Source organism: Pholis gunnellus, assembly GCF_910591455.1.
Source record: "Pholis gunnellus genome assembly, chromosome: 13".
In the NCBI taxonomy this organism is placed as follows: domain Eukaryota; kingdom Metazoa; phylum Chordata; class Actinopteri; order Perciformes; family Pholidae; genus Pholis; species Pholis gunnellus.
Genome location: NC_136540.1, coordinates 19,635,674 through 19,853,438, shown reverse-complemented (window position 1 = coordinate 19,853,438; position 217,765 = coordinate 19,635,674). Strand labels below are relative to the sequence as shown.

Sequence of the window (217,765 nt, the reverse complement as noted above, 5' to 3'; positions counted from 1 at the left end):
GAATACGAAATAAAATTAACAGTAAATATAGCAAACTTTCATATGAACAAATTCTCGTTCTCAATAACAAGAACCATCAGTAAAAAACAAAACAAGAGGCTTAACTGTTTCAAATATAACCAAAATACATAGCAAATTATAACCGAACCGTTGAATCTACATTATTGCAAAAGGGAAATATTGATATCAAACAGTTTCATTGATATTTTATGAGTGAATTGTTTCTACTGAAGCATGTTGATTGTTGCGTGACAGCACCAGGAAGGAAAGAAGGAGCTCCGGTTTCTCTCCTTTACACCACGAGTGAAGCAGCCTCCCACAGAAGAAGCTCTTTATAAAGCCTGCATGCGATCTTGCATCAGATTTCATGGTGTCATGTTCTATTTGAGGTCAAGGAAAAGTGTTTAGGAATGGACGTTAGTAGGTCTTTCTTGGACTTTTCGACCGCAGCCCTCGGATCTTTTTCTTTTTTTTTTTACTGTTGAACCGTAGCCTGGCTTTGCCCATAACAATTCTGATGGGAGTTATTTACGACAGTTCAGATCGGAAGCCGACCCAGGATGCCAGTGTGTTCGCGAACTTCGACATGGGGTCTTTTTATTTTGGAGGTTCTCTGCAGGAGGAGACAGCGTTTCCTTCGGTCCAGCAAGGCAGCGGTTCATTCCTACTGCAGTGGTGTTTTGCCGAAACGTGTACCGTTTAGCCGTGTAATAAACCCATTCACTTCCAGGTTCGGTTCAAGAGTTGACGTTCAGGTGTCCAGCGACATCCGCATGTCGTCCATCGCGATGTCTCAGAGAATGGTTTGGGTGGACCTAGAGGCAAGTTATAGGTCTAAAACCGGCTTGTGTCTGTGTAGTTAATTTAAAATTCTACAATTGGTAAGTTTGCTAACATAAGCTAATAACATTTACCATACCAAGCTAACCATATGTAGACCAAATGATGCTGGTGAGTATCAGTATTGCGTTGCAATGTGCATCATTTAGAATGTGCTATGTAACGTAATCTAGGGACTATGGTTTAACGTTACATGTAACGCTTAAGTTATGTAACTTAACTGTTACATGTACTGAATAACGTTACTGGTATGTTCCGGTTTAGGTTTGAATTGGCAACCTGACATCCTGCCTTCCTCGCTTATGCTAACGTGAACGTTACATTGCAATGTAAACAGCTATAGTTAGCACTTGACTGAGTAAAACCATGAGGGCGTGCTAATACATGTTAGCTTACCAAAGATGAGACTTCAGAACATCTCCATCATGCTTTGCGTTCTCAAAGACGCTAACCTAACGAACTGTTTCCTGTATTGTAGCATCACATCGTTAATGATGCACGGCGAGTCCAAAGGAATACCCAGAAACATGCCTCTTTGAAATGTGTAACATCTGCTTAAAATACTAATGTGTACACAGTTGTAGGATATTACGGGTAAAGTTATGTGAATAACCGAGCAGAATTGAACAGTTAGTGGATGAATGAAACACTGTTAAGATAAAGACGCAATTAAGTCTAGTTGACTTTAATTTATCAACTAATATTTATTTCACTCCAAACCTGACAATAAACTATCCAAATGTCCCATTATGTGACACTGTCATGTCAGAGTTCATGTTGTGCTCATTAGGAAACTCCTTCACAATGAGTTTGGTAACTCATTTAACTGTTAGCGAAGTGTATGGTTACTGGATGATCTATGCTGCTTGCATGTAAAATTAATAAGAACTATATAAAAGAATATGTAATAAGAACTGTAACAAGTAAAGAGATGCTGTTGTTGAGGACCAGACGCATGTTGTACATCTATTTTTGAGAACTAAGTCTTTGTGTGTTTTTTAGATGACAGGTCTGGACATTGAGAAGGACCAGATCATTGAGATGGCCTGCATTATCACAGACTCTGACCTGAACATTTTGGCTGAGGTAATGTAAACATGAACACACTTCTCTTCTGTCTGGCATGTTAGGCTACATCCACACTACTCCATTTTCATTTTAAAACGATCTTCGTCCACACGGCGTTTCAGCATCGTTTCCGCAATGATCTCTATCCAGACTAAAATGCCTGAAAACAAATATCACGTGACTATTCACATACACTGGGCATGCGGGTGGGTGCCGATGTAAACAGGAAGTAGATTGGTTGCTTAGTTAAAAACAATATGACCGAGTAATAAAGTAGTCTTTAATAATGAAAGGTCGTGCTTGATACTTAAGATCTTCTCTAAAATCTTCCTCTATAAACTCAAACAGACGGTTAATCGCTCCAATAACAGCTGCTTCCGCCGTAATAATGCAAACTTTACCGGCACAATAGCTGCTAGTAAAGACAACAAGGTCAGCCACTCCTGTAATCAGTTGTCCATGTTGAATTAACCTGGTAGTCGATCGGTAATCAATCTTGTCAATTGTTGTTTATGAGTTTCCGGGAAATGGTCATGTGATAGGGGTGTGACGAATCAGGGAAGGACACGTCGTGACCAATCAAGTAGTGAACACGTGATCGTTTCCAAACGTATAAGTTTACGCCGTCCACACGAAGATGCAACCCCGGAGTTCTCAAACGTATCCGTCCTCGGGAGCGTTTTCAAACTCTTCCGTTTTCGGTGCTCGAAAACTCCGGTGTAGTGTGTACGCTCAGTGTAAACGAAGCAAAACATATGCGTTTTCAAATGGAAACGGAGTAGTGTGGACATGGCCTTAATTAAACTCATCTGTTATGGGTTTGCAGGGTCCCAACTTGATCATTAACCAGCCAAACGAGCTGCTGGAAGGGATGTCAGAGTGGTGTAAAGAGCATCATGGAAAGGTAAGCCGTCTTTGTAGTCAGAGCCTAGTACGAAAAACAATGTAAAATCATTATTTTTGCACAGATCTCTGGGTTGCAAATCTGACCCATTTTGCACTTTTGGCAACACGTGGGCGACTGTGACTAAGTGGAGAGCAGGGCCGTCCTTCAATCAGTGGATCGGCGGTTCGATCTCCGGCTCCGCTAGTCGCATGTCGATGTGTCCTTGAGCAAGACACGTAACTCCAAAATTGCTCCCGTAGTTGTGCTTACGGTGTGATAGGATCTGAATTGTAAGTCGCTTTGGATAAAAGCGTCTGCTAAATCATTGTAATGTAATGTAATGTAATGTAATGTAACACCCCAGTCAGTGACAGGAAACAATTGCATTTTCATTCACAGTCCAAAGGACTCGTTTATCCGTCTAGCCTTCCATCTTCTATGCCAGCGTACTCATGTTGACAGTCACATGGGGCTGGAAACTACCTCAGCATGCAATATATGAGTATTAGTAGAATGCAAAGACACACCATATTTAGGTCGGCAGTTTAATGCAGAACTAATACACAGTGCTAACGATGCAAACTAGGGAAACTGAATGACTGTGAATGTGCTTTTTCCCTCTCCTTAAACCAAATTCTGCATGTTTGAGTTTTCATTCTGACAGATTTCAGTAAAATGTCCGTTGTCTGATCGATATCGTTACTATGTATATCCATTCTACACTGTTCTTGGACACGTTTGAATGTTTTTTCCTATTCTGCTGCGGTTAATGCAAACAAACATTTCTAATTAATTGGAATATAAATATTTGTTGGCTATGGCTTCCCATCTACATATCTTCATATCATATAAAAACTTGGAGAGGAGGGTTTTGGCCAGTAGATGGAGCAAGAAACCAGATTTTAGACATTACTTTTGGACTTATCTTTGACCAATCATTATTGTAAAATGAGTAGACCTAGTGCCTGACCCTCAGTAAATCTATCATTTTAACAATTTTGTTTGTTTATGGATTAAAAAAACAAGGTACAATGTGTTTTGGCTGTGTTGGGCGCTGTATTTTTCGAGATCCCGCCTCCTCAAACTCACTCACAGGGCTGCCTTCTGGCCATTCCTATAGTTTGCTCCAGTTGAATATAATAATACATGGGTTGTCGTCATTCAGTGTTTCCTATTACAGTGTTTCAATTATAATTCAACACGGTCCATTTAGAGAGAATTCACTCAGACAAAGGTCCAGAACATCACAATAATGTCTAACTTGTGCTGTGATTTAGTACCATATATATTGGAGTAGCCAACAGTTGTATTAACGTCTCTATGTAGTCAAAAAGTGACAGTCTAATCAAATTAAGAAAGTTCAATTGAATAATATCTCAACAATATTTATTGTCAGTTTTCAAATTGAACTGGATGAATTATAAATAATACATAATCTAATAATAAATCAATGTTCTTCTCTTATTTCAAGTAAAATAAGGGATGCATTTAAGAATAAATGAAATAACCAAAAGCTTTTGAAAAATGTGACTCTTAAAATAATTGGCCTACAGCTTCAAATTGAGTCCATTCAGGTGTGAAGTGATGTCAACCAAGAAAACCACGATATATTCTTCTCATCTTCTAAAAAGAGAAATATGTGTGCAGGGACTTTATGTGTGGTTATCAAACCACTTGTTTCAGCTCTATTCCTCTCTGTTAATATCATTGTTGGGCAGTTAATTAATGTTAGAATTCTGATCATACTGGGCTGTACCTTCATTTCAGATGTGAGTGGGTGCGTTTGCTCAAAAGAGTGGTTCTTTGTCTCATAGTGTGGCTTCACATCACTGCTTTTAATAATCGTTACAGTCTCTGAACATATGAGACGTACTGTTTTCAACTGCCTGTGGGAAGAATTAACATAAAAGATTCTGTCCATTCTTGGTTTAAGACTGGATGTCCTCTTTTCTCTTTTTGGAGCACGTCATGTGAAATAACTTCTCTGACTCACGTACTATTCTCTGACTACTCTGTCTGTGGACAGTCTCTCCTGTGTGTAAATCTCACTCGAGGCGGGAAGCTTGTCAGAATAGACATATTTGATTGGCTGAGCTGCATCACGTGATGTGATTTAATACGCATGTAATTGGTCGGTGTGTTTCCTGGACTGCTAAACGAGTGCCGTAAAGGCTGGAAAAGCTGCACCGGTTAAAATAAAAGCGCTCCATCAGAATGTAATATTTCTCAATTCTCTATCGGTCTAGGGTCCAGAAACGACTTCTGGGTATGGATCCAAACCGCGGTCCGCTTATTAGTGACCCCTGATCTTGACCGTCTAGGCCCGCCACAGCTTCATAATAAACTGAAAATATTATTACACTTTAATCTCGGGGGGTTAGGGAGGGATGGTCGCTGTGGGAGGATCCCCTCATGGAACCTTGCAATACACATTCCTACAAATGTGTTCTCACTAAACCAATGATTTACAGGCGACGGTTATGCGCCAAGCTATGCTGTAAGTGTGCCAGCAAAGGCAGACAAGAAGAAGAGTGTGCTACTAGCAAGTGTGTTACAGACTGTATCTGTTAAAAGTGTTCAGTGATATATGCAGTCGGTGTAACTGTGTCTCAGTCAGGACTGACGCAGGCTGTACAGGACAGTAACATCACCCTGGAACAAGCAGAGTATGAGTTCCTGTCCTTTGTCAGACAGCACACCCCGCCTGGACAGTGTCCCCTTGCCGGTGAGTTACTTTTTAGCATTAGCTGCAGAATTGGGATTTTACTCAACTATGTTGGCTCGTACAGTCATGTCCCATGATGCCTCTTCTGCAGGTAACTCTGTGCATGCGGACAAGAGGTTCCTGGACAAGTACATGCCACAGTTTATGTATCACCTTCACTACAGAATCGTTGATGTTAGCACCATTAAGGAGCTTTGCAGGTCAGTATTTAATATTTCTCAAGTACAGGGGACAGCTGATCTTATTAAAGCCTTGTTATTTACTCAACCATCCTTTTGTTTCAGTTTGCAAGTCAAAGGCCCAGTTTTAATATTGCAGTGCTGACTAGCTTTTGTAACTCAATGACTGTGTCTCTACTTAGCATTACATCAGAATCAATTTAAGATGGAATGTTATTCTCTTCAATGTGACTATATTTTAGATAACTGTTTGTTTCTGTTCTATAAATGCTTTCAGACGATGGTTTCCAGAGGAATACAAAATGGTGCCTCACAAGAAAGCAGCCCACAGGTAAACAATAATATAACGCATCGTACTAATTATTACTTTTGCAGCTTTAGCATTTGTTGCTGTCAATTACGATGCACTGTACTCATCAAAGTGACTGCTGAGATATTTGAACACGGGGGGCTTCACTACAACAAAGTCATCCAAGGCAAACACAATTAATCAAGACAATCACAGAGGTTTGAAGCAAACCAGCAGTTTATCCAGATAATCTAAACCATTTTCATTGAAGGTCAAAATGAAAGTCAACTTGAGTAAGTACAGTTTAAAGTTGAAGCAGGAAGTGGGTCTGTAAAATGGTGATACATTTTTACAACGGACAGTTTGTGTAATCATTTTACCGTTTCAACTTTTTTTCCTCTTTAAAATCAGTTAGAATCTGTCTGGTCATGTCTCTCGCCTCAGCTCACTTGTTTTTAGTGATATTGTCATGCTCTAAGATTTCAGTAATTAGGCTGGTAAGTCCATTGGTATCATAACGACATAACTGATCTCAACCTGCAAAAATAAGTTCCCAAGTTAAAATGAATCAAAATGATCCTTTAAGGTTACTCTTAAGGTTCAGAGGAATATAAATAATTCAATGAAAACCGTCAAACTGTGGTTTCCTCCTTTAGAGCCTTGGATGACATCCAGGAGAGCATTAAAGAGTTGCAGTACTACAGAGCCAACGTCTTCAAAGCCTCAACGGAGGAGAAGAAGCACAAGATTGTAGAAAACAGAGGCAACAGCAACAGTTAGCACTTTTCAAGGAGGCTATGGAAACTTCAGTGTTGTGTTCCCTTATTTCTTCAAGAAAGCAGCTTCACCAGTCAATGTGATTTATGTTTATGTTATGATTTATGTTTCATTGATTTTAGTTTTCATTTATATTTAGCTGCCCAATGATCCTTTGTTTCAGTGTTGGTCAAAAGTTAAATATAGAAGTTTCATCAAAGGGAGCAAGATTCTTATATAAATGTTGTGAAAGCAGCATGTTTTCATTAAAATGACATGAAACTAAAATAAAATCTGCTGTTCTGAGGCACTTTCTTGAAGAAAATCATGTAAACTATGTTTTCTGTCGCAAAATCCACTTTTGAAAATTTGCTTTGCGTTTGGTGTGAACACAGCATAAGAGGTATTAAACCAACCATTCAACTCATGAACTACTTATGGAAGAAAGAGTGTTTATTCCACATTAAAGTTAAACAAAAAATCCTATTCTTGGTCTCTGGAAGGGACTTGGACATTGGATTATTCAAACAGTACTGAGCAAAAGTAGTTTATAGTATAAGTTTCAGAAGTAATGAGTCCAAAAATATTAGAGTAATAAACTATGAAAAAAAGGGTTTTTATACTACATCAAAATTAGACAAAAATGCTGATTTTTTTTTTTTGGAAGGGACTGTGACATTAGATTACTCTAAAAGTACACATTAAAAGTAGTAGAGGTCATTTTAAAATGTATTAAATTCTTTATTTTACCTTTTTATTTACCAGATAAGTCAATTCAGAACCAGTTGTCATTTGCAATGACGACCTGGCCAAAAAGTCGTTACAAACGAATAAAATATAGAAACATCTCAATCAATCTCGTACAAGAATTACAACATTGTAGTGGATTTAAAGACCTAATTCACGGGTTCCCTTTAAGGGAAAGAGAGTAACCATGATGCAATGTCAGGTTGGGGATTAAAGGTGAGAAGGAAGTCAGTGTTTGTTTTTGGGAGTGGAAATAAATGGCAACAGAGGTGTGCAGCCAAAAAGAGAGGTTGCTGTACGTGTTAATTCCGTTGCTCCTACAACATCATATGTACAAAATATATAAAACAATAAATAAAAATAAATAAGCGTTAAATAAAACAGTGTTCTGGAGAAGCAAACTCAAACAGTTGCAGTGATCAGAGACTATCGTTTGTAATGAGTAATTGAAGGAGGGTAACTGAATGAGGGTGTGGACGTTTAGCTTCTTTTGCAACTCATTCTATTCGCTTGAACAGCAAACTGGAAAGAGAAGCGGCCAAAAGCGGCGAGGACTTTAGGAATAGCCATGTTGATGAAATTGATAGTGTAAAAAAAGGATGACTCATAAACTACTTATGGAAGAAAGGATTTTCATCCCACATCAAATTTAGATGATATTTCCGACACACGTGGTGTGTTAAGGTGTGTCGTCCATCAATCAAAGGATTGGTGATTCAATCTAGTCCTTGGGCAAGACACTTAAACCCCAAAATTGCTCCCGTGCTGACGGTGAATGTGTGTGAATGATTAGAGTTCTGATGGGCAGGTGGTAGTTTGCATGGTAGCCCCTGCCATCAGTGTATGAATGGATGAATGATGACATATAGTAAAATAAAGCACTTTGAGTGGTCAGAAGACTAGAAATGCATTATACAAGTACAGTCCATTTTGTGAACTGAACCAGAGGGTCAGATGGACTTCCAGTGGTACTGAAAGCTGTTTGCAAAGCTTGCATGTAGTCATGAAGTAGGGTTCTGGCTACCCTCCGCCCTTAGAAACCTCTGTATGTCACCTGCTGGACCTTTTAGACTTTCCAATATTCTATGTCTCTTCACATTGTCACTGCCATATTTTTCCAGTTTATTTATTTTCTTATTGGTTGATGTGAAGATCCAAGGAAAGATGGTGTCAAATGATGTAGAGATTGTAAAGCCCTCTGAGGCAAATTTTTGACGTTGAGCTATATAGATAAAATTGACTTGACTTAGTTTTGAAGCTCATGAAGAAACAGAAATGCAGTACCTCCTTGTGTATAGTGAGAACAGTTGAACAGCAGGAACTACACGTCAATACCCTCTTCGTTAGCAGACCATCCTCAGCACTGGACAAAACATCTGCAACGATCGCAGATGCTCCTCTCGACCCCAGTCTCTACTTTCACAGTTAGTCACACTTTGTTGATAGTGAACAGTACCAAACTCACACACGTTAGTGTGCATTAACCTGAAAAAACAGTTCACAGTCCAATAACACCAACAAACACTATCTGGTCTGCAACAACCAAAACCCCAGAAGGAGCACTGGACTGGGAAGCACATTTTTTTTATCCTAACCCTTGCCATGAGTGACCGGGATGCAGTGTTAACGGAAACCCTACAGATGCTGAAGATCACTGGAAGATCTGGGTTCTTTTTTATTACTCAGAAGTCGAGCCATTTTGGCTTCATTTGCCATTAGGAAACTTTCATAGGAATGAACACCAGCCCGCCTCCATCACTGTATCCAGTTGTGTCAGTGTTCGACTCGCTGCTCTTTCTAATCACCATCCTTAATTACCTGGAGTTCACCAGGAATTCAAAACTCCTCCCCAGTCATTAATTCTCTAAAGTAAACAAAAATCATTATTAAGCTTTTTTTAAGTACAGAACAAGCCTTAAAACATATTTAAAACATACAGTGCATCTACTGGTAATTACTAAATCACTGTCTGAATAGAGTGATAGATAGTTGACTGATAAATCCTATAATAAATGCACAAAACAGTGAAATATAACCCATGCACATTGATAAAGCAGGCAGAAATTAAAGCTCTGTCAGCCTGTTGTGAGTAAATCAAAGCAGTGGACCAGTGAAGCTATGGAAGGTCTTTGAGCATGTTTGGGCTGTACAGAATGGGAGGTCTGCTGGACTGTTACCAACAGTCCGGATGAGTACACAGAGACTATGACATCATACCTCAGCTTATGTGAAGACAGCTGTGTACCGTCATGCACCAGGGTGAGTTACTGTATTTTCTCCGGCATCAATCCCCGTCCCCAAAAAAACAAGGATCACAGGACTTAATGACTACAGTCCCGTCACCCTGACCTCTGTGGTTATTAAGTCTTTCGAGCGTCTTGTCCTGTCCCACCTCAAAATCCTCATCGACCCACTTCTTGACCCTCGCCTACAGAGCCAACAGGTCTGTAGATGACACAGTCAACATGGCCCTCCACTTCATCCTCTAGCATCTGGACTCCTCAGGAACCTACGCCAGGATCCTGTTTGTGGACTTCAGCTCTGCCTTCAACACCATCATCCTGTCTCTGCTGCAGGACAAGCTCTCTCAGCTGCATGTGCCTGACTCCACCTGCAGGGAGATCACAGACTTCCTATCTCACCGGAAGCAGCAAGTGAAGCTGGGGAAACACATTTCTGACTCTCAGACCATCATCACGAGTTCCTCTCAAGGCTGCGTTCTTTACCCCCTCCTCTTCTCCCTGTACACCAACAGCTGCACCTCCAGTCACCAGTCTGTTAAGGTCCTGAAGTTCGTGGATGACACCACCCTCATTGGACTCATCTCGGGTGGGGATGAGTCCGCTATAGGTGGGAGATTGACTAAACAACTTAGAGCTCAACGCTCTAAAGACAGTGGAAATGGTTGTGGATTTCCAGAAGAATGCAGCCATACCTGCCCCTATCACCCTGTGTGACTCCCTGGTTACCACTGTGGAGTCATTCTGCTTCCTGGGCTCCATCATTAACCAGGACCTCAAGAGGGAGTCTAACATCAGCTCCATCACCAAGAGGGCTCAGCAGAGGATGTACTTCCTGAGGCAGCTGAAGAAGTTCAACCTGCCAAAGACAATGATGGTGCACTTCTACACTGCCATCATTGAGTCCATCCTCTGCTCCTCCATCACCATCGGGCATTTCATTCGCTCTGCTGAGAGGGTAATTGGCTGTAATCTGCCATCCCTCCACGACTTGTTCAACCTTTTTCTACAGAATTCATCTCTTTAATGTCAAGATTACCCAAAACTGGAATTTTTCTAAAATCTAAATGCAACTAAAAATCTAACTTCGGAAATAAATTAAGTAAAAGATGTAAGTAAAGTCAAGAGGTAAAGTAAAGCTAATCAACCTGTATTTATGTTTTGTCACATTGAAACATCACTTTTAGACACAGATGAGGAAACTTGTATTTATTTTGTATGTTTCCTGTGACTTCTGCATTTTAATTCACTTGCTGTTATTAAGACTATAGCAACAAAGCTATTAACTGTAATAGCATAATTGTCTTATTGCCTTTATACTCAGTTATGGTACACCCACACTGTATCTTGAGTCATTTCCGGTAGAACACTGCTCGTTTTTTCAGAGGAAGAGGAGTTGTGCGGATTTATTTGGGAGTGGCCTTTAGCCCACCTTCCTCCTCTGTGGCTGCATCAAGCCACTAGCATCAGGCAAGAACAATACCGGACGTTAGGCCAGTTTGCCTTCAAAATAAAAGCATAAACTGATTTTACTTTGGGATGCAATGGGAAACGAGAATACAATCAAGTTGATTTGAGTGGAATTCTGACATATACACAAATGCGGGGCTACTTTTTTTTAAACCGAAAGAGTGGGTGGTATACAGCTAAAAAGGAGACTAATTAGAGAATATCCTGTCCAGCTGCATCACCATCTGGCCTGGTACCACACTCAACTGTAAGGCTACAGTGGGTGGTGAAAACTACACAGCACATCACCAGGACGGAGCTCTGCACATGAAGGACCTCTACACCAGGGTGGCCAACAGGATTATCAGAGACCGCATTATTCGGTCCCGCACCACCAGGCTCAGGGACAGCTTCACCTGCAGGCCATAACACTTCTTGAGCTCATCACTTTGATAAAAATGTTACTGTCACTTTACCTTTAAATACTTTTACTTAACTATCTCAACCTGTTAACATGTCTGTAGCCTATATATGCCAGGCCTACATTGTCTACATTCCTGTTTACAATTATTTTATTTACTTTGCAATTACTGTACACCTGTCTACCACAAATTATGTATACGTTTATAGAATATTTTATATACAGGTATGTATATTTAAACTTTTTTTGTCATAAATGAAAAGTTTCTTTTTTACTTAAGTCATTTTCTTTTAATGAACATTGCTGGAGGAAAACTGCGATCTAAGATTTGCATTGCTTGCGACTGCTTCTCTATAATTGTTGAGGATAAATTACATTTTTACAATAAAGAAACTTGTAAAAAAGTGTTTCGGGAATGTATTAACACATTAAACTTGCGTACACATGCCCATTTGGGCCTAGATTTTGTAAACATAATTACCAAGATAAATACTATATCGATGATAACAAATACCTTTCACTGTTTATGCTTTTATCTGTTCGGTGTCAGTGCTTTATCCATATACTCATGCCCAAATGTGCTTTTGTAGTAATCATAATACAGAACCAACAAAAAGAAATTAACTGAAGGAAGCCTATTTGGAAATCACTAAAAAGCTTAAGAGGGGAACATTCAGGACCATGTTGTTTCAGCGAACCTAGAATACTGTATTATCACCTGTCAGCTGCTAACTTTGTCCAGTTTGGGTAATCAAAAGGCTTTTTATCTTGAGAGTCGAGACCGGGGGTCGTTGCTCTCTCCGAGTCTATCAAACTTGACATTAGTGACACCCTTGCAGAGCACCAATGTGTGGCCGTATAGCTCTTCTGTCAATGCGTTGGTTGGTTCCTGGAAAATATTGCTTCATACTCCCATACTCCTACTGCTGGAACAGCCGCTTCAAGCCAGCCAGAACATGGACAGACACGACAGGAAGTAACCCCACTTCCTCGAGATTAAAGGAAGAAAACGAACCATATTGGGTGGAAAGGACAATACTGTGGAGATTACTACATTATAGACTTAAAACAAATGTATTGAACGACAGAATTCGATAAAACTTGAAAATCCAAATTCAATGTAAATTATTTTGCTCGTATATGGAGATTTTATTTTGAAATTTGCAACCGGATGTGTCTTTGTTTATGATATCTAACTTAACGCTGATGTGGCTGTACAAAACATATTGTAGCCCAGAACTCCCAGGTTCGTGGTTCTCCAACTCCTCCGACAGCTGCTGTGTAACAGCTTTCACGAGACATCTGTAAAATCTGTAAAATATGTAGGGTTTGTAGATAAATCACGGGATTAAACATGCTTCATTCTTTCCCTCTGGACACTTGAACACTCCTTCATTTTGTTCGCTGGATGTGGACCGAGTTCAGCTGGGATCCCAGGAGACATTCCCTGCTGGTTTGGTAAGTTAGGACTACGTGTTTTCCTCGCTAATGATCGATTCATGTGAGTTCCTCTTTAAAACCCACAATGACGATAAAGGGATCTCTTGTTCTTGTTGTGTGAGAAGCTCTGACAGAGGCGCTTAAAAAACCAACCTACAGAAGACAATAGAAGGTAGTTCGAGGAGGTGCCTTAATAACAGCAACACTCTAAGTTACACCGGATCAATACAAGTTGTTTTCAACACAAGCAATACTAGCTCACCGAGCAGGCGATCACAACATGACCATTGAGTTAACCAGTGTAAACTTAACCTTAGCCTAATCACTATGCTAAAAGCACACCAATCAGTAGCCTGTGGCGTGTCATCTGCTAACAGTTTCACTTTGCATTTTAATCATGAATTAGTACAAAAATAGCATGATCAGTCAACAATAACACTACAGAAGACAATAACATGAACTAAATAAGAAGGTAAACTCTCTAAACGGACAAAAGCACAAATCAATGAAGCCCACCCAGTAGCTCTTCTAAGCATTTGAAACCAGTTAATGTTGTAGGCTCATCACCGCTGCACTGTAGATGAACAATTACACTTCTAAATAATCATACAAGCACATTGTCTCATCATAAGAAGCTCTAGTAAAAAGCACAACACTGAACTGATCGGCATTTAACTAAGGACCCTCTCAACACCTTCAGAGACCTGTGGTGGTCCTTGAACCACTTTCACAAAGAGACCTTTCAGGTATCTGTTGAACAGTATTAGTACTAATTAAAGCTGCGAGCAGCATTGATCGGGCCCTCGCATATCACGCACGTGGATGATACTGGCAGGACTCTGGGTGACACGGTCATGCATTTCTGTGACCATCATACACTGCGTGCACGAGTTAAACGGTATTTCCTGCGTCGACCAATGGCGTAGCCAGGTCATTTTGCCAGGTCTTAAGCCTCGAATGTTTTGAGTGTACCTCCGAATACAATCATAACTGTCACCCTGTAAAAATCGACAAAAAACTGAATGCGCTTCAGTGTTAGTAACATAACAGACTGTCAAAGTAAATGCAGGTCGTTTGCTTGTGCAGGTAGCTCTGACAATCACTGCTGAGTGACTCAAAGCTGGAAGAGTCGAGGAGAAATAGGAGAATGTGGGAAATCATTTTGTAAAGAAATAAGTTTAAGCCAAAAGGTGAGCCAATGTAGAATAATCTCTCACATTAATTAGTCTGGGTGCAGTTTGATTTTATTAAACAAACTTCACATTTCATGAAATTACTTTACATTACGGCCTGGCTCCAAAATGAACAAAAACAATTACATTTACTATTAAGGGAAACTCCAAGTGCAAGCGCCATTTGGAAACCTTTTTTATCCAATTTCTGCTCTCCAAACATCTTAGTTTGCACATATTTAGATCAGAGAAGTCTTTATCTCATGGTGTGCCCATGAACCCTCTTAACAAGTTCAGTGTTTGGGCCGCTGTAATTATAGAATCATGGCTACGGCCATGGTTATCAGTAGGTGGCGCTATGACTATGAGTTAATATTGGCATGCAGAACTCCTAAAGTCATGACAGTCATCAAGCATGTCAAGTTTGGGACAGTTTTGACAAAGTACAGTCGAGTTACAACAGCTTGATGGATGATGGCAAACCATGTAAAATGGCCGCCACACAACATTTGGGCGTCACAAGAGTGTTTTGCGAAGAAGAGCGTCATATAAATCACTTTTACGAAACGAATATAATGAATTTTACCCACATGCTATATACCTACTTAACGACGAGATTCTGAGAAACAATACAAAAAAAGTCATTTTACTCACTCAAAACAGAATTATACACAAAGTACTGTATAAACTACTAAGTTCTAGCACAATACCACATATTTTTCGGCGAGCTACGCACTCCGAATGCAGATATCATCACAAAAAAAGAGACCGTCATGGCCGAACGATAGCTTAGCAAGCATGAGAATTCTACCCTGAATGCGCAGATATCTTTCATATTTCTCTCCTTCAAACCATTCAAACGTTACACCGTGGAACACACACAAGATCAACCAACCACAGAGCAAAAAATTTGAAACGCACCGTACCTTGAGCTGGTCTGCTGGGTGAAAAACTCTGTCAATCCACTTAAGTCCTTTCACTACATATGCACCCGGACCCTCTCTTTCGTTTGAGAGTAAAATAGAGATAATCGAGGCATTTATGCATAGGTAGTCCTCCTTTTACTTTTCAGCGAATCATTTCGACGCTCGGTCTGTTGCGCAACTCTTTTGGAGTTTTAGTGGCTAAAAAGTCTGTCAATCACCTAACTGACCGGCCCACTGCATTCTAAATTCATTTACGCATTCTAAGACATATCACATGTGCAAATCGACCAATCATAGGCTTCGAAAACTGCCAATACACACACAGGGAGCGATGAAGAAATCACATAAAACACATAAATCAGGCCCCTGAGAGGTCAAACATTTTTCAAAATGATGCCAAACTGCTGTATTAGATAGATTGAACCCTATTAGTGATAAAACAAGTGAAATATATAGTATATAAAATTAGAATAGAACAGCTGGAAACCTGGTTCCAAAATTTGGAAAATTCCGAATTTTGGCTTGACCTGGCATGAACTCTCTGTACTCCTACCGCTATAAACTTGGCCTGCTTCACTTTATCAAAGCCAATTCTTTTTTAAAAAGGACTGCTGACATGTTGTGCTATGATTGTGGAGAGTTTTAGGCTTACTGCTGCATTATTTCAAAGACAAAAGTGCTTTCTTTTCCAGGCGAACCTGAACATTTTCAATTTGAGCGGTGTGTTATATTCATTCAGCATTTACCAGTAGCATATACACTGATATGTACACATATTAAAAAAACTATCACAAGTGTTAGTGTTATAATTGCATTGAAATTATTCAAATAGACCTTGTAGTTAGCGAGATAAGCCCCTTTGAGTATGGGTATGACATTTTCGAGGAGAGGCCTCAAAATAGGCTTAGAGGTTAAAAGGTTAAAGTGTGACAAGTTTGGTTATGTTTTGAGCATTTTTAGCTCCTCAAAAACACCTTCGTTCGCAGAGCTACGAGTGAGATCAGACAACAACGAAATTGAGGAAATGAGTGAGAGACGTGTTGACCACAATTATGGACCCATAATCTAGTAAACCTTTATGTGTAAGTGTTTATTTTAAAGTACATTTGATGAGAGAGAGACAGAGAGACCTGCAGCGCTGTAACTAATGTTAAGTTTGAAAAATAAAACTTTCCACGAACTGTGTCTGTTTGAGTTCATAGAGGAAGATTTTAGAGAAGATCTTAAGTATCAAACACGACCTTTCATTATTAAAGACTACTTTATTACTCGTATTTTGTTTAGTTAAGCAACAATCTACTTCCTGTTTACACGGCACCCGCATGCCCAGTGTACATGAATAGTCACGTGATATTCGTTTTCAGGCATTTTAGTATGGACGGAGATCAATTCTAAAACGATGCTGAAATGCTGTGTGTACGGAAATCATTTTAGTTTTAAAACGAAGTTCAACTCCCTTAAACTGGATGAGTTTTATGCTTCACCAAGCTCTACATACGTGTGTGAGCAGCGTGATGAACATCAACAAATCACGTCACAGATCCCAGTTAACTGATGAACACCTCAGATCTGTCCTGAGAATTGCCACAACCAAACAGACACCAAATGTTGATGCACTGGCAAAAAAGGGTGACCAACAACACTGTTCCCACTGAAATGAAATGTAAGATTTCTTAACTTTTTAGGTAAAATGGCTTTTACTTGTAATTAATATTAGTTCACACAAACACTCTCCATCCATCTACTACTGGCCTGGCCCATCTGTGAAATTTTAAAACTCAATGTGGCCCCTGAGCCAAAAAGTTTGCCCACCCCTGGTTTAGAGCATGGCCCCAAGAGACTTTTCTTTAAGCCCAAATGTGATTTATGTGCCTACCAAATTTTGTAAATCTATGTGAAACGTACTGCGAGGGCTGCTTCGTCGAAATTTCTTAGGGGGCGCTATCGAGCCGACTTGCCATTCTGAAGCATTAAAACCATAGTATTTAACACAATTTTGGGCTTTAAATCTGTGTGCCAAGTTTGCTTATATTTCGAGCATTTTTAGCCTCTCAAAAGCATCTTCGTTTTTCACGCCGAAGACTGCGTCACCACGGCAACGGCGTTCGATGAAACATCAAAAGCTTCATGAACTGGCATTATAAACTTCTAGCATTTGTGAAGAACTAATTTGATGTTGATCAGATTTACCTACTAAGACAAACAAGCCAAAGTATAGAGACTTTAACTTCCTGTTACCAGTAGGTGGCGCTAAGTATATTATATATAATTGACCTATAGATGTTTTCAGGAGTCTCATCAAACTTGTGAAATCTGGAAAAGATCTGACAATGTGGAGTTGAGTTAAATTTGAGAGGGATTTGATTAATCTGTGAGGAGCAGGATGTCAAAGTACACAACCTATAACTTCCTGTCGCCACTAGGTGGCTATGATGACTATGATTCTAAATTGTCATATGGATGATTTCTGGGTCAGGATGTTATGACATATGAGAGATTTGGAGCAGATTAAACAATGTACGGCCGAGTTACAACAACTTCCTGTTTCGTGGCGAATAGTGTTTTTTTGCCGCCACGCCACGGATACATAGTTCGATAACTTTTTGATCTTTGAGTAAATTTTCACTGCCAAGGTCTCAAGAGCATACTGATTGAATCTGAAGTCAATCGGGTCAAATCTCTAGGAGGAGTTCGTTAAAGTACGAAGGCTTGAAATGGTCAAGAAACTTTTGTACGTCCCCATCAAGTTACACATACCTACACAATTTCATACAGCTAGGTGATACCCAATGTTGGGGCTACTCAAAATGGGGTGCTATTGAGACAATTTTTCATGCTGGACACCCCAATCAGCCTGCAATTTTCACCACGACTGCCTTGCGTGCCAACTTTCAAAATCTTACCAGTATCCCAAGCACCTCCTTTTTGCGACTAAAGTGGTACGATAATAATAATAACATCGAAGTTGTAACACTTCCATGGAGCGCACTTTTGTTAATGAACCAAAAAGATCCAGCCCTTTTTTGTTTCATGTAAAAGTTGAGGAATGTTCTCTGAAATACATTTGACAATAACATGCAGCGAAAAAATATACCTATGAATAGATAAGAAATAAACAATAGGACAACTGTAACTGATTATTTGTACAAAATGTATAATTTATTTTCTTGGCCAGTGTGTAGGAAATGGCAACTGCTCTTAGTGGCCGAAACCTTGGAGGACGAGGACCGAACCGAAGTAAGGGTCGGATTTTAGGCATCATCGATGCCATCCAGGATGCAGTGGGGCCACCAAAACAAGCGGCTGCCGACCGGCGGACTGTGGAGAAAACCTGGAAACTCATGGATAAAGTTGTAAGTTTGGAGTCATAAAGTTGTCAGGCCTGTCTGCCAGATGGTAGTAGGAACTTAGTATGCACATGGAGAGGTGGAGCTAATGAAGTGCACATGTGCTCTCTGATCATTTTCTGATTGTGTAATCAAATAATACGTGTGTATTTGATATCCTAATGTTACACATCTAAGCTGGTACATATTTGTAAGACTCTATGATAACTGTGTGTGTATGTCCAAGAACAGCAGAACACCGGATTAAACCTAATTCAACCAGATCTAAATAAAGGTATTGGAAACATTGTTAGTGAGTTGTTTGAGCAATGTTAATACCCATGTGGAGATTTTGCCATTAAGACAATGAAGTAATTTGCTTAATAGCCTTTAGATTCCTCAGGGACATCTTAGAGTTTGCCTTTGAGAGTTAAAGCTTCATGTTCAAGAGGTCACATCAAAAATCAGCAAATCAGCATTCTGGATAAGAAACTTTAAATGTGATCCACAACTAAATATTGGCGCATCCAGCAAGCGGTCATCAATGGATTTCTTTGCTGCAGGTCCGCCTCTGCCAAAATCCCAGACTCCAGCTGAAAAACAGTCCACCATACATCCTGGATATATTACCTGACGCCTACCAGCACCTGCGGCTAACACTGGGCAAATATGAAGAGAACCAGAGACTCACACAGCTCAGTGAGAATGAGTACTTTAAAATCTACATCGATAGCCTCATGAGGAAATCCAAACGGGCCATCCGGCTCTTCAAAGAGGGAAAGGAGAGGATGTATGAGGAGCAGTCACAGGACAGGTGAGAGGCCATGTTTATCTTGATTTTTGTTTTGTTTACTGTCTTACTTAAGAGAGACTTTTGAGATGACAATGGAGGGTGCCTGTTCTCCTGGCGTACAGAGGGTAACTGACTTGACCTGGTTTAACCTCTCACATTTGTTTCGCTGACACTGAAGTTCTTCATTTGACCTTATGTACCATGGTGCGGTCTGAAAAGGTGAATTTTCAGTCTGTGGTGGGAGATGTGTAGAGTTCTGCTGTCCTCATGTCAATGGAGTGTTTGTTCCACCAATATGGAGCCAGGACAGCATACAGAGTTTGTAGAGTGGTAGCGCTTCATAGTGGAGAGATGATCATCCTGTGATGTCTCTCAGGCACAATGGGTATGAAAGACAATCTGATAGTAGTTTAATGTGTCACAGTTTTGTTGATGATTCATGTATTTAAATGTTCTTGTTCTGAGGGTACACTCTGTTCATGCCCTAGTTCTAAGGCTGTGTGCAGTATTCTGTAGTTTAAGCATGCAGTAGATGCTGCAGGATGCCCTCTATTCAGTTGTCACTATATAACAAAAGACAGGAGGTGAGTTGTGTCTGGCATCACTGCGCTAATTTTCTTACTATCATGGTCACAATGGCAAGACAGGAAATGTCAGAAGTGAAGTTTCATCAAAACTAAATGATGCTACATTTCGTCTACTATAGCTCAGCGTTGGACTTTAGATGTGTATCATCTAACAGATGGTAACAATTGACTCATATTTGGCACATTGAATATCAGAACTAATAAGATAAGATAATCCTTTATTAGTCCCACAGTGGGTACATTTACAGGATCACAGCAGCAAAGTGGACAGTGCAAACAAGGTACATGGTAAAAAAGAAACAAAAGCAAGTATTATAAATAAGTAATAAACAGTAAAGAATATCAACTAAGTAAAAAAAGTACAAAAATCCACAATAACTACAAATAAAATAAAATGAATAAATATTATATATACAGACAGAGTATTTTTTATTGCACAGTGTAATTGTCAAGTTCCTCGATGTTTTTTGTTCCAACTCTTGCCTAACTTGAAACGGCCTGGTACATAACCCCCAAAGGACACACGGGACAACTCTTTCCAGTCTGACAGTCAACCTTTATTTAGTTTTTCCTTTCGGATCTTGACTGGTCGCTTCAGCTGGTTGCATTAGCAATAGGTTGAAAACCTTCAAAACACAAAAAGCAAAAGTTAAACAAAAAATGTAGATAAACTTCAAACAATCATCACCACAAAAATCATATTACAGTACCAGTGGCTTCTTTGGTTGCACCCTTGGTTGGAATTCCTCTTGCCTGGCTCTCTCTCTGTTGAAATGCTTTCTGGTTTTCTGAGAGCAGGTGTTCCAACTTTCAGTAACGAGCAGCCTGCACTGGCCTGCTGGCGGTGCCTTCTGGGACTTGCAGTCTTCTTGGCAAGTTCCACCATTTTGTCTCAACACTTCCCACTTGAGCTCCTGGTTCTTCAAACCCAGGGAGGTCACACCAGTCTTTCAAGCCTGTGGTTGTTCTTCAATGGGAAGTAGGATGACTAGGCGTCTGACATCCCTATGCAGAATGGTCCCAGGGATTTTTGTTAAGAGCCTCTTGGTTCCTTCCTTGTTTGTTTTCGTGATTTCTCCTTTGTTTGGTTTCCTGACTGGGATGGGGTAGCTGGGAAAGGTTCTCACATGTACATCCCTTACAATGCCTTTCCCATCAGCATTGACCACTCTAGCCATCTTGTACTGACCTCTCAGGGCATTTTGGTCAGCCAGCCATACCAAATCTCCTACTGCAACATTTCGCTCCTTGGTGTGCCACTTGTTTCTTACAAACAGATTAGGACCAGCCAACTGGCACCACTTCTTCCAGAATCTGCTGACCTCTCCTTGAATACTTTGGAGTCTTTTGTATGGGTAGCCGTCAAACTTGAAGTCTCCTGGGTCACCTTTTGGACTGGCCCGTCCTAGCAACAGAGAATTGGGGGTGATATATTCCACACATTCTTCCCTGCTTTGAGTTCTGGCATCGATGGGTCTCTCATTTGCGAGGTTGGCTGCCATAAAGAGAAATGTTTGGAATTCCCCCCAGGTGAATCCTCCATCTCCACCAAGGTTGCTCAAGGCCCGCTTCACAATCTTGACAGCTGCCTCAGCTGCCCCATTTCTATGGGGAGAGTCCGCAGGGTGGATCCGCCAAGACCACTCCGTTCCATGCTTGGCAGCGTTTTCTTCAAGCTCAGACTTATTCAGTTGGTCCAAAAATTTGTGAAGCTGCTTCAGAGCAGGCTTGGCTCCAACAAAGTTAGTGCCAGGGTCTGACCACAGTTTCCTGGGGTATCCCCTCAGTGAAGTGAACCTCTGGTACGCCAACAGGAATCCTTCCGATGATTGGTCACTCACCACATCAGTGTGTATGGCTCTGCAGGCCATGCAACAGAACACAATTCCCCACACTTTGCGTCTGACTCTTTTCTTTACTTCATCCCTCACCTCGTAAGGGCCGAACAGGTCCACAGTTCTAAATTCAAATGGTGCAGCTGTGCCTGTTCGCTCTGGTGGAAGTTCACTCATGATTTGTTGACACTGCCTTGCCTTGTTTTTCCTGCAGACTACACAGCTGTCCACCATTTTCTTGGCATGTCTTCTGCCTTTTATCACCCAGGCTTTTTTCCTTGTTCTGAGAAGGGTGCCCGCCACTCCCTCATGGTTTGAGTTGTGGGCTTCTTGTGCCAACAATGTAGACAACCATGCTTCATATGGCAAAACTGGCACTGCAGTTTTGTCATCATCAAACATCTGCATCCTACCTCCACAAACAAGAAGTCCAGAGTCCAAATCTTTGTACACTGCCAATCTGTTTAGAGTCGTGTCTGGAAACGTTACACCTTCCTGAGCTGCGAGAAAGAGGTCTCTGAGTGCATCTTCACGTTCTTCCACAGTTAGCACAGCTCCCTCGGTTTTTTCCTTGAGTGCCTCCCACTTTGACTGACCTCTGGGCTGGCCCTTCTTCTCCCGCCACTTATGTGCAGCTCGCCACACCCAGCTGATGACCTTGACCAGTTTAGACAAGCTACTGAAGTTCCTCACTTCCACAAGATTTTTGATTATCCAGCCAGCAGGTTTCCTTCTCGGAAAAGGAGGACTTGGGTTTGATGCAGTCTTTCCCTCTTGAATTTCACCTTTGTGGCTCTCCTGTAGGGCTTGCATGTTTTCCTTTTCCTGGCCCATTTTTGCTTGAGCTCTTGTCAATACAGCTGCGAATGCCTTCCTTTGGAGTTTGTTTACACTCTCCCTGGCATGAGCTGCAATCTCTCCAGCAGACTTTTTAGGCCACTCCTCCACTGGCCACTTTAGGAAGTCCGGTCCGTTCTGCCATGTGGAATTCTCCTTTAGATCTTCAGGAGTGCCACCTCTTGTAATGATGTCAGCAATGTTCAGATCTCCAGGTATCCACCACCAGTCTTGCACTGGTCCAGCCTTCTGGATCTCGCCCACTCGATTTGCGAAAAAGGTCTGGTACCCATAGCTTTCTCTTTGAATAGCCCCCAGGACTGTTTGACTGTCAACTAGATGAAACCATCTCTCAATCTCCATTCTTCCATGCTTTTCCACATATTTCCTGATCCTGGCTGCAAAGACAGCTCCACAGACTTCAGCTTTGACTGCTTCTCCCTTTTGATCCAGCGGTGTAAGCTTGGCTTTCGATTCAACTATTCGGACTTCACTTCCTTGACTTGTCTCCCACCTCAAATACATCACAGCTCCATAGGTCTTGTCACTTCCGTCTGAGAATGTGATCCCCCATGGTTTACCTGTCCAGTCAGCTGGTGTGAGGCTCCTTTGGAATCTATTCTGTCCAAGCTGCACATACTCTTCAAAAAGCTGAATGGCTTCTTCTCTGAGGCCTTCTGAAAGAGGTTTGTCCCAGGTTTCGTGGGTTAGCTTACCACCGCCACCTTCCTGGAACGCTTTCCTGACAAGGATTGCCCCTTTCTGTTTGACAGGTGTATATTAAGCCAATTGGGTTGTACAGTCCAGCTACTTGGCTTAGGAGTCCCCTCCTAGTCAGCGGGTTAGGTGTCTCAGGTCTCACTTCCTGCTTGAGAAGATTCTTGCCACCTCTCATCTTCTTTTTCCTTTTGGAAAAGTTAACTGCTGTCATCATGTAGAGTTTGTCTTCCTCCACTTGGTACCCAATGCCCAGGGCCTTGTTGTCTTCATGTCTCATTTGATTCGGAAGAATAAAGGTTTTACCTTGTTTCACTTCCCTTCCCAGTACTTCTGCTTCAGTGCCTCGCCTCCCAATTTGCCCTGACCGGACCCAAGGTTTGAGAAAGAATCCTCCAGTCCTCAAGATCTCCTCAACTCCTGCTGTGATTTTGTTCAGTTTCTGCAGGTCATTGTGGGAGGTTAAGAGGTCATCCACATAACTGTCCTCTTCAAGGACTCGCCGTTCATCCTCGAAGTGAGCAAACATGGGCAGGCTTGCTGTTAACCTCATAGCTACCTGTGCAATGCAGCCGGCTGGTTTGTCTCCGATGTTGACTCTTGTGATGGCATATTCACCTATGTCCTCATCTGGACTGTCCCTCCAAAGGAATCTGTGCAAATGCATCTCACGCTCCTCTAACCATACTGAGTTGTACATTTTCTTGATGTCCCCCAAAGCTGCATGCACACCCCCTCTGAACCTCAGCAGTACAGCTCTGATAGGGTTGAGAACATCTGGTCCCTTTAGAAGAAGATCGTTCATGCTTACACCTTTGAATTTCTGGCTGCTATTCCATACAATTCTCACAGGAGTTGTCACTGAATGAGGGTTTGGTGCTACCAGATGGCTTACGTACCACACTGGTCCCTTCCACTTGCTCATGATTTCTTCAGTGAGTTTATGGCTGACCCTCGTTCAACCATCTCATGGATTTGGGTTGTATATGCAACTTGCCACTCTGGTTCCCTCTTCAGTTGCCTCTCGGTCCTCAAGAACGTAGCCTGCACTGCAGCTTTGTTGTTGGGGAGAGAGGTGGGATCTACAGTCCATGGATATCTTGCATCCCAATGTGGAGATGTTGTGTGAGCATCCTCTCTGATGTAGGTGAGGCCTTCTTTTATGATCTCAAGCTCCCTCTCCTCTGCCAAGGTCATTTCTTTTCCTCCTGGTTGGCAGTGTCCGCATCGACATCCTCCACATCTTGGTTCAAATGCAGCTCCGATGCTTTCCCACCTCCACCACTCCAGGAAGTCGCGGTTGCCAGCAGCTGTAAACTTGGCCTGAGCCACATCCTCCCGTTGTGACTGGGCTGTCTCAGGTGCTGCCCTTAGGATTTCCACATACTTGACAGCAGCTGTTCTCATGGAGCGAGCAAAGTGCGTTTTGGACTCGTGCGCTGCCACTTCTACTTCCTCAAACAAGTCGGGGTGTGCTCCGCCCACTGTCTTACCCAATGGACTTTGCCATAAGACAAGATCTCCTACAACTCTCACCCTCTGCGGAGCGAGTCTTCCCTCTCGGTGGCTAATGAGTAGTTCAACCTCTTCTGGCCTCCTCAATTCTTCCAGCTCCACCTCTCGGAAGAATTTCTGCAACTTCTCAGGTTCAATTACCTTGTGCACTTTGGCAATCTCATCCAAGCCGTAGCAGACAAGTTCATGTGCCCTCTCTGTTCCTTGGGGAGTTTTGACTCAGACTTTGAGGACGTATCTTTCAGTGTTCACTTTCATGGTCATTTCACCAACCCCGTGCACAACTAAGGTTATCTTCTCACTTCGTAACTTCAGCCTGTCAGCAGCCTTATGGGTAATGTAGTTTGTGTCAGATGCAAGGTCAACCAGAGTCCCAATCTTCTGCCCTGCATTCGCAGTGACCTCCATCAGCATCATAATGACAGGAAGTTCAGACAGGCCCTTTCTCTCTAAAAGCTCTGACTGGTCTTTAGCATTGTTTTTCACTGAGGTTCTGTTGGTGAAAGCTTCTTTACACCGTTCTCCTAATTCTGGGGAAAGTTCAGACAAGAACTCCTCTTGTTCCTCTGTTAGCTTGCTTTTACCTCTGCTGCCTTTTCCACCCCTTTCCTCCTCCCCCCTCCTTAGTTCTCCCTTTGGGCAGAGAAAGTAATGGCGGTCTGGGGTGCCTCCTCCCTTCTTACCTTCCTATGCAGGAATAAAGACTGTATCTCTGCAATATCCCCCGTCAACGTGGCATCCAAGACATTTTCTGCACGCTCCCAGCTTTTTTAAGGCAGATTTCTTTTCAGGTAAATTCAGCCTTTTGAACTTCTTACAGAAGAAAATCTTGTTGTTGTGTCCACTGTCACCACAGACACCACACACATCCTCCAGGTCTCCTTTCTTTGTGGTTCTTGTCGAAGCATATTTCTGCTCATATTTCCTTGCTGGATGGTCTGATTTCTCCATCCTCTCCACAATCCTTAGCTGTTCAAGCCTCTCAAGGATTTCTTTCTGGTTTTTTAGGAATTTTAAGAGCATGTCAAAGTGGTTGTCTGAAGTGACACCATTCGCAGGATCGACCATAAACATTAGCCAGTCTCTCTTTGTAAAGTCAGGTAACTTGCTCTCAATAGATCTAATTACCAGTGGGTTCTTTATGGCTCCGGAGTTTCCCAGCTCTGTGAGATCTGCTAGGGCTTTTTCCACAGCCTGTATGAGGTCAATGACTTTCCTTGGCTGGTTCCCCCTCACATATGGTATCTTCTCCAGCTCCTCAAGGATCTCTATGGCGATGGTTGACTTACCATACCTGTTCTCCATGACTCTGAATATATCCACAGCAGTGTAGTAGGTTGAAAGTCTGAGGTCCTTTTGAGATCTTGTCCTCCACACTATCCAGGAGCTGAATCTTTTTGACTTCAGCTGACCCAGTCGGCTCTCCTTGCCTCTGTAGGCTCTCCCAGTCTTTCTTCCATCTGTGATATTCTCTTTTGCAGCCATTGAAGATGGGCAGCGTGGTTGGCTTGATTTTCACGATTGGTGTTGCTGGTGTGGGCAGTGCTCTCCTTTCGGTGGTCAGCGTTTTATCTGCAATCCTCCGCGCAATGACGAATTCAGCTTTTCTATATTCAAACCTCTTGCTAGCTGTTCTCAGGCCCATGACTCTGTTATCTTGTTCATCCTTCGATAACGCAGGGACCCATCGCTCCCACACTGACAACACTGTGGTGAGCTCCTTTATCCGCCTTTCCAAGAGGGTCAGGTGCACTTCATAGCACTCCAAATTAGTACTTTCAACAACTACACCATCCGATTGACCACAGGCATTTTCTGCTTCTAAGATCCCCATTCTGAGTTCTTTCTCGCCATACCTTGACCACAGGTTCGTCTGGACAGCACTTTTTACTTGTCCAAATCTTGTTTCAGCTTTGTTTACTGCGCTCTCAATGTCGGCCTCTTGCTGCTTTTCAAGCACAACTTCTTGGTCCTCTAGCTTTTTCGTCTCAGCCAGCAGTCCAATCCTGTAGTCCTCATTGGCATCAAGCAGTTGTCTAAAACAGTCTGAGAGTTTAGTGAACTCCTCCTTTAACTCTGCTTCAAGCATGCTGCTTACCTCTCTGGTCATGAAGTTGGCCTGTCTGGTGAAGCTACTTTTTGCAGTGGTCCTCTCTCTTTTGAGCTGCTTGACCGTCTTCCCCAGGGCGTCTTCTGCCATCTTGACTTCCTCTGCGTCAACAGCTTGTCTCTGGATGTCTGAAGCCGTTTATCCTCAGGTCCAGGCTGCTTTGCGTGGTTTTCAACTGTCAAGTTCCTCGATGTTTCAAGTTAGGCAAGAGTTGGAACAAAAAACATCGAGGAACTTGACAGTAATTATTGCACAGATTTTTTTATAGTATTGTTAGTGTTGTGTGGTCTACTGGGAGCACAGCTGGTTGTGCAGCCTGACAGCAGCAGGAAGGAAGGACCTGTGGTACCTCTCCTTCACACACCGGGGGTGAATCAGCCGGTGTCTGAAGGAGCTGCACAGAGCTGCCAGGGCGTCCCGCGTAGGGTGGGAGGTGTTGTTCATCAGGGATGATAGCTTAGCCATCATCCTCCTTTCTCCCACCACCTCCACCGTATCCAGTGGACACCCCAGCACACTGCTGGCCTTCTTGATGAGTTTGTTGAGTCTGTTCCTGTCAGCTGTCGAGATGCTGCTGCCCCAGCAGACCACTCCATAGAAGATGACAGAGTCAAAGAAGGTCCTCAGGAGAGCTCCCTGCACTCCAAAAGACCTGAGTCTCCTCAGCAGATAGTCTGCTCTGACCCTTTTTGTAGAGTGTGTGTGTGTGTGTGTGATTAGTCCAGTCCAGTTTATTGTTCAAGTGAACACCCAGGTACTTATAAGATTTCTCAATGTCCCTTCCCTGGATGTTCACTGGTACCGGAGGAGAGCGTTTACCCTGGCGGAAGTCCACCACCAGCTCCTTGGTTTTACCAGAGTTGATCTGGAGGCAGTTCTGCTGGCACCATCCTATAAAGTCCTGGTTCAATTCCCTGTCATCACCAGCAGAAATGAGGCTGACGATTGCAGAGTCGTCTGAGAACTTTTGCAGCTGGCAGTTAGGAGAGTTGTGTGTGAAGTCTGAGGTGTATATTGTGGGGCCCCAGTGCTGCAGGACACCAGGTCAGACTCACACTCCCATATCCGCACATACTGTGGACGGTTGGTGAGGTAGTCCAAGATCCATGCAGTGAGGTGGTGGTCCACCCCTGTCTGCTCCAGCTTGTCCCTCAGAAGCAACGGCTGGATGGTGTTGAAGGCACTGGAGAAATAAAAAAAATATGATTCTCACAGTGCTTCCAGCCTTTGCTCCAGACTTCCAGTCTAATGCTCTGTGGTGAAGATAAAACATAGTTTTCATAAGCAGTATCTCAAAAAACATACTTTTTGGTTCTAGAGCTCACTATATCTTAACTGAATTGCAAGTTACTAATCTTAAATGTCATCTAATAATTGTAATTTTGGTGTACTCCAATTAACTCCAAAATGAACTTGACTCAACAGTACAATGATCTCAGCCATGTCCCTGTTGAGATGTCAATACCTCAACATGGGGTGATGACAGTGATGGTGATGGAGATTTCACCAGGGTTACAGGAAGGAGTTCTGTCCTCTCCACGGTCTAATTTGCAAGCTGCGACATATCAAACAAATAAGATTTGGTTTGTGGCCTGTAACCGTCTGACATGTCATCTTTACTTAAGTCAGCCCACTGTGATCAGGATGTAATAGACATGAGCCTGACTGACTCAGATTAAAGAGAGTGGGAGGCGAATATGGAGACGTGAAAGAGAGGAGAGTTGGAGGGCATATTCAGCAGAAAATAAAAGTTGCAGTTGTTAGTTTTTTTGTTCGGTTTTTGGCAGCATATGCTGCTGCAGTAGGCTTTATCTTATGATGCATTATACTAGAAATGTGACATTACTGTAGTTCGAGGATAGTCCAGTTGCTGACATTGCTGTCTCAAAGTTTGCCATTATTAAGTCAACCAAAATATAGTTTTGCTTTTCAACCAATTATTTGGGGATAATACAACAAAATTAGCTTTGGGCTTGCATGATTTCCTCTTCAACAATGACCTAACGGAATATGATCACTTAGTATTGACTGGAGCAGCGGATGTAAGGAGAATGAGAAAGGATGAATGGGAACTACTAAGTAGTAAAACTGTTTTGGATTATAGTTAAGTACTCTGCAAAAAAAGAAAAATGGCTCCAAAACGGCAAAGAAAGTGGACGGTCACACTAAAATTTTGTGTATGTTTTTAAATGGCGTGAAAAGGAAAAAGCCACAAAAAGAACAAATTAATTTAGTTCTTTGTTCCTATCATTTATTAAACAGGTTGTGCAAGAGAAGAGTTTGCGATAATTAGAGTGTGAAAGGCTCCAGTGATTCTCAGGAGCTCTCTCTGGTTACCATGTGCAGAGGGAAAATCCCCATGCACTTTACATCCTGTTTATATATTTCCTCTCTGGTTGAGCTCTCAAATAGTCACTTTTTATTGTGTGTTAATAGTGTTAACAGCATTTACAGGAAAATAATAGATTTGAGATGTATAAAATGTTTCTGTTTTTCCAAACTGAATGTCAAAGTTGAATCACCTGACCCGTTATTCTGTACATTGATATTTGGCATTTTTTGTTTGGTAGTCATGCTCAAATACAGTCTGCTGAAGGAGACTGACTGAGAAGTTTAAGCAGCTTCTCTTGTCTCCTCCACTGCTTTGACATATGCTAACAGACATACCACTCCTATATTCAAGGCTGTGGATTGGCTCATTTCGGAAGCAGCGGGGTGTCCTAGTGAACAGGAAGACTGTCCTATAACCAGAGGTCTTGTTTTCAAAACTCAGTTGTCTGCCAGCTTCTTCTGCGTGGAAGCGTAAAAACACTGGACCCAGACCGGCTCCAGGGGTACGGTTGTGACACCTTAAGGATTAATGAACAATATTTTTTACTAAGTTCTACTTATGTATCAACTTGTGACTTTCGAAACAGATGATAATTTTTTGGGGGGGTTTTCATTAAATTGATTAACATAGAAACAACCTGTTATCAGGTTGGCATTTTACTTTAAGTATGCATACTGAGTAAGGCCACAGGACAATTCACTTGTCATCGCAGCAGTAAACCTGGCAACAATACAAAATATTGCAGACAAAGCTGAAAGCTAGAGGAAGAAAGCTCTTTTCACCCCCTCACTGGAATCGCATAATACTGGTGATGCCACAATGACTGTAATCACAATAAATTCCATTTCTCCCTGCTACGTAGTTTGATCACTAGGCAACCAGATAGATCTTGGTCAAAACATTTCAGACCTCAGCGCAGTGTCAAAGGATTAAGTTCCGGCTGTCGGGTCTTCAAAGAAACATAGGCACGTGACAACGAACTGCTCTTAACTGCAACTCTCTATTAGCATAAGCCGGCCTGCACCGTACTCCAACAATACTGACTTCCCCTCAGGTTGCCATGTCCCCCTGGTTCCTAAGTCTCTACATGTATGGCTTCTTATTGTCATCAATCAAGCATACTATGAACATCTATGTACCAAAATACATTCATAACAGATACCACACAGCCTTGCACTTGTGCATACATATAGTTAGCCCACACATCTTTCTACATGTTATACTGCTATTAAATGTGAATATGGTTTTTCATACTCAAATTTACTCAAATACTGAATGTCTAATCAATACAGTCTCAACTCCTTGTTAATATGGACGGATGCCCACTTGACCCCAGGGGCCCCTGGGATTCCGTAATCCATCCCTGCTTGTTAACACAAAACAAATGTTTATTGTAGTTGTTTTAATTGTGGAGGCCCCTGTGGAGCATCCAACCTTGTGTCGTAAAGATCTTGATCTGGCTAGTGCGGGCATTTCCTTTTGGAAGCTAGTGAAAGAAAGACGCAAGTTGGTCATAATTGGCTTTACTCAGTTTAGTGGTCTAGCCTCTCAACTTTTTATCAAACTAATCTCAATTGCCTGGTGCATGTTGATCACAGAAAGTCTTGCGACGCGTGCTTTGATGGACAAATGCAGCTTACGCGAGCTACATCCAACTAACTTTGGCCAAAGAGCTAGCTAGCTTTGTTTTAGCCTCCAAAGTAAATTCATATATTGATGTAAAACCCTGTTTCACAAGTAGTGTTTCGGTTATACTTTTTGCAGTGGTGGCCCGCGAAATGGGACAGCAGTAGCTTGGAAAATAGTAATACTGAGCACGGAATTTGATGACTTTACTGTTTATCAGACCAAATGAGACAAGAATTAGCCAGCTAGCTTACCCCGCAGTCCCCCTGCCTCAATCCCTGCTGCTATGAGACTATTTTGTCAGGAGGAGTGCAAGCGGCACCTCTGGAGAGGGACTTTCAGATAGCGGCTGTAGACACGGAAATTCAGCCAGCGCAAACCCCCAGGGACGGGGGTCTTAGTGGCAGGAACAGAAAGTTTGATCAGCAAAATCCTAGAAGAAACACTGACAATGTATTACTTAAATGAAATAAACATAATGCACACCAGTATAGGAGGAGGGCCAATACAGGATCAGTTTTGAATCCATCTGTTGAATGACCGAGGTCTATCACTGTCCCTTTTTCTTAATTTATTTTTCTCTTTGCTGATCCTTACCCATTGTCAGCCGGTCTGTGTGCTGTTTATCGATTAGTCTGGTGTTGCAGGGAAATATGAATAACTATATAGACATAGCCAATCTTTTCGCAGATGGTCTTGTTTAGTTGTCTTTCATATAGAGGCATACATATTTATTGAGACTGTTTCATAACCAGTTAAAAACCTTTTGTACTAACTGATAACTAAACTGTCTGATTACAATGACCCTCGCTAAATCATTAAAGAGAAATTGGTTGTGTAAACAGTGGGAATTTTGTAGGTAGATACAAGAATTTGTCTCTGATAGATACAATAAATGATTGCAATTGTATCGGATTTAATTTACACTGCGCTGAATTTAAAAGGGAAATTTGTCGTGTATAATTAATGTTTACACAACACAAAATACCCTCTGATAAAAATGCATGTATAAGAGCCTGAGGGGCAGGGTAGTTGCTGGAATCTACATTCCAGCCAGAAGGCTCCACCCACTCCTTCAGGACAGCATTGAGATCAGGTGTGGGAAGAGACGCTCCTGATCTCCTCATCAGGGAGGTGAACAAAGGGCAAGGAGGGAAATGGAGAAGAGAGAACATGTGGCAAGAGGAGAAGAACATTAAGCCCGGTAAGTCGGCTAGCGGCCCGGCTCTGGACTGAGCTACGTTTTCTGTTTTTTGTTTCTTGAAGTTTGTTTAATTAAAAACCTGCAGAACTGACTCTGCCTGTGATTGCTGCACTGCCACTAATATCTGTGTCATCCGTACCGTCCTGTTACACATGAAAGGAACATTGTCTTTGAGGAAATAGCGAAGTGATCTGACATCTGGTATCACATCTGTCTACAGGGACATGGGTAGCCATGTGGCCTGCTGTGTCTTTGAGGCAGCCTGTCTAGCACAAGTCTGTTTCATACGCTTGATTAACTGCTGTGATCGCCCCCAAACCTTTCTTCAGAGCTACACCCTTTTTTAAGCTATTTGATGTTCATGTGTCACACCCAACCCCCCCAGCCTTCATTGTCCTAGTCTCCACATCAGACCACCTGATCCCCCCCCCCATTCCACTGCATCTTTTTTTTTTCACATGCTGAGCAAGACATGGAAATGAACGTGAATATTAATTAGGAAATTGAAGGATTGAAGTTGATTTGCAAACAACTGTTCTTGTTAAAGATTGCACAGGACATTTCTGTTCCTACTTTAAATGTTCATGTCTCCTGAAGTTAATTCTCTTTGACCCTTAAGCCTGAAAAACAAGTTTACCTTTATAACCTCTTGAATGAAAATGCCCAGAACCCTCACATTTTTTTCAAGATCCTTTTAATTACATCTTTTTCGAGAAGAATCCTATGGCATCATAAAAATGACTGAACTCTTTCTCTCTACATTAGAAAAGAGGCATCGGTGTAGAAGATTAGTCACTTGCTTACTTGGGATGAAGTACATTGTGGTCAACAATGCACACAATGGTCAAAACTGCTGATACAATCATTTTTTTAGCCAGATTAATCTTTTCTGAGATGATTGAAAACTCTTCTCAGGAGAGAGACCGGCTGCAACCACAGCATAAAATGACATTGACAAACACAACAGCTGTGGCTTTCATTACTCACTGCTGCAAACGATCAATTCACTGCATCCAATGTCATTTGCTGAGTCTGAACATTTGATATCTGCCTCTGATAAGTTGACCCAACCTTCAGTTTTATATCTATGTGTGACACACACACGCACACACGCACACCAAAAAACAAGTGTATGCTACCGCTAAGGCACAGAACAGTAATTCTTTCATTCCCTTCCTAGCAGCTTCCTAAAGTGATTGTCTCTAAATCAGATGGATTAAAAGTGCACTTCTTTTGCCAGGAAAGCAGAGTGTTGCAGATAAAAGACAATTTCACCTCCCTGCCCCCATCTGATTGTGAATAACCCCTAACTCATGGTGGAGAGTAGAGGAAGCGGCTCAGGATTTTGTAACATTTTAGTATGACCAACAGTTATGCTGGTGATTCTCTATAAGCAGTATTTTTGGCTTTAAGAATACTTGAAGAAAAGGGTATTTCTAGATTAATCCATCACTTGAATACAGTGGTGGGCCGTCACGGCCTGCAAAGCCTTCTCTGCTGGCCAAAACAGAATCACAAAGTTATAGCTATTTTATAATTTAATATTTTTTCTTAAATACACTACATGTATTGTAATTTCAAAAAATATTGTTCCCATTATCTTATTTTCTCATTGCACAGCTACTGTCTTCCTCAGTTGCTCTGCTTCCAGTGCAGCTTGTTTTAAGTAGAGCTTTTATCCAATCAGATTTCACCTCTGTGTCTCTAGGTAAGAAGAGAGGCCCCAGGCCTGCAGACTCCTAAGTGAATCCCTTTGCAGTTTAAGTGAATGGGGACGATATTGTTGATTGTGCATAAAAAATGGAAAAGTAGCTATCAGCTCTGTCACGAGTGTCAAATGTGTTCTGTTGTGGGCTTTGGTTGGAACTGCTTACCATAATTCTCTATTTGAATTGGTTTCCTATCTGTTGTTGTGCCCTTAGCTTGAACTCGCATACTTTATGCAGACTTGAACAAAGTCTCCTCTTTTAACAAGAGTATACAATCTTTACAAAAGCAATATGTTTACCTTCATTTCTTTAACTTTACCTTCATTTCTTTCAGTGTTTCTTAGTTTTCAGAGTTTAGTTGGACTCCATTGGCTATTTAGATTTTTGGATTTAGCCATTGATACTTTACTGAGGGCGGAGGTCTGCAAATCATGATTAGCCACCTGCAGGGAAAGGGGCTTGGCAGCGATGTAATAGGATGTGACACACATCTACGCTGGAGTTTTTAAAGCACCGAAAACAGAGGAGTTACAGGAATTACTGACCTTGTTGTCTTAACTAGCAGCTGTTGTTCAGTTAAAGTCTGCATTATTACGGAGGAAGCAGCTGTTATCGGAGCGATTAGCGAGCAACATGTCCAGCGGTGTTATCAGACCTACGGAGCGGCCGTCTGAAGTCACGTCAGCGGCTTTGAGCAACCAATCTACTTTCTGTTTACACCAGTGTACGTTAATAGTCACGTGATATTCGATTTATGTTCATTCTCTATGTACTGTATTTTATCTATCTGTCTATCTAATATGTCTATTTATTTATTTATTTATTTACTTACTTACCAAGATCAGTCTTGTACAGCCAGGGGGAGTATTTCCCCTCTAACAGCCAAGCTGGGTCAAAACCTGTAATGTGGTGACTGGACTTTAGGTGCTCGTGTGGGGGGGGGGGGGCAGGGTGTGCAGCACGTGGGCTCTTGTCTGTACTTGGACCCGGAGCAGCAGAGCTACTCGCAGGAGAGCGAGTGTTGCCATCGTCACCACATGGGAGCGTTTAAAAAACGCAGATATTGTTATCTGCTTTTCAGCTGGTTGACACGATATATTTTCCGACGCGCTCTCTGTCCGCTGGTGGGAGTTTGTGTGTGTGTGTGTGTGTGTGTGTGTGTGTGTGTGTGTGTGTGTGTGTGTGTGTGTGTGTGTGTGTGTGTGTGTGTGTGTGTGTGTGCGTGTGTGCGCGTGCGTGTGTGTGTGTGTGCGTGCGTGCGTGCGTGCGCATCGGGGCGGAACTCCGCCGTGCGCGATACAGAGAGCAGAGGAGAATTGTAACCGCGCGACCATGTAGAGACAGAAATGACATGCCGTTGTGTAGATACGATACGCCCCCCTAATATAATGGTAGGGGAAACACTGTAAATAGTTTCTAGTTTTGAATTCCTGTTAACTTGAAGATAGCGGTCCTGTTCATACACAACTGGCTGATTGTGATCGGGAGTCTTGAGGTCGTTGTGGTTTTCACACTACATGACTGACCGGAGACAGAGGGTCACACACTACAAGATCTTTTACCAGGCGGTAAGACCCCCCAACAGGTCCAGATATTTAGCCTGCTAAATGTCTAGAATGCGTCTGCGAGTTACCGGCCAGCCTCATGGCTCGCGTCTCGTGGATTTGGCTCTGATCTGGGGAAAATCTTTCTAAAGTCTTGTAGTGTGAACTAGGCTTTACCTTTGCATGGAAGTGATGTGGTTGATTACTGAGCTGCAAGGACAGGAAGTTTTCCTGTTGGATAATGTTTTTTCTCACTGTCTTAAACCACTTTGTAGCATAACTGACAAATACAAATGAGGCAGCCTGTTATTTAATGCTCACTATATGAATCAAAATTATCTCTAGAAGCCACATGTTTAAACTTTAATGTTTGATGTGCTTTGGTATTAGTTCTGTATAACTCACATGTCAGTGCGTCACAGCGAGTGATGATGTCACACGCTCCCATGGACGGCTTTATAGGCTGAGATGAGTATGTTTCCAGAAAGTAGAACCACATTGGGAGGAAGTGGAGCACCAGAGGAGTGTGTGTGTGTGTGGTAAGGGTCGTTGCTAGGCTTACTCACTGTTATCTGACTAAGGTTTTCTCTTAATATGCTGACACACATTGTGTGGAATGGACCATGGAGTATTTCCTCTATGACTCGATGAACTGGGAACCAGCTCACCAACTGCTGTAACCTATTGAAGGATTACAAATACAGCCATAATCACCTCTCAATGTCTTTGCATTTGATTTTTTAAAGAATTGTGACGGAAACTCATACTGAGTGGGATATTTTTAAGTGGAAAAATGAACTTGTCAGTGGACAAACTAAGGGTGACACTGTTTTAAAATATCCTCAAACATAGTGTGGTCTGCAATTTCTTGTTACCCACACACTCACAAATATGATACAAAACAATACTATATAATAACATATATGCAATGAACTAATACCAACCAATTAAACAGTCTACATTTAGTTATGTGATTTGGAAACTAAAGTTTCCAAAGGCTATTCTAGAGTTAATGACATCATTGACATCTACAATAGTTTTTATTTAAATAATGTGTGCATTTCTTCTCAGGACTATATTCCTTTATAAGGTCATGGAAAAAATACTTTTAAAACTGTATAATTATTAATACAATTATTCTATTGCCCCCACAACAAACCTCTCGTTGAACAGCAACAGTCCTCCATTACGACATCAGCAGGCTTATACAGTGAGGTGCTGACATCCCTCATTTACTGTACTCAAACATAAAGATGGCATGTGTTATGTTACTTCAGTACATTTTAAGAACAATATTACTGAGGCCACTGCAGAAAATTGCAGATGAACGTTCATCATCCACATTATCCACATTCACATTATAGACACCACTTACTATCCGTGTACCAATTTACCATATTGAAGATACAACATCCAGCCATAAGGTTTCCATTTTGTTTTCAATGAATTACCTTTTAGGGGCTCATTTTCTCTCTTCTGTCTCTGTCTCTCTGTCTTAATGGACAGTGTTCTGTAGCTCTTTTCTGTGACAAATGATTTGCTTAAATAATTGATGCTAATAACAATCCCAAGAAACAATAAAATCAGTGACTTCACTGAGTGCCCCTCCCTTCCCCTTTTCCTCCACCTTTCTGCTTTGACCTGTTATGTGTTTTCAACCACCACCTCTGCGCTCTGTACCTTTTTTCTTCAGCCTCATAGCAGCTGTTTGTTCTCCGCCAGCCTCCAATCATCCTGATGGCACTAGCAGCAGCATGTTAGAGATCTGACAGACATCTCATGTGTCTGATCCTTTTGTGAAGCCATTACAGGCCCTCATGGCCACTCTGCTCTCACCATATCTCTGCTGGCAGCTGCACGAACACATCCTGCACAAACGCACACGTAGAAAAACGAGACTGGCCCATCCTGGCCCTATTAGATCAAAGCGTGTATCTTCATTCAGGTCTAAACATAAAAAGAAAAGAATTCATACTAGTAATCAACATGGGACATATTCTAGTAAATTAAACTATGATGAAACTGACATATTGGTCTGTTTTTCTTAGGTCTCCCCAAAAACATTTCTAGCATATTTTTTGTACATCATTATTAACTGTCAGATCATTATTTGGAGACTTCTCTAAAAGTGGCCCAAATGTTTTGAAGGGAAATGTACATTGTCACAGTGAGCTTGTGACGGAGGATAGTGATCTTGTTCAGGTGACAGGAAACCAGTAGGAAAAGAGATAGTGGGTGGTTGAGCTGCACAAGTACAGGTGACGCCACAACAACGAAGTGACACAATGTAGGTTGGTATCAGCCAGTTTGGGCTTTGGGTGTAAAATTGTCTGACTGTAAGATTGTATTTTATTTCAAAAGCGGCTGAAACGTAAGTGTTTTTAGTGAATGTTTTGGTGGAAACCTGTTTTGTTTTGTATGGTTCTGTCGATGGGTTGGATGGGTTACAGTTATATGAACATTGAAGGATATCTGTAACAACTTTGTTAGTCAGCCAACAGTTTCTGGCCACTCTGAGTGCATTAGCCCTAATGAATGGTCTGACTTTCCTGGGGCGCCTTTCAAACGAGGCAGATTACACAACCAGTCTAATGGCACAGGGCATAGCAAGGACACACGAGGAAGACTAACGAACCAATCCATGTAGAATGTTATTGCAGAGGACTAGAACATACAATCTGTTCTGAAAGTTTGGTCCAGTGAGATGCTGTAAAAATTGATTTTTCACATCAGGGAGCAGTGCAGTCTCATGATGCAATAAGCAAAGAGTAATACTGTATACCAGATATGACATACATCATACAGCTCAGCATGCTATTTTGGTTTGTTTGTCTGTGTGCTTTGTGGAGCCCAACAAGGCTGGAAATTGAGTTCAAATCACAACTGTTGTGTAAGAATCTGCAGTGTTTTCCTCTGCATCCCAATGTAGCGTTTTTGGCTGGTCCGTGGTTGATTAGAGGCCGAATGCTGACTGGAGAGCATGAAAGCATGAGCATGTAATTACTGAGACGGGCTTGGCTTTGTCAGTACACGCACGCACGCACGCACACACACACACACACGTGTACACACACACACACGTACACACACACACACACACACACACATAACAAAAAACAAGTGTATGCTACCGCTAAGGCACAGAACAGTAATTCCCACTTATCTCACTTCAACCTGCTGTTCCCCTTTTTACTTTATTCCAGTCACTACTCTGCAAGTGCACTACATTGAAAACTCGCTGGATTATTTGACATCCTGACCAATCTCTAAGAAGACAACGCATCTGATGTTTTCTGTTGAAGGAATTGTAGTCTTTGTATTTTCTGAGTGTGAGCTAGAGTTAGGAAGTTAAACATTCATTTTATATTGCTGTGAAAAAATCTCCTTCAAACAAAAAACTAAATTTTACAAGATTATTTTTGAACACATCATGATGGTATTTTAATTTACCTTTGCCCAAGACTCATTTTTACAGAATAGAGCTTGAACGCAGCTAATGTAACAACATTAGCTGTTAGCTCCGTTATTTAGCCAAGCAGAACTGTATTGAACATCGGCTGCTGATAGCTGACATTAACTAGCTCTCGTCTTGCCGATTTCACAGGCCGTTCTCATATAGTGTTCGTAGTTATACCTTCGGAAATGAATGTTTTTACATTTATTTTTTTGTAAAGTTATAACTATTGTCACTCTAGTTTTTTTTGATTTCGTGGCGAGGGAAGCATTAGTGATCAGCTGCTAAAGCCTTGTGGCTATATTAGGGTTTGTTCAAGTGACTGACCCAGATATGGATGCTGTTGTTTATTACAGTCCTGTTTACAATGATTCTACAGGGACTTCATTTATCTATGAAATGACTGAATTTAAGATTTTGCCTTTCACCAGCCTCGGTGGCTCAGACATGCTGCAAGGTTTTAGTTGATGCAGGCTTGAATCTGGGAGCCATAAGTGAAGTATTTGATTCATCCTAGTTGTGTTTAGTGTATTTAAACAGTTTGACTTATTTACATGACTTGTGATTACTTTTAGTTTGTTTTAATTTCTACTTGTGCTGTTTATTTGTTCTGCAACACAGTGGAGAATGACGACGATCAATTTCTGGCACTTTTCATGTGAGACACCGGAAACATACCACTGAAGCTCCGACCTCACTGATAACTTACCTTTATTTTAGAACATTATCATGAGGAATCGTTGTTCTCAAACCAGAAGGACTTAACCACCATGCCTTCGAGTGTCGTTACACATTGTTGCGCTGCATTAATTAGCACTCGCATTACTCAGCATTACCAGGAAATTAAACTCAACAAGGCTCCACTAGCACATACAATTTGACAGTGCTGCACTGCTGACGTTATAACTGATTTAAGATTTTTCTTAAAAATCTCAATTGTTTCATTGAGCCTTTGTTACAGAAAGTAAGTATGTGATTGCTAAACCTGCATTTCACATGCACTGTGATTTTAAAGGTTGAATGTGTAAGATCTGGCCAGAATTTTAGTTTAAAACATTTGAAAAAAGAGCTATCATTATCAACGGAATGTGAAGAGGTTACAGGGTTGATATGTTATGTCAAAGACAGAGCTATCTATTGAAATGACCATGCTAACCAGTTAGCCCCGCAAGATAGCAATAGTGAGTTACTGTAGCATCCAGTCATGGGAGGGCAGGTCACGTTGAAGGTACAGGGTCCGTGTGTTTGTTAAATGGATTACGTCCGAAGTGGCAGGAACGAGAAAACAAATCGGATTTTCTCATTTCTGGCCTTTTGGATTTAATCCAATAAACAAACTTTCACAATGTCCGTGGACTGTCCAGCCCCCGGTTAGTGGCACAGCAAGGCCAACGCAACATGTGAAGATTATATGATAGTATTCTCGTATAATCTTCACTGTTAGTTAGTTGTTGTTGTTTTTTTATTTTCTTTATATCTGATCACTGTAAATTTAGTCTACTGAAGATATATATATCTTTAAAGTTTCATTTTAGGAAATGCTTAAGTAGTTTCCACAGTGACCCATAGTTTTGAAGCAAACGTTAAATTTACATTTATTTATACGGGGAATATTTTTGGCAGCAGATTAGTAGCCGTAACCCCAAACACAGAACTACTTCAAACGAATGATTGAGTAGAATAATTGTTATGTGACACCGGTGAATCCCAGAGTTGCAATAAACAAAACGTAGCCTGTTTTTGTACAGGTTCGAAAGAAGAATTAAAAGTTTGAATAATGTGCTCCATGTACAACACACACACACACACACACACACACACACACACACACACACACACACACACACACACACACACACACACACACACACACACAGAGCTTGTTATCAGCACCACACAGCCAGTGTGCTGTCTTTGTCCCACACACTCACACGTGTTACCCTGGAGTGTTTACGAGCATACAGTCTAATCTCACACGGAGCTGGAGACAAATCCCCGTTCCTGAGGAGAGGGAGGCAGGAATCACCCACACTTCACGAAGAAAAAGCTAAAAAAAATAACTCTCCTGGAGTGTCCTTCCTACTTCTTTCAGGATTTAGGAATATTGCTAATTTATATGTGGCTGTGGGGTTTTAAGGTCAAACTCCACTATCCATATCTCAGCCATTTCAGCAGTACTCTCACAACACATATCATATCAAAGTCTGATGTCTGTGAAAAATATTTAACTACACTGCTCTGACAATTCAAGTCCTTAATAAGATCTCCTTCTGTGGCAGTGCTCAGCTGTTTTATTAATTCAATTTAAATGCAAATTCATATTTGTACATTGTATATATGGAATGGAAATAGGATGGAAAATACCAAACGATGTAGTGAAGTATTTGAAAAAGACTCTACCACTACCAGTTTGATATTACTTCATAGCTGAATAATTATACAACACTGTTGAATATCTGTAATGGGAATATGAAAGAATACCTATATACAACAAAAAACATATATACAGTAATAATAAATAGTAATAGTATCATTTTTACATTTTGATACAGTGAAAGTAATACAATATGATATTGTGTTTAGATTTGTTACCTCAACTTATAATTCTCCTATAGTAATAATAACATGTAATCAAGAACAAGGTGCAGGTGTATTATTGTAAAGTGCTTGTTTAAATGTGCACATTAAAGCCAAAACTGGGTAGTATTGGGTATTGTTGTCCATATGTACAAGTCACTAAAAAGATGTATCTATTTATGGGTAAAATAATTACTTAAAAGGTCATATGGGTCAGCAAAGTCTGTGGTTTATTTGCTCTCTATGCTGCAGGGCTAGATTTGACTCCATTATCATCTCCTGTTTAAGTTCTAGTCAAAGTACTGCTCTCTCCACTGTTATCCTATTAATGGTGATGTTGCGTGTCCTACTCCCTGTTGTTTCCTGCAGTCTACAATGAGCCCATTTGTTTTGCTGGTGTTAAGATGGAGGTTGTTGTCCTGGCACCAGGATGTCAGGGCTCTGATCTCCTCTCTGTAGGCCATCTCATCACCATTGGTGATCAGGCCGATGACTTCTCGTGTTGTTGGCAAACTTAATGTGCAATTTTGAAAAAAAAAAAAAAAGGGCATATGAGAGAGATGAAACCACACCCATGTTCGTAAGACAAAAGCCTCATGACTTCTACAGCAGCTTGGAAAATAGCGTAATGGCATTGGGCACTGACTTTGGATTTTTATTGTCAATCAGACCATAAATACAGCCCGTGGTCCCTCTGCCTCACTCCCCACCGCTGGGAGACTACTTTGTCTGGAGGAGGACGGGTGCCAGCTTTGGAGAAGGACCACAGCGGCTGTAGCAACTCAAATTTAGCTAGCTCAAAACCTGTAGCACCTCCATCGTTGGAGTGGCCTCTGCTCTCCTGAATATTGGATATACTGTATGCTTAACAGAGCATGGCCTGGATGTGTCTACAACACTGGATTTGGAAATGGTTGTTACAGACTCCATCTCTATCACTACGAGGCTAATGGCCAAAAGCTTATTCAAAATGACCCTTGTTGGTATAAGAGCTAAGGGTGGATGGTGGTGGTGCATAAGTGGGTGTGGACGAGGGGCAATATTTGGAAAAATCTGTCTCTTACCTTTCATCTGAAAGTTCAGCCTGGTTAAGGCCGACACTGTGAACCTGACTATTGTCTGACTGACTAACTATTATACAGTATATATTATAAAGAATCCCCGTTACTGTGAAGTGTGAATACAGACACTGCTATTTGTTATTCGAACAGACTTTTGAGTTGCCTTTCTCACTGTGATTGTGAACAGTATTGGAAGTTTGGGTCATGGGGAAAACAAAGCGGACTATTTACTGAGTGGACTGAACTCGGAGACTCTTGAACTGCTTGGTTCAATTCAACTGTTGAAAACTGAATGAAGCTGTGTTCTATCTGGTTTTAGTTGAGGTATATTTCATTGCTTCTGGCTATTTGCTTTATTGTATTGTATGGTTTGACTAAGCTATTTTCTTTCTATTTTATAAATATTATCTGTCAGACATGACTGACCCCCTGACCCCTCTTCATTTAAAAGACAACATGATATTTACTTTATTAAAGGTTTTGGCTTGTGCTACTCAGTCAAAGATGGTTTGAAACAAGCAGCACCAAGTTGATTCGAGCAAGTTTCAGAAGTGTGACCTTCGTCATTTTCATTTTCAACATTTCATTTCATTTTCAATATATTCCAAGTGCTATAACACAGACAGTTTTTCATGTTCAGTTTTATTTGATCATGTGTCAGATTTGATATATGATGTGTGATACAGCACACATACCCTTCAATTGACTTTTTTGTTAAGGCCTCTCTTTTTAGTGATTAATCTTCTCAACTTTTGAGACATTTTGTAGAATTTATACAGTTTTTTTTTTTTTTTTAATTTGCTTTAAATTTGATCTCCATACTAAGTTTTTTGTTATGGGCTAATTGAGTGTCAGAAAGATCAGTTTCTACCAGTAAATCATTTCCATGTCGACCTGTTGACTGTAATAATGGTTTCTTCTCTCTTCTGGCCTCTTTTCTGCAGGAGGAACCTGACCAAGCTGTCTCTGATCTTCAGTCACATGCTGGCTGAAATCAAAGCCATCTTTCCCGGAGGACAGTTCCAGGGGGACACTTTTAGGATCACCAAAGCTGATGCAGCTGAGTTCTGGAGGAAATTCTTCGGAGAAAAGTAAGCTTCACCTGATGTTGGCTTTTCCTTTTGCAGCTTTGAGTTGATGCTCCCCGTTTTGGTAGATCAAGATTTTATTCTGTGATGAGGTCAGAATCTTTATGATGTCAGTGTTTGTGGATGTTTGCCGTTTTTTCATCCCCAGGATACTATGACTTTCTTGATGGTTCAAACATATGCATGCCGTTTTCCAATATGACATGAGGGAGAGATGCTCTGATGTTGGAGCACCTCCAAGACAGTGTGGCAGACTGTCACACTGAGAACTGAGAAAAAGCACACACACAGCTGAGAGCAGCCGCAGTGTTCCACCTGTCTTTCTCACTAACATGCACAGCTGAGACAAGGTCATGACTTCTCTCATGTGCGAACATGCGCCTATACAACCTTTTCTATTTATCAGTTTCCATCTACATTGTCTGTGTGTGCAAAAACTGTATTTGGAGTTTACAGCTGTATTTGACAGCTTCACATTTTGCCTTACTTAAGTGACATTTGTTTGCAGTTTGAAGGACTGACGGGCAGCTCAATTCATCACTTCCTTTGTGCCAGTTGCAAGTGACCATACATGACACTTTGTTTGGGCAAATAAGACGGAACTTTAATGTCTGTGTCAGGGATTTTAGAGCCTTCTGCTCATTACAACTCTGGTTTTGGATCTGATAGGATTTTGTAACATACATTTTAAGACTTGCATAGTGCTCAAAATTAAGATTTCTCTGTTTTTGTTTTCTTTTAACAACAGAGACAATTTGCCAAATAACTGCAGTGAGTTTTAGCCGCCTAAACCAGCTGTTTAGAGTGTGTTTCACACTCTTGTTTGAACAGCTTCATTTTAGGGTTGGGCAATATGGCTAAAATATTTTATCACGGTACATTTCATTTCATATCGGGGTAATGGTATGTATAATGAGACAGTAATTGTTCTGTAAATTTAAGGAAGTAAAGGTTTTAAATTACCATACTGTACTACATTAGATTTTTCATCTTTTACTTCATTTATTTGGAACTTCTATACAAAAACTTAAAAAAGTAAAAAAAAAATAAAAGTATTTCAAAATAGTAGTTCTAAGGTGTCTGAGAACAATACTTGTGTTAGTTGTTAGACAGGTTTTAAGGCCAGCAGGTGCAAATATATACCACTCTGACCTCAGTCAATGCAACAGTCCCACAAATATGTATTTTGAAGTATACCAAAAGAATCTTATATTTTTTAAAAGCTGACAAAACACTGTTAAAATAAGCTACTGTGCAAATGTCTCGTAATTATGGAACCAGAGTTCTTCCTCATCTTGGGTTGGTTGGTAATCCTTCTCCTGCTCTGTATTTACAACTTCGCTCTCCTCCATGTCTGCCCAAATCACGTTGCCTTGTGAAGCAGCTGGATTTGCAATAGCGCAAGATCAAACAAGAATAACTCCCACGGTGGAAATATCTATCATTGCACAGTATATACCGTCACGTCGCTCAACCCTACTTCATCATTTGTGTTTTAATGATTAAATAAAAGCACAGTGTCACTTTGTTTTACTTTGAAGGTTAAGGTGCTTTAAATAACAATTAATTATTCTTTAAGTAGTAGTAGTCATTTAAAGATTTGAGTGGTTCTTCAAATAATAATGGCTCCATCTAACAGAATTTAGCCCACAAATAACGCCTAAAGAACCATATTCATATACTGAACCTCCTAAGTAAAGAAGCACTGACTGCATTGCCTGAATGGATTCAGGATATTGGGATTACCAGAAAACACTTACATTTGAGATTAGAGGGAGTAAAACAAAAAGTTTTCACTTTGTCTTTTATTGGGGCGGCTGTGTCAGGAGATAGAGCGAGTCGTCCTTTAATCACAAGGTCGGTGGTTTAAACCCCGTCTTCTCCTGTCCGCATTTCAAAGCAAGACACTGAACCCCAAGTTGCTCCCAGTGTTATTCCATTGATGGATTGGAGCATGTCATTGCCATATCATGCTTACAATAAATCAGTTTAACACCTGGCTTTGTTAGCTGGGATATTCCTGTAATATCTAGAATTCATCATCATTCATCAGAATTTATCATCCATGTATTGTTGATTTCCGTTGCCTGCAAAAGGTCAATATTGCATGTGAAAAACCCTTAATAATTTAACTTCTTAGGTGAAGTAGTGAACTGTCATAATAATCTGTTGTTTCAATGGCTGCTGGCATTTTAATAGTCATTTATTCAAACTGACAATGAAGGGGATTCTTTTTTTTTTCTGGTTCAAGTACTGTCGAGTTGTACTTTCCAAACACACTGCTGTCAATATGAAATGCATTCTTCTTCAGAACCAACCAGAAGTCAAAAAAGTTATTGCCGCAAGTGAAGAATAAAGCGGCTCACTCCTACTGACAATAAAGTGTAGGATCTTGGACATGGGAGGCCCCCAGGGCCTCCTTCGGTTCACAATGTATATCCATGACTGCTACCCCAAACACGGAGAAAGCTCTATTGGGATGTTTACGAACGACATCATCGGCCGGATCGCAAACAAAGATGAGACTTCATATAGAGAGGAAATCAACAATCTTTCAGAGTGGTGCTCAGAGGACAACCCAATGCTCAACGTCAGTAAAACCAAGGAGCTGATTGTTGATTTTAGTAAAAAAGGAGGTGAAGACAAAAAAACCTGTCTACATCAATGGAGCTGAGGTTGCGCTAGTGAACGGTTTGTTTTTGAGAATCAGCATCACAAACAACCTGACGTGGACCTCAGACAGTGAAGACAGCTCAGAAATGGCTGTATTTCTTAAGTAAACATAAGAAGGCATAATTCCTGTGCCAAGTTCTTTTACAGAGGAGCAATAGGAAGCATCTTGACTGGAAACATTACTAACTCGCATGGGATGTGTACGGCCCAGGACAAGACGGCTCTACAGCGCCCAAAACATCATTGGTACCCCTCTACCAAGCATCAGTGATATTGGTGAGGTGTGGTGCCTGTGCAGAGCCCAGAGCAGTGCTTAAAGTGGGTCGGTACTCATGCATTTTAGTCTTCGCGGTACCGTGACTTTTTCTTATGCACCGGCACCTCTCACAAGCTGTTACTCCTCTCTGCCCTCTCCATATCAGGTTCTCTGATAATGATGATTCGTAATGGAAACTCCTAACCCAGCATTATGAACTTAAACATAAAAACAATGTGGAGAGCATTATGACGAGCTGCTCGGGGTTGAGAAGTGCTGGAATTTCTTTCTGAACAAATTTGATTAATGAAACCTTATTTAAAGGTTTTCTGTATCTGCTCTTTTGATTTACAAAATCTATGATTTAACAGGGCAATTTCCAGAAAAATATACTGTTCTGACAAAGAAATGCACACCTGCCTGGTGTTGATTCCAGGCTGTAAGCATCCTATGATATAATATAGAGTAGATACTATAGGCTACAAATAACACAGGAAAGCACTTAAACTAATAACATTACAGGTAAATATGAAAACCCACCACCTTAATCCTATAATTTTCAGTTGGAAAATTATTTGAGTATTATACACTCACCGGCCACTTTATTAGGCACACCTGTTCAATTGTGCGGCTAATCAGCCAATCACTTTCTCACTTTCTGAAGTTCAAAGCGAGCATCAGAATGAGGAAGAAAAAGGATTTTGCTGATCTACTGGGATTTTCACGCACAACCATCTCTAGAGTTTACAGAGAACGTTCCGAAAAAGTGAAGATATCCAGTGAACGGCAGTTATGTGGACCAAAATGCCTTGTTGATGTCAGAGGTCAGAGGAGAATGGGCAGAGTGGTTGGAGATGATAGAAAGGTAACAGTAACTCAAATAACCACTCGTTACAACCAAGGTCTGCAGAATACCATCCCTGAACGCACAACACATGGAACCTTGAAGCAGACGGGCTACAGCAGCAGAAGACCACACCGGGTGCCACTCCTGTCAGCTAACAACAGGAAACTGAGGCTACAGGCTCACAGGCTCACCAACATGTGACAATAGAAGATTGGAAAAACGTTGCCTGGTCTGATGAGTCTCGATTTCAGCTGTGACATTCAGATGGTAGGGTCAGCGTAAACAACATGAAAGCATGGATCCATCCTGCCTTGTATCAACGGTTCAGGCTGCTGCTGGTGTAATGGTGGGGGGGATACTTTCTTGGCACACTTTGGGCCCCTTAGTACCAATTGAGCATGGTTTAAACACCACGGCCTACCTGAGTATTGTTGCTGACCATGTCCATCCCTTTATGACACAGTGGACCCATCTTCTGATGCTACTTCCAGCAGGATAATGCAGCATGTCACAAAGCTCAAATCATCTCAAACTGGTTTCTTGAACACGACGATGAGTTCACTGTACTCCAATGGCCTCCACAGTCACCACATCTCAATCCAACAGAGCACCTTTGGGATGTGGTGGAACGGGAGATTCGCATCATGATGTGCAGCCGACAAATCTGCAGCAACTACGTGATGCTATTGTGTCAATATGGAGCAGAATGTGTGAGGAATGTTTCCAACACCTTGTTGAATCTCTGCTATGAAGAATTAAGGCAGTTCTGAAGGCAAAAGGTTTCCAACCCGGTACTAGCAAGGTGTACCTAATGAAGTGGCCGGTGAGTGTATACCTCAGTGGCGGGCCGTGGATTTTATACCTGGGCCTTCAGTGCTGTTCTTCACTTCTAATAACCTCATTATGACGTCACAGCTACGGGTTATTTGTTTCGTGTAAAAGCCGCATATTCACATAACACTGCAACATTTGACAAATGAAATAAAATGTTACATGAAGTTCAACACCTAGCATACAAAACACGAAATGCAGAGTGCAGATACATGAATACGAGCATGACGGGACGCTGCGTCATTAACGGACAATAGAGTCCATATCAATGTAACACAATGACAAACTCACAAGAGCAGTCGCATATATTCGTATGACAACAAAGCAACAAATCAATCCAGCAGACCTGCAGCGGATCCACGCATTACACCACACGAGCACGAGCCATTCAAATATTATTCATAAAAACGCCACGATAGACAAATGAACAGTAGAGGTAAACAAACGAACTTCACTTACCAAATGCTGTCTATCCTCCTTTCTTTGTTGACAAAGAGTTTAATCCCAGTACATCAGTTCCAGTAAGAAGTCCTCCTCGATTCATCGATGCCAGTCGAGCCTCCACGGTTATATTTCGCCGGTCGTTGTCGGTCTTCCGCCGCCGGTGGTCGTCTTCGGCCGTGGACCGGCGAAGGGCGGGCCGCGGTTGTGGAGCTGTTTCCCTGCTAACGTGGTCATTGAGTTGTAGATCCACTCGAGTCTCTCCAAAAGTACAGACGCTCAGTTAAAATGAAACACATTCCCAGCCATAACATGTGCAACGCTTCTCCGACGCTGCATACAAATCCTTTTCCTGGCTGGTCAGGGCTGCTAGCTGTGGGGTCGTTTCTTACTGTCCAGTTTGTTCAGAAATGTCCTTCTTGAGAAAAGCGTTCCAGTAACTCCGCCACTAAATCCGTTTCTCCTCCTTCCGCCATTTCATATTAAAAAAACAAAGCTAGGTAAAATGTCTTTCAAATATTTCCACTTGAACTCTGTCTGCTACAACCAAAGCTCTGCTAGCAAGCATTATGTGGTATATAGTCACGTGCCCGCCCACTGACCAATCACAGCACACTCTGCACCTTGCGGCAGAGAGGCATCTGGACTCTGAGCTGCAGTAATGCTGACGTAACACTAGGCCTGCAAACCGCTCTGGTGCGTCCATGAATCTCAAACTAAAGATCTGATTGGTTGAAGACTATGTCAATCAACAATATCGTCCCCATTCAACTTAAACTGCACATGGAAGCACTGGGTGAGTCTGCAGGCTGGGGCCTCTCTCCTTACCTAGAGACACAGAGGTGAAATCTGATTGGATAAAAGCTCTACTTAAAACAAGCTGCACTGGAAGCAGAGCAACTGAGGAGCACAGTAGCTGTGCAATGAGAAAATAAGATAATAGGAAAAATATTTTAATAAATTATAATACATATAAGAAAAAATTAAATGTATTTAAGAAAAAATATTAAATTATGAAATAGCTATAACTTTGTGATTCTGTTTAGGCCAGCAGAGAAGGCTTTGCAGGCCCTGACGGCCCGCCACTGGTATACCTACTATAGAACATGCATAGCCCAGGTATAATAATAATAAAAACACAACTGACACTGTATAACATGCTTAAATAAATAAGAAATTAGGAGGATTAAGTTGTTGAACATGTTTCTATTTTTGCGGAAGAGGCTCCTCTAGTCCGCATGTTGATGTGCCCTTGGGCAAGATATTGGACCCCAAATTGCTCCAGAAGGTGGTGCCATCGGGAGTGTGAATGTGCATTAGTTTAGATCCTGATGGGCAGGTGGCACCTTGTATGGCAGCTTCTGTCATCAGTCTATGAATGAGTGTGAATGTTAACCTGTAGATTAAAGCTCTTTGAGTGGTCAGAAGACTAGAAAGGTGCTATATAAATGCAAGTCCATTTACCATTTAAACAGAGCTATCAAGCTCACACCAGTTTGCCTAATTTATTATTTTATATATTCAACGATGTAGGTCTTTTTCTTTCTCCCTTGTAATGTGAAACATCTCAATCTTGATGCAATAAATCAGAAGTATTTTGTTTCCCTCTGTGTTATCTCCACCTTAATGTTCTGCATCTTGCAGCAAGGCCGAGATCCTCCTTGTGGCACTGGCACCGCAGTGGCTAGTCTGTGGCAAGCGTCAGTCAGGTGTCACAACAGCGGCAGGTGAGCAGCAGGCGAGCGGCACTCGTTCGGCACCCGTCAAGAAGCTGCCGAGCCACATTTCCTGAGAACAACCATTGTTGTTACGATTGGTCAGCTGCCATAAATCAGTTTTATCATCGTAGTATAGATTTTAGTTGAGTCACCTGAGCCACCCGTTCTCTGTATACATCCTTAGAGTAACCACGTTGTACTTTTTTGTTTATTTAAGTATGATTTTGTTGGTTTTGAAACAAAAGGGAACATAATACACTCTTTCCAAATTATTACTTTTATAGTCATTTACAACAATCGGCTAAAATAATGAAAATAAATCATCCGTTTTATTATCATTTAAAAATATATCTATAAAAACGTTTTTAAAATTAAAACCCATAAAAAGTCCAAAACAAAAATACATGTCTAAAAATATCTTCACTCTTCCTCTGCTTATATGTAGGTGCCACAAGCTGCCAGTGCCAATAGTTGTCACCACTAGTCAGAGGAGTGTGCCCCCCTGGTCCGTGTACGTTTTGATAGTCTGTTTTATGGTTTATTTGTTTTTTCTTTTGAAGAGCGACGCAAAGCAAAACAGTTAGTCTGGCGGTAAAAGAAAAGTCAAAATAAAAGTCAAGGCAATAGAATGATCGTATGCAAGAATATTGTTAGTCTATGAAGCAAGCACATACCAGGGTAACATTAGAAGAAAAATAAATAAATAAAAATAAATAAACGTGGGCCGATGGGAATATGTTAGCAACAATAGTTGACTACATGCGATTTAATATTCATTTATCCATGTACACAGCAAGAATCAAGTTTTCGATTAATCTGTGGATTGTTTGATGCAATACAGTTCGTAATATAATTTAATCAAAGTCATTTTTCTGTGTGCAGAAAATCCTATCGTAACAACAATGGGGGTTCTCAAGAAATGTGGCTCCTCCCGCTCAGCTCGGCAGCTTCTTGACGGGTGCCGAACGAGTGCCGCTCGCTTGCCGCTGTTGTGACACCTGACTGACGCTTGCCACTGACGTGACACTAACGTGCCACAGTCCTGACACCTGACTGACGCTTGCCACAGACCAGCCACACGCTTGCCACTGTCAGTAGTCGCACTCGCTGTCTCTCGTATCTTGAGATGAAATCATAAAATTAGAACATTATTAACATACTGTGTTGGGTTTAGCTTTAGCAGATGGTGGGTAAAATATGTAACAGACCTCTGACCATGTCATTCCTCGTACAAAACATGTTTGTTGCAGGATGCTTCATGTTTAGTGCTACAGTATAAATGAATCTCTCTGCAGGAGTCTGTGTTGCTGCCCAGTAACAGTGTATGTTGCTGCAATAAAAGCTTTTAACTGCATCAGAAAGTAAGATGCAGTAGTGTAAGATTAACTTCTTGTGTTTGGCCACTTAGGCTGCTGATCAGTCGTCTCATACATTTGGTAGAAATGGCATCACCAACAGATTAATTTCCCAAGGCAAAGTCAGTTTGTGGGTGAGACACCTCGGTATCTATCTACCACCAGGCTTCACCATCACTTTAATATATAACCCTAGAGAAAATGTTTTTTCTGTTATTTTTATTGTTTTATCTAATCCCAGCCATAAGAGCTGTACGAATAGAACAAAAGTTCTACCCGGTCTATGAGTCTACACATCAGCTGTGCATTTGTATTTTTTGCTGTACAGAACATCCATTTAATTTTCCAAATGTACATTTATATCAATAAAGAGGTATTTTTTGATAAAATGCCCTTTGTCTGTAAGTTGCTGTATCTTTGGTTGTATGATTTGACTTGTTGCTCTCTTGCAGGACAATAGTGCCATGGAAAGTCTTCCGACAGTGCCTTCACGAAGTGCATCCCATCAGCTCGGGCTTGGAGGCCATGGCCCTCAAATCCACCATCGACCTTACCTGCAACGACTACATTTCTGTGTTTGAGTTCGACATTTTCACACGCCTCTTCCAGGTTGGTCAAAATTAGGTCTGGGCAAGTTAACGCGTTATTATCGCGTTAACGCATTAATTAATTAACGGCGACAATTATTTTATCGCGCATTAACGCATTTTTAAAAATTATTAAGTGGACATTTTTAACACAAGAACCGGGCAGCGAGCGGTGAACAGCTGGGTTTGTGTGGCGTCTCTTCAGTCTCTTCCTGCTGCAAATATTTATTCTGTTTGATGTGTTTGGTTCTGTGCGTGCGTGCGTGTGTGTCTTTAGATCCCTCCTGTTAATGGATTACTGGCCATGTGGCTTCAAGATGGTGTGTGGGCACTGAGGCTTTAAAGCAATGTTTTACTTTGGCAGAAGTCTTTGTACTTGGCATGCTTACTCTAAACAGGATTAGTAATATTTTGAAGATCATTTTTCTATTAGGATCACTGTCACAATACTGTTGGTTTTTTTATCAAGTTATGAAACATAAAAAAAGAAATAAGCTAAGTGAAACCTCTGATTCACAGCTGATTTTCTATGAACTCAAGGGTGGCCAGTGTGCTTAATAGTGAAACATGGTCTACTAAAGAAAATATAGAAGTGGGTAGGAATTGCCATTGACCAGTGGTGGGCCGTCAGGACCAGCAAAGCCTTCTCTGCTGGCCTAAAGAGAATCACAAAGTTATAGCTATTTTGTAATTTAATAGTTTTTCACAAAAACACTACATGTATTATCATTATTTTCCCATTAGCTTATTTTCTCATTGCACAGCTACTGTCTTCCTCTGTTGCTCTGCTTCCAGCCTGCAGCGCTGCTTCCAGCACAGCTTTTTTTAAGGAGAGCTTTTATCCAATCAGATTCAGCCCCTATTTCTCTATGTAAGGAGAGAGGCCCGAGGTCCTCTAGGTAGACTTTGCAGTTTAAGTAAATATTGTTGATTGTCATAGTCTTCAACCAATCAGATCTTTAGTTTGACATGTTGGGCGTATTCTTTGATGTGCCACTGCCACCCAGGTAGCCTCCTAAGTACGTCTGCATTAACGTGAGCCGTGATTGGTCAGTGGGCTAGCGTGACTTTTGTCAAACAGAAAGCTAGCTAGCAGAAGTTAGTAAGAGTTCAGATTGAAACATATGTAAGAGAAGTTATGACATTGTTATCATTTTGCTTGGTGTAGATTCTTTTTTTTTTAACCTAGCTTTGTTTGTTAACACTCAATGGCTGACTCAGCCAGGAAAAGGATTTGTATGAACGGTGTTCCTGGCTGACAGCGTCGCACATTTTATGGCTGGGAATGTGTTTCATTTTAACTGAGCGTCTTGGTGTTTGGAGCTATGCTACGCTAACCTGAGGAGGCCATAGCATGGCAGGACACTACGGTGCTTTTGAAAACATTTGGAGAAACCCGAGTGGATCTACAGATCGACCAACACGTTTGCAGGGAAACGGAGCTCCACAACTACGGTCCTCCTGCCGCAGACTGGCGAAATACAACTGGGGAGGCTCAACTGTCAACACTGGTGTCCATGAATCGAGAAGGACTTCTTACTGGAACTGAAACGATGTAAACTCTTTGTCAACAAAGAAAGGAGGATGGACTTTTAAGTGAACATCATTCGGTATGTGACAAAATGCGTTTGTTTGTTTACATCTGCAGTAACGTTACTACTGTTCATTTGTCTATCGTGTCGTTTTTATTAATAATATTTGAATGGCTCGTGCTCTTGTGTGGTGGAATGCGTGGATCCGCTGCAGGTCTGCTGGATTGATGTGTCATGCTTTGTTGTCATATAAATATATATGTGACTGGTTCTTATGACTTTGTTGTTGTCATTGTGTTTATTACGTTGACTTTGATTATGCATTGTCCGTTAATGAGGTTATTAGGAGGTAATTCAACTGTAGTAGGACAGCACAGAAGGCCCAGGTATAAAATGCACGGCCCGCCACTGCCATTGACTGACTATTGCTGCTGATGGTCCCCTGTGGTCAACCTCATGCTGCTGGCCCTGGTTGATACCAAACCAGCTACACAGAAGATCATGTCCCTGGTGAGCTCCAGCTAACAGGCAGGATGGAAGTGAATGTTGTGGCACTTGGCTCTACCTTGGAGCCAACTGGCAGACCCACTCAAATCCTCCAAACACATTGCCCCACAGCTTTATGCTCTTAATCCAGGGATCTGATGTAAACAGCTTATCTATCAGTGACAATGTTCTTTTTTCGAGAGGATATTTATGTAGAATTTCTGGAATTCCTGTCATTCAGGAAAAAAACATTTGTGCTGGCCAGTCATAAATAGATGCAGATGCTAAATTAGTTTCCCTTAACTGTGTGCTTTGTAGTCAGATGTCAAGTTCTCCTTTATTTGTATGACATGCAATGACATTTTTTTTTTCTAGCACATCATTTATTAAGTTTTTCCCACTGAGGAGTCAAGTAAAGCGATTGTAATGACTCTGTCCTGCAGAAAACCTTAAACCAGCTGGCTGCAGTGCACAAGCTGCTTCACAAACTCCTAGTTGTTGAGCTGGCTAGATATCCGACACCTTGGGCTGTGCATTATCTCTCATTTAGGATTCAGATTCAGTCAAGTCAACATATTATCCCATTACCTTTTACTACTCTTTTGTGGCGGAAGGACTGAACTCAACTGTATGCTGAAAATGTTCAATGCATATTGATCTGTGTAGTTAAAAAAACATTGGATGTTCTTTTTCAGCCGTGGGGATCAATTCTGAGGAACTGGAATTTCCTGGCAGTGACACACCCCGGCTACATGGCCTTTCTGACCTATGATGAAGTCAAAGCCCGACTGCACAAGTACATTGACAAGCCTGGCAGGTATTGTGTGTGTGTGTGTGTGTGTTAAGCTTAATTTTTCATGGCGAATGATGCGTTGCCACGGCAACAGCATTTAACGACAACTCACAATATTCATGATGAAGCATCATCATTGTCTTACAAATTACCTTACCACATTTTAGAGTGATCTGGGCAACTTCCTAGTCGGAGTACATCAAAGTATAAAACTTGTCATTTCCTTGTGCCAGTAGGTGGCGCTATGACTTTGTGAAAATGTTGGCATGGAAATGTGCTCAGGCCTGGACCAGTATCATGCAAAACAAGTTTGGGGCAGATTGAATAAAGTACCTTGTAGTTACGACAACTTCCTCTTTCATGGCGAACGGCACGAAATGTGCCTGACATGGGCGCCACATAAAACGAAGGTCGTTCAATGTCAGTACACTGTGGGTCCTAAGTCCCTCCATGTACAGCAGGGGTGTCCAAACTTTTTGCAAAGAGGGCCAAATTTGATAAAGTGAAGATGCCCGGGGGCCAATAGTTCCTTCTGACATTTTTTTAACCACAAAAGTTACATGAAAATACACACTGTTATAAAACAATTTTCATTGTCACAATTACCTTTTTATTTTTCAAATGACAATGTAACCAAATATAAGCCACTCAGGCAGACGTGAACAACTCTAAAAACACAATTCTGCCTTTCATTCAGTCAGATAACATTGAACAAACTGTATAGAATACCTTCAATTTCCATGAGTTAAATATCTTTGCCTCATGAACATTTTAAAACAAGTGAATTTTGCCTTTGTCTTTTACAAGATCTTTCAGAAAGCAATAGTTTGTGTCACATCTACAGGTACATAACATCAACAGTTACAACACATATCTTATTCAAGAGTTTAATAACATAAGTGCCATAAGTCCAAGTGCATTAGTGTGCTTTAGGCTTTTCACTGTTAATAGTGACAGATGTTACCGTTCAAAACACTCAATTTCAGATTGAATTTCAGATTGCAGACACTAATGGGAAGGGTGATACTGAGATCTAGATTTCAGTAAAGAGACCAGGTCTGGCTTGAGAGCAGTGGTTGAGATGCGTAAAATGTTACGCAAGTGGGAGTCACTCATCCTTGACCTCAATCGGTTCTTGTTAAAGTTCATGACTGAGAATGTTTGCTCACACAAATATGTGGAGCCGAATAAGCTCAGCATTTTCTTAGCGAATGACCGCATTTCTGGAAACCTGCTTTTGTCCAGCTGCCGGTAAAAGTCAACAAGAGAACACTGCTGGTGTTTTCCGCGGCACTCATCGTCACACTGCAGCTCAATGAGCTCCAGCTGCAGCTGTGGAGGAGCATCATTATGGTCCACGGAGAAGGGAGAAGAGAACAGCAACATGTCCTTTTCAATAACTGCAAAGTCCCGAAAGCGTTTGTTAAATTCCACAGAAAGAGATGCGATAGCTGTTGCGTAACTCTTCATCTGCGCACCGATGTTGTCCTGTGGGAAACTGTCAATGACCTCTTTCAAAGCTGGGAAGTGCGCGGGACAAGTGTCTTTGGAAAAGTTGCAGTTTGGTTCCAAAAGCCTTGATGTGAGCGTATAGCTGGCTCACCACTGCATCTTTTCCTTGAAGATTAATATTCAGCGCATTCAGATGCTTTGTTATGTCAACCAAAAAAGCCAGATTTGCCAGCCATACAGGATCGGACAGTTCTTCCATTGGTTGTCCCTTCTCACCCAAAAAATGTCCAATTTCCTCTTTGAGAGAGAAAAATCGCTGCAGTGCGGACCCCCGACTTAGCCACCTCACATCGTTGTGATATATTATGTCACCGTATTCAGCCTGGATGTCAAGCAAGAACTGCTGAAACTGTTGGTGGGTTAGAGCTTTAGAGCAAATAGAATTGATTGCCTTTGCCACTGGTTTCATAACATCGTCAAATTTGAGATGTTTGGCGCAGAGAGCCTGCTGGTGAATGATACAGTGAAGTTTGATAGCGTTACCTGCTTCTTCGCTGACTTTATTGCAGATCAATGTGGACAATCCACTTCGCTCACCAGCCATGGCAGGCGCACCATCGGTAATGATCCCAGAAACTTTACTCCACGGTAGTTTCATATCATCAACAGCTTCACAAACAGAAACGAATAAATCTGTTCCTCTGGTTTGCCCTTTAAGGCTTTTGAGGTCAAGCAGCTCCTCTGTCACGTTCATGTTGTCATCAACTCCTCTTAAAAAAATAAGTAGTTGTGCAGTGTCAGATGCATCGGTGCTTTCATCGCAGGCTAATGAGAAATAATCAAAAGCCCCTCCCCTGTCCCCCAGTTGTCTCTGAATATCTGACGATATGTCCTCAACTCTCCGTGCCACAGTGTTGCGTGCCAGGCAAACATTCATAAATTCTTGCTTCTTCTCGGGGCAAATGTTCTCCACCATTTTCATGACACAGTCTTTGATGAACGCACCTTCAGTAAAAGGTTTGCCATGTTTAGCTATTAACATGGCCACTTCGTAGCTGGCTTTTGTTATGTTTTCCTTTGACTCAGAGGCCCGCGTGAAGAATCGCTGTTGTGATGTCAGAGCAGCTTGGAGTTGCTTCACTTTTTCAGCGCGGTCACTCCCTGTTAGCTTGTCGTACATTGTAGCATGTTTAGTCTCGTAGTGTCTCTTTACGTTGAAATCCTTAAACAAGGCAACTGCCTCTTTACAAATTAGACAAACACAATTGCCTCGATTTTCAGTGAAGAAGTATTGTAATTCCCACCGCTCCTGAAAGCGGCGGCCCTCACTGTCAACTTTTCTCTTTTTTTTCGCGGTCGCCATGGCAGAAATGATTCGAGAAGGGTTCGCGGCACGGATGCAGAGCCAGATAGCATTAGAACGGTGCTGCCACTGTGTGGTGAAAGGAGGAATTACATCTTTACATTTGTATGATTTATTTATTCTGACAGAGCTAGCGAGCCATAACTAACACATTATAAGACCGAAGCTGCGGGCCGTATGAAATCTGACCGTGGGCCGTGATTGGCCCGCGGGCCGGACTTTGGACATGCCTGATGTACAGCTTCTTATCACCCTCTATGTACCAATGTACATGTATAACAAATACCACACATATTACGGTGTATATATGTATATGTATATGTATATGTATATATATACATATATATATATATATATAGACAGGGGACTCTGATGAATACCCTCAAAACTCTGGCGACCATCTCCATACTGAACAACTCTGTCTGCTATGGAGACCTTCAGGTTTCTGGGATCCACAATCTCCCAGGACCTAGTGGGTGTCCTACATCGACACAATCATCTAAAAGGCCCAGCAGAGGATATACTTGTACCTGTACCAAAACGGATCTGTCTTTAGCAGATAATAGTGTGTTCATGTAGAACCGTGTTCTTTGTAATAAGAAGCTGATGCGAAATAGGTTTTCAAATTGTTTAAATTCATGTGGGGGTTGCACTATAATAACCTTCTGCTGCCTCTTTGATGATCCAATAAGTCAGGTTTGTTTGCCCTTGACTTATCTGAATATGAAGGCAAATCACTGTCAAAATCCGAGAGCGCAAATGAGATCCATGCGCGCGCGTATTTTACTTTGACGAGCGCTTTTATATCACTCCGCGAGCAAAAGTCTGTCTCGCGCGAGCAAAATGTACTGTCGCGCAAGCAAAAGTCGCTCGAGAAGCTTAAACTTGTTCGCTCGCGAAACTTTATTCTGCCCGCTCGCGAGTCTTTTTTCTGCTCGCTCGCGAGTAGTTTTTGTTTTTGACAGTAAGTGGGCGGACCCTGTCTCGATTGTATCTCTACATCTGATTGGTTACAATGCTCGTCTTTGGATAAACCGGATATCACTGACACAGACGCCAGGTCTGTTAGAGGTGGTTATCAATCCGCCACTAAACACTACTCCACTACATTGCCACTACATTTGCTTTGAATTCACTCCATCATTCTATTACAGACGATGTGTGTTCGATAGTCAAACTGTGACAAACCGCTCATAGACACTCTTTGATCTTAATTAATTAAAACATGATGCGATCATATTTAATCATACTGTTGTGTTTACAGAAGAGATATAATGTAGTTGTATATAATATGAGCAACAATTTGGACCTGCTCAAAGATCTGGAGCCAAGATTAGGGACCACTGTTTGTATAATAACTGTTAAATCACTGACAAGTAGTTAGTGGATGAAAAAGTATTCAGATCCTCACTGCAGTAAACGTAATAATACCATACTGATGAAACAATAATCCACTACGAGTAAAATACCTGCATTCAAAACCTTAGTCAAGTATGTTATTATCAGCAAAATGTACTTTAAGTGCAGAAAGTAAAAGTACCCGTGCAGTAAAATGTACATTATTTGCCCCTGACCTGTAGTGCAATCTGAAAATCTTCCCCAGACGTCTGTGTCAGAGTGATATCCGGTTTATCCAAAGACGAGCATTGTAACCAATCAGATGAAGAGATACAAGGGAGACTGGGTCCACCCACTTACTGTCAAAAAGAAAAACTACTCGCGAGCGAGCAGAAAAAAGACTCGCGAGCGAGCAGAAAAAAGACTCGCGAGCGAACAGGTTTAAGCTTCTCGAGCGACTTTTGCTCGCGCGACAGTACATTTTGCTCGCGCGAGTGATATAAAAGCGCTCGTCAAAGTAAAATACGCGCGCGTGGCTCTCATTTGCGCTCTCGGATTTTGACAGTGATTTGCCTTCATATCTGAACCCCTCCCACCAGTCACCCGCAGCCTCCCTGTTGTTATCTGTATGCAGACAGACAGCCAGGCCTGAAAGTCAATGTGCCATTTCAGGATACAATTTTCATGGATATAACTATTGATCTCCTGGGCCTGCACATATGCTCATGAATATTTACGAAGTTGGTAAGCAAATAGCCTTAGAAGTTAGGCTCAAAGGCAACAGATAGCAGTCATAAATAGAGAATGTTTATGAATTTGCCAAATTTGCATTTGGGATTATATGTGTCAGAAACAGGTCATGCTTTGCTGTCACACCGCTGAGCCCCAGTCCATTGTCAGTAAACAACCTTCCCAAAGCTACTTATTACTGTTGTATATATTCATAAAACATCGTCTTTGTTTAAAAACACACAGCAAGAATCAATTTCAGTGACTGAAATCCGGCTGGTGATAGATTAAAGGCTTTTTTTTTTCGGTTTCAAATCTGTTTTTTTTTCAGTTTCAAATCTTTTTTTCACTTTCAGATCTTTTTTTTCAGTTCAGACTTTTGACCCTGATCTAGCGTGGGGGGCGTGGTATCTACTGAGAGGGGCGTGTCATCATGAGTGACAGCAAACACGTTGCCTTCAGGTAACGTGGGCACCGCGAGAATTATGATTCACACTTTCTATGCACCACATTCACGTGATTACAAGTAAAAAGAATTACACTAGTGACAAAGTTCTGTTTAGCAAGCTGTATTAGCTTCTACTTGGCACGAATCACAGTAAAAGGGTCAAAAGTCTGAACTGAAAAAAAAGATCTGAAAGTGAAAAAAAGATTTGAAACTGAAAAAAAAACAGATTTGAAACCGAAAAAAAAAGATTTGAATCTGAAAATATAAGAACTCAAATATGTGAAAGTGAAAAACGAAAAAAAAAACGTATTCAAAATAATTCCAGAACTGAATCAAAATTATATTCAACCCAAAAAAAAATTTCATTCACTTATTTTTATTTCGAATACATTGCTGTATTTTTCAATGTTCAAGACCACAACTTGAACTTTCAGGTTCAGATTTTTTTTTCAAATGAACAAAACTTTTGACCTGGATTTAGCTCCATAGAACGGCCTGAGACTCGCACATAACAGTTCCACATCAGGGTTACAGATTTTCTCCTGGACTGTGTGCTGTCTGCACCACTTGTCATTTATGTACAAGCAGAGCCCGCCCCCTTTGCTTTTCCCTGACAGCTCGCTTCTGTCAGAGCGAATGTGTGAGAACCCCTCTATACCAACGCAGCAGTCAGGGATACCAACGTATACCAACGCAGCAGTCAGCAATCAAGCATACCCTTGTCAGGAGTCGGAGTTCGTCCATCTTATTCCTCAGCGACCTTACGTTACTCAGAATCATAGATGGCAGGGGCGGCCGATTGCCTCTTCTCCGTAGCCATTGTCGTACGCCTCCTCTCCGGCCTCTTTTCCGCAATCGCTGCCGACGTGGAGCTCTAATATCTTCCGGCACATTTTTGAGGAGCGATCCAAAAGGATCTGCTGTGAGCTTATCTTCATAGTGGCGCAGAGACAAGAGCGCTTCCCTTGTGTAAGATAGCGCCTGGTTGCTACTTGCCCAAGCCGGTATAGCCTTGCAGGTGGTGAAAGGTTTGCAAAGGAGCAGTAACACCACCAGAAAAAATCTCAAAACACACGCCATCATATAGTCCTTCGTCTTGATCATACGAATTGAACATAGGGCAAACTAATCGTTCACAAAAAGCCAAACAAACAACAAACAAACGGCAGCACAGGTACGTGTATCCGTGTCACCTGCAGAGCAGCGCCACCACTTTTGTGAAAAAAGTCTTGAAAAAAAGTGTATCATTTTATATTATCTTAATTATGATATGATTCAGTATGTTAACAAGTTGCTTATTTGTGACTAGTCAATGTTCGATCAGTTTTAATATTAATATAAAAAGCTATTTGAGTGTTCTTGATACAATACCACAGGAAACCTGACATTCAAATTGAGTTATATTGCTTTAAACATTAATATTCGTTCTACTTGTTTGGTTTTGCAGCTTGTGTGTGAACCATCCACTTCTGTCTTCTCTCTCTCTCTAACAGTTACATCTTCAGACTGAGTTGTACACGGCTGGGCCAGTGGGCCATCGGCTATGTGACCAATGACAGTAACATACTGCAGACCATCCCCCACAACAAGCCGCTGTTCCAGGCCCTCATTGATGGCTACAGGGAGGGCTTGTACGTAACCTATCATATACTCACACACACTCTTCCTCTCTAGCTCACTCTCTCTTTGTATATTGATCAGTTGTGCTAAACTCTACTCTGTTAATGTGCTGTATCCAATTGAAATACGATCAACTGTTTCTCAATCAGTCACATCTGTTTTGCATGGTCTTCAAATGTCTCTCACCAGACCAGAGTGTGGCGCCTCTTGAAGGCTCTTTTCTGAAAGCCACTTCCTAGGTAAAACGTGTATTTCTTTTGTCTCCGGCAGAGAAGAGATTGTCTCTGAGCCTCAAGTGGTTCTGCGAGGCCATCTGTTCCTATCATACTTGATAGTCTGACAGGACCCCAGACAAATCAAACATGCTTTTATCCATCTAGTGTGTAGCATTTCGCTTTCTCAGCCATCAATCGCAGCTGGCTGAGACTGTGTCTTCTTACAAGTCCACTGTAGGGGGAGGGGGGGGGGGGGGTTGAAGCACCTCTGTTTTTGATCAAGCAGGGAGACGGCAGAAACTCTGGGGGAAGTTAAGTTCACATCAGTCGCTCTTTCAAATGTCAATCATTGTGTTTATAACCAGGCTTGTAAATGCTGAATTCATTTTCAACAATGACTGTAATTGGAGAAGGGTTTCTGCTCAGTTCTGTAATAATTGCTGATTACTTTTGATTCCATGCAGAGAGAGATATTACTAACTCATATATTTCTTTTGTACATTTAAGACCGATAGTCTTCAAAGTACAACTATTACTATTACTGCTTTTGGTTCTACTACTGCTCATTGTGAGTATTTGTGTTTCATCAAATTCAAGGATAATTTGTTGTCATGCAACACAAGGTTGCACATTTATGAGCTATTTACACATTTGCATGTGTAGAATATCTTGCTGTGTGTTTGTTACTCTTAGCTTAATTAAACCTTTTTCTTTTTCATTCGCAGCTACTTGTTTCCTGATGGTCGCAGTTACAATCCTGACCTCACTGGTTTATGTGAGCCAACGCCTCATGATCACATCAAAGTGACACAAGTGGGTTTCTTTGTGTGTCTAAAAAACATGCTCCATCTGGATAAGCAGAGTAATGTTCATGGTTCCCACTGGTCATGGAATTCCTTAGCCTCCTAAAACCAGAATACATCATGTAAGCTTAGGCTCCCTTATGATATTTAAGTGTGGAAACTGTTTACTGAGACCTGCCTGAACTTGACCAAATATGTTGCAGACCAAAAAATGAGACATGAAATGTGTTGTGAAATGTATTTATACAGTTTAAAGTTACAGGGACAGCATTATTAGACATTTCTGTAAATGTGCCAGTTCAGCCATGTTGGCTAATTTCCCACTCTAGTTCCAGGGCAGATGTAGTGACAGCTACAAACATGTAGCACATGAAATCCACCAATTCAGGAACAGCGTTACTTAGATCAAAACACACTTCTCAAAAACACATACAATTTAGCAATCGTCCTACTCCATTAGGTTTTTTTGTCATAAGTGTTTTCAGAAAGGGATTTCTGTGCACAGTGAGGCTTGAACTTGATGATATTTCCAGAAGTGCCATCACAGTTTAAAAATTACCAGTGATAGCATAGCTAGTGGTGTGTTCATCCAATCAGTTGTAGTGTTGATGTTTCAGAGAAATTATTGTGTTTTACTGTCCGCCTACTATTAATTATTAATGATGTCTGTCTTAAGCATATTTTTATAAGGCTGACAAGATGATAATGTGCAAAGAGAAAATGTTCAGCTACAGTTGTGTGGCTGGGAATTTCTGATTTTGTGACATTTTGAGAAGTTTATTCCCAGCAGAGTGAACACGAGAGGATTTTAGATATGGATAAATTGTTTTCATATGATTTTTTTTCAGAGATTTTACCTTAACTGACCATTCACCCCTTTTGACAGCAGTATTAACCTTGAGAATTTAAGGTCATGGAATTAAGAATTTAAAATTGAAAAGTAAAAAAACTAGCAGCTCAATGACGCCTGTTGAGCCGTTGCATCACTACTTAATGTGGTCAGCACTGGGGCATTATCACAATACACTGTGGGGGGTAAAGTATCAATTATGTGTATATGGATTCTAGTTGTCGAGATTAGCCATGATAAGAGCTGGTTGAATTCTCTAAAAGCTAAGGAAATCTCCGTTGGCATAGGGAACACTGGACCATCTGTTACCAAGGGAAAGGAGTTAATGCCTTCAACAATTCTTTGTGTCAGCAACATTTAAAGCGACGTGCCATTCGTCCGTTCACAAAAACAATCAATATGACCGACAACCAATTTGTTTCTCTTTTGTGACTGTTAGTCTACATTCCTTTTTTTTTTATTCCAACATGGGTAATGAAGTCAACGAAACAAATTAAGTACACATGGTACACGTGCTGTTAGTTCTTCATCTTTGAAACATTGTAGTTTCACTACGGCAGATCCACGTCAATGACAGCCATCTTTGCATCATTTTCGTAGCCTAGTGTAAGTGCTGTCGCATTCTCTCAGCGCAGCGGTTGTCTTTTGTTAAGTCCTAAGAAGAAGTACATTAAGCATTCATCATTTTAACTCTATGGTCATAGCAGCTTAACCTTTTGTGCAACACTATTTAAATTATCCAGGATATGTGTTTCAAAATGTTTTAAAATGTCAGTTTAGTTGTTACGTTTCTAAACATTTCTCCAGACCTCTGGAGGGTTGGGTCTGGTTCTTTATTAGTGATGGGAAGTCCTGAAAAACAGAGTTTAACATTATGGTGTGGCATGGTGGGAAGCTTGCACTGTATGTATACTGTATTTGTGTCTTTATGTTTCTGTGTACATGTATGTTCTCTTGTATAGTTTGATATGTGCATCACTTGATGACTAACAGCAGTTTGCTCTGCCTGAACAGGAGCAGTATGAGCTGTACTGTGAGATGGGCTCCACCTTCCAGCTTTGCAAGATTTGTGCTGAGAACGACAAAGACGTCAAGATCGAACCCTGCGGTCATCTTATGTGTACTTTCTGTCTAACGGCCTGGCAGGTATTGTAATGAACCATACTGCATAAACTCATTTCGAGATCTAATCTTTGAACAAATAGGTGCATGGGGGAACAGGTGTGGTTGTTTGTGAATATTAAAGTTGGTTCTTAATATCGATACCATTTTAATCAATGAAATCATCAATAGATATTGATAATAATGGGTCACCAAAATGATGTAGGTGCTGTAGCCCAAAAAGGCATTCAAATGCATCAAAAATAAGCTCAGTTGCTATTTTGAGTGAAGAGTCCCAACAGTGGCTTTGGCCATTACACATGCACGTGGGATATTGTAGGTTAATGCCAGTTTCTGTACATCCTGATCATCACATCCTCTCTGTCTCTCTTTGCAATATTCTGTCCATGAAAACCTCACATGTAAGATCTGACATTTTTTTCTGCTAACAGTTTTTTTTTATTATTTACAAGTAGGAATGAATCTGGTTCGACAATTAATAAAAAATATAAATGAGAAAAGACTAATGAATAATAGAAGCGGCTTTCAGCCTCCAGTGCAAGTTACATGGTAAAAAGAAAATAACTCCCTCACTTCCTCTCTCTGTCTTTGCGTCTGTCCTAATCAAATTTCCACATATCAGTCAGTAGCGGATGTGAAAACTGAGCATGTGCACACAGTATATAAAAGTAATTCTGCATGTGTTTTTCTTCTTCCGGCTGAGTGCTATTTTTTGCACACTGTCCGGCTAGTGGCGGCTGGTGGAAAATGTTCTAGGTAGGGCCATCCAATCAATTTCAGCAAAGATCCCAGTATGATTTAATGCAAAACAATTAAGGTATCAAACACGCATTACTACTTTGCAACATTTACAACATGAAAAAAAGCAGTAAATACACGTCAGGACATCTTATTTTAGTCACCCTCGCAGGCAATTCAGTATAATATATATATATATATATACAGTATAATATATATCATATATTAATATTCAGTGTAATATAAAACACACGCATACATATATAGATATAAGCTATGATGAGTTTTAACTGTTAATTTACCATCTCAATTAAATGTTGATGCCTCCATGACCAAGTTAAGCACATGAGACTGAGGACAACTATGTAGAAGAAAAGATGTTCACTTTGCCTAATATGTAGCTTGACAGAGTTCTCCATGTGTGCCCCGGTGTTCTCATGTTTCCTTACCTCCTCATCCCTCACTGTCCATGCTGGATCTGTGCCCGTTGTTTTATAAAGCTAAATAAGTTATTAGCATGACTGCATCCAGCTAGCCAAACCTGTCTGGTACAGCTACTAGAGAAGCTTTGAATGTACTGCTTCCCTTTCCCGCTAGTCTGCTGTCTGATTGTGAGGTCAGGCTGATCTGGGATCAGCTCTTTGGCCTACAGAATCTCCGCCAAACTTCTCCTCTCAAACGGGTCTTGGAGGAGCAGTGCTCGCCTGTAGAGACTTCTCCTGACGAGAACGCACAGCTTTGGGCCAAACGACTTTGTATTTATATTATATTTTACATATATTACTGGATACATTCCATAGTTCAAAAACACAAATATTGACTTTTTGTTTTTTTTGTGTGGCTCAAGGTGGGGCCAGGCCCCATGGCCCTCTATTGGCCAGCCGCCACTGTGTCTGGCACTCATGATGTGCTCATTGTGCTCAGAAGCTGTGCCAGCAAAGTGTGTTTATAATTACCTTCCCCTGATGAGTCATTGGCATGGAGTCCAGAGACTCTATCCTCCATGAAAGATGGAGGACGTAGCATGGAAGATGATTCATAAGATAATGAGTCTAGGTTTTATACATTTTTCAGTCAGTCAGTGCTATAATAGTTTCCATTTATCATGAGCCTTTAGTTTGCATTGTGTTAGTCAGAGGAGTTGATGTAAAAATGATGAAACACTTTCCATACCATTAAAACATGTTCAAATACATTGCACTTTATGTTTTGCTTACCAAACCGTGTCTTTTGATGCAAATGTGATACGTCACTCCGGTAGCTTCTATGATAATGCAGTCAGGCTGTGCTGAATGTCACAGGAAGTCACACTCAGTGGTATTTTCGTAGATGTTTTGCTAATCTTCTAAAAAACAACAAACCTAAAACGAAAGTTACGAATGTAACTACGGTTCTATGAATCCTGGATGACCGCCAGAGGCAGTGTTTAACACTGGATATCTTCTGTCTCGCGCATGCGTAGGTCGAATATTTATATCAACAAAGTCACCTGTGACCTCGGATGACCCCCCGGCGTCTATAAGTTCCGGTGTCATTCCGAGTTCAGTCCTACGGAATCTTCTCGCGAGTTCACGGGATTCTGAGTGACCAAGAACTCTGGCGGTCATCCAGGATTCATAGAACCGTAGTTACATTCGTAACTTTCGTTCTATTTCATCCTTACTGACCGCCAGAGGCAGTGTTTAACACTGGATGACTTATATCAACAGAGTCACGAGGAATCACCATAACTACCTCGTATAGCTCCGGCAGAGAAAAATTGGCCAAAGAACCCTCCCCAGTGGGTGAGGGGTGGCAACCTTAAGTCTGTAGTGTTTGGTGAATGTGCTCGGTGATGCCCATGAGGCCGCAGCACATAGATCCTCCACAGGCACACCTCTCAGTGTTGCCCCTGACGTGGAGACACCTTTGGTAGGGTGGCCCTTCACCCCGGATGGCAAAGCACGGTCGCTCGCCTTGTATGTATAGGCAATGGCCTCCACTATCCAGTGGGATAGGCGCTGTTTGTCCTTCAGAAGGAGCACAGCCCTTCTTAGGCTCACCATAACTGACAAAGAGCTGCTCCGACCGCCGTATGCAGGCGGTGGCTTCCACATAAGCTCTGAGGGCCCGCACTGGGCACAGCAGCCTTGACCTCTCCCCTCCTGACGGGAGGGCCAAACTGCGTGAGCTGGATAGGCTGGTTGATATGTGAGCGTGTCAACACCTTTGGGAGAAAACGCTGCATTAGGCCACAAAGTGACACCCAAGCCATCTGAGTTCCACCTCAGACATGATTCTTTCACCAGAGAAAAAACACTTTGGCCGATAGCCATCTCTGCTCCACCTGTGCCAGGGGTTCAAAAGGAGACAAGTATAGGGTGTTTAGTACCAAGAATAGGTCCCATGCAGGGGCCTTCGGGGGACGCAATTGCAGAGCCCCTTAGGAAGAGGAACGCCAGTCTGTGGCTCTCTCCTGTGTCATTGTCGACCTTAGTATGCTGCCCCGAGATAGCGGCCACGTATACCTCCAAGGGTTTAGAGGGAGACCGGCCCTTATCTAGAAGGGACTGTAGAAACTCAGTACAGCAGGCACGGGGCACTGTACTGGGACATTGTTCTGAGCCGCACACCAGTCAGAAAACAGCTTCCACCTGTTTTCGTACTGCAGATGGGTAGATCGCGCCCTGGCCTTCAGAATAGTCAGTCTGACTGGTTCTATGCAGCCACTCAGCATCTGGTCGGGCCAGACCCATAGTTGAAGGCGGCAGGGATTGGGATACCAAGTCCGGCCTTCTAGTTGCGACAGGAGGTCCCTCCTGTCGGGGAAGAACTCTGAGAAGCATTGCAAGATCAGAGAGTATGGTGGAAAGGCATAAAGAAGATCCTCTGGCCACGTGTGAGCCAGGGCATCTTGATCCAGAAGGACTGGTCCTCTCCGTCAGGGAGAACCAGTGGGGGCAGTGGGTCGACATCACGTCTGGATGCAGCCGCCACTCTCCCGGTGGAGGCTTGTGACGGAAAAGGAAAACCACAACCTGGTTCCGTTCTCCTGGTGGGTATATTGCCCGAAGGCTGGCCAGGCGAGGGGCCGCCCAAGTCAGAAGGGCGCGGTGATCCCTGTAGCAACTTCTGCAGATCTGGTGCCCCCTTGATGGTTTATGTGAAAACACAGCAGAGGTACATGCTTTCTCTTCAAATATGGGAGGAAGTGTTTGAGCACTTAGCTCTAGAACATTGGCTTGCCCCTGAGGTCTTTGAGCAGACAACTGCCCCCAAGCAGTCCTGTTCTGTCACACTGTACCTTGAGAGGCAGGTATCTGTTGTGACAATCTCCCGGCAGAATGGAACCGAGCCCATGGGGCCACCATTTGCCAGATATGCACTCTCCCTCCATGGGGATAGAGTGAGAAGGCACTGTTTTGATACTATTATTGCCCTGTCTGTGCCACTTGGCATCCAAGTGAAGGCTGTTCAGCCATCAGCAAACCCAAGGGAACGACAGTCGATACAGCTGTCAGTTTACCCAATAGGCGGAGAAAAGGATGTAGGGCAAACCGTCTGTCCCCCAGAAGAGGTTGTGGGGGATCTTGTCCACAGACTTGGGCAACAGATAGGCCCTCATAGGGCCACACTAATGAAGGTTATGCTCTGAAGAGGGCTCAGGTAGCTCCTCTCCATGTTCACCTTGAAGCCCGACCGGGCCACGTGAGAGAAGGCGAGCAGTGTCCTGAGGTGCCTGAAGCCGGGATGGCGCACAGGTCAGCCAGTCGTCTAAGTACAGCAGTACTTTCACGCCCTGTGATTGCAGGGGAAAAGGACAGCAGTAACACACCTTCTGAACACCCATGGGAAGAAGGGAGAGTCCGAATGGAAGCACCCTGGACTGAAAGTGGCGGCCTCAAAAGGCGAAACGAAGAAGCTGCCTGTGGTGATGCACCATGGGAACATGGAAATAGGCGTCGACAGACGTGAACCACTCTCCCTTGGGAATCTGCTGCTGGGAGAAAAAACCCACAGCCGGCCCGGAGACATAGTCTCCTGGCCCCCCTGCCTCTGGAGGTTATGGGGGCGACTATTAGTCCCCAAGTTCGGAGATTGCCCGGCGGGGACTTAGGTAGGGTTGTATTGGTAGCTGGCGGGCCTCTCAGCGGGACGCTGAGGCCTGTGGCGGCTACTGGGGTAAGCTGGAGGCTGACAAAACGGCCCTGGGGAACCAAGTGGGACCCCTAGGTCTGCGGGGTGCAGGCATGTCCCTGTGAAGACAAGAGAACTGCTGCCTGGTCTGGCTAGCAGTTCGCTGAAGCGCCTGTATAGCAGCTGACCCGAACAGCTCACCAGGTTCGAACCTGGCGGAGAGTCTGGACCAGGGTGGACATCATACGTCCAAGTTCCCTCGACATGAGCGCAAACGCCTGCAATGAGGCCTCACTTAGGCTGGAGGCGAAAGCGTCGAAAGTAGCCTGCTGCAGAGAAGCTGCGAGGGCAAGCATGAGGTGGGAGAGGGAGTTGCCGATACAGTCCACAGTGCTGCTGTGTCATAAGCCCTGGATAGCAGGTCATCCTTGACCCAATGTTGGGATCGAGGGCACCTGGCATCGGGCCTCAGATTCTCCTCAGGGGAAAACTATGAGGGACGCAATAGTCAGCTAAATGGCTGGCAACATGCAAGGCCAAATTTTGCCAGCTCCTGCATGGCCGTCAGGTTCGGCCATCTGATGTAAGGCAGGAGAGAGCCCTGGTGTCTCTCCAGCATGCATGCAACTCCCTTAGATATTCCTCGGAGGGAGGAACAGAAAAAGTGGTGAGGGCGGGAAGGTGCCTGAAGAAGGCACTCGCAGGCGGAAGTTCCGGCTGCTGTGTATTCCACTGCAGGCGCGCCAGTGCCATGCAAAATGATCAGGGTAGGTTGAGCTGGATTCAGCTGTCCTGACAGGGGGAGGTAAACCTCAAGCATCAGGTGTTCCATTTCGGCCAGCCTAGCAGACCTTACTGCTCAAGGCATGATGCCGCAGGTGCTGCCTGGGTTCTCCGAGAGGCCCTCCCTTAGATACTCGAGGCTAAGGCAAGAGGTCATGGCCGTCCTCAGGCTGAAGAGGAGCTATACAGGTCCTACAGCCGGGAGAGTTTAACATGGCCGCGATTTTGGGGGAACCCTGTCCCACTAGTTGATGCGGAATTCCAAGTCAGTCTGAGCGGGAGCGCTCTGCTGAATGTTGAGAGAACAGGCAGGGGCAGTGAGAGGGGAGTGATCTCCTCGGACACTCTCTTCACTTGGACAGTCGCTGCAGATATTGGTGACCCACCAGTTAGCTTGAGCGAGAGCACTCTGCCACTGTGGAACAGACCAAAAAACAGTCCTTACAGTGAGAGGGGAGTGAGGACACTCTTCACTAGGACATTCGCTGCCGATATTGGTGTCGTACCAGTTAGCTTGAGCGAGAGCACTCTGCCACTGTGGAAACAGGGCAAAAAAAAACAGTCCTTGCAGTGAGAGGGGAGCGAGGACACTCTCTTCACTAGGATATTTGCTGCAGATATTGGTGACCCACCAGTTAGCCTGAGCGAGAGCACTCTGCCACTGTGGAAACAGACCAAAAAACAGTCCTTACAGTGAGAGGGGAGTGAGGACACTCTTCACTAGGACATTGGCTGCAGATATTGGTGTCGCAACAGTTAGCTTGAGCGAGAGCACTCTGCCACTGTGGAAACAGGCCCAAAAAAAACAACAACAGTCCTTACAGTGAGAGGAGAGCGAGGACACTCTCTTCACTAGGATATTTGCTGCAGATATTGGTGACCCACCAGTTAGCTTGAGCGAGAGCACTCTGCCACTGTGGAACCAGACCAAAAAACAGTCCTTACAGTGAGAGGGGAGCGAGGACACTCTCTTCACTAGGATATTTGCTGCAGATATTGGTGACCCACCAGTTAGCCTGAGCGAGAGCACTCTGCCACTGTGGAAACAGACCAAAAAACAGTCCTTACAGTGAGAGGGGAGTGAGGACGCTCTTCACTAGGACATTCGCTGCAGATATTGGTGTCGCACCAGTTAGCTTGAGCGAGAGCACTCTGCTCCTGTGGAAACAGGCCAAAAAAAAACAGTCCTTACAGTGAGAGGGGAGCGAGGACACTCTCTTCACTAGGATATTTGCTGCAGATATTGGTGACCCACCAGTTAGCCTGAGCGAGAGCACTCTGCTACTGTGGAAACAGACCAAAAAACAGTCCTTACAGTGAGAGGGGAGCGAGGACACTCTCTTCACTAGGATATTTGCTGCAGATATTGGTGTCACAACAGTTAGCTTGAGCGAGAGCACTCTGCCACTGTGGAAACAGGCCCAAAAAAAACACAACAGTCCTTACAGTGAAAGGAGAGCAAGGACACTCTCTTCACTAGGATATTTGCTGCAGATATAGGTGACCCACCAGTTAGCTTGAGCGAGAGCACTCTGCCACTGTGGATACAGGCCAAAAAAACAGTCCTTAAGTGAGAGGGGAGCGAGGGCACTCTCTTCACTAGGACAGTCGCTATAACTAGTGGTGTCCCACCAGTTAGGCTGAGCGAGGACACTCAGCTAACTGCGATAGCCGTAATGTTACAAAATCAATGGACACAATCCCAGTATTAGCTTAGTCTAGTTAGTGTCCCACCAGTTAGCTTGAGTGAGGACACTGCCAACTGCGACAGCCGTAATGCGTAAAAAGCATCAATGGACACAACATCAGTGTTGATTTAGCATAACTAGCATCTCACCAAGTTAGCCTGAGTGAGGACACTCTGCTAACTGTGACAGCCGTAAGGTTACAAAGTCAGTGTACACAATGCTAATGCCGATCTAGTAGAACTAGCATCTCATCAAGTTAGCCTGAGCGGAAACACTCTGCTAACTGTGACAGCCGTAAGGTTACAAAGTCAGTGTACACAATGCTAATGCCGATCTAGTATAACTAGCATCTCACCAAGTTAGCCTGAGCGGGAACACTCTGCTAACTGTGACAGCCGTAAGGTTACAAAGTCAATGGACACAGTGTCAATGTCGATCTAATGGAACTAGTCTCTCACCCAGTTTGCCTGAGCGGAAACACTCTGCTAACTGTGATAGCCATAATGTTACAAAATCAGTGTACACAATGCTAATGCCGATCTAGTAGAACTAGTATCTCATCAAGTTAGCCTGAGCGGAACCACTCGCTAACTGTGATAGCCGTAATGTTACAAAATCAGTGTACACAATGCTAATGCCGATCTAGTCGAACTAGCATCACATCAAGTTAGCCTGAGCGAGGACACTGCTAACTGTGATAGCCGTATCTGTGAAGGGCGGAATGACGGCGTAATTCTACGCTCTCGTCGGTATGCCACTCGATTAGCTAGAGCGGAAGCGCTCTGCCAAACGTGGGAAAACGAACAACTGTTATAGAAAACAATGTTAATCGATCTCACCGATTGCTGTCTTCACGACTTCAGTGGCCCTTATCAGACTGGTGATGACCGATGATAGGGGCGTCCACCAGTCCGGGGCTCAATGGTCCGAACGGCGACAAACGCCACTCCCTCCTAAGAGGGACAGCTTGTCGCAGCCTTTGGAGGGCGAAAGATCCGCAACTCCGACCGGTGGTCACAAGGCTACAGCGACAAGCTCCAATATGTCTTGATCGTAGACACATCTTTGTTTAAGCTTATGCTACCATGGTAGCCAACCTGCGTAGCGAGAAGATGAAAAAGGACTGAACTCGGAATGACACCGGAACTTATAGACGCCGGGGGGTCATCCGAGGTCACAGGTGACTTTGTTGATATAAATATTCGACCTGCGCATGCGCGAGACAGAAGATATCCAGTGTTAAACACTGCCTCTGGCGGTCAGTAAGGATGAAATAGAACTCAAATGTTTTTGGTCACAATTATCACAAGAGTTCCTACAGGGGCTGCCAAGCATTAACTAAATGGAGATATATGGTCCACAGAATTTACGTTAAAGGTCTTGAAAAACTCTGATTAAATATTTGAGCAGCTTTTGGAGCACACACACACTAGTGTTTGGCTTGCTGCTCTGTTCTCAAGAGGTTAATTTTCATGCCTATAAAGCTTTTTTTGGGTGGCTGTACTCTGAACATAGCTGTAGGTTTAGTAAATGAACACAGTCTTTCCAGAGTTCAGTCCTGTACTCTGTAAACCGTGGGACTTGGCAGCACCCGCATTACCAGTGTTTGTTCGTCATACTTCCTGTTATGACAACTCAAGTCCCCGCTTCCTCCACAACCCAGTCAGTGATTGAGTGACGTCTGCCGGTGTGTGTGTGTGTGTGTGTGTGTGTGTGTGTGTGTGTGTGTGTGTGCTTCAAGAATGAAGTATTTTCCTACCCATTGATGACATAATGAGTCATAGAGAGAGGGAACCCTCCTACCCAATGGCAGTGAGTAACCCAGTACTGGTCAGTTCAGGTCATTGACTCAGTGGTGGTTCCTTATCTTTCCTCTCACTCTGTATATTAGTCAGCTGGGGTGGATCAGAAATACTCTCTTCACTCACAGCTGGCTGATGATCTATGTAATTCCACATGCTGTTTGTTTTGGATCTCTGCACAGTGTGAGAGGGTTCCCTTGTTCTAGCCATTGGCCATACGTCTGAATTCAACATTGTCCTGATGCAAATAGAGGCAGAATGTTTGGCTTTGAACCTTGTAATCTTTCCATATTTGGTGACTTTCTGGTAAACATCTAGACATATGAGCAAACTTAACCCAACCTAAAAGCTGCTCTAATCAATATCTTCATTTTAACAATGGATTAAATGACCATGTAAAAAAACAAAAACAAAGCAGGGGCACAATCTTAAGTGTGTCTTAGCTGCCAAAATAAGCAACAGATTTTTGTTTCACATTAAATCTGCAAATGAAGACCACATTGTATTGGTGGTAAACATGACAACATTTAAAAATACAATGAACAGTAGGCTCCTTTGTTGCCTACAGATAAAGTTCCCAGACTCCCTTAAAAAAGAGCAGTTTTTCAAGTAAGGCTGTCTACTTCAAATTTGTAGTATTTTGTGCTGACTTGTAATTTCTGCATTAGATGTGTGATCTTTTCTTGTGTAAAAAACATTGTCAGTTTGTCCTGACATGTTGCAGTACGGGCATAAATGCTACTCTTGTTAACAGCGATTAAAGATTAAAGTCAGATCCACAGATAAGTGCAGCCCACTTTGTCACACACAGTTATTCTTTACTGTAAATCATTCATTTCCCACCCATATTCATTATTTCACTCAATTCTGTTGAATAACGCATCTCTCGATGCTTTCCTGGCACAGAATAGAAGGTTTAATCACTACCTCAAGGTGTGTTTCTCCAGCTGTCTCAGTTGCTGACTCTCTAAATTTGAACAGTAACCTATATTTTATGTTACCCAATGCATACAAACAATATGTATTAGTGTTGTACAAACAGCTTCAGCTCTACTGAGCGTTTTAGTATCTATGAGCTCATTGTTTTGGTTTTAAGGCTCACAACTTCTGTTCACTATTTAGTATTTAGCAGCTAAGAAGCCAAATATTAGAGAGTGGACATGATGGAGACCAAAACAGAACTAAAAAGAGAATTCATTTTGGACTGTTGCTAGGTGAATCCATGACTCTAAGTGAATGTTGTCATTGCTCACACTATCTACTGGGTCGATAAATAGGCAACTGTTAGGGAACACGTTCAAAATATTAACTTTATTAATATTAACTTTATTAAGTGATGATAGGACAATATTGACAGCTTGTCTTCAAAGCAAAAAAATCAATGCAGGTTTAAGTGTTTAGACATTAAAATGACATATGATAGTAGGCCACTACAGTATATCTGAACATGTTAGTATAGTTAATTTGAAACAATGGTGATTTGTGAACTTGACACAAAAAAGTATTCATTGATTAACTAGTTTAGCCCAGTTTTATACTTGACGTCTGGACATGTGCAAGTTGCTAAATCAGGGGTGAGTATATTAACACCCTGTTGAACAAAAGGAAAGTATTCTATCTATCTCAGAGCAGAATGGATGGTGCTGGATGGTTTCCCCTTCACCATGAAAGAAGTTCAGGAGCAGTTTGTTTTAGGTTGTCTCTTCAATTGAGTCTGTTGCTAAACAGTATGATTTTCTTCAGTGTTTATGACCATCACATAATCTCCTCCCCTGTCTGGGTTCCCTTCCTTTTAACCTCCCACTCCTTCCCTTCTCCACCCACTCTAATTAGGATTACATTTCAAACATGCCATGAGTGCGTCACGTGCCAAGTCCCCAACCATATGGCCACCACAAACGCAGCTTTGTTCTCTGTAAATATTGTCTGCCTTTGATTGTTGCCCCTGAGTCAGTGGAGTGAGATACTCTAAAAAACCAAAACTTCTATTATCCTCTTATTTATGACCCCTGTTTGACAGGAGCTGCCATTTGGAATATGTACATGTGGCCAATGAATGTTATAAAGTTGCAAAACAGTTTTCCCTGGAGAGGATCTACACAAACATGTGTCCAGTGTCCGGGGAAATGAGAATAAGATACAAGGCACTAGTGCAGCGCATAACCTTAACCATGCGTATCCCAGCTGTGTGCAGGACCTCCTTCCTGCTCGACGGCCCAAGTGATTCCTCATGTTCTACGTTTATGGGGTCTATGGGGTTACCAATGTCACGCCACACCCTTGTCTGTGTGTGTGTTTTCTGGACATATCCTGTTTCATGCAAACTCTTTTCCTTATCTGTTGCAGGAATCGGATGGTCAGGGTTGTCCGTTCTGTCGTTGTGAGATCAAAGGCACAGAGCCCATCATTGTGGATCCCTTTGACCCACGCAATGAGGGTAACAGGTGCTTTTTCCTGGACCAGCACAGCTGCCCCTTGCTGGAGCTGGATGATGAGGAAGACCGAGAGGACTGCCTAGTCATGAATGGACTGGCCAACATCAGGAAGGTAAAGACTTGATCTATTGATGGGTTGGTTTTTTGTTTTGTTACTAGTAATACAGGAAAAAGTCCAGGGCCATATTTCAATCAGGAGAGACAAGTCAGATGAAGAAAAGATAATAGTTTATTATTAATAGATGATAAAGTCTTGACAGAGTCTTTGGTGCTTGGACTCTACAGGGAGATTTGTAATGGAGGGGCATCTGCTCTGAGCAGCAGAAGATAAACCCCCCGTGGAGTCCAGACACTGGTGGTGGTGGTGGTGGTGGCTGATGATGGAATGATGAGTTGATGAATCTGATGACTATTGGGTGGAGATGTGGAGGTGGAGGGGTGTGTAACAGCAGCATGAACGTACTGAAGGTAGAGACACAATCATATTTAAAGAGACAGCAGCAAGATGATTGGCTAACCATGTCATTGTTTCATTGTGCTATTGGATAGAAGAGACCAGCTGATCTAAACAGCTGATATCATGACTGACAGCCTCGAACAATGACAGCAGGGAAATAATGAGTGTGCATGAGGAGTGATTGAAAGATGTATGAGAAATGAACTACGGGCGTATAGTCTTCCTGACTGAACTTATGCTCGAGCTTCATTTGTCAAACTTCTGAGAATTACACTTAATAATGCTCTAATGCATTTTACGGGTAAAGAGTGAACACTGACTGAATAAGACACACGGATTGACCCTACATGTACATCTGCCCCGTTGTCCATTCTTCCATTCCATCTGCAAAAACTACATATTACATATCAGCTAACACATCAGTCATGATGACCAATGATTTTGTACAGTCAGTCCAGAACATGTATTATATGGTGTGCTCTCATCTCTGTTTCTGTACTGAAGTCATCTTGGTCTGCTCTTATTTAAGACACCTCTGAAGCTCTCTTTAATTTAAGAGCATTGGTCTTAAGGATTTGATCAAATACTTTTATTCTTAATTTTTAGTAAAAGTGAAAGATTTTTACTTTTAGAATTTTACTTTTAGCAGTTGGACAAATATCAACAGCTCTTACAAAGCTTCAACAAAACAACAGCGGGTCCTAAATGACTAAACACCTGTTTAAGTACAGTATATGTAAAGCATGTACTCTTTCTTTCAGCACTGTGCAGAGCGTCAGAACTCGCCCATGGTGTCTCCCAGCTCTTCACCTGTCAACCAACACAGAAAGGTCCACGGAGGAGACCTCAGCCACTGTGTCCAGCACCTCGGCCTTCCCCCTGTCCCGCCACGACTCGACCTCATTCAGAAGGGCGCCATCCGCTCCCCATCCGCCAGTCCCACCGTCTCCCCTAAGGTCAGTCACAGCATTCGCCAGATCCAGAGAAAAATGGTTTACTACTATTTTCTTACTGATAATCACTTAAGTTATAACTAAAGTCATGAAAGTTTAGAAAGTGCTTCACAGTATGGTTTGAACACAGGACACAAACACAGTTGTTGGTCAAAGGAAGAAACAACCCAACATTTAGGCTGCACAATGCCACAAATATCTTGATATATCATTATTTATTTATTTTATTACCAAGACATCATGTTATGGGACAATTGTTATTCTGTGTAGCTGGTAGTAGCTGGTAGAGGTGGAAATGGTTTGTTCAAGGCCAAAAGTTAAAGTTACAGTTTTATATCTCACTCTCTAGCGCGCCATGAAGACATGCAAACATACCGAATACCAAAATCTTTGAATGAATAGCATATCATCATACTGTGGAATTGAACATTGGTAAATTGTTCTGTATGTATATTTTTTATTTTTGGTAAAAGTGTTTTTGGACCCTCATTTTGGTGTGATAGATTATTTTATGAGCATTTAAAAACAGGATTAAGGATCTTTTGAGCAATGACTGCACTTTTTCAACACTGAATGACAATTCTTTTGTTGATGCAAATTGCAGGTTTGCAATTTGTATCTGTCTCTTTTATGTAATCATTTTTATGTTTGATGTTATTTTTAACTTTTTGCTGTTTTGTTTTTAACGTCATTAAATGAGATTCAAAATCTCAATGGGATTATTCTGGGTAGCTAAAGGTTAAATAATACATAGTTTGATAAATAAATATTCTTTATTTACAACCTCAGTACATCTAGCTTCCACAAAAAGTAGCTTGCTAGTCTTCCTGGATTTAACACAAAATCAATAATAAAACAGAAAAAAGTTTGGTGTGATTTAGAAATGAGTTGAGAATTATTTAGATTGTCTTCTGTCATTCTAGTGAACATACCATCTCTCCACCTCTCTAGTCTTCGCCAGGAATGTCCAGGAAGCAGGACAAGCCTCTCCCAGCCCCACCTCCTCCGCACAGGGACCCACCTCCACCGCCTCCCCCTGAGCGTCCTCCTCCCATCCCCCCTGAGTCACGTCACTCGTGGCTCCCCGCTTCCTCTCCCTTGTCATCTTCCATCTCATCTTCTACGGGCACTCTGTCAAACTCCCAAATGCACCCTGAGACACGGTGTCCCAAAGACAGTCACTTTGCCGATGCCTACAGGACTCGATCCGAGCACCCACTTCAGCTGGAATCCACAGGCACCTCTCACCTGAACGGAAGACCACTCAGTTTTCCGTCTGCTGGATTTGGGAGGTTACATCACAGAATTGAGGGGCCAGGAACCTTAGAGAGCTCAAAGGTAGGGCTTGGATATCAGTTTAAACATTTAAGGTGAAATCTTAGAATGAGTATGTAAAAGCCTGTATCTTTTTTTTTTTATTGTTTCCTAACTCTTTAACCATAAACTTTGTACAGACATTCATGCTTTTGAGAATCCTAATGACTTAGGGGACCCTCAGCCTTGTCTTCTAGCACCACTTGTGCTTTTAAATGAAACTAATGCAGTGCCTGTAAAACCATTTCTGTCCAGAACGGGCCTGTTGCTGTTTGCAGTCCTCAGCAATATACCTGCCATGACATACTGTAGTTCAGTCACACACCCAAGTCGCAGCTGCTCACAGACAGAAAAAACGGTTAAAGCCTTAAATACAAGGCAAAAAAGACCAGGGCAGACTTTACGGTGAGGCAAGGTATGCAACTAAAAGGGCCCCAAACAGCTTAAGATTTAAATATACGTTACTATTCTAACTCATTGTGCCCCTTAATATCTTACAAAATGCCCCAAACGCCCGTAAGAAATATGAAACTCATCTGTATACTAATTACAGTTTACTTCTATTTCAGGAAAACATTGTAGTACTAAATTTACCTGACCGAAATGTTACTGATTACATTGCAGATTCAGATTTGGCTCACTACAGAAGATATATTAGTGGTGTAACGGACCACTGTCGATCCGTACTGATCCCTGTCGTGGAAAATAATCTTTTTAACCTCCCGGTGAGAAATAATCGAGATGAGAAAACTCTTAAAATATAAAAACATATTTATTTAACAGACACTAATGATAATTCAGCTGAATGGATAGAGCTCTTTCCCCACAGATGGTTCGGAGGTCTAACAACAAGGAATAGACAAAAACAGAGTATATGCACGTTATCTCGTCTCCTCCCTTCACCCCCCCCTTCGCAGATGTCGTACTCCTCTGTCTGCCGCTGCACAGACCAAGGCCGGTTCCCAGCCTTTTCGTGGGAAGAGGGTTAGGTGGTGAAATAACACTACAGCAAGTCAGAAATGCTAAAATACCGATGAACTCATTTATCGTTAGGTTTTAAATGAGCCTGGTTGGCCTCATCTACATATATACAAGTTATACCTAAAAGAACGATATGATAAATTTCCACAACAATTCCCTTTCTCGGTTCGGCACACATGTGAACCGCGGATTAATTACACAGTTAAACGTTAACCATCACAGTGTGAAATACAGTTTTACTGACATTGTTATCCCCCAATATTCAGTACAATATGCGAGCGAGGAGGGATCTCTGAGGAGCCATGAGTGAGGATGCACAAGAGCAGCCTTCCAGGAAGTGTTTTAGCAGCCGACACGCCCCCTCATTGTTCATCAGTTATTTATTTGGACGCTGCAGCTGATCAGACTGATCTGATTGTTCTCAACATCACTGGAGTTTCATACCAGAGTGAAAATCAAAGATTAAACTCTCGTTTTATATTGAATTAGTTTTCTGATTCACCGTCTGGTTTAAATATATGTTCATTGTAGACTGAACAACAAAAGGACCACAAACAACTTTCTTAATTTATTAGAAAGATTTGTGTTTTCATGATCTGATATTTCCCTCAATAACTTTTATTATGAAAACAATTATAGTCAGAGAGATATTTTTACATCATTTATCATCATTTCATCCAGTCACGTGAGGCTGATCATTCCTGAGTGTCGGGTTTGAGTGCAGAGTTATATCATATCAATTTCCCCCGAAACATTGACTAATAAATAAATTCCACTATTCAAGAGAAAACATAATTATATTCTGGGTTATTAATAATGACTTCACAATCAGAATTTCAAAACATACAGATGCAAATAATTAATAAATAAGGAAAACGCATTACGCCAGTAGAAATCGGTCCTGTACTTATATGGAGGACACGGAACAGTATAAATACTCAATGCAATAATAATCCAGGTAACAGGCTACAGAGAGAAAACACCTGTACTGTGGCAGTGATGATTACTGTGTCTTTATTAGTAGAGTGATCAAAAGTCTCTCCAGCTGTTAAAGCCGACTGCCAGCTAATCCAGCTGTCATCAGAAAGGACGTTTCCTCTCTCCTCGCATGGTTTCCTTGCCTCTCTTCATGCATCCCTAGTGGGATGGACTAACACGCAAGGAAAAGATGCAATTGAGGGAAACATGGATGCAATGAAGAGACGTTGGGATGTACCCAATAAGTGACAGTAAAACCTTTTTCTGAAAGTCATATCATGCAGCCAGTGCAAGACTATTAAGCTGGTCTCCTATTATTTCAGTGTGTTAATAAATACTTGAAGTGTGTTGATTGGATTGTAAATATGTAAATATCTATACTTAAATATACAAATCCCTGATTTATGTGAAACTCAGTCTGACCATGAAATACAATCAATCAAATCCTACAGAGACTTCCTCAACATTATACTGCTGAGCATCTGCATAATTTCTACACTCTATACACTACCATTTAAAGTGGCTCATGGGGTAGAGAGGGTCATCCGGTATCCGCAAGGTTGGCGGTTTAATCCTTGGCTACTACGTGTCCTGTCCCGAAGTGTCCTTGAGCAAGACACTAAACCCAAACCGCTCCCCGGGCGCTTCTCAGGAGCAGCCCACTGCTTTTTGTGTTCCATACAGAGCAACTTTGATTCAAAAACAGCTGTGCTTTGCATGTGGAATATATTCTTCAACTAGTGTTACTGAAGGTAAAATCTGGACCGGGATTTTCAGAATCGTCCAATGATAGGGCTTTAAATCTGAAAGCAGTACATCGGGCTGAAATGTGTCTCCTACAGCAGCTTTGTGCATCTTTGCAGATCTGGGGAGTAACTCTGCCACACAGGGAGTTGCCCTTTACAAGGTTACAAAATGTGTTTACTGTCATTTTACGACACAGGGTTGCACAACGAAATGTGAGTTGTAGTCTCCGAGAACTAAACAAAACAAAACAATTTTCTAATGAAGAGGTACAGAGGATGACTTGAGGAGTCTTATAACCTGAGGAAAGAAGATTCTCTCTAGTCTGGTGGTTCAACAGCTGATGCTTCTGTATGTCTTGCCGACTCCATGGTGAACAGATTGGTGCCGGGGTGGGTTTTGTCTTTTGGTGTCCTTTGGGCTCTTCGCAGGCACCTCACCTCACCAATATAACAGTAGATGGGTACCAATGATAATCACCCACTGCAGAGCCCTTCTGTCCTGAGCGTGCTCATCCCATGCAAGTTTATAATATTTCCGGTCAGGATGCTTCCAATGCTTCTACTGTAAAAGTTAATAACAACTTGGTAAAGCAATTTTACCTTCTTAAATTTCTTTTGTTGCTTTCTTAACGAGGTTCTCTGTGATACTGATTCCCAGAAACCTAAAACTGTACACCTGATCCACCTCAGCTGATGTCAACATTGGTTTAGCTGACATGAGCAGTAGGTTGTTCTCTGAACACCGTCCTTCAAGATTGTTGATCCTGGACCAGGCTACTGCACTTGATAGGTGGACTGTATTCAGCGCCAACAGAATTCAGGACTTTGGGGGGACTGGGGAGGTGGACTTTGTGTTGACAACAATGATGATTGGTGCTCAAACATTTTCAAAGTTTGGCGTTTGGTCCGGCTTGAACCTTACTTTACTACATGCTAGGCAGGCAGAAGATTCACAAGTCATGCCGTCCCTGTTAATGCAGATTATTTTTGGGAATTATTCTAATAACGTAATACTTAGTCACAGAAGATGTCTATCATGCAGTGCTGCATTACATTCCTTCTCAGCAACACTGCTTTTAGGTGACATAGCATATATACTATACTGATCTCAGAAAGTGATTCATTCTGCTCAGAACACTGTGTGCTGAGGATTGGAGAAAGCATCCTTTATTACCAGCAGCAACAGTGCTGCTGGTATTGTTTTGTCCTTGTGAACAAGGAGACACCAGGATGTGGTCCTGGTGTCTCCAGGACCACATCCTGGTAAAATGTGGTCCTGGAGACACCTGTAGAGAGAACGACCACATAAGCAGTTTTGCATACTTTGTCAGGTGTTTTTACCGGCCACTACGCTGGTATTGTTTTCACTTAGTCAGTCATCACGTCAAAATGTTGGAACTACTACAGGGGAGGTTTTGAGTTCTTTGCCATGTGTTTACATTTCTGTCTGCCTGCCTATGAAAAAATGTTGTCTCCTCAATAGTACAACAACAAAACGCAGTCATGAGACTTTATAGGTGTGTTGTTGAGAATAAATAAAGGAGAAGATTGGTGTGGTCCAAGCAAGGGAGCCAGAAGAAGGGGCCATTGGCTTCCCCATTTTACACCCCTGGTCCGATTTGGCACTGTAGTTTGAAATGTATCAGGTTTGATGAAAACAAATAATTTGCACATAAACATTCTGCATCCTTAAACCCACACTGCCTTGTTTAGTGAATTGATTTGAAGCTACAGTTGGTGAGTAAAATGTTGTTTGCTGCATAGTTGCTGTACCTTCAGTACGGTGTCCTGGCTGTGTTTGATAAGGACTGCACTTCCCCACCAGAATCAGGGAAGGACATGGCATATCCAAAGCATAATACACTGTACTAGTGTCTGCAATTCAGTTGACATTACCTTTTCAGTTGTTCCGTTGTGCTTTATATAATTCTCTCCCTTCTCTTGTGTGTGCAGCCCTTCTCTAATGGTGTGCAAGTCAGTGATGAGTATGACATCCTTCCCTCACGGCACTCGCCAACGCAGTCCACACTTGCCAGTAGCCATAAGTGAGTATATCTCACACACACACACACACACACACACACACACACACACACACACACACACACACACGCAACGTTTCATTGGAAATATCCTGAAAAAGTTTAACCAATATTGAAATGATTTGTCTGAACAGCACATTTGTATAATAGGGGCAGAAAATATTTGCAGCGTCCATGCTGTGGTACATTACTGCAACCAGTGAGCTCCTGCTGAACTTGTTTATAGTTCCTCTGATAAGGCTGTTTTAAGAAACAGTTTATCAAAATCCAGTGGCGGACCGTGCATTTTATACCTGGGCCTTCACTGCTGTCCTGCAGCTGAAACACAACTACGGTTATTATTTGTTTCATGTAAAAATGAATGTCAATCCCTATAGATACACTAACTACAGAGTGCAGATACATGAATACGCCGAGAGTGCGTCTCATCTCTTCTCTGACTGCAGCTGGGACTGCTGCACGAGGCGTCTGTGAGACTGACTGCCTGTGAGTGCTTTGGGGCGGCTCACGGCAGCACCTGCTGCTCGTTCACGACAGTAACTGTAGAACGGTACGTGCTTTCACGTTGGAGTCAAAACACCAGAAAAGTCGCTAGATTTGTCACTAGTAGCTTTTGAGGGTTTTCGCCATGAGGGTTTGGAAAGTCGCCAGATTTAGCAAGAAAGTCTGCAAGTTATCAACACTGGCACCGGCTAAATATGTCCCCAGAGCAACATTGGACATAACAATGGTTCCTATCACATATTAAACCAAACAAAAATCCATCTTCATAAAAACAAGTTGTACAAATAATAATATATAAACAAGCATCTTAAAGCTACTGCAGATGTAAAAACAAAAGCAGTTGACTTACCAAAGCTGCTGTTCACTATTTAAAGACAAAGTCCATCCTCCTTTCTTTGTTAATAAAGAGTTTAATCTCACGGTTGTTCAGTACATCCGTGCGTTTTAGTTCCAGTAAGAAGTCCTTCTCGATTCATGGACGCCAGTGAAGACAGTCCAGCCTCCCCAGTTGTATTTCTTGAATCCGTTTTAATGCGTTTGAGGCTGAAAATGTCCGCTCGACAGAGGCAGTGGATATTGAGATTGTCACCGCACAACATGTCACGCTAGCCCACTGACCAATGACGTACTTGTAGGCCAGCTAGCAGGCTCTGGCACGTCAAAGAATACGCCCAACATGTCAAACTAAAGATCTGATTGGTTGAAGACTATGACAATCAACAATATCGTCCCCATTCACTTAGACTGCAAAGGGATTCACTTGTGAGTCTGCAGGCCTCGGGCCTCTCTTCTTACCTAGAGACACAGAGGTGAAATCTGATTGGATAAAAGCTCTACTTAAAACAAGCTGCACTGGAAGCAGAGCAACTGAGGAAGACAGTAGCTGTGCAATGGGAAAAAAATTATTATACATGTAGTGTATTTATGAAAAATTATTAAATTATAAAATAGCTATAACTTTGTGATTCTGTCTAGGCCATCAGAGAAGGCCTTGCTGGCCCTAATGGCCAACCACTGTCAAAATCAATGTCTGTGTAATCCATACAGAGATGAAACATGCTGGACAAAAGTCTGTTCAATCAATTGAACAGAACGTGCATGCAACATCTTTTCGAGACTCAACAAACTGCAAAGTTGACGCCAGCACTGTGTAGACGGAAATTGGAATAGGGAATAGAACAAAACAGCTGTCTAGTCTGCGGTCTTAAAGCACTTGGACTAGTGTTTTAGATTTGAATAACACTCGGGTCAACACTAGCCAGTTATTAGCCTTTGCTTTTATTCTAAAGTTCCATCAAATCTGAACCTCCTCTTTTCTTTTCTCTGTGGTTTCAGACTCAGGGACCTTCTACCAATGAGGTCTAGTAACCTTGGGGAAAGGTCCTGGTTAGACACAGCTTTTAAAAATGATGGCTGAACCTCTAATAGCCTTTTTGCTTCAGCCAGAATTAGATTAGGTATTTCTGTGTATCAGGCTGAAGTGGAGGCAGGGGATAGAGCTGTCACTTCTGATGAAGCTTGAGCTGAAAGGGGAAACTCTGGTCCTGCTGAACACAATTTAGCATTGTAAGGTGGTTAAAGTGATGTACACACACTTCCCTTACACAAGGGGAAATGCAGCTGACTTGCATTTTGCAAACATAGGTTATATTTGCAGGGTCACTTGTTTTTATTACTATTTATATAAAGACAACCATTCATTCCCAAAAGCCCTAACCTGAACCTGAATGTTTATTTGGTAATAACTGCATCTACTGGCTCAGTTTACATGCTTGTTTTTAATATGTTACAGTGGTTATGGTTGGATATTAGGCTGCGTAGGTGTTTCTTGTAACTGATTGGCCAATGACGATCCTGCATTATTCAACAGTTCCTTTACTGTTAAATCATTACCTATTGAAGACACAACTGTTAGTGTACTTTGTACCTTTGCAGCACAATGACATTATACTGTATCATAGCAGGTAGGTAAACACAACAAACAGGGTGGGGCAAGTTGATAAGTGGTGCTGCTTCATATTTTCTAATTACAGTACAAACAATTCTTACTGAATTTGGCCTGATGGCTGTGGTCTGCAGACTGTTTTTGTGGAATTATAAAGAGACTGACGCGTTGATCAATGTGGTTTTGGGATCCCAGCGACCCCTTCTTGTTGATAGGCAACAGTGCTAACTACTACACCACTGTGCCTACTGTGAGTCTAATTGATTTCAATTTGGCACAAGGATGAAAAAGTCAGCTCACACACATGATGTTGGGAACTGCACTACCACACAAACAGTGATGGATATTTGTCCTACAAGCAGCTAAAACCTGTTCTGTCAAGTGGCTTTCAGTGTACAGCCTGATTTAAGATCTTTATTTCAGCTCAGATTGAGTCTTCTCAGACTGTTGAGAGTTGAGATATTTCAGCATTTAATGGGCTTAGCTTACACTGATGAATCTTTTCAGTTGCAATTTCTAACCTGGAAATGTTGCAAGTCCAAAAGTATTTTGCTTTATTTTGACAAACAGCAGGGCTTTTACATGATGTTTTTTTCTTCCATTCTGACAATACAATAAACAATGCAGTTAATGTAAATGTTTTTAGCGGTGACACATTGTTAAAATGTACAATAAGAAATGTAAATTAACGATTTTTGCTGCACCTTTGGCCTACATCCACAGTGTCTGGACTGCTGAGTACATTTTTGGCTATTACTGGAGACTTTAACCACACCACTCCGGATAAAGCCCTGCCAACTTTCCACCAGTATGTTGACTGCCCCACAAGGAACAATAAAACTCTGGACCTAGCAAATGCTAAGGATGCATACAGTGCCACTGCCCTACCCCCGCTTGGCAGGTCTGATCACAACCTGATCCTGTTGACACCCAGGTATGTTCCTCTGGTGCAGAGGCTGCCTGTGACCACCAAGACTGTGAGGAGGTGGACACAGGAGGCTAATGACGCCCTGCAGGATTGCTTTGAGTCTACGGATTGGGATGTGCTGTGTGGACCACATGGGGAGGACATTAACAACATGACGGACTGCATCACAGATACATTAAATTCTGTGGACAAACCGCCATACCATCCCGGACAGTACACTGATTCCCCAACAATAAGTCATGGATCACCAGTGACCTGAAAGCTCTTCTTAACAAGAAGAAAGCAGCTTTCAGGTCTGGGGATAGGGAGGAGCTCAGGAGATTCCACTTCAAAGGACTTCAAAGGACTCTGCCACCGCCGACACTATGACCACCCTCCCCCACCTCTCTGTGACGACTGGCCAGGTGAGAAGACAGCTGGAGAGACTCCACCAAGGCAAAGCTGAAGGACCCGATGGCATCAGCCCCAGGGTCCTGAAGACCTGCGCCATCCAGCTGTCTGATGTCCTGCAACACCTCTTCAACCTGAGCCTGAAGCGGGAGGAAGTCCCGGTGCTGTGGAAGACGTCCTGCCTGGTTCCTGTACCAAAAAAGAAAACACCATCTGGCCTCAACGACTACCGACCGGTTGCCCTCACATCTCATGTGATGAAGATGCTGGAGAGGGTGGTCTTGGCCCACCTCCGACCGCAGGTGAAATCCTCACTGGACCCTCTGCAGTTTGCATACCAGCCTCATGTGGGAGTGGACGACGCCATCATCTACCTGCTGCAACGAGCTCAGTCGCACCTGGATGGAACCAGTGGCTCTGTGAGAATCACTTTCTTTGATTTCTCCAGTGCATTTAACACCATCCAACCACTGCTGCTGAGTGAGGAGCTGCGGGTGGTGGGGGTAGACACATCCATCGTCTCCTGGATCACTGACTACCTCACAGGCAGACCACAGTTTGTCCGACTGGGCAGTGTGCTGTCTGATACGGTGGTCAGTGGTATTGGAGCTCCACAGGGAACTGTTCTGTCTCCCTTCCTGTTCACCGTATACACCACTGACTTCCAGTAGAACTCGGGGTCATGCCATCTGCAGAAGTTCTCTGTTGACTCTGCAGAGGTTGGGTGTATAAGGGATGGACAGGAGGAGAAGTACAGGGCAATAGTGGATGACTTTGTAGAGTGGGCCGGTAGAAATCACCTGTTTCTGAACGTGGCCAAGACCAGAGAGATGGTGGTCGACTTCAAGAGGAAGATGACGGCTCCACAACCGATGAGAGTTCTGGGAGAGGACGTGGACATGGTGGAGGAGTACAAGTTCCTGGGTGTCTCCATCGACAACAGACTGAACTGGAAGACCAACATCAATGCTGTGTACAAGAAGCGGATGAGTCGACTCTTTTTCCTGAGGAAACTTCGATCCTTCAACGTGTGCAGCAAGATGTTGGAGATGTTCTACCAGTCTGTTGTGTCCAGTGCACTTTACTGCTCCGTAGTCTGCTGGGGGAGCAGCATTGGAGCCGGAGACACCAACAGACTTAAAACCTGAAATAGTGGTCTAGAAGGGGGGGGCGAAGAGTGTACACATGTAGTACAAATCACTTTTGAGAACGAATGAAATGATATTTTAAAATATTTCAAAAACGTACATGACGAAGAGATTCTGATCAAATGGACCATGTAACCTATTTTAATCACTCAAAAACATATATATACACAAAGTACTTCAAGGTACTACAAGTACTACCACAATTTCACCTATTTCTCGCCAGGAGAAGGCGAGCAATGTTCTCCATTATCGATCCCAGCCGCGACCTACGGCACTTTCACACACACACTTCATATCCAGGAGCACGAGCACAACAAACTGCATCGAACTATCGCCTCCAAATTATTCTACTTTAAACCGTTATAAAGTTACTATTGATCTGCCACAGATATCAACTCAGCCCATCATCATAAACATTGAAACGCTCCGTACCTTTTAGATGTTTCCTGGATGAAAATCGAAAAAAAATAAAAATGTATCCGTGCCGCCGTTTCGAAGCCGTCTCTCTCCTCATGTGTGAAAAAAACTGAGTCTCTGATGAGCTTCTATGACAAATGAGTAATAATTTCAGTTTTGGCCAATGGGTTTGACCCATGGGGGCGGATCACAGTTTTCGATTATTTTATTGACTTAAAATTCTGTAAACAACAAAAACTCCAATGACTGCACTGCCCAGACTCTGCTGAGTTCAAATCTGTGGGAATTGCACAAATCTGCCGATCACAGGCTGTGTTAGGTTCAAACACATCACGTAAAACTGAAATTCTTACGAAAATTAGCCATATTTTACAAGTTTTCATATGGCCCAGGCTCTCAAAATGATGCCAAACTTCTGTATTAGATAGATTGAACACTATTAGTGATAAAAGAAGTGAAATATAAAGTTAGATAGTATTTAAAAGTACAATAAAACCGCTATATCGGCTGCTTCCAAAATCAGAATTGACGTTGGCTGACCACAGCTGACCTGTACACCAGCATTGATTTCTCAGGCATACTTCACTCAATTTTTTTTTTAAAAGGACTGCTGACATGTTGTGATATGATTTGGGAGAGTTTAGGCCTGCCTGTGCATCATTTAAAATCAATATTATATTGATATTATATATCAATCAAAATGTTTAGGCACAAAAAAAAACGAACCTGAAAATTTTCAATTTGAGCTGTGTGTAACATTCGTTTCAGCATTTACCGGTAACATATACAATGATATGTACACATATTAACAAAGCTCACATTTATTTGTGTTATTTTGCTATTTAAATTATTCAAATAGACCTTGAAGTTAGCGAGATAAGCCCCTTTGCGTAAGGGTAGGACATTTTAGAGCACAGGGCTAAAAATAGGCCTAGGTAACTGGTTAAGAAGGCTGCAAACAGGACTACCTGGAACAGGTGGTGGAGAGGAGGACACTGAAGAAACTATTTTCTATATTGGATAACCCGGACCACCCTCTCCACCACCTACTGCAGGGACAGAGGAGCACTTTCTCCAACCGACTGATCCAGCTCCGCTGTCACAAGGACAGATACAGGAGAACATTCCTGCCCACTGCTATAAGACTCTATAATAAATCACCTCTGGCCAGATCATCATCCTTCAAATGACTACAAGAACGCTACACGGTTGTTGCTTGTTGTTGGTGATCCTTGCACTACTGTTTAGTTTGTTTAGTTTACCTAGTTGTTAATTTAATACCGTTCTAATTAATTGTGTTTACTGTGGATTTTTTGCATTTTTTTTTTTATTCTATTTTATACTATTTCTTTATTATTCTATTTCTTCAAATTCAATATCTGCTGTTATTTTGTTGTACTGTATATATTGTGCATTTCCATACGTAATATTTTATTTTACTCTGTAACTTGCTGCTGCTATAAACTAATTTCCCCCTGGGATCAATAAAGTTTATATCTATCTATCTATCTATCTATCTAATCCGCCTCTTAATGGGACTGTGAAAATGCCAGATTGTAACTGTATGAATGTAAAGGTTGAGTTGATAAATCATGGTCATCTTTACAGACCCTCCAACCCTTTCAGCAGCCCTGTGGTAGAACGACAGCGGGGAGTGATGGAGAGGGTGGAGGACGACTATCAGATCCCTTCATCCAACTTCTGCTTGAGCCAGGCTCCCATCTGCATCTCTGTACCCAGCAGGTATTGGCCGTCTTACAATGTTTTAAAGCTACTATGGTGATACAGCTATGATGGTTCCATTAGAGTTTAATTAGGCTGCTGTGAAACTAAAATATTTCTTCTCATTCAGGCACTCGGAGAACGGCTCTCCAGAGCCCTACATCGACGAGAAGCCCCCGGAGCCTGGTGAGTCCTGAAACCAGCAGATATGATTAAACCTGACAAGTTCTAAGTCTTTTCTGACTCCATAGTACTGTGAGATCATTGGCGTCTTCATCTGATGTAGTGAATGTTGCAATGAGCGGGGTGAATAGGATGCCCACAAATGGTTTGTACAAACTGTATGATCATATTAAGACACCTTATTTGATCCACACGAGTCTTAAAAGGTTCTAGTCAGAGTCTTACAATCAGAAAGAGGCTAAACGTCATTTAATTTATTTCCAGTATGCATTCGTTTTTTTTGTTGAAATAGATTATCTTGATAACGGTAGAGTATGTTATTCTGTCTCATTTATTGAATCAGGTGAAAGTCCATGACAACCGTGAGGAACTATCTAATGCCATCAGCAGCATTCTTTCTTATTTACTGAAAAAAGTCTGTTCTCTGCTTCTGATTGTCAGGTGGACACTCTGAGTCGGTCAGCGGGTTGGTCTCACGGGTGGCACATACAGCCCTTTGCCCCTTCAACACCAGCAAGATCCCCTCTGACTATGACATCCTGCTGCCCCCACAAGGTAGCCCACCCCGACCTGCTCACCTCCCCTCCCCCAGCCACAGCTCCCTGTCTGTCTCAGCTGTTCTGCTATTGTATCCCGCCTTGTTTTGCCTTTGCAGTACACCTGTGTCATACCTGTCTTAACTGTAAAATGTCACTATTGTCCCTTAAAAATCCCCCAGTGTCAAAAATATATATTCTTGACTTGATCCAATGAATCTCAGGTGATACATTGGGGATATATGTCTCTCTTTCATGTCATTTTGAAGCTCAGTGTGATAAGATAGATAAGATAAGATAGATTCATAAACTCTAAAATATCATTAGCTTCGTATCATTTTATTAAAATCCTATTCTGCAGTTGGTGTACAGCACTGTCAGATCTTTATTCCAGTAACAGCCCTGTAGCAGAGTTCACATGGTCCCCATTTGAATTGGAATGAATGTACACAATGTTGATGTGATGCTGTAAACAAATAACAAAGCTAGCCTTTAGATAGAGTTTTTTCTGATTGCAATGATGACTCTTTATGTGCTGATATTGTATGTTTGATGTCTAATAAACCCTACCTCTGGGTTCTGTTAATCCAGAATACCCACAGCAAGTTTCTATCCAGCCTTCGTGTACCTCCTGTCCCCATCCTCGCTCCCTTCTCAAAAATATCCTCTCTTGGCTTTTCTCTGAAGGACAGCATGCCAGCTGTACTTTGGCATCTAATGCCATTGCTGGGACATGGTTTAGACTCCATAGCAGCATCAGGCAGCGCCTCGTGGAATAAGTAGGAACTGTGAATCAGAGCAGATAGTTCAGTCTTGTCTGTGTTTCAGCATTGGAAGACGGTCCGTCCCAGCCTCCTCCTCCACCGGTGAGACACAGCTTCACCGACCTCTCCTCCTCTTCTCCGTCCTCATTCTGCAACTCCTCCACGTCCTCCTCTTCTGTCATCGCACGACCACACAGGCCCTCCTCTGGACACGAGCACTTTCTGTTAACTCCCGGTAAGCTGGCAAACTCTTGACATCTCATTCCGATCAAAATTGTGAAAAAAGATACAAATTTAGTGCATCGCCTACCGTGATATGTATATCTAATAGTTTTCTCTCACAGGGGGTAAAGTGTTTATTACGCCCACCGAATTGTTGAAAAATCCACATGGAACAGAGGATTACTTTGTTGACCTACAGATAGCAACAGGCTCCTTTACCTGAATGTCTCTGTTGTCTGTGGTTTAGGCACAGTGTTTGACATGCTGAACAGTGCTGCTCCTCTGCCTCCAGTCAGACGACACGCAGAGCATGCTAAAGGCTCCAGGGGCTGCCTGGAGTATGACCATTTACCAGCCAGTCAAGGTAGGTACCTCAACCTTCTCGGCAAATGCGCACATATGACTTAAAACACGGATCCAGATGACCGTGGAAGTTGCTTTGTGCAGACGTGCAAAGATTGTCTGAAACTTTGAAATCCAAATCAGCTTAATTGTGTTTGGTTTCAGCTTTTTCATTTCCCAGAACGAATCCTGTTTTCCTTAAAGCATGCCAACAATGTTTTGCCATCTCTGGAATTTAAGAGATATCTGCAGTGAATACCTTATTATTAGGTAAAGATTTCTAGCTTTACCTAATAATAAAGGTCCAAACTCAGGCGATATTGGAATGTCAAAGCTTTTGTTCTGTGAAGTCTACAGACTCCGGGGTGCCAGGGGCCTTTTTCCACTGACATGATTTCTCTCCTTCTCTCTCTCAAAGTATCAATGGACTGTTTGCAGGCCCCTGCCAGGCCACCCAAGCCACTGCCCAGGAAGATTCCTCCAGACATTAAGCCGGGCAAACCTCACAGCTTGGAGTCGGAGAACGTTGACGCTAAAATTGCGAAGCTGATGGGTGAGGGCTACTCATTTGAGGACGTGAAGCGGGCATTGATGATCGCCCAGTACAAATTGGATGTGGCCAGAAACATTCTGCGCGAGTTTGCCTTAGTGGCCCCGAGACTGAACCTGTAGTCCAAGAGACAGCGAAAGGGGAGCACAACAGTAAAGCTGTGCCTCTGAATGGGCCGACTAAAAAGGGCTCCTTCATTCTGCTTGGCCTGGGACTGTTAGAACTACAGTATTCAACAGAAATATTTCGAGAGACTTGCCTTTTGTTGCCGAACAGAGATGATGATGATGCACAACAAAGTGGCTAAAACCAAATCACAGTAGAACACAGAGAATCAAAAAAGGGAGAAAATCATATGTGAATGATTGACCGATGAAAAAAACAGACCCGACATGGTGTTGTTTACAGTGAGCTTTTTGCCAGTGCTGGCCTCTGGTTTTTAAATGCTCCTGGTTGGTTCCAGGCCTGGACTGTATGCCTGTTTTAAAGCCCTGATCTTGCTGCTACTGTTCCTTTCACACCCTGCCACCCTTCACATTTTAACATCTCCAGCTCTTTTGTGCTTATATGCACAGCCAATTTGTAGGGGTTATTCTTATTTACAGCCAGTGGGGGGAGCCAGACTCCATCGTTTCTCTTCTCTAACTCCTTGTGTTAGTTTCTTCTTTTCTTGTTTCTTTGTTTCCTGTTTCACTGACTCCATTGTCCATTAGAGAATACTTCAGTGTTTGTCCAGGGTCTGGCTGACTTAACAGGATCTGGTGAGCTGGGAGTGTATAGATGGAGCCAGAGGATGCCTTATTGATTCACTTGTTTCCCCCAGACCTGGAGAAAACTGTACCACTGCTCCAGAAGAGCACTTTTTGTTAGATTTGGTAGCTGATTTGGACAAGAAGAGTGACGCATGGAGAGGGTGAAAGGCTTAGTTTTGCTCTTTGTTTCTGTTCCTAGACCAGAGGATTAATCAGCTTTCTTCATCTGAGGACAGCAAGCCTATGAATGTATTTGTTCTGCATGAATGAGCTATACCTTTGTACAATTTCTCCACGACAAAAGCCAGACGATCATGCCTGCATTTCAGCTCAAGCATTTAAATGGCAGAAGCCGACCTGTTGTGTAGATCAAGGAGCCAGATGTTGTCTGTTAGAGCTCCGAAAACAATGTGCTCTGCAGCCATCACACCGCAGCCGCCTGTCTCCCCTTCAATTACACAGCCATAATGCCCACATTCGCCACATGTTTGAGAAATCACTCTCAGACTGATTTGGAGTGAAAGTTACTTGATGACTCTGCAACAATTTAACATTTTTTCCTGATGTAGAGTTGTAGAGTGATCACAGTAAAGACGAACAGAATACTGCAGAGCATTGAAAGTATGAGATGAGATGAGATATAGTTAAAACCCCTTGTTTCAGAATCACAAACCGTTTATTGCCAATGTATGTTGCACATAAAAGGAATTTGTCATGGCGGGTGGTGCATAACATTGAACAATCAACAACAATCCACACTGCAAGAAATAGAAACTACAATTTACAATAGAATATAAAAGAATATAAAATAAAGTGCACAAACATAACAGTACTTTAAACAAGTATGATGAAGTGGAGTATAAAAGTGTTGAGTGTGTTTAAATAAAGAAACCGAGAGGGGTGTGCAGGTAGGAAACTGTCCTGGGGAAGACAGAGTCAGAGGTCCCGGGCTTTGTTGATGAGCCCGACTGCGGATCTGGAGTGAGGTGTATTTCATCACAAGATGTCTCACCAATGCATGTATTGGATTTGTACAAATGTGAAACAATTTGGTTTTATTAGCCTTTTTCCTTTAAAGTAGTATACAAGATGTTGCCAGACTTGTTAGAGATGTAGTTTGCCATTAAACGGCTATGTTTACTCAGCTATTATTCTCAGAAACATTAAAGGACCATTCCAGGTTAAAAATGTACGATTGGAGGTTGGTTAACCTCAGATGTGAATATTTTTTTCATTTATATATATATATTTGGGGTTTCATTTTATTGTTTTGGCGGGGCTACCTTGTTAATTAACCTACTTGTTATTGACAGGTTGCTACCAGAGTCAAATATGGCGTATCTAACACAGCGTCACTTCTCCGCAGTCCAAATATGGTCGCTTCCGTTCACTGGTTGCACAAAATCAAGATAGCGATGACCAAAATGTCAAATTCAAGGCTTCAAAGTAAAACAGTGACATCACGACAACTGCATCCTCTTCTTATATGCAGTCTATATTTTAACCGAGTTTTTTAAAAACCCTGTCGTATCATATGAATGCACCTGTTTCTTGTCCCATCCTCTATCTAGCGATGTTGCTGGGTTTCTAGATATCAGCAATTTGGAGAGGTTACAGCTAGATTATTTACAAAGGAAATCTTTACATATCCAAATGTATTGTGTAGGAAACGTGGGGCTAACAGGTGGATCCTGACAATGTGATGTAGTTATAACTAATGTATATCAGGACTGTAGTAACTTTTATTTTATTAACAGTTGATGCACAGCCTGAGACAGCCTCTGGGTCTGTGTGTTTGTGTTTGAACACACAAGCAGAGTAAGTCAGGGAGATCCCGGTGTCTCTATACCCAGGGGCTGAATAAACACAGATGCATAGCATTGACCCATCTTCACCTCCAGGCTCTCTATACTCTGCAGCCATTATTAGGATGTCAAAATGTATTTGAGATGATGTATTGTATTTTTGTCTAAGGAGGAGCTTAAAAATGTTGATGGATTTAAGTATCCTGTGATTGAGGCTCCTCACAAAGCAGATCTCAGTGTTTCTGGTGAAAGATTTCACAGTCTGGCTGGAAATGAGAAGGCTCAGTTGGAACATCCTGATAATACAGCAGGAGGACATGATAAACTAATGATGGAGCTCCCTGACTTTTATTTTTACAGCCACATGTATTCATAATGAGAGAGTGACGCCAAACGTGAAAGCACTTTCTGTACTTGAGTGGTGTTTTTGTGTGTTGGAATAAGTCAGCCATTTGAACAGGTTCCTTGTTACCATTGTAGAGGAAAGTCTGAGAACCAAGTCTCTAATTTCTGTTATCATCCACAGTTCATCCACAAAACATTTGACCCCATGCAGCAAAGCCATGAAAGTATGTCAGCTAAACAAAAACACACAAATAAACATATAATTAAGCACTTGGATAATGCCGAGTCATCAGCTAAGCAGCTTTATCTGCTCCCCTAATCACCATAGTTATTTACATTTCAGCATTCAGTTGATATTTATTGTCACAATTGATAATGCTTTTCGCACTGAACCAGAAAAGCCTCAGAATGAAATCTGTGAGACTGCTCTCCGTATTAGAGTATAGTTAATGTTACAGATTAGACAAAGATTTAACCCTCGTCTGGTTTATCTTCAGTAGAACGAGCCACATCATGTTCAGATTTGAAATTCAGTGGCATTCCCTTCAACTTGATGCTTAATTTTAGCTCTGGCCTGTTTTCACTTTTATTTTCTCAAACTTGAACTACTCTTGGCTCAGTATTGTTTATTCCATTGGACGTTCTTGTGAAGGGGGTAAGTGGCCTTAGGTTGCAAAGTAAGCAATTTTTATTTTCTAATGCCATTTTCGTATTAAAGTGCTCTGGTGACAAAAACGTGACATGAATATGTAACGCATAAAGTAATGTGCAATTAATTTATACATTATAAATGCTTTTTTCTTGATATATTATTTTCATGGATAAGTAAATAAAAAGTCACGATTCATTTGTTTTATTTAATTGTGTGTGTGTGTGTGCGTGTGTGTGCGTGTGCGTGTGTGTGTGTGTGGGGGGGGGGGGGGGGGGTGGTTGCGGGTGTGGTGGGGGGGACTCTGGTTTGGGGTCTGTCCTGTCCTGATACCATGGGAGGCTTCTAGTGAGTCGAAAGAGTAATGCAACAGAATTAACAAGTGGTGTCACGCGTGATTATGACTTCAGCGATCTTGACACTGCCTGCCAGCTACTGACTTCAGAACTGGAGAAATCTCTTTGAGGTAGTGAATAAGTAAGGAATGCTGAAATTAACAGGAAGTTATGAAAGAAAATGAGAAATTGACCCCAGAAATGCCTTATGCACTAAATGCGTATCAATTCGCTGCTGAAATTAGTCCCCAGAAATAACAATTTCTTTCTGTTATAATTCCTGAAAACATGACAAGACTGTGAACTAAACTATACTTTCACCATCTTTGTGTTAAGGATTTTTTTAGGCAGGCCTGAGATTATGCTGCATGCATGTTCCACTTAAACTGGTACTTACGTCACTGTATTGTATTGAATATCACACCCCCCTCAAAATGCCACATGCCACGATCAGGATTTGATCAATTCAGTCAGATAACGTTTGATTGAATTATTTTATCCTCATTCAAGTTAGCATAGGGTTTAAGTTGAAGTTAGCTGGCAGAATTCTCTTGCGCACAAGCTCTGCCCAGTGAGCATGTGCTTTAACATTCTGCAATAGAAGCATGCAGCAGTGAGATGGCCAACATATCATATAGACCTTTTTACAGCCAACGTCACCGTGTTACGTTAGAACACACGGATCACCTCAGCGTTGGCGGAAGTTACACATTAAAAGTGCCATTTTGCTGTGTTGTTGGGTGCCAGAATCGATATTGTATACATTTGAGATGATAAAATGTGATTCTAGCTACAATGCCGGTGAGGCGTTTCAAAGATGAGAGAAAATGTTGCGAATACTTTAGCTTAGCTGTCTATTATCCTCCTCAGCCGTCACGGCTGCTGCTCACGCAGAAGGCTAAACTATTACAGAGATGTTAAGAAATGGTCCGCTTTTGGGCCACGCTGGCTCATCCCCAGCGTGGCGGAACCAGCAAGCCAAGCAGCGGATGTCTGGTTATTAAGCTAGCCTGCTAATTCCGCCATGCTTCCACACAACACTGGTCTCAGAAAACGATCCAAACAAAGTTGTCATTTATTATTGCGATAGCAATGTGCTATCCAGCGCTGTGTGTGTGGACTAGCTAGCCGACTAGCAATCTCTGGAAATGGAAAAGCTAAGTCACCCAATCCTGATTTTATATACTTTTTTTTTTTAAATCATTACATTTTTTTAAATCATTCAAATTTGGCTGGGTGGTTATTAAGACTACTGTATTATTCTTGCTTTATTTGGACACAAACTTGCATGCTGCATGGTGGTGTAGTAAATTGCAAAAAGTGTACAGCGCTTTTCTCGTCTTCTGATCACTCAAAGCGCTTCAACACTACATGTCGTTATTCCCACATTTACACACTCACGACAGGGGTACAAGGTTTCTAACATTCATACCCACCACAGGAACAACTTTCGGGAGTGTCTGGTTAAGTGACATGAACTAGCGGAACCGGGGATCGAACTGCCGATTGAGGGAAGACCATGCTCTACCACTGAGCCACAGTTGCCCCATAGTAGTCACTCTCACACCACAGCAAGAGGGGAGCGGGTTTGATTCCGGGCCCTTCTGTGTGTGTGGGGGTGTGAAGTTTGCCTGTTCTCCCCGTGTTCCCTTTAGCTTCCACCCACAGTCCAAAGAACATGCAGTTTAGGTTATTTGATGACTCTAAATTACCTGTAGATGTGAATGTGTGAATGGATGTCTGTCTCCATATGTCAGCGCTGTGATAGTCTGGCGACCTGTCCAGGGTGTACCCTGCCATTGCCCAATATCAGCTGGGATCGGCTCCCGCCCCCCCACGACCCTGAGACGGATAAGCTATTACAGATAATGGGTGGATTAATGTACCTGGTACCTAAAGTGACTTTTGGAGTGAAAACCAAAATAACACCTCCAAAGACCCCCGACATGTTGCTCAGTGAGTTAAATTTCTCGGGAAAATGATCTCTAAAGGAATTTACTTGTGCTCTCTTGCACTTTGGCCTATTTTATGTTCAAGGCATCAGATGTTGGATTTGTTCCATAGCACACTATTACCTAATACAATGCCTTGGACAGTGTTGTGGTTTTGAAGAGCCAGTCTTTTTTTCCCCAAAGATGGCACAGCAATGTATGTTTCCAGTATTATTATTCACAGTATTTGAGTTTGATCAAAACTAATATGTGATTGTATGTTTTGTAGTTTCACACTTCTTCATATTAAACCTGTCCATATACAACACGCTGGTCTGTTCCTTGGAGGAAGAGTATGATGAAGAGTTTAGCTGACTGCAAAGCCCAATACAGGACACAGAGTCGACATTGGGTCGGAGCAGAACAGGGTTGCTGGATTGGTGCATCTATATACAATACCTTTAAAATGTCATGCAAAGGATGCAGGGGCTTAAGGACTAAAAACATGGATTAAAGGGGCATCAAGGAATCAGTGAATCTCTGAACCAGCAGGAAGCTAAACAATAGGGATGAAGCTCATCTCCAGTCAGATCTCCCAGGGCTGGAGTGGCCTGCAGTTGGCACATTGTCCTCACAAAGAGACAAACTTGCTAATTAGCATGTAAATCCAACAGCAGAGGTTATGGAAGGATGTTACAGCTGTGTGATTTGTTGGTCTCCATGTTCTTTGGTTTGGGGCCCACACCAAAAGGGGGAAATGATATAGTGTTTATTTAAGATTCATCCAGTCTTCAGTAGGCTAGTCCTGGCTTGAGCACAGTTAAATGATGTGTCTTAATGTCCACTTAATACTTGGACACTAATTGGTTTATCTCTAGCTGATGCCAGTGTGGTCTTTCTGCTGGAACAGACACAGGGCTGAAACTGTCGCACTGTGGTAGTTCTTGCTGCATGTCTACTGTGGCTGGAGAGGACAATTAGTCAGTTTTTTAGCTCATTATGTCGAGTGCTGTGATGCAGAATGAGGGCGAGACACCCCAGGTGAATAGGGTAAATATGTAACAAATATCCTCCTCAATGCAACTGAGCGGCTGTTGCACGTGTGTGCGCGCGGATCGGGGCGGAACACCGCCGTGCACGATACAGAGAGCAGGGGAATTGTAAACGCGCGACCATGACGTGACGCCGGCGTGTAAATAAATTAAGCATAATTAACTCGTCCTTCAAGGGGGGCGGGAGGGGCCGTTGCCCTCCCCCCCCCCACCCCCACGGCCTTGCACCTCCATTTTATGTATGGTCTCAGTGCTGCTTTTGATACGTGCTCTCCTGTTCCTAATTTGTGTATGTCACACGAAGGGCTAACAAAAGTTTATTTATTTAGATTTTTTTTTTAATCCGGAAGGCACTTTGTGTGCTATGTAAATACATTAGTATTAGTACTACACTACCTGCCTGTTTATCTCTACTTTCTTTATGTTCAATTAAAAAAATTGCAATAAGATTTCTTAAAACAATCATTGCAGGCTCTGAATGGGAATGAACTTTGTGTTTAATGTGGCAATAGGAGCCTGTAAATAGATTGTAAATCTGTCGCTCATACCTGGTAAGTGCTTGGCCCGGCAGGGAGCCTTGCAGTGGTTGAGTGATGTTGTATCTGGTTGCATTTGCAGTTGTGTGACATGTTTACATAGTAAATTGATTAAAAGTAAGGTTCTAGTATTGTAATGAAATCAAGTTCAAGATTAAGGTTATTTTTCATCATCTTAAAGTTACAATGAGGAACTGTAATTATGTTGATTTTGGCATTAGTGTTTCAGAGCACCAGATTCCCTTTTAGAAAACCCATTTTACTGCAGCAGGGTCTGACAGTCTGCCCCACTCAGTCCTGGTTCTCCTGTGCCTCCCTTCCCTACAGTGGGCCCAGCAATACAGCCTGGGCCTCCAGTAGCGAGGCGTCGTCATTGGCTCCCAGCAGGGACTCATTACCTCTCAACACTCAAAACTTCCCGCATATGAATATAGATTTGTATGTTGTTAGTATTTATTGACTAAAACCCACATACATCAGACATAAAACTCTACGTGTTTCAAAATGTACACTTTATTGTCAACAACGTACAAAAACAGAAGTCTGTATTTACAAGACTACTATGGCCTTCTCATCTTACCGTCTTTGGTTTCACTGCTGACCTGATTATTTGAAAAGGAACAAAAGGCATGATGACTAGGTGCTTAAAGTGTTGATCACAACCATCCCACAATATGATTACGCCGCTGTCATGCTGTGTGGGGAGGTGCTCTACATTGGTAACTTCTACACAGTTCAACAAAAAGTAAGAGAATGGAATGTCATCCGCTTGCTTCAACTAGCAAGACAATCAAAAGATCAACTGGTGCGTGGTTCCTTCAAGTTAACGTTTAGTGTTTTATGATCAGCCAACATGATCTGCATCTGAAGCTCTTGACAAAGTCAACTTAAAATACTGTAAGTGGTACTTTTCTTCCAGGTGCTGAAAATCATTGCAGTCTACAAACAGTTCCACATGTCCATCCTTAAATTACCACAAGGAAGTTGCTGCCAGATGACGACTCAAATATGTTATAAATCTGGCTATTGGCGACAGTCCTAATACAGTGGTATTCTCAGAAACTGAACATATGGTTAGGGTGGAAAATGAATGCTTCTTTTGTCAAGTTATTTATCAGGACAACTTGAGTCATTATGAATGTATTCAGCAAGTTTACATGATGCGAACTGAACTATAAATGTTACCAAGGTATACGTTTTTCGTCTTCTGTCTTATCAACTCTTTGTCCTGTTGCATTGTGGGATGTACCAGATTGATTGACAGAGAGCCACTATCTGTATGCACCTCATCTGATCTGCCAATCATAACCACTGTCTTCAGTATGGGTTATCCTTCACACCACTGAGCTAAAAATGACAACATAATAATAACACAGCAGAGAATAAGCACAGATACTGTATAACCTTATTCACGTTCATGTAACTCCATACAGTACCTTTTCAACACTTGATGCCTTCCACGCAGGCTCAAAAAATAACTATCTTGCATGCTGCAGCATCGCCATCCAGGGAGGGTGCACACAGAATATAAATACATCAAAAACAGATTTCAGACCTGGCATTAAGTAAAGCTCATCAAAAATTAAAGCATGAAACAATAAATGGTACCGCAACTATAGAGGTGAAGACATGAAGATAACAATGTAGTGTATTAAACTAAATCAGCCTGAACTATTAAAAGAAAGCAAAAAGCATGTTTGCATTTCATACATTTTGTTTCACCTTTCTGAGGACTTCTTGCCTTTTCAGATAAAACTATTTGCAACATAAAGGAATTCAAAAAAGCCTCTTGAGACGGAGACAAAGTGGTAAGAAATGACTAAGTTACATAAACAACTAATTAGTGGTTGTGTGCTTCATTTGAAGGTGTCTTATTTACATCTACACAAATTCAATTTAAAATGTACACCATTTTTTTTGGGGTCACAGTTACAATAAACTGCACATATGTATAGAAATCATTCATATTACATCCAGTAATATGTAATATGAACATAACTAGGAGTCTTTCTGTAGAGGGCATCCATTTGTGTAGATTAACTAGACAGACAGGGCTCGGAGGTTAAGAGATGTTGAAGTTATCTTAACGTTTGAGAACACTTTCAGGGTTAAACAGCAGTAAAGTGTTTTTCTCTCTGAGCACAACCAAACAAAGGCTTTTCACACAGCGCACAAAAACGTAAAAAGAAACAATAAAAAGACACATTGGCATGCTTAGCGAGGGCAGACACATCATTGTAATTTGTTATACAAAAAATGTACAAGGGATTTCTTTGAAGAAATTCAAGAACGAACAAGCAAACAAAAAATCCTAAAGGAAGAACTAAGCGGTAAAAGATCCACCACACAGCCTGAGAGGAATTGCTCAAAAGCAAACTTCACAAGGAGCGTTCACCAGGAACACAGAAAGACAAAATGAAACAGTAACACAACTGACTTCAAACAGTGAGGTGGGACAGCAGGACTTTACACTGAGTGTTGCTGCTTTTGTGGAGCCTGATGGAGCGTGTCAGCAACCAACTGGGAGTCTGTATTTTTGATGTTGCATGGCTGCTTTATAATTGCTTCTTCCCCACTAAGAAATACAGAGAAATACAGTCATTATCATCTCAATCATGTAAGATTCAAACACATACAAGAGAAAAAACACCTGTACACAAATACAAATCACATTATCTTAAAGGATAATTCCAGTTTATTACAACATAGATCTTATTTCATTAGTTCATGGCCATCAGTCCTATTAAGTATGGCAACCTTGTACTCGCCAAAGTACTTGAGGAGATCTGGGAACACAGCAACAAAGTTAGACGTGGAAAACCTTCCAGGGGTGAGATGTACTGTATAAACCAACACTGAACACACTAGCTGGTGCTGTAGCTAGAAACAGGCTAACTACATACTGATGATATGACCTTTACTGAAAGTCAGCGCTCAGCTTCAACCACTGATGTTAAAAACCACAAACCAAGCCAGAAATCTAGGTGTAGTTATGGATTCAGACCTCAACCTGAACAGCCATATCGAGACAATTACAACATCAGCCTCCTATCACCTGAAGAATATATCAAGGATTAGAGGACTTATGTCTCAACAGGATTTAGAAAAACGTGTCCATGCATTTATCTTCAGTAGACTGGACTCCTGTAACGGAGTGTTTACAGGTCTCTGTGAAAAGTCAATCAGAAAGCTGCAGCTGAAGTCTTGACTAAGACCAAGAAAGTGGATCACATCACTCCAGTTCTGAGGTCTTTGCACTGGCTTCCTGTCCAACAAAGAATTGACTTTAAAATGCTGCTGTTGGTTTATAAAGCACTGAATGGTTTCGGGCCAAAATACATCTGTGATCTGCTGCTACCTCATGAACCATCCCGACCCCTTAGGTGGTCTGGGACCGGTCTACTTTCTGTTCCCAGAGTCACAACTAAACATGGAGAAGCAGCGTTCAGTCTTTCTGCTCCACATATCTGGAACAAAGTCCAGAAAGCTGCAGGTCTGCTGAGACCCTCAGCTCCTTTAGATCTGCTGCCTTTAATTGAACCACATTCAAGGAAATTAATCAATTTCTGCATTTTACTACTGTATTTTATTTCTTACACTGCTTTTTAGTGTTTTAATGACTGTTTGTAATGTTTCAATCAATGTTCTTAATTGTTTTTAAATCTGCTTTTCTTTTGCCTCATGTGTTGATGCTTTTAATGGTTTTATGTGAAGCACTTGAGCTTGTTGTTGAAATGTGCTCTACAAATAAACTTGCCTTGCCTTTACTATGTTCATCAACTTAGTTCCATCCTCAGTGGAACATGAATGTCTGTAAAAAATCAGATTTTTTTCACTGAAAGTCATTGCCATCCCATTAGTGTGGCTGGAAACAGCTGGATAAAATGTCTGCACCTCACACAGACTTCAGACCAATTCAGACATGGTTTTCTAGAGCGACATGATTGTAAAAGGCCCATAATAAAGTAGAGAAAAATAAGACTCTGATGATAAAACGGATATTTAGGTTGCATACTAGTGTTTCTGATTGTGATTGTTTTGCAGTCCACACGAGATCTGAAAATACCAATCAAATGCACATTTATACATATGTTGTTCATTTATGCGTGTTCAATTTCACCGTCCGTTTTACATGAATTGGTAAAGTTCCCTCCGTTAATGATCTTTTCATTTGATCCTTTACTGTGAAGCACTTTTTCTATTTCAATATAAATGATGGGGACACATTTTGCAGTGCTTGTTTTGTGTAAAATCACTCCAGAGTTTATCTGAAGATAATATGTGGCCTCAGCAGCCGGAATGAGATAAATGAGATAAGCATCTAAAGTAACAGACTTTTTACTATCCCTCCACTGCAGCTTAACAGGGTAACATGAACGGTTACTTTGGAGGTACCCACTTCATTTGGCTAACCTGCTGTACCTCACACTAGCCTCACACCCCTTTGTATTCCAATTTGGAATACAAAGGGGATTTTGTCCATTGAAAGCATGAGGAAGGGATCTGTTAATGTAAGTATGGACAGGAGGAGTGAGTACAGCAAAAACAAAAAGATAGACTTGATGATGTTTTACAGGTACATCCATTCATGATATTGGCACTATGAATCACTGTTATTTCCACTGACGCTCTTAACAGTTCTGGTTTGCAATGCAAACGTCTATGTCCATTTATGGACATGAGAACGAGGCACACACAGTGCTTCATCAATCTGAAAAGAAGAATGCAAGTGTATATTTCTGTCTTTGTGTGTCCACAGAGTTTTAGTCATGAATCTACAGAGCTTTATGTATCTGGCCCCTGGGGTGAGATAATCGGTCTCTGGCATAGGAATAAGGTTCTGTGTTTTACCAACAAAGCTCTGATTGGCTCTATTAGTGTTCCAATCCCTGATTGGCTCTAATAGAGCTCTGATTGGCTCTATTAGTGTTTCAACACCATATTGCTTTGAATCACTGAACAATCATGAGGATGGTGATTCAGAGATGTGGAACTAGGCTGCACTTTATCTATACCACCCCCAGTTGTTCCCAACCTGGGGGAAGACTGAAGGGTCGCGAGATGATTAACGGGGTAAGAAAGAAAGAAACAGCCTTTTTCAGCAACACAAAATTGTGTGTTATTGGTTGAATTGGTCCCAAGCGATTGACTGTGAAGAGGGTCCCAAGTAAACATGAATTTTGTTTCAAGGGTGACAAGCCAAGAAGGCCGAACTAAACAGCTTCATCTGGAGGTAAAACTGACAGAGAGTGCAACTGAAATGTCAACAATAACTCCTCATTACACAAAGTCTGAGGTTAAAGATGAAGCCGGGAGTCAGTCTGTAATGTGTGAAGGACATTTACAACCTACTTCTTTTATCATTTTTTCTCCCTAACAAGTTTCACTAGCTTGTTTATTTGATCTGTCTGATCATCTGACGGATCGTACGTTGTAGTGTTGTGAGTTGTGAGGTTTAAGTTAAAGTTTTCTTTTAGGGAGTTTAAGGTCCAAGGACAGAGGATTGTAAAGCCCTCTGAGGCAAATGTGTGATGTTGGGCTATACTGATGAAATTTAAGTGAAATGGAACCGAGTACTGAAAGGAATGATGACCAAACCTACAGAAACCTACAAATATAAGACGCATGTTGTAATAAACTGAAATGATACTTGAGATATTGAGATGTACATGTATATCAACATTCAAATTAAAGCTGAACTGAAATGTAACTTGATAACTTTTTTCAGTGTATGCACAGATTGTCTTACCTCTTTCATCCCATGTAGCACAGCCTGAGTGCCTTTAAACAGTGTGATTATTCTCCTCCAGTTTCTTGCTCTCCTCAGATGTTCCCACCTCCTTCTCACCAGTTTTCCAGCTTCCTTGTCTGTGTTGAAAACAGAATTACAAACGCGTGAAGCACCTGTGGTACAGAATAACCTTGTCACCCTACTCCAGACGTCAGGCCACAGCAGGTTGCACACTCTCTTCAACATCCACCCATCACATGCTTACTTCTTCTCCCTCTGCTACGTGATCACTTCTTCGACATAATGCGATCCTTTTAGGGCAGACAGTCGTGTTTGTTCAATCTACTGTGAGACTGTGGCTGTAAACCTTGGCCACCTTCCTTATGATTATTATTCTAAATTCATCGACCAGAGAACAAATTCAGGTTTTTCATGTGTTCAACTGTGTGTTTCTATACCTTGCATTCTTCATGTAGAGCCAGTAGATGAGTCCCAGCAAGGCAGCACCTATGAGGAGCCCTGCCACCACTCCCACTATGAGCTTAGCCTGGTCCTCTGAATCCTCCGGAGAGCCTGACAACAGACAGCAGCACTGCTTCAGCTGTGGGACTAACATTTCACACAGGAACACTTCTAAAGGAAGTCTTTAAAAAGATTGTTTCAACGTCAGCCGTGATGAGAACAGAGAAACCAAAATCAAGACGTGTCCTCGGTCCATCATTCACTGCAATGCTCCATGCAAACACCACAGAGAGCCAGAGTCCCACCACCACTGAAGCAATAAAGTGACACTTCATCAGCCAACACTTCATTGCTTCGTCTTGTGTTTATAGTTCAACGACGTCTTCTCGTTGTTACTATAGCGACATGAGACCACACAGAGTAAAGTTTTGTTTACATTCTGGGAATCATGGGAAGCACATGATGAAATGTTGGATATTACGGAGAAGGTGGTGTGTTCCTTTTATAGAACAGGAGAGGTTCATCAGTGTGTCAGCGTCACTTTCTCACCTGGTTCAATACAGCTGTGCTCTAAATGCTGAAGAGTGTGTCACGTGTGTCACGTGTGGATCAGTCACTTTCTATGTAGTCACAGTATAATTAAGATATACAGCGACTTGTTTTGTTGACTGGAATTAAAAAGGCGATGGTGCCGCTACCAATCACTAGAGAACAATCACTACTCATCTAACATTTTAAAATGAACCATATGTATCTACACCAGCCATGTTGAGTTACTGAAGTTTATCAAATGTAAATGGGTCAATGACATGACGTGCATATTTTTGTGTCCGAGTCCATTATTTCCTTTTAAAATAATTGTATCAATTCATGACATATCATTTCATTCTATCAAACCTATCCAGTTGTGATACATTTTCAGTACAATCTAATAATATATATTATTTTGTATTTTGGCATCTCAAACCCTGAAAATGTCAGGCGGTGCACCGTCCTAGCAGATGAACAGACTAAGAAAACTATTAAAAAAGGTATTTAAATGATAATAAATTCAAAATAAAATACTATGGCATGCTTTTATTGTTGAAACGATTCAAATAAACCAAATATTTATAAATACCAATAGTTTTAAGCTGTTGCAATAATTTAAACACTTTTGTCCAGCAATTTGAATGTTCTCAAATGCCAGGGTGGCACAACTGTAAAGATGGGACTTTTATTATGAAATTAAAGTGCAAAACAGTAAACAGGATATTGCATCATCAAGAGGACCTCAACTGACCTTTATAGCAGAGTGAAAATGTTTTTATATCTCTTTTAAATATTGATAAAAACAGCTACTTTCAACTTATAGGTAGAGTATTTCATTTTCCATATCAGGTGGTACAACCAATGTAAAACTAGAACAATGTTATTTTATCATAAATGTATTTATTCTGTTTAAAATGTATATGTATGAAGTTGTTAGCAAGAACAAAAGCTAATGCTAGTGTCCTAGTAAATGCCTGTTTAATTTGAAATAATTTGCAAATGTCAGGTGGAGCAACCAGTCAATCAGGTGGAGCAACTGCAAAGAATGTCACTTTATGATATTATATTTAAAGCTCTGACATTATATTAAAAACAAATTCAAAAGTTTAACAGTGTTAAGTTAACGATATTATACACTTTCAAACTATTTTCATGATATTAATGAATATTCTTTAACTATTAAGGATGCAGAATGATCAGGACCCAGGGAGCAGACAGCAGGTCAGTGTGGTGTGTGTGTGTGTGTGTGTGTGTGGAGCGTGTGCAGAACGCTGCTACGATGAGCTAGAAGCTGCAACAGCCCGGGAGGAAGAGACTGTGATTCTATTCCAGTTATGAGCTAAACATGATTACGATGAAATATTTACTACTTTTACTTCAAAAGAGACTGTTGACTAAAAAAATGTTGTTGTATTTGAAATAAAAATGCAAATGTTCTGCATATTTCCTGTGATTACTGATACTAAAAATATAATAAAAATATTAATTTAAAGCAATAAATAGTGGGTTAAAGTGAAATTTGTTTTGCTTAATATGATGTGAAGAACTATTGTACTGAATGTATTCATTTGTATTATTATGTTTAAATGTTTAAATGTAAAATCAAATGTTTGATATACTAAATACCTGGCCAAGGTAATAATATGCAATAATATTCAATTATGATAAATTATTGTATATATATAAAACAACCACAAAATACGATATGTTAGACACAGTAGACACTCTAAGGGATACTTGTCAAAAATTTCAGTTTGAATAAATATTAGGAATATATATATTTTTTTATAAATATGTGGTTGCGCCACCTGACTGATTTTTTAGCCTGTGAAGTTAAAAAATACTTAAAAAAACAATTTAAAACATTATGAAAAGTTGGTTCACAACTTAGTCTTGTTTCACCACATTGTTCCAGACACACAAATATGCATTACATCCATTTTGAAGATGATTTTAAAAATGACCTTTTTAGAAGCCTTATTTGTCAATGACCCAAATATGCTGTATATATCTACAGATGTTTTATTACCAGACGACCATATAATGTACTTTAAATACAAAATGCTTTGACTGAATAATAGCCCATTATCCATGCGTATGTAGTTCAGTGGTCTGACTGTGTTGTCGTCATTTAACACAACTATGCACAGTCCTTTAATCATCAGACACTCTTTATAATCTGATGCTAATCCTCTGCAGGAGTTGGCCCGTTTAAAGAAGAATAATGAAGATGGGAAAGCTGAGACGAGGGTACATGTGAAGAATGAATGAGGCTCAGTTTATACATGAAGAGAGAGAGCTGAGTGTAAACAACAGTTTAGTGATAGTAGGTGTAATGACTTGAGGGTAGCTTGATATTTCTTGTTAAACAGAGAAGTCTAGAAAGGGCAAAAGAAAACAAAATCTTACCTTCTTCCTTCTTCTCCTCCTTAAAAACTGAAATCAAACATAAATAAATTAGAACTCATAAAAATAAAAGGGAAATAAAACAACCAAACAAAATTGTGCACTGATCAAACATGAGTAAGGCCTGGTCAGGTCCTCACAACATGAAATCAGAAGTTATTTTCTAAGAGTGCCTTTCAACAAGCAAGCTGTAAGTTGGAAGGAAGAAAGCAACAATACACTTTGCTTTCAACTGCAGGCAGACAAGGCACCCCGACAGGAGGAGAGACAAAAGAAAGGACAGAAAGAGAGAATGAGGAGCAACAGCAATAAGCACATAATGAATGCATGAAATGATACCGCTGTAGCATTTAGCCTTTCCTTCAATGATCCTCTTTGTTTTGTTGTATTCCAGTGTGTAACTGTTGTGCCTACACTGTCATCATTTAAATGTTCCACGTAAGGGTTATTGTAGAGGTAGACTCAGCAAATAACTGATGTTGATAATATTAGATTTGAATATATAGAATATATATATATATGAATTGCAGAAAATAGAACAAGTGATCTCAAAGAAAGGAAAAAACAACTTGAAGTCTCTCCATACTCTGTGCTGACAGTGTGTCTGCATCATCTACACACACCTGCTTTACGGGGACAGTGTGCGACCAGCTGTGGATTCATTCAATAATACATTCATCCTCTATGGTCGATGGTCTACTTTATAATGACAAAAAGAAAATCTCATTTGGACTCATTTAGGCTACGGGATCCATTGGATACGATTATGATGTAGTCTAAGTACATTTATATGTTGTCATGCCAACGTGGAATGCAGAAGAAGGAAAGAAAGCCAGTATTACACGACTTAAAACATATTCCTTTCTTCATGGGAGTGAAGCTGCAAATGTAGTAGTGTGATGAACACAGAAATGAATACTTTAGCTATTTTGACAGCATTGTAGTGCTGTTCAACCACAACACTGCTCTGATGGGAGATGAAAATGACAGAATACTGCTAATATCCAGATAGTACTAGTTCACTTTCTTTTTCTCAGAACGTTGTACAAAAATTCTATGCTTCCAATCCAATCCATAGATATGTTAGCGGTATATTTATAAAAGCCCCCATATATACTTTATTCTTATGGTTTAGATTCAAGATGAAGATAAGAGAGCTCTCACGTGAGCAACTACAATTGCTCTTAACTTCGGAGAGGCTGTGGCTTGTTCAGATGTTATCCTGTTTCATGCAACGCTTTATTGCAGTGTTATAAAAAAGTGTCAAGTCACACTGGCAGTAACACAATCATCGAGTCACCAGCAGCAGTTTGTTTCCTACTGAGCAGAGCTGCAGAAAATATCAACCAGACTGAGGAAAGCTCGCACATTTCTGTGATCCCATGCTTTACATCAGAAGCGTTTCCCAGAGAGTGAAGCTTTACTTTATATTTGACTAATGTATCGCTCTCTATTTTTAAGTAATGCTGCCTAATTAGCCGGATTAGCCCATTGCATCAACTACCACAGCGAAGCATGTGAAAATACATGATTTGTCTCTTCAATGCTGTATTACGTCAGTTTTCCACTACATAGAAGTATCACTGAGTAAAGCCAACTAACCAAACTATCGACACGCGTTAACTTACCAGAAGAAACATTGATGGTCATGATATCTTCTCCCAGCTTGTTGCTGACGCTGCAGGTGACTGTCAGATTCACCTTGGGGATCACAGAGATTTTATGGGTGGCCTTGCCGTTGGTGTAGGAGCTCTCCTCCTGGAGGCACAGCAAAAAACAAAAACACAGGCTTCAAACACACGTAGTATTCCGCCATTCTACAGGATATTATGTAGACAGTATGTTGCTCGACAGGGGTGAAACAGTGGGACGGTGGGAAGACTGGGAGGAAAATACGGCAAATGCAAGACTGGATAGCAGTGAAGCCAAGCTGCAAACCTATTCTGAATGGAGAGGGAAACACTTCCTTGCCAACAAACCTGAACCAACAGAGACATGTTGCCTCGTTGTTAGAGCGTTACCTGCTCATGATGAGGCCTGACTAGAACATCTCGATAAGTACGATATTTATTAGAGTGAATCACGTTCTGAGGCTGAACCCACACGGTGAAGAGAGGTTGTCTCAGCGAGTTATTCTCACTCAACTGCAACTGATGCATTATGGCTCCAGCTGCTGCCTGTCAGAGAAGCTCTCGAGTTACAATCCATAGCGGCTGCTAAAACAATTCTGCACTAACAGCCTCAATGAAACAACACTGAGGGAGCAACGGTGGAAAAGAGGGAAACCTCAACAGGAGCTCTCTTTAGGGACAGGATCCTCAAAGAACACTGCACTGTTTGCTGTTATCAACAGCGATGCTGGTGTTGTGCTCACCTTGTGAGTCGTCATGGCAAAATATGGGAACAACCACAGAGGAAGTTTGGAGTACGTTGCCAACTGTTTATTAGTCTGTGGACAGACTACGTGTCTTCGTGACTTCATGAAGATGAAGTCACGGAACTTTACAGGTGTGTAGTTGAGATCAAAATGAAGTTTAAAGATGGGTGTGGGGGGCAGGGGGCTGGAATTAGGGGGTAAGATGTGGGGAAGGGGACATTACATTAACACTGCAGGCCCGATTTGGCATGGAGGCTATTGTGATCCCATTACAAGATGCTGCTGCTTTTTTCTCCACTGAAGAAACTAAACACACACACACACTTACATCTGTACTATTGACGCTCCATTGGAAGTTGGGTTCTGGTACTCCCTCAGCCTCGCAGGTCAAAACCTTGTAATTGGCATCATCAGCGCGGTGTTTGGTTAGACTGGTGATCACAGGCTTTCCTGATGCAATACATAACAACATGTTATGACCCCCAGCATTTTCCAGAAAAAAACATGTGAAAACAGGAGAAAGCAGGCCTCCGTGGCCTTTTTCAACAACAAGAAAAGAAGATGGTGCGACTAATGTTCCATTCATTTTAGCCAGCCGAGGAAACCAGTGTGACTATGACACACACACTCTCACTCACCTTCTACGACCAGTTCAAAGCTCTGATGTCGCGTGAGGCCAGTCATGGAAACCTCACATACGTAGAGTCCTGCATCAGCATAGGTCAACCTGCTAAACACCGGCTCCTTCATTGCCTTTCCATTCTGAAAACAAAACAAAACATCTGCAACTGTCATTTTCACTTATCCGGCCGACCAAGTACAGCCTGCAAATATATGAACACAAGTCAGTTCCATCTATTCATTTCATCTATCTCCTGTACCCACTTCTCCTGTTCAGAGTCACATGAATTTTTATTTCAGTGGAAATACGGTCAAAATAAAGCAAATATTTCATCAACAGCTTTTTCTTGTCGTATTTTAAGATAGACTTAATTGACTACTAATACTGCTACTCGGCTTTTGCTTTTAGATGAGCCTTTGTACAATAGTTTCCTGTTAAGAACACTTACATCTGTACTCTGTACATCCCCAGAAATGCCCCTTGGAAAAGTGCAGCTTTCTACGCCGCTCTACATATGGACTTCTGTTTTGCAGAGCCAGTAAGCCCAACGTTTCTGTAAGCAATCGGTGAAGAGTAAAGCCAGACCAAAGCAGTGCAAGTGCTGCAAGTATCTGTCATTGCTAGGATGTGATCTGTGATGTCTTTGTAAATTGCAGTTTTCAAAGAAATAAATTGCAATTTGCCTGATATTGCAGCAAGTTACAATCTTTTGATTGTAATAATCTAACTGTACACTGTTCTTGTACTTGTTCTTGTACTTGTTCATATAATAGTAGTGACTTTTACTATTCTAACGTTTTTTACTCTAGTAACGTTTTCTTTATGTTTTAATGGATGTATTAAATATTAGCGTGTCTTAACAATTCCTATTTTTCAAATGTAAATACAGTGTAAATACAATTTGTGTACTATGTCCATGTTAAACTGAAATGAAATACCTAGGGTCTAATGTCTATGACTATTCTAAACATCACATCCTAACAATGGCAAAACTTGCAGAACTTGCACTGCTTTGGTCTGGCTTTACTCTTGATTCATTGGCTACTTTGGGCTTGCCCGCTATGCAAAACAGAAGGAGGGACTCATTATCATAATATATATATATATATATAAATAAAATGGCATTTTTGACTGCTTTTAAACGGCATATAAAGCAATGTCTAAAAAGTCCATCTGTAGAGCGGCGTAAAAAGTGTATTTTTGATATAAAGCTTATGAAAAGAGGCGTTTAATGGTACTTTCGGCTTTCCATACCCACAAAACGCGGCACAAGTACTGCAGGAAAACAATTGTGATCGGCTCCAAAATCTATCAGCCCTTCTCTAAATGCAGTGTTATGTGTTTAGGATGAACTCTGTTTCAGAAACAGTGTAGAATAAATGGATTTACACAACCATCCAGCTCCTCATTTACCAGCTTTGCATCACTTCTCTCCCATCTCCCAAACTCTGGCACCATTACCTTTGTCCATGAAACTTTCGCGTCACCCGAGGCGCTCTTCTCCATCGTCACGGACAAGGTGTCCCCTACGGCCTTCACAATCTTTCCAGAGGGAGTCAGACTCAGGTCCATGTCTGAGAAAACAAGACAGGAAGAGGATGGCTGTGTTGAGTCCTATTGGTTAGCTGCCTCTTATGGCAGGCTAATGTCACAAGGTCTACTTTCAGACCAGATCTGCTGCTGAGAGTTCAGCTTTAGGTCTAGTTTCTGAAGAAGCATAAGGTTGTTTTTTACACACATCTGCCAAAAACACAGTTTACCAAAATCGAATACATCAAAACTACATTTATTTCGCTGATCCCTGTCACACAGGAACCTGGTTTAACCTGATCCGGACCACACAGGAACCTGGTTTAACATGATCCAGATCACACAGGAACCTGGTTTAACATGACCCAGATCACACAGGAACCTGGTTTAACATGATCCAGATCACACAGGAACCTGGTTTAACATGACCCAGATCACACAGGAACCTGGTTTAACATGATCCAGATCACACAGGAACCTGGTTTAACATGACCCAGATCACACAGGAACCTGGTTTAACATGACCCAGATCACACAGGAACCTGGTTTAACATGACCCAGATCACACAGGAACCTGGTTTAACATGATCCAGATCACACAGGAACCTGGTTTAACATGACCCAGATCACACAGGAACCTGGTTTAACATGACCCAGATCACACAGGAACCTGGTTTAACATGACCCAGATCACACAGGAACCTGGTTTAACATGACCCAGATCACACAGGAACCTGGTTTAACATGACCCAGATCACACAGGAACCTGGTTTAACATGATCCAGATCACACAGGAACCTGGTTTAACATGACCCAGATCACACAGGAACCTGGTTTAACATGATCCAGATCACACAGGAACCTGGTTTAACATGACCCAGATCACACAGGAACCTGGTTTAACATGATCCAGATCACATGGGAACCTGGATTAACGTGATCCAGATCACACAGAAACCTGGTTTAACATGACCCAGATCACACAGGAACCTGGTTTAACATGATCCAGATCACATGGGAACCTGGATTAACCTGATCCAGATCACACAGAAACCTGGTTTAACATGATCCAGATCACACAGGAACCTGGTTTAACCTGATCCTGATCACACCGGAACCTGGTTTAACATGATCCAGATCACACAAGAACCTGGTTTAACCTGATCCGGACCACACAAGAACCTGGTTTAACCTGATCCGGATCACACAAGAACCTGGTTTAACCTGATCCAGATCACACAGAAACCTGGTTTAACCTGATCCAGATCACACAGGAACCTGGTTTAACCTGATCCGGACCACACAAGAACCTGGTTTAACCTGATCCGGATCACACAAGAACCTGGTTTAACCTGATCCAGATCACACAGAAACCTGGTTTAACCTGATCCGGATCACACAAGAACCTGGTTTAACCTGATCCGGATCACACAAGAACCTGGTTTAACCTGATCCAGATCACACAGAAACCTGGTTTAACCTGATCCAGATCACACAGAAACCTGGTTTAACCTGATCCGGATCACACAAGAACCTGGTTTAACCTGATCCAGATCACACAGAAACCTGGTTTAACCTGATCCAGATCACACAGGAACCTGGTTTAACATGATCCAGATCACACAAGAACCTGGTTCCAGATCACACAGGAACCTGGTTTAACACGCTCCAGATCACACAGGAACCTGGTTTAACCTGATCCAGATCACACAGAAACCTGGTTTAACCTGATCCAGATCACACAGGAACCTGGTTTAACCTGATCCGGACCACACAAGAACCTGGTTTAACCTGATCCAGATCACACAGAAACCTGGTTTAACCTGATCCGGATCACACAAGAACCTGGTTTAACCTGATCCAGATCACACAGGAACCTGGTTTAACCTGATCCGGACCACACAAGAACCTGGTTTAACACGATCCAGATCACACAGGAACCTGGTTTGACCTGATCCAGACCACACAGGAACCTGGTTTAACATGATCCAGATCACACAGGAACCTGGTTTAACATGATCCAGATCACACAAGAACCTGGTTTAACATGATCCAGATCACACAGGAACCTGGTTTAACATGATCCAGATCACACAGGAACCTGGTTTAACCTGATCCAGATCACACAGGAACCTGGTTTAACATGATCCAGATCACACAGGAACCTGGTTTAACCTGATCCAGATCACACAGGAACCTGGTTTAACCTGATCCAGATCACACAGAAACCTGGTTTAACCTGATCCGGATCACACAAGAACCTGGTTTAACCTGATCCAGATCACACAGAAACCTGGTTTAACCTGATCCAGATCACACAGGAACCTGGTTTAACATGATCCAGATCACACAAGAACCTGGTTCCAGATCACACAGGAACCTGGTTTAACACGCTCCAGATCACACAGGAACCTGGTTTAACCTGATCCAGATCACACAGAAACCTGGTTTAACCTGATCCAGATCACACAGGAACCTGGTTTAACCTGATCCAGATCACACAGGAACCTGGTTTAACCTGATCCGGACCACACAAGAACCTGGTTTAACCTGATCCAGATCACACAGGAACCTAGTTTAACCTGATCCAGATCACACAGAAACCTGGTTTAACCTGATCCGGATCACACAAGAACTTGGTTTAACCTGATCCAGATCACACAGGAACCTGGTTTAACCTGATCCGGACCACACAAGAACCTGGTTTAACACGATCCAGATCACACAGAAACCTGGTTTAACCTGATCCGGATCACACAAGAACCTGGTTTAACCTGATCCAGATCACACAGGAACCTGGTTTGACCTGATCCAGACCACACAGGAACCTGGTTTAACATGATCCAGATCACACAAGAACCTGGTTTAACATGATCCAGATCACACAGGAACCTGGTTTAACATGATCCAGATCACACAGGAACCTGGTTTAACCTGATCCAGATCACACAGGAACCTGGTTTAACATGATCCAGATCACACAGGAACCTGGTTTAACACGCTCCAGATCACACAGGAACCTGGTTTAACCTGATCCAGATCACACAGGAACCTGGTTTAACCTGATCCAGATCACACAGGAACCTGGTTTAACATGATCCAGATCACACAGGAACCTGGTTTAACACGCTCCAGATCACACAGGAACCTGGTTTAACCTGATCCAGATCACACAGGAACCTGGTTTAACATGATCCAGATCACACAGGAACCTGGTTTAACATGATCCAGATCACACAGGAACCTGGTTTAACATGATCCAGATCACACAGGAACCTAGTTTAACCTGATCTAGATCAAACTGAATATAGGTCAATTGTACATAACTTAAGTATGGTTAAAATAAAACACATGGCTGTTCAAGGACACCTCCTGAATTTATTTGAGAGTAAGTGCTAACCAAGCTGGGGATGTTATATATCTTAATAAATATATTTGTCAAAAATGTCCATGTGCACATCCAAACCAACAATCAATGTATCTACTATCAAAGCTTGATATATCTCATTCCTCTGTGCAATAAAGCTCCATTGTCCAAAATGTATTAAAAACACATCAGTGAGCCACACTGTTGACATGTTCCTTTATCACCATGAACACACACTGTCGTTTATTTTTGACTCAATCTCACAAACACTGTCCTGCTGCCCCAAATACACAATTCAGATCACTAAATGTGGATTCATCCGCCTCAGAAAATAGTCCCCCAAGCGGTAAACGTGAGTAACGTTTGCTAAAAGCTATGGTGACTATGGTAGTCTTTTTAAACACAATGAAAGTAAATAATTGTGAGCACTTTTTTAAGATTCAAGCCTTCAGTAAGAACCAATTGGCTTGGAGCTGAGAAACACAGATGGAGTAGGGAAATCTGACAGTTTGGAGAGACAAACACATTTGTTGACAATAACACAAATATAGAATAATGCCAGCATGGTGTATCTTCTGCAATATTTTAAGTTTCTGTTGACATAATTCTGCAGGGATACCTGGCTAAATACGTGTTTAAAGTAAAACGTACATATCACTCAACCTGTGCGGTTTAAGTCAACTTGCTTTTCTTCTTTCTGTGAATGTAGAAGAAGCTGATTTTAAACTACAGAATATATGGGTATTGTTATGAAAACTAGCATATGTATTTGAATGCAAGAGTTGCTGTTTTGGGGGGAAAAGGGTAAAAATCATCTGATACTAAGAGGTGGTAAATGTTTAGCTGCTAGCTGCCAGAGGACATTTATGTTGCGAGGGCACGTTCCCTTAAGACACACACACACACACACACATACACACACACAGAGAGTCTTAAACAAGTGCTGGTGGATGGTTGGAGGTTAAAACAGCTTTTCAGTTGCCTGAGCTCCTCGCCCTCCCAAACACTTTTGCTCACTCTATGTCAGAAATTTCAAATGAGTTCTCCTCCTTCCAGCCTGGCACTCACTGATCTGCCTCCCTGCCAGGCTGGGCTAAATTTGATTACCATTACCCTGCTACCATGACTATCTACAATGAATAAGAGGGCCTTGTTATTTATAGGAAGGAAATACATTTTAATCAAGGAGGGGCCGCTATGGCTCAGTGGGAAGAGCGAGTTGTTTAATCAAATTTAATTTATGTACATGATTGTAATACAAGTTTAAGAGTGTGGGGGAGCATTGGAGGAGCAGCTGTGGCAAAGCCAAAGCGAGGACGACTGTTGGAGGTTTTTGTCTTGCCACCCCCTTATTGTGGTACAATATGCTAAGCTCTGCATATATCACGAGTACTCACAGCTAACGACGATACTTTGGGAGGCGTCCATTTTCTCGTTATCAACCAGGGAGCATTTGTATTCACCCCCGGCCTCTCTGCTGATGGCGGCCAAAGTGTAGGTGTCCGAATTTTCCACCAGCATTTTCTGGCCCTGGTGGAGAGAGAAGAGCAGGAGGAGGGAGGGGAGAGAGGCACTGTTAGCTTATGTCATTCTGCTATAATATCAGGAAATGAGAAAGAAAGGAAGACAGAAGACAGGAGGAAGACAGGGGGCATTTCTTGTAGAGATCCACTTCACTTTGAAATGAATTACTCTTACCTAAGTAAAATCGGAGGCTTATAGGGTTTTTTAAAACAACTATAGCAAGTACAACACTAGAAATTGAACCATCATCACCAAATTCTTGAAGTTTGAACTCCGACTGACCTTGATGTGGAAGTAAAAGGAGCTGGGTGGAGGGTTGCCATCAGCGTGACACTTCAGCGTCATGTTATCTCCTTCTACAATGGGTCCCTTGGACATTATTTGGAGGCTCACCTTCTCTGATGGATCTGAGGGGTTCAGAGGGCAATTGAGGGAAAAGAGAAGAAGCATGCGTATCAAAGCTTCACAGACAATAAAAAAATCACTTTCACACTGGATCAATTCAACCTTCAAGCAGCACAGATACATACAACAATCAAATAATCTTCCGTCACATTTCAAAGGTGACCCTCTTATTCCTCTGATCAGCCAAGTGTGGAGACCACCCAGGTTCTGAACAGTAAGGCCTATGCATAAATGCCTTAAACTTGCATTCTTTCTTATAGCCAGCAGGGGGAGACCTCTCTGGTTACATAGAAGTCTATGATAAAATGTCATCAAACCATGGGTGATGTCACAATGACTATGTCCACTACCTACTACATCCACTTCATATATACAGTCTATGAGACCACCCTACTTACACAGGACTAAACGGGGAAAAAACAGTCGCCTCAGTAGCTTACAAATTGGAAATTCCCCCATGAACTTGCTATTGTCAAGGCATTCCAAGATCCATCCTTTCATTTATTGATCAGAGCTTCCCACTCCATCTGCTCTTCAAAAGTTCAGGGATGTGCTCCTGAGCATAACATGTGCACTGCCTTGAAATCCCCAAACCTTGAAATCCTGAAAAATCCTTTAGCCAACGAAGGTTCAGTCAGCACATTGTTCACTGCATTGCCATTATGTGCAGCTTCCAGAGCCTTGTGATAAACCGCCTCCCACAACAAGTTGTTCAATCCTACACACCTCCATGTTCTCAACCAACAACTATCTCAAGCTAACACTGGCCACAACCATTTGACATGTGGTGAAAAGAAAAGTCACCCACACGCCAAACAAGGCACATGGCACTTTTCTTCTTATGTCCCTTTTCTATAAAGTACAGACGCAAATAATTCATAAATAAGACGATCGCAGTCCGCCGGTAGAAATCGATCCTGAGTTTATAAACAGAACACAGACGCAGTTTGTTAACAGAGAGAAACACCTCTACAGTCATGTAGAGGTGTTTCACTGTGTGTCTTTATTAGTTATTAGTTACTATTATTAAGTACAGTGATCATGTGAACAGACACAAACTTCTCAAAAGTCTCTCCAGCTGTTAAAGCCGACTGACAGCTGATCCAGCTGTCCGTCATCAGAAACAGACGTCGCTTCACGTGACGCAACTGAGGAAAGGACGTCTCATGTCTCTTAAAACATATTTCCTTGTTTCCTCTCTCCTCGCATAGTTTCCTTGCGTCTCTCCAGTCGGGAGGGACTAAGACGCAAGGAAAGGAGCCAAGTGAGGGAAACGGGGATGCAATTAAGAGACTTGGGATGTACCTAGGGAGTGTGCTTGAATCGTCATTGTCTTCCTCAAGAGCATGCTAACATTCATGGCCACAACTTGATAGGCTGCTTTTAATAGGATGGTTGTAGCCACTCAACAAATAATACATTAAGGAGGAACGGAAGTGTTTATCTTTTACTGAACTTGTAATATTGGTTGAAGAAACAGTTTGGAACTGCAAGCTTGTCCTCATCCTGCACGAGAAAGGCTAAAGGCTTATGGGAGGAAATATTACTTATATTTCATGGGTCAATGTGGGAATTCTTTTGGTTAAAACTCATTTGACTTGATTGTTGCAGTTAATATTTTTTTTAATATAACAGGCCAACTTCCATAAATACATCTTTTCATTGGTATTTCTGTGTGTATGTGAATGTGTGTGTCTGTCTGTAGTGACTGTTGGTATAAATCGTCATTCCCTCCAGTGTAGTGGTGCTGCTTCTCTTCCATTTCAATTGCACAGAACCGTGGTGCAGTCCTTTATTACATATAGACAAACCCAGCTAAAAGTCCTGTAAAGCCTTAATAAACATCCCCCTATTGTCAGATCATTAAACAAGTATCACTCTACCACAGATAAAACACTGAATCCTCTTGACAACTTTTTGCATGTCGGAAGGTAGAACAGGCACAGGGTGTATTACAGCTATGGAGCTGTATTACACTCTGGTGGCGGTGCTGCTTTCCACTTACAGTGAACGGGAAAGGGCTCCAGCTCTGTCTCCTGACTGCTCAGCTTATGTGAAGACACACAGGCGAAGACTGAGACAGCGTCCTCCTTCGAAGCAGCATACTGGAGGGTGGACGAGGTGGTGGACAGGCCTGTGGCTGGATCCACCGTCATGCTTGGGTTGATCACAACGGCTGCAGAGGAAGGGAGGGAACGTCAGATGACAAACACACAGCATATAGTGATTGGCTGAATGCTGTAAGCATAGCGTTCAGACAACAATGTTGGCAAACAGCCTTCTTTGGCAGCAAAACCAGATTTGTTGTATCAAACCAGTGCAGATGATTTAAAGTTAGCAATCACAGAAAAGTGTTGAAGTTACCTTTTAGGAACACTTCTATGATTGTTTTTACTTTCAGGCACTCGCCAAACGTTCACATAATGTTTACTCCATCTGTTACTGTCTGATCCAAGAATTAGTCCAATACAAATGTAAACCAGATGCTGTATCATATTATTGCATTCTTCAGTGACAAGTAAACAAAAGTGAATTACATATTTCTATTGTCTTAAATACTATGATTTCATTTTCACTCTCCTGTCACTGTACAAGAACACCCATACAGAGATCCCCCTGATCTCCGTATGACAGCATCTAGTGGGACTGTTGGGAAGTTTCTTTGTGCGTCATCGTTACCTTTCCCATCGGCTACCAAGGGCTTTCCATTCTTTTTCCATGTGATCGTAGCTGCAGGGTTTGCATCCGCCGCAACACATGTTCCCACCTGAGCAAAATGAGAAAATAAAGTCTGCACACACTTACTCACTAGACGGTTTTATTGCTATTGTTATTATTGTTGTTATTATTATTGCTATTGCTATTGAATTGAACATGTTAAGAATCAGATACAAGAATACTTGAAAGTGTCATTTGATTTAATCTGGTTTCTTCCACTGTCAGTTTGGACAGTGGAGACCAGGAAAGACAAACAACTTTCTCATTTAGGAATGAATTTGTTTTTGTGTTCTTAAGCACGCTGTCTCACTATCTCATTGCTGCATCTTCAGGATTGAAGTTCAGCAACGGTAGCAGAGATACGCTGCGTGTGAACCCGCCGATGAGTGAGTCATAAGAACATTCCTTCTCCCTATCCTGTACTACGGCCTGTACGTGAGTATGTCTCTGAGTCTTCTTTCAGGAAATTCAACAGTCAAACAGTACAAAGTCCATCGACTTTGTAACCTTACGGCTGTCACAGTAAACAGAGCGTCCTCGCTCAGGCTAACTCAGTGGGAAGCTAGCTAGACAAAGCTGATACTGGGACTGTGTCCATCGACTTTGTAGCATTACGACTATCACAGTTACCAGAGTGTCCTCGCTCAGGCTAACTTGGTGAGATGCTAGTTATACTAAATCAACATTGATGTTGTGTCTATTGACGCTTTTTACGCATTACGGCTGTCGCAGTTGGCAGTGTCCTCACTCCCCTCTCACCGTAAGGACTGTTTTTTGGTCTGTTTCCACAGTGGCAGAGTGCTCTCGCTCAGGCTAACTGGTGGGACACCAATATCTACAGCAAATATCCTAGGGAAGAGAGTGTCCTCGCTCCCCTCTCACTGTAGGGACTGATTTTTGGGCATTCTTTATTTCAACAAAATGCAATCTCTTGGCCATTGTTGTAACGGGTGTGGTAAGGACTCAGGAGCAGTACGACAGACACCAGGGATAGTTTGAATCAAGGCTTTGTTTTCCTCTGGACACACAACAGGTATCACAGGGAAAAGGCGGCAGGATCTCGTGGTCGGGAGCAGAAGGCTGAGTGAATTACCAGGGCAGAGGCAAGGCGGGGTAGTCCAAAACAGGCAGGGTCGGTAACGGGGAATCAGTCCAAGGGTATACGCTGGAAGGTCTTGCACGAAAGCGGAGAACAATCTGGCAGTGAATGTGTGTGACTGGAGAAACTTCCTTCTCCAACGCGGGGAACAGAGGTGGTTGGAACCCATAAGCACACTGGAAAGGTGACAAGCCTGTGGCGGAGCTGGTCAGGGTGTTATGAGCATACTACCTCCACATCAACTGGCGGGACCAGGAGGCAGGATTCTGGGAGACCATGCAGCGGAGGGGTTTTTCCATCTCCTGATTCTTCCTCTCCGTCTGACCATTGGATTGGGGGTGAAACCCCAAGGACAGACTGACGGTGGCCCCCAGCAGAACGCATAATTCCCTCCAGAAGATGGAGGTGAACTGAGGACCTCGGTCAGAGACAACGTCGACTGGAATCCCATGCAGGCGGAAGATATGCAGGGAGATGAGTTCTGCCGTCTCCTTAGCAGATGTGAGTTTGGGTAGAGGAATAAAATGGGCCAGCTCACTAAATCTGTTGTCAGAATGGTGGTGTGGCCCTCAGATAGTGGTAGTCCGGTGACAAAGTACAGGGAGATGTGGGACCACGGACAATGAGGCACTGGGAGAGGCTGCAGGAGGCCGGCCGGGGCCTGGTGGGAAGGTTTATGTTGATGAATTCCCTGGTGTCCTCGTTGAGCGAGACCCACCAGAAGCCCTGTCGCAGGATGTCCTGGGTCCTCTGGATGCCCGGGTGGCAGGTAAGTCTAGAGGAGTGCCCACGTCGGGCCGAAGGCCCTGAGGGACGAACAGGCGGTTAGGAGAGCATGCGCTGGGACCGGCTTGACCCCTAGTCGCGGCCCTCACTGATTCCTCAATCTCCCAGGTGAGGACGGCTACTTGGCAGGAGGCAGGAAGGATGGACGAGGAGCCAGAGGTAGGTTCTGATGGCTGAACATGTGTCACACTCTGTCTTTACCAACCTAGTTTAACCCACTAAGAAAGTTAGCTTCTTTTTTAGTGGGTCTGTGAATCTGAGAGTGTAAAACAACATCATTCACAAACGTACGCTCACAGTCGCTCTGTCACTATCACTCTATAGCTTGGCACAAGCACTACGACGGAGAAGCTGTCTGGTGTCTGATGCAGGCAAACCACAAAGCTACCACATATCACATAAGAGAGATACACACGTACACACATGCACACAAGCAGTTTTCACTATTAACGATAGCTGCGAGCCGCTGGTTGAGACCCGATGAGAGGCAACCAAAATGCTCCCAATCTTGTATATAGCATCTTAAACCTAATCGTTAGCACTTTACTTTAAACCCCTCAGTTTAGTATTTACAATCAGTATATGAGCCTGTAATAAATGGTTTTATAACACAGTATAATGTAGCGGTAAGAAGATGTAATTGTAAATATATTTGTCATTAACTAACCCTCCTTTGAGCAACATTTGTGAAAGATAATCTTTGACAACATAGTAAAAGAGTTGTAATAATATAAAATGTCTTCTTAAAAGAAATTGTAATTGTTGACAGACACTGTACATTAATAAACACATGCATAACAGCTACATTATGGGTAGCTGTACCCGTAAAACCATGGAATAAAAGTTTATATACTTTATTATAAACACTAAATGGGAAAGATTAAAATGTTGCCACTCAGTCGAAAAGGTTATGGTCTTTAAATTGTTCATTTGAACAGATTAATTGTAGTCCAGGTATAAAGAAACAACACATGACTGGTATTATTTACCTGAAAATGACCTGACTGTAAATGAATACTTGAGAAACTGCAGAAACAAAAACTGGTACAGTATCTGCTATATAGCATCTGACATTGACTCTTGAAATCAGCAGCATGGCCCATTTTACTTCTGTATAAAAAATACACGGGCTGACTTTTGTGATCAAATGAAAATGCAACCTCGGCTGATCCATGGCTGAGACCGTTTAGGCTTGCTGCATTCTCCACCACTCAACATGACACTTTCCTCTAATTTGGAATTCCACTTGAGTATGAAGCAGCCGTGCCCTCCATCATCCCTCCTGCAAGTTATCAAAACTGAAATCCCTCTCTTCCACTCTTTTTTTTTCTTACCCTGCGTCTCTCTTTGTCTCTCTCCCCTCACCACAAAATGCTCAAAGCTGTTCAACAGCAGCAGATTTCTTAGGTGGGAATACCGATGGAGGCAGCAGCACTCACTTGATCCATAATAAATGTGTATATGTGGTGGAGTAAATGTGCACTGCTTGCTAGAGAGAGAGAGGAGGCAGATGACCACTGTAAAAGTGCTAATTTTCAAAAGTTGTCTCTTTTTTTCCAAAAGATACTTGTATCAGTGTGTGTGTGTGTGTGTGTGTGTGTGTGTGTGTGTGTGTGTGTGTGTTTGTATGTTTGTGTGTGTGTGTGTGTGTTCAGGGAATGAAAATAAACAGCAAAAAAAAGAGAGAAGTTCTTGCAAGAGTAAGTGTTTAACAATGAATGAAAGAAAGATTTAGAAACATATGTGTTGTTCTTAAAGCACACATTTGTGTGTGCTGTCATAGTCTGAAATGTTTAGCGGTTGTCCAACAAAAGTATTAGAGGTAATTAGAGTTCAGTTATCTTATACTACAGCATTGCTCTGACCGCAGCTGAATCATAAATCTCATATCAACTACTCTTCCAGACTTCCTCGAAGGCCTCAGGCTGCTTGGACTGCATGTTATCCAACATGTCAGACTCCTGCGTGTCCCTGCAGACCACAATGGCAACTCATTCAATACTCTCAACGGGCTTTCACGTCACATTCTGAGCGGTCTTCACTCAATATTTACAGTCAGCCCATAACACTACAAATGACGAACATACCACAGCCTACACACTTGAATTCAGGACAGCTTCGCACTTCCACGGCACAGAGCATTCAAATGTAAAGGCTGTAGTGAATCTTACCGTTGTTGCCTTGTCCTTCTGCAGTACTTCAGTCTTGTCCATAATCTGAACTGAAGACGGTTTCTCTGCAAACAAAAGGAGACAATCATGCTTGGGAATCACAAAGATGGGCTCAGGGAGGTTTTTTATAAAGTTGTTTGGATGTCCTTCATACTATCAATAACTTCTAAATGTATCTATAGTACTGAGGGGAACAGTGAGTACAACATATAACTGTCAACATTCAGCACATGGCTAGCAGAAAGCCTGGTTCATCTAAATACTTTAGCTGCAAAATTATTGCATTATTATTAATCAAGCTGGAGGACATAATTTCAACTTGTCCTATGTTAACTACCACCTAATTCTCTCTCTAAGGCCTATTGAGCCTTTCCCGCTTGGGTTAGCAAAGCCCATTAGCAGGTGATACATGGCCGGTCTTTGAAATTCCATAACTGTATTTTCTAATGCACAGGGAGGAACAAAAGACAACAGACACAGTAGACAACATTGAGATTTAATGCAATTAAAACCAAGCTGCTTGTTAAGAAAACTGCCTCAATATCCCTCCATGCATCTTTGAATACACTTGAAAAACATAATAGTTTTTGGTTAATAAGTCAGTGCTGTGGATTTTCTGTTTACATCAGTGACTTCTTGGTAATTACACCAAAATAGCTTGTAACATGACATTATTCACAAAATGTAAAATCAGATCAGTCTGTATGAATCTATTTATTTGAAAAAGTCTTAATATGTACACAAGATCCTTTTGCAGAATAACTGCAGAGTAACCATTCTAGCACTCAGAAGTGTAAATGCATTTCTGCAATACAATGCTTCAAAATGTGATCTATCAATGTAATATATATGCAGGTCTCTATGATGAATATTGTGACAATTCGAGTGTTTCTTTTATATATATTTTTCACTTCTTTTGGGACATTTTAACATGAGAAAAATCTCCTTAACAGCATAAAATCGGCTCATTCGCAGGGTTTCAGTTTTGAGCTCATGGAGATGATGAATAAGTGATACTGCTGCAGTCTTCACATTCATCTGACAGCAGTCAATTGAGATTCATGCAGTGTTGGAGTGTAAGTGAAAAGTCACAGGTTGGACTTCACCAGACTGCCATCGTGACTGTTAAGTAATCGAACCCTCAGATGGGACCAACGTGTAACATTGCCAGAACATTTATATAACAAGGTGCATGTTGAGAAAAATGCAATAAGAACAAGACCTTCAGAAACACTGCAGACACACATGCTTAAAAGCTAACTTCAGATAAAATCATCAATGAAATTGTAGGATAGATATTGTTTAGGTGTTTCATGTCAATATTGAGCTTACTGTAAACGGCGACAGAGACCGGGTACTCCATGAGGTTGGAGCCGGACACCACCATGCAGGTGAAGGTCTTTTGGTCTTTGAGCGAGGCCTTGGTGATGAGCAGGCTGAACTTGTCATCGATGCTGACCCTCTCGGCGTAATCGTCAGTGGCCTGAACCGTGGCTTGGTCGTTGCGGGCCTGTTTGATCAACAGATCGCCCGCAGTGTCGTCATCATTCTCCTGAAGAGACAGAGAGGACAGACACCTTCGGTGATTTTGTAAATCTGAACATCACAGTTCCTCATTCCTCAATTACAATTTAGGATACATCACCCAACAGAGATGTACATACATGTAACTAGTGTCAATCAGCAGACCTCCAAAGAACATCTAACTGTGATTTAATTAAAAGCTGAAACTACCAAGTCACATTGTCTCTTCAATAATTAGCAGATTCAGCATCACAGATCATCATTGTTACTGTTTAATCATATAAACATAGCACAAAAAGTAAGGAAATTTGTGTTTGGTAGATTATTTCTTTGACAATGCTTCTTGGCAATAAATCTTATACCGTTGGAAAGCCTGTTTATTTCCCTTTTAAATGGTGCCACATTTGTAAGGAACATGCATTTGTGGGATGAGCAGCAGAGCTGAGTATGTGGGTTGCGCCCATGAAAAATTTGCCAAATCTTCTCTGCCTGCCAGCAGTCCTGACCTCAATCCCATTGAACACTTGTGGGATCAGCTGTTCTTGCCAGAGTGACCAACACAACCACAGTGGCTGACTTGCCACAGCAGTTCATTTTTTGTGGGGAAATGTGTTCTGAGGCTCCTGTTTGTTAAATGAATACATTGTTAAATTGTCAATATGTTTCTTTAGACTTCAATCATCCAATCCATCAAACAACACCAAACAAGAGTCAACAGCAGAATAAGCTGTTTGACATTGGCAGAGAAGATTTGGCACATTTTTCATGGGCACAACCCACATACTCAGCTGTGCTGCTCATCCCACAAATGCATGTTCCTTACAAATGTGGCACCATTTAAAAGGGAAATAAACAGGCTTTCCAATGGTATAAAATGTATTGCCAAGAAGCATTGTTACAACAAAGAAATAATCTACCAAACACTAATGTCCTTACTTTTTGTGCTATGTTAATTTTCCCAACATCCTCGATATGAAAACATGTTTTATTAGGGACATAAGCTATTAAACCTTGGCTCAAGTCATTTCTTGTAGTTTCTCCCTTAAGTTACATGAGCATCACTGGCTTTTCTCACCACCTGCTCTCCCTCATCCAGTAAGGTCATGTTTACACAGTCAGCTGGTTATTGTAGCAGTACAAGATGTCAGATGCCGACTGACCGAAATCCAACATTACTGGCTGCAAAAATCTTTTTTAATGACGGTTCAAATATGAGGAAATCATCAGTCTGGTATTGAAATGTAGCTTTCCTTTAAACTTTCTAAAAAAGTGTTTTGTAAAAGAACTTCACATGGTACAACATTTTGAAGGAACATATGTATTTTATTTATTAAAGTAAAAAAAGTGTCACAATATAATTTGAGCCAAATGCAGTGTTTTATTTGGCCATGGGAATACTTTGAACAGGAATCTCTTGCTCTTCTCAGCAAACTTAATATGGAACCGCTTTTTTTTATCATATTAGGACTTGTTTAGTGACGTCAAATATTCAACAAGACTTGAGTTATTGTTGCAATACAAGTCTTTTTTGGTCCTTTTTGGCCGCTCCATGTACCAGTACTGTAACAGCACAAATAGACGCACATCACCACCCAATAGATGTAGGCGTGAGAGCGAGAGTCAATGCATGGGAGCTAGCACTGCACAACATCGAGAGCTGAGAATTACATGCACAGCTCCAGTTTTACGTTAGCTAACATTCATGTGCACATGGAGGGGCTACACACGTATTCTGTCTTGCAGTGCTCACACTGAAGTGTTAAAGTATGGACTGGTCATTGAAGGTCTTTTGAGTGTGCGTGTCACAAGATGTTAAAAAGACAAAGAGCTGTGGCACTGTTTACACAAAGACAGTTGGTACAGACAGGATTGAGAGTCAGCATCTACTTACGTATTTCCACTTGACGAACATCAGATCCTCTGGCGCCGGAGCTCCTTTGTTGCATGGTAAAACAATGATCTCTCCATACAAGGCAGTCACACTTTCTGTAGCCCACCCTGCAACAAAAAGGTGACCCACTGTTACTATCATCAAATACATTCTGAACCTTTGCTACGGCAACGGAGGAGCATGTGCATGCTGCAGCCTGTAGCGCCCATGAATCTCGCTGCATTGTTGTCTTTATTTGTTGTTTTCTGAGTGTTTATCACTAATGGCATATGACAGACTACATTCATCAACATCTGAAAAGGAAATGTGGCGACCAACCAGCCAGACCTGACCGGAAGAGCCCATATTCCTGTGAGGGTGGACCTGGCAGCTCCTTCCAAGTAGAAATATCTAGAATTGGAGGGTTGTGAACAAAGTGAATAAAGCTACACCACACCATGTTGTCACGACACCACAATTTCAAGCACGCCTCTCTTTAAGTTTGATGAGGTCGAGCTCAGCGGGTCAAGCTCAGTTCTGAGCGTGTTCTCAACGTGAGGATATGGTTTCCTCTGTCCACAGAAGGGAGGAAGCGATGAGGTGGAGTAGTTGCTATGGTGGCACAGCCCAGTCATGTGCAACGTGGGAGGGGCGGGGAGAAGATGGATGGATAGAGGTCAGGGCAGAGTGGACTGACACCGAGGTCTCCACGCTCAAACTCTTTCTCTTTGAAGCGCCTCAGATTCTGCTCGTTCCAGAGTGAAAGTGCAGCTGCTAACTGAAGTGATTTTGGGTATGCCTGTTGCTCATCTTTTCTGACTTCCTGACTTTTACTGATCTTTAACTACAGCTAGAACGCAACAACACAACCAAGTATCGGTTTCTATTCAAACTTGATACTGTCGACAGTGATTCAAATACACCACAAATAACAAAACAAGAAGCCCTTTTTTCTCTATCATTATAACTCATTGATTACTCCAGTGATCAGTGAATACATCAAACACAATTCATCAATCATGCTACTTGACTCCTCCAGCCAGCCTTTGTGAGAAAGTAAGCATTCCTTATCCAAGATTTGTCAGATTGTACCATATATTCTTTCCTTCCATATGATACAATGAGTAACGTCAGTTTTGGTAGGTTCTGTTTATTCAAAGAGCAGCCAGCGTTCTTTGAACGTCTAAAGAAATACATCAGCTGTGAGAACTTCCAATAACACAAAGAGTCATTGTTTGTTCTTCTTCAAGGAGATCATGCACAAAGCTGCATTTAACTGAAAGCAACCACGTACACAATGTGCAACACTAGTTAGGGTTTACTGAATGGGACTGTGAAAAAGCTGCATGTTTTCTCTGGTAATGCAAGGCACAGGTTACATGGGAATTCAGAGGAGTCAGCTAAATATACTTTGAACACACAACAACAGTTATGGAGAAGTAAACAAACTGCCTCTGTGTATTCCAGCTGGATGGCCAATTATGTATTCACAGTGCAGAGAACTAAATCGGTACAAAAAAAGAACTTGGTTTGTTCCCTGGCACAATTTCCTGTCACTGGATTTCAAATTTATACAAAGGTGGCAGTGACTTACAGAAAAAAGAAGGGAAAAGCGATGTTTAAATGGTCAAAATCTTATAGGCAGCAAAGCGTGCATACATTGTGCATTTTTATCAACAAATAGTATAGCTCGTAAATATTGCTGGTGAGTCACATTAGCCAAACAAAGAAAATACCAACTCTAAGGTAAGTTAGTGTGTGCCGCGTGTCTAACCCGGCCAGGATTCTGCAGGGGACAAGAGACAAACTGGATAGAAAATACATCCTCAAAAGCAAAAGACTTGAAGGTGTAACTTTGGAGTTACTATGGAGTTATTATGAGAAAACTGGTCCTTTAAACTCAGTTAAAGTCTCAGTTTAGCACTGATGCATCTATATGACCTACCATCAGAGAGAAGATTGTTACTGCTTGTCATCTGTGCTACCGGGTCGGATTCCACTGAAATCAGAACTAATCTTGCAGGTTCTCCAGGAACTCAGCTCAGCTAATCCTCCGGCAGTACCTACTCCCCCAGATACAGCTCTGCCTGGCTGCTTCAGAACCAGGACTGTGCAGCACAGTCAAATGCTGCAGGTTCTCTGGAGGGAATGTGCAATAAAAACCTCTGACAGTGAGACTGTGGTTATAACTGCCTTTCATAAGCAAAAACCTGCAACCGTTTCTGTCCGGAAGGCCCGGTTGTGTTTGCTGCGACAGCTCTAACACAACAGTTGTTATCCCATGATGATCCACCAGCTCAACAACGAGGGGGCGGAGGCTTTTCTTTTCTGGCTTTTCTTTTCCCCATCCAGACTTCATCACCATAAAAGCACCTTAGTTGACTCTGCAAAGTTACTACTTTTGATGTTTTCATCAACTTTTTGCACTTTTCGAGTTGAAATGCATCCAACTGGGTTTCTTTTCCTCTCACATCTCTGTTATCAAACTGTAAAGCAGAAGGAGACAGGAAAAGCAAAGGAACTGGATTTGAAATGACAGTAAAAAAATGTGTTCATATTCCAAAATGAAAAGCAAAGATGTCTTTGCCCTCCAGTATTTTGACTGATTTGACTGATGTTTTTGAGCTTACAGTAAGTGTGTGTGTATCCATATTTATTATGTTCATAACTAAATAACAGCTCTCATTGTGAGTTGTTTGAATTCAGTTTGATTTTGCCCATGTCACGACACAAGGTGAGCAATGAACTAACCACTCAGACAGATATTACACATGTTCATGTGATATGAACTGAACCTCCCGCACCAGCAGCTGGTTCATTTGGCCAGAACACAGTTTAGTTCTGATTGGATTTAACCAGTAATTCATATTTCTAGAGTGCAATAAAAGTGATTACTGAGCGCAGTGACACGAAAAGGCATCGACTGAACAAGTCATACAGGGGGAGACAATATATGCATTCTGACAAGAGCATAAAGACTTCCTCATGCAATAACTCATCCCAGTCTGCAAGTCAAAGGATGGGTGTGCATGAACTGGCATACAGCCCCAAACCATGCCAGCGGGCAGCTGTCACAGTGAAATGGGATTCCTCCAAATCAAACAAACTGCGATTACTCCTCCCACCTGTAAAATAACTGAAATAAATAAAAACACATAAGCTCAGGGAGAATGGTGGATTTAACACAAAGCAACAATAAACTGCCGGATGCATCCCTCATCACCTTTAGCACCGCTAGCAAACATAAGACGACTCAGCTTGTTCCTTTGCAGGTGTAGAGTGTCGAAGCTTTGGGACAAACCCAGTCGGCCCTTTGTCAATATTTGTGTGTGTGTGTGTGTGTGTGTGTGTGTGTGTGTGTGTGTGTGTGTGTGGTGCAGTTCAGTCAACAGCATATGCCATAAGTGAAGAAACAAACTACTTCCAAATCTTGCTTACACTTAACACAACTGCTGTTAATGTTGATGCAAGATGTAAAAAGATGTTGAAGTGACTTGACCACAAGGAGCTAGAAGACCCTTTGCCATTATTTTACCTTCGATATCAAATAATAATAATCTTATATTAACTAGAAAAATGCCTTACTGAGATCAAAACTATCTTTTAGAATTCATCATGATCCTGGCCAATAGAACAGCAGCACAGCAGTGTATCTCAGTGCTGTGTCAGGTATGAAAATACCTGAAAGCTCATTTCGCTCGGCTTCCATCAAGCTTGAGAACAGCAGAGGAAACATTTGCATGTCTGCTGCTGCGCTGATATCTGAAATGTCAGAGGTTAAGCCCTTGTTCAGGCGAGAAGTTGATTACCAAGCATTACCATGACTACACATGCACCTGTCTCTTCTCTGGAGCATAAAGTACTGGCTTGACCATTCAATGTATATGAATGCTGTTTCTGGATGATGCTGTGAAATGACATATGCCCAGGGGAAGACCTGTGAGGAATATATGTAGTTAGATTTTCTCTGCCAGAGATGATTGAGACCAGCGTCCTCACACGGGCAGAGCATGGCTGTAGATTTCAGTTGAGCATACACTCTATCAGCTGTTTAGTCTGCTATACAGTAGCTTCAAGAGAGAATGTGAAAGTTTGTTTCAGTGTAATATGAACTGTAAGAGGTAGAAATGAACCACAATGACCTAAAGCTTTACATGGTCCAAATCATGTTGTTCAAAGCAGTTATGAACTGTGAGACTGTCAGAAAATGTAAATGTATATTCATGTTTATTCAGTTCACAAAGCTTTTAAGGGGCTATAATCAATATATGTATCAAATAACAATGTAAAATGTGACAATGTGAAAGGTGTCTCTGGTAGCGCTGAACATTCAGACAATTATCAGCTGAATGTGCAGCTCCCCTCGGCTTCAAAGTGAGTTTCACTTCATTGTTTAACTGTCCAGGTGCAACTTTACTGTGTTGGTTCACTCATCTAGCTGTTTTCAGAGAAGTCGCTCTAAAAAGCCACTGAACGCTAAATGCTCAGGAGCAAACGTATCCTCATACGACGTATGATATCTTACAAAAAGCTACTTCTCATTTTTCTTGTGTTTTCCTATGAAAGTCCAGCAACACGTCAATTTTTGCTCGTTTCATGATTACATTCTTTTCAAAATCAACTTCCGTTAGATTTCGGCAACAAAACTGCTTAGTAGGTTTAGGAATAGATCGTTGTTTGGGTTAAAATAACTACAGAAGTGCCGTCACAAGTTATGTGAAAAATACATCAACGTTGACTTCTCGTTTCATGTGGGGAACAACCAGCGGTCTCCTGGCTGAAAGGCCGCTGGTTGTTGGACTCATACACCGGCCTGTGTGTGCTTTTGCAGTCTTTATACTTCCTGGTTCTTGATTACGTGAATAACATACAAAATAATCGATGAACTACGGCACATTGTTTTTCGTAGGTATAGCTACGAATTCTGTATGAGAACAGCCTGCGCCAGCTGGTGGACATGAAGGAGCATTTAGCAGCTCAAGAGACAGATGTTTCTCTCAGGAGTAGATAGAGACCAAGAGCAGAACTACAAGAGGGGGAATATCGGGTGTCGACGTGTCCAAAGAAGTTGGGCGGCGCCCAGTAAAAGCATGGATTCCCCCGGAGAACAAGCACCAGCTAAAAAACATCGCACAGTATAGTATTTTCGACAGAGATCCAACAATGCGGTGCTCTGTAAACTCTGGACATTGGACTGCTATGTACGAACTCTTGAAGCCAAAGCATCCCGGAATGATTTGTCAAGAAGGCAGCGGCAGCAAGACAGCACCGTGTCCTGTTTACTTTTTGTCACAACCAAAACATGATATTTTAGGATTATCAACACACAGAACTTGTTTCTGTTCGTAGTAATCATTTATAATTGATTTTCTAAATGTTTATTCATCGCCCCCATGTGAGGAGTCATTTTGGCACCTCTGCTGCTGGCCCAACAAATCTGTTTTTGCAGGATTGAGAGATGCCGATACTTTACGCCTTTCCTGGAAAATGTCAACAGCATGTAAATGTTGTTTAATATATGGAATAAAGTATTCGCATGAGCAGTAACGCCACCATGGCAGACAAAGACCAGCACCTCCAGAAGTTCAACCTTTATCAACAGAAAGTCCAAAGAATAAACTGAATCTCACAGGAGAGGGAAGTAGAGGTAATTGGTTAGTTTAGTTCATGCATAGTGCATGAACTAAACTAACCAATTACTAATCACAGTTCAGCCTACCAAACAATAAGTATATGAGTGAGTGAGTGAAAGATTGTTTTTGCCTGTGTATGGATGCCTATCTGCATGAGTCATCCCAAGGGTTTCTGCCATAGCAGTGATCAAAGGCAGACTGGGAGTCAGACTGTAGGCTGGCTAAAAATGGAAGCAATGACCCTGCTGTCTGTTGACTCTGTGTGTCGTCAGCATACAAAGGTAGGAGATGTTTAGACTTCACCCACACAATGTCTGTCGCCAGATATGAAGGCACCTCGTGTTAAAATGTGTCCTGAATAATGACACTGCTGTTGTATAGAGCACACATACAGTACAATACCTGGTCGCACAAAGCATCTTCAAAGGGGCCTTCCAGGGATTCATAAAGTCGGGGCACGGCTGAGAGATTTGCTTTTTAATGATCAAAATCTGTTTCTGTGTACAAACTGTATCTACAGTACTTACATTTTCATTTGAAAACGTCCTGAAAAGTCAGTTCCTCGCCGTACTGTGAGTGATAGTGTAAGATATGGAATGAATCAGTCCAACACATTCTGGCTTTTCCTCATAACTTTAGTCAAGACTCCACTGAACCGGACAAAATCAAATCACACTCTCCCGCTACTCTTCTCCTCCTGTCACTCCACCCCCATCACATCAAGCTCCCCATCACACGATCTGATCAATCGTGTGATGATCAGATAGTGGTCATATCTGATCATCACACGATTTCAGTCTTACAATAGGGTCCAACATGAACACAGAGTTTTCTGTTTTAATATTATTTTTCACAGGAGATGATGCCAAGTATTTCCCTCCACCAATCAGCTACATTTGAATGGAAATGTGATGACGGTTGTGGGGTTTGCTTAGGTTGCCTAGCTCTACATAAATAATACCAAAGGATGTTTTTTTTTGGTCAAAATTCTATTGTTACTTATTCAGTCACTGGTATTAAATATGAAGTTTGCTTGTACTGTATGATAGGTTGTGAACAGGTGGATGGCATAAAGAGTATCTCTACTGGCCACTAGGTACCTGCTGAAAGAATGTACTCTGTGCATGAATGGTACTATGGGGCATTTTGGATGAAAGCATTCCCTAAATGATCACGGCTCATCTGCAGTTGTATTATGACTTGAAATGTAAGAAATAAAAGACTTCTTGAAAGACGTCTTGGACTATTTAAGTGAAGTAGAGCAGGAGCTTCAGGGAAGGAGGCAAACGGTCTTAATCTAATCTGGGATGTTAGGATTGCAGTGTTATGCGTAAATAAGAACATTTCAGCTTCACTGCTCTGAGCCCTCGACCCCACCATCAACACAGTGGGAAAGAAATAAGCTGCTTGCACACATACTGGTCATCACCTGGGCCCCGTTCCTCGTACGTGGTTCAACTAAGTTGATCAAATGTCCTATTAGCCAGCTTAAATTAACCCGACGATTGAAGGCAGGCTATCTCAGTTTCTGAAAGGCTGATCCGCGCTCAAACAATCTCGTTAATTCGAACCAGACTTCAGTAATCAGGATCGTTGCGCGTGCCCGTCCTACTTCAAAAGGGGGAAGCGTCGATCACCGAAACCATGATTTTCTAACAGTACGATGGCAAATAAACTCAAAGAAAGAGCCTCTTTTTACTCCACTGACGAGCAGGAGATGATCATGAACGCATACGAGGAATTCAAGACCATAATCATGGCGAAATCTAACGCTGCGAGGGCTAGACGAGAAGCATGGCAAAATATCGCAGACAAGTTAAATGTGTAAGTGTTGGGAAAATGTATAGGTTCATTTTAAGAGCCTCATCACCTCAATCAATCAGATGATATTTCTTTAAATGTGCTGCTGGCAGTAGGCTTAATGGAACGCATCATCCAATGAGATCTATAGCGACAATAATGATATCAACTCTTTCAGAATAAGTAGATAAAAACAAGTAATGAATAGATACTTATAAGGATATATGTACTGTATGCGCTTATGTATCATGTACTATATATGTGTATATACACATGTATGTGTAGATTATCATATAGAATAGGAGTTTGAATATGTGTGTGTGAATCTGTGTATGGGCGGATCAGTGTGTATGTATTATTCATAATAAGCAGTAAAAATAAATAGTGTGTAATTCTCTCTATTCTTATCATGAGTCCACCTTAATCATGTTCTACAACAATGATATCTATGGTGTACTAATAATACTGTCATATCATTATGAGTGCTTTCAACCATCATGTAGTTCAACCAGCCATCAAGAGGACACGGGAGCAAGTAAACACTAAGCACAAAAACATAATTCAGAAAGGTGAGTCAATACAACATGTGCCATGGTAATGTAATGAACACATCCAGAAGTTTCTTAAGCGCCAAATAAACGTTATGAACAGCACGGCATGCAGCGGCTTTCCCGATGTTCTCCGCATCACCGACACTGTACAAACATGAACCACTCGCAAAACAGCGCGAGGCTGTGATACAGTCCGTGAGACAGTAGATGGCGTGTGGTGTTCAATGTACGGCTCGAGAAGGTCTTTAAATAAATGATTCCTTGTCGGCAGAATCGATAGCGCTCGTACAGGAAGTCATCATGATGTGATAACGGATCTTGGCGATGTCAAAGAACTCTCTCCCTATAAAACGCTAATCTGACTAATATCGCTTCCTCATCGATGGAATCTCTGAGGAAGGGAGCTGACACTTTATTCCGGGGGAGTGGCAGCTTATCCAGCTCACTTAAGTTAGCCTGCGCTGGAGCAGGTTCAAGTTTATGGATGTGTTGCTATGGTGATTTTGCCAAACTTGCTTCGTGGAACCGAAAAGCCTGATTTATGTCATCTTATCCTGAGTTAGCCATGTACGAGGAACGGGGCCCTGGAGAAGATGCAGCCATGCAGCCCCTCCTCCAAAAAAATCAAAAATGAAGCTGTAATCTTATTTCGGGAGATGCAATTGAAAACAAGACAGTGTTCCGGGGCCAGGCAGTGTGTAAGTGAGCAGATGGTAATTATCTCCAGCATGATTCATGGATCAGATTAAGGCCAGTCCCCTGCACATTAATGCTGTGTCAGCTGTTTGATCCCGCAGTTTACATTTTAATCTGAGTTTTTCTGGCAAATGTACGGCTAACTCGGAATGGAGAATGATTTCCTCTCCTCCAAAATAAATCCTCTTTTTAGCATTCTACTTTGAACTACTTTTGGCGTTTGGAATGAAAACATCTTCCATCTTGGCTGCCATGATGACTGTGAAATAAATCTGAATTTAACCGCGATGAAGAAGCTAATCTTTAACACAAACCTGAGATCCTAGTTTTCATTCTTGATTGCCTTTCTTTCCCCTCAGGATGCTTGCTGGTTTCCCTCCGAGGGACGCTGGGATACAACCTGAGGGATTTGGGATGACTCTCAGAGGTAAATGATGGATTCAATGTCAGCACTTAAAGAGGACAGTCCTGCACCATCTGCAGGGTTCCTCACCCCCATGTAAAAGTACACCTCTGGAGGCCTGCAGCCAAGCTGTTAGGGTCAATGTCAGTTAATGGATCGAGTTGCTGGCACTTAACAGATAATTTGTCGCCAGCATAAATGGCATCAAGAGGCCATATGTACATCAATGCTTATGTCAATATCTACTAGTAGCAGCACCATCTGTATCAGGCTGAGATGAAGCTAAAGGGGAGACACTCACGTTTTTAGTTTGGATTTAAGTGTCAATGTGTACTCTCACATTACCAACCATCATTTGTTATAACACCTCATATGATATATCAAAAGGTCCATTTCGATTGGCTGGGAGACAGACATTGTTTTCTCTAAAGGTTTTTTCATTTTGCAGAGATTCATTAAGCGTGAAGACAAGGTCCCACATGGTATTAGTACATCTCTGTGTCGCTACCCATGGAATAACAGAACTACAACAGTGGAGGTGGGACAAACACACACACACACACACACACACACACACTAATAAAGCCAGACTAGCAGGATGTGGCAGAAGCTAGTAGCTGCCTGCAGGGTTAGTCTCACTTAGATTTGTTCAGAGGCCAAGCATCCTCCTACTCTTCCATCTGCCCTTACATACAACACTTTCTCTATTCCACAAACACAGTTTGCTGCATTCCAGCACAGGCTTTCAACATGGGAGCTGCTTGCTGGTTCAGGCACGTCTCACCTGAAAACCTGACCGCTGAAGATTTTAAACACCATCACTGCGTACTGAGAAATGTTAAATGAAAAATGTAATTGATCTCTATTTTGCATGGTGTTGACAGGCGAATATTACGCATAATAAAGCCTGAGTAGTCTACGCTAAGCAGCTGCACAGGCAGTCCTGAAATGCACTTTGTTTACCTTTGCATTATTCTAATCTTCCCCAGTGCTGCCACTACAGAGAAATCCATCGGGTTCCTTTAGGCAAGACAGTTCAGGTTTTATGACATGAAGAAAAAAACTAAATAGTCAGCATGGCTTCCTGTTGCAGCTGGATCTGAAGACGAAGAACAAGGCCAGTGACTTGTGGTGTGGAGGTCAGAACAGGCCTGGTGAGTCCCAGTGGATTCCTCTGGCAGAGTTTAAATTACTACCTGCCACCACCAGCATGCCTTGAAACAGAGGGCCTATGTTTAGTGCATTCCTGCCTGCTCTGTTTTTCTCATGCACATATGCAAACAATGCTATACACCTCCTTAAAAAGCCCTCATGGCTTTACAGGAGCAGTTTGTATAGCAGTGCCCTCCTCTAGCCCTGTGCTAATTCAGTCCCACACTCTCCAAAGCTTCGTAGCAACACTGCTATTGTTATTAAGATGAGTAAACCTAACAGCCCTGTGCATTCACTCCTTTTTCTGAGGGTGCTGTAATGGCAAGTTCTGGGAGAGATCACTGGCTTTCACCAGTCATGAATGGCTTCCTCCCTTTGTATCATTCCCTCCATCCATCTCTCACAAAGCCAAATGACAGACCATCAGCGGCACATCGCTGAGCAGAGCAGCTCTTGCTGTCTGCTCATTATGGACCGTTATAGATCGGGCTAGAAAGCAGTTGTTAGTCAGCTAAGAGCAGCGGCCCCCACCCCCAACATACATGCATACACATATGTATTTAAGACCTTCAAGGTCGTGTAAATTTGTGGACAAGGCTCCTTCATCGGCTATCTGTTGGCTGTCTGTCTGACCACGATAAGGTAAGGGTCTGTATTTCTGGGGTTCCAGTGTAGCCGGCGGATATCCGAGCCCTGCGCTGCTTGTTATTTACAGTCCGTTTAGCATCTTGACATGTGAGAGCCGATGGTTTCAGAGTTTTCATCCCACCAATGTGTATGCCTTTTGGTCATATAGTATTCCCAGTAAGTGACAAGAGGATTGGTATCAGAGAAAGCTGGGAAAACAATTTTGCTGTTTGTTGGTTGTCCTCATGTTGTTCACAGCATCAACTGCCAGGAGGTTACGTCTTGACCTCCATTAAGGAAAGATTGCTCTCAGCAGTCTAAGTCAAACCAGTTTTTGCAGTCTGTCAAAGACCTCTGGGCTGAATCATCATTTTCTACAAATCAAATGAATATTTTGCGAGCAAGCATGGCACCACTTCACCAGACCGATTTAATCTTATTTTTGGCTGCAATTTGACTTACAGTTGATTGAGACCTGCTGTCAGCACCAAACTCATCCATCTGTTAGATAGCTCTGCATGAACACTGTTGCAGGTCTGAGGCTCAATGGGTAGATCATTTGACTATACCACAAGTGCACTCTTTAAACTACTTGCGACATCGTGAAGTCCTATTCACACAGTGCTATCTGGGGACCTCTAGTCATTTCTCATAATTTCAGATGTCGTCTGTGATCTTAATTCTGTGCAAAGCTGTCAAGTCCGTAACTTGTCATGTACAAATTCCACTGCATATTACCGACCATATTTCGCCAAACACAGAGGTCAAGTAATAATATTAGTCCTGTGCAAATCGGCAGGCCTGTTATTTACAATGCTAGTCCCATGCAAATAGGGCTTCAGTCACCAAGATGGCAAAAAGTAATGGAAGATTCCCTATGGACTTCATTAATGATAAATAATGAGATATTTGCTTGAAGCCATTCAGTCACATCAGTACCAACCAGTGGCGGGCCGTGTGTTTTATACCTGGGCCTTCAGTGCTGTCCTACTTCAGTTGAACCACAGCTACGGGTTATTTTTTGTTTCTAGGGGTGTAACAATACACGTATTCGTATTAAACCGTTCGGTACCGAGGCTTACGGACTGAACAATACGTTTGAATAATACTCGTGCATTTGGAAAATGCAGAAGCTTAAATTATGGGAAATATAATGTTTTCGGTGGACTTCGCTCAACCTGGCAACCCATCACGTAAGACACACTCTGACCTCAGAAACAAAACATTGTACCCTGGTGAGGTGTGTGTGTTCTGGGAGGCTATGCTAAACTAGCTTAGCAGGAAAACAACAGCAGCACACACGCTACAAACTCTCCCCGCAGCGTTTAGCTGTTCCCTACTGATTCAAACAGGGCTAAAGCAATTGCCACACAATCCCCATTTCTCCAGACCATAATTCTTGCTTTGTAAAAAAAACAACAGCCTTAACAGAGAATCAAATGTCCGACACTAACCCTGCACATGACGGGATGCTGTGTCATCAACGGACAATGCATATAGTCAAAATCAATGTAATTAACACAATGACAAGAGCAAACTCACAAGAACCAGTCACATATATTTACAGAGTAGTGCTGGGCGGTATGACCAAAAATGTGTATCACGGTATTTTGTAAGATTCTGGCGGTTTCACAGTATATCACGGTATTATATTTTTTTGCGTTAACGCATTCATTAATTAACGCCGAAAACTAACACAAGAACCGTATGGGCAGCAAGCGGTGAACAGCTGTTTGTGTGGCGTGTCTTCCGTCACTTCCTGTTTCCTTCACCTACATTCCCCTGGGTCCTAAGTCCCTCCATGTACAGCTTCTTATCACCCTCTATGTACCAACGTACATTTATAACAAATACCACACATATTACGGTAATCAGCGTTGCAAATGTGTCTGACCAAAATACCCCAAAAAGCATCCGAGGACCGTAAGCGCATACACTTTTCGTATTCCAACACATGTTTTCGGCTGAGGTGATGGAGTAAATTGCTGGTGTTGCCACCGGAGGCAATAACAGCAGCTCAACAAACTTTATAATATATCGTCTTTTGATCTACGTCGGATTTTTTTAAAACCAAAAAAACTCAGCTCCTCTCTTGGGCACACATTGTATTGGTGCATCTCCGGTCTGTGTTTGTTCCTCCTGCATCGCTATTTTCTGTTCTTTAATGTAGCGACGGAGCTTCTTCTAGCTGTTAACAGACTGTTGCGCTGTACCCAGCATGCAGTTCGGCGGGGTAATTTTATAAATGTACAATTATTAGTGTTACAAATTGTTTATGTGTCACAAACTGTTGTGTCGTGGTGTTTTGCTCTGTTAAAGAGTGTTAGTTGTGGGTTATTAATTGTTGTTATAAAGTTATAACCATGATTAGGGGTCCCTCTCAATACACTTAAGACAACTAGCTCCGACCGTAGCGCTCTTAGTGGCGAACAATATATTTTGTTGCCTGTTGAAGAGCGACAGCAGTCGTTTCGGCTATGCACCGGTATGACGGTATATGAAAAATTAATATCATACGAGAAATTAAAACCAGCAACACTGTGGCGCTAAAACACGTATTCCACCGCACACTGAAAAGCACGAGCCATTCAAATATTATTCACATCAGAGGGAACAATATTAACCATATCATAAAAACGACTCCATGGACAAATGAACACAGTAGTAACGCTACTGCAGATGTAAAAACACAAAAGCAGTTCACTTACCAAAGCTGCTGTTCACTTATAGACAAAGTCCATCCTCCTTTCTTTGATTACAAAGAGTTTAATACCGCGATTGTACAGAACATCGGTGCGGTTCAGTTCCAGCCAGAGGTCCTCCTGCAAACGTGTTCGTTGAGTTGTAGATCCACTCGGGTCTCTCCAAAAGTTTTCAAAAGCACCGTAGCTTGTAAGTGTCCTGCCGTGCTATGGTGTCGTGTTGCTGCCTTGGTTAGCCACCTCAGGTTAGCGTAGCGTAGCTCCAAACAGCAAGATGCTAAGTCTCAAATAAACCACATTCTTAGCCATAACATGTGCAACGCTTCTCCGACGCTGTCAGACAGAAATACCATTCGTACAAATCCTTTTCCTGGCTGGGTTCAGGGCTGCTAGCTGTGGGGTTGGCCGACCCTTTGATATGGTGTCCAGCTTTTCTGGAAATGTCCTTGAGAAATCCGTTCCTCCTCCTTCAGCCATTGAGTGTTAAAAAAACAAAGCTAGGTAAAAGAAAAGAATATACACCAAGCAAAACGCTAAAAATGTCATAACTTCTTACATATCTTTCAACTTGAACTGTTACTACTAATACTAAATTCTGCTAGCTAGCTTCAGCGTCACAACAGTCACGCTAGCCCACTGACCAATCACGCCGCACGTTATTGCTGAGCTAGCCGCACGTTAATGCTGACATACCTGTAGGCTACCTCTGTAGCTCTGACATGTCAAAGAATACGCCCAACATGTCAAACTAAAGATCTGATTGGTTGAAGACTATGACAATCAACAATATCGTCCCATTTACTTAATCTGCAAAGTCTACCTAGAGGGCCTCGGGCCTCTCTTCTTACCTAGAGACATAGGGGTGAAATCTGATTGGATAAAAGCTCTACTTAAAACAAGCTGCACTGGAAGCAGCGCTGCAGGCTGGAAGCAGAGCAACTGAGGAATACAGTAGCTGTGCAATGAGAAAATAAGCTAATGGGGAAAGAATTAGAATACATGTAGTGTATTTGTGAAAAATTATGAAAAAAGTATTACCAGTGAGACATGATACTGGATGATACTTTCATAAAATATAGGCCTCTGAGGAAGCATACACACACCTTAGCACTTCCCATGTGTATGAGTAACAGAGCTTGCTAAACTTGCAATCTCAACTACCTCAGGGTGAGCAGCAATCGCTAACTAAAAAGTAAGCATCAATATTTTCCTTCAAAGTATTTGAAAATCCGATACACCAGATTATAACACTAATGACTGATTTGAAGCGTGTCGGGATGTATTGCTGGTCGATTAGGAGCCTATTAGAAGCACAGATGTCTCTTTGTTACAATCCACTAAAAAGGAAAACATCAGAGAAACGCATTCGCTTCAGTGTCATGTCATCCATTTTCCAGTTACACTTACACCCCTTTAGTTTTTTCTTGCTGTTACATGAGGCTGTTATTGTGATGATGCTCATGACCCCAGTGTCCTCATAGTGTGGTAATGATGTCGGATAAGTACTACTTCTAACCATCAGTAGCTAAGACCTGTAAGACCATGCAAACTGAACTGAGGTTGACAATGAGCAAGTCTTTAGTTGATTTAATAATTAAGACAGATCTGTAAAACTGAGTTTCTCCACAAAGAAGCAAACAAATGCACCACTTTAAATCTTGTGTTCACCAGAGATGTCCTTGCAAAAAAGTCATTCAGCATGAAAAACCATAAAAAAAACAATGAATCAACTAATGAAATCTTAGTTGACAAAGACCAAAACAACTGATTGGTGGACTAATCGACTATCCACTTTGTTATCTCTCCTTTCCACCCACACCAGCAGTGGAAAAATACGCTGCATTTAGAGAAAAAGGCAATGGGAGAGATATAGAGAGGGTGAACGAGCATCAGTGCAGTTATTGTGGCACACCTTCTATGTGTACATTGCCAGATGGCGCACTTATCAAATGGCCCTGAGAATCCAACACAGAACCTGTGTTCCCACAATGAATAGGCTACAACAAATACAAATAAGTACATGAGCCTTAGCTTCAAATGCACAGAAAATAAGGAGAAGGTGGTAAAAACAGAGAAATGTGGCATCAATTTCTTGTACTTTCTACAAAAATAAATATTTCCCCAGAGGATTTGGCTCTAACATCCAGTCACACAGACATGGTTTCTTCTGCAGATACATGCACTTCATCTGGACACTGACTGGGCATTAAGTTGCTGAGAACAGCTTCTGTGAATGATTCTCCCAACGCTGCAGGTGTTACAGCACAGTCCTATCATTATCTGGCTGCCTCTGACCCTCCCTCCTGCTTCAGTCCACCCTCCTCTTTGGTCTCTCCTGTCTGTTTCAAACAGAGTCTTGCAGCCTGAATGAGTGCTTTGATCCAGCTCTAATCCTCAGCCATGCTTCTTGAGAACTTTACAGTTGGGAGCAAATTGATTGACAGTTCATAATCCCCTTATTTTGCATGCACTAACACACACACACACACGTGCCTGCCTTGTCCTCACCCCCCATTAATCAAAAGTCCAGCACAAAGCAAAATGTCTTTTCTGTGGTATGAGGTTTGGAGCAGCTGGACAGCCAGACAAGTTTGGCTGAAGGGAGAGATAAGGCCGCACTCTTTGTGTTTGCTTTTGCCTTTGGTACTGAAGAGTAGACCTGACTCACTGCATTGACACACACACACAGTGCTGTGCTAGCACTCCCCCGGGCCTACCTAGATAACACACATATTAGAGCGTGAATACACACTTCATGGAAGGGATGCGGGAGGTCTCCTTATCTCAACAAAGTCCTTGACATTTCAAATGTGCTTCTCGTCCTGATGTAGCACAGTTGTGGAGTTTTAGACATGAAAGACTTATTTCATGTACATGTTTCATGTTGCAAAACCAATTTGCCTTAAAGTTGAAAGTTGAAATTGAAAGTTGAAGAACAATACAACAAATGTCAATACGTCTTAACTATTATTACTAAGGCCTAACTACAACCCAGCTGAGATACAGCAAGCCATCAATAAAGGCACATAAAGCTCTTTTGTTCCTCACGAGGACAGGAACAGGAATGCCAGGGAGGACGCGGCCTTGACTTGCTGCTACATTCAGGCAGAGCAGGAAAAAAACAGCACTGCTCTGCTAGAAATCATCACGACCCAGCATACCAGGGTTGTAAGCAATGAGACAACAAGGCTGGACACCAGGGATGTTTCAAGTGTTTTCATTCAGCTACTATTGTTTGAGGTCAGATTCCCTTCATTCCCACATACACCTGCCACTGCCAAGACTCCTGGCACTCCGTAGTCGTAAGACATGGGTTAGCTTGGTCACAGTGAAGGTTTTAAAAACTACATGTTCAAATCTTCACTTGTTGTCAGATTTGAATCTAACTGGAGATATTGATATTAACTTCATCTAACTGTAATTTTAGAACTCTTCTAAAGTACAATACTATTCAAGGAATGTGATTTGCAGAATATGGATTCATCCAGGATAGACTTCTGTACCACACAATAAAATGCTTTGTCGTCTGCTTGTTTTTCATTTTCATGTGGCACATTACATATAAACACGTCTGATTTGTACTTTCTGCTTTCACCCAAGAAAATATTTACTTATTTGACTCCAGTGAGGAAAAATGACTATTCCCTGAACAGGAAATTGTGGCACTGTTTGCTCTCCCTGTAGCCTGAGGAAAGAAACAATGTAAAAGTGTACAGTCCTTTACCATTCTGCCTGAGCTGAAAAAGTGTTGTGTAGTTTGCTGGTAAAGGCAGAACATTGGCTATGCATATATATATATATATATATAGACGTGTGTAAATATATACACACACTCTGCTGGATAAAATGATGAACATCCACTTTTCTCTGTATGTGTCTTCCTTCAGCCAGGAGTCCACACGAATAGAAGAAGTCATGGAGGTCAAACAAACTCTTCCCACTGCCTCTGAAGTGGCTCAGTAGGGGGGAGGGGTCTGAGGGGTCGGCTATTTATATTTCAACCCTGACAGAGAGAAAGAGAGATTGATTAAGGGATGGCCGTGGGTTTAAGTAAAGCCAGAACAAAGGGGAAGCTCATGAAAAATCCAATGAGACTCCTTCTGAGAAGTAGACCACATTTAGAAAATAGCACAAACAGAAACCTGCAATCACTACCTGCAACATCAGAAGCTACAAAACGTGTCAAGTGATTTGAAAATCTGGCCATTAAAAGCTTCTGAGAAGATTTTTGGGGTTAAATATTGAAAAGTCCTGTAACCGATTTATGATACGAGTTGTCAGATGCTTGATTCTCGAAATCTTCAACTGCACTCAAAGAGAACATTTCAGTTCCAACCTCAGGTCAAATAACAGATGACTGCTTCTGCAAGTTAAGAAAAGAAATTGTTTTACATAAAAGAGATACGAATTGGATCTATTGAATTACAATCAGTTCATTTTCACATCTAAGCTCTGCTCCAGCTGACTTTTCATCATATTATTTTTGTCATATGTCATCATGTATTTTATTGTGTCAATTAACAAGTTTTGTAAGGAAAGCAAACCCGTCGTAGGAAAAACAACTCCGATGCTTATTCAGCCACTGTTGGCTTTTTTCTGAGACCAATTGGATGTGGAAGTGGTTCTGTTGGTACTGATGTTCTCGTGGTTTAGGTCTCTCACAGAGGCCACTGTTTTTAAATCACATGAAATGTGCACGTCAGTGGCCGCAGCTCTGCGTTTTGTAAGAGCAGACCACTTTGACTTTCCTCTGCAACCGGAAGGAACAAAGACCTGCATCTCACTTTGATGTGTTGAGAAACTCAGCTTCTACTTTTCCTTCTGCCTCTCTCAGGGGACCCCATGTTACCGCTGGCCTACTCTCAATGTGAAACACGCACACACTTCATATAAACCTCCTCATCAGCTGCTGCCTGGCCCGTGTCCCCTATATGAGGAGCCTCTGGAAGGAGAAGGAGATGGAAAGACAAGTTCCCTTGAGAATTGAGGCCAATTCATTCTCTTTGGAAAAATGCCCACTGCTGCTTCAGCAGGCTGCAGAGGCACCAGCATGTCTAGAGATCAACATTATGCTCGTCAGCGGAGGTGGACACAAACACGAGACCGTCTTCTGTTTAGAAAATAAACCCTATTTACTTACTAACCACCTAATTTGCCAAAAAACAATGAGCACTGCGAGCATTTGTGTCCTGAGTTTAGGAGACAGTCTGAGTACTGCAATTAAGAGAGACAAAGAAATGTTGACCTTCAGCAGATGCCCTGTCATTATGCGGTTAGCGTGCATGCATAAAGTGTATAAATGCATAAAGACCCAGCCAACCCACTGCGTCAGCTAGCGACGCTTGGTCAGTGCTCCTCGGCGTCTGACACCGACGCACTGAGGCAGCCGTAGTGTCAACCAGCACCCATGTCAACACACCCGCACCCTTAAGAACGCTAAGAGCAACCGACGTAGTAGAAGGTGTGAGATAGTCCACAGGTCTGGCAGGGGGATAGGTCAAACAAACACAGCACTTGTTGGCTGTGTTCCGTGAGTAATAGAGGTGCAACGGATCATAAACCTCACAGATCGGATCACGGATTGGATCAGCACAAAAGAATAAAGGGAGCAAATATAGCTTTTAGAGATCCCTGATCATATGTTTTTGCCGCCGATACTAATTGATGATCCATGTTGGCAGATACAGATCCCTTTGTTGTTTGATTACAGCAGCTGGTCTAGAAGGCTCCATCCATCCAAAACATAATTTCAACCGTTCTGAAGTCAGTTTAAACCATCAACATAATTGTTATCCTTTTACTTTGTTATAATCATTTATAGTGTTTTCTTTCTTCATAAAAACACAATTTAAATGATAAGGAAATAAAAGATTGTATTTTTATAGATTTAAACTATTCTTGTCATTAGTAGTTTAAATTATGTATTATTAGATCTTAGAGTAAACAGCTCATAATTCATCTCTAACATCTATTTATGTTGTTGTGAAAACAATGGATTTATTCAAGTTTCTCACCAACACTACATTTTACGAAATTACATGTGAACACATCATGATAACGTTATCATTTACCTTCACCCAATACTAATTTTCACCAAACAGAGCCTGAACGCATCATAATGTAAGTGAACAGAACCGTTGTTGGTTAGCCGTTAGCGATGCTATCAACCTTACCAGCTCTCCTCCAGTTGATTTCAACACAGATTGGTTGTTTACAACATACCATCATCAGATCAGCGACTGGAAAAGCATAAATGCAGATGTCCTGATCACATATTATTTACGTCAGTAAAACGTTATTTCACACTGTGGTTAACGTTAAACTGTGTCATTAATCTGCGGTTCACATGTGTGGCGAGCTGTGTCCATACGGATCACAGATCGACAGCTGTCCGTTACACCACTAGTGCGTAACTATAAATACATGTTGACATTTTGTCACTTGAGTCAATAGTCAATCAAGTTAACATCAACCACACTCTTTCCCTAAACATAAAGCCCAGTTCAATCTAAACGACTCTGGCCCTGTTTTTCCACTCGCCGACAAAATACCCAGAATCAAATCCACATTGGCTCATGTGAACTGTTGAAGGACGCGAGCTGAGAGGCTCACCGATGCATCTCAGACGCTAAATATCTGGACCTGTTGGGGGGTCTGTCAGGGAGCTACAGCCAATGAGAGCGCTGGACACGGGTTGAGGGGAAACCTGGCGGAGGGGTCGCCTGTACCTGTGTGTGCTTTGTGTTGCATTTGCAACACAGACCAAAGTTGTTGTTGCACCGTGTGCGATTATTCGCATGAATAAAAGTAACAGTGATCTACATAAGGGGAAACAGTAGAGACGTGTGGAGACTATTATGTGAACAGATGTGCCACCGAGCACATCAACAGGCAGGACTATGTTACATCCGTGTCACTTCTCGTGTGTTTTGGTGACAAAACGTAGTTCAGAGACCAGACCTGCTCATCAGGGATTCCTCCTGGTAAAAGATCTTGTAGTGTGTGACCCTCTGTCTCCGGTCAGTCATGTAGTGTGAAAACCACAACGACCTCAAGACTCCCAATCACAATCAGCCAGTTGTGTATGAACAGGACCGCTATCTGACTGCTTTGAAAGTGGTGTAGTGTACATGGCATACGTGGTTTTGTATCCTAAACCCAACTTCCTGTGAAGACAAAGTATATTTGAAAGGCCGCATGTGACAAGCGTATATGGACGGGATGGGGTACGTAAAGCTTAGAAGCACTGACCAAGCTGTGGACACACTGGGGAGAGAATGTGTTGACTCAGCGGAAGTCCATTACCAGAAACACGGCAGGAGTCAACTCCCCATAGTTATCAGAGTGGATATTAATGGACACGGCCTGTCAAGTGATGCTCTCCAGCAAATGGTTAAAAAAGCTTCCATCAGCAGCTAAATGCTCAAGAGCTCCAAGCTGGGCTGATATGGAGGGGGGGGACACTGAACAGAGCGGTGAAGGGGAACTTTATCCTGAACAGGTCTGTGGATGTTATCTAGAAAAGACAAGTCCAATCTAGCCCATCAAGACGTGGACTCAGGCCTACCTCAGCCTTATCTCGGAACTATGTAGATATCAAAAGGATTATCTATGGAAAAGATTTTTTTTTTTTAAATCAAATGTTTGTATTTGCTGTTTGTGAGAGGCTGACATTTAAGAGGGAAACCAGAATCGGCTAAAGTAACTGGGTTTGACCTTTAATGGACTGTAACACTTAAAAACATATATCACCTACTTGTTTTCATGACAGTATATTTCTATGCTGTTATATCAGAACCTTTGACATACAGAGAAGATGATGTAGGATTGTTTACTGTTGAGTTTTCCAGGTGTTAAACAGGTCCTCTTTGCATTGGCCTCTCCCTCTGCCTTGCTCTCCCTGCTCTTCCTCCACAAAGGTCAACAAGGCAGCAGTCAGAAGCTTATCTGCTGGCTTCAAAATGACAAGCAGGAAACAATGGTCACTTCATGCACCATTACTTACTACTGGAGTGTCAACTAAGGGAGAATTTGCCTTTGTGCCTTTTTAAATAGGCCCTATTTCACAATGCTTTATCATCTCAAATAATAACAATTCAATTTGTACCATTAAAAAAATCGACTTATTTTGGCTGCAGACATATTTTATGGGCTGTTAGGACCTACAATATGGGGTTCGAAAGATTCAAGATAGAAAAACATGCAGATAAGGGATGAAACAATCCACAAACAGTGTAAGAAGACAAACACAGTTAAAGGAAACTGTAGTTTTTGATGATAGTTAACTTGTTTTGTTCTTCAGCTGTCATCCACTTTAACCTAATTATCTAGGCACACAGGCATGTGTATGTAACAGCCCCAGGTCTGAAATGGGACAGAGGCCAAATAATGGGGCCTTTAGCTGCAAAGGGGAAAAAAATGTTTTAGTCATATGACATGTAAGATGTGACACAGTGGTGACTACAATCATAACACCTGGAATGTAGCAGCCTGTGTTTTTCAGGTTTGTTGGTCTGTGAGTAAAGGATGAAGCAATGGCAGGAAAATCAACTGACAGCAACCTGCTGAAAAGATGTATCCTCAAGGTGATGGCACCAATGTATACAAAGCCAACAGTCCATTAAAAGGAAATTAATAATTTCCTCTGGAATGATTTGACAGGCGGGGGGTGATGTAAGGACTTGACTGCTAATAGCAGAGTTTGTTCTTGGTTTTCACAAGGACCAATCTGACAGACTGACGTCTAAACAGGCCTACTGAGCCCTCCATTGCTCCATCGACAGCAGAGCAGCATGATTTCGTGAGTCCCACATAAACTGCTATGCATGATCACTTCAGTCCAAGCATTGAATCATCATAATTACACCTTTATCAGTAATCATATGTCAGTTATATTCTACTCCTGCCTCAAAGGGAGAAAATCTCATTATTTTCCAATAGCAAGTTTAAATAGACATTGATGTGATTTAGCAGGTTACTAGAATGTTAATCCACATTCAAACCTTCATACATTATAAAGAGAGAAACTCATTCAACAACTTAAATGCAACAGAATGTGAAATTTCATTCACATTCACACACCTCCTGTAAAGAGGTCATGTGTGGGCAATTTGTGACATTTAAATTTACTAATTTAGACAGCCAAACGGCATGCTGGGTGACGTTAAAGCTGCTAGCTAGCAGCACAACTGTCTGTTAACAGCTGGGGGAGGCTCAAGAACAGAAAAGAGACGGAGGATGAAGAGAGAGAAACCGGAGATGCACCAGAGGAACTAGTGTTCTAAGAGAAAAGCTGTGTCTGGTGTTTGGAAGTTTCTGATTTTTGAACAACTGACTATAGCCATTGTTGTTGCCAGTGGCGCTGACACTAATAACTTAAGTGAACTCAGCACAGAAGGTGTTGGAATACAGAGTGTGATTACATGCGTCAGTGAAACAGTGAAGCCAAAGGGTCAGACATCACTTGAAGAGGCATTTGCCCCAAAGCACTGCATTTGACAGGAAGAGAATGAAAAGAAGGTTGTTGGCATATCTCACTTATTATTTATTCATCTATTTTTTATCATGCTGCAGTTTGCACAATAATAATTTTTTACATTCTGCAACTGTTTTATGCATTTTTGATTTCTTCAAATATTGTTTTATTGCTTACATAATCCACATCCTGCTCCAACCCTGGTTTACAATCCTCACTCATTGTAAAGAGCTCTCACTGATGGTTTAGTGTATGAAATAAAGAAACTCCCTTTCTCTGTTGCCCTCAAGCACTCAACCAGTTTTCTTTATATGATCAGCTGGAGAACTCTACAAGTTTTAACTTGACCAACATTCTCCAGACAAAAAGAACAGACTGTTCTACTCAATATGACCAGTTCATGCACAAAATGACTCCTCATCATTTCTTCAGTTTGCCACATACAGTGCAGCCAGAATTTCTCTTTTGTCTGAGTTTAGATGTGGAGCAAATTAGCTCCCCGGGCAATCTCTTTATTTATTTTGCACATGATTTACTGAATTCAATGAGTATCAAAACAGCCAATAAGCCTATCAGGGCCACATCAGTCTTCTTGACTGCACCAAAGCGACCCTCTTCAAAGCTGCATGTCATGGCTCAAGCCTCGGGAGTGAAAGGGATGTAGAGAGGGTGAACAAAGCTTATCCACCCTGTATTTTGGGCTCATTTGTATATCACTGTTTTTTCTTCCTCTGTGGACACAAGCAATCCTCTTTAACTTGAAATATGTGAAATGACAGTTCTGTCACCATCCCCCTTACTGCGCATCGCTTTCAGCAGTTCTGAGGAAGATGTAGACAATGTGAAGAGCAACTAACTCCATGGTGGCAGGATGAAAGTCCACTCCATCACACCATCCATGCCAATGGTGATGGGATGAACAACCCGACAGGTAAATTGCTCTATATCTCAATAAAGCACCCAGAGTTTTCGAGGCATAAATTATTGGCGGGTCTAAACAAAGTCTGCAATTTTTTTCACTTTTAGCTTAACATTGTAAATCTTTGAATCCTTTTTGGGCACAATTGTGAGTATTAAGTAACAGTGGCGTGTCCCTTTTTTTTTTTTTTAGAATCCCCTTTTTCCAAATAAGGCGACTGGTGCCATCATACAGAACAAGACGATATGAAAACAATACAAAACAGTAGATCAGTTGAATGGCTGCACTTCAATATAAATGTACTAACACATGGGACTAGCCAGAGAAGAGAGAGCTAAAGAAAGGCCAAGTGCAAGCCAGAGCAGAGGCAGTGAGATGGTCTTGCTGGAGGGGAGCCAATTCCTCAGTGACCTCAGGTTAGCTTTATTTGTCGCTGTACATGTCAGCAAGAGACACAAGAACGGATGGCATGTGCTGCACCTTTGCACTGTAGCTGTGTGGGGAGCCTTCTAAATGAGGAAAGGGCTACTTTTTATTTGGGTGGCCACAGCAGAAAACTGCACCATTGGTTTCAGTATCAGACAACACTAAACTATGTGTGTTCTTTGTCTCGCTCTACCCGGAGGAGAGAGATAGGATCTTTCCAGAAGTATCCCTTGAAACAGAAATGCCACCCTGCTTTCTTATCAGTGGTAAACATGCTCTGAAAAACCTTGTCGCAGCTTTCAGCAATAGTGTTGAAAGATACATAGTGAGAAAAGGAAAAGTCAGAGAGATTGACTCACGAGCCGCTTTTGAGTTGAGAGTGTTGTCTCAAAGAGGCGGTAGTCCAGGAGGAAATACCTGAGTGCTGAGACTATCCTGAGAAACAGCTTGGTGGTGGTGAATGTTATCTCTAACTGGTCCATGGGAGATCACCCTGGTATTTCCTCAGTAAGGCCAAAAGAGGCAGACTTCCAGTGGTTCTCATCCAGTCCTGAAGTTAAAATTAGACCTTAATACCCCTGGCCTCAGAGTAGAGAACAGCAGGGTACAGCAGGTCAGGACCAAATGGAGTGGGCTTCTGTTCTGATATATATTTTTGAACTATGTTTTTCCAGTGTTTGATATGTATGGTGTTCCTTGATTTCCAGGGCAAGGAGTTATCTAATCTTTGGTGGGGATACGTGTCTTAAATAGAATGAGATAGAAAGAGCTAAAGCAGGAGAGACAAAAGGAGGGATAAGGAGAGTATGAGTGTGTGTGTGTGAGAGAGAGACAGACAGACAGACAGACAGACAATTGAAAAGGGGGGAGGTCCTTTCAGCTGTCTCCCTTGTCGTTGAACTAGTTCTTTTTGTTTGTAGAGCTCAAATTTCACCATGATCGTCCGTGGTCGGTTGTGTGAGTTCTTCAGTCCCAGTGTGCACAGTGGACTGTGGTGTTGTTCACTGTCTCTTCATGTAGTTTCAGCTGTGTGGTCATGAATTCAGTCACTGATTTTTCAGGGTCGTCTTGGGTTCGTTCCAGTGAAAGCTAAATGAAATCTCATGCTGCTTGCTTGTATGTCCAGAAAAGTCTCTTTCGTGGCTTTGTTTTAGGAGGCTACAGGGCTGAACTTAGTGGTCAGACTGTTAACGGAATGTTGTAGTGATTTGTTTTCCCTGAGTATTTAACTTGTCCAAATTCCAGTGTGTGGAATTCCCTGTTCTCTACTTCAATGACTGTGATCCTGGATTCAAGTCAGACAAGTTTATTTTCAATGGAAACAAGTATGACGCTCACCTCTGTGCAGCATGGTGGCTTCGCAGATGCAGGTGGTGTTGAACCCAGGCGTGAGTCTTTAGGGACTTGGAGGGGAGCTGGCTTTGCCCTTTATTGTATCACCTGTTTTGCCTTTGTCATGATTTAGAGCCTGTTGAAGGACTAGTGACTATAACGTTCAAAGGGGTCCAGGTCGCTTGATGTCATAGTTTTGAAATGTCCAAGGGGAGATGTGTTGTTGGATCAGCAGTCTGGCAGCTGGAGGCTGCAATCTTGGATAGCTATTCATTTACCATGTACCATCTACAGAGGTCATTGAAGATTTGAAATGTTTGTAATACAGTAGTGAAAAAACAAATCTACAAGCTGTGCCTTTAGACTGCATCAGTTAGCTCACACATACGTTGTGTGTGATTATACAGATACGATGAGTAAGGGGAGCTGGAAATGAGGTAAAAGTGTAGTATATTTTCAGATGTCTGCTCTTAAATGCTTAGTGGGTTAAAGCTACAGTTAGTAAATAAAAATAACGTTTAATCATAGTATCTCGCAGTCGCATAGAGGCAACCATCTGGAGTCCAGCCCCTCTCCAGGAGTTTGGCTCCAGAACCATTGCTATGCGCGGCGATGAGCCAGACTATATCTAATTGGTACCGCTCCAACTCCGGCACCAGCTCCGGTTCCTCACCCACTAGAGAGGTGAGAGTTAGCTTTTTCTTGGTTTAACTGAGCTTATAAAGGATTATTTATGAAATTTTAAATGAGCTTGTAAACTGGCTACTTGTGAAATTATTTGGTTGATCACGATGTCTCTCATCTCCAGTTGCTCATCAATCTCAAAACAATGAGCAGCACATGGAAAAAGAAGTTTTGGCCCGGATATCCGCTGGCTATACTCTAAAACCCCAGAAATAGAGCTCCATGCCCCCAGAAGCTTATCGCCGTCAAACCGATAGCCGGTGGGTTCCAAGATTGCTCAAAGACGAGTAATCATGCCTGTGGAAGTTTACCTGAAACACTATCTTGTCTGTTCACAACTAATTATTTCCTAACATACAATCATAGGCATCACACATGTGTTTTAGGGTTCAGAGTACATGTTCTCAGCCCTGTGTCCCTTGGGTTGGTGGATTTTTCTGACTCTGACAGAAACTGTGGACGATGTCATCTGTACGCTCAGCTGGGCAAAGGAGGAGAACCAACGCGCCACGCTTCTCTCTCTGGACTGATCTAACAACATCTCAAATTATGAGCATTTCATGCAGGTAACAGTGTATAGTGAATGTGATGTTTGCCTGGATCACAGACCTTAGGGCTGTTGGGTAGGTTCTTTTGTTTCAGCTCATATGAGAACATATTTCTTCATTTCTGAAGCAATCTGATGACAGAGAGGAGCCAATAACGGGTCTCATTATGTTTTGCGTTGAGTCTCCCCTACGGGTGCTCTGGGAAAAGTTATGCTGCAAAGCATTTACAGACAGGCCTTTGCTGCTTAAATTCAGTATGTTTAGAACAGCTGATCCGTCATGTATTTGCTACATCATTATTTATTCGACAAACGCCTACAATTTGAATCCACGAAAGGAAAAAAACACCTCAACTATTTAAAGATCACTTGACGCTCCTTTGATCTCCATTTGAACAACCTTATACCACCTTAAGAAACTCAACGGGTGCTTATTAAAACTGACTTCAAAAAATTCCTGACAAAGAGTACAGTGGGACATTAACCTGCAAGTCCATCTGAAAGAAAAACTTGGCTTGTGGAGCAGCACTAGTATGAGATCTGTCCTCTCATCTCATCTGGCAGCAGCTAGCTGTCTCTACTGAAGTCATAACCTGGACAAACGCAGCACAAAGCATCCCTAAACACTCAGATAAGTGTTTCCTCAATACAAATTCCAGTTCACAGCAACAGCAGTTTAACGTGTGCACAGTAGAGCAACCAAGTTGTGAGCTTTTGAAAGATAAGACAGTAGAAAATTAAATCTACAGATAAAAGACCAAATTCAGTTTCATTCGTGTGAACATTGATGGAAAATGTGATAAAAATTGGCATTAAAAAGTTCCTTTTAGACGACATTGCTAAATAATTGTCTGCAATCTCATGCAAAGTGGAAAAGCTGCTGTCACATTTCCTCTGAGTTACTCTCAGGAAGAGTTACTGACAGACCATATCCCCGTCAGACAGCACCCGCTGCCCTGAAGTGTCCACCAGCAGAACGCTGACTCACTACCAGCACCGGGGCTGCTGACCTGATATAATCAGAGGATCTTCCTGCAGGAGTTAATAAAGAATTAAATGATTATGCGCGAGGGAAAGGAGGCAGTGTTTGCAGTGTACTGCTGAGACTGGCTCTGATGCACAACAAAAAAACAAACTGTATCTATATTTTAAATGCATGAAACACCATGTACCAAGTAACATTGTGCACGGCCGTACTGACTGGTTTATAATTGGGCGCATGCAAGGAGAAAGGAAGGGCAAAAAGCAGACAGAGGTTAAAGTCACAAAAAGTAACTTTGTCACGGGTCAATTTAACCCAACGCCCAGAAAAACAGAATACATGCTTTGTGAAACTACATTTTTCCAATGCACAATTAGTCACAATATTAATCCCAATCACAATTTAGGCCTTCCACAATTAAAGGAGCGATACATGACGTCCAGTGTGTTACCATAGCAGCTAACAGCTATTATGTATGTAAAGATATAGAGGCGAACTCTCTCTCTCTCTGTGTTTTGTTACCAGAGCTTCTCCGTGCTCTGTTGACCAGCCGTGCATGCTTTTATTAGCACCCACCCTCCGGTTCCCCCCCAGGTAAACACTGCTCTGTCAGCACTGTTGCATTTGTCTGCACCGTTAGCACTGTTAGCTAGGAGCCGCCGGCTCAGGCGTCGCCATGTTGAGAGCCGTTGAGAGGCGATCAAAATGCTCCCAATCTAATATCTCGTACCTTTAAATTAACATGATCAACTGTGATTTTGACGTTCAAAATGTGCAAATGCAAATCAAATCAAGCGCTTCCAAACGTTATCTCTAGATCAGGGGTGGGCAATTAATTTTTACCGGGGGCCACATGAGCAACCTGAGCACTGCTGGAGGGCCACATCGACAATATTTCAATTAAAATTTGCTCAATATTATTTTTGATATACCGTAAGATAAATAATAATAATTTAATTTAACCTAACTTGACTTTATACAAAAGCAGATTGCTTTTGATGGTTTTATTTAAACTCTTAATCCTTAAATATTTATATTAGGCTATGTGAAATTGAAATAAGAAAACAAAAACAATCATTGAATCACTGCAATTTATTTTTATTTTTTTATTAATTTATTAATATTAATATTAATTTATTTTTAATATTATTTTATCTCTGGGGGTGTGAAGTTTGGTAAAAAGTCCTTGTTGGGTTTGCAGTTTTACCATCAACGCATCAGCCTCCCTTGCGTGCTCTTCATCAGACAGATTCCGGTATTTATCCTCGTGCTTCGTCGTGTAGTGGCGATTCAAATTATAATCTTTAAACACAGCAACCTGTGTACCACAAACTAAGCACACGGCTTTACCTTTAATTTCTGTAAAGAAATACTTGGCAGTCCATGTCTTGTTGAAAACACGGCATTCGTCATCAACTTTTCTTTTTTTAGCGTGAGCGGACATCTCGGGGGTAACCGGGCATCACTTGTCGCTGTGCACCTTCACTCACAGGTTACGCACGGACATACGTCCATAAATAACACTTTTCAAAATAAAAGCAGCACAGTTGTATTGCACGCACGACATAGATATTTTTTTAAATTTATTTTGTAATTTGTGATTGCCGCTGTTCACCTTCACTCACAATCACGCACGCGCATACGTCCACACGGAAGTAATACAAATAACGCTTTTCAAAACAAAAGCAGCACCGTTGTATTGCACACTCGACATCGATATTTTGTTAATTTATTTTGTAATTTATGATTGGCCTCACGCGGGCCGGACAGGGACGCACAAAGGGCCGGATGTGGCCCGCGGGCCGTAAGATGCCCAGGTCTGCTCTAGATGGTGGTGTGTGAGGTGAGTATTGAAATTCGTAGTATTTTATTGTCATAGACACTCAAATCGCATGTGTCATATCCATGTTCTTCTTCCCTTCCTTATTAAAAAAGTCCAGACGTTTGATTTAACGGTGCGTTTCTTATTTCTTTCTCCGATGTCTTCATCTTTGTTTTGACTAACTTCCTACCAATCAAGCTGACCTCACCAGAAAAAACCCCAGCACCATAGTGGACTGAAAAAGCAATTGATTTTATTATTCTAGTACCAAAAAATGTATATAATAAAAGAGCGATACTTGGCTTCTGTGTATCGATACAATATTGCCACGCAAAATATGGCGATACTATGCTGTATCAATTTTTCCCCCACCCCAAGAAAACAGTGCTCTGTTCATTTTAATGCGAAATTATAATGAAAAATATTTTGTCCTTAAAATCAAGGAATAATCATGATAAATAACTGTGACCTCAATATTGATCAATATAATAGTGATTATTATTTTGGCTTTAATCATGCAGCACTAATTTCTCCTATCAGAAAAAAGTGATGCAGACTTAAACAACAGAAACAGGGTTAGAGAAGGAGAAGAACACCGAAAGCTCGAAAAGTAGATCGACCGAGATAAGCCCAAGGCAGTAAACAGAAGTTTAAGACATGCATAATGCCAGGTTTACTGTGGGTTACCATTCAATAGAATAATCCCTCAATCACTGTTCAGACTGTGCAGCTCCAGCAAAGAGACGCGTAAACACAAAGCCAAACTAACTCTGACTGGTGAGTAGTGCAGTGCAACCATTCCCAATTCCCTCAACCTCATTTTTCACAAATCCCAGCAATGAAGTGGGCATTGAAAATCAATTGCACCATGGAGCTTTTGGTGGGGTGTGCTCGAGATTAAGACCTAAAGACCTGTAATGTTTTCATCGGGCTATGTGTTCCAGTTTGAAGTGCTTGTTGTCAACTAAAAGGGAAAGCTTCAAGAAATAAAACATCTGTGTTTGAGTCCTTCCGTAAAAGAGTAGCACTCACTTTCAGACATTTTTAGTTCAATATAATGCATGAGAGTTAAAACATTAATATTAAAGACACTCAGGCACTGCTTAAAACATGAAAGCAAAAAACAGCTATAAGGCCAGTGACAAACTGCTGTCAACATATAACACTTCTCTAAATTTCAAAGCTGCAGATTCTGTTTATTATTCAGCCAAAACTGCACATGAACTAAATATTACAGTATACAGCCGCCAGCACAGGTGTCCTGAAATGAAGACTATTCCACTAGCACAGGGGTCGGCAACCTTTACTATCCAAAGAGCCATTTTGCCCTATTTTCCACCAAATAAAATTAGTTTGGAGCCGCAAAAGCTATTTGATGTCACAGTTTATAAAGTTTTATACATAGTTATATACAAAACTATAGTTTGTTGTATTTATGAAATTATAGAACAAGAATAAAGAAACTTGTTGACATTTTATTGCTATTTTACGTGTTATAACAATATCAAACTCTTATGAAGAGTTTGCTGCAGCAGTTGAGGAATCGCTCTTTTTCGCTCATCTCCAGCGTGATAGTTTCCAGCAAATGCTGTGTGTTTGTTCTGGAAGTGTCTATCAACATTTTTTGTTGTTTGCAAATTTCTCGCCACATATCAAGCATACAGGTAAGCCAGCATCATTGACAGTGAAAATAAATGAATACGTCCACGCAGAATTAAACTCTATTTCCTCTGTGACTTTTCTGTTTTTGGATTTATCCATCGATAGTTTACCGAGGGCGGGGCTCTGCAGATCATGATCAGGCGCCTGCAGGGAAAGCCGCTATATTAGCGTCGTAAGATGCAAGTAGCGGATCGCGTAGCGCGGCTGCTTTTGAATATATTACTATTTTGCTCGACAGGGTTCGAATCCAGGTTGATGCGATCTTTCCATAAATATATTTTCTTCAATGTATTTCCTTATACGTGGCTGTGATGTAGTGCTCACTTATACAATCGTAATCCCCGCAATATATATGAGATGTGGCTTTTAGATCTCCAGCAATATGTTTGTGAATGTGTGACGAATCTGGCAACAGAGGCAGAAAACAGCTGCTGCTGTTCCGCGAACACAACACAAGCACGGAAGGGAAACCAGTAGGACCGGCACCCACTGCATGCCCAGTGTACGTGAATAGTCACGTGATATTCGTTTTCAGGCATTTTAGTCTGGACGGAGATCATCTCGAAAACGATGCTTAAACGCCGTGTGGACGGAGGACTCAGGGAGCCGCAACAGAGGGGCCGAACCCTGCTCTAGCACATAAACACACCACAATAGTTACCAAGAGTTGTCAAATGAAATCCTAGATGTAGACTGTCACTCAAATATAATTAACGGATCATTTTTGAGACCAAGCCCGCTGCCTACCGTTGTAATAGTAACTGACACCTAGAATAATTGTCTCAATTATAACATTCAGGTGTTCCTTATTCAAATATGGTGATATTAGCAGCTGTGACAGACACCTTTTTCATCTTTTCTGCTACCATGTGTCACCACAGATCAGCGGGAGGGACACACCCTTTCTCTTCACCTCTTTAATGTAAAAAATAAATACAGATGTAAATGTTCTACAAGTAGTAATGGCAGATTTCAAAGCAGACATTCAGTGGTAATTCCCTTAAGATGTAATCATGTAAAACTCCTGCACATTGTGTGAACATGAGGACGAGAGCGGGCAGCATTCCTCCGTCCCAGGACTGAAACCTGAGAAGCTCCACAGCGCTGGAGATCCACAACTAAAGTCCTATATGAAGCATTGTGTGGCTGTCATCTTTAAAACCAAAAGCCTGCAGCTTCAGGCAGCATGCGGTTTAGGATTACCAACAGACACAGCATGCTGGAGGGAGAACAGCAAAACACACCAGCAACATTTTAAGGGAAGTGAAAAAACATCGAAAATATTGTCATACGGACTGCAAAAAGCCTCATGAATTCTACTAAATAATGATTTTCATTTTGTGGCATTGTAAATTTAAGGTTCTATCTGACTTTTTGTCAGATTTAAATCATGGATTTTTGACATTGCTTTGTATTTTGTTTTAAAATCTTTGTGGGGTCCGTATTTCAAAGGAGAGAAAGTACACTTTTTGCCTGCTGGGATGACAAATCTCTCATGTTTAATATCTCACGACTGCTCAAATAGGATGTTACAGACAGAAACTTGCTGTTTGTCCAAGCTCATGGAAGAGCAATTTGAAAAGAGAAGAAAAAACAAACAAAAGCTTCAAGAGAACTGCCTTTTCTTTTTGGCCTCAACTGAGTCAGATGACATGGAGTCGGACAATGTGTATGGTCAGGAGCCCACTGACTAAAGGCTGTATTGTATTGTCCCAAACTGCAGCATTCCTAAATCTTTGGGAAAGAGGAGACACATACATGTTCATGCAGATGAAACTTGCTCTACTCCCGATGATTTAAACTACCCGTGCATCAACGTTTTTAATCCAGAGTGCAGTTGTACATTTTCACACCATGTACAACCCAAAAAGTACAACACAAGAAATATTTCACAATAAAAGGAGTCAGAAATAAGTGGCTTCTTCAGTGGCATACCCTAACTAGGAGAACATGAGGTTGCATTGTAAGCTGTGGTTTGAACCTTTGCAGGTTCATTCAAGTCAGTCTGTTGAGTCCAAAGCATCTTGGCTGTTGAATAACAACATCCAACAGCAGCAGCACCATTATTGTGCTGGGGACTTGGTAGGTGCTGTAAACTTTAGCTGGAAGTGGTTTAACACAAACAGGGTGATGTACAACTGCAATGGTTTCATCAGGCATTAGGATCCTTCAGGGGGAAACATGAGATGAATGCTTGCTTTGTGAAGCCACCAATTAAAAGCAGCAAACAATGTCAACATGACCCACTTTCCTGTCTCCTCTGCTGCGACGTGTTGTCAGCCACCACTCTGTCAGCAAGGAGGAACTTGCAACATCCCCCTGCCTGCACAGTATTAGGCCTAAATACAGACCCCAGACCTGCACAGTATTAGGCCTAAATACAGACCCCAGACCTGCACAGTATTAGGCCTAAATACAGACCCCAGACCTGCACAGTATTAGGCCTAAATACAGACCCCAGACCTGCACAGTATTAGGCCTAAACACAGACTCCAGACCTGCACAGTATTAGGCCTAAATACAGACTCCAGACCTGCACAGTATTAGGCCTAAATACAGACTCCAGACCTGCACAGTATTAGGCCTAAACACAGACTCCAGACCTGCACAGTATTAGGCCTAAACACAGACTCCAGACCTGCACAGTATTAGGCCTAAATACAGACTCCAGACCTGCACAGTATTAGGCCTAAACACAGACTCCAGACCTGCACAGTATTAGGCCTAAATACAGACTCCAGACCTGCACAGTATTAGGCCTAAACACAGACTCCAGACCTGCACAGTATTAGGCCTAAACACAGACTCCAGACCTGCACAGTATTAGGCCTAAACACAGACTCCAGACCTGCACAGTATTAGGCCTAAACACAGACTCCAGACCTGCACAGTATTAGGCCTAAACACAGACTCCAGACCTGCACAGTATTAGGCCTAAACACAGACTCCAGACCTGCACAGTATTAGGCCTAAACACAGACTCCAGACCTGCACAGTATTAGGCCTAAACACAGACTCCAGACCTGCACAGTATTAGGCCTAAATACAGACTCCAGACCTGCACAGTATTAGGCCTAAATACAGACTCCAGACCTGCACAGTATTAGGCCTAAATACAGACTCCAGACCTGCACAGTATTAGGCCTAAACACAGACTCCAGACCTGCACAGTATTAGGCCTAAACACAGACTCCAGACCTGCACAGTATTAGGCCTAAACACAGACTCCAGACCTGCACAGTATTAGGCCTAAATACAGACTCCAGACCTGCACAGTATTAGGCCTAAACACAGACTCCAGACCTGCACAGTATTAGGCCTAAACACAGACTCCAGACCTGCACAGTATTAGGCCTAAATACAGACTCTAGACCTGCACAGTATTAGGCCTAAATACAGACTCCAGACCTGCACAGTATTAGGCCTAAACACAGACTCCAGACCTGCACAGTATTAGGCCTAAACACAGACTCCAGACCTGCACAGTATTAGGCCTAAACACAGACTCCAGACCTGCACAGTATTAGGCCTAAACACAGCGCTGTGCCCTCTGCCCCTCATGTACGTCTGTGCCCTACCTACATATACAATGTGTAACACAATCTTTTGGCATGCAGAGAAATGCTTCTCTGTCAAATCCAGCTGTCTTTAAGATGGTCAGGATTCGTCTGCAAAACGACATCCTGCGTGTGCAGAAATGAAATATTGTAAAAACAAAAGGTGGAGGAAGTCACAGAGCAGGCCTTTGTTAAATGTCACAGGTGTTTTGACACCTTAATTAACAAACAGAGAAGAGTTTTCAGCATATCTGCATCAGGTGGACTTTCTTTTGGCAAGATTAATTAGGCAGCTAATGACTGACTTTATTATTGTATTATAGAAGTATTTCATGAGGCAGCTCGCATAGCTTCATTTGTTCTCAACAGAACCCAGCTGACCTGAACCTGAACCTCTCATGAATGCAGGTCAAACAACAGGTCAAATGCTTGCTTCTCAAATAGCAGGTGGTCATGTTCATAAATATACAAGTCTGTGTGTTTAGTTTACAGAGAAGCTGGCACAGTCCGTTTGTCAATGAATAGACATCTGAGAGAATACACAATTAACTTTTAACAACTGTATCCAGCTGGTTTCATATTAGTCCATTGTACGTGTATGCATCTCTGATCATTATCAGGCTGTTTAGTGTGGAGTTCTCCAGCATTATTCTTTCATGGATCTGTTAGGCTATCATTTATCTTTCTATATATGTTCATTGGGTACATAGCTGGTTCAATGGTCTATCCACATAAATGCATCAGGATGTCTATTTAGTGGGTTAATCCAATGATTCAGGGATCATTGCTTATCCTAAGACCTGCATTTCTTCATGAACTCATATAGACTCAGATACTGAATGCTGCACTATTCTGTGCGATGTCTCCATTAAGTTTGAATTTTACCTGTGAGGTGGTAGAATACAGGCTTGTGAATTCTCCAGGGAGGAGAATGAATGCTGTTTCTCCAGACCTCCTTCAACTCAGTGGTAATGGAGCTTTTTCTTCTCTCTGGTTCCTTTTAGGGGCCACTCTCAGCTGCATCTGGCTAACTGACATCTAAGGCTGCAGTAATGACCACATGGTTACAGGAGTCATCTCATCTGACATCTTTCATGGCTATTGATTTTCTTTGTGTTTTGAGTGAGTTATAATAGGATCCCGGGAGGTTTCTTACCATTCACTTCAACAACGAGAGAGACGTCAGTCAGGAGTAAAAGATGATGCTGAGTTTTACAAATACCTCAGCTACAGAGTGGATCTGGATACTCACTAAGTTACAGCTTGTTTCAGTCCTCAGTATCAGAGTTGAAGGTTTAGTTTCAGTACAGAATATATCAGATTGTTAAGTGTGTGTGTCTGTCCCCTAGGGTGGCCCACCGAACAGATCTGTCTTCAAATTCTTTACCAATTGCAAATGCATTTATTCTATCTTTTATTTAAAGCCTCTCAGAGGTCCTCTCTGCGCCGCACGGCAGGGGCTTCTGTGTAGGAATAACCTTTTATCTACATAAATAATAGTGTTTGTACGCACAGCATGCTCACTCTAACTTATTCATGACCCTAATCGCGAGCGCGCGCACACACACACACACACACACAAATAAGGATAAAAACATATAATTTACACCACATTCATTAGCTTTTCTTTCACTGCCAATTAAAAATATTGATGATAAAGCTTTCATTTAAACGTCCATGTACGTACAGTAGGAAGTGTGGTTCCAGGGGGATTGAGAAGGTCATTAGCTAAGGCTAATAGAAGGCCCATCTCTGTGATGGCTGAAATGACAGCAGTCAGGGTTGGAGGCAAAAATAAAAGAACAGAAGCTTCTTCGCACTAATGCTCTGATACCAACACCAACTTCCCCCATCAACTCTCTCTAGTATTTTCTTTTTACCTATAAAAGGAAGAAGAGGCCTTTGAGTCTAACCTGTGGACCCCCACACCTCCAGCCACCATACTTTTCTGTCACTCTCTATTACTACCCAATGGCATTCCTTAATACATAATCTAATTATTCCTTAGTGCACAGGGACATTTTTACGGATCTTCCTGAGCTTGGCAGAATAAATAATTCTCATCCTGTCACCAGGGACAATTCCTCCATCAATGAGCAGAATCTCCATCTCACATTCCTACGTGTGATTTAAAGCATTACTAAAAAAAACTCCCCTAGATTACATTCAGAACAGCTTTACTCTTGTTTTGAGTCACTGAGTCAGAAACACAAGTTACAAAACTGATTTCACTCCCTGCTGCCTCATTTTGTGAGCATTTCCCTGCAGAGTTTATTCTTGAGAAGATAGACTTCATTGAATTCTAATTTTCCTGCACATTTAACAAAGCTGCATCTCATCGGCAGATGTTTCACTTCTCCTTTTGATGCAGTCATGCTTTCATGACCTGTGGAATGATTATCATATCATTACAAAATGGAAACAACCGGACACGACATGTGCGACATGAATCATACTGCCTCATGTGAGAAGTTGTGTGTGTGTGCGTGTGTGGGCTTACCCATGATCTCATTTGGTTTCAGCTACTGTTGTTGCTTCTTCCTGGACGTTTCGGTGAGCAAGGTGAATTTTTGGTTGGGGGAGTTGTTGAAAGCTGCAGGGGGGGTGGGGGACTCACTATACTGCCCAACACACAAGCTAGTCTGATGAGAGGCCCCAGCATTAGACACACTTCTTCTTACAAAAGGGACTGAGAGGGCTAATCCCCACTGAGCAAATATATTTTCAACATGGCCTGATTCAGTTTTGTCTTCTGTCATTAGTCTCCCTTTGCTTTGTGCAGCAGTTAAACAGGTTCAAACTGTTATTACTGCCTCCACATAGAGCGGCCACAGAAGACATGAACATGTTGTTGTCACAACATTACTCTGCAGTGATAGGTTACCTCATGGTCCTTTGTCATAAAGCGTCACACCCTGGCCAGAAAAACGTATTATTAACACCAGAGAGTTGTGCTCCTGGTTCAAGATGTGAAGGTATTAAGTAAGATGTAACTTGTGTTCATTTTGTATAAAACAGACCTAAAGGACAGGAAAATCGTTTCAAAGAAGGTAAAGTTAATGATGAAGCTGTGTGAAAATTATTTATTTCATCTGTGCTGCTGGAGGTGAGAACTTTGTTTCTCCCAAATGTCAGCTTTAAACAATTGAAATAAAAGACTGTTGCATCTGGTTGGACCACTGAATGAATGTCATTCATGGTTTTGAAATGATTTCACCACAAGCTCATGGGAGGAGGAGTTTTCTCAACCCACAGAGGAACCTTGTAAACCTTCAACCCCTTTCACATGACAAAAGCTAAGTTATGGGATGCTCATGTGACGTGTCTGAACAGGGCTTTCTGAATAACAGATCAAACTAAAGCGATCTGACAGAAAGATTTAGGTGGGGCTTCAAACACACTGTGACCTTTCACAACTCGGCTGCTGGATTGTTGGATGAAGGTGGTTGAAGGTAGCTGCCCCCCCTCTGTCCTCACATATCCCCCCCCCCCCCCCCCTGGGTGGGGACCCACCACCACCACCACCACAAAGGTATTTTCCCTCCAGAAAAAGACGAGCCGAGCCATGTCGGGGCAGATGGAGATAGCATTTCAAACCGTCCCGTACCCCAAGCTAAAGCAACTAGAAATGCCGCTGCATACCACATCCATTATCTTGTCTGGCTGTCCCCACTTCCAGCAGCAGTCTCCTTATTAACTCCTTTTTTAATTATTTTAAAGAGGGGACAGTTTGGTTTAAGGGAGCTTCACATCTGTGCATATTTGGTACTTAGGTACATTTCAAAGTACTTGTGTGGAATATAATTACAGCCTGACTGGAATGAATTATCATCAGTGCTAAGAAAGGATCACAGCTTCACACCAGATTAACCCTAAGTCCAGGTGTAGTGGGGGCTGAGCCCTCTGAGAGAAGTGCTGTGATTCAAATCAAAAATGGGAAATTTAAATAATAATACCGCGATAGGATGGAGAGACATCATGCCATTGGGAGGATTTGTTGCTTATCTGGCAATGTGCCAATTCGGTAGATTTGCAGTGTCTGTCTTTAACTGGTAGTTAATAAATATCTGGCTGGTACCCGATTTGTTTTTTCAACAATGATCATTTAGATTCTCTTCCCTGCAGTGCCGGGATCAAGGCCAACAGGAACTAATGTAAAACTTGGAAGTTACATTTTATTCAAACTTAACTTTATGAGCCTCCCTTTGTTGCAAGAATGGAGTTTTGGTCTGTTATACCAACAACAGAGGAAAGAGGGACAACAGGGAGCCAAAGTGCCACCTCACCCCAGGTTAGATTCTCTTCACTAGCTTTTACTACTCCCTGTTCTGGCCAATGAAGGTTTCTATCATTAAGGCAGAAACAGGCCCATATCTTAGTTAAACAGTATCTCTACAGTAGACCTACACTATCTGGTTAGTGGAACAAAGGCCATCTTATACAGGGGACAGGACTGCAGGTCTTTATTATTGAGTATGGATGTTGCCTTGAGGTGCTGTCGGAAGTATAGGTCCACATGAGGGTCAGCAAACAAAGCCAAAGGCTACAGTTTAAAGTCTCTGTTGTTGGGGGATTTTCAGAGTAGCCTGAACTCACATTGTTGAAGCGTAGAGCTTTGAGGCATTCACGAAACAACACAAGTCATGTAAAGTAGACTAGAAACACCAGGGCAGCATTACCACATATCACACTTCTAGCCTGCATTAAACAAGCAGAATGTCAACCTGGGAACAAAGTGGAGGCTTATCTGATGATTGACGAAACATTATTGGTTGAGTGGATGATTTATGCAGGCTACGAGGTGAGACAATGCAAATCAACCCATATTTGCTCTGTATAGAATCTGTTTTCCAAACAGATTTCTGCGCTTCAGAATATTGCTGAAAGACACCAAGGCTGTTTGATGTGGAAATGCATTGGCAGAAATATTTATTAAAACATTGATCACTAGAGCAAAGCCCAACCTGCTGCCACAGAAAACAAATGATGTGTTATTAATGGCCCTGAGAAAGGTAGCTGGTTAGTGGAACAAAGGCCATCTTCTAAAGGGGACAGGACTGCAGGTCTCTATTATGGAGGACTGATTGCCTTGGAAGCACAGGCTGAAAAACAGCGAGGGGCTCCATTGCTGTTGCCTCAGGTAACATGGAAACATGAAATATGATCCTGGAAGTCCAGTTTGAGTAAAAGATGAATTTGCAGGCTTATAGGACACCAAACACTGAACAGCGGTGAGACCGAATTTCACCACTCTATCACGGTGACAATCAGGTAGACATATGGCATTAGTCTAACCAGGAATGTGTGCTTGTATGTATGCCTTGCCTAATGAGGATTCACCTTTTGTGGTTAGGTTCAACTTTTCCTTCCCGATGACTGTGCCTAATATTTGCCGTAGCCCTCTACGTTGGCACCCTCGCTGCGTCAATGGAGTGTAACCACTAGAATAAATGAGGGGGCTGCTAATAAGAGCCTCTTTCCCATCATAATGGTCATAACTATATGAATTTGTCACTACAAATATGACTAGCTGGAACATTGTAACAGCCCCATGGCTCTCTTATTACCTATTGGGGACACATTACTAACATTCTACAACAGTCCACAGAAGCTCTTTAAAGTGGACCTAGAAATGACTGCAGAGCTAAAATGCGAGTTAAATTATATGAAAGTGCTCACAATTACATGACACACCTAATGTGTCTTCTCTCTTAAAATGCCATTCTCTGTCAACAAGGATGACTTTTCCAAACGGTGTTTACCACCATTCAGCCCACACTTTGTATCCACTCACATCTGTGCTGGCAGCTCACCCTTCTAAAGTCACCCCTAAAAGCCCCCCATGGCTTCAAACTTGTAAGTCTGAGAGTCCCTTTGAAAGCCTTCCCTCTTTGATGTGAGGAATGCTACAGATCAAGCTGGAAACTGACTTCAGCTGCTATCTACTGCGCTGCTATCTGTCACTATGTGGAGGACAAATATGGATTTTTATCATGATTGTAATGTGAATCCCACACACAAACCCACAGAATGATGCGTTCCCTCCTCCTGTGGAGTCGCTGATCCGGACACAGGCCAGATAGCATCAAGTGATGGAGACGGTGACCCTGGCTGTGTCGAGTGATTCGAGCACCAATCACCTCCTCCCACCACACACCCACTCAGCCACCAGCCAGACAGACTGCCCGCCCTCCAGCCGCTCTGACAAAGAGCAGTTCTGTGAACGCCGAGAGATGTCCAGTGACACAAACACAACTCAGAGATAAGAGCTGGGAGGATATTTATTCTGACTTATCGTGTGGAAGTGACACGAGACGATGTCAGTGGTCCCAGCGCTGCTGATTGTGTTTGAACTCTTTCAAAGCCCGGCCCGTTTTCTCACCAAGAAAAGCTGCTCACTATCAGCATCAGAGATCATATGCTACAGGACTGAACCACGGATTCCCAAATTAGGGCTTTGCTAGCCCCAGGGACTTTAAAAAGAATTCCAGGTTGCACCCTTCAGGGCGATGCATATTGAATTGCTTTGTAAACGGACGACTCTCATTAGATGTTGCGTTGTCACACACAAGGAGGAGCGCTCATCTTCTATTCAACTACAAGTCGACATCATTAAGACATTGAGAGGGAAAACATGAATGACAAAGTCATGAAATGTCAATGTGTGTTATCTCTGGCCTCTTATTGGCCCATTCAAACACACACACACACACACACACACACACACACAGCCACACCTAACACAAACACACACAGGAACACAGGCTTGGATTACACTGATTACAACTACGTCATTCATTTTTTTTAAGAGCTGAAGGCAGCAACCACATTCAACAAGTCCAGCTCCATCACACAGCTCTACGGAGGTAAACGCACCTGTTTATCTACAGGAGCGAGTTCATCCAACATATCAAGCTGCCAGAGCTCTTCGTAAATTCATTGCTATAAAGTTTCAATATGGATCAAGATTTTCACTTTAGCTACGCGCCATTCTCTTCTCTTCCTTCCTTTTTATCTTTTTTAGCGGGAGGCTAATATTTCTAATTAGAAACCAATGATGGATTTAATGTTCCCATTGATTCCGTCCCTGCAGCCTAAACCTGCGTAACGATGTGAATATGACGACGGACTAAAATAAGAGCGCTAACTTCACTCTGCAGGTATTAACATTTAGGCGAAGTCACGAGTAGACTAAATAGAACGTCACGTTACCTATGTGAGACCGCATCGGTAGACCGAGTCCACGATAGTCAAAGGCTGATTCTAGGACTTGAACGAGGCTTACCTTGGAGCAGCGTCCCGGCGCTCACGAGAGCCAGCAGCAGGACAGCAGCGTGGTCCATCCTCAGAGAGAACGTGGTTCTGTGGATACCTCTGGTGGGGTTCTGGAGAGATGAGGAGCTCAAGTCGGTCTGGACTGAACAAATATGGCCCGCAGATATGTCACTGTGGTTTGGAAGAGGCGTGGTAAGTCCGAAACATACCACAGTGTCAGAAGGGAGCGCAGGTGAAATACAGAGAGAGCTGACTGCGAGGACAGAAGGAGGAGGAGCAGGAGGAGGAGGAGCAGGAGGAGGAGAAGGAGGAAGCTCTCCGGGGATTTTTTTCTTGTATGTTGCCTTGAGGTGCTGTCGGAAGTATAGGTCCACATGAGGGTCAGCAAACAAAGCCAAAGGCTACAGTTTAAAGTCTCTGTTGTTGGGGGATTTTCAGAGTAGCCTGAACTCACATTGTTGAAGCGTAGAGCTTTGAGGCATTCACGAAACAACACAAGTCATGTAAAGTAGACTAGAAACACCAGGGCAGCATTACCACATATCACACTTCTAGCCTGCATTAAACAAGCAGAATGTCAACATGGGAACAAAGTGGAGGCTTATCTGATGATTGACGAAACATTATTGGTTGAGGGGATGATTTATGCAGGCTACGAGGTGAGACAATGCGGTTTAAGGTTAGTGGCTGATAGAATAGTAATACAATAGTGTTTTAATTTAGCTTGGCTTTAGAGCCTCAATGTCAAGTGTCAGAAGTGTGGGAAATGAACAGAGTACATGCCCAAAGCTTTTAGCGATGAACGTGGATGGGACACATGATGCCATGGGGCATGGGTCTTTAGCCCCACTGCAGTTTGATTGACTATTTGTCGAGTACTGTTGTTAACCTGTCCAGTAACTGTGTAGGGGCGATGGGAACCTGCCCACTGATGCATTTGTATAAAACAGACAGAGATTACGAAAAACTGCCAATATTATCATTATTATTGTAACAGACTGTATCATGTTTATCGTTTTTTGGAGATAATATGTCCCTTCAGAGTTGCCGTAGAGAAAAGGTGACTCCCGCTTCTGGTCGAGGGGGGGGGGGGCAGAAATCAAGAGAGAAGCCGTGGGCTGAACGAGATGTCTGGTCTTCCGACTCCGCTTATTACTGTCTTATAAGCGCCCCTCATACAGGACGCTCGGTCACATTGGTGGCAGCAGTGTTTTTTATGCACCGACTACGGACCGCTACGACTATTTTACGCTTCGGTGACTGTCAGTGTGCACTTTCTTAGCTTAGGTTAGCTGTCTCAGTTTAGCTAGCAGGCTAACTAAAGAGAAAAGCGCCGCTGGTTCAAGTACAGGATGTGGGTTGGAGATGAAGACCCGTTGAAGCCCAGCTCAGGGCTGTTCGGCAGACGGTCGGCCAGCAGGGAGATCCATGTGGACCTGACTGCTCCGTTTCCATAGTTTCCCTGGCTGGGTGAGACAGTCTTACATTATTTTGAAAGTGCGATGCTCACTGGAGGAAGTCTTCAGACTACGTTAATGCAGCGTGTGGGAGAAGTATAGATAAACAAAAGCAAGACAAGCTAACAAATGCCACAGAGAAGTGGATACAAACTGCAGCCGATTAGTGTTGTTGAAGATGTCGGTCTGAGGAACGTTCTCAAGGTGCGTTCGCGTCGCGTTTGGTGTGAACGCACCTTTAGGATCAACGAATGACGGCACGTATGAGCCCCAAGACGCACCGTCACAAGAAGAATACACGAGTTGTTTTAAATGAGGACTACAAAAGCGACGGCGTTACAACGTGCACCAGCTGTTGCTCTCACTGGATATCTCATCTGTGTAAAGGGAATACTGCTGTTAACAAGAACTTGATTTGTTTAAAGTGTTTACAAACCAAATGTTATTGCACTTTTGTTCATATAGCAGTACTTTTAAAATAAAAGTGCGCAATACACTACTTTTGAATTCATTATTGAACTTACAAACATAACAATGAGATTAAAAATTGTAATCGTGGCCCAGCACTCATTTTTTTATTAGGGGCAGCAGACAAAAACACTGACAACATACATAACCAGTTTAACTTTTAAAAAAAATAATATGAGGTAATAAAATGAGTACAACCTAATGCAAGGTGCTATATCACTCATTCACTTAATTATATTCTATTGTGAACATAATGTGAGATTTCCAAATGCTAAACCCATCTTTTGTTCACTAAACAAAACAAGACTTGGACTGTTAGTAAAACTAATGGTGTGTGGATTCAAATTAATACAAAAAGATATCCACTGAATACTACAAGGAAACAAATGATCTGCATCAACTGCCTTATGGCTTCTCCTGAAGAATTAATTTTGAGTAACATTGAATTAAACAACAGTTAAATAAAGATTGTTGTTGCTTATATTTAGCTGGGAGCTGATACAATTCGGTGTTGTATCTTATACTGCAGATTATACATTTATATTTGATTTTCTGGTCAGTAAATGTATTGTGAGCGCATTGCACCTTCCATGAGTTTTGTTTACACTCAAGCAGTGAAGGTAGATTTGAATGTAATATTATTGATGTCCAATAGAAAGTTCTTCTCCGCTTCTCCCAAATGTACAAATAATATAATACTTTATTGATTACTGCATATTTCCAGAGAGAGGTCAGAGGTCCATTTTAAACCTGCACCCTTGGAGCGGGAGGTATGCATTCAGTGCTTGCTCAAGGACACTTCAGCAGTATCCAAGACATTCAGTTGAAGAATGTTCTTTGACACAAAAGGCAATAATATCACTGAACCACTTACTGACACGTGGAACATTTGGGTAAATCTAGCTAAATTCACAATCTGTGAAAAGAAATTCAGCAGACTGATAACAGTAGTTTGACACAGCTTTGGTCAATATTCAGAGTCGTCATGTGAACATCATCTGCATATGACATACATAGTATATGACTACATAGTCACAGTAGTTGGAAACCAACAGACTGTTACAAGAATATAGTTCACAATGTTTTAAGTTCAAATTAAGTGACACTTTCTGTCTATATATATATTTTTATCTAATGCATTATAATTAGCTTATAGCACTATAGTTATAGTAATAAGCACTCATACATATCCATAATGCATTATAACAATAATCATAACACATTATCAAGACTTTTACAATGACTTGTATTATAATACTTTTGTTTAATGTAAACCTTACTAAAACTGGAGGAAGTGCATTTGTTGAGGGCTATTTTCTGAACATTCAGTGTACTACATGTATTTCTGGCAACATGATGATGAAGCGAGCAAGAAGGATTGTAGCCGACCCCTCTCACCCTGGACACAAACTGTTCGTGCCCCTTCCATCTGGCAGGAGGCTGAGGTCCATCAGGACCAAGACCTCACGCCACATGAACAGTTTCTTCCCTTCTGCAGTCGGGCTCATTAACAGAGCCCGGGACCCCCACTGACTCTGTCATCCCCAGGACAGTTTCCTACCGTCACTCCCCTGCACATCCCTTCTAGGTTCTTATTTAATTACACTCAACACTTTTACACTACACTTACATCTCACTTGTCTATAGTCCTGTTACCTGTTCGTTTGTGCACTTTATTTTATATTCTACTTTATTTTATATTTTTCTGTACATTTTAATATGTTTCTACTTTGCACTGTGTTGATTGTTCAACGTACCATGGCAATAAACGGTTCTGGTTCTGATCTGATGTTGAGCCATGTGTTGACGATAAGAAAAATAAAGACTTATCACCAGACTTATCTTTTGATTAGGTTGTTACTGTATTTAAAAGTACACAACCACAACAATTTCAACATTTCTGCAGTAAAAATTCACCATTGCCATTTATTCTTTTTGTTCAGTGACTCTTAGTGGCTTTGTCACATCAGAAACACATCTAAACTATCCAGCTTGTGTCATGTTGAGTGTTTCCAGATGCTTCCAATCCCTGGATGATCTGACTCAATAACGATTAAATCGACATTTCATATTGTATGTCTATCAATATTATCATCATTATATATTTTTTATTAATGGGACTCAACAGCCCATAAACTTTGGCTTTGTATCAACAAGAAAATATTCATCACATATGACATACAAGCTCCCAATCTCCCTCTTCCTATAGCTAGCTATTCGACTGATAAGTTAACTTGCTAAACACTGGCTATGCACTAGCCTAGACAGCATGCTAGCGTCATTAGCATGTTAGCATCGATCGCTAGCTTGATATTATAACCATCACCATGTATATACACAACAGGCTATGTAGCCAGACCCAGACATAAATTATACATCAAGCTAGTTGACATCTGTCACACTCAGATACAATATTTAACTTGACAGACAATCCGTTGAACTTGAAGATCTGAAGACTGAACTCGTGAACTGTTTTTTGATTCATGGAGAAAGTATTTTGAGTATTTTAAATACAAAATTATTCCACTCTAAAGTAGTTTGTTACAAATTACGTTAGATTTTTTATCGGCCCTATCAAATACAAATTACAAAATACTCAAAAGTAATTGAAATACGTATTTCAAATACAAGTAATAGAAATACTGCCCATCTCTGCCAGCAGGTAATCCAACAAGGTGAAAAACACAGATAACAACAACCAGCCTGGTCTCAACGGCCAAATCCCAATGTAAACCCTAAACCCTCAAACCCTCAAACCCTGAACCCTCAAGGACTTACTGACTTCACCTGGTGAGTGGTTGAGTGTGAGAGGCTGTGAGGGCTTGAGATGGTGTAAATAGGAACGGGACAGCACTTTGCTGCAACATATCACGTTACCATGAAAACGACAACAAATATGATGTATAATTGTGTGTATTTATTTTATACTTTGTACTCCCTGATTTGAACGTCTATCAGGATCTTTACTCACAAGATGAGAAGTAACTCATATAATCTATTTACTCGTTTTTGTCAGCTTCAATGACAAAATCTAATATTTGATGAATAAATAAATAAATATTCTCTGATTTCATGTTTATTTTTTGTTCCATCTTTAACCCTTAATGTTTCTGTGTAAATGTAATACTCCAGGCTGAACACACGAGCCGTCCTCTTTGTTTACCTTTTTTTTTTACGTCTCCATGCGCCTCCATTACCCCGTGTTTAACGTCACATTGCAATGATTTGTGGGTAATTCCCTTCGGCTAAGTCAGCATACCATGCTGACTTACGGAAAGGGTTCATTAAGGGCTCAAAATGTCTGCGAGAGAGCCCTCAAAACACGCGATGATTTGACAACGAGACAGCCCTAAACCCTCACGGACTTCGCGGGAGCGCGCCTCAAAGTCCGTGAGTCCGTAAGGGGGGCCATTGGGATTTGGCCAACATATTGGAAACTATCCCCTACAGAGGAGCTCATGAGCAAATGAGAAGCAGCTGTGCAGGAAGGCTGCTGATAACCAGGGCCATCAGGTGGTCAACAGAGGACAGAAACTCACCGGGGACATCTAGTGGACATGACTGGCTTTGGGCAAATACACACAGAGGATGCGTCGACTTTATATTTCCTCAATTGGACCTTCTCTTGCTCCTCAGACAGACATTATAAACTGTCCATAATGATGGTACACACATTCCATTTCCATGTCAATTGGGAACAGATAAGACAAAGATTTCAGTGGACAGAGATGATGCACTCTCTAACTGGGATTGGAGTATTCTGTCGTTCTATACTTGTGTTAATTGTGTTATATTGAAATCTTGAATGTTTTATTTGCAGAGGATCTTCACAAGGCCCTCTGTTACGCTCAATGTATACTTTAAAAGTACAAACTAATGAAGCTGGCCATTATTAACACCCCCGCCAGGGGGCTTAATTAATAACCTGAATTTCACATTCAACACACACAGAGTATATTGGGAGTATATTAATAAGTCTATGTGTATTATTTATACACATACTGCATTAGGAGGCAGTTATTCAGCAGGTGAGACATTATATAAACTGACTAGGTATAAACAAATGATTAAAGTGCCTCCTACAGGTTTATCTGAGAAGTTACTGTAGAAGAAAAAAATGTGTTGACATGACACAAATACAGGTACATGCTTATGTCCAAAGAAAATCTAAGATTTAGTAATATAACTATTCCAAGTATTACTCAATAAAATAATAATTACTGAACCCTCACTTTTGCCGTTATGGGGTTTTGTGTTTGCATATGTGTGTGTGTGAGAGAGAGGGACCGGCAGAGGAAGAGACTCTTCTACTTTGTAGCCTCGCTGCTGCCCACTTCTGCTTGCTAGCAGATGGAAAGGCTCAATGATTCTCTTGTCATCCTTTCTTATACAACCCCCCAACTTCTCTCCCTCACAGTAACTGAGCATCTTGCTGATAGAGTTTCCCTTTGAATCCGTGCTGCAGTTTCCAGCAGAACTGAATAGGAAATTCCATCCTATTATTTTCAGTCAAACAAAGGTTGTCATGTAGGTGAAAGTCAAATGCAAACAGTGCAAGTAAGCACCTGGTTGGTTGAAGTTAGCAATCTAGCTTTAAAAAACAGAGCGACCGCAGTCAAATTTGCAGGGATGGGAGGTAACTACAGAAGTGGGCCGCTGTATATATCATGGGTACATTCTTGTCATTTATCTAATATGTGACCGTTTGGCCTCAGAATGTGAAACGCTGTATGTTTCATGACTAATAAATATAGTCAAACACTACTTCAATGTTAGGAATAAAAAACAACCCATTTCTTTGTATGTGAATGTGCGGACCCTATAATAAACACAGGGCTGTACACTCTTCATTAAAGTAAGGATTCAGCATGTAGTGTTTCTTGTGTTTCCAGCCCTATATCTTTGGGTGTGATCTGCCTGGCTCTCCCTGCTCTGCTCATCATACACACCTTTCAGAATCAGAATCAGAAACCGTTTATTGCCAATGTATGTTGCACATACAAGGAATTTGTCATGGCGGTGCCGGGTGGTGCATAACATTGAACAATCAACAACAATCCACACTGTGCAAGAAATAGAAACATATTACAATTTACAATAGAATATAAAATAAAGTGCACAACAAACAGATAACAGTACTTTAAACAAGTATGATGAAGTGGAGTATAAAAGTGTCAAGTGTGTTTAAATGAAGAAACAGAGAGGGGTGTGCAGGGTAGTGTGCCGGTCGGAAAATTGTCCCGGGCTTTGTTGATGAGCCCGACTGCCGATGGGAAGAAACTGTTCATGTGGCGTGAGGTCCTGATGGACCGCAGCCTCCTACCAGATGGAAGGGGCACAAACAGCTAATCACCCCTACCAATCTGCATGCCTGCTTCTCATTAGCCTGCAGTATTTCTACCCTGGCTTGTCTACCAATCCTGTCTCAGCTAACATGGTAGTTTTTGCTTCAAGCCTCACGTTTTTTGTGTTTTCATTGTGTTGCTTTGGAGCCTGACTCTAACTGTTCTCTTCCCCTCTCCCTAAGGATCATCTGCCTTGCTGGCATGCCCACTTCCCCTGTGAAACCTCACCCAGCCTGGTCTGCCATCAACCAACCTTGGCTCCATAAATAAACCTTCTTATCACTTCGCTCAGCTCTTGTCATGTCCTGCATTTCAGTCCTCAGGGCATTTGGTTTTCCAATCAGCTAACACAGTTGATAACCCAGTTCGTACATGAACTCAGTCTATGTATACTCCCCTCCTCAACTTGCAGTTGTACTGCTCAATTCCCCGTTTGTATCTGCTTTTAGTTTTACCAACGTTGTCCTGCTGTTCTCATGTTTGGTAATCCTTCCACAAGCATGCTTGAGATCCTGAAAGCCACACAGGAAGTGTAGAGTGAACGGATCCTGCCCCGGGGAAAGCGGGACAAGCTTGCACACCTAACATGGTGGTCACTCCGTCGGCTGTCCGACCTGCGTGGGTTAGATTCCTCACGGAAGTGTCGGAACAATACCTTCGGTCTTTTATCTCACCCCGTAGCTAAATCATTAGGATTTTCGGAATTATTGTCTTTCTGAGAGTCTTGTACGGCTACGCCCTAGGCTCTCAGTAGGATGCAACTCTAACACCCAGTATCAATAGTTACGTAGACGTCTGTACTTTACTATTGCCTATTGTGAACTTCTCACCATTTATAACTAACACTGCCAAGTCTTCACCCAAGGAAGTTACCTTAAGCTCCTCTGGTAGAGTCAGTCATCACATCTGTATCACACGTTTAGGGACAGGGGAAGAGGGGTAACGTAATCTAAAAAAACAAGAGTCTTTAGTTTGGTTTCAGCCACTTACAAATGGTAAGGCTGTGGTTTTATTAAAGTTTTCTCACAACAATCACATACAACAATTTCACTTCAATGAAACAGTCTCAACAGCTAATTCTAACAATCCTGCTATTAACAGGTATTCTTTATTCAGCTTTCGCCGTGAGTTTTTTCATGTTGTATTCTGATAGAACAAGGGTCTTCTAGTCACCCCTAAGGGTGTAAGACATTTAAGCCTAGTCTTCTTGTTAAAGAAGTATGATCCAGTCTCTACCCTGGTAAAATCCCAGTCTCTCTTCTCTGCTGGCTCCTCTTATGCTGGTCTGAGGCTGGTACCTCCCTCAGGTTCATGCGTCACTCACACATGAGTCCTCCTGTTTCTAGGTCAGACACAGAATATAGCTGGTTTGATCCTGTTTTGAACAGGAAGGATTATATAAGTTTTGAGTAACTATTTTATACAAGGCATCTATGCATCTATGAGAATCACTTTCTTTGATTTCTCCAGTGCATTTAACACCATCCAACCACTGCTGCTGAGTGAGGAGCTGCGGGTGGTGGGGGTAGACACGTCCACCGTCTCCTGGATCACTGACTACCTCACAGGCAGACCACAGTTTGTCCGACTGGGCAGTGTGCTGTCTCATACGGTGGTCAGTGGTACTGGAGCTCCACAGGGAACTGTTCTGTCTCCCTTCCTGTTCACCGTATACACCACTGACTTCCAGTAGAACTCGGGGTCATGCCAACTGCAGAAGTTCTCTGTTGACTCTGCAGAGGTTGGGTGTATAAGGGATGGACAGGAGGAGAAGTACAGGGCAATAGTGGATGACTTTGTAGAGTGGGCCGGTAGAAATCACCTGTTTCTGAACGTGGCCAAGACCAGAGAGATGGTGGTCGACTTCAAGAGGAAGATGACGGCTCCACAACCGATGAGAGTTCTGGGAGAGGACGTGGACATGGTGGAGGAGTAAAAGTTCCTGGGTGTCTCCATCGACAACAGACTGAACTGGAGGACCAACATCAACGCTGTGTACAAGAAGGGGATGAGTCGACTCTTTTTCTTGAGGAAACTTCGATCCTTCAATGTGTGCGGCAAGATGTTGGAGATGTTCTACCAGTCTGTTGTGTCCAGTGCACTTTACTGCTCCGTAGTCTGCTGGGGGAGCAGCATTGGAGCCGGAGACACCAACAGACTTAACAAACTGGTTAAGAAGGCCGGCTCCATCATTGGCTGTAAACAAGACAATCTGGAACAGGTGGTGGAGAGGAGGACACTGAAGAAACTATTATCTATATTAGATAACCCGGACCACCCTCTCCACCACCTACTGCAGGGACAGAGGAGCACTTTCTCCAACCGACTGATCCAGCTCCGCTGTCACAAGGACAGATACAGGAGAACATTCCTGCCCACTGCTATAAGACTCTATAATAAATCACCTCTGGCCAGATCATCCTTCACATAACTACACACCGCTACACTGTTGTTGTTGTTGTTTGCTGTTGGTGATCCTTGCACTACTGTTTTTTACCTAGTTAGTTAATTTAATACCATTCTATTTTATTGTATATACTGTGCATTTTTTATTTTCTTTACATTTTCTTCAAATGTATTATATTCTGCTCTGTTATTTTATTGTATTGTATATATTGAGCATCTCTCACCGTTCATATTTTTATGTTTACTCTGTAACTTCGTTTGCTGCTGCTACAAACAAATTTCGCCCTGGGGATGAATAAAGTATACATCTATCTATGCAGTTTATATGTTTAATCACTTCTATTTTATATGTTTAATCACTTCTATCATGAAATCCTCCAAAGTGGGGCGTGGGTTAAAGTAACTGTCAGTGGAAACAAAGCAATTAAATAATAATATGTCCTTTTATTAATTTAGCATGGTGCACAAGAGGGTTCATGTTTTATTTTTTAGTACCTTGTAGAAAATGTATTGTTTAATAACAATGCATCGAGCACCTAAGTAGTGTGCAAAGCTACCAACAAGCGCATCTGAGAGTAATGTAGCCGATCACTTCACTCATTTTGTGTGGCTAGGGAGAGAGAGGAGGGTAGCAACCCAAGTTTCTCAAACTGCAAAGCTGTCATACAGAAATCAGTGTGGTAGGAGGTAAAATCATATGTGCAAAGATGACGCCACCTAATTAAAGGCGATCCAACATGCAGATATGGCCACTTTTGCAGATGTTGTTGAATTGGAACGTTTACCTTTTGAACAAGGATACTGCTGTGTGTGAAGACTTTGGGTAGCTGGACATACCTTGTGTCTTCAAGGCCACACACTTCCAGTTCTGAGAGCATGTTCCCTGTCCCAGCATAGCCAACTATTTCCTGTTTAACCAAGTTCTGAGCTCCTGAGACCTCTTCATTTGAAGTGCTGTCCTCACTCTCCACTATAGATGAAATATTTTTGTTAGCTTCCTTCGCTATGTGAAGAATGTCTGGGTGTTTCTGTGAGTACTGCTTGCACACCATCCTCTTCTTGCATGTTTTGCTAAGATGTCCTCGTGTTAAGCATCCAAAGCATATTCCCTTTGTTTTCAGGAATTCTACACGATCCTTGTGTGCTAGCCCTTTCATTTTGATGCAAGACTCCAAAGTGTTATTCTTTTGACGGAAAAGACATGGTGGCTCAAAGGCACCAGCCGCTCCAACCGGATTGGCCTGCCTTGGTGCTGTAACCGGCCTTTTCCTCTCCACCGACACATTTGTTGCGAAGCTGCTTCTTTTCATTCCACTTTTGAAAGGTTTCTTCTCCTCGCTTTTGCCTACTGTAGATGTGCGTCTGTCTTGGAAGTCTCCAAAGAATGGGTCCATAGCAATCTTTGCTTGATGGTCAATAAAGTTAACAAGATCAGCAAATCTTGCTCTGTGTCTTCTACTTCCTTTAAGATCAAATGCTACATTGCGCCACCTCTCTCTCATTTTATATGGCAATTTGGATACCACAATTCTCATATTTGTGGGGTTATCCATCTCCTCCATAAACTCCACATCTTTCATTGTATTACGACATCCAGTCAGAAAAACAGCACAGGCATTCAGTGCTTTACCATCTTCAGACTTGATTTGTGGCCACTTTAAGGCTTTGTCAATGTAAGTGCTATCATCAGCTCATCTCCATGGTTCTTCTGAAGCATTCGTTTTGCTTCCTTGAACCCTCTGTGTGATAGCATGTGCTCACAGCTACGTATGAGTTCCTGCGGTTCTCCTGCAGTGTACTGTTGCAAGTAATACAGTTTGTCTTGATCATTATCAGTTTTCTGCTCAATAGCTTGTTCAAAAGCTCTGATAAAAGATCTGTCGGTAAGTGGATCTCCCTTGAAAACTGTAGCCTCTTTAACTGGTAGCTGAGCTTGTTTCTGATGATTAACCAACATTTCTGTGATCAGATTTAGTTTTTCCATTACTTGAAGAATGTCATTACTGCTTCTGTCACGCTGTTGTCTGTCAGTGTTGTCTGTCTGTCTTGGCCTCACAGTTTGTGGCTCTGTAAATTGCTGCAGTCGGGTTGTAACTATACCTCCATGTACAGTCATGTTAGTGGGTGGGACAAGTTTTTGCTCCTCTTCCTTCACTTGCAATCGTCTTAAGTGTGAGAAAATATAGCTGTTCATGCTGTTCTGATCTCTCATAGTCTTTAAGTACTTTTACTTGAGCTCCCTTTTCAGCGATTGCTGCTTCCAAAGTCAGCCTTTCCAGCTTGGCTTTAATATGGGCTTCCTCCAATTCAAGCTCCTGCTTCTTCTGTAAAGCTGCAGCACGTTCCACCAAGCCAGCTAATTTTGCTTCTTCAGTAGCACAAACTGATGATCTGCCGGACAGGACAGATGAACGTTGAAAACCGGAACCTTTTCGTTGCACTGTTTCGATGTTATCGACTGTCACTTGTGAAGCACTGTCATCAGGATTCACATCATCTTCTATATCTTCATCTGGATCACCATCTATGTCCTCATTATCAGCAGCTGTATTTTCTTTGCTTATTTCTTTTTCATTCAAAGCACACATCCAGCTTTCAGCTTCTTCTGCAAACTGTTTCAGAATCATCATCTTCGCCTCCAACCAGTTATTCACATCTGCATCTTTTTCTTCTTCAGACAGAAGATCTGTTACTTGTCCACTGAGCTTTTTAAACTCACTGACAAGAGTGTTGAAATCCTTATGCATTAACTTTTGCAGATTGCCAGCATCACTCATCAAACTTTTAATTTATTTTCTTTTTCCAGTTATCCGAGCTAATACTCCTCTCCTGGTTCCAATGACCCTGTGCAGCCTCTCCTCCAATGTTCTCTCAGTTAACTTTCTCATTCTCTTAGATTCAATTTTTTCAGCATTAATTACCTCCTTATCTTCAGCCATCATATAAATAAGGCAATGCGTGAATTGCGTGTGTGGCGAGAAGAGGGGGTGTGATTTAAATTTTACATTAACCAATATTCAGAGCACAACAACGCCACCTTAGGAATTTCACCTAAAGATTAAGATTTGCCCACACAGTATCAAGGATTCAGAGGACACTCAGGTTCATTATACAGATGAGCAGGAGACGTGGTTCCACTACAAACAATTATTTATTTTTACAAAAACAGTGGTTCACAGATCGTTTTAAACACAAACTACACAAACTATAAAAGAGCCTTATATATTTATTTAAAAGAGAGGTGCAGGGTTGCAGCTTACCAGTGGCGAGGTAGACCAGTACAGTTGAGGATCCCAAAAGAGGAGGCACCCCGATCACACGTGGACACAAAAATCACTCACACACACACACAACCACACGTGAGGGTTCCGAACCAGGGGTACACCAAACCACACAGCACACGAAGGGAGACACCAACACCCGGAGGCACCAACCCCACCATCATGGCTTAGCAGCTCCTACAGGGACAAGGAACACAATTACCAAGGCTCCACTTCTCAGGAAAATAGAAAAAGTAAAAGTAAAAAAAGACAAAACAACCAAAATAAGAGCAGCGTCAGACACAGCGCAGCAGGGTAGACAAAACCCGGTCTGCAAAACACCGGTAAGCTAACGCCGGTCGGCAAAACAGCAGCGTTCTTTAAATGTGAGCAGGGTTAGCTGTAGCCACTTTCTGGCAACGTTCCTATCGAACCCAACCTAAAGTCCCCGATCAGGCAATATTTGTCTGCTCCAGAAGGGGGGAGGAGGGCATGTAGCGCTGAGATCGTCTGCAACAGAGGCGGAAGTCCGGCAGACCGGAAGCGGGACACGCATTTGACGTCAGGCTGGAGCTAAGGGAATCCCCCGTCGCATTTATATGATGCCCGCCCACCGTGATTGGCTAGTGATGGCCTTGTAATTAAAAGGGACACCGAGGCCCAGCGAGTGATAAAAGCTCCCTTCTTTTACATTCTACCCCTCCTTCTTGCATCGTCACCCCGACGATGGAACAGGCAAGACCAAAAATAGTTTGAACTAACCCCAGGGCCTGAACACTGCAAACATTGCATTGGACACCGAACCAGGAGGATTTGCAGGCCTGTCTGCTATTCTCTCTACTGATCTGGGAAGATGGTGCACATTAGAATGGTGACCAGCAGTTGACCGTGTGGTCCGACGTGCTGCTACATCACCACGTTCGTGGTGACTGGGTGGTGGGCCAGCCCAGGAGGCAAATAGTTGATCTGTCCTCACAATAGTGGGAACCACTACGGGGCCTGGCACAGTGGAGGCTGGGTCAAATGGTAGGGGTAGCAGCCCAAGGGTGGTTTGTGTCAATGCAATCGGTCTGGCAGATGTCCCAATAGGTGTTGCTTGAGGACATTCCTGCTGCTGCAGCATTAACAAATCACCATCGGATGAGGACTCGTCCTCAGATAGTGGCATGTCCATGGAACACGGGCCACTGGTGGAGGCACAACCTGGAGAGTCTGCTCCAACCAGGGCTGTTAGCCGGTTACGCTGGACTTGCCTGGTTTTACTGTGGTCGTCCACAGGCGCAATGGTGTAAACTGGGCCACAATCCTTAGGTGCCTTCAGGACTCTATGCACCACAGGACACCACAGATCCTGGATTTTATGATGTCCCCTCACACTAAAATCCCTCAACAATACCTAACTGACCTTTCCTGAAAGGCGCACTTCGAACATGCTGATCATAGTTTTTTTTCCAAAGCTCTGCCGCCAACCTCAACCTCTCCCTAGCCCCTTCAAAGGCTACCTGCAACTGAGTCTGGTGCTCCTGGATCCACTCATGGACGTTTCCTCCCATCCTGAACTCTGCTCAGCAGGAAGTCGACCGGCAGCCTGGGTTCTTGACCGAACTTCAGAAAAAATGGGGATTCACCAGTTGCCCGATGGGGAGTGGTGTTGTAACTTTCGAGAGACGGGTAGAGTGCGCAGCAAGTTGTGGAGAGTTCTATTGAAACATTCACATTGTCCATTACCGGCCGGATGGTAGGGAGTGGTGCGAGACTTTTCAATGTCGTAAAGGCCACACAGCTGCTGGATCAGGGAACTTTCAAATTGCGGCCCTGGTCTGAGTGTATACGGGCAGGGACACCAAACTTGAAAAACCACTCTGTCACCAAAACCTGTGCCACTGTAGAGGCATGTTGATCACGTGTGGGAATAGTCAGTGTGTATTTACTGAAAACGTCTGTCATCACCAGAACATTTTCCAATCCATTATGGGCAGGTTCCAACAAAGTATAATCAAAGGCCAAAATCTCATTAGGCCGTGAAGCCAATAAATGCCCCAAGTAGCTACGAAAAGCTGGCTAGGTGTTTTTGGCCACTTAACTTCTTTCACAGGCCTGACACCAGTCTGCCACCTCAGAGGACATACCTGGCCAGTAACAACGAGCTCGCAAGAGCTTCAACGTTCTCTCCACACCTTGATGGCCGTGCTCCTGATGAACCCCTGTTAGAACCTCGTTCTTTAAGACAGCCGGCAGCAGCAGTTGAAACGTTGCCGCTGTACCATCAGGGCGGAAAATCTGGCGACAAAGGACCCCATTCTGCTCAACCAGGCGGTCCCATTGTCGGAGCAGCACCAATCCGGGCTGAGATAGATGTTTCCGCTTCTCATGGTTAGGACGCTGCTTCTGTCTCCAGAACAACGAGACTTCCTGGATTACTGGGTCAGCCTGCTGGAGAGCACCAATGTCAGACAGTGTGCGATTAGGCAAGACTGTGACAGCAGCTTGGGTTGCCTCAACCTTCCCCAACTGCAATGCTCGCTGTAACGGTTCAGGAAGCAAGGTGCCAGGGACCATGGCTTCCCTGTCCTGCTCACCTGGTGGACGCTGCCGGGAGAGGGCGTCAGCGTTCTGATTGCTTCTCCCTGACCTGTACTTTAACTCAAAGTCAAAGGATACAAGTTGGGCCGCCCACTGTTGTCGGTCGCACAAAGTTTAGCAGACGACAAGTGGCTCAATGGATTGTTGTCAGTGTGTGTAAACAAGGCACTTGTGGCACAGCAAATACTCCCTGAATTTCTCGGTCATGGCCCACTTGAGTGCCAAGAACTTGAGTTTCATCCAGCTATAGTTCTGCATATGTAAGTCTCAGACCTCGACTGGCATATGCTATTGGTCTAACTTTACCTCCGTGCTCCTGTGAGAGCACCGCCCCTAGGGCAAGGAGAAATCGGCATAGGCCAGGACAGGTGCAGTGGTGAGTTTGGCTTTTAACGCACCAAAGCTACGCTGGCACTCCTCTGTCCACTTCTCAAGAACTCCTGGCCCTGCACTCCTTCTAGCCTTGGTGCCTTGTAGCTGCCAGCTTGGCAAAGCCCTCTACAAAGCGACGATAATAGCTGGCAAACCCCAGAAAATACCGCAGCTCAGAGACCGTAGATGGTGGCTACCAGTTAGCCACCACCTCGATCTTGCTCGGATCGGTGGAGACACCCTTGTCCGAGATGACATGACCCAAATAATGCACGTCCTGCTGGAAAAACGCACATTTGGAGAGTTTCGCCTTAAAACCCTCCTGCTGAAGTCGACCCAGCACCACCTCCAGTCTCTCCAGATGTTGTTCTACTGAGGAAGAGAAAACCAAAATGTCGTCAAGGTAGAGAAGTAGTGACTGGCACTGTTGGTCAACGAATAGATGCTGCATTAATCTCTGGAAGGTGCTGGGGGCGTTGCAGAGCCCAAAGGGCATGCGGTTCCACTCAAACAAGCCAAATGGGGTGCAAAATGTTGTCTTGGGTCTGTCTTTCTCAGCCATTGGGACCTGGTTGTACCCACTGGCCAGATCCATGGTGGAAAACCTGCGAGCACCTGTCAGTGCATCCAGGGACTCCTCGATACGAGGTAAAGGGAAAGCATCTTTTCTGGTCTTGCAGTTAAGTTGGCGGTAGTCAAAGCACAGGCACATAGGGACTGCTACTCTCCCTGATTACCTGTGTTTCCAGTAGCTGGTTGATATGCTCTTTTACTACCTCATACTCTGATGGAGGGATACGCCTGTAGCGTTGTCTTACAGGGGTGTCATCCAAGAGCGGAATGTCATGGGCTATCAAGTTGGTACAACTCAAATCAATAAGCAGAAAATACTGAGGTGTACTTCCTGAGAAGGGACCTCACCTGATCGTGCTCTTCAGCAGACAATGAACACAGGTCAATGGCCTCCATCTGGTCATCCACCGTTGGCAAAACAGACTGAGATGCCACTGTGGCTCCACTTGATGGCCTCTCTGTGACTCCTGTGGGCAGACTGACAACATTAACAGTATCCAAGGTGCCTACAATGGTGCGGGGATAAAGCAACACATCAGTGGAGCCTACATTAACAATCGGTATATAGGCTGTGCCTCTTATCACACGAACCAAGGCAGGTGACGCAAGCAGGCCAGCAGTGTCAGGGGATTCGAACAACACAGTGGCACCTGAGTACTGCTCAGCACACGTCACCGCCACTACTTGCATCATGCCACCTGGGATACGACAAGCGTTCTTACCCTGGATCTTTACTTTACCTGCAGTACCCAATGGGGCCTGCACACTGGCACGATGGCACTTTTGCAGTGCCTGCATGAGAGACTCTGGTGCCCCAGATACTGGGAAAAAATCAAACAAAGCTTGGCCATGCTGCGCAAAGAGCTCTCTGTAGCAACTGCGGATCCCATTCATCCCCAACACACCAGGGACTGGACGGGATAAATCACCAGGGGGGTCCTTTGCGAATTAAAGGGACACCGAGGCCCGGCGAGTGATAAAAGCTCCCTTCTGCTACACGTGCAAATGTTTAAAAAGTATTTCCACTTTTCTCATCAGACATGTGCATTACAACTTCTGAAACACGCAGAGACTTCAATGGCTTTTAATGAGGAGTGCTGTCTGATTTGCATGAGAAGTCCTTAAAGAAGCGAGCATCTTGGATCAAATTACCAACATCAATCTTCATTAACATAAAAGAGACTGATGGTCCAACTTCATAAATCCAACACCGTAAACGGTTTTTAGGTCCTTTCTTTACCTTGTCCGACATTTTCGTTAGGTCAAAAGCACCACAGTGCAGCTCTGAGGGTTTTTTCGGATCTTTTGGGACTTTTCTTCAGGTTTCCCCGGTGTATGAAGGCAAATCACTGTCAAAATCCGAGAGCGCAAATGAGATCCACGCGCGTGCGTATTTTACTTTGACGAGCGCTTTTACATCACTCCGTGAGCAAAATTCACTCTCGCGCTCGCGAAAGTCGCTCGCGAAACTTTAACCTGCTCACTCGTGAAACTTTAATTTGCTCGCTCGCGAGTCTTTTTCCTGTAGTAGTTTTCCTTTTTGACAGTAAGTGGGTGGACCCAGTCTCGATTGTATCTCTACATCTAATTGGTCACAATCCTTGTCTTTGGATAAACCGGATATCACTCTGACATTTTCAGATTTTCAGATTGCGCTACAGGTCAGGGGCAAATAATGTACATTTTACTGCACGGGTACTTTTACTTTCTGCACTTAAAGTACATTTAGCTGATAATATACTTGACTAAGGTTTTGGTTGCAGGTATTTTACTCGTAGTGGATTATTGTTTCAACAGTATGGTATTAGTACATTTAATGCAGTGAGGATCTGAATACTTTCTCATCCACTAATTACTTGTCAGTGATTTAACAGTTAATATACAAACAGTGGTCCCTAATCTTGGCTCCAGATCTTTGAGCAGGTCCAAATTGTTGCTCATATTATATACAACTACATTACATCTCTTCTGTAAACACAACAGTATGATTAAATATGATCGCATCATGTTTTAATCAATTAAGATCAAAGAGTTTTTACTATCAAACACACATTGTCTGTAATAGAATGATGGAGGGAATTTAAACCAATCTGAGCAACTTGACTTTAACACATTTTGTATTATTGTATTTAACAACGCTATTAACATAATTTGTATTTCATCAGCGTCTACAGCACATTTGTCAAACTCAAGGCCCGCGGGCCGAATCCAGCCCGCCACGTCATTTTATGTGAGAGCGCAAATGAGATCCATGCGCGCGTGAAAATCAAACAGCCGTGTGCGTATTTTACTTTGACGAGCACTTTTACATCACTCCGCGAGCAAAATTCACTCTCGCGCTAGCAAAAGTCGCTCGCGAAGCTTAAACCTGCTCCCTCGCGAAACTTTATTCTGCTCGCTCTCGAGTCTTTTTCCTGCTCGCTCGCGAGTAGTTTTCCTTTTTGACAGTAAGTGGGTGGACCCAGTCTCCATTGTATCTCTTCATCTAATTGGTTACAATCCTCGTCTTTGGATAAACCGGATATCACTCTGACACAGACGCCAGGTCTGTTAGAGGTGGTTTTCTTGGATTTTGACAGTGATTTGCCTTCATAGTTCCTGCACAATGAGAATAATTCAGAAATTAAATGATTAATATTCCCGAAATTCCAATTAACTAATATATACACTTGTGGCTCTTACATTAGTGTTATAACGTTATAGTTATAACGTGGTGTTATGTATGCGACCGAGATCGTTAATGTTAAACTACTGCAATCGTGTTTTGAGGTAAATCAGCCACCGCTAGTGGGTTCGGTAGTTGTTGTTGGGCGAGTCCAAGATCGTCAGCCGCATTTCTGTGATAACAATAATAACAATAACAATCTCCGTATTTCACCGCGGTGGTGAGGATCTGCTTTGTTTTGGAGGATTTATTTTGGTTTGTTGGCTTTCTCTCTTCTTCTACTAACTCCCCCTCCCCACACACACATACAGTTGAGCTAACTACCTCAGACACATACACATGTAGATAATGCAATCTCTATTGTCTCGCGCCATTTTGTAGTCTCGCGCCATTTTGTGGTCTCCTGAGGCGTGGTCACGAGCTAGTAAATTATCCTGTAAATTGCTTTTCCATTTATTATCATAAAGATGTATTACTTGATTTAGATAATACAGAACTTGCTGTTTAGATTAAACAGAATAGGTCACAGTATAGTTGAAAGGAGTCACAATATACCCAGAATAAGGAAATCTGGATAAACACAGAAGCTAAGTGATGTTGGCACGTTGGTAATTATGTTAAATGTTAAATGTTAAAATTGTATGAATTTGGTTGCATTTTGCCTCTCTGGTGTGATTACTTTGTGATTTTGTGATAATGGATTACTGCGATGCTGCTGCAGTCATAAAAAGACCTATTTCAGAGTTATATTCAGTCAAGTGATTGTCATAACATCGCCTAATAAAAATTTGACACAGAAACTTGAACTGTATCACTTCACCTAAAGGATTTCTGTACGATCGTTTTATTGTCATTTTCATTATGTTTATGGATTGTGATCAGGAAGGAAAGTCCAGTTTTACCAAACAGCCATACTCAACATTTGTCATTTTTGATGACTATGGGAATTGCTGAGGATAGGGTAGTGGTCTCTGAAACACCAGGCGATTGAACATCCCTTTTTGTCCTGTTGTTACATTGACAAGGCAAGAAGGAATGTGACTAATAACTGAAGAATTTACAGCATTATGTGGAGAAATGGGCAGATTGTTTTTACATTACATTACATTACAGTCATTTAGCAGACACCTTTTATCCAAAGCGACTTATAATAAGTGTATTCAACATAGGTATTCAAGAGAACTACTAGTCACCGGAAGTCATAAGTGCATCTCCTTTTTTAAACAAGCATCTAAGAGCATAGACCAGAGCAAACGTACAGAGCAGAAACAAACTAGTATGAATACAATAAGTGCAACAAACTAATATGAATACAATGGGTGCTAAGTGGATGGCTCAGGGTAGCACTTCTTGAAGAGGTGAGTTTTCAGCCTGATGAAAGATGGGCAGCGACTCTGCTGTGCTGACGTCAGTGGGGAGCGACGGGGGAACCAATCGCCCCGAGACAGCAGAGCAAAGTGGTCGGGCGGGGGTGTAGGGCTTGACCATGGCCTGGAGATAGGAAGGAGCTGTTCCTTTCACTGCCCTGTAGGCTAGCACCAGAGTCTTAAACTGGATGCGAGCTGTTACAGGGAGCCAGTGCACTGATCCTTAACTGACCTTAAGAACCCTAACCCTATTTTTAGGCCTCTGCTCTAAAATTGCATACCCATACTAAAAAGAGTCTATTTCTGCAACCACAAGGTGTATTTGAATAATAATAATAATAATAATAATAATAATAATAACACTTGTGAGATTTGTGATATTTGTTCAGATGTGTAAATATCAGTATATATCTTATCGGATAAGAGTAAATGAAGATGGCACACAGCACAAATTGAAAAGTTTCAGGTTTGCCTAATAAAAAAAGCACTTTTATTGTTATTATTTCCTTGGAATTATGCAGCTGCAGGTCTAAAACCTCTCCCAAATCATAGCACAATATGTGAACAGTCTCTCTGCAACGTTTGACTTTGATAAAGTGAAGCAGAACAAAATTAGAGAGGTTTTAGTACAGAGAGGTCAGGCGAGGTCACCAAAATGGTGATTTTGAAACCATCTCTTCCATTGTAATTTTCTATACTATATAACTATATATTTCACTTGTTTTATCACTAATGGTGTTCAATACATCCAAATACAGCAGTTTGGCTTCATTTTGAGAGCCAGAATTCTCTCTGAGCCCTGATTTTTCTTCGATTCCAGTCCTCTGTGTGTACGCAGGGCTCTATCTCAGCAGCCCATTTGTCGAATTCAATGAATGACCCCTCTTTCAACGCGTTAGAGCCAATAGAATTGAGCTAGAGCCACGTGGAAAAGATTGACAGCACTGTTGGCCAGTCAGAATCAACAAAGTGCCGTCTCTCGTGAAGCGTAAAATCCGATACGCCGAAAGTCAAATCCTACCCCCAGCTCCGTAGGTTTAGATTACACCCCCAGTGTTCGCGGAAACAGATTTATGACAAACAGGATATCCGTTGAACAGATATCTGAGTGAAAATACCGGGATTTTACACTTTGTCTTCAAGAAAACAACGAAAGGTATGGCGCGTTTCTGATAATAATTGATAAAGCGCTTTGTGTTTCTGGTGTTTGTTGGCTCATATCTTGGTAATGGTTTCACAGAGAGAAATATTGAAGATATCTACGGAATCTGTGTAGAATTGGCTAGTTTTCTGGCATCTCAGTTTCCTTTGTTAGCATGCAGCTATCTCTCGGTAGCTCCTACCTGAGTGCGGAGTCGGCTCACTCATGGCGAAATATGAATATGATATTTTGGTCATTTTATAGTTGGTTATTTGAATTGTTTGAGTTGTGTTTGGAGCATGTAAAAATGGCTTACATGATCTTGTAGCCCAGACTTATTTCTTTAATCAGGTATATAATGTGTATAACATCCATTATATTCGTTCCTGATAAGTGCATTGTACAACACGCTGTACGCTAAGCTTTTGCCGTAAAATCGAGAGCCCCCCTAGGTGTTGGTTCTCAGCTCTAAGACCAGCGATAGTATGACCAGAGGAGTGGTGTAGTTGACATCCTGTCAGCAGAAACGTATGGTTTGTTCGCAGTAAATACTGGTTATATTACTAGTAGTCGTTATTTTTCCATCATTATTCTGCTTACTACTCTCATTATATGAATAATTTCTGCCATATACATTGAATGTGTTGTAACTCTGTTATGTTGTTCATTCTGTACACATGACATCTCTCACACTTCTGTTCATCCTGATAGAGGGATCCCTCCTCTGTTGCTCTCCCTAAGGTTTCTTACTTTTTTCTCCCCGTTTAAGGTTTATTTGGGGGGGGGGGGTTCCTGTTCCGATGTGAGGGGCCCGGGACAGAGGATGTCGCATGTGTACAGATGTAAAGCCCTCTGAGGCAAATGTTATTTTGGGCTATACTAAAGGAATTTAATTAAATTGGTCATTGGGGAAGCTTGTTTACCCTTGTTTGCTGATTCTGGTTTGGTGTGTGATGTTGTGTTTTCTTTGTTTTAATGCAGAATGGATTTGATTTGAATGAAAGTGAATCAAATGTATTGTAATTGATAGTATAAATGAAAAAAATACATGACTTATGCTTTATTTGTTATATGTAACAATAAAATACTTACAAGAATGCCACTTTATTTAATGTCTGTAAAAAACAGACTTGTGTGGACATGCAACAAGAAAAACAACTTACTAAATGTTGACCTGATCAGTTACACTAAGTTCCTTTAGATAGAACATGGGAACATCAAAGCATTAGCGGTGTTAGACTAACGGACTATACAGCCAGCACCACATCATAAAACATCTCTGTCTCAACTTAAACTGAATAGTTCCATGCTTACAGTACTGATGAAGCTTCCATTACTGCAATGGAAGATACTGACCTAAGTGGGAGAAGGGGTGGTGTCAGAAACGGAGAGGAGTATACCATCAAAGGCAACCGCACACTGTGTTACAATTGTTCTAGTGACCTCAGTGACACATAAGAGAATCGTTTACTTTTTTAATTTTGTCACCTTTTTCTATTTACTATGCCTAAAGCCAAACACATGCATACAGTTTGTCCTGTTAATGTTAATCTATGTTGAACTGCTCCTCTCAAAAGCAGAGAAATACACCTTTTTTCATTTTTTCATTTTTTGCGTGTTTAAAATTAGTGCAATTGTTTTTTTGTTTTTTTAGTAAACTGTATAAATATAAATAAGTAAATCTTAAGAAATGATGGTGTATTTTTTACAAATGTTCTTATAATCAAATGTATTTGCTTATAGTGAAATAGGTGACTTCATAAATCTGTGGATTGTGTATTTACTGACTTTTATAGGTGCTGTGTCTTGAACGTACTCACAACCAGGGATTGAGCCAAACTACATTTGAACTCTAGGCCTATTTTGAGACCTCTGCTCGAAAATGTCATACCCACTTATCTCACTAACTACAAGGTCTATTTGAATAATTTCAATGGAATTATAACACTAACACTTGTAATAGTTTTTTTTTATATATGTACATATCAGTGTATATGTTACTAATTAATGCTGAATGACTATAACACACAGCTCAAATAAAAATATTTCAGGTTCGCCTGAAAGAAAAATCAATTTTATTGATTTGAAATTATGCTGTCCTAGACTTAAACACTCTCAAATCACACCACATCATGTCAGCAGTCATTTTAAAAAAACAATTGGCTTTGATAGAGTGAAGTATGCCTGAGAAATCAATGCCGGTGTACAGGTCAGCTGAGTCAATTCTGATTTTGGACGCAGCCGATATAGCTCTTGTATTGGACTTTTAAATACTATATAACTATTTTTTCACTTCTTTTATCACTAATCGTGTTCAATCTATCTAATACAACAGTTTGGCATCGTTTTGAGAGCCTGTGCTATATAAAAACCTGTAAAATATGGCAAATTTTCGTCAGAATATGAGTTTTACGTGATGTATTTGAACCATACTAAAGCCTGTGATTGGCCGATTTGCGCATGTGACATAAACTTTGAACCGGAAGAGTCTGAGGAGTGTATGATGCGATCTTCGAGTTGTTTGACAGAATCTTAAGCCAATGAAATAATCGAAAACTGTGATCCGCCCCCATGGGTCAAACCCATTGGCCAAAACTGAAATTGTTATTCATTCGTCATAGTACATCTGAGAGACTCACTTGTTTTGGGCGAGTGAAGAGAGAGACCAGCTGAGAATGCAGGAAATAGATTCGATGGATTACGGGACGATTTTCTTCCATAAAAACATCTAAAAGGTACGAAGCGTTTCAATATTTATGCTGTTAGGCTGTGTGTTGATCCGAGGTAGAATAATTATAACTTTTTAACGGTGAAAAGTATAAATATTCTGAAGCTACAGTTCAACATAGTTTGTTCTGCTCGTCCACGTGGATATTCTCTTTGTCTGAAAAGTGCCGTAGATCGCGGCTGGGATCGATAACTGTGAACATTGCTCGGCTTCTCCTGGTGAGAAATAGGTGAAATTGTGGTAGTACTTGTAGTACCTTGAAGTACTTTGTGTATATATATATATTTTTTTAGTGATTAAAATAGGTTACATGGTTCATATCAGAATCTCTTCATCATGTACGTTTTTTAAATATTTTAAAATATCATTTCATTCGTTCTCAAAAGTGATTTGTACTACATGTCTACACTCTTTGCCCCCTTTTAAGGGGGCTCTCGGGCAATTTAACATGCTTTTAAACTGCACTCAAAAAGGAGAAAAGGCCTCCATGACTTTACCTGATGCTTTTTAACTAGGGGGAAATTGTAAAGTTCCTCAAAATCCAAACTATCCCAGCTGCTATAAAATAATTACCATCAGAATGGTCTGATACAGGTCATATGTACATGTCTGTAAATCACACACATTATGAAGTGGCTGGTTCACACGCTGCCAATCAGACATGTTTGAATGTGTTCGCCCCAGTGATTGGTTCACAAGTTTGATTGGAATACAAGTTTAAGAGACTTCCATATTGGCTTTACTCTGATCAGAGGTTGCCGCCTGTGCAGGGCACAATGGCGCAAATAAAACCTTAAAGACTAAGACTGTTTGCTTGCGGGGATAAACCTAAGAGCGACAGCTCTTAGAGGGATAGACATATACTCATAGAATCCAGTAGGCAGACAGCTGAGTGCATCGCCTCGGCTTACATCTAACGACGCTACACACACCATTGCAGACATACCTGGTGGAGATCTGCACTTTTCTAGTTATAGTTATTAATATACCTCTGACCTCATTCTCTTCCTCCCTATTGTCTTTGACTAAAATTCTCTGGTCGGGTTTATTAGGAAATTCATACTGTATGTTTAGAAATATGACACCGGGCACGTTTTAATCACAAGTCATAGCGCAATATTTGCAATATGCACAATTGTACAACATTTGTACATTTCAGGAATAGATCATCAATGGCATTTTTTGAATTTTGGAAAGTTATACACAATTACATTGGGTACATGTACAAATGAAACTTTCATTTCTGCCACATTGCATAAACTATTTAAAGAGTTAAATACATCTTTAGGTAGAACAGACCTCTCAAATGATTAATGAAAAGACTAGCACTCAAATATGTAGCAATATTAATAAATTAAAGATTTCTTCCAATCATTATATAAATACCCTTTTAAAAGTTAGATTTTATGTTGAGAAAACATTAAGCTCCAAGCCTGAGGCTTTCTGTTAGTTCACTGAATCACTTAATTGAAGGTTTTATTTTCATACGGTAGAATTCTTTCATTCTCTCAAGTTATATTTATCCAAATGAAGTGTTTTCATATTTCAGCCTCTAAGCAGGAAGTGTATGTTTTACCAACAGATCATGCACTACTATAATGTACTGAAAGCCCTTTTAATTGATCCTATACCCTGCAATTTAAAGCTGTATAGCTGAGGTATTTAATTAATGTGAGTCAAAACTGCATGACAAATAATTACAGGCAGATTGAGGCCTAGCCTGCCATATGGTTGAAACACAATGTATAGAACAACATATAAAAAAGTCCTGCTTTACTTCTACACTAATGCACACTGCACAGACCTACATCAACATTTAACTTGCATTCTCCTGTAAAGATGACAACATGCACCAACATCATGTTACATCATGCTGTTTGCCACTCGCTGAGCATTGTCGGTTGTGGAGGAAAGTCTGCAGGGAGTTGTGCTAGGTGCTCAGTTAAAGGCTGGGTTTCGGACTCCAGACAGGGTGCTGACAGGAGCACTTTTGCCTTTGACAAGAGTGAGGGAGAAGATGAAGAAGCAAACACTCATGACGCCCAGGATGATCACGCCGGAGATGAGCGCGCTTGTCACTGTGTTCATCTGAAACACTGGAGCTTTCAGATGGGCTAGAGCAGCAAAACAACAAAGAGGCAATCAAATCAGTTCTTATTTCTTCCACTTTTCAACACTTGCTCTACTACAACTTAATTGCCAAATCCCACATACACGCTGAGATTTTTCCAGCTCAACTACAGTGGTGTTTGATAGCAGAAAATTATTCAGCAATCCAAAACACCAGAAATCAAACAGGCATCAACATTCAACAATCAGGGGAAAGAAAAATCCATCTTAACAGCAGATATACCAATTTCATGACGTATGATACGATATAATAGTACAGAAGAGTATGTGAGACCTTTTCCTTTTTTGGAGGCTTTTATTATTCTAAATGGCTCACTTCATATCAGTATAAGGCAACACCCCTTTAAAAGTATAATGCAACACAATGCACAGAATGTGAGGACTTACCCAATTGAGAGTTGTTGGTTGGCGTCTCATCTGTGAAAAAAAAGTAAAGGTAATTTAAGGGTAACAGCAACACAGTAATTGTGTGTGGTTCATTTATTGTACAGTACATGAGTCAACAGGATGCCTTCCAGCACTCTCTAACCATCTAGGTCGCCGAGATGAGTTATCACCATCAATCAACCACCTGAGGTTTGATACATTCTTAATATATCCATTCTGAAAATCAATTCAGATATAAATAATACATGGAACTGTTAAAAATCACAGAAAGAGAAGACATTTCTCTAATCTAAATTAATGGCATATCACACACTACAAGCTATTATTAAGATTATCATGCCAGACGAAGCAACTTGCCACCTCCCTTGATCTCTTGGGGAAGTAGATGTAAACAAAACCAACACTGAGGTTGTGTCCAAAATTCCATACTAACATGCTATTTAGTTCGCAAAAAAACCTATGGGAGAACTTTTTAGTATGTCCGAAACCTTCGTATGAAACCAAGAGTAGGCAAACTGCATACTATTTTCAGGGAAATATCATGGTATGCAAACAGTGGACATAATTCAGGTAAGGATAGCCAATTGGTCACGGCATAGGACCCAAACACATAAGGTTACCAGTTTTGGTGGGCATGTACGCCCGGCCAATCCTAGTGTTTGAATGCTGCAGAGGGCTGGTCTTGCCAGGAAGAGCAGCGGGATTCATAACACGTCAGCTGATTCTGGATATTAAAGGGACTGCTCCGAAAAGGCTGCTCACATTACCAAACAATCTGGTACCAACAAAGGTCCTGGATCGTATTTTTCCTCCGATTGTCGAGAGGGGTAAATCGGGGATAAATCGGTCCAGAACTCCTGTAGTCTGAGCCTGGTTTCATGTATTGGGTATAAGTTAGGAAGAAAAGGCTCCTCAGGCAGTAACAGTGCAGTTTGGATTATGTCAGAAAGATAAAGGTGGTTGGCAGGAAAAAGACACTGAGAGAAAGGAATATCAGAAACTCTACCACTCCGAGTGATGATTGGCCCAGCAGTCAGGACAGCATTCCCAGATGCAGCATTTGATTCCTTTCCCTCTATGACATCTCTCTTTTTCCTGCTGCCACAGATCTGTAAAAAATGGCCACAAGAGATATAGTGGTAGAAGTGTTGCACGTGATTTTTTTCTCATCAATTTCTATGATTGAAAAATTAAAGAAGGATGAGGGAATATATGCTGACTGAAAGATAGAACCTGTTACAATATATCATGCAGCTGCTCTGGTTTTACCACTTTTATAAATTACAATTAACCCCCAGCTGCTGTCAATTAGGTCTTGATAAAGCATTGTTTTGAAATGTGAGACGAGAGGAATATAATAATAATAAGTTTTACTTGATACATTGAGGAAGATACATTTTTCTATATGAGCCAAGGAAATAAAGTAAATCAAGGATATCTGACTGTAAATAAATATCCAGAAAGTCAGTAAACACCTCAAGATAATATATAGGTCCTGGCGCTAGGAATCATGTAATCATTACTTGAATGCTTACTTGAAATTCAGATTCTGTTGTGACTAGAAACTCATGGGTAATTGACTTTGTCTGGTTATCAGTGGTGGAACAAGTACTCAGATCCTTTACTTAACCAAAAGTAACATTACAACAATGTATAAAGACTCCATTAAAAGTCCTGCATTCAAATTATTAAATTATAAAAGTATTAGAGCAAAATGTAATTCAAATCGCAAATGCCAAAGTACTCATACAGAATCAGCCAGTGTTATATTGTTATCCTTTAATATCTGATTATTAAGCTACTGATGTAAAAATAATTTAATATAGATGGTTGAGTTGGAGCTGATGTTCACAATTTTGGAAGGTTAATTCATAAACTAAAATATTTAAAGAATATGTTTTGTTTGTAAAATCTTAAGCTGCAACATAATTAGTCATTCTAATTGTCAAAAAAATGTAGCGGAGTAAAAAGTACAATATTTCCCTCTGAAATGTAGTGGCGTTTAAGGTAACAGTAAATGGAAATACTCAAGTCAATTACAAGTACCTCAAAATTGTGCTTCAAAAGTAACTGAGTTAATATAGTTGGTTACTTTCCACCACAGATGATTGATGTGTATAAGTGAATGTTTGACAGCTGTGAAATTCGGAGTCTGGTTGTCACATGCTTCCTCCATAAGATGGAGCTGTAGATGGGTGTAAGAGAGATACTGACAAAATATGTCTGTTATATTTTATCCTAATAGTATGTCATGCTTTGCGTAAAAGTGTCCTTTGTTTGTCTCACTGGCATGAGCATTGGACAGTCATCTGCTCGACACAGTTTGGTGACACAGTGTAGGAAGACCGTGGACATCTTCTGATTCTTGTGCTTTACAAATCGGAATACTTCAAAGGCAAAGCGGCCCATTTGGCTCTTTCCATTTTCAAAGACAGCGGTCTGGGGGTCTTTTTCACAGCTGGTTCAGTGAGGGAAAATCAGAAAAAGTTATTAGAAAGGAGAGAAACAGAAATATAAGAATTGAACAAAACCATAGATCTGTTACCTAAAGAAAAGATCATAGCGGAGGTCATCGTTGGGGTTTCCAGAGGGTGTGGTGTAACAGTAGTCCATTAGAACGTTCCATCTATTTAACATTAAAGATTAGTAAATGCAGAGTTGATGGATTTTAATGAGATTATGTAGATGTAAAGGCTACTCAGACACTTTGATGGCACAATGCTCACCTCGCCTGCTGATGATCTTTGTATTGTTTCAACAGATAGAACTGTCTATTACAACCCTGTCTACTAGAAATGATATCCATATACTACTTATTTGTTTTCCCAATTATGTATTGCATAGAAAAGTAATTGCTGCCATGTTTTTTTTTTTGTAGGAAGCATTACATGTATATATCGTATGCATTCAACAATTTATTAATAAAAACATAAATGAAGGGCTTTAACATGTAGTTTGTCTGGTCGGTAGAATGAGTTGAAAAGAGTTCGTCAAGGAATCTTCCGTGGCGCCCTGGCATGACGAAATGTAACAAAACAGGTCACGGGGACCAGATCAAATGACGGAAAGGTTGGATTGTACTGGTCATGGAATTAGTGGAAGCTCTTCCAAGCTGTCCAGTAAGATGAGAGGGTTGAGGGTGATAGGCGTGATGATGGAGTGAAACGACTTTGTGTCAAGAGGGATTCCGATAAAAATTAAGGGATGTGGATGGGCCCTCTGTCAACAGTGGAACTCCAAGTTCAGAAAAAAATGAAGTCAGGGTGACCAAACCGGAGGGTGTGGTGATGAGGGAGAGCAGATGATGAGAAAATCATCCAAAAGATGGACAAGGAATGGAATTTTATGGTTATTAGACAGGATCCAGCGGAGGGCTTCTGACAGGGTGTCGAAGAGTTTAGGACTGCTTTTGCAGCAGAAGGTGAGCCTAAGAGTGAAGTAATATTTCCCCCCCCCGCCACTGGACGCCAAAGAAACACCAGAAGTCAGGGTGGATAGGGAGAACTTTGAAAGTGCAGGTGAAGACCACTTTCCGGGGACTTTGATGAGGGCGATAGCATTATTAATGGTGGCGTAGTGAAGGGTGAAGTCTTTGCTCGGAATCAATCTGTTTATGCTGGGTATGGTACTGCCGTGGGATGCAGAGAGATCAATAATGATAAGTTTCTTTACAGAGTATTTCCTGGTTGCGATACAGATGAGGCTGGTACCATAGCTAGGGTGAAGTTGGTGGTTGTCCGCTGAGGTGGAAGGAGTTGGGAGGGAGGAAGGGGAATGAATGGGAGGACAGCTTGCTGCATTAAGGGCTGTGGATGAGAGCTGGGTACTGCATCCCAGTGCCTATAGCTCCAGGTTGCATAGATAGCAAGAACTGGTAGAACTGTGAGGTGGAAAAGTCTGGCATCCCGGTGCCAGGGGTTACACCAAGCTGTTGAGGTGGGTGGAAGAGGGGGGGTGCGACACTGTTGCCAGGTTCCCCTGCTCAGGCTGACTGGAGAGGTAGCTGGTGCTGTGTGGCAAGGTAGGCTGATGTCCCGGTGTCAGAAACTGCTGTTGATGGTGTTGGGAATCCTGATGGGAGGATGGGATCCTCGAAATTCCAATGTCTGAAGCGCCGGTAAATGGCTTAAATAACAACTGGATCTTGCTGAAGCCCTTTTTTTGGTTGGCTGAAGGTGGTCTTTGCTTTTGCTGCTGCTGTTTCTGCCGCTTTTGTGACCAGTGATATGGGTGAACTTTCTCTTTAACTGGAGTGCTGATGTCGTGGCATGTTGGTGACGTGTGCGCGATGAAGTCATCCAGAAGAGGAATTGTGTTGACTGAGCAGTAAGCACGGCAGGCAGACATGTGCGTATTGAAAAGTTTTGCTTTGTTGTCCAATCTGTGACAATGAATTCCTTTTTCTTTTAATGTTTTTTGAAGAGTGGCTATGGTCCAATTGAAGATTAAAGAAGGCTGGTTGTCAGGGGAACTCGCTGGAGAGTGGTGATGGCCAGAATAGTTGGTTTGATGGTGGGAAACTGGCATCTTTCTCAGTGGTGATGAAGTCGGGGAACTGCAAGCGGCACTTTAATGTCTTTGAATGGACTTGTCCTTTCTTCATTGATGAGGGACGTGAACTGGGAACTGTATTCGTTTTGAAAGTTGAGGAATGATGAACCAGGCGGGATATGGACCATGGAAGACACTTTGTAAGGGCTTGCTGGACTCGCTTACTTCCCTGGTGAGTTTTGGATGGCGTAAAGAGGTGTCTAGATCACAAAGATGGTGGACGGGTTTTCGGATCTTGTTTGCTGTCGTACCCAGGAGACTTTGGACTTGGTCGTTCTGGTCCAAAAAGATCATCGTTAGAAAGGGATAGCGAGATGGTATCCATAGTGGAAACAAGGTAAGTAGTTGTAGATCGTGAAATGAGATTGTTAGAAGGTTACTTACCTACTAAATGTTTCAATGCATTCCACCAGAACCAAGAGCCCGTCTTGGTTCTGGTGTGGAATTCAAGAGCGGAACGGGAGGAGTGGGCTTCGGTGGGTATTTATGGGAATGCATAAATGTGGACCTGCTCCCAAAATTATACTAGGTCGTTTCCAAAGCCATACGAGATGGTCAGTATGTATGGTGGTCGCACAAACTTTGACAACAGAGACTCCTTTCCTGCTTGAATCATGTTTGTTAGGGTTAAGAAAGATGGTGGTTTTGCATAAATGTTAATTATGCAGGCTGGTTTCAACCAGCATTCTTAGCTGTACCTAAGGACAATAATGCGCTGTAATTCGTAGATATCCCACGAAATTATTTCATATGTTATCCAGGTTATCATGAACAACGAAGTATAAAGACCACTAAAGCACTCACGGGGCGGGTGGGAAGGGAGGTGTATGGGTCCGATAACCAACAACCTTTAGCCAGGGATTTGTCACGTAACTCTCATAATGTAGTTCCGGCACTTTCGTGGTTATTTTAACCCAAACGACATTATTTTTCTAAACATAATTAAGTGGTTTTGTTGCCTAAACCTAAGAAAGTATTTCACGATCTTTTCTTAAACCTGACTAAGTAACTTTGTTTCCTAAACCTAACTAAGTATTTCATGATCTTTTCTTAAACCTTACTAAGTAGTTTTGTTTCTTAAAATAAATTGTTTCCTGTAAAGACGGAAATTGAAAGGTGTTGCTGGCTTTTGCAGGAAACCCCACAAAATATGAGGAATAACGTATCATAATGTTGAATAAAGTACAAAACAGGTCATCAAGTTACTTTAGATTTTTTCAATAAAAGTCCTCATCCACTCAAAAATGTTTTACTTATTGTTCCTTCATTTGGATTTTGACACTAAAAGGCGCTGTTTTCACATCTATCTGCTGAAGGAGGAAAGATGTGCTCATCTTAAATCCCAGTGGTGGGCCATCAGGGCCAGCAAGCCTTCTCTGCTGGCCTAGACAGAATCACAAAGTCATAGCTATTTTATAATTTCATTATTTTTATAAATACACTACATGTATTCTAAATATTTTTTCCCATTAGCTTATTTTCTCATTGCACAGCTACTTTCTTCCTCAGTTGCGCTGCTTCCAGCACAGCTTGTTTTAAGTAGAGCTTTTATCCAATCAGATTTCGCCCCTATGCTGTCTCTAAGTAAAAAAATCTGCCCGGAGGCCTTCAGAATTACAAGTGAATCCATTTGAAGTTTAACTAAATGGGGACGATATTGTTGATTGTCATATTCTTCAATCAATCAGATCTTTAGTTTGACGTGTTGGGCATATTCTTTGACATGTCAGAGCCTTCTAGCTGGCCTACAAGTACATCAGCATTAGTGTGCGGCTTGATTGGTCAGTGGGCCAGCGTGACTGTTGTGAAACTAGCTAGCAGAACTTTGTAGTAGTAAGAGTTAAAGGTTAAAGATATGTAAGACATTTTTACGTGACATTACATGTTTAGCGTTTTGGCATGTTTGGTAGTGACAATCCCAATATCTGCTGCCTCTGTGGAGCGGACATTTACAGCCCTCAAACGCATTGAAACGTATTCAAGAAATACAACTGGTGAGGCTCAACTGTCTTCACTGGAGTCCATGAATCGAGAAGGACCTCTTGCTGGAACTGAACCTCACCGATGTACTGTACAACCGTGGCATTGAACTCTTTGTACTCAAAGAAAGGAGGATGTACTTTGTCTTTAAATAGTGAACAGCAGCTTTTGTTTTTTTACATCTGCAGTAGCGTTACTACTGTGTTAATTTTTCTATCGTGTCGTTTTTATGATATGGTTAATATTGCTCCCTCTGATGTGAATAATATTTGAATGGCCCGTGCCCTTGCTGGCCTGTTGATCGTGTTATTTGGGTTTTATGTTATTCTACCTGCTTTGTTGTCATATAAATATATGTGACTGGTTCTTGTGAGTTTGTTCTTGTCATTGTGTTAATTACATTGATTTTGACTATGCATTGCCCGTTAAGGACAAATCATCCCGTCATGCTGGTGTCATCATGAGGTTATTAGGAGGGGGTTCAACTGTAGTAGGACAGCACTGAAGGCCCAGGTATAAAATACATGGCCCGCCACTCCCAGTTTAAATGATGTAAATATTACCAGGGTTTTTGTGATGTTTGTGTGCCAATGTGCAATTTACACATGTGTAATGTGGAAAATTGAAGCCTCTAGAGCACATACGCTCTGAGTGCACTTTTCATTTAAGTAGCTCTTGTTTCCAGCAGTACAATTTTTTTAAATGAGCAATACTTGCATATTCTTGGATTATTAATTAACAACATTGCATCATTGTATGAATAGAAAACATTATTCGTAATACTTTCATAATGGATTTGCTGTTGCAAATTTATAGTACATTAACATATTTGTAGGAGACAGGGTTGCAAATTGGCATTCCATAGACATAGTTAATGTATTTCTGGTGACAAAGGAAGTACGGATAAGGTGATAAACAATGAGCCATCTCCCCTTAAAATCTGTGAAGGATCCTTGTGTTTACTCCCACCCTTCAGGCAAAGTCACTCTCCCACCTACGACTAGCCCCACAGGCAAGATCGAATGACCACACTACAAAGGCTTCACATGATCAAATCATGTCATGTTCAAAAAGAGTAGATAAGTCTGTCTGACAAAAGCAAATCATAAGTCATTTTTTGAAGCAATAACAAAATGCAAGGGTTTTCCCAGAAGGTGTTGCTGCTGGTCATGAAATCCCTTGAAAATTATCAAATTTAGATCTATTTACATCTGATCTGGTCAGAGAACATCAGGGGATTTGGTCCATTCTCTGGAGAGGTCAGGTATACTCAGCAGAATGTATTTCCAACAACGATTACAAAGATACAGAACCAGCAGTGTGATGTACGATGTGGTTTTCATGCTCTGTCACAATTTGTGAGTCTTAAAGAGTAGAAAAACGTATAAGATCAAAGAGAGGTACAAAGTCAGAGTCAAGACTTTGACATGGTGCATCCCTGCACTGTGTGTATCATCAATGGGAGCAGTAAAACACAAAAGTTCTTCTCAGGTGAACAAATAACACCGTTAAAAGCCTAATGCTTCATCTGTATAATTTATAAAGCAGGCTGATTAAATTTATAAGCTGTTATTTTTCTGAGACATCCTTATAATGAGTCTAAAAAACAAATTAATTAAGAAAACATTTTTTTACTTTTACTGTGATCTGGCATAACTTAAATATAGAAGAGGTCAAAACTTCTTGGAGGAAGGTGGACTTGTGCCATGAATCCCTACTCTGCTTCTATATCACCTAAATATAGGTCAGTGGTGTTTTTCTTCACATTGTGCTGCAGCCAAAGGTGTCACTTTACAGCACTGTGTATTGCTCTCAATGGTCAGTATAGGTAGGGTTGCTTACATTGTGCTTGTACCAATGGCATAAATGGATATGGTAACCTACTAACCTCTCCCTCTAAAAAGATGTCGTTTTGGTATAAAGTGATTTATTCAGATTGAATGGCTGGATGTTGATTGAATACCTCCTATCCAGGTTAGAAGCTTTTACGGCTGCAAACACTCGCGTCTTCAGGGTCAGTCCTGCCATGGGGATGGACAGCTGCTGAATGTATGACGAGTCCTGTACATAAACCACAATAGCATTTCAGCAAGTTTGTCACAATACCCGACTCTTTCCCTTCATCCTGTTGATGATGATTTGTTCAGTTTCACTACACTTCATGAATCTGCATATTTGTTATCTGGTATCCACACAATCCCTTCTATTAATGTTTGGTTCAAACTGACTATATTTAGCGTATGGTGTGACATGAATTGAGGGTAAATTGAGAATAATTTTCTCCAATTACAGGATTAAAGGTAATTTGCTGCCTACTTGGGCAGCATGAAAGTGTTTCTGAACCTTTGGTATCCTACCCATCTCATACATAGATCATCATCCTCAGAAAATACTGAAATTGCAGATTTAAAAGGTGCAGATTCATTTAACATAGCTGCAGAGCTTTGAATGCTCGTTGATGCTTTCTGACTTATTATAGCTTTGGTATATGACTTTGTCTCCAGTGCAGCAGCCTATAAGCCCCCCCTGCTGTGCAGCAAAAAAACAGATATTTCGACTCAACTGATGTGAACTTACATTGTAAAGCAGTAGATTCAGCGTGCTGATGAAAGTACCATTGCTTTCCTTCACTGAGATTGCAGCTGCTGACCTTCAATGAAGATAAAGAAAAGATCAAAGCTCCCAAAAACAATTTGAAAGGTGATTCCAATATTTTAAGTGACATTTGCCTGGCTGGCATGTGCATTTTTTAAAACAGAAAATAATTCTGTAAGCATAGATGGTGCTTTACTTGCTAATATTCACAATATTAATCAAGAAGAACAAACTTGCTGCATCTTGTGTTATGATGTTAGTGCATGTGAGCGTGCCCCACTGGTTTGCTAACGGCCGCCGCTCTGCACTGCTCTCATAGACAGGTACAGCTGATAACACTGTTATCATGATGCGTAGCACCTATCCTCCGATTCTCCCTCAGGTAAACACTGTTAGCTCTGTCAGCATTGTTGCCGTTGTTAGCACTGTTTACTCTGTTAGCACTGTTTGCGCTGTGAGCACTATTAGCTGTGAGCCACTGACTCAGCTGTTGCCATGTTGAGAGCGGTGTGATCTGAATTTCATACTGAGCACATTTAACTTCAGATTAAAAATCTCAATTTTTTTATTTTTTAGCCATGTTGTAAACATTATCCCTCCATGGTAAATCTTGTTTCATCCCCCACTTGATCCAGAAAAGTTTTAGATACAAGAGGTGGACACAACTTAAACACCAAAAATATGATGAGATACAAAACAATAGCCGCAGAACCTTTTTGAAGCTGAGAATGGTCAAGTTTTGTCGACTCTGTCAGAGACATGTTGATCCAGCACCATGTTATTTTTTAGGCTGCATTTTCTGGTGGTGTTGTCTCTGAATGCATCATACTTCTAATACAAATGTTGTGCATCATGGAAAACAAACTCAGAGACAGAAATTCAGTACTAGTGTGTGGACGGTATTAATTATGTATTGCCGGTGGTTCTTTTATTTTGTTCACCCCGTTGGCATAATGACTCAAATTGACATTATTACAAACAACATCCTCAGAAATTAACAGATGTATTAACACCTCTCTGATACACTCAACTAAAACTGAACAGCATAAATTCTAAAAAAAGACTATTTGTATTTAGTTGTCCACCCCCTGTATTTCAGTAGTCAATATGTCCCTCCATGACTTTTTCTTTTCACATTTATTAATTGGTTGAACTTATTTCAATGGATGGCTTACTGACTCTCTGTAGCAACCTACTAGAGCACTTTCAAACCAATGAAAAAGTGGAAGTGAGACTTACGAGGCCAGCTGTGTGTTGTTGACTAGGTATTCCAGTGGGTAACTGCAGCTGAACTTGTACAGCAGACCTGGCAGGTAGCTGATGATGGTGGGGGGATCCGGTGTGTCGATATACCCCGATATGTTTCCAATCTGCACCAGTGACAGGTTACCATAAGCGTTGGGTCCTTGAGCCGTGGAGACCTGAGGCGAACAAAACCAGTGTGAGTGACACTCCTCCTTCTGGCTCTAATCGACCACCATTATCTTACTGTGGGCACACCGGACCGGACCATCAGCCATACTACTGAGCATGCTAAGGCCCCTCACTAATCCCCAACTCAATCCCTTTTCATCCGAGCATAGTCCCTTCAGGAACTGTGCCATTGCATCCAGCTGAACACAGAACACAGAACAGATTCACTTTAAACTTCCTGTTATAAGATTCTTTTTTCACTCATCTGATCTTTTTCTACAATCGGCGGGGAGGCTTTTTGCTGTTTTTAAAATGTTCCAATTCAGTTTGTAATTGTTTAGCCTGTATGATTTAGCATACAAAATGTTACAAAAGTAACTGTCAAGTCATCTAAGAATATGAGTCATTTTCAGTTAAACTGTACATAACCCAGCCTTTACAGTAAACTATATTTTCATTAGCTTTGATATTATTTTCTCAAAGCTATTCATATTATAATATTTCTGACCCATAAAGTATACCCATAACAGTTAAAGCACCAAATCCAACTCCATCATTAACAGCGTCAGTGATGCTGACAGTAATAATGTAAAATCTGCTAAACAAGCAATTCATTATAACCATTCCCACTTTTCTTACCACCAGGGAATTGCCACAGGATTCCAGCGTCGCCAGGCTGATACTAAAGATTACCACAGTGGGAAAAGTGTTGTTATTGATGAAACCACGGCAGTGGGAGTCTCCATGGCGACCATTGAGGGCCAGGTCAGTGTCTGTGTAGCCAGAAAAGAGGACAGGGCAGAAGTTGATCTTGAGGGTGATGGTCTGCACCCCACAGTACACACTTATATCCCTCTCCGCTGCAAGACACACACACAGAGACAGGTGCATACAGGCATTAAAATTAGTCACAAGATATTAGGTTTGATCGTTTGTTATTTATTTATTTAGATAAAAAAATTGAAATGATGATTTAATTATTTATTTATCATGTTTTAGGTAAGAAGAGCACTTCTGGGATGACAGTTCAAAACCATCACTCTAAATTTTGTTCAAACCATAAATCAGGAACTGGTTTGTAAGCAAAAAATGAATTATCTCCTTTTTGGTATATGTAGCCAGTTTGTGGAGAAATGTACTTTAAAGAGACATTCACATGTAGGGCCTAAATTCCGTCGAGTTAGTCTTACAGAAAAAGTGTTGAGTTCCTCACCAGGGAAACGGCTGTGAAAGTTGGCGTCACAGTTGTATCCATTGAATTGCGCTCCAACTGATAATGCCTTACTAAACAGTAAAAGAATCAGAAATATATGTTCCATTTCAGCACCTGAAACAGAGCAAGAAAGTGCACGTAGTGTAAGAAACAGTCTATATGTCAAATAGAAAGTGAAATCCTTCATATATTACATTATTCTTGAGGAATACCTACGATAGTCTTCTCCAAGTGTGCTAATGTCAGATGCTAAGATTTTCCTCATTCCAGTTATCTTGCAACAGTTTTGACTGTCACATGGAATTATCTTTGAAAACCTGCAGATTTGGCAGCAAAGTATATAATAATACTGGATAATGTGTTGATAACGACGGTCATTTCATCAAGGATAATGGCTTATCTCTGTGTGCACATCTCATTGTCCTGTGATAACCTCTTATCACATAATCGTAGCCAGTTACAGACACAGAGTTTCAGTCCTGAGGAAACAGGTAAATTAAAGGAGTAATTGCACCAAGTTTGTAGTTAGCGTCTCTAGCTCTGACAGCAGACAAATTCCCGACAGCTTGAGGTAAAAAGGCAGATCGCTGCTCAAGAAAAAGTAGAATCACTCACCCTGTTTCCTGGAAGCCAGCGAGTCAGCGGTTCTCCATAAGCTTGGGACAGACGATGGAATGGTCCGAACAGCATCCCTACCCGACAACTAGAAACAGGACTTGGTAGCAGGGGGGGAAAAAGGGATCTACACATAAGAGATTCATTATTTGAACATGTCAACAAAAAAGGGCTGTCCGGAGAGAACATGGGAAAGTTCATCAAATCTGAATGTGTTATACAAATCCTTTCACGTTCGCAGAAACATGAGCAGGTTTTGAAGTTTCCCACTCATATCCTTTCGGCCCAATCTGGCTGTGTCACTGCTCACAAATGGTTTGACGCCGCATGAGGTCCAGCGGCGGTGGGGGGGAGAATTATCTTTTCATCGCTCCAGTGGCCCTGGCCTGCTGACTGAGCCATTCCTTTCTCCCCAGGCCGGTCGGGGATTGCATAGCCCACCACGCGGGCTCTTGGCCCCCGGAATCCACACTTTTCATGCTTTGTGTGCAGTAGTCCTCAGTCAGCACAGCAGCAGGCAATCTGCTTGGTGGGGCTGCGAGCTGCTGCCGGCCTCCTACCTGATCCCCAAACTTTGATTCCTGGTCACAGGACTCCCGCCACATAAAGAGAGCAAAGAAAAAGAAAGCAAAGTTCATGCAGTTTCAAGGGATTAACCGGTCCTCGCTGTCCCATCTTCCGTATAGACGGCAGTATATGTGGCGGGCTTGCTGCAGTGTGAACCAGACAGAGGACACACAGGGATCCTGTGAATATGGAATATGAGATGGAAATTAAATTTTTTTAGCAAATGTCTCACTTTAGGTCCAATGGAAACAAAAAGAGGCACTTGTTTGTTTACTCTCCTCTGACTGTTTGAAATTCCAGCCACATGGATTTTTGTTCTCTACATGTCTGTCATCAACAATATTATTTCTCACCAGCTTCAACACAACAACAATCTGTCCTGCTGAACATCATCAGCTTTTACTGTTAATGACAATTTTACAATTTGATCAACTTTTTTTTTAAACTTTTTTCTGAAATCATCAGAGCACTGTTCATCAGGTGTAATCAGCCCTTACCTTGTTTGTCTCAGCTGATTAAGAGCATCTTTGGTTTTTATCTTTGGTGTTTTCATCAGTTCTTGAAAGCTCTGGCAGTCACTGTGACTTTACAGCAATCCATTGTTCAAAGGTGTTCCAGCAGGGTCTTCCTGTTTAAACGTCTTGTTGAAGCGGCCAATGCAAACCGGACAGGAGTGACTCACCACACCTCAAGACAATTCAGGCTTCAATGCTATGATATTCACTCGGAGAGCAGCACAGGAAAGTGTGCATTGACAGCAAGGGCAAGTTCTTATTTTCAATCCAGATAAATTGTAATTAGGAGAATTCTGGACAAAAACTGGAGATAGTACATTGCTTCATTGGAGACTGATAGTCATCTAGAGTGCCTCAGCACCTCAAGTATCCAGAACTCTTTTCATCACTCTATATGCCTGATAGTTAGATTTAGTTGGTCTTCTCAGCTGGAGAGCATCTTAATCCATAAAACCTTGCAAATATAGAGGCTAAAGACACAATTTTTTTTAACTTTTCATCACTTTGCACATACAGACTGACATTGTCAAACCACAGCACTCGGGTGACGGGCAACTTTTGGGTAAATCCTGAATGCTCTTTGAAGGCCATGTGAATGCTTAGCTTTCTGTTGACCATTTGTTATGTGTTAATGGCTGCTCATGTTATAGGACATCCACATATTCATGGATTTGACACATTATCTTGGCAAAACAATCTAAAGAATATGTGAAGGTAACTGAGCAACTTGTTAACAGTTAGTTTTATCAGTGTTGAGGTTTTACCCTAGTATTAACAAACATCTGGGAGCTAAAATATTTGTTCCAGGAACATAGAGACTCTCCTTAGGACATCATTTTCAAGATTCAAGGGGGAAATTTGTTATGCAGCCAGGGTTCACGTAAAAACAGAGTACAAAAAGACGCCACATCAACACAATTAAACAGAGCTAGAACAGGGAAATGAAAATCCATACCAAATACAGATGTACAAAAGTGCAAGGTGCTTTATGTTATAAAGCATATTAATAGCACTTGGGATGAAGGCGCAAGTGGCAGTCCAATACATAGTTAGCCATTCTAAGAAACCCGCCTGTTATTAATGTCCAAGTGCATAGCCTGACGCCTCCCTGAAATCTCACTGGCCATTTTAAAAAGACTTTCAAGTCAATTCTTACGGGACAGATTTATACTCTCAACCCAAGCATTTTAACAAGGTTAAAGAGATTCAATGAAACATATGTAAAATAAAATCATTATTAAACATCGAGAGTCATCATGAAACGTTTTGCTGGACCTTTTTTGAGGTGTAGCATCAACATGGGATTGAAAGCACAGTTTGAAAGCTCAACATGGCAGCTATACACTAGGTCAATGTAAACACCTTTTTTACAGTTGGCAGTTGGCTTGGGGGTAACTTTCTGAAATCAATAATCATTTTATTTTAGACAAATTTAGATGATGAAAGACAAATCTACGTTAGCCAATTATCCTGTACCTCCCTTTCAAGAAGGCTAACAACAACAAAATCACCAGAGAAATCATTAAATAAGAGTATGGCATGAGACTTGGGGCCCTCCAAAGGCTGGGTCAGAAAGTTTAGCTGAATTTGCTTTCAGCTCCTAATTCTTAAAGTGTTTTGGTGAGTACTTAAATCCAATTTAAAATGTGTGACAGTTTCCAATGACTTTGCTTTTGCTTGGTATATCACTGACAATAAATCACTGTCAAAAAATGTAGTCCAAGAACCTGATCGTAAAATGTGGTTTGTAACAGGCAGATATCAGGACAAACTAATCATCTTCATTCTCATCCACTAATTAGATTCTTTGAAACCATTTTGAGGATTGATTTGTAATCCCTAGATGAAGTTATCTTGGGTTGCCATGCGCCCTTGAAATAAAGGGAACATTTGTGGAGCGTTGAAACCACGAGCAGCAAACATATCTGGCTGAATGCTGATCGTGTGATGCGGTTCCATGAGGTAGGTGAGTTGAGAACCATCCCATCATGCACTGAGGCAATAGATTCATTCATAATCTAGTTTTAAGTGTGTTCCTGCGTTGTTACTGGTGTCATTTGATTCTACATTGTGCTCCACAATGTTTCCACTGTGTGCATAGTTTCATTACTGTTGAACAGTCTGAGTGTATGACATGTGCGGTCCTCCTCCCCCATGGACAAGCAGAACACTTTCAAGTGATAATCAGAATTCTGTTGTGAAAATCAACCCTTACTAATATCTCTTAACAGCAGCTTTATTTGCAGAAACAAATTATTGTGAGTTTTGCAGGTAATCATTAACAACAGTCAGAATCTTTGCTCACAGTTTGTCAAACTAAATTTGATTTGGTTCTTTTTTGTTTTTATTTTTATTGTTTTTATTAATTGTCAATTTACTAATTGTATTCGTTTTAACATGTATAGTTTTCATTATGAACATTTAATAGTGATTATTCAGATGATGGAAATGTTACAATGACCTGCATGTTCTAATCTAAAATCATTATTCTATAACACGTTCAATTATGAATCTAAGAAAGTGAGCCATTTTTATTTGAAAATTACTTCATGTATCTGGTATACAGTAAGTGAATAATTCTGCAAATTTACACACATATAGACATGCTATTTTTTCAATAGATCATGTTTGTTTGAAACTAATTCATTGCTGCATTTCAAAATCACTATGCCACCTTGGCACCTCATACTGAATCCTGATATAACATTTATTGTTTATCATATTAATAAATGACTGATTGTATACTTATATAAACCACAAGCATATGTAGTAACTGAACCCTTAGTTTTCACTGTTGTCAAACTATATGTACTTCTTATGTGCTAAGCAATAAGTCATTTCCTCACCTCATCAAGTAACTTGAATCCATCCCCTTTCGTCTGTCCCTGTGCATCATAGTGGAACTCTAGCATGAGGTGTGATATACAGTTCAGAATGAGTTCAAGTTCCTTCTGACTCATAAATTCAGTCTCTGTATTTAAGATAAAGAAGTTGAAAAGTCAAATGTATCAATGGCCTCATTTTTGGTGGAAATATACTACTTGAATAAAGTCACAGTGAATCATCCAATTTTTCAAAACTCCAGTATTTGGTTGAAACTGTGACAAAACTAGTGAAGATCTCTCAACAGAAAAAGATCTGAGGACCCTTTATCTGGAGTGAAATCAATCTAGACTGGGTGCCATCACACTGAGCTCTCTTTAGCAGTTTGAGTGGCATACAAATAGTTTTCCGTGTTTGACAGAATGAAAGGGCAAGTCTCTCAGCTTTTGTTGGCTAAAATATCATCACTTGGCTCACATACAAGTAGCCAAGTCTTTGCATCATTTTCAGTGTCCCTCTGAGAGTATCCCTGTTTAAGCTTGCCCTCCCTGTTGACATAGCCATTATATACATGACAAATACATTCTTCAGAGGAGGATGCATTATCTGCCTGAATGATTTAGGGAAAAGGAGAGCTAAAGCATGGCTAAAGTAAATAATATTCGACATAGGCTGAAACTACCTATATATTGAAAAATATATAAAAGTAGAATAAAAACTTTGGGTACATATTTCTTAAGTATCATATATTTTGTGAATAGGTCAGGTTCTTCACGATGGTGCTGGTGTCTAAGCTTAAGTGTCTAATTATCATTATCCTCACATATCTGGAAACTGAATTTCCCTAAATGATTGACTCTCTGACCAAATGTGTGAATGTGGCGGCACAATGATTTAGTTTAAAAAAAGACATACATTTAAACAAATTTAGCTAATCAATAATACAAAAGTAGAAACGCTAAGTTAACCTCTGTATTGTAACCCTACGTAAAATCATTTTTAATTTCCTTTAAATATAGCTGATCATTTCTGATAGATAATTTATGTATTTGCATCTTTACCACAACTGCACTTAACAATCTTATTTATGGTTGATGTTCATTCAGCCACAGCTGGAATACCAACTGGGTAAATTAGACAAAGCAGGCACTTGCCCCTGTGTGGCATATAGTTTGTTTGAATCATTTAAACATCAGGGAGGTTTGTTATGAGTGGCAAGTATCCTAAGATATCATCCTCATGATCCGCACAAGATGTGCAGCTAAATGTCACATCTCATACCACACAATTAACACTGTCAGCAGATAATTAAATGTAGTGAAGATTTTGGAAAACACTTAAGCTAAATAAATGCAGCCAGTGATTAACTAGATCTATTTTCTTTGGCATACTTATATACAGAATATACACTTATGTGCTGTAGTTTTTCTATTAAGACATTCCCAGCTCAGGTACTAGGCAGTTGAGCTTCTGGACATAAAAAGGTTTAAGCTGACTGAAACTTAACAGTAAATGTCTCCTTGAAATTTAAAATCAAAAGTGTTTTTCTACTATTCAACATTGTGCAACAATATACAACAATCCAGTGGCGGGCTGTGCATTTTATACTTCGGCCTTCAGTGCTGTCCTACTACAGTTGAACCACCTCCTAATAACCTCATTATGACGCCACAGCTACAGTTATTTTTTGTTTCTAGGGGTGTAACAATACACGTATTAAACCGTTTGGTACGAGGCTTACGAACCGAACTATACGTTTGAATAATACTAGTGCATTTGGAAAATGCAGAAGCTTAAATTGTGGGAAATATGTTTTCGGTGGACTTTGCTCGAACTGGCAACATTCTGCCTGACTCTCCCACCCCAGAAACAAAACATTGTACCCTGCTGCGGCACGTGTGTTCTGGGAGGCGCGCTAAACTAGCTTAGCAGGAAAACCAACACGCTACAAACTCTCCCCACAGCTGTTCCCTACTGATTCAAACAGGGCTAACGCAATCACCACACAATCCCCATTTCTCCAGACCATAATTCTTGCTTTGTAAAACAAAACAAAACCCCAAACAGAATCAAATGTCCGGTTGTACACAACATCGGTGCGGTTCAGTTCCAGCCAGAGGTCCTCCTGCGAACGTGTTCGTTGAGTTGTAGATCCACTCGGGTCTCAGCAAAGGTTTTCAAAAGCACCGTAGCTTGTGAGTGTCCTGTCGTGCTACGGTGTCGTTTTGCTGCCTTGTTTAGC

At 41.8% G+C, this 217,765-nt stretch overlaps 4 protein-coding genes across 5 annotated transcripts; 2 read left to right on the top strand and 2 right to left on the bottom strand.

The window, feature by feature from the left end:
- The first annotated feature begins 293 nt into the window (after positions 1-293).
- smfn (small fragment nuclease) lies at positions 294-7,174 on the top strand. Its single transcript, XM_079171040.1, has 7 exons — positions 294-821; positions 1,843-1,926; positions 2,735-2,812; positions 5,408-5,519; positions 5,611-5,719; positions 5,976-6,029; positions 6,644-7,174. Exons 1-7 carry the CDS (start codon positions 561-563, stop codon positions 6,765-6,767), a joined length of 822 nt encoding a protein of 273 aa, XP_079027166.1. The 5' UTR covers positions 294-560; the 3' UTR covers positions 6,768-7,174.
- A 5,683-nt stretch (positions 7,175-12,857) lies between these two features.
- On the top strand, positions 12,858-97,339 carry cblb (Cbl proto-oncogene B, E3 ubiquitin protein ligase). 2 transcript variants are annotated; one of them, XM_079171721.1, is made up of 19 exons: positions 12,858-13,058; positions 18,314-18,491; positions 19,028-19,278; positions 43,310-43,456; positions 52,027-52,183; positions 54,875-54,996; positions 61,796-61,933; positions 62,863-62,950; positions 64,805-64,936; positions 76,386-76,586; positions 77,693-77,887; positions 78,836-79,222; positions 83,857-83,948; positions 90,904-91,020; positions 91,130-91,185; positions 91,624-91,737; positions 92,547-92,717; positions 92,952-93,068; positions 93,465-97,339. In XM_079171721.1, exons 2-19 carry the CDS (start codon positions 18,324-18,326, stop codon positions 93,716-93,718), a joined length of 2,907 nt encoding a protein of 968 aa, XP_079027847.1. In that variant the 5' UTR covers positions 12,858-13,058; positions 18,314-18,323; the 3' UTR covers positions 93,719-97,339. The 2 variants fall into 2 exon arrangements, with proteins under 2 accessions (XP_079027847.1, XP_079027846.1); XM_079171720.1 differs by having other exon boundaries at positions 90,886-91,020.
- A 4,156-nt stretch (positions 97,340-101,495) lies between these two features.
- Positions 101,496-172,541, bottom strand: alcama (activated leukocyte cell adhesion molecule a). Its single transcript, XM_079172414.1, has 16 exons — positions 172,380-172,541; positions 130,146-130,252; positions 128,063-128,282; positions 126,731-126,795; positions 122,636-122,723; positions 121,962-122,132; positions 119,834-119,958; positions 119,425-119,557; positions 114,592-114,704; positions 113,147-113,270; positions 112,837-112,958; positions 111,760-111,889; positions 110,135-110,161; positions 107,191-107,305; positions 106,751-106,869; positions 101,496-103,576 (listed from the first exon to the last, which is right to left on the bottom strand). Exons 1-15 carry the CDS (start codon positions 172,435-172,437, stop codon positions 106,785-106,787), a joined length of 1,683 nt encoding a protein of 560 aa, XP_079028540.1. The 5' UTR covers positions 172,438-172,541; the 3' UTR covers positions 101,496-103,576; positions 106,751-106,784.
- Positions 172,542-198,672: 26,131 nt separating this feature from the next.
- On the bottom strand, positions 198,673-211,112 carry zpld1a (zona pellucida-like domain containing 1a; the record flags this gene model as incomplete). Its single annotated transcript, XM_079171224.1, has 10 exons — positions 211,004-211,112; positions 210,430-210,650; positions 209,617-209,798; positions 208,360-208,432; positions 207,746-207,843; positions 201,797-201,877; positions 201,538-201,709; positions 200,258-200,360; positions 199,252-199,281; positions 198,673-198,848 (listed from the first exon to the last, which is right to left on the bottom strand). The coding sequence occupies exons 1-10, from the start codon at positions 211,107-211,109 to the stop codon at positions 198,673-198,675; spliced, it is 1,242 nt and encodes a 413-aa protein (XP_079027350.1). The 5' UTR covers positions 211,110-211,112.
- Between the last annotated feature and the right edge of the window lie 6,653 nt (positions 211,113-217,765).

What these genes read in the sequence shown, in the direction of transcription:
- alcama (XM_079172414.1), bottom strand. Translation starts at nt 172,437, where the DNA reads ATGGACCACGCTGCTGTCCTGCTGCTGGCTCTCGTGAGCGCCGGGACG. An exon ending in TGTTCGTCAAGTGGAAATAC is followed by an intron (nt 128,283 to 130,145) that starts GTAAGTAGATGC and finishes CTGTCTCTTCAG; the next exon opens with GAGAATGATGACGACACTGC. An exon ending in CTTTGAACTGGTCGTAGAAG is followed by an intron (nt 112,959 to 113,146) that starts GTGAGTGAGAGT and finishes GTATTGCATCAG; the next exon opens with GAAAGCCTGTGATCACCAGT.
- smfn (XM_079171040.1), top strand. Translation starts at nt 561, where the DNA reads ATGCCAGTGTGTTCGCGAACTTCGACATGGGGTCTTTTTATTTTGGAG. An exon ending in TGGTTTGGGTGGACCTAGAG is followed by an intron (nt 822 to 1,842) that starts GCAAGTTATAGG and finishes TGTGTTTTTTAG; the next exon opens with ATGACAGGTCTGGACATTGA. An exon ending in GTAAAGAGCATCATGGAAAG is followed by an intron (nt 2,813 to 5,407) that starts GTAAGCCGTCTT and finishes ACTGTGTCTCAG; the next exon opens with TCAGGACTGACGCAGGCTGT.
- cblb (XM_079171720.1), top strand. Translation starts at nt 18,324, where the DNA reads ATGGCAACTGCTCTTAGTGGCCGAAACCTTGGAGGACGAGGACCGAAC. An exon ending in GATGGCTACAGGGAGGGCTT is followed by an intron (nt 61,934 to 62,862) that starts GTACGTAACCTA and finishes TTTCATTCGCAG; the next exon opens with CTACTTGTTTCCTGATGGTC. An exon ending in CGAGAAGCCCCCGGAGCCTG is followed by an intron (nt 91,186 to 91,623) that starts GTGAGTCCTGAA and finishes TCTGATTGTCAG; the next exon opens with GTGGACACTCTGAGTCGGTC.